The sequence below is a fragment of the Henckelia pumila genome, unplaced genomic scaffold (genome assembly GCF_033568475.1).
Source record: "Henckelia pumila isolate YLH828 unplaced genomic scaffold, ASM3356847v2 CTG_477:::fragment_1, whole genome shotgun sequence".
NCBI classification, from domain to species: Eukaryota; Viridiplantae; Streptophyta; class Magnoliopsida; order Lamiales; family Gesneriaceae; genus Henckelia; species Henckelia pumila.
The window spans coordinates 264674-544959 of NW_027331840.1; the positions used below are offsets into that span (position 1 = coordinate 264674).

The following is a 280286-nucleotide window of genomic DNA, read 5'->3' on the forward strand; positions in this document are numbered from 1 at the left end:
AAGCCAATACTCCAGAGTCAAATATCTCTCATATTTAGAGGTGTATCTAGAAATTCGAGGGAACAGTTGTCCACCTTGCCCCTCTGCTTGATCACCCCTCTTCTTGTGTAAAGAAGACACCTATTGAGTACAAGTGTGCACGTGTCTTTAGTGAATGAATGCGTTTCTAGTTGGAAACAGAGAGTATACCTTGGATATTTGGCTCCCAAGATGTCCTTTTGTCCATACTTTCTCCAACTAAATCCATCGTCAGTAGGGCCTTCGAGTCCACTTTCAGAGTTAACTTTCACTTGTTCTGTCCAAGTGGGCTGCAGCTTTCTGTTATATTAAATCGAGTAACAGAATCAACACACACGCGCGCACAAACAAACAAATAATGTCTACCAAATTCCCATCTCTAATTGAATTTCACCTTTTCTTTGAGGGATTTACGTAATCCTGATGATCCCCGAGATTCTTGTTCAGACCCTCACTTCTTGGACTTCCATCAACCGATACGGAAGACTCGGGCGCAACTGATGTTGGCGCCGTCGCCACAACTTGATCTTGCTGTTTCGATCCCGTCCATTTCAGAATCAGCAGAGCCTTTTCATAAGAAGACAAAATCCTCTGCATCAGCAAGTCTTGAGCTTGGTTTTGAGAAGTCGTGCACAGATGAAATCGAAGCTGCTTCGTTTTCTCCATTCCTTGAGTGAGCTCATTGACAAGTGTCTGATATTCCCAGTTTACAGGACTCTCCATTTCTTGTTTTTTTCCCCCCCTGCCTATTCTTGTATAGGAAATATGGATTTGTCTTGGAACAAATCTCAGTTCATTTTAAGAAAGACTAGGATCTGGAAAGTTCAGAAAATTAGGTAACTGGATAAAACAGCATACATAGGACTAATTGTGGGCTATTTTCAATTTTTTTAAGGCCGTTATTTCTGCTGTGAAATGGGTTGTTTTGGATGTTATATTTATAGGAAAGGAGAAGAAGGGGTGTAGGCATATGTGTAAAGGAGACGCTGTGGAAGCTTTTGAATTTAAAGAAACCTGAGAAAAGAAAAGAGTGAATGAAGAGTTGAATTTTGACTGAGAAACCGAGTTTTTTTTCTGCGTGGACCAATCTTTGGTCATAAATCTCATTCATAAATGGGGATAGTTAGGAGAGTAGCAAAAAGTCAAGCGCAGACCAATTCAAACCTTTAAAACATCTCTTTTCCGTATTACACTTTCTGTAGAGTAACACAAACGTCTCGCATCCATCGATTCAAGCATAATATGAAGTTATTGTATTAAATTCAATATTTTATTTGTAATTCTTTTGAAATTGCAAAAAAATCACCGTGTATCTCGTCAAGATTCACTAAATTATCTCTCCTAAATTATTTTGTGATTTCTTGAGTGTCAAGAAGCATAAGATAATAATTAAATTAATGTACTTGGTGGAAAAGTTTCGAGTCATTAATTAAGTTAAATAAGATTTGACTCGAGAAATTAAAAAAATTCGCTCGACAATAAAATATTTCTGTCTTGTGATAAGCTAGTGGGCGAAAGCATGTGTAAGAGACAAACAAGACCTATAATAAAATAGAGTGGAAGGTTCAAGTGCTGACCAATTCAAAACTGAAAAAAGGATCATGTGGGGGAAGAAAATAGAGTCAAATATTACAATTTTGAAGAAAGTGATGGATTTTATAATAAGGCATGAAGAATCTTCAAATGCCGCGTTATTTGTATCATTGAGTAAATGAGAGGGCCTCAATTGGTGGGTGTGTTCACTGTTTCCCTACTTGTCACGACGTCGTTTTGTACATGTAAATGAATCAATGAAATTACAATATCTACGTGATGAACCAGAAAGTTGAATTCAAGGACTATGTTTTCTTAAATTTATAAATCAACCTTATATAGTGTTTTTTCTTAGAAGATTGAACTTCTATTGTCAAATTAGAAATTGATATTTTTGAAAAACCTTAAAAGTTACAACCAAATTCGAAAAAAAGGGGGTCAAACCTATAAATTGTAAATATAGGGACAAAATCCATGCAAAATTTATAAAGTTACATAATTTTTCCGGATTAGTTAATTTATAAAATTAAAGCACATTTACCTCATTTGCGAATATTTTGCGTCTGATTTTGAAAAACGTACGGTGGTATAGTTAAACGGCAAGTTTTTTGTTTGGGAACAATGAAGTAATTCATCTCATAAATTATTTGAAAATAAAATAACCATTACGAAGAGGAAAGGTTAAGCCGACGAGTGAACTTGTTTGAATACAACAAATCAGCCTAATAATTTGGTACCTGAGAATACGATAAGACGTGATCGAAAACGATTTTGTCTTGTGCGCATTTCATTTACAAGTTGGATTGTTTCTCTTATTTCTTCTAGAAGAGGTATGTATTTATTATTATTATTATTATTATTATTATTATTATTATTTTATTATTATTATTGTTATTATTATTATTATTATTTTCTTGAGGATAATAAGAGGTATGTATTTATGTGGAGGGAATAAACATCAACTTTGAATAAGTTTGTAGGAAGCTAATGTTCGATCACAATTTTGCAAAATGGCATCCAAAATCTGTTTCTGTTGTGAAAAAGTAAAAATTTACGGTAAAAAGTAAAAACTCAAAAACTCAAAATTTATCAAATTCTACACTTTATAAAATTTTTCTCTCTTCACAATTGTGTTTTTCTACACAAATGGAGAGACCTATTTATAGATCTCAATTGGAGATTAGTCAAAAATTAATACATCATTAATTACATCATCACACACTAATTTTCAATATTTTACAACTCAATTTTCAACTTTCAACCTTCAACATTCAACAATAAATAATAATATATATTTATATATATTTTCAACACTCCCCCTTGTGATGATGATCATGATAGAATGACTATCTCCATTACGTGTTGTATACTGCCTCGTTAAAAACCTTACTAGGAAAAACCCATTGGGACAAAAATCATAGTAAGGAAAAAAGAGTGCAGCCACGTAAACTCCCCCTGATGTCAACATGAATGATTCTTCACATATTTCGTAGATTGCGCATCCCAATATTATAAATGTGTTTTCTGAATATCGCCGTGGGAAGTGCCTTTGTGAAGAGATCGGATGAGTTCTCACTTGATTGAATGTAACAGATATCAATATCTTTATTCTTCTCCAGCTCTTGAGTGTATGCAAAGAATTTAGGAGGAATATGTTTAGTTCTGTCACTTTTGATGTATCCTTCTTTCATTTGGGCAACACATGCGGCATTATCTTCATACAGTGTGATTGGATTCTTGTCCACTGATAATCCGCAAGAAGTTTGGATATGCCGAGTCATTGATTTAAGCCAGACACATTCACGGCTTGCTTCATGTAGTGCAATAATCTCGGCATGATTTGATGAAGTTGTAACAAGTGTTTGTTTCTGTGATCGCCAAGAGATTGCAGTGCCTCCACGAGTAAATACATATCCGGTTTGGGAACGTGTCTTATGTGGATCAGATAAGTATCCAGCATCAGCATAACCAATTATTCTCTGATTTGTATCTTTTGGATACAAAAGTCCCAAATCCGTCGTTCCTCGTAAATAACGGAATATATGTTTAATTCCGTTCCAGTGCCTCTTCGTTGGACATGAACTGAATCTTGCCAATAAATTTACTGCAAAAGATATGTCTGGTCTAGTGCAATTTGCAAGATATATAAGGGCACCAATGACACTTAGATATGGTACTTCAGGACCAAGAACAACTTCATCATCTTCACATGGACGAAATGGATCCTTTTCTATATTCAATGATCTGACAACCATTGGAGTACTTAAAGGATTTGATTGATCCATATTGAAACGTTTAAGGACCTTCTCTGTATAATTAGACTGGTGAACAAAAATTCCACATTCTTTTTGTTCAATTTGTAAACCAAGACAATACTTGGTTTTTCCAAGGTCTTTCATTTCAAATTCTTCCTTCAAGTATAACATCACTTCTTGAATTTCTTTATTCGTTCCAATGATGTTTAAATCATCAACATATACAGCAATAATCACGCATCCCGATGTTGCTTTCTTGATGAAAACACAAGGGCATATTGGATCATTTACATATCCCTTTTTCATCAAGTGTTCACTTAGCCGATTATACCGCATTCGGCCGGATTGCTTTAACTCATACAATGATCTTTGTAATTTCACAGAATAAAATTCTCTGGGTTCTGAACTTTGTGCTTCTAGCATCTTAAATCCTTCAGGGATTTTCATGTATATATCACTATCAAGTGATCCGTATAAATAAGCTGTAACAACATCCATTAGACGCATGTCCAAGTTTTCAGACACTGCTAAACTGATCAAATACCGAAACGTAATTGCATCCATAACAGGAGAATATGTTTCTTCATAATCAATTCCAGGTCTTTGAGAAAAACCTTGTGCAACAAGTCGAGCTTTATATCTCACTATTTCATTTTTCTCATTTCTCTTTCGAATAAAAACCCATTTGTACCCAACAGGTTTAACACCTTTAGGTGTAAGGACTATAGGTCCAAAAACACTACGTTTATTTAGCGAATTTAATTCAACCTGGATGGCATCTTTCCATTTTGACCAATCCTTTCGAGTTTTGCATTCACCAAAAGATTTTGGTTCATTATCTTCATTTACGATGTCACATGCCACATTGTACGAAAATATCTCATCAATATCTTGTACATTCTTTCGGTTCCATATTTTTCCAGTATTAATATAATTGATAGAGATTTCATGATTCTCGTCAGTTTGTGGTTCTGACAGAATATTTTCATCATCGTGTGTTTCTTCTGGAACACCATTTTCTATTTTCTGATCATCATTTTTCTCTATGTATTTTCTTTTCCGAGGATTTTTATCCTTTGAACCGATTGGCCTTCCACGCTTCAGGCGTTTTATGACATCATGAATGTCTTCATTTTGTTTCTTTGGAATTTCAACTCGAGCAGGGGCATTTACAGCAGGTATATATGATTTTGTTACCCCTTTTGTGTCTACAAATGCATCTGGCATTTGATTTGCTATTCTTTGCAAATGCACAATTTGCTGTACATCTTTATCACATTGTTTAGTTCTAGGATCCAAATGTAATAATGATGGTACATATCATGTGATTTTTTTTTCGATGTGTTTCTTTTCTCCCCCTAACATTGGGAAGTTATTTTCATCAAAATGACAATCAGCAAACCGTGCTGTAAACACATCGCCTGTCTGAGCCTCAAGATATCTAATGATTGATGGACTATCATAGCCGATATAAATACCATTCTTTCTTTGAGGTCCCATTTTTGTTCTTTGAGGTGGTGCAATAGGCACATACACCATACATCCAAAAATTCTCAAATGAGAAATATCTGGTTCTTTGCCAAATACAAGCTGCAATGGGGAGTGTTTATGATATGCACTTGGCCTGATGCGAATCAATGCAGCAGCATGTAAAATTGCATGTCCCCATATAGAAATAGGGAGTTTCGTTCTCATAATCATTGGTCTAGCAATCAACTGCAGACGTTTAATCAATGATTCAGCTAATCCATTTTGTGTATGAACATGAGCTACAGGATGTTCAACAGTAATTCCCATCGACATACAATAGTCGTTAAAAGTCTGGGAAGTAAATTCTCCAGCATTATCAAGTCTTATTTTCTTGATCGTATATTCGGGAAATTGATTCCGCAATTTTATTATTTGAGCCATCAATTTTGCAAATGCCACATTCCGAGTGGACAATAAACATACATGTGACCATCTGCTAGAGGCATCGATCAATACCATAAAGTATCGAAATGGTCCACATGGTGGATGAATTGGCCCACAAATATCACCTTGAATACGTTCAAGAAATATGGGTGATTCCTTTTGGATTTTAGCTGGTGATGGTCTTATAATAAGTTTCCCCAGAGAACATGCCTTACACTGAAACTTATTATTCTGAAAGATCTTCTGGTCTTTCAGTGGATGACCACTTGTATTTTCTATAATCCTTCGCATCATTATTGAACCAGGATGTCCCAATCGATCATGCCAATTTGTTAGTATTGAAGAATTTCCAATAACCATATTTGATTCGATTGGACTTATATGTGTATAATGCAATCCAATAGGGAGCATTGATAATTTCTCAACTACATATTTCTTTCCTGATTTATATGTAGTAAGACACATATATTTCTCATTTCCTTCGGTTATTGTTTCCGTATCATAACCATGAGAATATATATCATTAAAACTCAACAAATTTCTTTGTGATCGTGGTGAATATAAAGCACTATTTATCAAAAATTTTGTACCATTAGGTAACAAAAATTGTGCTTTGCCACATCCTTCAATCAAGTCTACAGGACCTGATATTGTATTCACCATTGTTTTTGTTGGTTTTAATTCCAAGAAATATTTTTCATTTCTGAGGATAGTGTGCGTTGTACCACTATCTGGTATGCAAACTTCCAGTGCATTATTTCCATCTTTGATCATAGCATTTTCCATAATGATCTTCAAAAACAATATGCAATAAAATGAATTAAGAAAGATACATGCAAATTATAATATGTTTTATAATATAAAAATTACATTGTTACATTCTTTTCCCACCAGTACATTTAATCAATATCTTCGAAATCATTCAAAAAGTAGGCAGCATCTAAATTCATTGAACCACTTGCATGGTCAATGTTTTCAGTAAAATTGGTCTCTTTTTCTTTCCCCTTTATTGAATCTTTATAGAGCTTACACAGATGCTCAGGGGCTCGACAAGTTCTTGACCAATGTCCTGGAGTGCCACATCTATAACAAACACTCTCAGTTCTTTTTGGATGATTTTCATTTTCACCCGTATTATCATGCTGCCTCTTTTGTGGGTGGTTCGTGACGTTCCTTTGAGATGAGTTATTGAAATAACTATCTCTTTTATTTTCAAATCCACGGCCTCGACCACGACCGCGATCATTTCTACGCCCACGTCCACGCCCACGTCCTCGTCCACGACCTCGACCAAAATCTTGTCTATATCTTTGATTTTGGTTTTCATTTTTACTTACGACATTTGCTTCAGGAAATGCCGTTGAACCAGTAGGTCTGGACTGATGATTTCTCATGAGCAATTCATTATTCTTTTCTGCCACGAGTAAACATGCGATGAGTTCTGAGTATCTTGAAAATCCACGCACTCTATATTGCTGTTGTAGAGTTATATTTGATGCGTGGAATGTGGAAAATGTCTTTTCAAGCATTTCCATCTCAGTAATATTATGCCCACAAAATTTCAGCTGTGAGACAATTCGATACATCGCAGAATTATAATCACTCACCTTTTTAAAATCTTGGAATCTTAAAGTATTCCATTCATCTCGTGTGGTCGGAAGTATAACTTCCCGTATATGCTCAAAACGTTCTTTTAACCCTTTCCACAAAATCATTGGGTCTTTTTCGGTCAAATATTCACATTTCAACCCCTTATCAAGATGTCTGCGTAAAAATATCATCGCTTTTGCTTTATCTTGTGAGGATGATATGTTATTTTCTTTGATAGTTTCGTTAAGACCCAATGACTCGAGATGCATTTCTACATCGAGGGTCCATGGCATATAATTCTTTCCGGTTATATCAAGTGCAATGAATTCGAGTTTCGCCAAGTTCGACATGGTGGTACTAGAAAATAACAATGCATTTTATTAGTTAATTTCCATAAATATGACAATACAAAATAATGGAAGAACGTAAATTACAAGTGCGTATACAAATAGAGAAAAAATATGTGTTGGAAAATCGCTGGTGAGTAAAAGACTCGTGAGCATGATGATCATAGTCGTTATGAAAAATATCCTTATAAATGTCATCATCTCCATCTTCGAAAAAACCGAGGATAAAATATTTTGAGAGAAAGAATGAATTTGGTGTGATTGAAAATGAGTTTGAGTGAACATATTTATAGGGCAAAAACTAGCCGTTTTGTTACCGTTTGTGACCGTTGGGGGTAAAGAAAAAATTGAGTATGTGTTGAATAAAAATTCGTGATAATCATGTAATGCATATAATGATAATCATAATTAAATAATTATGTATATCATATCACATTATTATAAGGTCAGTGTCGTAGACAGCCTTTTATATAATGTTGTGAAATTATACCAATATAGTTAGTATAAAGTCAGGTATAGTATATCATATCACATTATTATAAGATCGGTGTCGTAGACAACCTTTTATATAATAACATGAGATTATACAAATATGGTTAGTATATAAATACACAATAATATATATCATATCACGTTATTATAAGGTCAGTGTCATAGACAACCTTTTATATAATAACATGAAATTATATATTAATATAGTTAATATATATATACATAATAAATATATATCACGTTATTGTTTAAAAACCTTAGAGGCTTTTATACTTGTCGTATCCCTTACCGGGAGTGTGGGATGTCGTCTTAACATCCTCCCAGGATTTATAACAAGTTTTGAAAAAAACTTATTTTTTCATAACATGATATTATATATTAATATATACACAATAAAAATATATAAACAGTAAAATAAAAATTCTTACTTGTTGAATATTTTTGACTTCTTCTTGTATTTTGGAGCGTCGAAAAATATAGAGAACCTTCGAGCGATCGTGCTGATAACGTGTTGTGAAAAAGTAAAAATTTACGATAAAAAGTAAAAACTCAAAAACTCAAAATTTATCAAATTCTACACTTTATAAAATTTTTCTCTCTTCACAATTGTGTTTTTCTACACAAATGGAGAGACCTATTTATAGATCTCAATTGGAGATTAGTCAAAAATTAATACATCATTAATTACATCATCACACACTAATTTTCAATATTTTACAACTCAATTTTCAACTTTCAACCTTCAACATTCAACAATAAATAATAATATATATTTATATATATTTTCAACAGAAAAGATATTTTGGTGTGCGAAGTTATTGTTCCAAAATATTGCATTAAATGACACCGAAAAGCGTTAAACGATAAAACTAAGAAGGACCGATTTACTGTTCGAACTGCATGACGGCCCAGATTAAAGCCCAATTATATATAGCATAAGCCACAAGCCCACAGCGCTATTTTTTTTTTTTCAAAAATAAATAAATAGCAATAATGCGTGGAACGATTAATTTATCCCGTAGCATTTTATAAAAGTAAAAACATACAAAGAGCAATTTACAATGATGTGACTTATGATTAATCTGCTGAATGTTTGAATTTTTAACAAACTAAATTTTCAAAAATTGGTCAAAATGACCTGTTTATCATAATATATGATATTAAGAATTTATGATTGTGCGAGTATATTATATTTATATATTTATATAATCATCGCGCAGACTATATAATTTAAAACACGGAAAGACACAATAAAATAGTAACAAAACCTTTCGTTTTTGAGGGGATGGAATCATTATTACACACAAATTTTTTTTTTTTTTTTTTATATTTAGAGTACACTCCCAATACTTGTAGTAATAATAAAATTTGACATTGAAATTGTGTTATTATGGGAAGGGGACTGTGCAATATCAAACTAGGCATGCGATTCGAACTGCAGTTTTGAAAATCATTTCATATAAACGAGACCACCTCCTCTCTTTGTCCTTCAACTCTTAATTCTGCATCCACAAAATAAAAAGCTCAGTTGTATTTTATTAGTATTGAGCAATCACTTCAGATTTCCTATATATGAATAATAGTAACAACAAATATTTGGGTGGAAAGAGGTACACTGAGTTCACACCTTTCTTTTAGACTTCTTCTCATCATCACTGTCACTGCTGCTCGAGCCGCCGCTATGGCGATCTTCCCTGTTCTTCTTGTTCTTCAGGTTCTTCATGTGTTCCCGCACTTTCGGCAAACAATTTCCTTCATTCCCTTCTGGTTTTTTTACCTTCTTCGTCGTCGTCTTCTCCGTTTTTACGCCAGATTGTGCAGTCCCATTTGATGGGAGATTTTGCGTGTGATTATTTTTGACAGATTCCTGGTGATGCTGAGGAGTGAATATTTTACGAGCGGATTGTGCCATTTCCTTCACTTTGTTAGTAAAAGAGTGCTCGTTGTTATTACTGGTTTTAGTTTGCTCTGAGGGCCTGTGGCTCTTGATTGAGGCCATAGGATTAAAAGTTTGTGAAGGTAATGCTCTGGTGTTTTGGTTAGTGATATGGTTTGAAAAGATTATCTTGCATATAAATAGTGATTCTTGGAATAAAGAGATTCTCTTACTTTGTGTTAAATCAGACTTTGCATCTACTTTTACTCGAGAAAAAAAGGGCCGATTTATATTCCCTTGCAGGTGGTTACAAATTACAATGCACAGCAATGATAGCATGTTTTAGCATCAATCTAGTTGAAACTTTATATGATTCGATGTTTGTAGTATTTCATGGGGCAATGTGACTCACTAATTTATATATTAAGTGGAGTGTATGAGACGAAAAATGGAGTGCAAATAATAATATGATTAATGCATCAAGTCAAATTTACAAGTAGATCAAACAGGATCACATTCCCTTGTAACTTCTCAGCAAAGAGAAAAGTTGACACTGTTTAGAAACTTAAAAATACCAAGTACAGGTTCCCTACAAATTACATATTAAGTTATTAATTAACATCAAAATAGAAGGTAGCCATAGTTTTTCCCAAAAGCAATCACATTAAGACCAAGAAACGTCCTTGTGAAAAGTTTGATCTGCAGGCTAATTACTGTTACATTCCAAGAGATTAGCTCTCTCTTACAGTACGGAAACAAACGTTGCTATTGCCTCGACAGCTTTGTTTTCTTTTTCTTCTTGATTGGATCCAACAGACTGTAGATACTTCTTCCCGATTTTGAAAGAGTGATCGCCACCATCAATCACATGCAATGTGTTAACGCATTTCATTTTCTTCATTACAGTTTCCAACTTGTCCAGTGGACAGAGTCCATCTTTACTACCCTTCAAGAAAAACAGTAGGTCATATGATATATCGAAGTTTGGTACAATTCTCATTTCCCAAAGGCGATAAATTCGACCAGAGAATTTAACACAACTTAGATTTAATTGATAAATGGAAAAGAAAAGTTAGAAATGAGCCAATAAACTTCTAAGAATTTTTAACTAGTCAGCATGCATCAAAGTCCTAATTAATTTCCGAGCTTTGACATTCTTGAATTTTCATCCTATATTAAAAGCATTTCAATAGTAATCATAAACAGAATATATGTTCTTTACCTGCACAAACATAACAGGGACGGTAAGTTGCAGAAGGGTATCATCTCGTAACGCGCCATTCGTGCCCTAAAAAATTCACCATGTTGTGTAAGATGTCACCCTTTAGCACATGATAATTGTAGAAGGCATCACACTGAAAGACTTTAGAGAGCTAAATTCATGACACTTTTGAAACAACTGCATATCAATTTTGCTATGCTTTGATTTGTGTTATTATTAAAATCTGAATAGTTCAACAACAAAATGTTTCGCACATGGTAATACAGATCGATGGATCCATGAGTTGATTTCAATATGACTTAGGTAGTTATATCAAACTTAAAATTTTGAGCGTAAAACATAAATACTCGAGTAATTAAGATGAAATCTTATAGCATTGACCAACAAAATTACCTAAACCATATCAGTTTGCAGTTTATGATGCTCACATTCTTTTAAGGGTTAAATGATATGCCTTCAGTTCATCCGGATCACTCATATCGGGACTAAAAGATACTGCGACGAAAAAGTTTATTACTGGAAATCTACAAGGCAAGACTAGATTTTGTTGATAAGAAGGGGCGCAGAAAGTGAAATAATCTGGTATCAAGCCATATGAGCATCATGAATACCCACTTAACATCAGGTTCTAAGATCATAAACATGCAGATCCATCAAGACAATGCATATCCAGGAAGCTACCAGAAACATGCTACTAATTGATGCTTTCACAGGCATCACGACTAGGGGCAGCCACAGTTTACGTCTATGTAAAAGGGCACACTAACTGTACTCTAAAAAAGCGGCCAACCTTTAGTGGGTATCCCAAACAAATTATAGCTGAAGCAGAAATGCCACTTTCTCCAGCAACCATGCAGCTGACCCTAAACATTGAGAGAAGAGATACATGTAATTATTGGAAGGGTTCCTCTGGTGAGAATCATACATGCGAATTTACCTTGATCCCATAGATTTCCCCGCCAAGATTAATGGATGCCCTGGGTACTTAGAAGTGGCCTTCTTTACCACGTCACAATGAAAATCAACTAATTTTTCGGCCTTCGGAGGTGATCTTTTCTTGCCTCCAGAAAAATCTGTCAACAGCTCAATCTATAATCAATGAGATATTTGGTCTGGAGCACAAAATAGTAAATCGAAAATCTATGCAGATGACAACGATTCATCAACCTTGAAATCTCTCCAACTTAGATAGATATGTATTGAAACCCTTATCCAAAATATGAGACTGCAAAATCAATAGTTTTATAGTTCAACAGGCCCCTTAGTACGGGGAAATATACACCCAAAAATTAATATAAAGGCATACATTTGCAAGCTGGTCGAGTATTGGCGATAAAGGCCACCCTGCCAATGAAAAAGCCCGAACTAACTGTAACACTTTAACAGTATGATCTTACAATTGTAATGTGTCTAACCTTACTCCAATACAAATATTATCACTGCAAAGACACTGAAAATCTAGTGGATGCATACACACACTTACAAGGGTAGTCAAATGTCACTACTTCAACAGCATTTAAGGCCTCGGCCAGCATATCTTTCCATCTGCACAAGATATCAAATCAAGACATAACCTTCTCAGAATTATGAAACAGGCAAGTGAACTAATCTCATTCTTTAGAGAACCCATTTTAGTTGGCAGAATATATGAGAGAACATTTTATCCTGCTTATTTTGGAGAAAATTTTTGTTTATTTTGAGTCTCCGAACTCACAAGGGATAACCTCTCGCTCATCACTCGCACACACACGGACAAACAAACCCGGAGCCATTCTGCGAAGCAAAATCCATTACTTGAAACAGAAGGCATCACAGCATTTAATGAAATATACAAAAAAAGATGCGTCACCCCGCCTGCACTTCCTTCAACAACGCGACAAAAGACACCTCATACTCCACAATGAACAAACTCATAACTCAGACAACACACAAAAATGTAGTGGATTGATAGAACCTACCTGATCATCCAATCCGACGAGGAAGGAGCACCGGCCCCATGAGCAAAGACGATAACAGGTGCTTTCTCTCCCTTCTTCTGAGTTATCGCACAAGTTTGTTCAGCTCCCTCCACTATAAGTGGTTGGCCTTTAGTTTCTTCTTCTTTAGGTTCGTTCCTGTTAATGCGCTTGCGCTTCGAAGTCATTTTGTGACACACTGTTGAAACAATTTTTTTCCGGGTTTAGTGCGACTGAATCGAATTGGAATTAGAAACCCTAGCTCGTCTGCTCCAATCCCAAATTCGCAGTCGATTTTCGCGCCAATCAAATTGGGGATTTTTGACAAATCCACACGTGTTGCTATTGATTGCCCATTATTGCATGATGATTACACGAGGAACCTCAATCGACGGTCCGTGGTAACTACACATTATTATTATATAAATTAAAGTTTTCAAAATATTACGGCAAAATAATTATTATAATAAACACAGAATGAATATTTTAAAATGAAAATTTTATTTTTTTCGAAAAAAAATGCAAATTTATTATTCAGCCTCTTAATTATATAGCTTTAATTTTTTAAATAAAGTAATTATGCAATAGAAAAGTTTGTTTGTAAAATTTATTTTCTTAATCTATGTAAAACTAAATAAGCTTATTTATATATTTTGAGCGTGACTAATCTATTTGTAATCTTTACTATGTTAAGGAGAGTGACGTACATTCACCGTTCATGAATAATCACGATCATCAAATAAATATTTCTTATTTTAACTTTAATTTATTGATTATGATTACTTAATTAAAGTGCCGTTTTATCCACTGAATAAAATAAAAATTCAAAACTACTGTCTAAGTTTTTTTAATTAAATAAACACCCTTACATTTTAATTTATATGAGATTTATATATTAAATCGAATTAAATTTAACATTATGCATACACAAAACGCTTACTATTTAATATATACAGATATATATAAGCCACTTCACTATTATTTCATTTCATATAGCCAAAGTAACTCATTCAAAGCCACTGGCTTCTCGTCAATGGGAGAGGTCGATCTTGGGTTCAAGATCTTGCGTCGCTAAATATAACGACGGTTTTCATTAATTCGTCGCTAAACACACGTTTTTTTTTTAGCCAGAGCCAGCATATATATAGATGGTGGATAATATTAATACCGAATTAAGATGCCATTTAGGTGCTGCGAATGGGGATATATATGATTCTGCGACCCCTTCCCCTTATATCCCGTCTGCATGCAACAAGTGAATGGATTGGGTGGCTATATATAAAGAGATTCCAAGAACAAAATCAAGATATTATATAAGTCAATAAAGAAGGAAGCAAAGAATGTCAAATATTGATTAAGAAATGAATATAAATTAGGTTGTCTACTCGGTGTTCTTAGGAGCCAATCTCTGTTTCAAATTGAATCTCATTCAATATTAATTTAATTTGTTTGAAACTTTTATTTTTGCTCTCGCAATCGTGGGTACGTAGAGTAAAGTTATTTGCACTCAAGCTACTTTGTGAATAATATTAATTATAACTATAATTAATTATACAATATCAGTATCACGTGGTCGAATGTAATATAGATTAATACATAAATTTATGATTCCATATATTTGATATGAGATGAGACAGAAACACGTAACTAAAATAATTATTTGGATATATTAATATATTTTTAAATTGGATGGAGCGCCTCATTATTGATATCAAGATCTGGAAATTCGATCCATTGGATAAAAAGCATATCTAACAAATTGACTTTAATCTTTTTAGCAAATCTTGGACCTTTTTAAAATAGGATATGGGGTAGGTTGTGTTCCAATAGTGCCAAAGATATGGAAACCCCACCATTCAATTTGCCGTAGAATTTTCCTTTCAAATATTATTTATTATTAGTACGCCCACCACCCCGTTTTTCCAATTAATCTCTCAGATTATATATATATATATATAGCATGTAAGAAACTAGCCAAATATTAATTCAACCAATACGATTTATATATATACGATTTCAAAGCATTGGTTGCTTCCTCTCCCTCAAGGGCTTCTGATCTTAGCTAGCTAAGGCATCTGTATATAATCACATTCATTGATGTTACCATGGATATTGGCTAAGTTCAGAGGCTCTACAGGGAGAAGGAACAAATATTGTTTTGGCTACAGATTTCTGCAGTTTGCATTAATTATTAGGTGCGTGTACGTTTACGATATCTTTTCCAGGCCACGGATTTAGAGGGTTTACGACAAGCGTAAGTCTCGGGATCGGGTCTACGTAGGTTCCAGAAAAGTTAATGAATAATATTATTATACATACTGCATTGCATATATCTCGTTTTTATATACTTTTTATATATATATTTGTTGATGATATGTAATGAGATATACTTGTTCTAAAACACCAAGTTATAATTAATGAAATGAAAGCCCATACATGATACATGCATGCAATCGATTAAAGCAAAGCCCATTCAATATATATAAATGGATAAATAGTAGCTTTTGTTGATATAAATATTATTTATAGGGCTTCTACGTACTTGGATTTTGATGATGGTTAATTTTAAACTTTTATGAGCATTATTAATGTAATGTTGCACGTCGTCCTTTGAATGAGATTGGCATGAGTTTTTAATTATATATACTTCACACACACAAACACACACACACACACATACACATATATATAATATGTTAATCTTTGATATATATGTGACAGACTAGGAATTATGAGAAAATTGCTCCAACCACCCTTGTGAAGGTACGCATGAGCTAATACATCCCTGTGTAACGAGTTTGAACATTTAAGCTCCTATGTTATAATTGTTTTTTTAACATAAAAGTCCCTATCCATACGAGAAAATAATACCAAATACCCCCGTGAAATAATTGAAGAGCTAATAACTCCTGTGTTTCGACAAAATATATTTTTTTCGCTGAAATTTTTTTACATATCATTTTATTTTTTTAAAATAATCACAGTTTTTTTTTTATGTAGCTAATATAAGATAATATAATATAATCATAACATAAGAATTGATTGATATTTGTACGATTTAAGTGATAATAAATAAATAAATAAATCCTTGCACAACAAATTTGATGGATCGAAATATATAATATATCAATTGATAAAATGATAGAGTATTATTTTTAAATGGATATATTTTTTGTTTTTTAATATATATTTTAGACAAAATATATTTTAAGAAGAATGAGCTAAAAAAAATATAACACATGGGTTCATTTGCTCAAATCCATTGCACAAAGGGGTTAATTTTTTTTTTTTTTAATAATTTCACGGGCATATTTTTTGCTATTTTCTCTAGGAATTATATATGTATATTCAGAGTGGTCGTCATGTTAAGTTGCTCTTTCAAAAAAAAATAAAAATCATGTTAAGTTGCTCACACGAGCGCAATTAAGAGTGAAGGTGAAGAAGTCAAAAGTACCATGCATATATATAATATTTGCACATTGCGAGCCATGCATTTAATTAAATATAATTTAATGAGCAAGTATATGTTATATTATATTTCTTTAGTAAATGAATTAATAGAGCATGAAAAAAATCCACACTCCAGTTATCACTGACTCAATAGCCAGGGACGTGCACATAGGATCTGGAAGTTTTAGTTTACTGATCTGTATGTCAAACGACACCCACCTATATTATATTGTATTATATTATATTTTTACCTAAATAAATTACCCTAATGACTAGAAATTATATAATAAGAATTAATAATACCGGCCCCCCCCACGTTAACCTAATGAGTCTAACATGATTAAACTTAATTAATTAGATCCAAATCTTGAACAAAATAACCCAATTAACGAATACCTTAGTCTTTTGCCAGCTATTATATAGTAAATATTATATTGAATTTGTTAAAGTATGTCGTCTCTTGCATGAGTATGTAGCTTCGGATTCAACTTGTCTTGTCATAATTTAGGGTATACCACTAAATAATCAAGCCGCACATTGACCAAAAAACTAGCAAGAGAAAGATAGTCAATTCTCTTAATTAGCTTAAAAAAAATTCAAATATATATATTTTAAACTATTATTACTTCTTCTTTTTTAAAGAATACTCACACACACAACTGATCATTTTTTACCAGTTCAAAGAACACATTTAAAAAAAAAGGCGTGGGAGTGAAATTAATTAGGACATTAATGACAAAATCTGTTAGAAAATAATTAATATATATAGTTCATGTGGGGATATATATGGAAAAATAAAAAAGTGGGGACATGAAAAATTGAAAATGATGTGTAGTTTAAAATTGCATCATTGCATGTGATGTGGGCAATAGTAGGAGCAGGAAGAGGACCCCCCACGAAGGAAAAAAAAAAAAAAAAAGGAAGAAAAATGGCAGCCTTTTTCGTTTCGAACTTTGTTGAAAAATGGAAGCACAGTGGGAGTAATGGTGTCTTGTTCTCCTTGTAACCTTAACTATATAAAGTGTGATTCTGAAAATGCGATTGTACATGAAATATTGTATCACATCCCGTATTGATATGACCATATTTGTTTGATGCTAAGCTTCAACAACAGACTCATTGCTTAGCTAGCTGCAGGAATCTGCCCTTTTTCTTCTCTCTTAATTTCTTTTTTACCCTTTAATTTGTCCATTGCGGATCATGCCGATCGACGGCTCTCCATTTTCTTTAGGGAAAATTGCAAATTTAGTCCTGTATGTTTGTCACTTTGCGATTTTGGTCCTTTATGTTTTCACATTTCAGTTTTAGTCCTGTATGTTTCGATTTTTGGCAATTTCGGTCCTTTTTCTTCGAAAATGCTGACGTGGCACTGTACACGTCAGCTCCACATCAGCATTGAATTGGTGCCACGTCAGCGCCACATCGGAAAAAGGACTAAAATTGCCAAAAAAATAAAGATAGCGGACTAAAACTGCAATCTGAAAATATAAAGGACCAAAATCGCAAAGTGACAAACATACAGGACCAAAAAAGCAATTTTCCCTTTTCTTTATTTTCTACCCAGCTAGCTAGGGCCTAGGCGTCATTTTTATCATATATATGTAATAACGGAAATGAAACTTTAGATTTCATAAAAATGTTGCAAATATTTGCCTCCAACCCGGCCACCATCCTCGCGGTGTGGCATAGACTTAGATCGAATCCACCTTAAAACAAAAATATCTTGCATAATTTTCAAATTCAATTGATCGCCCTATTGCTAGATCTAGCACCGGTTTTGTACGCATTATTCCTTTCTTGATTACTAGTGAAGACTTTGCAACGTACATGGCAAGTCCTCTTCAATAAAATATTTTTAAATTTATAATTGTACTCAAAATTCATAAAAGAATTTGCTTCAGAATACTTGAACCTATATATCAATAATTAAAGCACACCAATTAGTTTTGTGTGTGTGTGTGTGTTTTTTTTTTTTTTCAGCTCTATATATATATATTTTAAGTTTATAATTTATCTATTCATTTTAATTTTTTCTACGGTGCATATGTGCATCGGAAAATGAACGTGTAATTTTTTCAATTTTAGTCAATTTTCATTTGAGTGCATGTGTGCATCGAAAAATGAACGTATCATCGAAAAATGATGACTACAAATAAAAAATGTGCAATTACAAGACCGAAAATGAAATTGATTTCCCAGGCATTTTTATTACTTCATATGTTGATTTTATCCTGGTGATGGTTGCTAGAATAATATCGGGAGTTTGTGTGTCTTGTACGTACATGCAAGTGGAGGTTTGATATCGATTAATTGGAATATAAAGTGATACGATTAATTACAATGAGTATAATATTGGGATATGAAATGTTTTTCTTAATTAGGAAAACTTTGGGCCCATATTATATTTTACATGATAAATTATAAAAATAACATTGAATCGAATTATATTTCTTTTATTTTTTTAATTACCCTTGAAAATGAAAAATGTCATCCTCGAAGGTATAACCTTACATCAAGCATGATTATTTTAACTGAATCTTCCAATTTAAAATTTTAAATGCATATTTTATAAGACTGCGGACGTTCATGCAAGTTTTAAAATTAAATAGAAATATAAATAAATACATTTTTGAGGAGAAAATATAAATAAAAATTAGGTTATCAATACAACGTACACTTTATTGATGGAATCAGTTCTTGATTTGATTCGGTAAGATTAGATTCATATTCTACAAATTGACATGCCAAATTTGAACTTCACGGGCCGGGGTTGAAAAAAAAAAATTCAATATTTACTTCAGAGTTTTTATTTTAAATTTTTAAATCTCAGATTAACCAGAGGAAAGAGATAATATTTTAAGTAGATCTAAAATCAAGAAAGCGAATATTAAAAACAATATTATATATCAATTAGTGATAACAATGAACAACATACAATATATATACGTACATGATCGTCCTTGTATTAACACATTACAGTTTGATGTTTTCGAAATATAAATAGTTTTTTTTTTTTTGAAAATTAGAAATATAAATAGTTAATTAAATATACAAAAACATGGAGAAACATGTACCGCTGCCATTTATTTTTTTTTATATATATATATACGAGTTACGATCGGATAAAATGATCAGTATGTAGTGTCAAGAAACGCTAGCTAATTACACAATATAATTAATTAATCAATCCCAAGTCTTCGTAGACCATAATCACAAGATCCAATAGCTTACATTACACGACATTGTTTGAAAATTGGGAGGAAGTTGTATAATAATATTATAAACCCAACTTCTTTTAATTTCATCGATAAAACTTCTTAACAATAGCATTTGAAATTGCCATTTTTGGTAATAATAATAAAAATATATATCAATACTCAATGGGCCTTGCTCTCATAATTCAATTCAAGCCAGTTCTTGATTTTTCTCCACAATTCTCACCTCTTTGTCAGATCTAAGTATATTTGCCTGTAAATACAAACACAGAAGAAAAGTGAATTAGCAGCATAATTATGTAATTCCAACCCCATAATTAACATACTACATATATATACATATATCAGAATTTCTTTTTTTTTTTTAATTCATTTTGTAAGTAATGCTTTTGTTCTCTTAGCCCATACGACCTGATCATCCGTAATTTCGACCGCGAACCCATCGACGATCACCAAAGAGAGGGTTTTGTTATAAGTTCCGGGCTGGAAGTTCTTGGCCAAAAGCTGGTCATGTTTTCTACTCAAGTACACATCAAGTTCATTTCCTCCTCTCTTTGTTCTGATAATTTTACACAATTGTAACCAAAAAAAACCCCAACAAAGTTGTATCTGTCAGATATTGTATGAGAACAAAGACAAACACACACAGAAGCACTTAGTGAAGGTGAGAAAAGAATTTACTTGGTAGATCGGAGCCTTTCATACTCTGGATCATAGTTCATGAAAACGAAATGCAGCTCACTTTTTGTGTCATCCATGATCACAATTCTTGGGCAAAAGAAATGCCTTTATCTGCCTCAGAATGTATTAAATTTTGACTCCCTACAAAGGAATGGTAGCAGTGGCAGTAGGTGCCTATTTATACATGTTAAGTAGGCTATCTTGTGAAGGAATACAATATGAGGTGTTTGGACTTTTGTTGCTAGCTCTCTCTTTTTTCCAATTTTATGAATTTTTTTAGCAAATTTAAATTTATTTATTTATTGATTGATCTAAGTTAGAGGATAAAATTAAGTTGAATATAGAATTCTCTCACACACACACACCCCTCCCCCATTTGCTTGGATGCTTCTCATAATTCATAAATAATATTTTACTAGCACGTATGCAATGATACTCATATAATAAGAGTACGTAACTCACAAAAATTGTGATGCGGTAGTATTTGTTAAATAGATATTCAACTCGATTCATGAAAAATATTACTTTTTATATCAAAAATATTATTTTTTATATTAAATATGAATGAGATACACCCGTCTCTACTCTAAATAATTTTATATTATAGGTTCATAGTAAAAATTTAACCCTAATTACCCTAAATTTCCAATTGAGTAATGTATGTTAATTCTGGATACCGGTGCGCACCATGTATCCAACCATGATTCTGACTCCAACTTTCTCCTTCTTTATATCAGGTTTTGTACAATCACACATACAATATTGTCAATCACACGCTTGTGCTTGTAAAGTCAACATTAAATAGAATCAGTAGACTTGGTAAATTAATTAATTAATTATATATGCGACTTTAAGTCCAATGTATGTGTCATTTCATTCTAGCTTGTGGCGATAAATATATTCGTCAAGGAAAACTAAAATTTTCATTTTAGCTTGTGGTGATAAATATATATGTTATAGAAATTCAGTTTTAGTTTGTTATTTTGATTTTTTTTTTGGTAATTTTAATCATTTTTCTTTGTGGTGCTAATTAATGTGATACTGACATATATGTTGTCACGTCAGTACTTAGCGAATTTTTTTTTAAATTGCTCAAAAAATTGAAAGATGCAGTACTAAAATTGAACGGGATTTTTGGTCCATTAACTTGTCCATGTTTTGATTTGGTTTTGATCCATTAACTTCTTAAAATTTGGTTTTGATACACTAACTTTTAAATTTTGAGTGATTTTGGTCCAACTGCATACGTGTCAGCTAGACATTGACACACGTCACTTGGAAAATGCTGACGTGCGCCAATGTCTAGCTGACACATGTGTGATTGGACCAAAATCACTGAAAATTAAAAATGAGCGTACCAAGACCAAATTTTGAAAAATTAATGGACCAAAACCAAAACATGAATAAGTTAATGGACCAAAAAAATATTTTTTTTCAAAATTGAATTTGGTCGATATATATATAGAACCTATCAAAATTTCAGTTTAGGTTCAATTAATCATTTATATTTAATTGTATATGTAGTTTCAACTTAACAAAGTCTAAAAACCACACCGTTGAAAATGTCAATATATTCCATAATGCTATCATTCTTAGATCTAACGGTGTTGTGTGTACATTAATTTCTTCAAAAGCTCAATGATACATTCTCAAGGACATCCATTGAATTACTCCAAATATTACATAAAATCATTTCTATTGTACCTAGGGCTGTCATATAGAACCAAAATATCGAATTTTCGGGATATCATAACGAATTTTTTTTTGATATACAAATATTTTTTCGGTTTACGGAATTATTTTTTAGTATCTATATATATGGTATTAATATGGATTTTTTGTATATCAAAATTTTGGAATTTCATTATCGGTTCCGGTATGAATTTTTTTCATACCGATATATTTGATACGATATACCGAAAACCCACCCCTAAATTTGTACCGTTAATTTACAAATACAAGATCGTTCATTTTACTCGAAGTGTAATGACTATTTTTAATCTAAAAGTGATTAAAATCAATTTTGTTATCAAAATGCCGTATTATATACGTGCATATATCCCTAACACTTTGGTGTATTAGCTTTTAATTAACTTTTGGTCTGATTCTTGTTGCGACGCTAGATATAACTATGAAACTTTAGCATTTTCGGATATTATATATATAAATATGTTAGCGATCCGACGAAATAGGACTAAAAAAAATCAAAGTTATTTTATCAATATATACTTGCACTAAAACCCAAATTAGATATATAGATTAGTTCATATGTGTGTGTGTGTGTGAAAGTACTAGGATCGGAGTGATAGCATTATAAGAATCACTATTCCAATTTCGATCCACACATATATGCTAATGAATTGAGCTCTACTCAAATTATTATAAGCTTTAATATATGCTTTAAAAATTCATCATAATCAATAAAATACTCTTAAAAAGCATTATGTATTTATTAATAGAAGTAGATCACTACATAGGATCTCAATAATTTAAAATGATTGAGATTAATATATAAGATTTTATTTTATACTCATGAATGTAACATTTAGTACTTGAATTAGTATCTGACCTTGAATTAGTTATTGCAGCTTATTATTTTGTTGGATTAATTTATATATATATATATGCTTCACCTGGAGTTGATATCTCCACGAATCCACCCAAAAATGGGTGGGAGATACCATATTTCAATGGAAAATCACATCATGGTGATGACATTGACACCGAGTCCAATTAATTTAAAATTTGAGGACAATAGCTAGTTGGCATCTTTGGAACTAATTGGGAACTCTTTGGTTTTCGTCGTACAACGTCAGATTGTGATTCCACGTGCCAAACATACAATCCATCAAAATGGGGGACAGATGAAGGTGCATGGGTGCTTCAATCGGAACCTGTACGTCATTCAGTAATTGGTCCAATGTACAAAATGATCTGTCACCCACAAGGGAATTGATGATCTATTCGGAAGGGTGAGTCCATGCTACAAATATCTGTTTATATAACATGATAGTACGATTATCTAACTTCAAAAAAAAAAAAAAAAACTAAGTTTATAGGTGTTTTTTTTTTTAAAAAAAAAGTTATAATAAAATATTCACTAGAACATCTTATATAAACACATGTATCGAAAATTCTACTCGCGTTGTGACATAGACTCACTCGATTTCTTGTCCAACGAGAGATACAAATTGTGTGGGTGATTTCTTTTCATTTCCATTGAATTTTCCACTCTTTTTACTAAGATATTTATTTATGTAAAAAAAAGTTTGAGATGGAACACATATTCTTTAACATAGAAACATTAACGTACGGCGCCCATATATATATTTGGAGACCTTGTGTAATATATTGTTTGAGATGGAACACATATTCTTGCATGATGTCCAACAAATACAAAAATTTTACACGGTACTACTAAAAATTATATTCTACATTGATCTGAAGATTCATAATATTAATCATTACAAAACTACATATATAATGTATCTTCTAGACAAGAAAGGATTTGTTGTATGGTAGGTCTCGCATTCGACACACCATCAATGCATCCCAAGGCGATTTCGTAAATCATGTTGGCTTGCTTTAGATCTCTTCCCTCCACGCAGAACTCAAACAAGCAATCAATATTCCTTTTCGCCTTCGATGAAGTGCCGGCCTTGTTAGGCCATCCAAGGATATCCATCAACACAACGCCCAAGTTATGTACGTCGCTCTCGCGCGACGTCGTTCCCGTGCATAATACTCGCTCCGGTTGTGTTGAAAGCTGCACCATCTGCCCCGGATCGTCGATGTCCACGACGTTTTCCGCCAGCTGGACGAAACCGTAGTTGGACAGATGGGCGGTGAAGTCGATGTCGATCATGACATTGGAGGATTTGATGTCTCCGTGGACGTTTACTTGCAAGCGTTTCTCTCTCGGAGGGTTTTGGGAGTGGATGTATCCGATTGCTTTTGCAATGCATTGGATTATCTTGAGGCGATGCTTCCATTGTAGGGCAGTTTGGCCTTGTTCCCTTGCACCTAATCAAGAAAATTAATGTTTTGGGATATATATATATATATATATGTACTTTCGAATATATATATATATATGTTTCAAACTATATATAATGCATCATATATAGCTTCCAGCCTTCTTGATAATTAAACAAGAGAATATTTGGAAAAGTATAGATTCAATAGAGCACATCAGATGAGAGTTATTTTTAGATGAAAATTATTGTTAAGATAAAACAATCTAGACTTCTGTGTGATTCTATGCTACACCGGGAGCAAACGAGATATTGACATACAATATGATCCAAAAATTTAAAAACATATACCAGCAAGCAAATCAGCGAGACTCCCCATAGGATAGTAGCCACAAACCACAAATTTGATCCTCTTTGTGTACAAATAAGCTGAAACAGGCACCAAGTATTGACACTGGTTCCCAATCTGTGCCACCCTTTCGATCCTCCTCCCGAACTCTCTCTTGCTTATCAAAACATTCCTAAATCTTTTCACCGCACAAATAATCCCTCCTTGGAGAACTACTTTTTCAGTCATCCCCAATGGACTTTCCCCTAAAACCCCAACTGAAGCCCTCAAAACCTGCCTTAGTGTCATCTGCGTCGACTCCGAATCATTACCAATATTTCTAGTATTTTTACAACTAAACTTCTTGCTGACCGAGTTACAGCTGTAGCCAATGTCGTATCCTTCGAACGAGGTTAAGGGGACGTCATCCATGTAACCTAAGGCGAACTCTTCGTAGCCGTAAATGGAAGACGTGGACCGGAGGCTACATTCTCCGGCTTGAGGGCTTCGTTTAGGTCTAGTGTTCAAAGCTCTTGATAACATCTTTCTTTCTTTAGTACTTGAAATTTTGTTTTAAAATGCTTAGTTTTTTATGTTCGGGATCATGGTTTGCAAAATCTTGAGGGTGTGGATACCTATTAAATGATCGAACATGGGTTGATTCTGATTGGTTTCAAGTGTTTTTCTTGGTATACAAAAGAAATGAGTTTTGTTTGTATAGGATATATGACTGTTTGTATCAATCTTAAATGCATATGTATTAACGAGCTAGATTTAGGAAATTCCGTGATTTGAACTGTCTTTGTATTGTATGTAGTTAATAAATTAAGAGTCTTAATTGGTACAACAATATTTGTATATATAATAATTCTTATAACACAAAAAATTCATGAACACAAATTTTAAATTTATCAAAATCTCATTATAAATTCAATAATAGTAAAATCTCCGTGATTCGAACTGTCTTTGTATTTTATGTCGTTGATAAATTAAAGATTTCATTACGAGTTTGGTTCAGAAATTCTAATTAAAAACAAATTTTTAAGGTAGTTTTGCAAATAATAATAATAAAAGTTATAGTAATTATTTACTTCAAAAAATGAAATGAAGTTTTTTGGTGGCCTCTGCATCAACTATTTTTAAAATATATATTTGAACATAAAATTATTGTCATTTTAATTTCAGACTATTTTGATCTCATTATTAATTATTGAGGTGATATCAACAATTTTTAATACCAACTCAGCATTTTCCATTACGTCATCAATATTTTTTGGTGAACATGCATCAACAATTTGGTGAAATTAAAATGTCTAAAATATTATTATTATTATTATTATTATTATTATTATAAAGTAGTAATTACTATATCAAAAGCAAAACTTGAAATATTTAGTTAACAAAAACTCGGATTAATGAGACATGCCAGTGGACAAAAAAATTATTTTCTCTATGAAATATGTACCTACAAATATCTGGTTATTATTACAAAATCTGATTTTAGCATTGAATATTGTTACAAAATAATCAACACTTCATTATTCTTTATCCAATAATTGTACGTATAGAAAGCTGGTTATGAAAGAAAAATTAAAATGTAGTTAAATTTGCTTGGTTATGAGGTTAATTATCTCAACCATTTGCTGTGTTGATCATGTTTTTATTTGATTCGAATAAGAAACGTCACCGAATAAAATATTTTTTATTTTAAATGTCAACGCAAAAAAGGAAACTCGAGACCTCAGCTTTTCCTTCACGTGACTCGAAATTATTTAACTCAAATAACTAAGTCATAATCTATAAAATAAATAAATAATAATTCCGTGACAGATACGAGGCATAAATGTGTGATCATTTCCAGTAGTACAGTACAAGGAAATTTTATGAATCTACTGTCCACAAAAGTTGTGCTCGATAGGAAATCATGATTAATTTCAAATTCTTTGATTTATTTGCATCAACCATTTCAAAAGCCACGCTAAAATTTCAATAATTAAAAATTTATTAAATGTTCCTTCAAATCAAATTCAACAAACTAAACATTTTGTGGGGAAAAAAAAAATCACGACGCATTTAATGGGCGGCAGAATTAATATATAAATTTAATATGAATCTTGTTATTGGAGCCAGCGATGTAATATTAACGAATAGATATAGACAAACAACAACATTCTTATTTGGCTTGCCCTGTTATTCCGTGCTTTGTCTTATTATTTTCGGTACGTCAATTATGAGACATTCTTATGGATTTACATCAATGAAAAATTAATAATTCATGCTTTGTCTTATTATTTTGAGTAGGTGTATAGTAGGGATTTACATCCATGCAAGGAGTTAGTCTTAATCATATTTGCAATTAAAATAATATTTTTATATAAAAAGTAAAAAATTTCAAGGATAGAGATGGATTTACAAAATTGCCCGAGCTATTTACAAGTGCTTTTGTTATTTATTTTTGTATCCCCTATCAAGTGCAAGTAGATTGCCAAACTTCCTATGCATATATTTTAATCAATCATCGAAAAAGTTGGTTATAGTTCTAAATCAATCATCAAGCGATTGACTTTTATTAGTTTCACAAATACGAGCATAATTTGTTTCCTAGGATCATTTTTACGACCACTAGACCATATTCAGAGGTCACAAAATGTCCTCTTTATCTTGTCCCATGATTGTAAAGAAATCTGGAAAATGAGAGGTAACGGACATAATGTTAACAAAGAAACTTAAATATTTATACATAGCCACTCAAATCCATTTCTTGATACATTGAAATAACCATAATTTCTCACATAATTTTAATCAAAAGATTGAACAAATTTCAAGAATTCTCAGAAAGAAGAAGCGCAAGCACCGAGCTGCTGACTGCTGGTCAATTCAGAACATGGCCATGGGCTAACTTCGACAGCAGCTCCACTCACATCAGAGCACTGCCATGGAAGATTTCTCGAACCCGGGGATCCACGGAGATTTATATTCGAAAGACAGATCCCAGTAAATGGTGCATTCTTCAGCCCGTGAATCAAACCGGGTTGCAGAACCTTCTCGCCCCACACGTCCTTGATCGTAATGTCTTTCAAAGTTGGAAGAGCATTCGGATTATAGTTCTCGTCAGGGTGGTCTCCAACATCGCCCGAGATCTTGATCCCCTTTCGTGCATTCTCTATGTAAATGTTGGAGAAAGTGATGTTTCGTATAGTTCCTCCTCGGCCTACATTGGTTTTCAAATGGATTCCGACTCCCATATTAAATAGATTTATGTGCTCTGCTAAAACGTCTTGAACTCCACCGGAGGTTTCACTTCCAACAGCAATTCCGGCAAATGGTGATGAACCAGTTACTCGTCTAATTGTTATACCTTGACTAGGGCGATTATAAGCGATTCCGTATTCATCCCACCCACTCTTCACTGCCACAAGGTCATCTCCTGTCGATATGTATGAGTCCTCGATGCATACATGGGAGCTCGAGTCTATATCAGTAAATAGCCAAAAAAAAAGATAATATAGAATATCAGTCATTTTTCATGTATAATAAATATACCACGAAAGAAATACTCCCCCTCATAAAAAACATTCCTTGACACAACTTACCTGGATCGATTCCATCAGTGTTGGGAGAGTCTGCAGGAGCCAGGATGGTAACGTATTGAATGACAACATTGCTGACAATAGCAAAAAAAATGACTTAAACCAGATGCTCTGTTTTACCGTTTCAAGGTTCCAACTTTAAACCGAAATAAAAGGCCAGAAGGGATAACAAAATTACTTGGCACGACAATACATAAGCTTTAGGACAACTGTCTCGATATTCTTCAGTGGATTAAAACTAAATCACATACAATCACTAGCGCAGTAAGACAAATACCCATACCTGCAATACACGGGGTGTATGTTCCAAAAGGGCGAGTTCTTGAAAATAACATTGGAAATTGTTATACTTCTGGAGTTCATCAATTCAACGAGGTTAGGCCTAGTAAACTGAAGTGTTCTTTGCCTCCACATATTCCACCAGACTTCACCTTGACCGTCAATCGTCCCATTTTCACCTAAAAAAGTAAATAAATGAGCAATGGTTGAACAAAAACTAAAATGTTCCTTTACAAAATATAAAACAGAAGGGTGACAGCATTTTGTTTATTTAGTCCTTCAGATGATTCCACTCATACTGACCTGTGATTATCACATCATGTAGCCCATCGCCATGGATGAAGCTCATATACCTTCCCCCAGGCAGTTCTCTTCCTCTTCCATAAGAAGGCAAGGGATTTATCAACGGCCATTGATCGGTATCCTAAAGCATTGAGAATGAAAACAAGGTGAGAGATTCACCCCATATGTGTAAGAATAATAAAGGATGAGTAGAAGAAATGATAACATTGGTTTAGACATACAAACACAATAAAGTTCAGAAGTCTCATTATCGTAAACACGCAATCTTATACTAATTTAATATATAACAGACTCAAAGCTATAACTAAAAATTTAACAGATGACGGAATCTAGCACACGCATGCAGTATCACCATTGCACATTTAAGACCATGCATTCAATGTATGCGTGAATAGTTAGCAGAAGCTATGCTAATACGACATCATTGTTTAGATTTTCCAAACGTATGAACAAAAATTTGACCTTTCATAACAAAGGTGACTTATCCATGTTGTCTTACCCAAGGACATAGAGAGAAAGTGAGCAGAAACAGTCACATATTTCTATCGCATTTTACCATATCTACGTATAATCCTGTGATAAGCTACACCCAACATAATATGATATTTCACTCTCTATACTCATTTTCTAGCTCCTCCAATAATCTTTATACAGTTCAGATATTTACTATTTTTTAAAAAATATATTATCATGTTGTCCACTAGATAGCTAGCAGGCCATGATGCATTGATTAAGTAGAAAAAGGAATAAATATAGTGATAATTTGATTGTTCGTCGCCGTAGTAAATAGACGAGAAAATAGAATTTCTCTCCAGCATCTCTTCCAAGGTGATGTTCCAATATCTTCATCTTCTTTCTTTTATCACTTAGGAGCCGTGTGAGATGAAAGTCTCATGCACGGTTTTGAAACTCCCAATTCTCTAGCAAATATAGCCCTTTTCATCATTTCTTCGCATGTACCCGCAGTAGCATTCAAGTAATGCCCTTTGACTTGCTCCTACGGAACCAAGGTCGAAAAGATTGAGAAAATCAGTCATTCACAACCACTAATGAAGGATTCCTCGAAAAGTTAAGGAGTCCTACTCATGGTGACTTAGTTGAATTGGGCGAAGCTGTACTCACTTACGATCAACATCTTGTGAAGTTCTTCTTGAACGAATCTATTTCTATGTAAAAATAGAACATCTTGTGAACGTCTTTGTTAAGGTGATCAATATTTGACAATAATATGCTCAAGCCAGCTCCTCGGCCCGCACCCCTCCTTTGATGTGCCCCCTAACATCTCATTCAACGCCATTCAATCCCAAAATCATGTAATAGCCTCTTATACCAACTCAACGTCACTCCATTAAAATCTCATGAATCAACATGCATATTGACCCAGTCAAGTTTTCCATCAGAACTTTAATCACATCGTCCTTGTATGTTCATTCATGAAAACCAACTCATCTAATAAACTGATCAAAATTATCGACATGTATAACTTAGATTAGATAATTGGAGGAACCAGAAACGTGATGCATAGGCAAAACAGAAAATTAAAAATATTTTAAAATAACACCAGGGGAAAACCATTTGCTTCTTTTTTAAAAAAAAAATCTAAAAAGAAGGGCGTAATCGGTTCCAGCTTATTTCCCTCTCACTTCACCAGTATCTTACAACTTACCGGCATAACCACTCGCACATCAATTAATTTCACTTTGGCGTAGCCGCGTAGGAGTATGCAGATTGGTTATGGGATCACAAGTTCAAAATCCTAAGGTACATAACTCTATATAATTCTTAAGCTGGTCTCCCGTGCTTAATATCACACATTTGTTGCCTAATGCCCGACCAATTAGTGTGTGAGTGTGTGTGTGTCTTAATATTAACTTCTGGCATATGATTCACATCTTCCACTTGGGGGCATGTTAGGGCACAGTGTTATTGTTTGAAATCGCAAAGGGAACTTGATGATAGAGAGGCTTTTTCCCACAACAAAATCCTTAACAATCCCAGAAACAATTTAACGAAATATTCTTACTTCAAAATTTTAACTATCAAGACGACAGTAACTATTCCAATGAGATTATGAAAAGGAGAACATTTGTATACCGTTGTAGCTTTGATAACAGCATTTCTAGCCAAGAACAGAGTCATGTGGCTGGTGAGATTAAAGGGTCCTGTTAAAAACTCTCCAGCAGGAACATAAAGTAGAGAGCCACCCGGCCTCCCCAAATGCTGGATTCGGTAAATTGCCTCCTGAAAAGCTTTCGTGTTCAAAGTCACTCCATCCCCAACAGCACCAAAATCCTCTAGCGATATGACATCGCTTCGGTACCTGATTGGTACAATTCCCGAGCATGTAACCCACTCGGCATTGGCAAATCTAGAGCAATTTATCAACAGAGATATAACCCCAAAGGACAGCAAAGTCGAAACAGCAAATGCAAACGGGTGCTGCTGCATTTTGAACTGGTTCTTGATTCTGTTTCCCGAATTCTTTGCAAATCTGGGGGTCGAAACTTGTAAGTGGATTTAGTGAAGAAAGGACACGAGGGTTCCAAGAAAAAATATTTCTTAATCAAAGTGGAGTAGGATTAAGCTCAGTCGAATGGGCGGAAAGGGATGATTTGTGTATAATGCGTCACTAAAGCTCAGATTTTTGTAACTATTTTGTGATTAAGCCAACTGTTAAGAGTATACGACAGAAAAATTCAGCAATTCTCCGCTTCAAGAAACGCAACACAGCGGAAAAATCTGAAAAACTGCATGCTCCATCAAAGATTCAAATAATTAAAAAAAATGAGATCTTGAAATGATACAAAGAGAAAACTCCAAACAAAGATCTCCCGAAATGATTAGACCAAATCTGCAATTAAAAAAATGAAAACAATCACCACAACTCCAATCATAAAGCATAAATGGCTACAAAAAGTAGAAACTTGGTACTAAAACAGAAGAAGCAAAAGAAAACACAGGGAAGTGAACAAAAATACAGAAAGTGGTTCAAACACAAACAAACCCATTAAAGGTTACCCGCGGAGCTCTTCTTTGTCGTGAAGTAGCCGGGGTTCCAAATGGATAAAGAGAGTGGTCACCGAGAGGGGAGAGGGAAGGACCTTTTTATTATTACATTATAAATATATTTTATAATAGATCAGAAGAAAAAGGGGAGACAAAAACTAATAGTTAATTAACGGATAACTTTTGCTTTCGACCCATGTCCCCCCTCGGTGTGGGCAAATGCTACGATAAACATTTAAAATTTTGCCCGTAAAGTAGTTGTTTTTACTTTTTTGAATTTTAGAATTTTGATCATTAACAGTTTTTAGTTATTTTACATGAAGAATTGATATGATCGCCATAATCCTTATGTCAACATCACGGGGGAAAAAAAAACTTGAGCTTGAGATTATTAAATCATTTGTTTTTTCCAAAATTGTTTTTTCATAAAATTTGCAGAAATTGTAGAAAATATAAATAAAAAAAAAAGTTATTGAGGTTCACAAATCACCATAGCATGTGGCGTCTGGCCCTTACTGGCCTGAATTATGGAACAGATGCACGTGCTTGCCAAATGCCAGGCCATTTCATTCATTAACATCATTCATTAAATTGTGACTTCTATACCACAATTATTTGCTCGAATTTTACATATATATCAACTAAAAATTAATAATAATATATCAAAAAATAATAATAATAATAATTTAAAACAATAGTTTCAATAATAATAACAATAATAGTCATAATAAAATAAATACGTATATATATATTTCGAGAGTCGCTAATATCTATAATGAAAAATAATAATTTTTTATATAAAATGTAATATTTTTTTCATGAGTCAAATCAAATAAGAGGTATGTCTCGCAAAATCGACATTAAAAATCGTCTCATATAATTTTTTTTAAGTAAAAGACATGTCCTAATTAATTAAACTCAATTTATATTTGAACATATTTGAGTTTCAATAATTCACTTTCAGTATTTTCCAAACACCATTCCGGAATCCGGTATGATTTGTATCAACTTGATAAGTTCAAAATTATTACAAAATATACATGCTTATAAATAAAGTTATAGTAAAGCAAAGTACACTTGGTCCCATGTGGCATGTGTAAAGACCTAAATATCCTCATGTCCAGCCCAGAAGTTGTAAATAAGTTTGTTGGACATTAAATAACAATGTTTGAATACAGACATTTTTTATAGATAGACGATATATGATAATAGAGTTGTTAATGGGTCGGACGGTTCATTCACGGGCCAAAGCCCATATTGGGCTCATCAAACTAAACCCAATTAAAGAGTCGAACCTTATGGACCAAAATATTAGCTGGGTTCATATTAACCCGGAATCCCATCGAGGCCCGGTATATACAAACATATTTTCTGTTTTTTTTAAAAAGAAAATCAAAATTTGATTGGTCATTCAATATTAAAAAAAACTATTGTATGAAATTCTAACCTTTTTAAAAAGTGATAAAATTCATTGCTTTCGCGTCAAAAGATTTCCTGCAATATGTAAATTGTTACCAAAAATAATTAAATTTCAAAATAGAATTATTAAGCTTTACATTTACATGTATTAAAACTAAACATCCAGGTATGGTTTTTCAAGAAACGAGGGAAGGCCATGTAGTCGGTGGCCCGACCCGAATAAGTGGAGCCCGATTGGGGAAATTGACAGTCAACTCACAGTGCACGTATTGAAGTAGAAAGCTTTGCATTTGAATGTGAATATTCAGCTTAAGCTTAAGCTTGAGGATGAAGTTGTGTTTTTAATCCCCAAACAACAGCACATGCCTCCATTTTCATCTCCCCTTCGTAAAGAACATGCAAGACCTGTAATTTATGTTTTTAGTCCCAATAATATCATAAACACGACAGCATTTATTAGTATCTGCCCATTTTTCTGTACCATTTCCCCCCTCATCTCTCCATATATACTCTGTCTTTCACCCTTCCCTCTCGCCCAATCTCAATCTTTTTCTTCCTTCTATGCTCGTTCTTGAGTTTATCTCCAGTTTCAACGAATGTTTGAGCAGCACATTTGAGTTTAAACTTTTTTTCCCGGTTGTTTTTATAAGTTTTTGTTTGAGGTTTTGATGGAGAAATCCTCGGGGCTCTGTTTTTCGATGGCTCCTCTGTTTTTGGTGCTTTGGGTTCTCCTTCCTCCTCCGGCATTGGCTGTCCATGACTATGGCCAGGCTCTCAGCAAGAGTATTCTTTTCTTTGAAGCTCAAAGATCTGGCTACTTGCCCAGTAACCAAAGAGTTAAATGGAGAGGTCATTCTGGGCTCAACGATGGAAAAATCAGTGGCGTGAGTTTTTTTTCCCTTCATTTTCATACCAAATCTTGTACTTGCACAATTCTGGTTTTTCGTTTGTGAACCCTGAATCGTTGCAGGTGGATCTGGTGGGAGGATACTACGATGCCGGGGACAACGTTAAATTCGGTTTGCCGATGGCATTCACCGTTACGATGATGTCTTGGAGCGTGATAGAATATGGAAGGCAAATGGGTAAGAGTGGGGAACTTGGGCACGCCATTGAGGCCATCAAATGGGGCACTGATTACTTCATTAAAGCTCACCCCCAACCTTATATCCTCTACGGAGAGGTAAACCACTAGTGTGGCAGCAATGTTGTAATCATATGCTATAATCTGTTTCATTACTGAAAATGGACCCTTGGGATGACTGATCATGCTAAAAAATCTTACAATGCAGTATATTTTCAATGTCATTTTTTTGGTTAAGTGAAGGTGGGAGATGGAAACACAGACCACAGCTGCTGGCAGAGGCCAGAGGACATGACCACCTCAAGAGCTGCTTACAAGATCGACCCGAGCCACCCGGGATCCGACCTCGCGGGCGAGACAGCCGCCGCCATGGCCGCCGCCTCCATCGTCTTCCGCCGCTACAATCCTTCCTACTCGGCGGAGCTCCTCAAACACGCGTACCAGGTAACGAAATTTGATTCCAGGATGGCAGTAATTAGGTGGTCACGCGAGGGTGGTTGGTGTCGGTGCACTGTAGCAGTTGGTGCCCACATTTATTACAAAAAATCTTCAGGGATTCTCTTCTCATATCTCTCTGTTATTTATTGATGCTATATTTAAGTATCAGCCGGTGGGCTCATGCATGGATAACAAAGCTTGCTATTTTAAGGAAGAATTAAGGAGATATGTTTTCTATATTCCCAATTTGCTTTAAACTTGTTGATCTCTCTGTTGGTTACAGCTATTTGATTTTGCGGACAAGTACAGGGGAAAATATGACAGTAGCATCACAATAGCTCGGAAATATTATCGATCTATTAGCGGATATGCTGTATGTGATCCCATCCCTTCATCAATGCTACTCTACTAATTAAAAAGATTCCATTTTTATTGATTTTTTGGACATATGATTGAATAATATGGGGCAGGATGAACTGTTGTGGGCAGCTGCATGGCTGTACAAGGCAACACATAATGAGTACTACTTGAATTACTTGGGAGACAATGGTGATTCGCTTGGAGGAACTTATTGGGCCATGACTGAATTTGGTTGGGATGTAAAGTATGCGGGTGTTCAAACCCTTGTCGCTAAGGTTACTCATAAATTACTTTTCAAGATTTTGGATATAAACTTAGATGAGTTATATAACTAATCAAGATGCGGATTGTGTTTTTGCAGCTTCTGATGGCAGGGAAAGGTGGAAGACATACTTCTGTTTTTGAGGGTTATCGGGAGAAGGCCGAGTTCTTCATGTGTTCCTGCCTGGGGAAGGGGACGCACAACGTTCAAAGGACGCCTGGAGGGCTCTTATTTAGGCAAAGATGGAACAACATGCAGTTTGTGACCAGTGCTACATATCTCATGACTGTATACTCAGACTATCTCGCGTCAGCTGGCAAATCTCTCAAATGTTCATCTGGCTACGTCTCGCCCTCCGAGCTTTTCTCCTTTGCCAAATCTCAGGTGCGTGTTTATATATGTGCTAACATCATTCGCCACTTTGATATCCATTTCCACTTGAGATCTTGTTTGTTGTGGTGTCAGGTGGACTACATTCTTGGAGATAACCCCCGAGCGACGAGTTACATGGTCGGATACGGAAACAATTATCCTAGACAAGTGCACCACAGGGCTTCCTCCATCGTGTCTTTTAAGGTTGATCCTTCGTTTGTTAGCTGCAGGGGAGGCTATTCCACATGGTATAAGAGAAAGGGAAGTGACCCCAATCTTCTTACCGGTGCCGTTGTTGGAGGACCTGATGCTTACGACAATTTCGCCGATCAAAGGGACGATTATGAACAAACTGAGCCTGCTACTTACAACAATGCTCCACTTCTCGGCGTGCTAGCCAGGCTACATGGCGGTCATGGTGGCTATAACCAGCTCCTTCCAGGTTTTTTCACTGCATCCAAAGACTTTCTTGATACTAAGTTTACGAAAAAAGTGGCGAGTTTAATGTTTTTTGGCTTTTGTGATCCTAGTCGAGCTGCCTCCACTCAAACCAATAGTCAATATCCCAACTCCAGTAGCAAAGCCTGTTATAGGTCCATTTCCAGGTACCATTCTACACATCCATTGTTTCCTGCAATAGACAGGCGAAATCGTCTTTCTTGGATTGGATATTAAACCCAACAACCCCATTTGCAGGTTCATCAGCCAAGCCAATTGGTATCAATCAAAAGCTTACAACTTCATGGATACAGAAGGGAGTGACTTACCACAGATATTCCGCAACAATCACCAACAAATCTCCCAAAAACTTGAAGACTCTGAGACTCCATATTTCCAAGCTCTATGGTCCGATATGGGGTCTTGCAAAGTCTGGTAGTTCGTACTTATTCCCTGAATGGATCAACTCTTTGGCACCTGGAAAAAGCCTTGAATTCGTTTACATTCACTCGGCTTCTCCAGCAAAGGTCTTGGTATCAAGCTATATTCTTGTCTAACCAGTGTTATATATACTCCACTCGGTTTCTAATCCGGTTCTGTGATCAAGAATTGTGCAGCTATACAAGACAGTGATCAAGAATTCGACATTTCTTTTTTTCTATAGTTTCTGTGAATTTGAATTGCCTGTTGATTTGTGATCTCGGTCGGGCAACGTCGAAACGGGAGACGAAAGGAGAGAAGAGACGATCTAAGACACAAGTGCTCATCCTCTTTCTTCTTCACTTCTTCTGCCCTATAGAATGTGTATCCAGACAGTACTGGAATATACCATGAAAATGTGAGAATGAGAAGTCAAAAGTCTTGTTGATTTGTACTTTATGGCAAGCCTGAGAATTCCTATGTTGCCATTATTTGTGTCTGACGATGTTGCATGCATGTTTCACATGATTCTTGTTTGAGCAAAATAACTAGTGCTTTTTGTTGACCTTGTTATAACATTCTTAATTATATATAGCAAAGTTACATGTTTGCAGATAAATAAGAGAGCAAAAGCAAATAAACAACTGATCTGATCGAAAGTCCACATTTATTAAAAACTCGTCATAACTCCTACAACTCCTACTTTACAAAAACGAACTGTAACAAAGAAACCGAATCCAAGTCAAAGACTTGGAAAACTTTTAACATTCAACTCTAAAAGCTACCAAAACAAAATAATAACAATAAATAAATAAAATTACAGGCAACAGCAAAAGGCAAACGAACACAAGTTTATTCGAAAAAAAAAAAGACAAATCGCAAACGAAAGTTGATACAGATCATTCAGTTCAACTGCACAACTATGACGCTGATGTTGTCTCTACTTCCTCTGGCAATGGCCACCTCGGCCAATGCCGCCGCCGCCGCCTGAGCACCGGTTCCATCGCTCCACATCCCACCTAGACAGTTCTTCACGACTTGACAGGCGACCCTGTTGCACAAGACATCCCAGAGGCCATCTGTGGCTATTATGAGGAAGTCGTCCGACTCTGTTCTTTTGGTGACCATGACCTCAGGCTCCGATATTACATACGGTTTCAGAGAGTAATCACCTGTGATATGGGATCATACATTTGGATCAATAAACTTGAAGCAAGAATATGACTACACATTTTTTTGATACGCTGCGCACCCCATAAGTGAGCGTCACCTCAACGGTGGATATGGTGTCGACAACATATCAAAACTCTTTTAAGTATATATATATAAAGATTTTTGGCCATCTTATACCTAAGGATCTTGAAGTGGCAAGAACTCCTTGTACACGCCAGCCGTTCCAGTTTAAGATGTTTCCTCCTGCGGCTTCTATTCTCTGCTTCTCATCTGGTCGGTCCGGCTGATATAATCCCAATTTAAAAATATATATATATTATATGAACACATAATAAAATATGAATATCCGGTCTACCAATCATGAAACTAAATATCAAAAAATATTATAATATGAATCTTTGGAAACATAATAGACGGGACATTACTTTCAAGTGAAATGTTCATCTTTTAAGGATGGAACTTATAAAGGTAACATGTCACATTGGAGCGAAATTAATTAAGGTGGCCTCCTTAAATTTAGTTAAAAGTTTCTAAATGACTGCCAATATAATTCATTACTATAAAATTTACAATTATTATTTACATCGTAAAGCGTGTAGCATGTAATAAGCTGTTTGGAAGTATCTTCGACCATTTCAACGTAAAAGATATTCTACATTTCATGCAATATCTCGTTGTGAAATAAAAAATGTTGTAAAAACAAGGATCGAGAGAAAATTATTAAAAAAATATATCATTACTTTAAATTTAAAAAATTAAATTAATTTTAAAATAAATAAATACAAAAAGAAGGAAACAGTGTCCGTGTGACCTTGTGATCCTTGGACAAAGGCACGGCAGCTCCACTCCGGCAGAGCACCGCCCTGGAATCTCCACAATTGGCCACCACAACCTCCTCCTTCCCCACCAGAACCACCAGCGCCGTCGACCCCATCTCCGCCGCATTCTCCTCCGCCGCAAACTCTTGATCCACACTCCTAAAACACTCCGCCATCACCTTCTCCCAATCAAATTCCTCCTCCAAAGGCGCCTTTTGGTCCATTATAAGCTTCTCCAAACAAATATGCATCCTCTCACAGCAACTCTCGGCCACCTCCGCACCGCCGTGCCCGTCGTAAACAGCAAAGAAAGCGTACTCCCCAGAAAACCCGACAGGCGGCGCCACCACCGCGGAATCCTCCATCACCCTCCGCCGCCCCATCACCGACACGTGCCCAAAAGCCAAGCCTTCATGAGTACTCTTCCTCTCCGACATCCCTTCTTCTGTATCCACAGAAGAATGGTGATTCTGAAATCCGTGGGCCTTCAAACTCAAAGACTTGAGGCGCTTGATCTGCAGCCGATTCCTACGGGCTCCACGTGTCCTTCTGACATGCAGAGAAGTCTCCTTGCCGCCGGAACCTGACGTCATATATTCAGAGTCATATTTTCGACTCATGCATGAAAAAACATTCGAAGCGGCATTGTACAAATGTGAGATGGTGTGGTATAAATATATAGAGCTACGTGTCTTTGTGGAGAGGAAGAGAATGGATGTTGGGAGAGCGACACGTAGAGCAAGGATTTTTTTGCTTAGCCGCTCTTGTTTTTTGTTTTTTGGTTTTTCTTAATTTCCATAAAAATATAAAAAAATTTCTTAGGGGTAATATTTCGTTTCATTTCAAATATTTTTAGAGGATAATTAAGTATATTTTTTTTGTTATTTAGATCGATGACAATATTCGTTATCTTTTGAAGCGGATTAGATAACCTCAAACTAACAAAATAGTCTGCAAAATACATTAATTATTATATTATATGAGATAAATGTACAACAAACTATTGATTTATGGCCAAGTTGTTCGAGTGGAACCTCTTTTAGGGTTTTTACTTATTTTTGAATCATTGATTTTATTTATAACAAGTATATTTATGATATAATATAAATCATAAAAAAAAAATTTTATAAAACGATAGCATTGGTCATTTTTGTGAGAAATATCTTTTATTATTTTTCATGTCAAAATTATTATTTTTATCATAAATATATAAGAGTTTCATGGATCTATTTTTAATTATAAATATATAGCTAGATTAATTTGTCTTTCGGATCCGTGACACCGGCTCCATATAAATTTATAGAAATGCAAATATAATATACAAAAAAATCATACAATCGCAATCTCGTACCGCCTCATCTTTCATTATTTCGGAAGCCGGCGGGCGAGTCCGTGAACAGGAAGAACAACCTCGTAATGGGTCAATTATGTAGATACAATGTACAACAGGATATTTAATATATATTTACATCAGTTGTGACTTGTGCAGAATACCTCTATTTTTTATATACCTGAAAAAACACGCACACACACACACAAGAATGCCTCAATTATATATAATATATATTACAGTCTTTACTGTATTAGTTTTCGCTGTTTCGGGGAAGTAGGTGCCACGGATCTATTTTCATGTGACGGATCAATTCGACTTAAATTTATAACTAAATTTAATATTCCAACATAAAAAATTAATATTTCTTACATCGAGTCTAATATATATAATTAAGACTATATCACAAAATTAACTATCAAGTCGTCTACTAAAAATTTTTGTATTTAATATTTGTGCATGTCATGCATGCTATCCGACTCATTCATATTTTTTCCAAGGCTTGACTTGTCGAAGTATAAAAGGATATAGAATGTGATGCTTAAATGTTTTTAACTGAAATCATAAATTTTCATCCTACAATATTTTATCTTTTGAAGTATTTGTATTTCCTAAACATTTATCTCTTTTTGCGGAGTACTTAAGTTTAGATAATTAGACTCTTGAATTTAAATATTTAAATCCATTAGATTTAATAATCATATTTATGTGAAGTTTTGTTATTATGTATTTAAATTAAAATAATTTTTTTACCAGTAAAGTAAAACATTCTTATTATTATTATGTGCTTTGTATTTGTATTTAATTATTTTGTTACAGAACAATGGGTTAGATTACGCTACCATTAGTCGTGGGGATCCTTCACATTTTTTTATGGAATTTGACATATGTATTGATGATCCAAAGGTTAACATTTGACCACATCATCAGAGAAATACTCCAAATATAGCATAGAATGTTCCATTTATAATGTTGCAAAATAAAAAACCGGAGTTGGTCATGTTGATAAGGTTTCGGTGTATAACATTTTTTATAATATTTTACTTCAACCCGGTCCGAACCAACCAATCTACCATAATTGACATCCTTACCCTATTTTATAAGTTCAAACCATCTTAGAAAATTTGTAACTAATATATAAATATTATATATTATATCTTAATAAATATTTATTTTTCTTTGTTTATATTTTTAAATTTTTAGATGATCCTATCATTCATAAAATAAAAATTTTTATGAAAATACTTCATTTGTCCCGATTATATAGTCCTATTTTTTTCACACAGATTAAAAAAAAATATTGGGAAAACAAATTTTATACAAACTTTTTATTTTATCTCTATTTAATGTATTAAAAAATATTATTAAATATGGTATACGACTATATATTTGGAACAAATAAAAAAGAAACGTGGACTATATAATTGAGATGGATTGGAGTATATTCTTAAAAGTTTTTAAAATAATATTCTCAATATATTTTACACAAAACTTATCTAACACAACAAAATAATAATAATATATGTACATGTATCTCAATATATACATGTAGACAAATACACGCAGTAAAAATTAAAAACACCATTTTTCTTGGAATGTTATTCTCAACAGAAACCAAGGTGTTCCATAAGATTTTGGTCCCCCTCGATATATGTTTCATCAATTATATAAGTAGTTTAGATATTTTTCACCATATCTTATATCTTTCTTTCTATATAACATAAAGCCAACAATATTTGGTGGCAGAAGCAAATTCAAATTAATAAAAAAAAAATTTAAAAAAAAGGGAAAAGAAAAGCAGATGCAACTTTGATATATATATTTTTAGTATGATTTATAAATATATATTTTTAAAAAAAAAAACTACATAAAAAAATAATTCAAAGGCTCCCATTATTCACCTTCCTTTTATCAATTTCATTTCATACTTGATTAGAAATTGGATTGGAAAGTTTGAAACGAACAATCTAGATCAACCACTTCGAAAAATTATTATTTTCTTTCCCAATAAATAACTTATTAAAGCAGGGTCCCACTCGTTCCTAGGATGCAGATCTTTTATGGACATATCGATGAAATAAGCAACGATCCCCATTTCGAAGACAATTTTTTGTGTCAAAAATTGAGATTTTTTTGGAGCACAAACCATAAAATTGTCGGTTAGCTAAATTAAACAATTGCAAAAAGTTAAGTTTATTTCGATTTTTAAGATGTGTTGAACTGTATTTTGAGATTTTTTTCCTATCTTATTTGACTTAAATCATAAAAAAATTTATTTATTTTTACATAAAAACACTTACGAGACGATCTCAAGATAAATATCTTATTTAGATCACCGATAAAAAATATTTTTTTTATTATAAATATGAACATAGTTATCACGTCACACTGAATAAAGATAAATAAAATCTTATCCGTACATCCAAAAAATTATCATCAATCGTGATGGTTTCAGGTTTGAATGTTTGAGAGGGGCGAAGGGTCGTCTGTTTGAGACTTGTCCCTTTCACATAGATATGAAGTACATTTGTCACCCAGATACATGTGCCATAAAAAACTTTTGTCCAAATCTTCCTTCACGTTCCCTTGCTAAAATTTGTCAGATAAAATATCTGAATGCACATACATTAATCCATATCCAAATTTAGATGAAATCAACATTTTTAAAAGAAATCAAAAAAATTGCACGAAACTAAATATTTATTCTACAATATACATCAAAGGGAGACTTCAGCTAAAGAAACACTGTAAAATTTGACATTTTTATTCGAAACCAATTAGAACATGAATGGTTTTTAAATCATTACGTTTCCGGGAATGCCATCGATGGTGTACAATGTTTAATCAAACTAAATGCAGTTAAATTAACACAAAATAAATAAAAAGAGCGCAATTCCGTTCTTTTCGTTTTGTAACACAGAAAATCAAGGAAAGCGGAGTAATAAAATGACATCATGACAAAAGAAAAACGATAAAGTTGTATAGAATTATGAACCAGACACAATAATAATTTCAGAGGAACTAACATCGAGTCCATTTTCACAGTTCTAACTCTACATTTTCTTCAAGTCAGCTGGGCAACAAAAGTTTACCAAATGAAAGCGAAAAATATAGGGTTGGAGCAAATTCTTTATCGGGGTTATATGCTTATGTATCTTGGAGTAGCCTGTTTATTTCCCACTTTTGTACATGCCGTTGATGATGTCCTGCACAAGAAGATGTGATGTTATTGGGAGGATTACTTGAACAAACTCCTGAGACACAACGCTTGGCGATATTCCCCACCCCTTCCCCCCCCCCCCCCCCCCCCCCCCCCCCCCCCCCAAAAAAAAAAAAAAAAAAAAAAATCCACCCCTTGAAGGGGCCAACAAACAAAAGGCAGTCGCAAATTAAACACGAGTGACACATTTTAAGATAAAGTATATATACAAGGTATTGCAAAAAAGGGTAATTGTTCCAACACGATACCACTAATGGTAGCAAAAAAATTAAAATGAAAATTTACTGACCTGGTAATACTTGAGCATCTGGGGCCTTTTCTTCTTAAAAGTTGGAGTAATGAGATCTCGTTCCATATCAAATGGTACAGGATCGAGGTGCACGGCTTTAATAAATTCAAAACCCTTCAACTGCAAGAAGAAAACAGCATATAGGGTTTAAGAACAACGAGAAAACTTTCAGAAGTTGGCCGGTGATTCCTGTTGCACAAGGCAACCAAAAACTGATTGAAAATGTCAAGAGCTCGAATGTTTTGATAAATAAAGTAGCTAGAGAATAGAGAAACCTTCTTTTCTTTTGCAATCCTTGCGAGTTCCCCAAGAAAGTATTCTTTTATTTCGACATTTTCACAGAGGGTACCAAAATCACCAGATATGTCAGCCTTTTCAGCCAATTGCTCCACTGCTTCCTTGTTTGGGTTAATAATCGCAATAAGAAAAGACTCAAAGCTGTTGCCATAAATCCAAACCTGCAGTTTGAATTATAAGCAATTTGTGACATGCACACAACGGCAAAGCACCAATATAAGAAGTGAAAATTCAGTAGAAGAAAAAGTAAATAAAAATCACCCAAATTTACGTTCAGGAATAACACGAGGAGTCCAAGTTATCTAATAAGTCGATAGTGTCTAAAGAGAGAATGTAGAAGAGGTTAGCCATTCCAACTCATAGCTAATGTTTTCAAACTGTTGCAGGCATTTACTCCAAAGTGAAAACCATTAAAGCCCAATCTCACAGAGGGACAAGAGATAAGGATACAACAAACGCAACAAAACTGCTAACACATACCGAGTCGATATCGGGAACTAGACCATAGATATTTTCCAAGTTCTCCACAGCAACATATTCTCCTTGTGAGAGCTTAAAAATGTTCTTCTTGCGATCAATAATTTTCAAGCTACCATCCGGTTGCCATTCGCCAACATCCCCTGACAGAGCAGAGTTTCATCAAAATTAGATTTCATACATCACATACTAGACTTAAAATCAATTCCAAAATGGTAAGGAAGAGCAACCTGTATGAAACCAGCCATCAATTAAGACCTCATTGGTAAGGTCTTCCCGCTTGAAGTAGCCCGAAAATAAAGTATCCCCCTGTATACATACTTCTCCACGCGGCGTTCTTGAGATAGCATCATACCCCATTTCAGGAACAGATTCCAGGCAGACATCCACATTGGGTACCGGAGGGCCCACAGTGCCTAGCATATTAATCTCATTTGGAATTGAAACAAAAGTGCCAGCACAAGTTTCTGTCAAACCTACATCACCGAAATTAACGCAAAGAAGAGATCAGGCAGATCAAGAAATAAAAAATTACAGCATAAATGAATAGGGTTTAGAAAGCAATAAAAATGCCTCAAACTGAAATCGACAAAAACCTAAAATTCAATCCAGAATATATTAGATCGATAAAAGCAACTCCCTCTCCACAACTTTTTCATTTATGTTTCACGTGGAAATATTAAGATGAGGATTCTGACGTGAGCGTGTGCAGCCTCCATAATACTAGTGGATATGATATGCAAACATTTTCGAGTTAATTATTGGTAAATTTTCCAGTTGAAGTTTCAAAGCCAAATGATTGGGTGAAAACATATTATTCGCAATGTCAACAAAAGTAAGGGAAAAATTGGGTTACTAACTAAGAGAGAGCTAATGAAAAGGTAAGCTGAAATCTTCACAGAAAACAATGCATCCAATCACAAATGGCTATGCCAATCTATGAACAAATAAAGACAGTTCATATGCCAAATGAACAAAATGCTTTAAAATGTGAATCGTTCAACAAAATATGTTATTTGTAATATTCAACCAAAGTTAATGAAAAAAAACAAGTTATCTTTTAACAGATATAGTGAAAAGGTAAGCTGAAGTATTGTTCACATGCATATGCTGAATGACAAAGTTCTTTAAACCGTGAATTGTTCAAAAACACAAAACCGGTTGCTAACAAATTTCATAGAGTGATTGAGAAATACCATATCCCTGAAGAACATGACAACATGACACCACTCGCAGAAATTCTTCCACATGAGATGCTAGAGGTGCTGCTCCGGATAAAATAATTCTTACGTTTCCGCCTAAGCCTTGTTTTACCTAGAAACATGTCGGAACAACGGCAGTCACACTCATGTGAAAGTTCGAAGAGCATAAATAAAATACAAAAGGCCAGCGTGGACAATGCTGATTACCTTCTTGAAAACAATTTTGTCACAGAGTGGAGATGCATCTGAGTGTTTACTGCCCTTCCTCATACTACGCAGCTTTCTGCAAAAAAGTTTGCCAAAGTGCAAAAATATTGAAAGTCAAGAATTTTGACCCCATTTTCAGCCATGGTCTACTGAGAAGGTGAATATCTCAGCTTCAAAACAGACTAACCAGGGGATCAGGGCTCCAAAAGGTCTAATTGCTTACGATGTAGTCAAAGCTAGTATGATGGATTTCAAGAACGGTTTGTACAACTAAAAAATGATGCAAAAATTCTCAAGAAGACCGCAAGAAAAGAAAACTTTGGACAAAATGCAGGTCACGCTCAGATATAGCTAACCTCCATAAATTTTTCCCTACCAAGAGGACAGTGAAATTGACACACACACACACACAAAAACTTACAAAGAGTAAGCAAAATTAAACATGGTTTGCTTTATGAATCCCCCAGCCGAAATCTTCTGTTGCAAACCTGAAATAGAAAGATAAGTTACAACATAACCAAGACTGACTTGAGACCATAATTATGCATCACAAGGCCGATTGAATTATTTCTTCAATATTGACTATTTCTCAGGAATTATATTGACTTTACAATCATGAAATTTTGAAATGCAGAAGGGTTCAAAATTTAACTATTAGTAGTCAAGATATATCATGAATAATGGAACCGAACCTGAATATATTCTATCTAATACCCGAGGAACTGCACAGAAAATAGTGGGTTTTAGCTCTCCAATATCTTCTACTAATAACTTCACATCCTGCAGATATGTAATAGCATAAAATGTAACTAGAATTCTCTATAATCTAACACTAGGCAGATAAACAAAATTTTACCCCACGCCAGAATCCAATTGAAGCCCCGTGATTGATGATACACTCTTCAATGATACGATCAAAGATGTGCGCCAAAGGAAGGTATGAAAGATATACGTCACTGACAGTCAACTACAAAAAAAATGTGATTCGATCAACTTTAATCGATTGTGTGATGCATCCCGCATATATCCATATAGCATGCCATTTAAGAAATTTTTTATGATCAAGACAAGAAAAACAAATAGATGGACATTTACCGCTTCATTAACACTCTTTAGAAGATGCTGCACTCCAGCTATCATAGCAACAATGCTGTTGTTGGAAATCATGACACCCTTAGGGTCACCAGTAGTTCCACTAGTATACATAATCGTACAAATGTCAGTTTTCTTTTTCACCGGAAGATCGTAGTGCTTATTTGCGCCCTGTACAAGGAAAAGTAACAAAATAATATGTTGTGTAACTACCAAAGTATGACATCAGGTGCGTGCATAAAATGATACAGAGAGAAAATATTGATGACTTTGTTCATATCAACAGGAATTGAGTTCAATCATTAAATAAGTAGATGAGCCAAACAATCAAATTAAAATACAGACATTCTGGATAGCTAAATACATAATGACAACACACCATGTAAAAGACAACAAGCATAAAACTGGATTTCAATTCTCTACCTTTTCACAAACAAACTTATCCTGCTTGCAAGCTTCTTGAAACGGTTTTATTTATATAGGCCAAATTTGGATTTATCAATCTCAGGCTGGTTCAAGTATTTTTTTCAGATACATCACAAGCCCCATTCATGAGCATTAGTTTGATTTTTTTTATGAATTAATGTAGTTATTGTCTTTGGATTACACAATGTACATAAAGTTTTTTGTAATGATATCTTTAGACTCTTGATTCTGTTCATTTTCCAGAGCTTAGACCCTGAATTTGTCAGTTCTTAAATTCAGAAGTCAGTGTCCTAACTATCGTATCGTGTCACGGCAGTGGCCCGATAAAAGAACTGCCCCACCATCTCACATTACCTCACTGTGACAACTACAGGCGTTCGTAAAAAGCAACTTGGAGCCCTCAAGGTTTGGTGAAGTGTCTATATAGTTGTCAAACATATATCTTTGGTGCATCATTGATGGCAGACACACTCTCTCAATTAAAAGCTACATTCTGGACTCTCACACGCATATGGGAACTCATGTGTTAAAAATAAGTGGGGTTTTCATTGATAAAAGTGTACAGCACTAACTCCTCTTATACATCCCCAATTATAAACAAGGAACACATAACTAATTGCCTAACAAATCCCTTGAAAACAAGGATTTGCATCATTAACTTTTCAAACTCTAAGAATACAGAATACTATATAATATAAAATTTACAATCTCCCAAAATAGCATATCACTAAAAATAGTAATCTTCCAACATCCTGTTTTTTTGGTCCTATATTTAGAATATGTTTTAATTACTTGTTGTACACACAGTAACAAACTCATAGGAAAACATTAATCACTTTAAGGAAGCTAGCACTGAAATAGTTCGCTTCCAGCATACATATGGTTGACAAATTAATAAGAGCTTGTTTGTGGCAGAGCTTAAAAGCTCAGCTGTTTCAAAGAGCTTTTAAGCTCCGAATAGTGTTTGGTAAATTTTTTTTAAAAAAAGCTTATAAGCTGTCAAAATAAAAATAAGTTGTTTGACAGCTTATAAGCTGTTTTTAAAAAAAGTAAGGGGGAGGTATTTTTTTCAAAAAGATCTTATTTTAATATTTTATATCTCTAAAATATCCTTAAATATTTTCATAAATCTCCATCATATACTCCACCCATTAAATATTAAATATTATTTTAAAAAATTTCCAAATCACATAAATTTTTCTAAAGTAAAATATTAAAACAATTTTATTTTTTAATATATGTTTATTCTAAAACTATTTTCGTATATGTATAACTCGAAACATTATTTTCATAGAATTATACCATTTTTGGTAATTTTGACAATAAAAAGATCTTATAATACCAAACATAATAACATCTTTAAGTTGTTTAAAATAAGTTTAAACAAACACTTTAACAAACAACTTATAAGCTCATAAAACATATCCTCATCCAAAAGATTGGAAACATATAAACTTGCACTGAAACAAGTTGAACTGTAAAACCAGATGGAAACAAATTGACTACGAAGCGAACGCTTTTTTTTAAGAGCCTTCCGAATTATTTTTCTTCCCTAAAATGATCAGGTGCAATATTCTAGTCAAATGTAACATTGTATGTCTTATAAAATTTTTGTATGAACAAAAATAATAATTGAAAAACTGAAATTCACTGAAATTTTGAAATTATGAATGCAGTTTATAGCAATAAATATTCGGAATCCCAAAGTAGGTATTCAAGAAGCCTCAAGCTTCATGTATGGTATTTATAGATACCGATAGATATTAGAGATAAATTTAACATTTGTGATAAAAAAAAAAAAAACATTCACAAAATGCCATTGGATCTAAGGGTTTAAAAAACTATAAAAAAAATTTAGCAACAGACATCGGGCATAACAAACTGATAAACTACAAAGATCTCTTTCTAAATATATAGCAGAAATGAGCTATTCTTCCTGAGTAAAACATTGAGATAGATTACTTTACTGATAAAAATGAACTTGAGCAGAAAATATTAACCAAGCTGTTTGATGTTATGCGGTATCTACACAGTGTCAAGCAACTCAAATTAAAATATCACAAAGGATGTACCTGTGACAGAAATAACAGAAAATCAACAGGCTCACCAGTGACAAAAACTCATCCCAAGAATAAATAGTCGCACCAAACTTTTCAACCTCTTCCTTTTGTTGAGATGTAACTTTCCCGAAGCTCACAATTGCTGAAGTTGAGGATGCAAAATTATACATTCATCGCCTTTATTTGAAACCGTTTACCGTTAGTTACAAGAAATTTGACTTGAACCCAACTTACTTCTCAAATACTTAGATGAACCCGGGAAAGTTTTCAACAGCTGAAAAAACAAAAATAAAGGGTCGCATTCAGTTGCATGATTCGATTTCCACAGGTCTCATGATTCAATTATTCACAGTCAAGGCCAAAGCCACAACAACTTTAAATGCCTCCAAAAGAGCTCAAGTCTCACATGAGAGATAAGCCAAAAAGTATTTATTAACACAAATGGATAAAGAGATATAGGTAAAACTTTCCCGCAGATATCGAAGAAACTCAATTAATTCTATGTCCTGACTTCAAACAACCGTACCTCAGAAATTTTTTTCTCCTCCACGAAAGTCAGAGTAACTTCAGCATGGCATATGATGAATTCAACAGCCCCAGCACCTAAACCAGGCAAGGGCAAGGATAAAATCTCATGGTAACAACTGAACTTAGTTCTTTCATTTTTTTTAAAAAAAAAACAGTATGCTGTAAAAGCCTATGAGCAGGTAGATGCTTCATTTTTTAACGAACAAAATGAACTGCCAAACAAATGAAAAAATGGGAATGATATGTACCTAATGTGTCATATAAAGGGACACAATAAAGCCCGTGAGCATTACAGGCCTGCAGCAATTTGTATCATATAAGATGATTGACAATGACTGGAAAATCCAAAATTTAAACATGTATACTATCGCTCACAATCTTGAAGGCATGAATCCAGAAAGGGCATAAAAATAGAATCAAGGAAGTACCTCCATGCTCATAATCCACTCAGGACAATTGGCACCATAAATTCCACATCGCACACCCTGAGATGGTTAGAAGATTAATTGGTTAGTACGAATGACATTATTTAAAAATGCAACTTCAAAACATGGAATTGTGTATAAACAGAAGCAGAGAGAGAAAAGTCGAAAGTATATAAAATTATAAATTCACAAAGTGTAATTAAAACGGTGGGCACATGGGGAAGCATGGTACACATTTTGACATTAATTTCAGTCATGAAAGACTACTCCATATCTAGGAAGCAAAGGTTGAAGCTGATTAAGACAGTTAATCAGTTGGAACTAACGCCAATTGAAACAAACCCAGGTATCACAATTTAACGTGCATATTGGAGTAGTATAGCCAATAATGAAAACCAATTTTACGGAGTAATATGATGAACAATTGAAGAAAACTGGATTTGACATAGAGCTTCATGACAACAATAAAGATTCGTGAAAACAAAAGATGGCAAGCCTTACTTCCTCCAAGCCACAACTACGGATGGAATTCCCAACTTGCAGCACTATGTTGTATACTTCTTTGTAAGTAAGCCACACATATTTTCCAGGCTTGTGAAGCAGATATATCACAATGATTAGTCCAAGAGTTCATCAAGATGTTAAAACTAATAGAGAAGAAGAAATATCAAATGAATTTGACTACAGTACACGTGATTCCCAAATAATCATTACAATGAAATCCTACCTCCCCGCTGACAATTTCACGACGGCCAAGCATTCGGTTATTGGGATATTTCTCAACTGATAAACTGTGGCACAGAAAAAAATTTTGATTCAGATTTTCATCAGCAAAGAAGGTAAAGATGAAAAAGACATCTGGGAAATCAGAATTTCAAGCCGAGCATCCAGAATGTAGGAAGCATCAAGCACAGACTCACCAATAACCCGTATCCCAGTCACTTTTATGAGATGACTACTTCTCAAATAATATTTGAATTGCATCAACTCTTGAATTGTTTTTATTCAACAAAATCTTAACAATCTCACACTTGAAATTTTCCATTCAAATTTTTAAATATGAAACCATTACACTTACGTGTAGCAATTTTCCAACGTGATAAATGATAGCTCATTAAAATAAGAAAGAAAATATATCAGGTAGTTCAGTGTGGTTGAAGTAGCACCCTAGCAGGTGTCAGGTAGAGTAATAAGAAGAAGAACAAAATTTGGAGCTTCTTCTCCGTTTTATTCATCCCGTTCAATTAAGCACGTATAGACATCATTCTGTAGACATTACCAATCTAAATGTTTTGATAATATTTTGATAACGAAATTGACAACACCGAATCCAAAGGAAAGTTCAAAAAACACAGACAGACAAAAACAAGAATGTGTAAATAAAAAATAAAAATAAAAAAAGGTCATGTGTGGAAGTGTCAATTTCATAAGATTTTAACTATTTCTATAACTGTGGGGGCCAGATCACAGCTCTCAAACAACATAATTACTGCGGAAATCTTTCTACAGTAATCAGATCCAATTGCGCAGTAGTCTTCCATGTCATCGAATACGTCTTGAATCAAATCAACAAAGAACTATTATTGAAAGAACTACAAATAAAAGTCTAAAATATAATCATTTGAGGAGACCGTGTATAGCTGCGCCAATCGACTTCATGTCATAATTCAGGGGCGATTAAAAAAAATATTTTTTTTAAAAAAAAAACATCGACTTTTTGACTGCCATTTCAAACCATGCATACACAAAAATTCACAAATACAACACTAACAGAAACCCTTCCAGATTAAACCCCTAATCTCAAAAGTAATCAATCAAATACTTCCCAAAAAAAAAACCTTGATCAATCAAATTAAGCAATCTGCATCGTAAAATGACAGCTCAATCGAAAAAAAAAAAAGAAAACCTGAAAATATCCCAGCAGCAATCGAGCCCAGGAATCGGCGGCGGGAACCCATCCTTAGCATAAATACTTCGATAAACCGGCCCCATCGACGGCTTCCCATCTTTTGCAGGCTTCGAAGTCGCCACTTCTACTATATATCTCTTCTCCGCCATCTCCAGCCGGCCTCAAACTATATGCACGGGAAATGTACCCACAATATCAACGTAAATGCGGGTATATATAGATTGAGAGATCGAAGATGCGAGATCGTTTGTGTGTGTATATATGGTTGAATGGTGCGCACCGGTGTTTGACTTGAAGATTAAATCAAACCAATGCAGATGAAGAAATATATATTTATTTATTCTAAATAAAATAAAATATTTTGGCATAAAATGTCACAGTACTGTTGACTTCAGAATTACCTTAAAATAATCATACCATCACATATATACCGTGAAAACTGAAAATCTCAAATATTTTTTTTTTACCTATATTGAAATTATTTGGAATTTAATTAACAATAATCATGGATCTCATATTCGATCTATCTACAAAAAATATTTTTTTACTAAATTTTTAATTCCACTGCAAATATGAGTCAGATTAGACCGTATCGCAAACACAAAATGATATTAAGTAATTTTAAAAATTTTAAAAATGAACGATATATTATATATATATAAGCTAATTGTATGTATAGGGTGACGAGGCAAATTCAATTGAATATTTGAATTAAATCATCTACAATTAAATCTAGATTTTAATTTTGGTCCAACAAATTAGTAGGCATAATATAGCCCGCTCTCGTGTCATCTTGACAATAAATGGTACCTGAATTTGCCCACCGCAGAATGATAATCTAACATCATGGGTGATTAAATTGTCATTGATATAAATCTTTTTGGAAGAAAACAAAAATAACATTATACCTATGTAATTTAAATTATCATCTAATATTTTTTCACCACGGAGATGGTATTTCAATGGTATATTTGATATTTAATTATTTTATTTCTATCTTTTTATTTTTATTTATGTAAATAAATAATATGTGGACTTGAAAATTTTAAAATAATTTAAGACGTGTATTACTTTTCTGGAACCTTTTATTTGCTCCTTTACACCGGGTCAATTTATTTGTAGCATCAATGCATCATCAACGGCGGTGTGCTGCCTTTATTATTTTATTTATATTTATTTATGTTAACTATTTTACAAATTTCAAACACGCGGCGTTAGAAATATTTATCGATTTTTTATTTATTTTTTTTTTTGTGTTCGAAAATGAAAACAGAAATATTTATCAATTGATGATTTACATATACCACACCAAGTTCGATAATTTTTCAAATTATCATTTTACCTTGTGTTCGATATATGTAACAGATACTCTCTCCGTCTCAATTATATAGTTCTCGTTTTCTTTTTTGTTTGTCCCAAATATATAGTCGTATACTATATTTAGTAATATTTTTTTACCCTTTTTTACTAATATACCCCTATTAACTACACCTTTAAAATTGTGCAATCATTTTTTAATACATTAAATAGGGATAAAATAGGAAGTTTGTATAAAATTTACTTTCCCAATAATTTTTTCTTAATCTGTGTAAAAAAAAAGTAGGACTATGTATTTGAGACGGAGGGAGTAGATTGTCTTTAGAACTTAAAATATCAAATTACATTTATGCATTACATATATGAGTTAGGGAACTAATTCATGTTATATACAAGTTAAAAATTAAATATGCACGAAATTATTATGAAATGATCTTACGGATCAATTTTATAAAATAAATCACTTATTTGATCTTATCTATAAAAAATAATAATTTTTATGTAAAAAATATTATTTATTTATTTTAAACATGGAACAAAGGCCGTACCAGGCTACCAGCCAACTTAAATTAAATGGTTGGTGAAGTTGAATGGCAGAGCTATTGAAATTGATTGAAAACCCAGCAACAACGCTTCTTATAAACAATCTAGAACACTATCTTATTGTTTAATTAATGTATTTGCGTTGTTCTCACAAAAAAATTGAGATATCTGAATACTCACTCGCTTTGCAAAATTCTTATTTAATCTTCACTCACATATGTAGTAAAATTAGAAGTTTATAGATATTGTAGTTCCCTCATTTTTCCTCACCGAGCATATGCAAATGCAATGCATATGTGCTAAGGATTTGATTGAAAATTATCGTCCTCATACAAGTAAATAAAATATAGTTCAATTTTTGAGAAAATATTTTTTTGGATATAATTATAGTACACGTTCTACTAAAATTTAATACCCACATATTATCCATCCAAAAAAATATACCCACAAACTTCTTATCTTATATAATCAGAAAGAAATTGGAAATAATACCTAAGATTATTGACACACCAAAAATCACTTTAATGTCCAATTTTATATTTAAGTTTATATTTGGTTTTTTAGTCTAATCAAAGTAATACCAAAATATCTAGATATTATTATAAAAGCTAACGAGGGTCACTTCGTGAAATAGAAAAAACAATGTTCTAAAAAACATTAAATGATAGATGACTCATCGCCTAGCGCCTAACCGAAGGGTCTAAACGGTTTTTTTTAAGCTTAAATAATAAATACATTGATTGGGATATTCATGAGTTTGAATAAAAAAATATTATTTTTATTTCTTATGTTTTTCAGTTTTTGTACAAAACTCTTATAAAATTTTAATAATAATAATAATAATAAGAACAACAAGATAAATATTAATAGAACAACACTGAGAAAAAACAATACTCATCAAGAATAAGAGCCGCCTTTTAAAAGGCTGAGAAAAATCAATGCTCATCAAAGACGGGTTGTTCTGTGTTGGAAAACCAGATATTTTTCAATTGAACATCGAATTTACGACGACTAACTTGTATTATTTGACTTAATCTATGTTATATTTGGAGTAATTTTTCCTTCTATCTCAAAAATCACTGAATTACATTGGTCTCTAGTATTTTAGTATAAGATAACATCGTGGGTTAATAATCTAATGGTCAAAATTTCAGAGACTTCAAATATGGCACACAAAAACGTCTATTACGTGGATTAGACCCAAAACTTTCCAAATATACGATGTAAATGATAGAAGCTTAGAAATTTTCTATTAAAAACTAGGAACATACCAACATGATGGATAAAGTCCTCTTAATTAGTGAAAATTTATATCAATACCACAACAAAATAGCAACTCAATTTGATGGAGACCAGACTGGTGTTTCAAAAAATTATACTCACTTTCACATAAATTTATTGCTCCAGTCACAGTGGCATCGCATCCAGAGACGGAGCCAAGGGGGGGCAGTGGGGGCAGCCGCCCCCCCTCAATTTTTAATGTAAACAAGGGATAGGGCCGTAGGGGTAGAGGGAGACGGTGGAGTATGGTGATGGAAATTGCTCAAATTTTTTGATTTATTTTTCCTTTAAAATTAAAATATATTTCTTAAATAAAGATTAAAAAGTTAAAAGAAATAAAAATAAAAATGGTGCATTTAAGTTTTTATTTTTATCTAAGTTATTTATTTTTTGTTCGACGATTTTTATTATGTTGAAGTAATATTTTCTTCTATAATTATCTTTTTTTTCGAAATATATGTGTTTATTCATCTTGCTCATGGTTCGAAAAAACGGTCACGGAACGGATGAAACAGTCCTTCCGAAACGGAAACCGCAGCTGTCGCGACAAAGTTTCGGGTAAAAATGATTGATTAATATAACACTGTTTTTATTTAAAATATCGACGATTTCGCGAACGTCGTGAAACGAAAGGGCGATTTCACGGATTTCGCGGCCGTCGCAAAACGTTTTAGGTAATTTTTTCAATTAAAATTTTAGCAAATTATATAATTATTTCTATTTTTATTATAAAAATATCTCGTGACGATAACCACGACCGTTCCGTGAAATTCCAATGAAATTGAAACGACAGTTTCCGCGACACTCTCCGCAACCGCACTGCGAATCATAATCTCGCCCCCCTATCTGATTTTCCTGGCTCCGTCCCTGATCGCATCTCCGGTTCCATGCATGTAGATTAACTAGCCGTTGAGTATAAATTAAGCTTGTTTTTAAGTACATACAAACAATTGGTATGTTTACCAGGCTTTAGTGAACTTCCGAAAAATCGCCCTTTTCATCGCCTATTACTGCCTTTCTTCCTTCCTTCCTCTAACTTCTTTCTCTAAGCTCTTAATCCGTTGGCTGAGCACAGACGGCGAAGCGATTTGTGGACTTGGAGGTACATGTGATGAAACCATGTCGGATGAAGAGGTTGCTGCATGCTTCTTTACTACTTCAGAGAGTGAAAAACCAGGCTTTTGATCGATCAAAGGCTTCGTCGCCACGGGTATAATTGGCACGCCCAATAACCTTTTAACCTCAGGCTTCTTAATCACTGAAACAAAAAGGATTCGTTTCACCCTGTAAAAAAATCCAAGAAACTGGAAGAAATATGAAATGATAACTCTAATATAACATGACTAACCTAAACCATAAGCGAGTGAAAACAAGTTGGAGGTAATCCAGTAGCAGAAAATAGCCTGTGTATCCATCATACATAAACAAAAGAATCAAGGTGGAGGGAAATCTTTACATTATGATTGACGTAACAACAGAGGCGAGCTAATTGTAAGAATTCAATGAGAAAAATAATCTTATAAGATAAAGCATTTACCTTCGGAAAACTTGCGGTTAAAGGGATTGTCAGTACAGCGAAAACCCTCGACACATTCTTGATTGTGTTGGCCACGGGGTTGCCTTCTAATCCTTCCTGGGCATTGCACTAAAAAGGGAGAGTGGATGAAAGATTAAAGAAAACAGACATGACTGAGGATTCAGATGTGACACAAATCATGTCCCCGATACCATAATTGCCACAGCAGTAGAGCAAAATCCACACACAAATTGAATTCTACTGTTAACTGCAAACACTACTCAGAGATGGTAATCTCCATTTTTTTTAAAGAACAAACAGTACAAGATCCTTGGTTTTGTATACTTTCTGGCAATTTTAACAAAGTAAAGGTTCTTGGTTTTGGAATAAATGATCACACGGAAAATTCAATTAATGCGTAAAATAGTAAGCAAGAATTTCTTGAACTCGTCACGACTTCAAACCGTCAAGCAGACTCTGAAATAACATGGGAGAGAAAGGTTGCTAACCTCCACTGTGATCCAAAATGTTAAAGCCGTTAAAACTGGAAGAATGAACAAGCTATCAGGAGTTGACAAATCGGTAAACCATAATGCTCCTCCCTCTTTAAACGATGGAACATTTTCTGCCAATTTTCTAACCTGCACATAGATGCTGTCAAATGGTAAAAATGTTTTTATATATTTATACAGGAATTAAGAACACTATATAGGAACATTGAAATGTAAAGGAGACAGCATCATCTGTGTTATTGAGCATAAAAAATGTCATCTTACAGCAAAGAAGAAACTGCAAAAGATGGGACCGGAAATAAGAAGTCCCTTTAAAGGGGTGAATGGAGTAACACCATACCTGCAACACAAAAAATGAAATCAATTCTAAGAACCAAATCTTTATCGAGCATTGTTGATTTATTCATTTGAGAGTGTTTTATTTTGCATATGCTGGCAACCGGCCTAAGGACCTAAAATAGAAAGCTACTTACTCCTTGAATAATTCGTTCATCCTTGCCCGACCATCAGCCACAGCATCAGGACTCATATCCTGTGAAACAATCAACGAGTATGACTATGGAAGGCGTAATTATATAAGATGTCAGGCAACAGAAACTAGTTTTTAAAGCATAAAACACCAACATCAAAAACTGTTTATTGTTGATCAACGATATACTATAGTAACCAAGAGTCTGAGGCTCATACCCTATTTTGCATTTCTTCCTTAATCTCCTCCAATCGCGGCCGTAAAAGCTGCACAAGAGCACGCAATACCATAAACGTGTCATCATTCAAGAGATACGAATAAATAAGTTGAACCAAGGCCATATTTAGAGGGCATGGCAGCATCTTAAGAATGCTCTGAGAGCAGGCAGGCCATGGCCCATGGCCAAACAAGTAGAATTTCTAACTTTTGGCCCATTGATCTTGTACATTGTGTTGAAATGTAATAGCATCAGACAGTGCTTTTAAGTAATTGCAGTGTCAGGTCCTGGATCCACCATGTAGATTTGATCCATCGGCCAAAAAAAGAGCTGGGTCGAGACCACAAACAGAGACAGGATGAAATAATAACAGTGGTTTCTTATTCCATCGCCCATGAGACCGAAACATGGCGTTATGAACTTATGTCCTGAACTTTGCAAATGTTACACAGTACTTTTTGCACGTCCCTCACTTTAAAATTCATTGGATTGAGCAAGTATTCTATCAATAACTCAATTTTTTTTTTCTCCCTCTCTTCTAATACACGAGTAGAAAAGTTGGGGCCTGGGGAAGATGGCAATTGATAAAATTCATTTGGCATACTGAAATTTTATTTATCAGTCCACCACCTCCTTGTCACTCGTAACTATGGAGTAAAATGAGATGCGGATTTCCATGATAAGAGTATGCTGACGCAAGTAAGAAAGAAATAGAAACTTCGATATGCCAGGTAGTGTCACAAAAAACTGGGTGTAACAACAAAATGCAAAGGAAAAGAACGCGCAGCTATGGCCCTTACAGTAAGTCTTGAAGTAGAAATCAGATGATTTATCATAAGAGGCAGCTGAAGCCCACGGATTAAAATAGTTGTCAGTGCAATTGAAGCCCACCTAAACACAATTAAAATTTTGAAGAGATCATCACTTAGCCAATCAACAATGCAAAGCACAACCAACCCAATTAAAATTCCGACTTATGCCTCAAAGCAATCATAAGGTTGTTGTTAATACACCTTAGAAGGTCGCCTTTCCATCACATACAAACGAACAGCCACATAGCCCACGTCAATAAAATGCTTAAAGTATGCGGCATTCACTCGCACTCAAAATCACATTTTCAATAATGAGCTCATAATATAAGTGGCAGCCATAAATGTGACCAAAATTCTCATAATTTCTATCAATAAAACTATCCCATGATCACTAAAGAATCTTGGACTAGTCCAATCTTTTAATATAGGACCGTCATCTCCTGGTTTTAAATAAAAATTCGCATGAAACCAAACTTCCATATCTCTGAATTGTGTGCTATAGACCACGCGTTTACCATTAAAGTTGTAGTTTTGATAATAATTATTTCCCTTTCAGCAGCTGTACTGGGCTAAATCCATAAGAATGATAAAGCTTTACAGTGCGTAAAATCTAAATATGTCCTCACCAATTAAATCCCGTTTGCATATGCACATAATCAATCAAGTACTGGAGCGCAGCCACGGGAAAGATAGAATCTGCCGCCACAGCTGCCACCTCATTCACCACCGGCGCCACCGGCGCAGCCACCTCCACAGCGTTATCCCCTAATGCATCCGCCACATCAGACATAATCTCAATATTATCAGCCGCCCCTTCTCCGACACCACCACTCGAGAAATTCCTGGCGAAAACAGACCCACCGTAGCCGGCAGAAATCGTAAATTTCTGATCTTGAAACATCTTTGTCGACCCATTAAGCTTACTGAAACCATTTCCGTGGACGAAAAAACAACGTTGCTGGAAAAAAATTGGGATTGCACCGTTCCTGGAAGTGGCATTGGTATGCGATTCTTCAAGATCGTTCTCATCACGATGAATATGCGAAAATGAGGGGGCAACCCGTTTCTGCAGTTGATAAAACAGCTGCCCTCTGGCTGTGATGCTCCGCCTGTAGGCCATATATTATACACTCGACCAAAAAAAAAAGCTTCAATTTTTACATTAATCAATTAAGAGTGCTTTCTGATATCTACGGGCAGATTCCACTAAGTTCACACAACATCGAGACGCGATGAAAATTACGGGGAAAATGCATTCCTAATTGTTGTATAGCATGCCGTTAGGGTTTTGGAGTTGGGCTTTTAGCAAGCTAGTAAAATCCAACGGCAACCCCCTCTCGAGTGTGACGTCACTAGCGAAAACCAATATTGCGAATTTCATTAATATGTTGATAATTTTTTTTTTAGCAATGTTATTTATATAAAGAAACTACTACAACAATTTTTACATCATATAAAATTTGATACAATAAATTAATTTATTAAATCTCTTAATATATTGAATGCAAAAACTCAAGGACGTGACTCTCATTAGTCGAAACTTTGTTTTTACTACAATCTACTTTTCTTTCCACGCACACCATTAAAAACAAATTAATTGCAATATTTAAAAAGCCATCATGATTTGAGAAAAATAAGATCTTTTGTGAGACAGTTATATTTATGAGATAGATCGATTCAGTTCATATATATATTAAAAAGTGATAATTTTGACATTTAAACAATATTTTTTTATAAGTCGAATTAGAAATCTTTAACTCAAAATCCAACCATGAATCGGTATTACATAAATTTTTGTATGTTAATAATTACACAGGTTGGACAAAATTGAACTGAACTTTAGAGAAACTGATAAATCGTAAGATTAAAAATTTGATATATATATTTTTAACTTTAAGTGGGAAAAATTGGATTCTAGTTACTACTTACTAGAGATGCAATCAAATATACTAGTGGAATTCATAATTATTTTGTTATATTTTAATTATTATTTGAATGACAATTATGCAACTATATTAAACATATAATCTGTAGAAATAAAACACTGTCATAAAAGTTATAAAACCACACAAAATTATGTTAGTACAAAGGACCCAGTGGCTTATTAACAATATAATAACAATAAGTAAAGATATTAATATTTAATGGGGAAAAAAAATCATCTAATTCCGCTTGCCAGCTTTTTACAAAGACAGTCGAAAATTAAGGTAAATAGATCAAATTATCATTAACAACTGTATACTCAGAATTAAATAAATATTTATTTGAAATCAAATGGATTACCCAATTATATATAATACACAATTTAGATTGATTTAATGGCAGTGATTGAATCATACAAGTTCAACAGTTCACAATATAGCAAGAGAAATAAAATTCAATCACGACCTCATCTCCACCATTTCTTCGAGAATTACAGACTTGGGATTCACCATCGGAGGCCCCTTCTCGCGTCGCTCGAGTTCCTCCAGCCTGAACGTAACGAGTCGATCCCAGTTCCCACCTTCAAACAGCACCCCCGCTTTCCCATCTGTGATCCTCTGAACAATCCCACAATACATGTGGAAAGGATTGCTCGGATTCTTCACGATAGCGATCATTCCGGGCAAAATCAGCGGCAATTCCGGGGGCTTCGGTTTCTTCACCAGACTTTTATCGAACACGAATGATTTCTCCTTTTTTGGAGGTGGGTTTTGCGCGATGAACATCTGGAGACCCCTTTCTCCCCCTGGGAATCCGCCTGTCAATCCCAGAAGCTCCTTTTCGAACCCATCTTCTGGTATGTTCGGGAGAGACGATGACTTATCTTCTTCTGGTTTCGATTCAGTAGCGAGCTGGGATGATTCGGGTACCTTTCTTTTGAGTTCTTTTCCGAGATTTTCTTCGCCGCTGCAGAGTCCTCTTCCCCCCATGATTTCGTAGAGGTTGAATTTGGCGGTGGGGATGTTTCTGAATTGGGGCTTGGTGTTTGTGCAAGTTGGTGATTTTTGAGTGGTGATGATGGGATTTGATCGGCCGAGGAAGTGGGATTTGGGCAGTATCGGGGGTTGAATAGTCGGGAGGTGGAATGAAGCAGCCATGATTCTTGTGTTTTGTGTGGATGGAACCTGTGAAGACGAAGGGTGCAGAGATGGAGTGAACTGTGAAGTCTATGGGAGCTTCGAATTGTGGCCACAACTCAATTTGGGCTTATATCTGTTCCACACCAACAGTGTTTTTAGGCCAATTTATACAAATAAATCTCATGTTACAAGTCATAATGTTATGTTCTCTGATTTTCTAGTAGTATTTCATATTTCTCATTTTCATGATATACATAACTCACACACATATTAATAGATATATAATTTTTACATTTTTAGTCTTAGAGTCGCTTTCTTTTGTTATTTAATATATTTTTTTAGATTTAATCATTATCATCAATGTTCTAATAAGCTTGATTAAACGTCGTTTACATAAGTTTCCTAAACATTTTGCTTTAGCCAAAAGCAGTTTTTAAAAAATAAAGTTTCCTAAACATTTTGCTTTAGCCAAAAGCAGTTTTAAAAAAGTTGTCAAACATAATTTGATTATATTAAACGTCATTAAATACGTTTAAGTATGACTTTTTGAAAACAAAAAATGATGAATGAGATACCAGGATAGAACACAAGTCAGCGGATTTATTAGTTAGTGTTGATGGTAATAACATAAGGGTGTGTTTAGTTCGTGTGATGAGATAAGTGAGATATTGATAAGTTGGTGGATAATTTAAATATGATGTATAAAGTATATTGTTTGGTGTGAATGATTAATTTAAAAATATATGTATTGTCCTGTTTGGTGCAAGTGATAAAATTATAGATAGATATTTATTAATGACCAACTACCCAATATGCCCCTACTATCTTTCACGATTTACTTATCAAAACTCAATAATTTCGTTCCAAAACCCACGTCCTTCCTCATTTTTTACCCCAACATCTCGTTCAACATATGGAGAAAAGGAAAGCATGTGAAGGTTGGATGTGATGTGTCTTTGACGATCTTTCAAGGGTACATAAGTTTTCCTCTTCTGGCTAGGTACTACCTATTTCGTTCTCTGATTTTATGTGCCTTTGATGATATTTCTTCCCAGATTGTTTTTAAAAAAATTTGGAATGTATGTGAATCGATTCTGTGGAGATGTTGAAGGTGAAGTGCATATTAAATTTGAAATCTCTTTTTAATTAGTGGTAATTTAGTAGCTATAGTAAACTTCTAGAAGAGGATTCGTCCATTTCCAAGAGTGATTGATATAAGAAATACAAGACTTAATCCTCAATAAATGAGAGTGAGGTAAATTTTACAGTATCCAATAATTTCCTGGTTGAAGGCCAACTGTAACGCCCAAAAATTCGTCACGTAAATCCGCATGCATAAGTAGGGGATTTAATAATTTTAAAATAATGTAAAAATGTGTTAAATTGTTTTTATGAGTTATTATGTGAATTATGTGATTTATTTGCATGTTTTAAATATTATTGCGGCATTTAAACTGCTAGATGGTAATTTATGAAATTATTTGAGAAAGGTTATTTTATGATCGCGTAGGCGGGACCGTGGACGGACGAAATATTACTTTTTCATCCAAAATATTTTATGAGATTTTTAAGAGCCCTAAAATATTATTTTAAGGTATTATTTCATGAAAATTGTAGCATTTATTAGTATATATATATGTGTGTGTGTCCATTTTTATCCAAAGTAAGTCATTTTAATGACTTTTAATAACTTTTAAAAATCCCTTATTTTTATATTTCGGGATTTAAGTTAAATATCAGATTTAATTATTTTGTATTTAAGAGTTTTAAGTTTATTTTATTTTATTCAATAATTACTTAATATCTTAACCTTGTTTTATTAACGATTTAACATAATCCTACCCCTTAAACCTACCGTAAATTCACCTAGCCGCCTCCTCTTCCCTTCTTCCCCATCTCCACGTTCCCCAGCAGAGAACTCATCCCCATAGCCGACTTGTAAGATTTTTCCTATTGTTTTTTAGATCAGTTCATCACGGAAAGCCGTACGCTCGATTTAGACGTCGTTTCTTACAAATATTCATCAAGGCACGTTTGATTCCATTCTTGAACACCATTTAGATCATATTACAAAGTTTTTATGCATGAATGATCTGATAATGCATGTGTATGTGAATTGAAATGAAAATACTCAAGTTCATGCATGCACTCACGTTTTTACACTTGTTGGATTGATTTGATTCATGTTTCTGGCCATGGAGAGTTCGAGCCTGCTGTCCTATGTTTCATGGGTCTAAAAGGGTCCCTTGGGGTCAGGTTTGGTGGGTGGAAAGGGGCTGGAGATGGCTAGGACCGAAGCCTTCTTCCTTGGCTGCAAAGTAGATTACGACAGTTTCGGGATTCTCGAATCGTGGGTCGCTAGGGTGGTGTAGGGATCGGTTCAAAGCAAGGCTTGGTTTGTTGGAACCGCCCAGACGTGGGCTACGTTTGGGCGGTGGAGCTCCGGCCATTCGATGGCCGGAGCTAGCCGGCAGCAGGCCTCAAAGCCTGCTGTTGCTCGGCCGTTACATGCACAATTTTGTGCAGGTCACATTTGTTGAAAGTGGGCCGTGGGTTCTTGTGTGTTCATGGGCCGGGCTTGGGTCCTTAGATCCGGGTCCGGGTCGGGTCAATATGTGACGAGTCAAATTAATTTTAGTTTGGATCTAGATTTTTATTAATTGGGCTCGAGTATTTTATTTTAATCAAGAGTTTAAATTATTAATTAATGGGTTTGGGGTTTGGTTAATTAATTAATTGGACTAATTTAATGGGCTTTAATAATTATTGAGGTGAGCCCACTAATTTGTAATAGGTCGTGTGATCCATGAGAATTATTGGGCCAATTTGTGTCGGGTTTAGTAATTTTATCGGTCAAATTTATAAGTTAATTGTGAGTTAATAATTTTATTAATTTAACTTTAAGTTAATAAGTTGATGAGCCTAAATTATGTTTTTAGTGAGCCCATTAGTTTTTCATGGGCCTGGGGGCCCATGAAACTTAATGGGCCAGGTCAGGTTGGGCTTTTGAGTTTTTGAGTCAGTTTATGAATTTATGGGTTTAAGTTAAGTGGTCAGCAACTCGAACAAGTCTTTGGAAAAATAAATGTCCGTAAATATATATTTAATTCATATATATAAGTATGATTTTTAAGAAAATAAATTAAATATATATTTACGGACAAATTTTCATGAAATAAAGAAATAAAGAAAATTTTTATGTTCATGCATCATTAATAATTTTTATGATAAGTTTAAGTGCATGTTAAGAAAAAATACATTTTTATGGAAGTTGAAGTGAAGGTGAAAAGTGATGTGGTTGGAGCCGGGATACCTAGGCCCGGTGACCTTCCTGATAATGTTTATGTATGATGAGCTTATGGATCCAGCTGAGAGGGCTGGTGAAGTGGCAGCACAGAGGTGGAAACCCCACCGCCGCGTACGTTGGTTTTTTTAGATTGATCAATCGCTTAGTATGAGGCCACCGACATGGATACGACCTATTGAGAACTAAGAAATCATGATAAGTCATTTTATGAGATTCATTAAATATGATGTTTATGTTTAGCATGATGATGGTGCAATATAATTATTTATTCGTGTTTATATGCATATAATTTTAAGACCATGCACATATAAGTATATTCACGTATTTTATATAATGTGTGCTTGTGCGTGGTTTCATATTGTTACATAAGGATAGAACGTGTTGAGCCTCTAGACTCACTAAATTTAAATGGTGCAGGTGAGCATAATGTCGTTGAGGATAATGTGTTTCCGACTGGCGGCGAGGGCGTATGAGTATCCAGACGGCTAGAACTCGTGACCATTGCTCTATGATTATTTTTACGTTGAGATTTAGAACACCTATTTTCGCACATGTTTTAGTACTTTAGATTTTTTAGTATATGCATGAATGTTAGATTTAATTATTTATTTTAAAGTTTGCATGGATTTTGTTGTAGAATTATTATTTAAAATTTTCATTATGGAATTTTTATAAATGAATATTTAGTAATTAATTTTAAGTATTTAATTGCACGTGTGTACTTTTATTGTATTTATTGTGTATATGTATTTTAAATTAAGTAAAGTTATTTTTAAAGTATATATATATTTATATTCATTATTTTATAGTTAGAGAGTTTTAAAAAAAAAATCAGTAGGAATTTTAGGACGTTTCACCAACACTTGTTATTTAACGATTATGGTGCTTGGTAGTTACCTGCACATCGAACGGGATATTCTTGGAATGGCCAAGGAGGATAGAAAGAGGGATATATAATATATGGGTAAGGCGTGAGTTTATTTAAGTCATGTTAATAAATATGTATCCCATGTAGATTATATTCAGTGGCGGAGCCACATATAATGGCAAATGGCATCCGGGCTGTAGCCCGGGTGGCCCGAAATTTTTTTACAATTTTATATATATTGATTTTGGGAAAATTTTAGATTAATTTGATAGTAGACCGGGTGGTTCGATTCAAAAGTTTAAACAATTCTAGAGTTTAAAATTTTAGTTCGGGTAGTTTAGAATTTCTGGCCCGCCATTGATTATATTAGGATCTATTATCCAACATGCTACCAAACCATGGTTTAGCCTAGTTTAGAAGACTATATCCCACCTAATACTACCAACCAAACGTGCCGTAAATGTATAATCTTGGATTGCTAAGAGTATCGATGATGAATATGTAGTCGATATTGATAATTTATAATTACAATGTATAAAAATTGCTAATGTTCTAGAGTAATCTAGTTAAAGTGAAATGGTATTTGATGATAAAATGAATGATAGAATAGATGGAGTAGCTAGAATCGGATAATTTCGAATTTGTTCTTGATGTGATAACATATAAGTTATAATAAAACAAAATGAATCATTTGAACATCAAGGGGGTGTAGCTCATATGGTAGAGCGCTCGCTTCGCATGCGAGAGGCACGGGGTTCGATTCCCCGCACCTCCATGTTTTTTTGTCTTTTTCCCCCTTTCCTAATTTCCTTTTTTGCCCTCGGAAATGGTGCATTTCCAAATAAAATTCCACATACTAAACACATTGATTTATTTTTATGATCGTTTTTATCATACCATCTCTATAAAATATATCTGATATTTTTGGGGATTTATAATTTTTTTTCAAAACTAGTTATGCTTTTTAATATATTTAAAATAATACTTTTGGGTATCTTAAGTATTTTAATCGATATATAAAACCATCATTTATAAAAAAAAAAATATCTCATTTATGTTTTATTGCTCGTGCTTATAATTTCTAGATTAAAAAAAAAAAACAAGTACCGAGCCTGAATTTAATTTCTTGACAATTGGCAAAAATTGCAATCTAACATTAAAAATCAATTATAAAAATAAAAATCTTCATTGAAGGACGTTTGGACATGGTCACATGGCTTCACTTCTTGGACATGCATAAAACCAGTATATATCTTTTACTATTTATTAAGTCTAAGCAGCTTATAAAAATTACGATGTTTTGATTTGTTTTTCATTTTTCCAAAAAGCCCTCTTCTTCCACGATTACTTTTGCATTTTATCGCTTGGTTTTTATCCGCTCCTCTCTCCACGTCTGAGGCAAGCCTCTTCACGTTCTCTCCCAATTCCCACGCTTCTTCTCGCTACCTTCAATGCAACTGATGGATTCTTCTCCAAATTTACGATTTGGAGAGACACGGTATTTCTTAATTTCCTCTCAATGTCTGTTAATTTGGATTTATGATTTTCTAATACTCCAATTTTCCTCCCCCTCCAGTTATCTTCTGGATTTACGAATTTGATTTTCCATCGGTCTGGAATTTTTTTCTGGATTTACAAATTTGTATGTCTACTTTCTTTCATGTGACATGAATCATATTACTTTGTATGACAAAAACTGAAATTTGGGTGAATCACGCTGTTGTTTCAGGCTCACATCAGAGAATTGTATACGACCATTCAAATTCGGTAAAATTGCGATTTATACTATTCATTTTAGATTGCGCTTCAACTCAGTGCATTTTTTTTTATCTTGACTTGCTATGAAATTAAAGTATTGATTCAATATGTGGTACCAAGAGTTTGTTATGAGGTCCGTTGCATGGAAAATACTTAGATTTCGATTGTTTCATTCTGTTTTGATTGTGAATTTGGTGGATTTAATATGTGCTACGAAGAGTTTGTTATGAGGTTGATGAGAGTTTAATACTTAGTGTGAACTTGAAGTAGATCATTGATTGCAGTGTTCGTGATTTCAAAAGGTTTACATGTCTGCTCTTTCTTATTACATGCGTACAAACATATTTCGCGCTTCAGAAAAATCGAATCTCGATGAAAAAGTTTCATTGGTTCGTTGTAGAAACAGTAAAACATTGGTGTTTTTTCCAAGCCTACAAGTTGATTACAGAGCTCGCTTCATGTGGACTGAAAATTGATAATTCATTGCAGTCTTTATCATGTCAACAAGTTTGCACATGAATCAAGTGATATATTCAATATACTTGAGTTCAAATTTAAACTGATTTAGTTGATAGTTAAAATAAGAAATTTTTTCTCCTTCAGGATTTCTCCTTGGTTTACAAACTCTCTGGACTAATGAGCCATTGAAAAACCAGTTAACAAATCTATTTTATGCTCTTATTAATCATTATTTTTTAATCTCTTTGTCTTATATATATATATATATGTGTGTGTGTGTATTAGTAGAAAAGCAGAGGGGATGATGGAATATTTATGCTTATTTTTTAATATCTTTTTATGTCTTATGTGTTTTTCAGCTGAAATTGAAAAACATCTCATGTTTGCAATGATCTCATTCTTTTATGTATATTGTTTTTAATTATTCTCCATGTCATGTTAGCAATAATCTCATTGTTATGTCGTACGTACTTGTTTTACTTTTTCTGAAAATATTTAACTGGTGATCGCTTCTTTTCCGTGCCTCTTTTTTATGAGATTTCTGAATTCGATTTTTCTTTGTTCAACTTGACTTTATGTGATTGTGATTTTTTTAATAGATCCAAATTTTTTTTGCATTTCATTCTCTTGATTTCTAGAATGAGAAATGAAATCAATCAATTAAGATTTCAAAATCGGAACTATTGGAATGCCTAGAATCCATTTCATTTCATTTGGATGTGAAAAATTTCTAAATAAGATTTTACCTTCTCAGAGTTTAAATCTTTCCCTGATGGAGGTTGTTCCAATGGAATATTCTGCCATGTTAGTAATGCAATCAGTTTTTGTGAAACGATTTTCATAAGATCATCTACACTTTTCACATTTTCTCCACTGATTTCATTAAACTTTCATTTGCGCCGCTAGAAAAAATTGTACCCATTCTTGGATTTATTGTTATGTTTCTTCATTAACAATTATATTTTATTTGAATCATTTAGTGTTTAAATTTATTTTTCCAAAAAATATAATATCTTTTTCATGTTCACTTTTGGCTCCATGCAGTCAATTTTCTTGAACTGCCACCTAATGTGCATTTCAAGTTTAAAAATTCAAATTAATGACCGAGAATCGGTAAAGATAGAATCAAATATATTCAGATTCATTCGAAATCAGTTTAAATTTAACTCATGGATGCGATCTATTTATATATATATATATATATATATATATATATATATATATAAAACTTTACTATGCTGCCCACCTATCATGTCCACCACCATTTCCACCAATGATGTGACATTATTCTATTGGATGTGATAAATTGTAGGTCCAATAGAATAGTGCCACATCATCGGTGAACATAATTGGTGGGCATGATAAGTGGGAAGCATAGTAAAACTCTATATATATATATATTTCAAATTTTAATTTTAGTGAAACGTTTTCATATTATCATCTACACTTTTCTCATTTTATCCTTATTAATTTCAGTCATCGACCCAGAAAATATGTCTCATTCTCAATCATGTATTCATTCTCAATCATATAGCGATTCTTCTTCAGTAACAATTAGTTTTTTGAAGCATTTAAATAAAAACATTTAGTGTTTGAATTTTCTTTTTTTCAAAATTTAAAATAAATCTATTTTTTATATTGATTTTCGGCTTCCAATCAATACACATTTTAAGTATAAAATTTGAAAGGTGTGAGAATCAGAAGGGATAGGAACAAATTCTATTCCGACTATATTTCTTAATCAGTTTAATTTTAAACTCACGGATGCAATCTATAATTTTTTTCCAAATTCTTTAAATTTAAATTGCTATTACTTTAAATATTGTTCTACTATATATTCTAACCAGATTTGTACCTATCTCTTGCGATTCTATCTCATTAGTTTAAAATTTTAAGCTTCAATGTATACATTTTATTTAACCTTATAATTCTTCATATCTATTTTACTCTTTCTTAATTAATAATTATATTGTTGCGTTTCTTTTTTATTTGTGGTTCTATTGTATCATATATATTCCAAACCTTAGATTCATATTTGAAGCTATCTACATTTATTGAATTCTTCTCTCATTGAAAATCACTTGAGAAAATTTAGATTTCAAGAAAATATGTATTTCATTCTCAATTATATTTTATATTCCTTCTCCAGTAATCATTAATTTTTATTTGAAGCATTTAGTGTTTTAAATAAATTGCTCCTTCAAAATTTTATTTCATTTTTGTTTTGGTTCTCGAACTTCAACCACTAACGAAATTATTTCATAAATGAAAAAACACAAAATTATCGATCTTATCATTTCAAATGTTAAATTATTTTCAACATTAATGTAATAACAGTCAATCAAATTCTCAATGCATTTATTTTATCATTTGGATAGCAAGTGCATTTTCGGTTGTCCTCTCCACTACAACGCTCATATTTTACAAACAAAAACATATGATATCTAATTAATTAACTGGGACAATGCAAATTTCACAACAGCAAATTGTCTTGATATCAATACAATTATTGTTTTGAAAAATATACACGATTACTTTATAAACTAATTATAATCCTTTATGATTTTCACTTAAATACTTAAGTTTAAATTTCATTTAAAATTTTCTACAAGCTCGCGTGTGCCCATGTCAAGACCGATATTTACGAGTTATCTTTTAAATATTGACACATATTAAAATGCTATTATAGTTGCAATGTAATCTTCAGCTCCTACATGAGCAAATGAAAGACAACATTTAAATACCGTGCGAAGACGCGAGCACGAAGACAATTATTATATGAAGAACAATGACAAACACTCATATTGATGGTGATATTGATAGCAATATAATAATTTTTCACATCAAAATTGTGTGGTAAAACGATCCGTATAATCAATATGAGTAAATATCACACATAATATTTATTATAAAAGACCATTATATATATGGTATCAAATTATATTTGTTCAACACACGTATTGTGTGTGTGCCCCGTCCGCTAGTTTAAATAGGCCGAGCCCAATGAAACCGAGTTCGGATTTTTTTTAATTGGGCTGAAGATCCAAATGTAATTAACCCAATTCATCTAACAGTTATACTAATTACACTTTTATAGGGTTGCATAAGTTAAACTTGGACCCACCCAGCCAACTCAATTGACAATCTTAGACGCCACTAAGTTTCTACGAAATAATTTGAATTTGAAAAATGACGTGAAATGATTATAAAATACGTCGAAATGACTCCAAAAATAACTATTCAGGATTTGTATCCATTAAAATTAGATTTATATAAACAAACCAAAGTTTTTGTGATTATAGATCTCACATATTTGGTTTTAAAAATTCATAAATCCAAATACATCATTACCCCAATCACTGTTCAAGATTAATAAATTTTATATTATTATTAGTGACCATTAGCTATAAAAGGGAATAATAATAATGCTATAATATATTTGGTGGTGTAAAGTTATCAATATTAGGTGGCAGTCAGGCTAAGCGACCAAAATTTCTGTTTTCCTAAGCTACAAATTCCACGTTAGCAGGCTCAATGAATATATACATGCCCAATCTCGATCATGAAAATAGTAACTTTTTTTAAGGTTGCGTATGGAATCAGAAGATTTAGATTCGAGATAATATTTGAAGAAAATATTGGAAATGACTCTAATTAGCATATATTTGAAATTTACTACAATCTATAATTATTAAAAAAATAACTAGTTTGACATTTGAAATCCATTCTCAATGGAAAACTTAACTAAAAAATATAATTGTTATTATGGATTTGAAATCTTTAACTTTAAATCCATTAATCAATTTGGTTGATATAATTTGAAGGTTACTACATTAAACCCATAATTTTATTCAGTACGCATCTAAGTTGCTGTGGGTTATAACAGCAAAAATCACTGGTCTATACCAAATATTAAATCTATCTGTTATTTTTTGAAACATAATATTATATAAATCGAAACCAGAATCATTTACCAAATATGTGTTTTATCCATATGCCAAAATGGAAACCAAAAGTAAAAGCATAAAACTCATTTCGGTCTCAACATTCTATTGTATGCATATAATTAAAAATGATCGATCTGTGTTAATTAAACAAAACCCATAATTATATATATATATAATTAATCGGAAAATAAAAGGATCTACGACAATCTAATTATGAGATAATTAAATACAATTAATTTTAATAACCTCTATCAACTTTCTTCTTATATTCAACCTGGGCAGGCGATCCAAATTCCACTAGCAATTGGCAAAATCCTTGGCAGCGAGCCAACGTGTCTATATAATATAGCCAATGCACACTATTTCCGCATACTGACTCCCGACTCCTATAGTCTCTAGAGCTCCCCTTTTGTCTCTTCTCCTGCATTTTGCATCTTGAAAATCTGATTAATTATCGAATTTTTATTCCGGATTTGGCACTACCCTCGATCGGAACGATGTCGCGGAGTATACTTGTGACCGGGGGTGCGGGATACATTGGGAGCCACACCGTGCTGCAGTTGCTGTTGGGAGGATACAAGGCCGTGGTGGTCGATAATTTGGACAATTCTTCCGAAATCGCCATCAAGAGAGTGCAAGAACTCGCTGGTGAACATGGATCCAATCTCACTTTTCACAAGGTCCCATTTCCTTGATTTCCTCCTCTTGGATTTTTATGGGGTTTGTGATTTTTGGTTTTTGGGTTACGGTTTGTGTGGAAGGTTCGATCTTGGTTAGTATTTGCGTACTGAAGTGGGGTTGATTTCGTAAAATCGAATTCCATAGAGTTTTGATCGTTTGTTATGCAGTGGATCTGTTTTATTTTGGGTAGTTTCTGGTGTTTATGGCTTTGAGGATTCATGTTGAGATATACACATTTTAGTTTTGATACTGATGCCAGATTGGGTGGACTAGTGCAATTAATGTGAATACTCAGATAGTGGGCTAATTTATTGCCTATCATGAGTTTGATCATTGATCTACATTTCTCTCTGGGAGTGAGCCCCTAATCAAATTTACCATGCCGATTGAATCATGTCACTATGGCTGGAGCTACGCGAGTTGTGTTTGTTGCTACAAAAACGATTATTCGTCTGCCTATTAGGTTTTATAAGATCGTGTTGTGGGGTAAATATTTGAGTTTATTGTTTTCTGAATTGTGATGAATTAGGTGGACCAGAGGGGGTGCTTTTAAAGTGAATCTGGGAAATTTTCTTCTCTTCATCTTAGTCTCGGCCTCTAAGCCAGCTGTGTCTTATAATAAAATGAATTGTGATGGTGTTTTTTTTATGATGGTAATTTTTAACTCCACTTCAATGGTTTGTATTTGATTGCAGATAGATTTGCGAGATAAGCCTGCACTTGACAAACTTTTTGTTTCTGAAAAGTGAGTCTTTTGTTGGGTTTGTATTATTAAAATTTTATTGTTTATCCTCAAATAAATATCTGATTTCAGTAGGGATTGATGAAAAATCTGGATTCATGGACTCTAGTTCACAGCTGAAACACTCATTTTCTTTACTCTTTCCATTAATGACATGTATCATTGTTCTCCAATTACCCTAGGGCCAGTTATGTAGCAGATGCCAAATTCTTTTGATGTTTGAAGGAATTTGGTTTTCTTTGGTGTAGGCGGAAAAAATTACACATTCATTGCAAGCTGTTTATATGCTCAGGATAGTTAAAAATTCAGAAAAACATGTATTATGGTGAGATCAGTGAATAGAAACCAACTTAAGAAAGAAACCAAACAATCTTTGAAGGATCATAAGAAGATGTCTTCCAATTGTGTGAAAACTTAAAATATTGGATTGCATTGGGCACATCTGGAAAGAATACGATCGTCAATCGATATTTGCATTGATCAAAAGTTGTGTTATTAATTAGTTGAGACTAGTTACCCAAGTTGGTTTGTCATCTTATTCCTCGAAATGTCGCCACAAAGGCGGTCTCGTTCTTCATTTAAATATTTAATACTATTTTTTTCATTTAAGAAAACTATGATCTGTATATTTCTTTTACAGTATATATTAAGACGCTCATCTCAATTTAGATCTCTGGGATAAGTAATGGTGTTTAACTTGTCACGAGATAATTTTATCAATAGAAATTTGATTTGTTATCCATTTTAATAAATCAGTAGAGGGATTTGTTATATTGGTTCTTCAAAAAATTAAGCATTGACCCCACGTTTGCTGCTGAAATTGCACTCAATTTAGGTTTGAGGCTGTTATTCATTTCGCTGGATTAAAAGCAGTCGGCGAAAGTGTGCAGAAACCGTTACTGTATTATGACAACAACCTTATTGGCACAATTGTTCTACTAGAAGTAATGACGGCGCATGGCTGTAAACAAGTATCTGTCTAAACTATAGTGTGGCTCATGTATATATATGTGTGCTTGTGTGTATTATTTTCAGTTGATTCCTTGTCTTAACTGGATTTACTTGCTCTTTATTTTCAGCTTGTATTTTCGTCCTCAGCTACTGTTTATGGTTGGCCAAAAGTGGTACCATGCACAGAAGAATCCCCCATAAGTGCTGCAAATCCCTATGGACGTACAAAGGTAATTATTGTGTCAATTATCAGCATAAGTTAAATGAATCTCATCTAATGATATTAATCTGCGGTTGGGGTTGAATCCGGGAATTATTGGAGGGGGGTGAGATGGGTTGGCTCATTGAATAAAATTTCAAAAACTACTCGTATGTCTGCCCCCTGGTGGAAAAACTGCTTCCTGTAGTTAGCCCATGGCTTGTTTGTTTGAATTCCTTGAGAAGTGTCAAATTATTGAATTCACTTTACATTATTTCATTTACGCAGCTTTTCATTGAAGAGATCTGTCGTGACATTTACAAGTCCGACTCTACATGGAAAATCATATTGCTGAGGTACTTCAACCCAGTTGGTGCACATCCTAGTGGCTATATTGGTGAAGATCCCCGTGGGATTCCGAACAATCTCATGCCCTTTGTACAACAAGTTGCTGTTGGAAGGCGGCCAGCCCTGACAGTTTATGGAACTGATTACAAAACAGTGGATGGAACTGGGGTAAGTATTCTGATATGCATGAAATTTAGATTTTTGACAACTCTTCCAGTCTTTTATTTGTTGGTTTAGGGAACTGATTACAAAACAGTGGATGGAACTGGGGTAAGTATTCTGATATGCATTATGAATGGGTATGAAAGTACATGTACTTATTGAAGTTGGGATTTCATCATATTTTTTAAAATTGGACTTTTCTGCATGGTACAATTCTTGATGTTGTGGTTTGCAGTATATATTTTCGTTCAAAATCAGGCTGAAAACTTGTATCCTAATTATATAGATATCATTGGGTATTGATGCATTAGTATATTTATTTCATTTATAATCCGTTTTACTACTTGTGACTTCCCAGGTACGTGATTATATCCACGTTGTTGATTTAGCCGATGGCCATATCGCCGCTTTGAAGAAACTTGCTGACCCTTCTGTAGGTATGAACCCTAATTTGAGTATTTGTTCAAAGCTTATTTTCCTATCTTACTTGAGGTTATTCTTGTAAGATTCTGCCATTCTGGCGTGGATTTAGAGAACTTAAGGTCTCATTGTGATTCTTAAGGATACTCAAATAAAACTTTTATAATAGTGGTTGGTGAAAAGTAACTTCTCATCTTTTTCTGGGTATACTGATAACAAAAAAGAATTCAAGTACTTAGAGATACATGGTTCAATGGATTAACTGATTATGGTCCTCTCGAGCTGGAGTACTTTTTTTTTCTGCCCCATTTAGGACCTCTGATTTGATATTTTTTTCCCTTGCTTAGGCTATCTCATGTTAATGAATTAACTTCCTGCAGGTTGTGAGGTATACAATCTGGGTACTGGGAAAGGTACCTCTGTGTTGGAGATGGTGGCAGCGTTTGAAAAGGCTTCTGGGAAGGTCAGTTCTTGAGATAATATTCAGCCCACTTAAGATTTACACGTTCTAAAAATGGCCCTTGATGTAATCCTTGTATCTTTTCTTGATATCAAGTTCTTAGGTACACTGCATATTTGTTTGTTAAAATCGTGTATCAAGCAATACCCTCTTGCATAATTTCATATCATTTTTGTGTGCGTGTTTAGAAAATTCCACTGGTGATGGCTGATCGACGCCCTGGTGATGCTGAGATTGTGTATGCTGAAACAGAAAAAGCTGAACGTGAATTGAACTGGAAGTAAGTGTTAAATCATGTTAAGGCATTGCGTTAACAAAAAGAAATCACCTCATTTTTAACAGCACCACATAATCGACAGCTTTCTTCTTTCAAATGCTAAGTACCTGATTTGCCACATTTGGGCTAACTTGAAGGGTTCACATTGTTGCAGGGCGAAATATGGCATTGAAGAATTCTGCAGAGACCAATGGAACTGGGCCAGCAAGAATCCTTATGGTTACGAGTCTCAGGCTCCTTAATCTCTAGTTGAAAGTTGAAACATGTGTCGTCCGGTAACTGTATCTTCGATTGATCGGTCATTTTCTGTCTTGCTGCTTTCACGGATTGAGGTGCTATATATTATCGCCTTGGCTGAAACACCCACAAAAAAAAAAAAAACTCGGAATTCTTGTCGATTTAGGCTGAGTTAGCCAAATTTTAATGGGGTTTTCTGAGAAGAAAGCTTTACCATCTACTGTGTTACATGAGATCTAATCTTGGATACATTTCAAAACTTGTTTAGTGAAAATTAATAAATGCAGAGACAATCTGGCCAATCTTTTTTCTTTTGCTTATATTGAATATCTCAGCGCTTGCATGTGGTGATCTCTTGTTCATTTTGTTCTTTGCATTTCGTTTAGAAGAAAATGAACCGAGTATTTGTAACATGAACCATATTGCAAGCACGCATGTTAAAGAGTGTAAAAGTCAATGCCCGGTAGGTTTTGATTATTTTTCCCTTTCATTTTTGTTGTGTTGAGTGAGACCATAATATTGGGTCATGATAATAAATAATTCATCCTTTTTAGTCGTTCAATTGAAAATTATCAAGAGTCAATCATATAATTATTTAAATAATTTATTTAAAATAGTCTCAAAGCTCACTTTGAATTTGCTAAAATCATTGCCTTCGCTTTGGATAATCACATTTTATAATTTATATTATCATTATTATTATTACTACATTTTTTCGGGTAATTATAATTATTATTACACTTTATTATACATGTATTTGTATTATATATAAGTTAATTATAATGTCAGGCGTGTATGTAGATTATATTATATTTTATATAAAAAGTCGATCATAATGTCACGTTTACATTAATGATGATTCAATGTTATTAGTTACTTCATTTAAAATCACAATTACCAACTACCAACTAAGTTGGAAGACGATTGAATAGACATTATAAACACTCCTCAAATAATTGCAATAGCTTTAATCGGTGATTAAATTTTATAGATGGTAGAGCGTTTAGTGTTTCAAAATAAAAGTAGAAAGATAAAAATAAATTGACTAGAATAATTTTAGTAGAAGCAGAATCAATATGTCATCATCTTTTGAAGCTACTTTTAAGAAGTGCATAAAATTGAGTTTTCAAAGGAAAAACAATCATCACTTTTATTTTCAGTGATTAGATGTTTTAAAATTTTTATTAACAATTTTTTTATTAATATAAATAGTTTACACAAAAATATAGCTTGATAATGACCTAAAAAAAATATGACAACACACCTACAATTTTAGCCCGGGTCCGAATATCCCATCGGCCCATCCCATTAACTCGAATTGGATTCAACAACAACTTATATTTATTTTAATATTTGAAATCCATGATTTTATTGCAAAGTCCAATCTCATTGACCCCACCGTGTGCCCAAATTTACAACCTTAAACAAAAACTGGACAGCGACACTTCAACGCCCAAATTCTCGCATTTCTTTATTTTTAACTCCGGTTTTACGATCTAGCCTACGCTTTTGCTGCAAACTCAACCAGTTCTCTTGCAGGTAGCATTTCTCCTTCTTTTCGATTTTCTCCCCCTTTTATACGATTCATGTATGCAATGGTTTGTGACATTGCGTGTATTTATGACGAACCCAGATGGGATTTGTTGTAATTTTCGTAAAATAATGGACATCTCGAATCTTATTATCTAAAAACTTACAGTTTCTGACCTTTTTTTATTATTAAGATTAAGATTAAGATTCCAGCTGTGGGCTTTTACTTGTGTTTTCTTTGTGACGCCGGTTCTTTGAAGTGAGTTTAATTGGCTTCTGTGTGTTGTTTTTTGAAGAGGTGATTCGGAGGCAATGGATAACGTGCTTGGATCTGGCTTCGTTTTTTTTTTTTTTATCTTTTGCTTTTGGATTTCACATATTGTGTACAATTGAAGGTCCGGATGTGAGCATATACATTTTTGGGTGCCACATTGGAGTTGGAAGGAAAGATTTACAGTATTGTCTGTGAAGCTATGATTAGTTTTATTGGATCCAGTTCGTGCGTATGTATATTAGTTGTACGAAACCCGTATGTTTTGGGGAAATTTTGGGTTTTTTTCATTTGATGTGGAGCGATTGAAACACAGAACTAAAACCAAATGTATGAAAAAATTTTGTGCTTTCCGAAAAGGCCAACTCTAATTTTTAGTTCAAGAACATTTTTATGTTACACCCTGCAAGTTGTACAAAAAGATTTGGGCTTTCTTTGCCGTGGTTCGAAGATCTTAGTTCATTTTCTATTACTCAATCTCTGCTGTCCCAATTTTGTGATTTTAATTCGATGCCATAGGTTTTCTAGGCATTCTGGAGATGCTATGTTTTGGTTTTTCGCCTGCTCTTTTCTGAAATTTGATGTTTAGAAATTTTGTTGAGTTATGGACTCTCATTTTTGTTCTGAGCATATGCCTGCGCTGATGAAGAGGTTGTAGATATCTTGTTTCGTCTGTTACCAAGTATGATCAATATGCAGATTCTTGGTGAGATTAAATCAAGAATCTTAGCTTATGGCATCAGAAGGGCAAATTGTGGACCTTTCAGGTTCTACGACTTCGGACAGGGAAAATTTCGACATTTCAGGACCTTTGCACCTCACTAAAGTTGACTGGTATGAACTAAAAGTCTTAAACTATGTCTGATGCTATCTTTCACAGCTAAGAGCCATACTATCTTACGATTCTTGGCATTTCATTATGTATTGTTCTTGTGAACTTGGATTAACGTAGCTTGCCGCAGTTAAGAGTAACTTTTCATGCACTATTTATGTTGTTTCCCAGGGACAATCCATGTCATCGAAGGTCTGTTGCAGCTAGTTTGGTTCAGAGTGTGTACATCTTGGAACGAGACCGCCAGGAAAAACGAGAAGGGAGCCTAACCCTTGCTTCTCGGTGGTGGGATGCTTTCCATTTTCAGTTGTACCGTCTCCTTATAGATGATGCTGATTCTTGTATATTCGGTGCCATCTATCAACTCACTTCCACCCAAAACAACCCTTCATCACACGAGGCTCCACGATATGTAATCGCATTTCGAGGCACCATAACCAAAGGAGATGCATTCTCAAGAGACATTGAGCTGGACATCCACGTCATAAAAAATGGGCTGCATCTGACATCTCGGTTTGAAGTAGCAATACAAGCCGTTCGACATGTGGTTGCTACATTCGGAAGTGCAAATGTCTGGTTAGCTGGTCATTCACTCGGTGCTGCCATGGCAATGCTGGCTGGAAAGAACATGGCCAAGACCGGGGTTTTCCTTGATTCGTTCTTGTTCAATCCACCGTTCTTTTCAGCACCAATCGAGAGAATCAAGGATAAGAAAGTGAAACACGGCATTCGAATAGCAGGCAGCGTGATCACGGCAGGACTGGCTTTTGCAATGAAAAACAACCACCAAACAAGCCGTTCTTTGGGGACGTTTCATGCCCTTTCTTCATGGTTGCCATGTCTATACGTTAACCCGTCTGATCATATCTGCTCTGAGTATGTCGGGTACTTTGAACACCGGAAACGGATGGATGATATCGGAGCAGGAGGTATTGAGAGGTTGGCGACACAACACTCGATCGGAGGTCTTCTATTGAATGCAATGGGTGTGCAGTCCGAAGAGCCGCTGCATCTTATTCCTTCGGCCAATCTTACGGTGAACCGCTCTCGGGCGAGAGACTTCAAAGATGCTCATGGTATTCATCAATGGTGGAGATGTGATCTGCACTTGGAATCCAAGATTTACAACTACAGTTGATGTTTATTTTATTTGTAAATCTACCCAACTTTTTACTCTCTGAAAACGTTTGCCTGATGCAAAGGCGGCTGATTCTTCTATCCATCTGCTGTACATTTTCATTTCAAGTCAACCGATCGATATTTTTTTACTACAAAAATATAAATTTTTCTCTCATATTATTTTAAGAGAAACAAACATATTTTTATATCTCAAACACCTTATTATTTTTTACGAAAGACTAAATTTCACAAAAGCGTCGCAATAAATTTATATAATTTCAGATGAACAGTGAGCGCCTAGCAGTGAAAGCCTAGAACAGATCCATCGGCAACTCCAATGGCTACCCTGCACTCAGCTCTAGCCTCCACCCGATGTGTAAAGAAATGCAGAAAACGAACCCGACCCGCCATGTCAAGCCTGGTTTCCACCTCCATGCCCGGCCCGAACCCAAAACCAATTTGCCCATCTGGTGCAGCGGGCCCAACGCTTTCTTGCTGCACAGGAACCGACAGCGGGAAGGACTTGACGGAAAATGTGGCCGTCATGTACTGAGACTTACCTCCGGAGATCTTCCCGGCGGGTATAAACAACAGACCCACCTGACTTCCGGCGTACAGCAGCTGCAGCGAGCTGTCGTAGTGAGTGAAGGCGGCGTGGTTGGGGTTGCTGATGGTTACAAACTGAGAGAAAGTGAAGCTGACGGTTGAGTTAGCGGCGGAGAATGCGGGGAGTTGGACTGCGTTGACGGTGAGTTTGGGGTCTCTTGGCCTGAAAACCGTGAAATAGACGATGAAAGCGGCGGCGATTACGAGCATCAAGAAAATGGCGGCCAGAAGACACGAGGCTAAGTTCGTGTGGGAACTAGACTTGCCCATTTCTGGATCTGAAGCTCGGTAAAATCAGTGTTTCAAAATCTGAGGGAATGAGAGTGGCCGATAAGTGGAATTGAGATGAAGCTTTTCGGAGAGATTGAGGAAAGCATATCTTAGCATTTCCAATGGATTCTGTCAAATAATTGAAGGCGATAGATACATAATGCCTGCCAGCGTTTACTGTTACGGCCACATCAATTAACTTTAATTTCCCCTTTTATACCCTTTGAAATTGAAATTTTGTATTTTTTTCAAATCACTGTCTATAGGACGGTTAAGTCGATTCCACCCGTGATAGTTTTTGATTGGTTAAAATTAATGGGCCTCACATAAAACTCATTGATTTTAACCAATCATGAGTTACACGTCGCTCGCATGATAGTACCTAGGGGTGATCACGGTGCGGTTTGGCGGTTTTTCATAAGAAGTTCAAACCGAATTGCAAATTGCGGTTCGATTATATTATATTTTTTTTGTTGCGGTTTTATATGTAAAATCGTTTTCGCGATTTTCGGCGGTTTTAAGCGGTTGCGGTCGGTTCGAGGTTTTTTTAATGATAGGTAAAATGAAAAAAAAATAAAGCTATTCAAATTATTAGAATAATGAATGAAAACTATAATAAACAAAATAAAACTAAATAAAATAACGATCAAGCGACAAAATAAAGTTAATTAACTATAATATGTTTAGGCAAGTTGAAGATTAATATTTGTATAGAGAAGCAGTAAATATATTTTGAAGAGGGAAAGAGGGGAAAATTTGTTGAAGAAGAGTTGGGAGAGAAGAGAGTGGAGGCGGCATATGATCGAATCTATTGTGTATAATGTATATACAATGTTCTATAAATATAACTCTAGTTAAATATCACTATACACGGCGGTGCGGTGCGGGGCGGTTTGGGCCAAAAATTATAACCGAACCATGGCGGCGGGACGGTTTTTATTTTTTTTTAAAACCGCGGTTATTTCAAAAAATGAAATACGACGGTGCGGGACGATGCGGGGTGGTCGGTTCGGGCGGTTTTTGAAAAAAATGTGATCACCCCTAGTAATACCCTGCGGGCGGCATGAACAATAAGATGTTTTTACTTTTCAAATAATAATAAAATATTATAAATTTTTTGTCGTTAATATCACAACTGATGCAGGAAAAAAAAAGGCCATTATATTTATGGCTTGCTACATTGTATCTTGTAGGGGAATTAGCTTGCAGAATTGTAGTTAAAAAGAATATGATCAACATGTTACACAATTGATCAAACAAATAACATACCGTGTCTATATATATATAAATTATATTTTAAAAAAAAAAAATGCTATTTTTGAAATTTCAACGGACGAGTTCTGAATCTGGAACTTCAGTTTCCATAACAAAGCTTGGAAATGCTAGAGTTATCTCCCTGAAACATATCATATATACATATATATCATCAAAAAACTTTCACTCTTTAATTTATACATTAAAGAAACATGTATGTGTATGTATAGATCTTGGATTAACCTTAAATAAGGAAGAGTCATGTTCTTTATAAGAGAAGGATTTTTGGCAACCAGTTCCTTCCACTCTTCCATATCTATCTTCCCATCTCCCTTAGAATCCACCTCTAAAAGCGTCTGCCCGAAAACAATATACGAGTAAGATACTCCATGATTTCGAGTACATCAAATGATTATATTTTGATGTATACCTTCTCGACGATTGCTTCAACGACATCATCTGAGAGAGACAACTCTGATTCCCTCAGAGTAGCAAGCACCATTTCCTTTAACTGAAATATCCAACAACCAAAAAAGGATGAAACAAACCTGTTGTAACATGAAACAAATGTATAATGTGGTAATAATGCTTACTCCTTCTCGTTCTATGAAACCCGTCTGCCTGAGATCATATAATCTGAATGCAACTGCAAGATCAGATATTTTTGTTCAAGTTCTATAATTGTTCTTGGAATTGGTATTTTGACTACAAAATGAATTTATTGTTGGTTACATGCGACTTTATCTGTCTCTGGTGCATCAGGGTGGAAGATGCTCAAAGACCGAACGAATTCTTCAAACTCAATGGCCCCATTGCGCTTAACATCAAACAGGTCGAATAACTGAAATGGGGAGACAATGAACTTAGTTTTAGTAAGAAAAATGGAGGACAAAATACCGGGGCGAATCACCACACTCAGGAAAGAACAGATAGGAAAATATGAGAGGGGATGACAATTGACAAGTGATTCAAACCCTTTCTGCTAGTACATTCTGCTTGCTACTGCGACTAAAAAGTGCAAGATAGAACTCCTCCTGAAACCAAACGATATAAAAGACAAATAACAAACTAATTGAGATTCCCATTAGCACAAAATAAAAGAGTTTACAGTTATCGAATTTTCTGGGGCCACCCCGAGTTCACAGTACCTTGTGAATCATACCATCATCGAACACTGAACTACTCAGCTGCTCGAATAGGATATACAGAGCATCTACTTCATTCACATTAACTGCAAATAGGAACAAGTCAAGATTCAGAATCCAACGAATTGATACGAACCAGGAAAATATCTCTAACATAAATGAAACTAGGAGTTCATGATTCGAGTTTGTCTGCAAGTATGCTCTTAAGATTATAATGCAATCTAACTCACAAGCTGTCTCGGAAGCAAGAATGGTGTGATAGTGGAATCCGGCCGGATGTTTGGCTTTAGACGGGCGAAAGCACCTCGCAATTGAAAGCATTATGCGGCTTTTGTCCAAGAATTGCAAAATGAAAGCTGCACAAGATTGTAGAGTTGAATTGATAGCATGATCTCATAAATAACAGTCTTAACAAAGTAATCTAAATAGGCCCCATATATATATTAACATGAAACTTCAAGAAATCGACATAACGGCCAGTTTGATCTATCCATTAGGCAAAAGGCATGATATAACCTAACACTCGTCCAAAAAAGTTTAGTTCCCCAACATCATCTTCATTCTACAATCTAGGCCAGATCCAGTGGGATAAACATTTTCCCTATAAATTTTTCGATTCCCGACTATTTCGTCAATTCGCCCTTGGACTAAATTTATAAAAAGAATATGAAACTTTGCAAAGGAAGAGGAAACACAACAAAACGAAAAGAACTCACCAGTTTACTGTTGTGGACTTGTGGTGGAAGTGTTGGCCTCTGATTCTTCATAAATGGGTCAAGCATATATTTATACTGGATTTTCTAACCTTCAAATTCACGCGTGATCAAATCTTTGATTCAAATTCTCTGACTTTTTGCAACCTTTTTCGTTATAATTATAATTATTAATGTTTCTTTTTAGGACGGTTAGAGTTTTCAACTGTCAAACTTGCTCAAACTGTAACATAAACGAGGAGAGAGGGATTTTTTTTTTTTTTTTTTTAAAATTATATGAATGAGTTATGACATTCATGGTTGACAATCAGACCGACCAAATGGTTTGAAAATGACACGTGCCACTTTATATTATATTATATTATATTATATCATATCATATATTATATATATGGATATATAATTAACTATATTATAAAATTAATCTTTCGTAATATCAACACCAGTGGATTGTGCTTATTGTAGTACACAAATTTTAAAATAGATGTGGAAATTGATATTTTACAAAGAAAAATAATACCAGTTGTCTTGACCAATTGAAATTAGCTCATATTTACGACGAAAATTGATTTTTTTTTGTTTATATTTTTTATTAAACGGATCAAATAAAAGATTATCTTATAAGAATATAATTTATAAGAGTTTTTATTTCTTTATTATTATATTCATTTCGTTCTAAAGAAGCTAAATATTAAGTATGGTTGCAAAAATCTTGAATGGGAAGAGTTTGTATTTATTATTGTGAAATAATTTATAACAAAATCATAATAAAAACTTGGTGTACACTCGGTAATTTTTTACTAATGCAATAACATACAAATTCCGTTAATCAGTAAATCACAATGAGTAAAACTCTGACAGGTGCGTCATATTGATAAAATAATCAAACTCATGGTTATTGATCAAACATGCTTTTACTCCATTATTACATTAATTTGGACTATATATATAGCGTTATTATTGTATAAAATAAAATAATATTTCGTTATTGTAATTTTTAATAGATATGATTAATTTAAAAGTTTCACCGAATGTATAATGCTGGGGGTTTTAATTTTGTTTAATAAAAATATAGCACATAGTTATAGATAAAGATATATATATATATATATATATATAATATAATATAATATTTTATATAATATATAAAAGAATAAAAAAGTAAATTATTCGGTAAAACGGCGTCGTTGGATTTTAAGGAATCGGCAAACTACCCCTTCAGTCACGTTTTGAGTATATATGTACATTTGACCTGTCGTTCTTCCGTTTCACCTTCCTTTTCGTCCGCCATGCCCTCCGCCGCCTGACAATTTCCCCTCTTTCTCATTGTATTATCAATCCGTCGCGCACCAAACCCTAAACCCTTTTTCAGGGTGTGGATGTGGCAAACACCGATTTGTCTCTTGCTCCGTTTCATGAATTGTGGCAATTGCAGCAGCCCCTTTTGTGATTTTTATTTAATTTCGTTACCTATGAATGGAGTTTAGTATTTATAGAATTTCCTTCGCAAGCTATTGCTCGTCGTCCTTCGTGGCCGCAGCGGTGACCTTTTCCTGTTTCTTCGTCGCGACTGTTTTGATTTTCCGCAAGGGGAAATCACAATCGAGTAAGTCTGAATTGAATAATTGGGGTGATTGTACACGTGCCACGAAGGAGTGCAAAAGTGGTAGCGGTGCTGAGATGATGGCGCTTTTGAATGGGGGTGAGAATGGGGAGATTGCGGCGGAGAGGCAGACCGGGGTGTCTATGATGGAGCAGTTGGTGCCGGAGATCACGACGCATGCGCTGAGTTACTTGGACTACCCCAGCCTCTGTAGGCTTTCCATGACGAATTCGCGCATGCGTGAAGCTGCCAATGATGATAACGCGTGGAAGGCCTTATTTCATAAGGTTTTATGTTATTTCAATTTTTTTAAATTTTTTTCTGAACTTTTTGATCCACGAAGCAATGCTAGTTCTTTTAGGTGTTCAATTTGAAGTGACTCTTTGGGTCAGTTTAGCTTACCTAGCGGGTGTCTTCAGTTTTCGCCGAAATTTTGTTACTTTACTTCCAGTGCTAGCAATGTAGGATGCCTAGTCTTTGCATATAACTATGGAGTTGAAAATTCTGAATTTGTTTTGAAAACCTGAGCAGTTGTTTGTAAATCATACATGATACATGCAGGAGACTTGGCAAGCAACATTTGGATGATAAGTTTTTTTTTTCCCAACTTTAGGTTGGTTACAGATTCTTCTTTAATTTGTTTAGGATGCATGAGAATCCATATGTTAAGATTCTCTTTGTTCACCTGGATTGAAATCAGGATTAGGAGGGCCATTTGATCCTGTAAATTAGAAACAAGGGAGGATGATTTCCGTTTATGTTTGCAATTGTGAGAATTGCTGAATCTGTTGCTTGACCCTTCATGGTCTAGGATTTCACTTTGGAGCAAGATCATGTGACACCACCCCATGGATGGAAAGCCTATTATGCAGCCACGAGAGCCATTGTAAACATCAATTTGGAGTTTTATAGAATAGTGAGAGACAGAGCACTTCCAGATATGGCTCTATTTTGGCTCAATGCGGATTATGTGAAGTGTTTTCATGCAAATGGCGAGTCATTTAGTGGGTATGCGTTTTCCTATCCATCCACGGAAAATTTTCAGCTCTTGCTAATTTAATATTAACTTTATCTTTATAAAAGGTAAAATATAACTGCTACTCATTATTGTCCTCTTCTTTCCTTGTTGTTTGATTTGATTCATAATCAAGTCACATCTTTTGCGCAAAGGATTTATAGATTTGTTTCTCACACCTTGCTTTGGACTCTAACTTCTTCTTTTGAAATCTAAATTCTCTGTTTAATCTTCTGTTGCTCTTTAAGGTGTCTATTTTAGAAATTTTGTTGAAATGTATGGAACTTGAGATTGATTAACGGATACTTCGTTAGGTTCTGTTACACGACATACACTACTTTTAAAGTATAAGTCATTCACTCTTTTTGCGATCCCCCTTGTATGGTGACTATTATGACATTTTTTTTTGTTCGAAAGACTAAAATTATAAATCCTCGTCAATTATATTTAGTCTGCTTGCTGCTTTGACTCATTTGCTTTTTACCTTCATGCTGTTATGTTTAACCCCGTGGACTTGGAGTCCTGAAAGATTATGCTTGGTTGACATAACCAAGTTTGATAGTCTTTTCTACATGTTGGAACGTATGGTCAGAATGCAGTGCCAGGAAGACAATCCGATTGAGAATCATGAAGCATGGAGGGGTTTTTGTCAACTATATATATATATATAATTTCAAAGTATATATATATATATTGATCACGTTTTTGTCAAGTATTTGCTTCAGCCTGTTAGTGTCTATTTAAACTTTTTTCAAACTCCCTTTGCAGTTACAATGCGGTCATGGAGAGCTGGCAGCTAGCCTTTAGCTGGGAGAATGTCGCTGATTTCCAGATTCGAGATGTCAAAACTCGGGTGCTGACAGATATGGCTTGGGTATCCATGAATGCTTACATTGACCTAGATGCCGAGGCATTTAATGTAACTAATGTTTACGAGTTCCACCATGGAAGGTGGTACATGGTGCACCATCATACCTCAGCATTGTTAATTCATGGAGTTGGTTTGCAGCTTCTTCCGCATGGATAAGAGGTTGGGGGCATCACGATGAGAATGCTTAGAGGCGGATCAAGCAGGGACAAATAGTAGAGTTGTCTCTCATACTAAAAAGAACTTTAAACTTCGTATATAAATTCCCCGAAAAATATAAGTTTTACCCCTTCTCATGGATACACTGAATGACATCTCGGCTAAAAGGAAGCTGTTCGACTCATTGAAGCTTTTGGTTCCTTTACAATTTTTTTTATGGAATGAAAAACTTGTGGAATTGAAGCTCTTTTTCTGCAGTTACACTGCATATGTTATCGTATGTGCATGCTTCGTGATAGGTCAGGCAACAGTTAAAAAATTTCTTAAAAGACAAAAAGAATGTTTTGGTAAATTAAATAACAGTGCCAAAAAAAATCCAAACACAAGACATATCCTTATTTATCAATCAAATTATTAATCATTCAATTATCTTATTATCGAACCAAAAAAAGGGACCATAAGGGAATTAGGGAAATTTGGAAGAAGCCAATACCTAAAAATATTAAATAGGCGAACTTCAATTCATAACACACAACACCCCCTGCAACATAATGCATGCGGAACATAAATTTTAAAAATAATAGTAATTGTAGATATCTTTATAGCTTATTTAATTTATTATAAAAACGGTTTAAATAATAAAAAGTAAGAGAAATGAACTTAAACAAGTGTTCATTTAATTTAAGTTACATTTTATTTTTATATAAAGAAAATTTTGTCAACTTATTATAAGGGTGAAGGGTTATGTTTAAAAAAAACATCGCACAAACACCATACAATGAGTGGAAGTTCCTGAATTGTGTGTTCTTATTGTAGTATTTTACATCATTTTGATATTCATCCGAGAATTTTATCACATCAAAACATTACAAGATTGGGGCCAAATGCACTTTATAACATAAATAATAACAGAGTGCAGAGAATTATATTTACGAAGGGCCAAACTGCTAAAAGTTTGTGCACTACTAAAAGTTTATCCATTATCCAAATCACCCTTTTTCATATACATCTATTAAAGAAACCAAACTGTTTAACTAACAACGAAAGCAACGACTACGGTAATATCATCTTTCTTGCCCCCAAAATATTCCATTCCATTTCTTAAAGACGCTTCTGTGAAAGGAGTAAAAGCTGATTTATCAATGGAATTATAATAAGCATGTTCGGCAATGCTCCTTGCAAATTGATCTGGATCTGCTCCTGCCCCTCCTAAGAAGTTGGCAACGTCCCGTATATCTTTTGTGAACAAGTTATCGAATAGGCCATCAGTGCCTAGTATAATAACGTCCCCTGCTTGTACCGGCATTTCAGAAACCTGTGAATTGATGGCAATCACAACACAAGATAACTGAGAAAACAAACGTGTGTTTGGAAGTAGTTGAAACCAAGCCTGACTCAATCTATTTGCCGGACCCTCAAACATTTAGATCTTCTTAACAGTGAAGAAGTATATTACAGTACTGCAAATACCTGTGCCACACTTGGTGTAGACGCACATTTACCAAGCTGATACGGACAATTGAAGCGACTAGTCTGGATTGGTGACTTGTAGAACTCTTCCCCATCTCTTAATAACAAGAATCCACTATCTCCCACATTAACAGCATGCAAGGACTGTTTAATAAAAAGTTAAACAAATGCCATTACATTACCTGCAAAGAGACTAAAACAAAACCTGAAATAGTGAACAAAACAAAACCTCACATGGTTTTTGAGTGTTAATATGCAAGCTGTGGAGGATCCTGGAACCTTAGTCTTCGAGTATGCCTCATTCAAGATGCGTTTAAGATTAAGATTATGATTACTTTCCACGGTAGGATAGTTTCCGAGCACTACAAAAAAATTGGACATCAGTTTTCGAGCATATTCTCCAGCATCAACACCTTTCTCACTCCAGCCTCCTACACCATCTGCCACACCAATTGTCTGCTTCTCCTCAAATAGGAAGTGAGCATCATCCCCTCGAGGATTGGACGCTCTCTCCTTTGGGATGTAAAAGGCTCCACAAACCATCTTCAGACTTCTTTGTGTACTGAAGAAGTTTGATAAAAGTCAGCTTCAGACATGCATTTTGTAGATGTTTTCGAGGAGATATAACATATTAACCAACCTATGCTATAAGTTATCCTCAAACATCCACCAGATCACATCACATGTATCATTAATCATTTCATGATACACATCGCCTAATATACTAGCGTCGCACTTACAGATATGATGTGTACAACAGTACGAGTATCACAAGGATCAATTGGATAACTTCCGCATAAAACTCCGCTTCACGAATTTAACAGAATATGCATTTAAACTACTAGAGAAACCCAGATCAAACGACTTTGAATGATAACATATTGGCATGCATTCGTACCTAGAAGCGGCCAGGTCTGTGGTGGACACTGTGCCTGCTCTCAACTAAAACAGAACTCCAGATTTTACTTCTAGTTTTTGGGAAATAACATTTACGTGCATATTAGGTCAACAAAATTGAGGTAGCTTGGGTTTCAGCTGAGGATCAGGAAAGGACACTCACCTTGCATGCATATACAGACCACAAAATCACCCACAATCATGCTTCATCGTGCCATCAGTAGCAAAATAGGAGCTCGAAAAATGTTATTCAACTCTTCAGTAACAAAAACAATATTAATAATATTTACAATTCACGTAACTTCAGCAATAAAAAGATTGGGGGAAACTTTTACTATAATTAACAAAAATTGGGTTTTGATTTTTCGGCCATTGCATCTGCCAATCTTGAGCAAGAAGATTCAAAACATAAAAGAAAAAAGATAAATTATATGCACAAATCATTCAAATGAAAGGCAAATCAGAGATGCTAAAATGCTCACGATCGACCAACAGAAGAACGACAATATCCCATATTTTTACCGCGGCGCAGGATCAGAAAAAGCTTCCATTCTTCGCCTTGTAACTGGCCAGCAGCCAAGAGATGAACACATAGGGGGACTCTTTTGGATGCACTTTCACTGGACTGGATCGAAAAATGTGAACATTATTGATTATTTCTTTGTCACTCTGATCGCGTTTCTCCCATTATTCTCTTCCCCTTTTATGGTAAATTTGGTTTTTGGGTTCATCTTACCAATTAGAGGTAGCTCTAAAGTCTAAACATAAACCTTTTATGGTAAATTTGGTTTTTGGGTAGCTCTAAAAATCTATTAATTTTAGACGGTGTAAACACCAACTTAAAGTACGCTGATTGAATTTGGTACAAACTACTAATACCATAGAACAAATGGGTGATGCTATGTGTATACGGAGGTTTACACGTTGGGTTACACGTTGCACTTGAAATTACATAAATATATTTAATGTATTTTGGAAAGATTTTTTTCAAATCAAGTGGAACATAATTTTGTAATTTCATGTGTAGTGTGTAACCTAATGTGTAAATCAATGTGTACATATAGCATTTTCCAAAATAAAATAACAGTTCGTTTCATATTTATTAGGGAAAATTGCTTTTTTGGTCCTGTATGTTTGTCACTTTGCGATTTTGGTCCTTTATATTTTCAGATTGCAGTTTTAGTCCGCTATCTTTATTTTTTTGGCAATTTTAGTCCTTTTTTCGATGTGGCGCTGACGTGGCACAAATTCAATGCTGATGTGGAGCTGACGTGTACAGTGCCACGTCAGCATTTTCGAAGAAAAAGGACCGAAATTGCCAAAAATCGAAACATACAGGACTAAAACTGAAATGTGAAAACATAAAGGACCAAAATCGCAAAGTGACAAACATACAGGACTAAATTTGCAATTTTCCCTATTTATTATATGATATAAATGTAAATAAATACAATATTTTTTTTATATTGAAAATATCACGTTTTGAGTCTAAGCCCCTGTTTGAATGGTTATTTAAGTGCTTAAAAAAACACTTTTTAAGTCAAATTTATAGCTTTTTCATAAACCCAAAATTAGAGATTAAAAAAAATATTTTTTTTAAAAAAATCACTATCAATACCAAACGGACTCTAAGATAATATTCGGTTGAGCTTCTAGAAAGCACTTATCATTTTTTAATTAACAAAACTTCACATTTTCTAGCCAATTTTTTTTAATTGCCAAGTGACTTCCAAAAGTTTTAGTCGGTTATTTTTGTTTTTGTTTTTTGTTTTTTTGTAATTTTAGTTTTTTTCTATGTGACGTTGATGTGGAACCAATGCAGTGCTAATGTGGAGCTGACGTGTATATTGTATAGTGTCATGTATGTATTTTCGAAAAAAATACTAAATTAACAAAAATCAAAACACGCAGGACTAAAAGTGAAATACGAAAATATAGACGATCATAGATTCTTAATCACAAACATAAGGACCAAAATTGTAATTTTCTCAATTTTTTATACTCAAAATCCTCAACTAATCCCTGGTTGTCAGTGACAAAAAAATTGCTTACAAATCATACCATTGAACTATTTTTTTATTGAATGCCAAATTTATTTTTAAAAAGTCTGATATAAAGCAAATTACCCTGTAATGTAAATCAAATTATCAAACTATAAACTCCGATATTTTTTACATAAACAAACTATACATACACACAACATATATATATATATATCGGAGTATTGGCTAGTATTAAATAACCTTTATACTAGTGATTATAGCACAAATATTTCGTGCATATACAAAGAAGTGGACATAATTTATTTATATTTTTTATAGATCGTAAATTATTTATTTCTGGTATCCGAAAGGTTGTGCAAACCATTCCACTTTCGGTTGAGGTTAACGTTCATTTACTTAAGTATTATATGAATTTTGTGCCCCAGACGTAACATTATAATGCAATCTCAGTTCATTTACGTACAAGGCATTCATTCATTTACGTACATCCATTTGATATATGCTTTGCGGGGAAATATTCATTTTATTTATAAAACTCATGTTGATTATAATTAACTCTTAAATTATAATAATAAAATTATATAATAATCTAAAAAATATATATGGAATAATAAATAAGAGATGGAATTTAAAAAAGTTAAGTACGTATACATACGTGCATATATATTTTAAAAGGGGATAATTAAAAAAAAGATATAGATTTCATTATCATGTCATCAAGTCAGCTTGAATCAACTGCTTAGACAAGTACTGGCATGTTTATTGTTAATATGTGATGAGTTACACTTAAGTAAAACTTCAGGTGCAGCATAGTATTTGTCTCATATTTGAGAAATATTAAATTGTAAGTATAACACTATCAAATACTTCAGATAAAAGGGTGCATCTCGCATAGCTTGCATTACAATATGGGGAGAGTCAATGAAATAATTGATTGGCTAGTTGTGGAGCAAAGGATTTTGCTAGACCTACACCAACATATTGATGGCCATTTTAAAATATTGGATAACAGGAAGAGATAAGATGACTTTGCAAAAAAAAAATAAAAATTAATTAAATAAATAAAATTTAAGGTCAAAGTGAGTCTCTTTATTCTGAATACGATAATTCAAAATAAATCAAATCTCCCCGAATATAATTCGAACGTACAACCAATAGATTAATAGCTGACCATTCTACGGTCGAGTTATCGAGCTACCGAGAAACAAAATGAGATTAGATTCCCTAGAGTTCTATTCTCGTACTCAACCAATCCCTCTAGTTAAATTAATTTATCATAATAGACTTTTCTTATATTTTTTAATTTATGATACAGATAATGTCATACATCTATTTAAAACTATTAAAATGAATTATTTCAAACTTCAAAGAACTATAATGAATATAAGGGTTTTTTTTTTTTTTTTTACAAAACTCCCCTCCTAATAATTTGATAAGACATTTTAGACCAAATCAAAAAATCAAAAAGAATAGACGTGTGATGATGTTGTTCACACTCACAAATTTGGCTTCTTTTCTCACCTGGGCCCATTACTCAAAACCAACACCACAAAAATTATGCAAGCCCAAAATTATTCGTAACCACAAAAATTAATAATTCACTCTTATTATTCTTAAACCCACACACTCATTTCTCATGCAATACCCATAATCTTCCCATCTCTCCAATCTTATCACTTTCCCCACCATGGGATGCACCTCCTCCAAAAGCGTCGACGTCTCCCCCGCCGGAGTCTACCGCCCTCCGCCGTCCAGCTTCGCCGTCTTCGACATCAACTCCATCGAAGAGCCGTGGCTCAAGTCATGCGAGCCACCGGAATTATCTGGGAAGAAGCAGCCCTCTCATCAGTTGCCAGCCACCATTCTAGAGAAGCTCAACTCCATTGAAGATGCACCTCGCACGTGGGAAGAGGTCAGCAAGGCGCTGGAGGACATCAAACCCAAGCTCAAACCAGTCGATCCTCCGCCACCGGCTCAAGATCATATCCCCGCCGCCGAGGGAGGAGAATCTGTACCACCACCACCACCACCACCCAAGAACTTGACTTTTCACACGCTCGAAGAGCTGGAAGCCAAGATCTCTCCAAAAGAACCAAAACCCACTCATGAATCGAAGAAATTCAGCGAATCACGAAAAGGGATCAATCTTCCAGACGTCTCCAAGTCGCTGAAGGACAATATTTTCATAAAGATAGACAAATTAGAGCGAGAAAAGGAAGGCAAGGCGGCGGGTTTCGTGAAGCGTGATCCCTTAGCCGACTTCGAAGAGAGATGCCCACCCGACGGATCAGACGCCGTCGTGCTCTACACGACGTCCATAGGCGGCGTGCGGCGCACTTACGAGGATTGCAACATAGTCAGGACACTGATGGAGACGCACAGGATCGTGTTCGACGAGAGGGACGTATCGTTACACGGCGGATTCTTGAACGAACTGAAGGAACTATTGGGCGAGGGAGTTAGTGTTCCGAGGCTGTTCGTGAAGGGGAGATACCTGGGCGGAGTGGAGGAAGTTGTGCATTTGAACGAAACGGGTCGGCTGCCGAGGATACTGAACTGGGCTCGCGTGGAGAGAGGGGTGGGTAGGCTGGGCTGCGAGGGCTGCGGCGGCGCCAGGTTCGTTCCATGCTTGGACTGCGGTGGAAGCTGCAAGATTGTGGTGGAGGGGAACAAGGAGAGGTGTGGGGTTTGTAATGAGAATGGATTGGTCCAATGCCCCGCATGCATTTGATCACCCCATCCCATCACTTTCATTTTGTGTTTTATTACATATTATATATGGTGTGTGCATGATTTGTAATTTCATGTTTGTGAATTTGGGGGTCGACGTGACGTAGATGTGGCGTTATTGTATCATATTATCAACGATAAAAAAAAATGATTAATTAAAATTATAGAAAATAGAAACGTACTTTCAAGATTTAGTGTGAGTGACCAAATTTTACATGTGGTATGCTTGGCTATATATGGCATACGGCAGTGGGGTGTCTTGATCATGGAGCTTGAATTTATGGTGCAAAAACAATTTCTATCACATGGCTCTGAATGTAACATCATATGCTTAATAAGCTAAATTGGACTTATATATCTATAGATCTTCAACTATTAAATTTAATTAATCTGCGAAAATGATTCATAACTAATAATCACACGGAGGCTCTCAATAAAAAAAATATATATATATTTTGCTTGATGGAGGTAATTGTATTTATAAAGTTAATTAGGTGGAAAAGTTGTATATAACTCGTTTTCGTTTTTATAATATTTGTTTACACTTCGTTCATATTTTAAAATATTGTGATGATAGTAATTAATATCAATATTACGTATCAAAAGATGTAATATTAGCTATTAATATAAAGTAGAAATTCCAAACGGAGAAGCAGATCATGACTTTCAAGTAAAAATATTCTGTTTTCTTGCTAGTGTTTTGTTCTATTCGGCCCGGCCCATGTACCATTTTTACTCACGGCCTATAAGTTTATTGTTTCTGGCGGCCCAATTTATCCATTGAATAGTTTTTAATATCATGTAATTAAAAATTGATGCTATTAAATTTTGGCGAAACAAAAGTTAAAGTCCTTCCATGTGTACAATTATGACGAGATTAAAGAAGTCTGTGCTTGCATGAATGTATTTAGTTTGGAAATAGATTTAATACGAGGAAGTATTAATCGACTCATGCATTTTCAATGACATTAATTTTAAATGTATTTGAAATTCATCACAATTATTTTTAAAATTATATAATGTGACGTGCGAGTACGACTAGAGGTGCAAACGAATCGAGCCGGTTTGTGAGCTTTACGAGTCTGCTCGATAAATATTTGATTCGTATTGAACTTATCGAACTCGAGCCGAATTCGAACATGTTCGAACTTTTTTTCGAACCGATCTCGAGCCAAAATTATTCTGTTCGGTAGTTCGCGAATAATTCGTGAGCCTTAATATTTAAGTAATATAATATAATTATATAATACATATATATACATTTCGAATTTTTTTGAATATTTCGAGCTTTTCGAACCATAATATCCGAGCAATACTAGTTCACGAATAGATTCGAATGTTTCGAGCCGAACTCGAACTCGAATTTCATTTCGAGCCGAGCTCGAGCCAAAATATTTGAAATTATCGAGCTCGAACTCGAATATACTCTTATCGAACCGAATTCGAGCTTTAAAATTTTACCATTATTCGGCTCGATTCGGTTCGTTTGCACCCCGACGTGCGACCAATATGAGATAATTCACTTCAATATTTTTCTTCGTCCAAGCAAATCAAATAATTTGAAATTTACTTGAGCAAAATCTAATAGTTGAGATGATATGTCGAATGTCAATTTTATTATATATATCGATCCATTGTTTTCATTAGTGGTGTTGGAGAATAATATCCGATGCCATTTTATTATTGTTTCATTAATACCAGTTGAATATATATTCGCTAGTATTAAAAAAAACTTTAACAATTTTCTAAAAATAAAAAAAACAAACAAACAAACAATCTTAAACAAAATTTAAGATAGCTAGGTGGGGCTACCAGTTGCGTCTATACAAAGGCGTATTAATTGGCATGCATTGATTGGCGACAAATAATTAGAAAAAGTAGTTAGAAAGTAGTTAAAACTATTCATAGAGACTGTGTTACATAGCTAGAGCTAGCGGCCAACCAATTTTCTTTTCTTGAAATAATTATCTTTGCTAGTATTGCATATATGTCATAAACGTATTAGCCATGGGAAAGATAATCAAAACTCTATAATACGCATTTCCTAGAGAAAAATTGCAGTAATCGTCGCATTTGTTCATTAAACCATTGATTACAGCATGTCAACAGAAGCTGCGGATTCTCCAACACAATTAATTTTCCAAGAAAACCCAAGAAACCTTCATTGTTAACTCCTTCGATCGAAGTTCAAACAACTATACTTTCTTGGGCTGTTTACCTTATATTATAGTTCGTAAGTTTGGTTTGAGGGGGGGGTTCTGTTTTGGGTTTTAGATCGGGGAAAAAGATGGCCTCCATCAATGCTTTTGCGTCTTCTTCTGGTTTGGTCTGCAAGAAGAGCCAAGAATCATCAGGGAGAAGTGGTGTTCCTTTTTTTCAGTATAATGGGCTTAGAGCTGCTGAAACTTTGCAGATGGGGTTAAATAAGTTTGAGGCCAAGGGGTTTACTTCCACTTCTGGTAATTTTGATTATATTGTCATTGTATTGATGCGGGTTTTTGCTGGTTTGTCCATTTTCATGGAGTTCTTCAAACTTCCATTAGCCAAGTAATCTTTGATCGATACTTATTTTGAATGATATATGCTAATATTGCTTTCTTCATTCGTGTTGTATTAGTGTCTCGATCGATCTCATGTATTTATATTCGTCGCACTTTTGCATCATAGTTTGAATTGTTGATCGAATTTATAATCTCCCCTCGGCAGCAAGATGCGGAAGAATTAAGGCTGTGGCTTCTCCAACAACTTCAGCTCCCAGAAGAGAAACGGATCCAACGAAAAGGATTGTCATTACTGGAATGGGTCTCGTCTCGGTTTTTGGGAACGACGTTGATACATTCTACAACAAACTTCTTGAAGGAACAAGTGGCATCTCCCCTATAGACCGGTTCGATGCTTCAGAGTACTCTGTTAGATTCGGAGGCCAGATTCGTGGTTTCTCTTCATCGGGCTACATTGATGGAAAAAATGATCGACGCCTCGATGATTGCTGGAGATATGGTTTGGTTGCTGGCAAGAAAGCCCTTGACGATGCTAACCTCGGGAAACAAGTTCTTGAAACTGTGAGTATTTTTCAAGAGTGAAATTGTGAAATTCATTAAGCTATATATAATGGCCCAATTTCCATGTTCTGCTGGTGACTTGTGTAACATTTCTCCTTCATGTGTCTTAGATGGACAAGACGAGAATAGGAGTGGTGGTGGGATCGGGGATTGGTGGCATTTCTGCTTTTAGTTCTGGAATTGAATCCTTGGTACTGAAGGGATATAAGAAAATGTCTCCTTTTTTCATTCCTTATTCGATCTCCAACATGGGGTCGGCATTATTGGCTATAGATACCGGCTTGATGGGGCCAAATTACTCTATTTCAACTGCTTGCGCTACAGCAAACTACTGCTTCTACGCGGCAGCAAATCATATTAGAAGAGGCGAGGCAGATATAATGGTGGCTGGAGGGACTGAAGCGCCGATCATACCAAGTGGAGTTGGAGGTTTCATTGCTTGTAGAGCATTGTCTCAAAGAAATGACGCTCCACAGACGGCTTCAAGACCATGGGACAAAAACCGTGATGGTTTTGTTATCGGTGAAGGTTCCGGTGTACTGGTAAGAACTCGGTCAGTTTTTGCACCTTCGTGTATGTTGAAGAGTCGGTTTTTTCACTACTTTGTACAGCCGCTGCTCGTTTTTACAAAGTATCAGACGTCAGAAGTTATAACTTACTCTTAAAAGGATCACTCGTTCAGTTCATGGATTATAAAATCTTGTCCAGATCATGGAAAGCTTGGATCATGCAATGAAACGAGGAGCAAATATCATTGCTGAATACCTGGGAGGTGCTGTAACCTGTGATGCTCACCACATGACCGATCCTCGTTCAGACGGACTTGGGTCTCGTCTTGCATAGTCAAGAGTTTGAAAGATGCAGGGGTTGCCCCCGAAGAGGTGATCACCATATGGTATTTTGATGAAGATTGAATTAATCAGATTCTTGAATATAAAGAAAGATCTGAAATTTGCAAATTTCAGGTTAACTATGTAAATGCTCATGCAACATCAACTCTAGCGGGAGATCTTGCTGAAGTCAATGCCATCAAAGAAGTTTTCAAGGATACCTCCGAGATCAAGATGAATGGTACCAAGGTGAAAATCTTTTTTCTGTAACTATCCATGTAACATGAAATAATCTATCTTTATTTTCTGCCGTCTAAGTTTTTATTTTTCCTATTTTCTTGATTCAGTCGATGATTGGACATGGGCTGGGAGCCGCGGGAGGACTTGAAGCAATAGTCACCATTCAAGCAATCAACACGGGCTGGTTACATCCTACGATCAATCAATATGTAAAGCTAGAAAACACAACTACTTGATGAAGTTTTATGCACCTTTTGTACATGTTTGTCCTAAATTTCACTCTGTCTCCGTTTAGGATTTGGAACCTGATGTCACAATAGACACCGTCCCGAATGTAAAGAAACAACATGAAGTAAACGTCGGTACGTGTTCTTATCCTTAGCTCTGCCGTCTGCGCCACTGGCAGCATGGGAGGAGGGCTGTCAAGGGTGGTGGACACCCCCCCCTGCACCTGCTTTTTTACAATTTTATTATGGGCGTGTTTTCGCATTCACTAAACTTTTCAGCTTTAGTGAGATGAGATAACTTCTGCTTCCTGCGCCGAATATTTACTCATTTTCCATGCACATATATCTTTACAAAAACTTGCAATGCAGCCTTTTATAACCTTGAAATTTAAATCCCTGCAGCCATATCCAACTCATTCGGCTTTGGCGGGCACAATTCTGTGGTCGTGTTTGCGCCATTCAAGCCTTAATTGAAAGAATCTGATCACAGAAGTTGTTCCATTTTCAAGTTTTCCTCCATATATACCAAGGTATACATATATTCAAAGGGAAGTACTATTATTTAGAACGAGAAGATATCTAGCATCATGAAGAACGCGGGATCCCACTAGCTACTACTTCTGTTAAGATTCATCTGAGAGAGCACATGCATTATGTATCGACGAATAAAACTGTAATATTGCTTTTTATTTTCTGAATGTTCTGCTAATAACAAAGTTTTCTTGCAAGAAGCGAATATTGTCCTGTCTGAAAAATCTTTCTTTATTTAAGGGATTGTTGTGAAAGTTAGAAATTTTAGATGGTTCAGCGATCATTTTTTCACTAAATCAATTAGTGCGTGCCTAAATGCTTAAATCCGAAATATGAATTCTGCTGCGACAAACGTATCAGGTCGGCGAACCCAAGTACCTGAAATCGTGCTGAGTTTTTTTTTTTTTGTTAAAACTAACCGTTTAAAGAAAAAAAAAAACACACACGCTTATCGGAAAATTCGATTCTACCCCGGGATAAAACGTCATTGGATAGGTGGAATTATTTTATTAGTTCATATCATGTGGACCTCGCATGATTGAGTTGGGCCCACATGATATGAACTAATTAGTGAGCTCCACCTACCCCTGGGTATTGTATTTGAGGAAATGAATTTGAAAATATATACGGATTAGGTATTATTGCTTGCAATTAAATAATATTATCAATTATTAATCTACATCTTATGTAAGTATTATAAATTAGAATAAATTTGAAATGACATTATTATTGAATTAACTTGAAATCCGTTACAATTAAAATAAATATTATATCTCTTCAATTTTATTAAGGCTGAGAAGTGGATAGTAACTTTTTTTGGTCCGTTGGTATGACAATAGTAACTATTTTTGGTTCGTTGGTATGACAAATTTGAAATTTCAAATATCATTTTTTTTCTTCAAACAATTTGGATATTGATTGAATCACCCAGCAAGTTTATTTCAAATTTAAAAAGAAAAATTGTTAATATACACGCATCGTATGTGCCATCGAAACTGGTGTTTATATAAACATGAAAGAGGTAATTAAAAAAAACTGAAAGAGGTAAAATTTAAGTTTTATGGTATTATTTTTTTATACAACAATAATACATTTGAAAACTCGATCCATTGTCACCGTTACTTTGTTTAACATTAAATAAATATAAATATATTGGAAATTATATATTAAAATTAGATTGAAAATTATTGTGATGGTGATGTGATGATATTTTAATTTTTGATTATGTAATGGATGACATATTTATTTTTGGACATTTCTCAATTGAGGATCTATAAATAGACCTCAACATTTGTGAAGAAATAACACAAGTTTAGAGAGAAGATTTTATAAGTGTTTGGTTTGATATATATTTTGAGTTTTAGAGTTTTTTAGTTTTTACCATAAATTTGTACTTTTCACAACACGTTATCAGCACGATCGCTCGAAGGTTCTCTATAATTTTCGACGCTCCAAAACACAAAGAGAAGACAAAAATATTTAACAAGTAAGTATATTTATTTTATTGTTTATTTATTTGTTGTGTATATATTTAATATATAATATCATGTTATTATCAGACATTATAAAAAAAATAAGTTTTTTAAAAAAACTTGTTATAAATCCTGGGAGTATGTTAAGACGACATCCCACACTCCCAGTAAGGGATACGATAAGTATAAAAGCCTCTAAGATTTTTAAATAATAACGTGATATGATTATACATTATTGCTTATATAATTTTATTGTGTAATTATATTTGTATAATTTTATGTTATTATATAAGAGGCTATCTATGACACCGACCTTATAATAATGTGATATGATTATACATTACTGCTTATATAATTTTATTGTCTAATTATATTTGTATAATTTCATGTTATTATATAAGATGTTGTCTATGACACTGACCTTATAATAACGTGATATGATATATATTTATTATGTATATATACTAACTATATCAATATATAATTTCATGTTATTATATAAGAGGTTGTCTAGGACACTGATCTTATAATAACGTGATATGATAAATATTTTATTGCGTTTATTCAATTATGATTATCATTATATGCATCACATGATTATCATGAATTTTTATTCAACACATACTCGATTTTTTCTTACCCTCAACGGTAACAAACGACTAGTTTTTGCCCTATAAATATGTTCACTCAAACTCATTTTCAATCACACCAATTCACTCTTTTTCTCAAAATAATTTCTCCTCGATTTTTCGAAGATGAAGATGATGGCATTTATAAGGCTATTTTTCATAACGACTATGATCATCATGCTCACGAGTCTTGTACTCACCAGCGATTTTCCACCACATATTTTTTTTCTATTTGTACACGCACTTGTAATCTTCGTTATTTCATTATTTTGTATTGTCGTACTAATAGAAATTAACTAATAAAATGCATTGTTATTTTTCTAGTACCACCATGTCAAATTTGGCAAAGATTGAATTCATTCGATATCACTAGAAAGAATTATATGCCATGGACTCTCGATGTAGAGATGCATCTTGAGTCATTGGGTCTAAGTGATACCATCAAAGAAAATAATATATCATCCTCACAAGAAAATGCAAAGTCTATGATTTTCTTACGTAGACATCTTGATGAAGGATTGAAATGTGAGTATCTCACAGAAAAAGACCCAATGATTTTATGAAAATAGCTGAAAGACAGATTTGAGCATATAAGGGAAGTTATACACCCGACCGCCCGTGATGAATGTAATACGTTGAGATTCCAAGACTTTAAAAAAGTCAGTGATTACAATTCTGCGATGTATCGAATAGTCTCGCAATTGAAATTTTGTGGGCATGTTGTTACTGAGATGGAAATGCTTGAAAAAATATTTTCCACATTCCACGCATCAAATATAACTCTACAACAATAGTATAGAGTGCGTGAATTTTCGAGATATTCTGAACTCATCGCATGTCTTCTTGTGGCGGAAAAGAACAATGAATTGTTAGTAAGAAATCATCAATCCCGACCCACTGGTTCAACGGCATTTTCAGAAGCAAATGTCGTAATTAAAAATAAAAACCAAAATCAAAGGCATAGACAATATTTTGGTCGTGGACGAGGTCGAGGAAGTGAGCGTGGACGTGGACGTAAAAATTATCGCGGTCGTGGTCGTGGTCGTGGCCGTGGATATGAAAATAATCGAGATAGTTATTTCAATAACTCATCTCAAAAGAACGTCACGAACCACCCACCAAAAAGGCAGCATGAAAATACGAGTGAAAATGAAAATCACTCAAAAAGATCTGAGGGTGTTTGTTATAGATGTGGCACTCCAGGACATTGGTCACATATTTGTCGAACCCCTGAGCACCTATGCAAGCTCTATAAAAAATCGACAAAGGGGAAAGAAAAAGAGACCGATTTTATTGAAAAAAGTGACCATTTAATTGATTCAACTAGTTTCAATGCTGCAGATTTTTTGAATGATTTCGAAGACATTAATTAAAAGATTGGTGGGACTAGATTGTAACAAATTTGTATTTTTCATGCATTCTTGTATTATAAAGCATGTTATATTTTGCATTTGTATTGTACTTAATTTTTCTTTATTGCATTTTTGTGAAGTTTGATATGGAAAATGCTATGAGCAAACATGGAAATAATATCATGGAAATTTTCATGCCGGATAGTGGTACAACGCACATTATTCTGCGAGATGAAAAATATTTCATGGAAATAAAACCAACAAAAACAATGGTGAATACCATATCAGGTCTTGTAGACTTGATTGAAGGTTGTGGTAAAGCACAGTTTTTGTTACCAAATGGTGCAAAATTTCGGATAAATGATGCTTTATATTCACCACAATCGAAAAGAAATTTGTTGAGTTTTATTGACATATATTCTCATAGATATGATACTGAGACGATAACTGATGGAAATCAGAAATATATGTGTCTTACCACATATAAATCAGGAAAGAAATATGTGGTTGAAAAATTATCAATGCTCCCTACTGGATTGCTTTATACACATATAAGGTCAATCAAATCAAATATGGTGGTTAATAATTATTCAATATTAACCAATTGGCATGATCGATTGGGACATTCTGGTTCAACAATGATGCGAAGAATTATTGAAAATACACATGGTCATCCATTGAAAGACCAAAAGATCTTTCAGAATAATAAGTTTCAATGTAAAGCATGTTCTCTTGAAAAACTTATTATAAGACCATCACCAGCTAAAATCCAAATAGAATCACTCATATTTCTTGAACGTATTCAGGGTAATATTTGTGGGCCAATTCATCCACCATGTGGACCATTTCGATATTTTATGGTATTGATCGATGCCGCCAGCAGATGGTCCACATGTATGCTTATTGTCAACTCGAAATGTGGCATTTGCAAGATTAATGGCTCAAATAATAAAATTGCGGAATCAATTTCCCGATTATACAATCAAAAAAATAAGACTTGATAATGCTGGAGAATTTACTTCCCAAACTTTCAATGACTATTGTAAGTCAATGGGAATTACTGTTGAACATCATGTTGCTCATGTTCATACACAGAATGGATTAGCTGAATCATTGATTAAACGTCTACAACTGATTGCTAGACCAATGATTATGAAAACAAAACTCCCTATTTCTATATGGGGACATGCAATTTTACATGCTGCGGCATTAATTTGCATCAGACCAAGTGCATATCATAAATTCTTCCCATTGCAACTTGCATTTGGTAAAGAACCAAATATTTCTCATCTGAGAATTTTTGGATGTATGGTGTATGTGCCTATTGCACCGCTTCAACGATAAAAAATGGGTCCTCAAAGAAAAATCGATATTTATATCGGTTATGATAGTCCATCAATCATTCGATATCTTGAGCCTCAGACAGGCGATGTGTTTACAGCACGCTTTGCTGATTGTCATTTTAATGAAGAAATCTTTCCAATGTTAGGGGAAGAAAAGAAACACATCGAAAAGAAAATCACATGGTATGTACCATCATTGTTACATTTGGATCCAATGACCAAACAATGTGAGAAAGATGTACAACAAATTGTGCACTTGCAAAGAATTGCAAATCAAATTCCATATGCATTTGCAGACACAAAAGGGGTAACAAAATCATATATACATGTTGTAAAAGCCCCTGCTCGAATTGAAATTCCAAAGAAATAAATTGAAGACACTCATGATGTCATAAAAAGCTTGAAGCGTGGAAGGCCAGTCGGTTCCAAGGATAAAAATCCTCGAAAAAAAAGGCATAGAGAAACACGATGATCATAAAATAGAAAATGGTGTTCTAGAAAAAACACCTGATGATGAAAATATTCAGTCAGAACCACAAACTGACGAGAAACGTGAAATCTCTATCAATTATATTAATACTGGAAAAATATGGAACCGAAAAGATATAGAAGATATTGATGAGATATTTTTTTATAATGTGGCATGTGACATCATAAATAAAATGAGGATCATGAACCAAAATCTTTTGGAGAATGTAAAACTCGTCATGATTGGGCCAAATGGAAAGATACCATCCAGGTTGAATTGCATTCGCTAAATAAACGTAATATTTTTGGACCTATAGTTCTCACACCTAAAGGTGTAAAACCTGTTGGATACAGATGGATTTTTATTCGAAAGTGAAATGAGAAAATGAAATAGCAAGATATAAAGCTAGACTTGTTGCACAAGTTTTTTCTCAAAGGCCTGAATTGATTATGAAGAAATGTATTATCCTGTTATGGATGCAATTATGTTTCGATATTTGATTAGTTTGGCCGTGTCTGAAAATTTGAAAATGTGTCTTATGAATGTTGTTACAGCTTACTTATACGGATCACTTGATAGTGATATATACATGAAAATCCCTGAAGGATTTAAGATGTCTGAAACACAAAGTTCAAAACCCAGAGAATTTTATTCTGTAAAATTGCAAAGATCATTATATGGGTTGAAGCAACCGAATGTGGTATAATCGGCTAAGTGAGCACTTGATGAAAAAGGGATATGTAAATGATCCAATATGCCCTTGTGTTTTCATCAAGAAAATAACATCCGGATGTGTAATTATTGTTGTATATGTTGATGATTTAAATATCATTGGAACGAATAAAGAAATTCAAGAAGTTATGATGTACTTGAAAAAAGAATTCGAAATGAAGGATCTTGGAAAACCAAGTGTTGTTTGGGTTTGCAAATTGAACAAAAAGAATGTGGAATTTTTGTTCACCAGACAAATTATACAGAAAAGATCCTTAAATGTTTTAATATGGATAAATCAAATCCATTAAGTACTCCAATGGTTGTAAGATCATTAAACATAGAAAAAAGATCCATTTCGTCCATGTGAAGATGATGAAATTATTCTTGGTCCAGAAGTACCATATCTAAGTGTCATTGGTGCCCTTATGTATCTTGCAAATTGCACTAGACCTGATATATCTTTTACTGTAAATTTATTAGCAAGATTCAGTTCATATCCAACAAAGTGGCACTGGAATGAAATTAAACATATATTCCGTTATCTACAAGAAACGACAGATTTGGGACTTTTGTACTAAAAAAACAACAATCAAAGTATCATTGGTTATGCTGATGCTGGATATTTATCTGATCCACATAAGACACGTTCCCAAACCGGATATGTATTTACTCGTGGAGGCACAACAATTTCTTGGCGTTCACAGAAACAAACACTAGTAACAACTTCATCAAATCACGCCGAGATTATTGCGCTACATGAAGCAAGTCGTGAATGTGTTTGGCTAAAATCAATGATTAAACATATCCAAACTTCTTGTGGATTATCAGTAAACAAAAATCCTGTGACGCTGTATGAAGATAATACTGCATGTATTGCTCAAATGAAAGAAGGATACATCAAAAGTGACAGAACCAAACATATCCTCCCAAAGTTCTTTGCCTACACTCAAGAGCTTGAGAAGAATAAAGATATTGATATCTGTTACATTCAATTAAGTGAGAACTCATCAGATCTCTTCACAAAAGCGCTTCCTACGGCAATATTCAGAAAGCATATATATAATATTGGGATGCGAAATCTACAGCGTATGTGAAGAATCGATCGTATTAACATGAGGGGGAGTTTACGTGGCTGCACTCTTTTTTTCTTGCTATGGTTTTTATCTCACTGGGTTTTTTCTAATAAGGTTTTTAACGATGCAGTATACAAACACGTAATATCACGATCATCATCACAAGGGGGAGTATTGGAAATTATATATTAAAATTAGATTAAAAATTATTGTGATGGTGATGTGATGATATTTTAATTTTTGATTATGTCTCGATTCTCGAACCAAATAACGGGTCAAATGCCCCGCCCGCCCATTCATTCTTTCCAAACCCATTTTCCTGTCGCCAGGTTTCTTGTGCAGAAAGAAGAGCATCCTTCCAAATTCTTCTATAGAAAAGTATTCACGCAAAATTTTGAAGAAATTAGATGGATCCAAAGTTCACAGAGCTGTCACAAGTGTTTGAGCGATTCAAAGCCGCGTTCTTGCGGAAAGATTTCGATACTTGTACGAAATTCCTCTCGCAGCTCAAGGTGAAGCTTCAAATTTCTGAATTCATCCACCTTTTTTTTCTTAATTGAATACTGTGCTGGTGAAACGTTGAAGTTTCTATTATTATGTAACTCGTTCGACCGGTATATTGGAATTTCTGGTAGAAATTATTACAAAAAAATTAGATCTTGATTTTTTTCTGTGTTGATTATTTTACGGTTCATTGATATGATATTCTGATGTTAATGTGAATCTGGAGGTGAATTTGGAGTCTTACGAACGTTAGCTCTTGCAATGGAAGATGATATGGGTTCGATATGTCATGATAGGATATCTGGTTTTATGAAAGTTTTCACTAAGTGAAGGGAGCAGCCTCCTTCGTCCTCTCATAGGCTGATTTTCTATTCGAAACATAGGCGTAGAGGCTGCAATCAATGAACAAATTTACTAGATTCTGACTTTCTCCTAGTTGCTTTCAGCTCAAGTTTGGGCTCACGATAATATGCTCGGTAATTTCAAAGTTGAAATGTGAGGAAGATAACTTTCTTTAGTTTTAACTTGGATGGAGGTGTTATAGTGCAATGAGAAGCATTGTTTCTTTGGAATTGATTGAGTTTAACGTTGATCATGAACCTTGGGGCATATTTTATTTCAGGTTTCATTGATAGGATTCAAAAGTCTACCTCCGTTATTTGAAGCAACACCTAATGCAATTCATGAATTGACAATAGCAAGTAAGTATATCTTGTTTTACCTGCAAGGTTCCTTCTGAATGCCTTCAAGTTTGACCATTTTTAGGGGACATATATGAGCATGCTGTTGTCCTGAGCGTAAAGATGGAGGATCATGATGCTTTTGAGAGGGATTTTTTCCAACTGAAACCTTACTATACAGATGCCCGGTAACTGTTTTACCCATCTTTGCAGAAAAGTTTATTACATGTTAGATTGCTAGGTGAATAATGGGTGAGAAATCAGTTTTAAACTCGTCTGGCTATATTTTTTTACTCTAGTTTCGGTTTAGGAGTTCACGGATCATGAATAATTTAGCAAGCTCTTTATTAGCATGTTTGTTCTTCAATTTAAATTTTCATGAATGTGACTTTGTCAAAATGCAGATATTAATTACGTAAATTGAAGCGATCTCTGCTCTTACGAATCGATCCTGTGAATGATGGGTTTATTATATTTAAAGTTAACATTCGTTGGGCCAGAGTTTCATTGCACTTTTTGACTATAAACAATGTTGTGTGGTTAGCTTATGTCCGGGGAAACCGACCAGTTGTGTGCTTTCTTAATCTATTTTTTGTGAAATATATAGTATGAAGCACTTTGGAACAATTTTTTTTTTTATGGGATTGGCTATGACTTGTTTTTCTAATTGTTGAACAGTGGTCGTCTTCCGCCATCACCTCAGGAGTATCCTATTTTAGGCCTCAACCTTTTGAGACTCCTTGTACAAAACCGTATAGCAGAATTCCATACTGAGTTGGAGTTGCTTTCTCCTGGTGCTCTAGAGAATCCTTGCGTCAAACATGCAGTTGAATTGGAGCAATCCTTCATGGAAGGAGCATACAACCGTGTTTTGAATGCTAGGCAGACAGTACCTCATGAAACATATGTCTATTTCCTTGATTTACTGGCAAAGACAGTCAGGTGAGATTTCCTTGATTTATGGTCGTAGACTGCAATTAGATAGAACGGCTTTTTTATTTAACACACTCGCTGAATCCTATTTTCCATGATTAGTCTCTACATCTCATCTTCTTGTGGCTGTAGGCTTTGTTTCCATTTCTCAATTTCACTAGTTACTCCTTGTTCTAAATGTGCTTGTCCATCATGTTAAAATGAATCTCTTCATGGTTTTGGAACTTTAAACGTGGTTTTACTGGTAGGGATGAGATTGCTGGATGTAGTGAAAAGGCTTATGAGTGCCTCTCAGTAAATGATGCACGGAAAATGCTGCTGTTTTCTTCAGATCAAGAGTTATTTGAATATGTAAAGGAGGTAAAGTTCTTGGTTCACTGTTTTCTCCCCACCCGAGGTTCTTTGAAATGTAAAATTGTAAATATATTGCAGCCAAGAGAATTGCAACTCTCCATCTGTTGTTTAAGTTCTTGATCTTTCAAGGTTTACGTGCTCAGGTCCTATTTGGGACAATTATTTTACGAACAGAAATTGGTGGAAACTAGTTTCTGCCTATTAGTTATTTATGTCTATTGGGAAAAGTTCCTTGTTTCATATACGGTGGAGAAGTGATTTTCCCGACAAACAACTGCTCCAGATTAGTCGAATTGCTTGTATATCTCAGGCACACGGATGATTATTTTGATATTGAAAATTCAGGAGCATCCGGAGTGGGAGATGAAGAATGGATTTGTGTACTTCCAAAAAACAAAGGACTCCACGCCTTGCAAGGAAATTCCGTCGTTGCAGCTTATAAACCAGACTCTAAGTTATGCTAGGGAATTGGAGCGGATTGTTTGAGAGTCGTGTTATTGTTGATTCCATATTTCCATAATCTACTTAGGGAATTGGTACTTTTTCATTGTTACAGAGGGTTTGAGCTTAAAAAAATTATATTTTGTTACAATTCCGTCGTGTGCTTGTTCCAGCCTGCTTGGCTTGTTACTTCAACTTTTTGTTGCTGCCTTGTTATCTTTTACTCATACATTAAAATTTCTGCATGTCAGAGAAACATGTAGAGTGGTCCGTGCTTTGTTTGATATGAGTTACGCTTGTCTAATCAGGTTTCGTTCTTACAACTTTGAAAACATCCGTTCAATGTAGATTGACTCATGATATGACTATATAACCGTAGCTAACCGGATTTGCATTGCATATAATTAGTTTTTATAATGAAATGGAACAAACAAGTGTTTGGTATGTTCAAACCACGGTAGCATTGACGATGTTAAGGACAGGATCACTTTATTACCCCTCCAAGCCTTCTGTTTGAATGGGTGTGGTGTTCTGCTATTGTTGCATATATAAATGAATGGTACATCTGCTCAAAACATACTTTTTAAAATGCGAGAAGGAATATTTATCATTCATCTATACATACAGAGCAACAGAAATGTCGAATGGAATAAAAGATATGGACTCTAGAGAATCACCAGCTCTACCTACAGAGGACAACAAAAGACTGGCCAAATCAAGCATCAAAGTCATCTGATCACAGATGCAGGTTCCAAGACTAAATATGACCAGCTCTAGTATATTTATAACTACATGCAATCTCAAATCGGGGATTCACTCACTGGTATTAATAGGCCAAGCCACAGGTATTCAATCTGCAATAAGACAGCAACAAAATTTATTGTTGACTCTTCATGAATCATGACCTGAATGTGTATCATCCTGTCTGCATCTCGGATCATCTTGATCTGGGAGTTCACCGAGTCTCTCCTGTAAGACCAAAATTTGATGACTCACAAGTAGAACATCGCGCACAACTGATCCTCAAAACTTGAGTAAATACAAGTGGAAAATTTTAAATTTTACAAGAATATGAATACATTACTGTCAAACTACAACAAAAACGAGCCATATTCAAAAGTATCATGTGTGGCAGACTTCTACGGTGAAAGGCTGAGTGCTAACAAGACAGCCCAGCCGTGGGAGCTTTCTTATTGTCGTTGCCCACACAGGTAAACAGAATATGGTAAGAATTGTATGATAGATGACTGGTCTACTAATAATACCTTCAGAGATGAATTCTGGGCAAATATTTGCTCGTACTCACTCCTTATACGAGCCAATTCTGCTCTAAGAGATGCATTTTCTTCGTTTAATGCTTCCGCTCGACTCGCCAATTCATCACATTCTGCCTAAAATTTATGAATGAAAGCAAAAGACATCAATAAAATAAACCAGTGCCTGATTAATCAAGAACGGTAGGGGGATGCACTGACTGCTTAATCAAGAATAGTTGGGGGTTAGTAACAATGAACCTGCTTTCGTAATCGGGATCGACGAGCAGATTCCCGGTTAGACTGCTTTCTTTTCTGTCTTTTGAGGTCCCTGTCATCCTGACTCACAAAAAACATGTAGATGATCAATATGCAGACGGAATCAAATCAGATGTAAAAGAACAGGAGGACAAGTGAACTCCAATAAAGAAGGAAGGGAAATGACAAAAAGGGGAGGAGAACCTGCTGCATCCAGAGCTGTGACTGGGAGTTGTCTCGTGATCCAGTATTGACTACTCCTCCTGCAACTGGAGTTGTAAGAGTGTTTCCTCCAATTGCAGGAATAGGAGATGATGATGCCGCAGCAGCCCAATAATCCATTCCAATATTTAAGTTAGTGGTTGGAGCAGGAATACCACTCACAGCCCCTGCCGCTGGCACAATGGCCACAGGGCGAGGTGTACCCAGTCCCCCATTCTGAGAACTGTGAGCAGTATTGCCGTTTTGTGGCAGTTCAGCTGTAGCATGACATCATGATAAGGATCGAAGTCAAAAATTCGAAACTAGAAATAGCCAGCGGTAGAAGTAAAAACTCCTAGGACAGAACCTGAATCTTGCTGGCCACTAATCTTCTCTCCGGAGTCCTGCAAAAGTAATGAAACAAGGCTCAGAAGAAGTTGTAAGTGGGAGGTATCAGATATCTAATTGTTTGAGCATACTTTGCGCTTAAAAACTTTTTAGAGCACAAGGAGAGCTTTGCCAAGGAGAATGCACACAACTAATAGAACCCTTTCAGAGACAAAACATCTTTGCCATGTGAAATTTATACAAATGAAACTCTATTCATAAGCTTTTCAATATATCAATTTATTAGACCATGAGAGAGACAACATATCCCTACTATCTGCTTAATCTTGCTAGAGCCTAGATGGGATAAATCCTTCAGTAACGCAAAAACCATAGAACCTGATTGCTAAAAAAAATAATGAGGACCATTGGCAAGCTTTACCCTTACATTCAGAGCTAACATAGAGCCATGACTATAAATTTAGTCATCTATTTTCCTTCACCAAATCCAATTCAACAGTTAATAATGAGTGATTTTCTCAGAGTTCTAAAAAACAACTAGAATGTGAATGGGCAAAATGCTGAGTAACATTTGTAGACTTGTTTTTTTTCTTTCATGCTTTCTTGCTTTTCTTTTCGAAACAATAATGGGGTAAAACAAAGAAGATGGATGACTTCCTTAGCTTATAGAATCAACTACAATATTTCCAGTCATTATTCATTAGCTGTGTTATTTAAAATAAAAAATTACTCTTGTTTGATAAAATTCATATGATCTCGAATATCTGATCGTGAAGAATCTCAACCACATTTACCCAAGAAAATATGTGTATCGATCCCTCAACTTCTTAAGTAATGTCTATTAACAGCATTAATTTCAGGCGTGTGATTCATAATCATATAACATAGATGTTGTACGACGTGCAACTTACAGTTTGAGAATTAGCATCACTCCCTTCACTTGAACCCTCACTAGCATTCTCAGGACTGCAAAGTTTTATCAGAGCAACAGTTTGAAAATCAAATAAGAAACAGCGTTCAACAGCAGACATGTACAATGCATGAAGATTTGCACACAACTCTGTGCTAATAAGAAAACAAAATGATATAGCATGTATAAGCAAACAAAGAGATTGAATAATGAGTAAAACATGAGAAATTATGCTGCATGGGATGACCCTTGAAGCCGAGAAAAAAAAAACTCTGCAGTACATCAACCATGAAAAAGTTGAGGAATTCACAAGAGCTCGTGTTAAATAGGACATTTAAACATAATATCGAAGTCTGTCTCCATGATCTACCCAATAATGAAAACAAATACAAATACAAATTATTCCTTTCAAAAAAAAAGTACAAATACAAATTATTGATATTTGTGCTTTCATACTCCGCTAAATATATAATGAAATTTACATGGTACCTTAACCAAATCCATTCATTCATTTTCCATACCTTTTAGAATGCAAACCGTTTACAGATGCACCAGCAGTTTTTCCAGGTTCATTGTTCTTCCCTGTAATCATATTTAAACTGCCTAAGCTTCCCCTAGATCTTTTGATTGGCAGTTTCTCCTTTTCAAACGACTTGCCATCCACCTCGATGTTTCCAGTCGAGTTGCCCTTTAATGAACATTTGAAAATCATTCTTTGATAAGTTCAAAACTTGCTATTTACAAGTGTGAACAAAATGTAGGAAGGCCATAATAACTTACAGTGCCTTCGGCAACACCATTTGGAGAAGGCATAGCAAAAGGACTGAATGGATATGATCCCTGAACAGGTTCAAATACAAGGGCAAGATTCAGGCAATCATGGAGAGAAATAGAATCTTAGCAATGAAACTGAAGGAAATTATGAGACTACCGGAGCCATAGATGGGTGCCCATATGGGTACATTGCAACATATGGATGAGGTGGAGTTCCATAGGGTGGCATGAATTGCTGCATATTGCCGAAGAGATATGAATGTCAAGCAAAATCTAATGAAGTACACAAAAATGGAAAACAAAAGTAACTAGAAGATTTATACAAGTTCAGATTCCAATAGCATCAGAGCTTTCACTCATTTAGGGTCAGCCAGGAAAAAAAAAAAAGGAAAATACAGACAGAATTAGGAAGATTCAGTTGAGGAAGGGATGTTAGTTCAGTGATGAACGAGCTTGTACACATCGAGCATGGGGTAACCTTGTTTAGGCTTAATATGTTGGGGTTCTACAAGTACATCATCGCGAAATCATCTAATTAAGCTTTAATGTTCTTTCAGTTTCAAATATGGGTCTTCATTCTCTCCTTTTCAACCTCATCCTGGTTCATAAATAATCTGGATCAAGAAATCATTCTCTAAAATTCAGTGGATCTTCTTCGAAAGATCTTTCTCAGGCTACTTGTAACACCTCTAAATCGTTCTAAATGGCGTCCGAGGCAGCGCCTATGTGGAAGGAGGCCATCACTCGCACCGCCTTTGCCTTAGGCGGTCAAATGCGAGCCGGGGTGGGCAAGGCGGACGGGACAGTCAAAAGTCGCCAAAATTAAAAAAAAAATCAATTCATTAAAACATTTACACTTTCTAATAAAAAATAATAGTCAACCCAATCACCCACATTTATTTATGCATATATTACATGATTATATAAAATTATGTATAAAACGTAGTAAATAAAAAATTCAACTGCCTAGGCGATATGCGGTCACTAACCGCCCCGCCACCGCCATTTACAACACTACTTATGTTCAACCATCAATCAATGCCCAAAACAAAAACCGTTTCTTAGAAGTTGATAATTAGCAAGAAAAAATATCCTTTTGTGGTTATGATACGGATTTACCTACCTATGACAACTGGTTTCATTTCTCCTAAATTTCACAAGCTGTCCAGCCACAAGTGCTATAGTCTACTACAAGAACCATAAAAAGTCCTTTGTGTGCTGAAACTAGCTGGAATCTCAAGAAATCATGGTAAAATTTCTTGATGGGATGTCACCATAAATCGAGTTCAGACTTCAGGGGTCGGAAAAATCAGATTTTGTTATCTTTTTTGTATTTGTTAAGTAAAAGTTACCTCATTTTCATCGCTAGTAAAATGTGGTGCATTTCTTGCAAGCTTGTTGATCCTCGCAATGACAGAATATCTACTTCACTAGATTATCAAACCAAATAAAGTAAGAAATCTAATACCTGGACACCCCACATGTAAGGGTGCGGCTGTGGACTTGATGCCAAGAACCCGTGTGGAGGCATAGGGGAATATGCCTGCATAACCAAAACTCTTGCGCTATAACTACCGATATTAGTTTTATTGAGGGAAAACATGTGTATCTTGAAAAAAAATTGTAACCTGGAAGCCAGACCAATCTGCGGCAACCATGCCAGAGCCAGCTGAACTGTGCTCCTAGAAACTCAAAAAAAAGAAAAAAGATGAAAACTGATTTGGATAATCAACGAGAAGTCCAGAATTGATGAAACCAAGAGCCCTAAACAAGACTACCCACCTGTAAATGAGTCGTTGGCTCCTTTGCTTCCTTCCCCTCCTTGGAGGACTTGTCTATCTCACCATTCCCCATGTTTAAGCCTCACGAATTCCTCCTATATCAACATATTGATCCGGTTTTCACACAATCAAACCATTATATATCGTTGCCCGAAAAATTACAACAAATTATTTCGATAAAAAATAAAGTTAACATGCTGTCAGCGAAAATCTTCACATAACATGCTAGCGTGTATAGATGTATTCCAGAAAGGATTAGTGTAGACGGAAATCATGTATCAGTATAACTCTAGCAATGGCAAAAGCTTATCTCGAATGTCCCGTGATTAACATCAAATCCTCAAGTGAAATAAATATCATGCATTTAAATCCTCGCTTTACAAACCCAAATCAGAACATCAACACAACAAACTCACGCATGCAGAGACGTATGAAAATATCCACGCTTTAAAAAAAATGGCAACTCAAACACTCGTCAAATGAATCATCTAAGTAAGAAAACTGAAATAATTTTTAATAACAAAGATTACCGCTAAAAATGATCCACAAATCTGAATGACTGTGTCAACTCAGCTCGCAACAGCTCAAATTCCTGCGTTGCTTCAACTATAAACTGTGATTCGAACAGCTAATTGAAATAAATAATAAAATTGATTTTTGTGAAAGAATGGAGGGGGGACTAAAATTTAATTGCAAGAAATTCCAAAAAATATGAGGGAAAATGGGAGGAAATTAGGGCTTCGTTCGTGAGATCGTCCACATGGCCGCGTCGTTTTCTGCCGATTTGCAGAGAGAATTTGCCGATGTGGTGTACACCGTGGATTGAATAGTGGAGCTCGTGGACTGATTAACGGCTGCGATTGGGTCACGTGTTATGCTGCGTGATTTTACAGGTCGGGGCAATCTCAGACCCGTGACAGAATTTGTAGTTGGATAAAGAGGTAAAATTTCATCCAACCCCATGGGTTTTACTCTATGTGATAGGTGGAAGCATAATATTAGTCAAATTATGCGAGCCCCATATGATTGATGTGGGGCCCCCATAATTTGAACCAATGAAAGAGTTTCATCTACCCCATGAAGTAATGCCCATGGGATAGGATCTAACCATCCGATACAGAGGGGAAATTCGAACCTACCCATGGGTTTTACCCCATGTGATAGGTGGAAGCATTTTATTGATTCAAATCATGTAGACCCCACATAATTAAGTGTGCCCCACATAATTTGAACTAATCAGTAGGTTGATTAGATTCTACCCTATGGGTATTACCCATGGGATAGGTGGAATCATTTTATTGGTTCTTATCGGATGCGTCGATGCTGGCCTCAGGGCACTGCCCTGAGCCAGTCATCGACTGACACGTGGCGCTACTTTATAAATTTTTTTTTTAAATTTTCGTCCCTCTTTTGACTCACCACCCAACCATGGTTAACTTACACATGGGTTTTTTATTTTGAAAATCATCAAAAAATCCCAAATATCTCATTTTGGAAAATCTACGCCCTACTCGCTCAAACCTTTTCTCTCTGAAACTTGAGAACCCTAAAATTATTTTGAATCCCCAGTCTTGAGCTCTCCATATTAAGCCTTTCCAAGCAACAGCGACGTTCCTTCCGGTTAGTGCTTATGCAGCATTTGGTCCTTTTCGATTGAAGGTAAAAAAATTTCGATTTCAATTTTTTTTTTGGAAGGAAGACGATGTGCTCGTACCTTTTGCTTTGACTGGGATGGGCTTTATAACAATTTTTTTTTAAAGGAGGAAGATGTACGCTTACCTCTTTCTTTGAGACTAGGGTGGGCTTTATATCATTTTTTTTTGGGAGGAAGATGTACGCTAACCTTTTTCTTTTTTTTTTTTGGAAGGAAGAAGATGTACGTTTTACCTCTTTCTTCGACTAGGTGGGCTTTATATCATTTTCGTGTCATCTTAAATTTCTTCTTCTTTCAAAATTTTGATGTGCAGGGACAGTACTTGGTTTGTTCTTCAATCGAAAACAAATATAGTTGACATAACCCGGAGCCGAAACAGGTTGAAGTTATGCACATGGAAAATTAAACTCAGGCCAAGTATTATATTTGGGATCAATTGTTTTTGAATTTAACATGAATCTGTGTTAATTGTCCACTAGATTTCATTGTATTTGACCACTGGATTGATGTGAATATTGAAAAATCTTAGATTATATATGTGCATAATATCTCTAGAGGAATCATTGTATCAGTATTATATGGTCACATCTATCTACAATAGTAAAGATCTTAGCTGAGATTTCATTTAGAGGAAGTCTAGAGTTCTTGTATTTCGTAGTAGTTGTTATGTATGGTGATTATGAGATTGAAATTTCCTTTTTACAGGAGCACTCATCTATCTCACCAGGTTTTGATATTATTTAGATGGTGAGTCACAGACAGTTAATTGATTTATTTTATTATAATATGATTTTTTGAATATGGAATCTTGAATTTTGTTTAGGGAAAAGCCTACGTTGTCTTTGAAAGAAAGAATCCAGGTGTTTATGGATCTTGGGTAGAAACACACGCTGAAGTCAAAGATTACGAAAATCTTTTATACGAGAAGTTTTCTAGTAGGGCAGAGGCGATAAAAGCGTTTGAGAACTATGTGAAAAAACGTCCAACTAATTCATTCACGACAAAGAGCAAGGAAAGTTCATGTGGTGCTTCTAGTTCACAACGAAATTCTCGTCAAGCAGAAAAAATTGTTGAATTGGAAGATGCTCTGTCAAATTTGCAAAATGATGTTTTGCAAATCATGAAAAAAATGGACGACATGAAACAAAAGTTAGAAGAGATGAGATTGAATGGCAGTGGTTAGTTTGTGCTAGAAACTGTGATGTAATGTAATTCTAGATCAATTAGTGTGATTGTATGAAACAACCCTAACTCTATAATAAATAAATATGCGGAAAATTTTTTTTTTTTTTATACTACTAAATAAAATATGTACATATATGCCCATACATATATGCACAGAATAAAATATTTAAAATAAATACATGACTAAATAAATAAACAATTAAATACTTAAGTAAAATGCATTCTTTAAAATAAATAAATATCTGAGTCAGCCCTATAATTAAAAATATACTGCATAAATAAAATGAATAAAAAGTGTGCATGCACTAAAAATATTTAATAAAATATTCAAAAACCTCAACCCTCGAAAATATTTAAAATGTATCATAAAACAACATGTATGGTGACTCAGAAGCTGTCACGGTCACGGGGCCACTGCTACATGTCTGCTCATACGTCCTCGCCTCCGGTGGGTACAATGCCATCCTCAGCGTACTCACCTGCACCATACCAGTGTAGTGAGCCTAGAGGCCCAACATGCTAACATAGCAAGGGTTTAAAATAATTTAAATCAATTTAATACTAATACATACATATACATGAATGAGCATGCTTAAAAATTTCATAACATAACTTACTTAAATAAACATAAATAACATAATACATAACATTATTGAGCAATTCATTTTCTAACATAGCATGGTTGTATCCGTAGTGTAACCTTAAATCATACATTAAATACTGATCAGCGTGGAAACCTACGTACGTGGCCGGTGACGAATCACCTCTTAAATTGGCAGTAAACTGCCCTTCAATCATATGGGGACAAGTCCCCCTTAAATTGTCACACTACTTCAACTTCCAACATAAAATATTTTTATTGCTCAACTTAAACATTAAATCATGCATAAAATATTATTTCATGAATGCATGTACTTGAATAAAATGTGTGTCCTTCATATATATTTAATTTAATTTTTCTTACTAACATATAAATATTAAAATAACTTAAATGCATAAAAAAATAATTAAATATATATTCAGGACACATGCATATTTTCTCATGGATGGTTCTGGACTGCTGGCTCTAATACTCAATCCCATTAACTTAAATCTGGTCCATTAACATACTTAAGCCCAATATCTTAAACTTTAAGCCCAAATAATTATTCTAAGCCCAATTAAATTAATAAAGCCCATTAAAATACACTAAGCCCAATAACAACTTAAACTGGCCCAATGGGCCCAAAAACCCAAAGACTGGCCCATTAACTTTTATGAGCCCAAAAGCCCATAAAATAAATGGACTAACTTAATTAAAATTTTAAAAGTCCAAATAAAATTATTTGGGAGTCCAAATAATTTTATTTTAATTTAATTGACTCAAAACCCATTAATTCATAAAATATTTTAAAAATAAAAAGACTCGAGCCCGGCCCACCAAACCCGGACCCGGACCCACTTAAACCGACCCACTAACCTACTGACCCGACCCGGACCCCTCAGACCCGACCCGGACTACTCCTAACCCTAAAACCCGAACACCCCCTCTTCCCCTCCTTGGCCGCCGCGTGCAGCAGTCCTTTAGGGACTGCTGCCGCCTCACTCCGGCCACGATCGGCCGGAGCGCCGCCGGCAGGACCTTCCCAGGGTCCTGCCGGTTCGAACCATACCTTGGTTCGAGCCCCATGCACACTGCACGTCGAACCCGAAGCCTCAAATCCCGAAACCCTAGCCTGCGACCTCCATGAGCCCGACTGCACCCTCTTGCTTTCTGGGCTCTTTTGGCTTGATTCGACCGAGCCAATTGAGCCTAGGTTCACCCTAGACGCCCTAGAGACCCCAACCAGCAGTCATCCAAGCCATGGTTAGCCAAAAACGTGAGCATGCTTATGAAATCAAAGAACAATGCGCCTACAACCAACATTCAAATCGATTTTCTGAAAAAGTCTTAATGATTTTCGATGCATACACAACACACACATTAATATAACTGATAGGCACGAAAAGTATAGAAGGAAATCATGCCTTTCACCGTAGGTATTGATTTAACACGCACGTAGGACGTTTCCGGGACGACGGGGCGAACACACCTTCGAAGCTTTAAAAGATTTGAGCTATGGAACCTCCTAGGCTTGAGGAAGAAGATGAAGATGGAGAATGGAGGCGGCTAAGGGGGTGAACGATCGGCTAAGGGGTTTGGGGTAGATTAGGTTTAGGTTTTTAGGTTAAATAGAATTTAATTAGGATAATAACTTAATTAGAATTATATTATACCATAAAACACTTATTTAAAAATCCCTAATAATAAAAATAATCTGATGGAAAAATTAAATCCCGAAATATTAGAGTAGGGAATTTTTAAAAATACCAAAAAGTCAATATTTTGGCTAATTTTGAATAAAAAAGGACTCCTAAAATTATATAAAATTAAATACTTAAAATTTTGAGATAATAAAACTCAAAATAATATTTTAAGGCTCTAAAAAGGCTCATAAAATAATTTGGCTAGAAAGTTGTCATCTCGTCCGTCCACGGTCCCGCCTACGCGATCAAATAATTAAAATACTACAAATCATAAAAATCACTAATTATGGGTTAAATGCTTAAAAATAAATTAAATCATGCACAAATAATTCACATAATTATTTAACCCATAAATCTAAAATTTAGAATAATTAAATATCCTAATTATGCAGGCGGATTTACGTAATTAAAAATACCGGGTGTTACAATTCTCCCCCCCTTAAATTGAATTTCGTCCTCGAAATTAAAGTACTTACCCGAACAACTCCGGGTAACGAGTCCTCATGTCAGCCTCGGTCTCCCAAGTAGCTTCCTCCTCCGAGTGATTCAGCCACTGGACTCTGACCATCGGTATGACCCGCGTCCTAAGCCTCCGCTCCTCTCTAGCCAAGATCCGCACTGGTCTCTCCTCGTAAACAAGATCTGGTGGCAACTGTAAGGGCTCGAAATCCAACACATGCGACGGGTTGGAGACATATCTCCGAAGCATGGATACATGGAAAACGTTGTGCACTGCCGCTAGCCCTGGAGGTAGAGCTAAACGATAGGCCAACGTGCCAACTCGCTCCAAGATCTCGAATGGCCCTATATACCTCGGATTAAGCTTGCCTCTTCGGCCAAAACGCACTACTCCCTTCATAGGTGACACCTTCAGAAATACGTGATCACCTACAGCAAACTCCAAATCTCGTCGTCTGGCATCTGCATAACTCTTCTGCCGACTCTGAGCAGTCCTCATCCTATCTCGAATCTGAGTCACAATGTCAGCTGACTGCTGCACAATCTCAGGACCCAACAAAATCCTCTCACCAACCTCATCCCAATGCACCGGAGATCTGCATCTCCTCCCATAAAGTGCTGCATATGGAGCCATACCTATAGACGACTGAAAGCTGTTGTTATAGGTAAACTCCACTAATGGCAGTCTAGTCTCCCAAGATCCTCGAAAATCAATGACACAAGCTCTCAGAAGATCCTCGAGAACCTGGATCACTCTCTCGGACTGGCCATCTGTCTGGGGATGAAATGCTGTACTGAACAAAAGCCTAGTCCCCAAAGCTGTGTGCAGACTCTTCCAAAATGCTGAGGTGAATCTCGGATCTCTGTCTGACACAATAGACACTGGTATGCCATGCAGTCTAACAATCTCTCTGATGTAAAGCTCTGCATACTGTGTCAAAGTGTAGTTAATCCTTACCGGCAAGAAATGAGCTGACTTGGTGAGTCTATCCACAATCACCCAAATCGCTGTACACCCTCTGGTACTCCTCGGTAAGCCAACTACAAAGTCCATCGTAATATTCTCCCATTTCCATTCCGGAATAGGGAGAGGTCTAAGAAGTCCCGCTGGACGCTGATGCTCTGCTTTGACTTGCTGACAAGTCAAGCACTCTGACACCACTCTCCCGATGTCACTCTTCATCCCGGGCCACCAATACAATAACTGTAAGTCTCGGTACATCTTCGTACTTCCGGGGTGAATGGAGTACGGAGATGCATGAGCCTCTGCTAGAAATCTCGGCTCTCAACTGATCAACGTTCGGTACCCACATCCTCCCACGGTATTGAACGATGCCATCCTCCACTGTATACAAGAGACTACCTCTGGCCTCATCTCTCTGTCTCCATCGCTGTAGCTCCTCATCAGTGGACTGTCCCTCTCTAATCCGATCTCTCAAAACTGGCTGCACCGTCAATACTGACAAGCTCGGTGCATGACCGCTCGGATAGCACTCCAACCCAAACCTCTGAATCTCGGTCTGTAGTGGTAACTGCACAGTCAAACATGTTACCACTGATGACTTCCGACTCAAAGCATCGGCCACTACATTAGCTTTACCCGGATGGTAGCTAATGTCACAATCATAGTCCTTCACCAACTCCAACCATCTGCGCTGTCTCATGTTCAACTCCTTCTGTGTGAAGAAGTACTTGAGACTCTTGTGATCGGTGAAAATCTTGCACTTCTCGCCGTAAAGATAGTGCCTCCAGATTTTCAAAGCGAAGACCACTGCTGCCAACTCCAAGTCATGCGTCGGGTAGTTCTGCTCATGAATCTTCAACTGTCTCGACGCATACGCAATAGCCTTACCACACTGCATAAGCACTGCGCCTAAACCAAGTTTAGACGCATCGGTGTAAACCACTAACTCCTCGTGTGGTACTGTCATCGCTAACACTGGTGCTGTAGTGAGTGCTTCCTTCAGCTGATCGAAGCTCCTCTGACAGTCTGAACTCCATATAAACTTCGCATTCTTCTTGGTCAAGGAAGTCAAGGGTACTGCAATAGAGGAAAAACCCTTGATGAACTTCCTGTAGTATCCGGCCAAACCCAAGAAACTGCGAATCTCTGAAGCATTCTTCGGAATGCCCCAATTCTGCACTGCCTCTACCTTAGACTGATCGACTGCAACTCCATCTCTCGAAATAATGTGGCCAAGAAATGCCACCTGCTCAAGCCAAAACTCGCACTTGCTGAACTTGGCATACAACCGATGCTCCCTCAAAGTCTGCAATGCGGTCTGAAGGTGCTGTCTATGCTCCTCGATGCTCCTAGAATAGATCAAAATATCATCAATAAAGACTATGATGAACTGATCCAGATATGGCTGAAAGACTCGGTTCATGAGATCCATGAAAACCGCTGGAGCATTGGTCAACCCAAATGGCATCACCAAGAACTCGTAATGCCCATATCGTGTCCGGAAAGCAGTCTTGGACACATCTGCATCCCTAACACGCAACTGATGGTAACCAGATCGCAGATCGATCTTGGAGAACACTGAAGCTCCCTGCAACTGGTCAAACAAGTCCTCTATCCTCGGCAGTGGATACTTGTTCTTCACTGTGACTCTGTTAAGCTCTCGGTAATCGATGCACAGTCTCATACTGCCATCCTTCTTCTTCACAAACAACACCGGAGCTCCCCAAGGAGAAAAGCTAGGTCGAACGAAGCCTTTCTCTAACAACTCCTGTATCTGCTCCTTCAACTCTTTCATCTCGGTAGGAGCAAGCCTGTACGGTGCCTTAGAGATAGGCACGGTGTCTGGCACTAAGTCAATACTGAACTCCACCTCTCTCACTGGTGGAATTCCTGCCACATCCTCCGGAAAGACATCCGGAAAGTCACGAACCACCTCTAACTCTGATAATGATCTGCTAGATGGCTCTGAAGTCGTGACAATACTCGCTAGAAACCCCTGGCAACCCCATCTCAACAACTTCCTCGCCTGAATATAGGATATCACCTGAGGAATATCACTGCTCTGAGATGCATAAAAAGTGAACGGGTCGCCCCCTGTAGGTCTCACTGACACTGATCTCCGACGAAAATCAATCGAAGCTCCATTGACTGTCAACCAGTCCATACCCAAAATAAGATCAAAACCACTCAAAGGCAAGACTACTACATCTGCTCGAATGGAGTGTCCCTGCAGCTCTAACTCCAGTCCTCGAATAACCTTCGAGGTAGACATAATCTGCCCTGACGGCATAGTAACATCATACCCGCTGTCACTACTCTCAGGTGTGATGCCTACCCGTCTGATAAACTCCAGGGAGATAAACGAATGCGTAGCTCCTGAATCTAGCAACGCAAACGTGGAGTTGCCTCCAACTAGAATTCTCCCTGCACGCAGAAAAATTCCCAACAGATTCATACCACTTCTAATTTTTCCCAAACGAGTCACTACAAGTTCTTAATTCTAATCACAAGTAAAACATGCTTCCTATTCTAACATGCAGTTAAATGACCCAAATAACAAGAATTTCAAATTAAATAATAAATCTTTAACCAAAGGAGAATTTATTAAAATACTAGGGATAGGATGTACCGGTGATCAAGGAGGTGTCTGGATCGACCTCCTCAGCCTGCATCACGAACACCCTACCAGCGGTGTTCTTCTTCCTGGGGCAGTTAGCAATCTGATGCCCCGGCTCTCTGCAGTGGAAGCAAACTCCTGCTCCCAATAGGCAAGGTCCCGAATGCATCTTCTGGCACTTCGGGCAAATGGATGAGCTATGGCATTAGGGGCCCCGCCCCTGCTGCTGCTGCGGCCTCTGCTGCTGTGGCCTCTGCTGCTGATTCGGGCCCTTAGCCGGCCCTGTATACTGCTTCTTCGCAGGTGGCTGCGAAGATGGTCGCTGATACCCTGTCTGCACAAACTGCCTCTTACCCTGCTGCTCTCTCTGGATCGCTCTCCGACCCTCCTCAGAACGCAAAGCCCTGCTGACTGCCGACTCATATGTAAACACGTCTGCCATGCGCACGTCATGCCTGATCTCAGCCTTCAGGCCCTCAACAAACTGTCGCAGCTTCTCCTGCGGACTATCAGCAATCATGGGCACAAAACGACAGCCCCTCTCAAACTGGCTTATGTACTCCACCACAGATCTGTCCCCCTGACGGAGACTCATGAACTCTCGGATCATGCGACTGCGCACATCCTCAGTGAAATATTTGGCGTAGAAGATACGCCTGAACTCAGCCCATGTCAGAGTAGGTAGATGGACTCCTCGTACTGCACCCTCCCACCATGAGGCTGCATCGCCTCGCATCATGTATGTAGCACAGCTCACCCTGTCGGCGTCTGTGATCCCCATATAGTCAAAGATGGACTCAAGTGAGCGAATCCATCCCTCAGCCACCAACGGATCGGTGGTCCCCAAGAACTCCTTAGGCCCCTTCTTCTGGAACCTCTCAGCCACGTCCTCCTCATGGGATAGTCTGGGACGTGCAGCCTGCTGCTCCAACAGAGCAGTAATCCCCGCCATCATCGTAGCACTGGCCTGCTCCAATGCTGTCATAGGGTTCTGCGGAGGTGGCGGTGGAGGTGGAGGTGGAGGTCCCCCACGTCTATTCACTGGTCTGGGAGGCATTCTGCACCACCACATATTTATTTACGTAAATCGCCATGCATAACTAAGTGTTTAAAATTAATGCTAACTTAAATTCTAGAAATTAAATCATGCTATAAACATTTAAAACTTACAGACCGGTAGCGTGGATTTCTGAGCTCGCATAGCAGTAATGACCCCTCCGAGGACCGGGCTCTGATACCAACTGAAACAACCCTAACTCTATAATAAATAAATATGCGGAAAATTTTTTTTTTTTTTATACTACTAAATAAAATATGTACATATATGCCCATACATATATGCACAGAATAAAATATTTAAAATAAATACATGACTAAATAAATAAACAATTAAATACTTAAGTAAAATGCATTCTTTAAAATAAATAAATATCTGAGTCAGCCCTATAATTAAAAATATACTGCATAAATAAAATGAATAAAAAGTGTGCATGCACTAAAAATATTTAATAAAATATTCAAAAACCTCAACCCTCGAAAATATTTAAAATGTATCATAAAACAACATGTATGGTGACTCAGAAGCTGTCACGGTCACGGGGCCACTGCTACATGTCTGCTCATACGTCCTCGCCTCCGGTGGGTACAATGTCATCCTCAGCGTACTCACCTGCACCATACCAGTGTAGTGAGCCTAGAGGCCCAACATGCTAACATAGCAAGGGTTTAAAATAATTTAAATCAATTTAATACTAATACATACATATACATGAATGAGCATGCTTAAAAATTTCATAACATAACTTACTTAAATAAACATAAATAACATAATACATAACATTATTGAGCAATTCATTTTCTAACATAGCATGGTTGTATCCGTAGTGTAACCTTAAATCATACATTAAATACTGATCAGCGTGGAAACCTACGTACGTGGCCGTGACGAATCACCTCTTAAATTGGCAGTAAACTGCCCTTCAATCATATGGGGACAAGTCCCCCTTAAATTGTCACACTACTTCAACTTCCAACATAAAATATTTTTATTGCTCAACTTAAACATTAAATCATGCATAAAATATTATTTCATGAATGCATGTACTTGAATAAAATGTGTGTCCTTCATATATATTTAATTTAATTTTTCTTACTAACATATAAATATTAAAATAACTTAAATGCATAAAAAAATAATTAAATATATATTCAGGACACATGCATATTTTCTCATGGATGGTTCTGGACTGCTGGCTCTAATACTCAATCCCATTAACTTAAATCTGGTCCATTAACATACTTAAGCCCAATATCTTAAACTTTAAGCCCAAATAATTATTCTAAGCCCAATTAAATTAATAAAGCCCATTAAAATACACTAAGCCCAATAACAACTTAAACTGGCCCAATGGGCCCAAAAACCCAAAGACTGGCCCATTAACTTTTATGAGCCCAAAAGCCCATAAAATAAATGGACTAACTTAATTAAAATTTTAAAAGTCCAAATAAAATTATTTGGGAGTCCAAATAATTTTATTTTAATTTAATTGACTCAAAACCCATTAATTCATAAAATATTTTAAAAATAAAAAGACTCGAGCCCGGCCCACCAAACCCGGACCCGGACCCACTTAAACCGACCCACTAACCTACTGACCCGACCCGGACCCCTCAGACCCGACCCGGACTACTCCTAACCCTAAAACCCGAACACCCCCTCTTCCCCTCCTTGGCCGCCGCGTGCAGCAGTCCTTTAGGGACTGCTGCCGCCTCACTCCGGCCACGATCGGCCGGAGCGCCGCCGGCAGGACCTTCCCAGGGTCCTGCCGGTTCGAACCATACCTTGGTTCGAGCCCCATGCACACTGCACGTCGAACCCGAAGCCTCAAATCCCGAAACCCTAGCCTGCGACCTCCATGAGCCCGACTGCACCCTCTTGCTTTCTGGGCTCTTTTGGCTTGATTCGACCGAGCCAATTGAGCCTAGGTTCACCCTAGACGCCCTAGAGACCCCAACCAGCAGTCATCCAAGCCATGGTTAGCCAAAAACGTGAGCATGCTTATGAAATCAAAGAACAATGCGCCTACAACCAACATTCAAATCGATTTTCTGAAAAAGTCTTAATGATTTTCGATGCATACACAACACACACATTAATATAACTGATAGGCACGAAAAGTATAGAAGGAAATCATGCCTTTCACCGTAGGTATTGATTTAACACGCACGTAGGACGTTTCCGGGACGACGGGGCGAACACACCTTCGAAGCTTTAAAAGATTTGAGCTATGGAACCTCCTAGGCTTGAGGAAGAAGATGAAGATGGAGAATGGAGGCGGCTAAGGGGGTGAACGATCGGCTAAGGGGTTTGGGGTAGATTAGGTTTAGGTTTTTAGGTTAAATAGAATTTAATTAGGATAATAACTTAATTAGAATTATATTATACCATAAAACACTTATTTAAAAATCCCTAATAATAAAAATAATCTGATGGAAAAATTAAATCCCGAAATATTAGAGTAGGGAATTTTAAAAATACCAAAAAGTCAATATTTTGGCTAATTTTGAATAAAAAAGGACTCCTAAAATTATATAAAATTAAATACTTAAAATTTTGAGATAATAAAACTCAAAATAATATTTTAAGGCTCTAAAAAGGCTCATAAAATAATTTGGCTAGAAAGTTGTCATCTCGTCCGTCCACGGTCCCGCCTACGCGATCAAATAATTAAAATACTACAAATCATAAAAATCACTAATTATGGGTTAAATGCTTAAAAATAAATTAAATCATGCACAAATAATTCACATAATTATTTAACCCATAAATCTAAAATTTAGAATAATTAAATATCCTAATTATGCAGGCGGATTTACGTAATTAAAAATACCGGGTGTTACATTGTATTTTGAAAATATTTCGTGATCGTAAACGTTGTTATCATTGTTCTGTTCTATGGATGAATTAAAATAGACTGTCCCTTTATGTCAATTTTAAGTCCCTTTATGTCAATTTTAAGTCGAAAGATGTTTAATATATATAAGATGTTTTTGACCCAAAAGTTAAAGTCGATGCTTGAAGTTTAAACTTGTTGTATATAAAATTTAACCACACTTAAAAGGCCAAATAAACGTTTTCATTGTTCCGTTTTATGGTTTAAGAATTTAGCTTTTAAATAGCATGAACTTTTAGGTTAATTTTAAGTCAAAAAACTTTTAATATATAGAAGATATATGTAAGAATTTAGCTTTTAAATAGCATGAACTTTTAGGTTAATTTTAAGTCAAAAAACTTTTAATATATAGAAGATGTTTTTGATCCGAACATTAAAGTCGATGCTTGAAGTTTGAACTTGTTAATAAAATTTTAACCATAATCAAAAGACCCAATTAAATCATTAAAATCATTTAAACCCTTAAAATTGATGCTTCCTGCGCTGCTCATATGCGCTTCTGCGCTGCTGGTTAGCGCAGAAGCGCATGCCCTTTGCGCGTCTGCGTTAACAGGGTCGCAGACGCGCAAGAATGCAGTGCACTCATAAGAGTGCACTGCAATTTTGCGCAGCTGCGCGTCTTGGACCCGCAGCTGCGCCCCGAAATCCCATTCCAGATTTTTGTTGCGCCTTGAATCTGTGTTAATATCATTTCTATCCTTCTAAATTGATCAAAACATCAAAACACTTCAAAATGACCATATTATGAGCGAGTATAGGGGATTTTGGACCAAGGGGTAACTCGTTTCATTCCAAAAATTGAAGCAATACAAGATAGTCAAGAATACAAGCTATGTAACTTGCCAGAAACAATACGAGATTCAACCATTTGAAGTCTAAGAACCCTCCAAATTCCATAAAAGAAAGCAAAAAAATGCCAGAACATAAAGTAAAATTCATAACATATACTGAAAAATGTTGTGCTAGTAGTTATAATTCAATCAAGCAAAAGCATCCTCCTCCCCTTCAACTTTGTTTCACTGAACTTTACTATCATAAGCTTTTTACCTCGTCACCGCCAGAGATCTCAATAACAATAGCATACACATGTTCTTCCTTTATCTACTGATGGCTTCAATTTCAGTGCACCAAAACAAGAAACAAGAACTCAATATAAACAACTGACAAACAATAACAACTACCGCAACTTAAACAACTATCAAAAAATGCAAACGATCTACCTCAAAAAGTTAAGACAACTCATCTGTTATATTGAGCTATCTAGTGTTATCAGCATCATTACCCTGAAAAAATTAAGAAAGATGAAAAATATCATTTTGTAACAAGTTATGCATCTACCAAATTTTCTTACTTGGAATGTTTGAGGATTTTCAAACTGATATGAGAATATATTCATTTGACCACGTGGATACAAGTTTGTATTGCTTTCCTACAACCAAATACACAAATAAATAAGATTCCATAGAACTACTGTATTCATTAACTAAGAGTAGAAAAATTATAACAACCAAATGATGTGGTTCACTTTCAAATTGAGATCCGATTGATGCAGGTTCAAATGGATGAAATGGTTGGACAACAGTAGGATTTTGATGTGGGAGATAAATTGATTCTTGGCTATTCGGGCATTGAGACTGATGAGAGCTTTGTCTTTTGGTTTTTGTTTTTTTTTGCATCTATACACATGAAAAGGAAAAAATAAAATTTATTGGAAAAATAACAATACTAGTTTGAGAAATAAACTTACTTGATCGATCAGCTTTCCCTTTTCCTTTCTTTTTCTTACTTTTATCATTCCAATGGCGTTGGATATTTTTATTCGTAATTTCTCTCGACTTCACTTGAGGAGGATTACACACAAGCATGTCATCCAATAGGTTATTGTCTTCATGAACCCAGTTGTCACAAATTTTTGGGTCTTCCAACTTAAGTTTTTCAAACAAATCATCTATTTGTTCCCTCGCATCATTAAGAATTTCTGTCAACTTGTTTCTTGCAATATCATGAACTTTACATCTCATGCTAAGAGCATGCGTCGATATCATTATATGATTCACAAAGACCATCTCAGATTCACAAACACTTCCAATTCTAACTCCACTTCCATCCAAAACAAAATTTTGATGAATTCTGTTTCTGCACTTTTTCATCCAGCATTCTTTCAAGTATGGTTTGGGCAGATAATTCAGATTCAAAAAACTAAAGATCATCAGAATATGCTTGCAAAGTATTCCCATTTTTTCAAATTTTTTACAGGTGCATTTTACTTCAAGTATCTCCTTGTTGAATAACACCTGTCTAACCCTTGAATTCTCATCATGAGATTTTACTTTGAACTCCATAGAGAAAACACTGAAATCTGAGGGCATCTGAATGAACCGCATATTCAAAGAATTGATTGGTTCTAATTCAAATAGCTTGTACACGGTGTGAGTATAAAAATCAGCTGCAAACTTCAACAATGGATTATTTTTCAGCATCATTGGTGTTGTTGTATGATGACACCGTGTATCCTCAGCCTTCTCTTTATCACGCCACCCTTTTATGATTTTTTCATAATTTAGCACAAAATCATACAACGAAATGGCATTGTTTCCTAATCTCTTCAACACTGCATTTGTCACCTCACTTCTAGAAGTTGCTAAAAGCCCAAAACTAAACATGTGATTACTGAATGCAGTAGCCCATTTGTATCTCAATGCATACATATTATTTAGCCATTTATGACCATTCAAATTGTATTCCTCTATCATAATCCTCCACGTGTCTTCAAATTCTTCTTCAGATTCGCAATGACTCATGCATTTATTCCACAATCTTTTAAATCTTGTATCACCATTCAAACTCCCTAAGTGTGACGGAGCATTTTGGTTAATATGCCACTGACATAACCGATGGTGTGAATACGGAAATACCGTCTCAATTGCATTCATCATGGCTTGACATTGGTCAGTGAAAATTGTTTCAGGCTGTTTTCCATTCATAGACTCAAGAAAAGTTCTGAACAACCATTCAAATGAACTCTCAGTTTCATCCGACATGAATGCCAAACCAAACATTACATTTTGCTTATGATGATTAATTCCAACGAAAGGAGTACATATCAAATTGTAACGATTGGTTTGATAAGTCGTGTCAACTGACATAACATCACCGAAGTACTCATAATCAACTAAACATCTCGAATCCCTAAAAAAAAAATTCATGACCCTATTGTCATCATCTAGTTGAACGTTCCAATAAAAATGCGACTCCTTATTTGCCTTGTTTATAAAATGATGAAGTAAGGCAGAAGCATCCCCATTCTCAACTTTCGTATGCTTTTTTATACGACCAATGTGATCGTATACATCTTTTCTAATAAAGCTCAAATTATGTGACCATTGTGCATCATTTTCCATATAAGCTACAGCATTAGCCACAGAAATCCCAGCATTTACCATTGCTTCTAAAGTGGATTTTTGAGCATGAGAAATATTCCGTGATGATCTTAACAAATGTCTTTGATCAACCGCAACCATGTCATGATTATGCTCAACGACAAACCTACCAACCTTCCATTCCCCACCCATTTGCCTACTAATTTTGAGCTTCGCTTTACATTTTGTTCTACTAGTCGGCTTCAAGTAAATAGGAATTTTTTCAAAAGAGTGTTTTTCATCTTTACTACCTTCACATGAACACTCAAACTCTTTAGATTGTAAATCAGTAGTGCCAGGAAAGTAGCATTGATCACCTTTTTTGACGCTGAACCTTTTAGCATGCGCATAATTGCAATAAAGTAAATACGCATCTTCAACGCTTTTGACTACTTGACCAACAAGTAGTTTACTCTCCAATTGATCTACAATAGAGCTGGTAGATAATACCTCAATGTCTTCAGGAATCGAATATTCTGAATTTACAACTTCAACCTCTTCAATGTTGTCTCCCATCAAGTCTATAATTAAAAGAAAAAAGATTAAAATGTAAATAAATCTAATAATGATTAAAAGTAAAGAAAGAGAGATAATTTGACCAAAAATCGAGGTTCTAAGAATTTACTGTATTTGAAATAAAAAGTGTCATAATTACCTTTTCTCCAAACTTAATAAGTCAAGTGTATGTATCAAGTCTAATAGTTGTAAAGAAACTGTTAGATAGATCAAGTCAGGGGAGGAAAGATTTTTAAAATGAGGCAAACTTGTTGGGCTACTGTTCGATGGGTGCAGAAAATCTTTCTACTTCTTGTTTATGAATATGTTGCTAATGAGAGCCTTGACAAGCTTTTGCTCAGTAAATACTTATTGTTAACGCGTTTTGTATCCTCAATTGGATATATGATTATCAATGTATGTTCAAAGAATGAAGTTTAACAAATTATACGAACATGTTGTGGAACCAAGCTTATATATGAACCATAATAATCCTAATTAAAAAAATCACCATTCTTCAAGATTATGTATCCTCAATTGGATATATGATTATCAATGTATTAATCATATCTTTGAACCAAATCAGAGAACAAAATCACCATTCTTCAAGATTAATAGTTGAACAGAGGCTCTGGAATGAATGAGGGCAATTCAATACAAATTTATTCGCATTAACGTCACTTTCAAATTCAAAATATACTTCCATATCAAATGATTATTACTGAAAGAGGGCAAAAGAATTTTATATACCATATACATAAATTAGTTCATACCGTGATGGAGGGGGATCACTATGTAGCAGCGTGAGCGGATCGATTAATATTGTTCCCTTCTTGTTTCTCCAAATCTGAAATCCCTCAAGCGGGCAATGATTTTTGAAAATCTGGGAACACAACAAACAAGCTTTCAAATTTTGGGATCTGACCATTACTTTTAGGATAATCTAACAACATTAAATAAGGAATCTCCCATTAGAAATCAAGAAAACAAGATTTTTTTAACTTCTGCACTTCAATCCAAAGTCTCCAATTGAAATATTTTCTACACCAACTCACTATCCCTCACGCCCATTGCCCAAAAAAATCAACTTCAGACTTCAGAAATTTTACTTCCACAATCCATAGAAAATACAATATTTTAACATACATACCTTGAGGATTGCAAACCAGAGGATCTTCAAACAAAATATCCCGTCGAAATGCACTTTCGATGAGTTTGGGCTCGAACTCGGCGATGCACAGGCTATCAAAATAAATTTGCAGAATCTCGTCTTCACCAAGGTTGTAATCTTCGTAAGATTACGAGAGAGGAGAAAGCCGCCGAACTTGTAAGATTACAAGAGGAAAAGTCCCGCGGATTTCAGATTATAATTTCAAAAGTAACCATGGTTGGAGATCTCGCTCCAATTAATCATAATTCCGATTTTTATGTTTTAAAAAAATATTTTAAAATAACTGCCACGTGTCAGTCGATGATAGGCTGAGGGCACTACCCTCAGCCTAGCATCGACGCATCCGTTCTTATCATAAGGGTCTCACTCAATCATGTGATGCTCAAATGATATTAACCAATTAAATTATTCCACTTGTCCCATGGGGGTAATACTGGTTTTGTCTATGCTACCCCATTCGGGTAGTGCCCGAATGGAGATCCAACGGTCCATGTTTTTTTGGACTTGATATGATCTCATTTAAAATGAGATCAAATCAAATCCAAAAAAATATGGGTCATTGGATGCAGCACATGGGCAGTGCCCATGTGCTAGCATAGACAAAGCCGGGTAATACTCATGGGATATGATGAAATTTTCCTAATTAGTGAGTGTCATCTACCCCATGGGGTAATACTTATGGGGGTAGGATCGACCCTCCCGATACGAAGTTTGGAGTTTGTACGCACTAATTATTAGTTGATGAATTTTTTGTTTAAAAAATATTAATTGATTATATAAAAATATATGTAACTCAAACAATATATATACACATCTAACACGAACGAAGCCCAAATTTCTTGTTTGCGACTTTGCACGATCCATATTCAGATCTTGTTGCTCAAGATTGTATAATCCTTGTTAAAATATATCATCGTGTACTTTTGGTTTCAAAACGATTACGAATCAAGTTATCTACTATCCATGCTCTTATTCGGAGGCTATTTTTAGGCGTGGTTTAGTGAAATATATAAATCATTCTTCCACTTTAATTTCTTATATAAATTCTCCGGTCTAATAAAAGTGTCTTGTTTTATTTAAAAAAAAGACATCAATTTAATAGTCAATATAATATAATAATTACAATACTATCACTTATAGGTTGCGTTTACTTTATGAGATGTGATTATATGTGAATAAATCATACTAGGATTATTAAAATGATTTTGAAGAATGTTGAATAATGATGGATACACAGTAACATGTTTACTTTGAGTTATTAATTTTGGGATTGAAATAATGATTAATGGACGAATTACAGTTTTACCCTCCACATATGATAAATAATATTATGTTTAATTTTGTATTCATATAATTTGGATTGAATTATTGTTGAATATTATAAATTATTATTGATTCAAATGTGATTCATTTTCACTTATTGAAATTATTGAGTATAAAATTATGTATTTTTTAAAAATAGATAAAATTGATAAAATGATTCATAAAAAATATGAGAAATTGGGAGGAAAACAAAAAAATTAAAAAGGGTATATTAGGATTTATATAGAATTTTTTTCATAAATATTGTGAAGGATATGTTATACCTCATGTAATTAAGAATGAAAAATCCCATGAAATCAATGTATAATTACGAGAATGAGAAATCCTATGAAATCAATGTATAATTACGGACCTTGAGATTTGAAGAAAAATGATTTTTTTTGTAAGTAAACAATGGATTAGATTGAATTAATAAACTCATAATATATATAATGATATATATAATGATATGTCCTAATATTTCGAAGATAAAAAACAAAAACAAAAAAACTTAGCCGAATATACATATCGTATCTTCTTTAATGAGTACATAACATATTATACCGTCAGCTTAATCATTTATTCGAAATTGTGTTATGATAAAAATGTGAAGTGATAAATGTATGTTTTAACAGTAATTCTATCAAATCATGTGGTGTATATTGGATTGGTTCATCATATATAAAAAAATCAAATTATATCTAATATTTATACGAAAGATATATGACAAGATTGAAGATACATTTACAATTTGATTATTTTCCCTTTTCTTTTTTCCACTTAGTTTTATTGAAACATATATAATATATATGTATGTATATATATATGTATGTATATATATATTTAGCATTTTATAATATGATAGGTATCGAGCTAAGTTAATTATATTATTACATATATAAGCATAGCAACAACCGATTTCATTTGAAATTGGATTTCCACCGAATTCCATCAAGTCGCATGCGGCATGCTATCAAAGACACACTGACAATTTTTTCATATGTAAATATGCTCCTATTATTATTATACTTTATAAACATGAAACTCGTTAATTTCTTAATTCCGTAAACTCATTCATTTGTTTCCTTTTGGATTTCCCTTGGAATTCGGACGGCATGAGCTCCATATATAAACCAATTTTCATGTGATTTTTACCCCTTTCATGCATCATCATACTACTTTTGAACTCAAAAAATGGCCACTAATTAAATATCCTCGAAACAGATCATAATCACAAGTCACAACATTCACAATAACTTTGATCTGACAATGATTTTCCGTTGCGTGTATCGATTCCCCGTCAATCCAACCAATCGAATTTCCCTCGGTTGCATATATTGATCTCGGTCTCAAACCTTAACAATCTCTCTCTTTTTCCTCTGGATTCAATTCAGTTTCTTTATAGATTGATAAATCATAAATAAATGATAAATCTGTTGCAAAAATGATCGTTAAATGAGAGAGACGTGCTTCGGTAGAATCGAGAATATGCATCAATGCATGTATATATATTTTTGAATATGTATATTGTAAGACGGTTTCATGGATATTTATCGATTAGATGAGTCAATTCTATTTATATTTACAATAAAACGTATTATTATTTTGATAAAAAAATATTTTATCATGGATGACCCAAATAGGAAATTCTTATCGTAAAATTGACCGTTAGATCATCTCACATGAGTTTATATATATATATATATATATATATATATATATATATATATATATATATATATATATATATATCAAATTAAGAATTTCATCAGACTCAGTAAGACAAATGACATCAGAAATAGCCGAAGGCGACATGTGTAATCCTGCTTTAACAACTAGGTATAAAACCAACCGTTTTAGCTATAACTTTAGCAACATGATTTGCTGATATACGACAAAAGTAAAACACACGAGATTGTAGTTCTGCAACTATGACTCGGAAACCTACCAAAATCAAATCAAGACTACAAACATCTCCGTTGGAGTAAGAATTTCATCACTCAGAAATAGCCGAATGCGACGTGTGTAATCCTACTTTAACAACTAGATATAAAATCATCCGTCTTAGCTAAAACCCGTGCTATTTGATTTGCTGATCTACGAACAAAAGTAAAACACACGAGATTGTGGTTCTGAAGCTATGACTCGGAAGCCTACCAAAATCAAATCAAGACTACAAACATCTCCGGTGGAAGTAAAAATTTCATCACAATTAGTCAGACAAAATGACATCAGAAATAACCGAATGCGACATGTGTAATCCTGATTTAACAACCAAATATAAAACCAACCGTCTTAGCTAAAACATGAGCTACTTAATTTGCTGATCTACAAACAAAAATAAAACACACGGGATTGTAATTCTGACACTATAACTCTAAAGCCTATCAAAATCAAATCAAGACTAGAAACATCTCCATTAAAAAACTTCACAAGAACATTCAACTCCACAAAAAACGTTTGAGAGATTCAGATCCTTGAGTCAACTCAAAACCTCCGAGATGCACAAAGCTTCAAGGTGGAGAAAAAAATCAAGAAGAAGAAATCTATCATAATGCAAAAAAAAAAATAGTTTTATTTATTTTTATCACATGAGTAAAAAACAATAAAATAAAACATTCTAAACATTGATGAAGAGATTCCTTTCTTTTTAGTTTTTCACGCCTATATATATACGAGGAACCAGCTTACATTCACAGAAAAACCGCAGGTATTCATTCACTCCCAAGGCATTTTTATACAACCACCGAACGCTTATGTGTATCTCGCCTGTATGTATATCGATACAACACATTGACGCAGTTTCTCTGTTGAAGGGGGGAGTGTTTTTCTCAATCAATCATGGCAATTGAAAACGATCCGTAAGTCGCCTTCCCCAATCAGGAATATCTTAAAATTAGGGTTTTTTCACCATATATCGTCTGCATTTTTATGTGTACATTTTTTAAAAAGATTTGGGTTTTTATTTATAATAATTGGGGTTTTAAGAAGTTGATCGCCCCACCTTCCGTGTCGTCGCGTGTATGTGTATATGTTTGTGGAAGTTTACTTTTTTTACGTTGAATTATTATTTATTTTTTAATGGATCGATTTTGTGTATGTGTATGTGTTTTGAGTTCAGTTACCGTGATGAAGATGGTGAGCCATTGATGGATTTCGACGAGGATATCCAATCCGATCGTGATGAGCCTCAGCAAGACGAAGGGGTATGGGGCTATGATGATAGACGCCAGCGATCTCCAACTCCGGTGTACAGCGACTCGAAAGCAAAGCCCCGGAAGCGATTGATAAAAAATCTGCACCTGAGAAAGATCTGGGTCCTTCGGATTTTGGATTGACTGATGATGTGGGGGATTATGGTGGGGATGATGATATTCAGGAGGTGGCTGGATTTGTGAGAGAGGATTATTTGGATGATGGAAAGAGGAAGAGGGAGAAAGGGGTGAAGAGGAAAATTGTTGAGAAAAAGAGAATGGGGGAGAAAGGGGATAAAAAGTTTAAGGTGACGAGGAGCGTAGGAGGGAAAATGAAGGATAAAGAGGTTGATCCTGAGATGAAGGAGATGTGGGCCACCATAGCTGGTGGTGATTCGGAGGTTTAACGCATTTACGTGATACTTGATTTCTGCTTTTCATTTACGATCATTGAAAATTTTGTGTTTTGTGAAGTGGAGTATTTTTCTCATGCTTTATTTTTGCATTTACCCGGTTTACGTGGTATGTTCAATCTGGTTTTGGAATTATGCTGAATTCAGTGAATTTTTTGGTATGATTTGTTTATGATTTGTGGATACGTTAATGAAAATATGGTGAAACACTAGTAGTAACGAATATTGTTAAACTTCTACCACGTGTAACTGACTAGTAGTAACGAATATCGGTAAACTTCTACCACGTGTAAGAGACACTTTTTTGTTTTAATGATTACATTTTGTTCATCAGTGATTTAGTAACTTTCTGCAATTTTATTTTATTTTAAATTATTTGATAAAGGTTTGGCATCGCATAACTGAATTATTTAACTGGTGGATACTAGTCTAGTATAGTGAGAATGACAATTATGACTTTCTGACCATGGCTGTGAACTCATTTCTGGAAGGAAAAAAGGTCTATGACCTGATTTCATAAAGGGAAGAGGAACCATTTCTAGTAGTTGCATTATTACTTCTTCACACGGATTACTTTAAGTGGTACTGGTATTGGAGTACTTTTTGCTTACCCTTGCTCTTGCCAGGCTTTGGAAATATCAATTTTTGTTCTGCTTGCTCTCACGATGCATTGTTTGCCCCCCCTCCAGTTTGTTCATAGCATGCACCATGTATTAGTTTTGTTGGCTTTATTGATTTGTGTTGTTTCAAAATGGTATAGGATGATCAAGAAGGTGCTAGGACTGTGGATGATGATAACTTCATAGATGACACCGGCGTGGATCCTGCTGACCGGTATGGAAGTGATAATGGACATTCACCAAGTCGTGCTCCCCAGGTTAGAACAGATCTTACGTAGATTATGTGAGTTTATTGACGTGAACGCCGCATGCTGCCTGCGAATCGATTGTCGTTCCTTATGCGGAAACTAGACAGATGAAATAACCATAGTCCCCTATATGTTGCGACTGGCAGTCACATTAGCATTTACTTGAATAAGGCTGTTGAACCATTAACCTAGTGTTATGAGTCAACGGGAGTCATGAGTGCTGAATCACTTGCTTGTTTTTGGTTTCCGACAAATTCACCAGGTAAAGATATTTAGGTTTTTTATTATGATAATGCCGAAATATTTCAGTAATGCCTTGAACTACATTTATTATTGTTCATTAAGAATGTTTTTCTCCCGGTTTTTATTTAATGACCTGCTTAATATGGTCAGATCGTTCCTAATTCTTCTGCCGTAGGTTTTTGTTGGAAAAGTCATGATAGTTGACATGTTTGATTCCAAGGTCACCATATATGTCCGAATTGATTGTGTTCTCTTGCATTCATGATCTCTATTTCCAGCTTTCTTTACACATATCCACTGCAGGATCAATATCCCTTTTTCTGTTCTGTAATTTGGTTTGTGTTGACGAATGTCATGGTAATTGAACTTGAAGCACTTGCAAAAAAAAGACTTTGATACATGTTTCTCTCTCATAGTTTCTGATAATTAATTTCGCCTCTCGTTTTTCTGTATAAGAATTAAGTTAGAACAAATCAAACTATATTACAATGTGTTTTCAATTGTTGCATGAGATTTTATGCAGATACAGCAGCCATAAAACAATATCAATATTAATGACGTTGATATTAATTTTTTTGTTTTTCATTTTGTTCTTTTACCAGGTTTTATCATCCTTACTTTAGGGAGTTAACTGGTCTTTGAACTGTATCATTTTGTAGGCAGAAGAGGGAGAAGATGAAGATGAAATTAATCAGCTTTTCAAGATAGGAAAGAAAAAAAAGAAAACTGAAAAGAGTCCTGCAGAAACTGCACTACTTGTAGAGAAGATAATGGCTGAGCTTGAAGTTGTTGCAGAAGAAGATGCAGACCTTAATAGACAGTCAAAGCCTGCTGTAAATAAATTAAAGAAGCTCCCTCTTCTCATGGATGTCCTTGCTAAGTTGGTCATTCGTTCATCTTGTTTTCAACATTTCCATTTGTATCTCTGGAATTGTTTGAATAACCTTTCCGGATGCTCTTTTGTTTTTTTTGGGTAGAAAACAACTTCAGCAAGAGTTTCTTGATCATGGAGTTTTAAATCTTTTAAAGAATTGGCTTGAGCCACTACCAGATGGAAGCTTGCCAAATATTAACATCCGTGCTGCAGTTTTAAAGATCCTGCATGATGTATGGACCACATAAATTTTACAAGTGTTCTTGTTAAATTTGAAATTTGTTTGGACACTAATAGTATCCTTGCATTGCAGTTGCCAATTGATTTAGAGCAGCTTGATAGAAGAGAACAACTAAAGAAGAGTGGCCTTGGAAAGGTAGAGTTTGCATAACTTAAAGTTTTTTTTATTATTTTTGGTGATAATACTTTCTTTTCTACTGCTATGGGTTAAGTTGAAAACTTGTAGTGATGGCCATATCATATTTTGACAGGTCATCATGTTTTTTTCCAAATCTGACGAGGAGACTACTGCCAACAGAAAACTCGCTAAAGAGTTGGTTGATAAATGGGTAAAGTATAACCTTTAATCCTATGTAATTGAAGAATTTGATACTTCCATTCTGCTTTCTCCTGCTCGAGTGTTATAGTTATTATATAGTGTATCACGACATTGAATTTAGTAATTTACTGGTTTTATTATGATAGGAACTATGGAGGGGTTCTAATTCTATTTCTAGGTCTAGAAATGTGGAATTCTTGTGATATCTAATAAATTTACTCTTTTCTGATTTTATAATTATAATTTTTAATTCTAGCAATTTGAAATGTTAGTGAGAATCTTAATCATTTTTTAACATTGGTTTCTTGAATCCGCTCAACTTTTTGAATGTTATTCACACAGAGCCGACCAATATTCAACAAAAGCACAAGGTTTGAAGATATGAAAAACTTCGAGCAAGAACGGGTTTTCAGGAGCCCCCCCTCTGTTAAGAAGTATGTATCATATTTTCAGCAGCAGAAAATTTGTACGATAAATACATTGATAGATGCATATTAAAATAATGGCTATTTTAAACCTCTGTAGGGTGATGAATAAAGCAGGAGCCATGGCATCCCGCGATGATGACCTTGATTTAGCTGAATTTTCACAGTGAGTTCCTGTCTGAACGTGATTGTTTTTTAATCTGCTGGTTCTGTTTTTTAGAGTACACACCTAAGCTTCAGTGTTTCTCATAATTTGAAGGGGGGCAAAATCTGGTTCGTCATCCTCTAGGCAACATGCCTCGAGGCCTGAAGCAATGTCAATGGATTTTTTGGTGCGCCCTCAATCCAAGGTGGATCCAGATGAAGTTCGAGCTCGAGCTAAACTAGTGGTTCAGGATCAGCGTCGGGCAAAGGTTAGCCTTCTTTCTCCTTCGATACAATCTCATACAGAAAACCCACGTTTAGCATCCTGGAGTTGTCAGGAAGTATAAGCATTTAGATTCCCATTGTCAGAGTAGGTTGTTTGTCCAAAGAGAGAAACAGCTAAACCTTTCTTGGTTTTCTTGCATTTCTGATCATATACCATTTGAAGAACTATTTCATCCCTCTTTCATTTTTAACAGTGTGGTACCTTTTAGGTGGTTATTACTTATTTGTGGCTTTTCTATGAAAATATTAAAGTTGGATTTGAATCAACAGCAAATCCAAATATCTACTTTTTCAATGAGCCAAACTCCAATGTTAAATATTAAAGGCTTCTTAATGTGGTCAAACAAGAGCCAAACTCCAAGGAAGCAATCGCTTACTGTGTGGTTCTATCATATGGACTGCTTTCTTTTTTGCGCGCTGGCTGAAGTTGAATCACATTGTTTTCTTTCTTGCCTAGTTACTCAAACATTACTTCGTTAAATTTGATTTCACCATGTATTGAGAGATTGAGCACATTTTCCTTCTGTTTGCATTAATAAAATCCGTGATGTATGATTTCCGTCTGTTATGCACATCAGACCAGGTTTATGATATTTGATGGCCGTGGTCCTCACTCCTAAGTCCTAACCTATAAGACTGTGTCTGTGCTCATTCTCGTCTTAACTTTTTGGTTGTTCGATCACAAAGTTTACATGCTCAAATTTTTTTTAATGCCGACAGATGAACAAGAAGCTGCAACAACTGAAAGCACCAAAGCGGAAGCAGCTACAGGCAACCAAACTCAGTGTGGAGGGTCGTGGCATGGTGAAATACCTGTAGTGCTCGACTGCTTGTTCAGAAATATATTTAAAACTATTGCAGTACAGGAGTGATGTATGGTAAACTACATTCCTTAGCAGTATGATGTTTGGTAAACTACATTCCTTTACAGTAGTGTTCGTGTGTGATGTATGGTAAACTACATTCCTTTACAGTAATATGGTAAACTACATTCCTTTACAGTAATATGGTAAACTACAGTCCTTAGCAGTGTGAGTTTGGATACATGGATTCTGTTCTAGTAATCGTTTCAAAATCTCTGTTTTGGGATGAATGCCCTTTTTTTAAAGAACTAAAAAAAATTAAGATAAGTACTTGACATGATTAAGAGGCGAATCCTTCCATCTTAATCAGAATTAGAGGCAGATCCTGCAAGAGCGACCGGTGTAGTTGCCCACAAATTATAAAATTCTTGATATCGTTTTTATGAAAACCTGCATTTTTAACCGAATAGATAAAAATTTCTGATCCTAATTGGGGATTTAGCGGGTGTTTTTGATTATTTCATCTCTCAAGAGGTTTCTGTTTAAATTGGAAGCTAAATGATTAAATACGAATTTCTGCTCCCAGGAGGTGTGCGCGTGACATGGTATGATTTAATGAATTCACAAATCTTAATGTTAGCTCAATTACATGCTTACATTGTTAAAGATTAAAGATCAGATGAGTGATATAATAACTTTTAAAATTTTAAAACATCGATATTTGTTAGTGCGTAGATCAATCACAAGGTAAAAATTATGCAAATGCAACCCATTTTTCTTCGCCACGAGTACCAACTAAAACTCACTTGACGAGGTATCATCATCACTCCATGTTATTCCCGTTTAACCCGCAAGACAAAACCTTTGGAATAGCTGAAGTTTTGATGGAACTTGCACCGTGACATTGTTGAAATTATTCTGTAAATACAAAAATCTTGGAACTCTCATACACGAGTCTGTTGAAAAGGAAGGGCCATCTGGAGCTTGTCTTTGATGGAAGGCGGATAAATTTACAGTGAAAATTTAACACCCTCGTCATCTGCTGAGGTTCCTTTGAAGATGGCAAGCTTCCCCTTATGCTCTAGCTGTTTCAAGGCTCGCATTAGAATTGTCCGGTCCATTCCATGAAGCTCTGGTTTCCACAGACAAACAAGACTGAGAATTCGTCCCAGTTGCAGCAATCATTAGAAAACAGATAAAAGGGAAAATAAAGGTCGTGTACCTGTCCCTCGAGACTCGACCCCCGAACGTATTTCCTCGACTGTCATGACACTATCCTCAAATCCATTATCCTTCACCTGATAAAACACAAGAGACTTCCTACATTGAGCAAAGATTTGAGGAAATCAGGACTTCAATGGAAAATTAGATTGATACTCACAAAGCGCAATATCAGGTCTGCCCAATCTTGGATCCGATGCCAAAGGATTAAACATTTTCTGTGACCTTTATCTAACCATTCTGCACGTCCTGTCGATTTTAATTAATAATATAAGCGATGGAACTTTTTATAAAGTTTCTATCAACTTAATAATTCGGTATAACATGTACATACCTTCGGAAACCAAGGCTGACAGAAATGCCTCCCTAGCTTCATGACTTAAGGATCCTGAAGTATCATGACCGAACATTTAAGCAACCACCAAAATCACAAATGTTTTGCTAAGATAGTCATAACCGAAATATAATAACAGGTCAATAGGACCCGATTACCAAGGTTTTCCCCCATGAAGACAATGATACAGTTGTCCAATCACCATGTCTAATTGGCACGAAGTAGCCATTTGCAAAGTGTCCAATATCCCAACTTTTAATGTTAGACAGGACTTGCGATGAGTTATGAAGGTATTAATCACTCCTTTTTAATTTGCATAATTTCCCTTGAAGGTCACTCCTGTGTTATAGCACTATTACATAGGCAATGCTATCCTATAAGCATTTGAATGCTCTTCTATTCAAACGATATTTTCACCTACCCTACCACACAGATTATGTTATGCTCTATTTCAAAGGGTAAAGTTGTGATTATCCAACAAATGAAACCCAAAACAGGCATTATTTTTTGGGTGGATGCCGGCAGTTCAAATTTTGAGCAATAAATATGAAGTCTGATCACTATCCTGCTTAAAAACAATCACAACCAATTTCCAAAACATCAATTTAGAAAGTAGAAAGCAAGAACCACTATTTACAGGTTGCGAGTCCAGTTCAATGTTAGTAAAGGACTTTGTTCAGCTGGTCGAAACTGAGTCAATTATTCTGTAAGTAGCGAGATACATTAAGTTAATTCCACAGAGACAGATGTCAAAGAATCGAAAGAGAGGAACAAATAAAAAAAAACAGACAGATATATATCTCTTTGAAAGAAGAACTTAAACAGGGAGACTTACTTTCAATACTAGGATTACTGAACAATGGGAAATCTTCTTCCAGTCCAATGGTAAAGATTTTCTGAGTTCTGCAGAAATCAAGTATCAGCTCCTTCCAGAGTTGTATCTGTTTCTCTCTAGTTTCTCTAACCGGCTGCAAACTATAGAATAAAAAAAAGTTATCATGTCAAAAGGACAAAGGTTTCACTTTGAAAGAGCCTGCATAACAGAATAAATGAAAAAATAATGTTTCAGCTCCAGAACAACCCCATCCATAAATTTCGAAGAAAATCTAGCACGACTGCAACCAATTTCCATGGAAAAACATAAGATTTCACAGAAGTTGCTCATCTATCATATACTTAAGGGAAATACAATACTAATGAATGGCATCCAACTTGGTAAAGTAGGCACCAGGCACTGAAATATCCGAAATTTGAAGCCAACCAGAAAAGATGAAAGATTATGGATTTATGGTCATTGTTGAGAATTGAGATGCAATCACGAAAAGACTAGAAAAAACTCTAGTCACAGCGCCTGGGCCATGTAAGCCGACGTTCGTGGACATTGTCCTCAGAAAATCAAATCGTGTTTAAAGGCATTATCTCTCCAACATAACATCACAACTCCATGTACTCAATTCTAAATGTTACCGAAGGAGTAAACATCATATAAACCAACATCATCTGGCACACACGAAGTACGGCCCGACATATTCATTAATAAAGGAAGTCCACTAAGATAAGGAGTTCCTTTCATATTATACGAAAACGACAAGGCAAAAGGTATTGCTTGATTCCAGACCTACTTCTTCGCCTAGCTTGAGTCAGCATGGTTCATCTATTCCAGTGTAAGCGCTCAATCCCTACCTCAAGTTGCCTAAAAAGAAAAATCAACCACCACACTAACTCAACCACTGAGATTTGAGATGCTTGAAATGGTTAACATATCAACTCATCAAAAGTTGTGGCAAAGGCCAATGAATCAAAACAAGCAGGTTCAAGAAGCCTCGTAACTTGAGCACCTACAGGATATACTTGAATATAAACTGTGCGACCATATCAAGGAAAAAAGGCGACCACTAGAGACTAAAATAAATTCAAGAAAACAACATAAGATTCTCATTGTTTCTAAAAAATTCCACTCAAAGAACACAGCAAATTCCAATTTGGGGTGAAAATAAGCACAACATTTAAATGCTTCTTCATTATATCCTATCAATTCACAACCTTTTCCTTTTTGTGTATCCTTCAGTAATAAGATACTTAATGAATTTCTCAAAATCCCCTCCTCAGCAAATTTGATCCAACCACTAATTTTTCGTTCACATCCTAAAATAAAGAAATAAGCCGAGGTTCTTACAGCTTCAAACTGATAATCCATCAATAATGCCTACTTCATAGCAACAAAAAAAAATCCCAATATACACACCAAATTCAAGCGATAAAAATTATATTAAAAAAATTACAAAATGATAAACATGGGGAAGAGAGGTTTACGTGAAATAAGGAGGGTAGTTAAAGAAGTGGGGAAGCTTGAATTCACCCAACGTCCTGCATATCTTCTTCTTTGCTCCGGATCAGATCTTCAAAGTCAGAAAATTTACAGAAAAATTAATTATGTAACGCAATAATTTTATTATTAAACCAAATCAGAATTCGAGGTGAGAATAGGAGTATTCCATCTTCCTATATCAATCGGGTCCCACCTCTTTTTCCTTTCTTTCTTTTGATGACGTGGAATTTGGGTGTTTTTTTCGGATGTTCGTTGTTTCAAGCTAATTGTAATCAGGGGCGGAGCCAGGATTCAAAAATACCTGGGGCTGGTTCCATCCCGTGCTAGACTGTACTGACAAATAAATAATTAACTAAAAAATATGTAAATATTAACTTCATGAAAACATGAAGCAAAAGTAATTAATATTTAATTCCTTCAAAATCACGGAGCTAAAACACTACTGAAGTTGCGCTCTTCGATTCTTCTGATAATCAAACTTATTAATGATTAAATCGTTTTTAATTTTTTCTACCAAATCACATTCAATGTAGATTATCATAGAATCTGCGAAAAACTCTGCTTCCATGTTGTTACGAAGAGCTGTTTTAACGAGTTTCAATGCTGAAAATGATCGTTCTGTTGTAAATAATGAGAAATAATTTAATACATGATTATACAATATATTCGATTAGTACAAACAAATGTTAGAAAAAAAATGATTAACTGAGCATTTCAAAAATCCTAATTTCGATAATTGGAAAAATAGCCAATTAATTTGTTTAAAACTTTATATTCCAATAATTTGATCCTCTCATTAGTATGTAAATATGTGAAAATAATTTAATTAATCTTTCCAACAAACAACATGATTATAGTTGAAAATGCAAAATTTATTATGGTGCTTGTCTGCTTGCTCGGTTTTTGCACTTTTAATATAAAAAATATGGTGCACAGTGGGCACATTTCCCTCACATTCATTTTGGACTGAAGCTCGACACCAGCGGCAAACAACCAACAAATTACCCTCAAATCTCAATCTAACAAATAAGCCCCACCCTTAACTTTTGTCATCTAATGCAATCAGATCACGAAAGAATTACAACATAAAATAACACATTCAATTCTTGGAATTGAAGAACCAAAATAGAACAAATTAAACCAACATTTGGCTCACCTCCTCTGAAAGTCGAGCTAGGGCAGGTAATAATTATTCACAAAAGTAGTGCCGACAATAGATTGCGATGAAAGCTTTTCAAATATGTGATCAATTATAAATTTCAGCAACCAAAGATGGTGAATCGGTGGATTAAAGAGTGGAAGGCAAGAAGGGTTTCTGAAAATCTTCAGGGGAAAAAATCAAGAGAAGGGAGAGGGAGAAAGGGTGGAACCTTGTGGGGGCTACAAACACATTATAAAAATAAAACACTATTAATAATTTTTATAAAAAAATCAAGTGGAGTTGGAGCCCACAAAAGCCTAGGATGACTCCGCCCCTAATCGTAATAGTTTGTAAATCAAGGATCAGTTCATGCTGTCCTTAGGGCTTACTATCTCAAGGCAGCATGAATGATCCAATCAATCTGCAGATCAAATGATTTGATCTAAAGATTGATTCTAGTCATTCGATCTGTCTTTGGATAGCAATCTTAAGGGCAGCATCGATCAAACCGTAAATCACATTGATCATCGAATAATGCTTTCGAGATGATAGGATCAAGTAGTAATTTCAACTTAATAACGTGGGTAATTAAATAAGATTAGAGGTGAGTTTTCACTATATCGTATCAAAAATATTGGTATGAAAAAAATTCATATTGATATCGATATTGAAATTTTGATATTAAAAAAATTCATACTAATACCGTATAGATATCCCAAAAAAAATTCAATGAACCAAGAAAATATCTGATAAAATTTCGATACGATATCTCGAAAAGTCGATATTTTGGTTCGGTATCACAACCCTAACTAAGATAGCCTGACAAACTTTTTTTCAATTGATAATTGCTCGTTGAAACAAAACTATATTGCCAAAGCCAATAGCTGTTCTTTAGGTGGAATTTTAAGGTACTGACTCAACAAATATAATGTCGATATTTAATAATACATATAATGTCTATTAAAAAAATCAATTATCTCATCTGAATTAACAAACTTTCATTTTTGAAGAGGAAATCATGTGTACTAATTTACAATCAGAAAATAAAATCATTTAGCTATTGCATGATTCCATTTTTGTGTTGTTTGTTAGATATGTCTCCCAAAATTAGTACACTAACTACCCTATATGAATATCCACCAAAGCCATTACAAACTAAAACAGTTAGTAGATAACTAAACCAAAAAATAAAATTTTGGCATAAATTCCTGGTTAGTGTCACAAAATGAAATAAAAAAAAAATTGGGGGTTGGGTAGTAGTGTACTAGTAGGCCTCACCTCAATAATGCAACTTCACCATCAAGGTTTTATTGATTGTCTGGTTTGGTATCATCCAATCTAAGTTCTCAGTTGACATTAATTATGTGGTCCTCCACATGTTTTTTCCTTTTACTTTATTATTGGGAAAAACAAAAAATTTAAATGTGTCACACGAGCTAACCTAACAATTCCCATACGTATGGAATTATACTGAAATATTACAAAACAAAAGTTACATTAAAAATCAAGAATAATTATTTTTAAAATAACCATCTAATATGCTTGTTGGCCCATATTTATAACTACTGAAACAAGAGTATTTACATGGTGATCGACGGGGTCAAATGTTAGAGGATTTGGGGTGGAGCTTATATCTTTTTTCTGATTTTCGAAAAGCAAAATCCCTTGACAATAGGTGCTTAGACTTTGTGAGGGATAAACGTGAGATTAAGTGGTTAGCGCCACCAACAAATGCTTTGAAATTTAATATCGATGTAGCTATCCATCCTACTTTGAATCAAGCAAGTATTGGAGGTGTTGTGAGAGATTGTCAAGATCGTTTACTGTTAGTTTTTGGAAAGCAAATTACTCAATCTCTGTCAGTTGTGCATGGTGAGCTATTGACAATCAGGGAAGGAGTTAATCTTCTTTACGAAAAGGATTTTCAAAAGGTGCAAATTGAATCAGATTTCTTATTGGCAGTGCAAGCAGTAACTATCAAACAGAACATTTGGGATATATCGGTGTCTGTGCTGAGAAATTATTGTCATTGTTGAAAGAGCCAGTGGTTTCTAGAATTCGACATATTCGTAGAGAAGCTAATAATGTAGCGCATCAATTGGCTCAATTTGTTATTTCTTCCCAGTTACTTTTTTTTGGTAAATGATGAATTTTCTTCTTGGTTTGTTAGACTTGTAATGAATGATTATTCTCAATAAAATTGCGAGCTTTTCAGTAAAAAAAAAAACGAGAGTATAATATAATATATGAAAAAAAGATGTCGGAGCTATTTATTTATTATTATTATTTTTTTAAAAAACCTTTTTTTAAAAGTAGTTTTCATTTGTTCTGAATAATTTTTGAATGGAATAAATAATTGTAAATAAATAAAAATTAACATTATAGTTGAAAAGTTTGGGGGATCGTACCAAGATAATTGATTTACTATGTTTCTTTTTTATAATATAGAGTATACGTTGCAAATATGTAACCATGAAGAGGCGAAAATTTAATTTTTAGAAGAAGAATAAATAATTGTGGAACCATAAAGTAACTTGAATAAATTTACTTATCCATCAGGATTCGGGAATTTAATTATAATTTTTTTAACGGTGGAATTTCATTCTCAATCATGCTACGGAAGGCCAATATATATTACCAAATTTTAATGTATCCTTTTGTTTGTTTGAAAGGTCAACATTGGACTTTTCAAATGAACATGGCAGTAACAAATTTTCACTCCATCATCATTATCATTATCAAAGCCGAACATTACCCAGTCCAAACCGTGCACTCACATGGACCCCACTGTCTCTATTCAGCAAATCATCTCTCCAGTTTCTAATCTCCAATTTTACGTGTACTCTTGTTTGTCTCTCTGTAAAAAGAAATTTTTTTTTAAGTAATCCATGTTTTGTGCAATAATCTTTGTTTTGCTGTCTTCTTCAAAAGGTTAGATTCCTTCATAGATTAGAATTTACTGCTTTTGATTTTTCAGAGCTTTAAAGCCCAAGAAAGCAGCCTTTAGTATTGGTAATTTACCCTTTTCCTCTCATTGATCCATTCACCTTCTTTGCCTGTCTTTTTAATAGGTACATGTATGCTTGAAAGGCTCTTTATTTTTCACTCATCGCTCTTTCGTGCATAAAGTTTGTCCTTTTTTTGTAAAGTTGAATTTTTTTACTCTTTTTCTTGGGATTTCTAGATGCTCATTTTTGGATTTGTAATTCGATGAAAGTTGAAAATTTGGATGAAGTGAGATGCAATTGAGCTGATTTGGAAGTTGGTACTTGATTTTGTGATGGTTCGGATTTTGTGCCTTCTCGAAAGCATGACTCCGAATTTTCAACTTTCAGAATCTTGAAGCATTTGTTTTCAAGTTGGCAACTTTGATCTGAAAGTTCATGGATGATTGGTTTTTATGCGCCGGCTTGTTGAATTAGCTTTTCAGTGGAAAAGTGGTGCGCTTGGGCCGTTGATTTTTTGGGTTTTTAGTTTTTGATTTGGATTTTTTCAATTATGAACGCTTTTGCAGAATTGACCATATTGCAGGCAGTTTTAACTGGTTGTGTAGGGAAAGAGTGCCTCTTGATTGTGCAAATTACTTCACAAGTTTTTATTTTTTTATTTGAAAGAACTGTAAACTCTCCATTTTTTTGCTTTTCAATTTTATAGATCTCACATTTCACTTGTTTCTGAAGTGTATTTATTGAATTTTTAGGACATTGTAACTTATAGTATTGTGAATAACCGTGCCGTGCTTGATAGATAAGGGGGCAGATTGGTGTGAGGAATCATGGATAAAATGGGTCTGAGGATTGGAGGGATATGGTGAGAAAAATGCTTCCTGCAGGGGCACCCATTCCTGATGAGGATAACCTGGATTATTCAATAGCATTAGAGTATGATGGCCCTCCATTTTTTATGAAATTCCCCGGGCCGAACCCCTTGATATGAATACAGATGCAATTCCAATTGCTGAACCAGTTTCCCAATCTCGAAGATCAGTGACTCACGATATGGCCCCAGTTGTAGAACCAATCCCTTTGCCCATGTCACGTATTGTGAATGTTGCAAATCATTCTAATCACAGTCCTAGGATGTCTGGAAGTTCGGAATCCGAAGTGTCAGTTTTGCAGAATGCTGATTTTTCTTCGCCATCCCCTTCGGCTTCCCCCGGTTCATTGCACAGTCGCCGAAGTAACGTTCCAAAAGACTCCTCCAATGACGGAAGGAGAGCACAGTGGTCACCTTTAATACAGTTGATGGATCTGACAGGAGAGTGTGGATACGAGAAACAAGTGTTTCCTGAATATGTTTGGTGTCACCAAAGAAAAGAAAAGAGAAAGAAATCGAGAGTTTGTTATAGGTGTGGAAAAGGAAAGTGGGAGACCAAGGAATCATGCCTGGTTTGTGATGCTAAATATTGCAGCAATTGTGTGCTTAGAGCAATGGTTCGATGCCAGAAGGGCCAAATGTGTTACTTGCATCAGTGAGCCGATTGAACGAGTCAAATAGGATCTAAATTGGGCAAACATTCTAAGGCTTTTAATCACGGTTAACTTAATCCATTGGAAGTCAAACAAATAATAAAAAAAGGCCGACAACAGAGTTGTTCAGCGAACTCAAACTTCGACCAGAGCATTTTAATGTTAATGGGTATCCCTCTGAAACCATAAGAGATGGCGGAAACTTTTTGGGTGGCCCTTTGCCTCCTCGGAAGATGAAGCCAGGCCGCTAGTGGTATGATAAGGAGGTCAGGTCTTTTTGGGAAAGGTGATGCCTTTTTCATTATTCATCTAATGCTAGAAATCTTGTCTTGGGAATTGAAAATGCTCATATGGTTTTTGATTTCCTTTTGACAGGGAAGGAGAAAAGCCAGAGAAGAGTTATTGGGAGTTCAAACTTGAATTTCACAGGAAAAACTTAGTCCCTCATGCCTGAGCAAATGGGAATACAGTTGTATACATCCCATATGGTCGAAGAAATAACAAAACTTGAGCAGAGAAATACGTAAAGGTTTTTGTCTTTCTAGTGCCAGATGTGAATGTGAGAATCTTTTTATCTTTTGTAGAGACCCACGATGTATTTAGGAGAGTTTTGGTGTAATGTTTTCATTGTTAGTTACTTATGCAAATCCTCATTATTATCAATGTACTTAAAGGTCACAAACTCACAACTCACAACTCGTAACTACTTTACATAAATCTATATTCTGTTAGTAATATGCAAAAGAATATTCGGAGAAAAGGAAGTTAATGATCTTTTGCCATGTTATAGCACTTTTGTAGAAACTTCTGATCAATATTTCATACCTTTGTGTATTAATGTTTATGTTAGAGTTTTGAGACACCATAATTTATGAATAAATCCAACTATTGTTAACTTTTAAGCGAGTTAACAGGCTGTGATTGACCTGCCAAATTAGGGGCTAGAAGAGTAATAAACTAAAAAAATGCATAAATTTAAGAATTAGGAATGGAAAAGGTGATGTTTTTTGGCTTTTTATAAAACCACTAGTCTTTGACTTTTTATTTCAAGTGATTCAATCCTGTGGGCCTTCAGCTTTATGTTTAATCTGTATAATTACCTATGGTGTTGTGCTGAAATCTTGGTTTCACTTTGTGAAGAAGTAGTTTTAATTTGTTGTTTTGTTTTGATGCAGTTGGCAAATGTGCAATTGTCCCTCGTGATAACCCATTTTTGGGTATATTTAATGATGGCCGTTACGAGGAGGAAGGACCAAAATAATATGTAGAGGAAATATATGGGAAAAGGTATGTTCCAGGAAAATATTGAAAATTACGATTCCAAATACCGTAGCATGTCCAGTGAATCGTTTCCCCAACGTGTAATTCTTCCAGGCATCAACCAGAATTTTGTCTGCTCCTTGTATCTCTTTACCTGTACCACAGGTTCAGCCTCATGAGCAAAAAGGATGAACCTAGCAATTATACTAACCGTACCAAATTTTCTAGAGCATAAAAAAGGCCATAAGCCTCTGGCTACTTGGACTCCCAAGCTCTGGGACCAGTAACTATTTTCAAGCAGGTAACCTCATAATGAAAGCGATCAAGTAAAATTGTTGCTAGGAACTTGCAACAGCTAATTTGGTTAAAATTTCACCTTAAATAATTGACTCGTGCAAATGTTTTACTCGAGCAATTGCTAGGAAAAATTTGTTATTCTTCGAAGCATTTTGTTTTGACTACAAAAATGAAGTATTATTCATTGAAGTTTTCACCTACAACCCATTTCAACTTTTCTCTTTGTGGTCTTCAAGATTTAGCTGAGATACTTTTTGATTAAGGTTTATTTGGGTGTTGACCCTTAAATTTTTTAGCGTGGATATTGAAATAATTTCGTCGTGTAAAGAGATTTACTTCTCTCCTATCCCATTCTTTCCATAAGTTCCGCTAATATTTATCTTCCTTTTACTCAATCAAAATTAATAACTAAAAAATATATAAACGAAATCAGATTGATTACTGCAGAAATTGCCTTCATCACGAAGTATGAAAGAGTATAAAACCGAACGTATAAAATTAGTAGTATATTAATCCCTTACACCCTTTGTAACTAAAAATGCTCCACACATTATTTACCCCAATATATAAGGGGTGTTTTACACCTGATTTTTGAAACATAGGTTTTTAAAAGATTATTGATTTTGTAGAAGGTTTACATGTTTTTTTTTTCGGTTTTTCATAATAGGCCATATGCCATTTGCCCAATTACTACTATACATTTAATTTTTTGTTTTTTTAAAGAAAATATTCCATAAAATTTTACCATACATTAAATTTTTTTTATATCGTTTCCATCGATTTTGTGTAATTGTTGTATATACATTTTTAATTAAGTGATAACAGAATGTTTATGCTTAAAAAAGTGATAACAGATTCAAGTGGTGAGTTCGGATTGAGTGGCTTTTAAGATTCTCTGTTAATTTTCATGGATCACATTAATCATGTTTGTTAAAAATTCATAATTTCTATGTGATATCACCTTGAGTCAAACAATATAAACAATGTGAATCTCTGTGATGGGGTAGTTTGACCACGGTTTGGCTAATTTATATACTATTATTTTCTTTGATGTGGCGGTGTATTGTCTTGACTTAGCATTTATGTAATTAATCTAATCGACTACCCTTTTCTCATGAAACAGGCAAACATTTTTGTATGGAAGCAAGTTTACATATGTAAGAAACTGCAGGATATCAAGTCTTTTCTGATGGATCCAGTGTGCAATACATTTATAAGTTATTCTCAGCATTCCTCTCGTGATTACGGTCAGAGAACGATTTCAGACGGATGGAAGCTTGTATCAAAATCCAGATCGGCAAGGTTCTGATGAAGCAGGTGATGAAAAGAATAACTATGCTAAATTACCTTTTTTCTCCCCCTGTTTCCTTGTTCATTTTGTCTTGCATTTATTGATCTTGTGTCTCAGTCTACGCAATTAACAAAATATGTTGGTAGATTGACAGGAAAAGTATGATATGACAGGAAAACTCTTTTAATCAACAGTGCAGTTGTTTTTTTTTTTTGTAACCTTTTTTGGATTCGAGTAGTTTTATATGTGATATTTGCGTAACATTGTTCCGACTCTTTTTCCATAGGTTGGTCCAAATCAGTGAACCTGTAAAAAAGTTTAATCTAGTTGAGCTATGTTCCATGTTTTTATTTATATGGTCTTTTCAGAAAATGTGTTGTTGAAAATTGCATGTTAAAAATTGAGCTAGATGCTGTGATTGTGTGTCTGGTGTTTTGTTTGCGGGAAAGAAAATATTTGCTACTGGTTTTTGGTTTAAATAATTACTTAATAATGTGCGGGGTCATAAGAAATTTTAAGAATATATTATAAACGAGATGATATAATATAATTGTTGTTTGGATTTAGTGATGAAAATTTAAAAAAAAAAAGTATACAAAATAGTGATGTGTTATTGGGAGAAAATTGTCTTAGGGTGGAAGAACTGAATTTTTCGGGTAAATAAAGGTGGAATCTGTTGGTTTTAATGTCTAGTGACGTGAAATGTTTTCCATAATGGATAAAACGCAAACGTTGACAATGTTTGTCTTCTTTTTCTTCATTGATTGTCATAAAAGTTTGCGTGATGGTAATGAATCTCCTCTAGCGCACTGGTGCTCGCTCTCCTGGTTTTTAAGGTTGAGAAAATCGACTTTATGTTTTTTTGATTCTAATCAGGGATAGTGGGAAAGATTTCGAAAATAACTTGAGTGGTTGATTCTTTGATCGATGGGATTTGATTTGGGGAAGGATCTGAGAGTTGAATTGGCTAATTTTACCTATCTTTTGGGTGTATTTTTAGTTATTTTTAAAATTACAATGTGCCTCTGTTGTCCTATGACTAATGAAAATTCTAGTGGTACCTTAACTTTCTTAGTGTAAGTTGTAGTGCAGTATCCTACAGGGAAGGATGTCGGAATCCATTGAACACCGAATCATTGCATATATTCCCGTCAATCCGGAATATTGAAGCATTTCTCTGATTGGCTCCCTGGGTAATCATATGCCACTGGAGATTTAGTATGCATTCATTTCCGGCTGCCAACACGTGAGTATGCTCCGGTCTTGTTGAGAGAAGTGTGGCGGGATTCTGCCATAGCAGGAAACTACATAGAGAAAGAACTGAGACTTCTCTTAGATCTCCGAAGCTATTAGACCTGATGAGGATCCTCTGAGTTGAACTTCTGATGCAGGGTATTGTATTTTGACTATGGGTCACATAGTAAGTAAACTTAGTTGTGACTATGAGAGATTCATTTCAGTGAACAGCTAATTATAGAGAATAGACAGCAAGTGAGATTCGAGTAGGCTAAACCCACATAGTATTTTAATAAAAATCAGTTGCATTTCTGTCATGGACATTGAGTCGAACTTTTGTTTTCCCTGACAGGCTGTTGAGATATCAAGCAATGAGTATGATCCTTCAGACCGTGATATACTGTACGCGGAAGGGGTGACTCAAGGAATGGTTTGGCCTTCATGGAGTTCACCCTGGATGATCGTAGCCCAATGTCGGAAACCTACACTGAAAATCTTGATGCCGTGCCCCCTCAGACAAAGTAAGTAATATTAGTCTTAGATTTCTTTAGTAAAACAATATGGTTCAAGGAGATTTGATATTATGAACATCATGATATATGTTTAATATGATGTATTTTGACTTAGATATTGTAAAGATTGTATAAAACCAATATTTGTCTCAAGATTAGCTAGTTCTATAAGTGAAGAAAACGTTAACCTTAATAATTTGATACCAGGTATCAACTTATTAGAGTGAACGCAAAGGGGATGAATGAAGGATGCAAGTGGGTCGAAATGTTTGAAGACGTTAGCGTGGTCGTCTTCTGTGTGTCCCTGAGCGATTATGATCAGGTGAGTGTTTCTCCAGACGTTGGTGGTAGCAAAAATGTCGTCCTTCAAAACAAGATGATTCAAAGTCGAGATCTCTTCGAGACAACAATCAGACATCCATGTTTCAAGGACACCCCCTTTGTCTTGATTTTGAACAAGTACGACCTTTTCGAGGAAAAAATCAACCGGGCTTCCATTGGTTCCTGTGAATGGTTCACCGATTTCAGTCCAGTTCGTCCCAACAACAACAATCAGTCGCTAGCACACCAAGCTTACTTCTACATAGCAATGAAATTCAAGGATCTTTACGCCACCCTCACTGGACGAAAGCTCTTTGTTTGGCAGTCGAGGGCAAGAGACCGACCCACAGTGGATGAAGCTTTCAAGTATATTAGAGAAGTAGTTAGATGGGATGATGAGAAAGAAGATAACTATTTTGGGGGTGGAGAAGACTCGTTTTACAGTACCACAGAAGTGAGCGGCTCGCCATTTATCCCGCACGAGTAAGACTGTGTGTGACTCTTGAGAAAAAAGCATTTGGGATTTATGTATAGATAGTGAAGAAACTGAGATGAGATCAATAAACTTCAATCATAAATATGTTATTTTTTTGCACCTTTCGGGGTATTATGTAATCAATTGGTCCAAGGAATCAGTTTAGGGCTGCCAAGTGTGTTTTTTGATTTGAGTTGCTTGTAGAAATATTACATGTAATGCTAAAGATTGAACATCGGAGACAAGAAAAGAAACAAATCGACATCATGTGATCGAATCTCTTATGCTTCACATCTTAATTTTTGAACAATATTAGTTTCAAACTTCATCACTAGCCCACTTTACTGTTTGTATTAATCCAATCAGATTACTTGAAGAAAGGATAATATATCATTTTTTTTTTGGAAGCAGTGACATAATAAATAACGATTTAATTTCGCAGAAGGAGACCAAGATCATATAAGAGAAATTTTATAAGGTGTTATCTCTATTCGTACAGGTACGTATTACGTTTTCATGTATTTATCTTCGTGAGATGAATCGATGATTTGATCTATATTTAAAATGAAAAATAATAGTTTTAATATAAAAAAAATATTTTTTTCATGAGGTAGGTCAAATAAAAGATTTGTATAATAAAATTAATACGATTTTATTAGAGTTTTTCAAAAAAAATAATTTTATCGATTACGATATTACTATAATCTCCTCGTCAATAATGTAATGATGGCCATTGCGCTGGAAAGCAGCCACTAACGAAATCTGAGGATTAGTAGATGTTCTCAACAATGCATGGTTTTCATGTATTAACTCAAAAATATATACACAGAGCAATTTATATATGAAGAATTAGTTACATTTTAGTTGAGTAGTATATATTAGACCAATTTAGTCCCATGCAAAAAGTGTGCAAATTAAATATATCAAACGTGAAGCAGAAAAAAAAGTATCTTTTGCATGCAAGTATTAAATTATTGACATAATGAAATATTAAAAAACATTGAAGCCGCATGGTTTGAAACTTATTTTCCGACATTATATTAGCCCATATTTAGCTTAAAGACAAAAAAATATAATATTTTAAATTACGAAATACCTTTTTTTTTTTTTTTTTTTAAATTGAATCACGAAATACTTGCCAGAGCCGTATAGTGTTTGTCTTGTGTAAATGGAAAGTTGATCATTAACTTGCACAAATTAAAGGTCAGAGAAAATCAGCTGCTCGATCCCAATTCTCTTGGATATCTTAGTAACTTTCTACAATGACAGCCTGCTTATCTAATTATTTATGTGGATGGATGATGATATACTTACATATATAAATACACGTACTGCGGAAGTGTACGTTACTGTGTGTATATTACTCACACAAAATACACTCACAAGAATGTGCAAATGCATGCTCCACTAATTGAACTTTATGACATGAGAGATATATATAACCCAATTGCAGCACTGATATGCAACTAAAAAGATCATTTTTATGCGTTTCCTACTTGATATTTGATAAGTCTTTTAGAAATTCATGAAGCTTTAACGAACTTATCTCATTATTTTAATAATGCATGCATGCATGTAACCACAAATGGTCGCCTCCGGAATTGACCCTTGGGTCACTTCGAAGATCACAATGAAATTGACTCGTGGGCTAGCTAGCTTAATCTCTTTCCTCTACAAAAACCCTCTTCACCTCCAAGAAAATGCATCAAGCTCTAACACTTAACCTAAAAAATATAGGAAGTTCACGAATGGTATATATGGTGACGTCGCAAATTTTATCCGGTCGTGCTGCAGCGATGTGGCGGCGCTGCCTGGCTTTCGGCCTTCCGCGCCGCCTTTGCATGCTCGATTGTTGGAAGTGTCACCCTTTACTGTCCGGAATCAATCACCCGACTAATAGCATTCCCCGCGTTTTCATACGCGACGGTGATTATTATAGTCACTGATGCCACCTTAGGCGACACTTTACGCAGCTGCTGGCTGGCGTTTTACGGCACGGTGTTAGGGGTATGTCCGGCAGTCCTCTGCCTGTCGCTTGATGGGTCCGGGGAAGCTGAATGCAGGCACCACGGCTGCCGTGGTGGGTATCAGTGGTTTCGTGGTGGCGTTGCCGGAGATTAATACTCACTGATATCGAAGCGTATAGCACTTGGACAGATTGTTCTTGTGTATGTTATAGCTTTTAGTAAAGGTGCGGTGACGGAGGTTATTATGCATCCCGTCCGTGTGGCGGCGAGCACCGCCGTTGGGGTGGTGGCTTGTGTGTTGGCCTTGCTGTTTCCTTTCCCACGTCTGGCCTTTTTCGAGGTAATTAAATGCAAGTATAGTAAGGACAAATCATGGTATAAAAAATCAATGGATCTCACGTAAATTGATAATTGTATGCATCCTTACGATATTACCATAAATAGCATCTCATTAACCGACAAATGACGTCTTATTTTGCACCATGCATGAAGCATGTAAATAATTAATCGTACAAATCGTATCCATGCATGCATATATTTAATGAGAAATAACGGCGAACAATTTTCAGGTGAAAGAGAATTTCAAACTCTACTTGGAAAATGCTTCCGAAAGATTGAAACTTCTTACGAAGGCGTTCTCCTCCGAAGACGACAAAGTTCCGAACGGATTGATCTCTCAAGCCAAGTTCTTGAATATCACTGCCACCAAACTTATCCGAAACATCGAGTCGAAGCAAGTAAGCCTAGCTTGCTAAAAAATACTTCTACATTTTACTTTTTAACATATATCAATGATAAGGAGTGGGAAATTCTGAAAATTAACAAGTTATATGGAATTGTTGTGAACAGGATAGCATGAAATGGGAGCCAACCATGTTATTTAAACCCTTCCAAAAGAATCATTGGGAAAAAATGAGAAATCTCGAAACAGCCTTGAAGGGAATGGAAATATCTTTAACAAATTGCACTGAATTTCCTGTCAAGAAATTGAGCTCTGAACTCAAGAATGATGTAGCTTTAACGGAGAAGGAATTCCTGAATCAAGTTAAGATCATGGCTGTCGAAAAAACCAGTCAAAACATGGTCACGGATTCAAACTTTCTTCAAGCACTTCAAGCCAGTGCTGTCCCATTCACAAGCAAAGATTTACCCTCGTTGTTCTTTATATTCTGCTTAAAACTCATTCATTTCAAACAGCGCAGCCCGTTTCACCATATGTTCCATCCAAACAAGGATCATTAACTGAATCAGAGAAAAAGAAAGAAAGTTTCTTCACAAAGATGAAGGATAAAATTCTCATTACAGTTAGCAAAAGGAGACTGATGCAAGCTTCGAGATGCTCGTTTTCTTTAGGATTGGCGGTTCTGTTCGGATCGATTTATAGCAGAGACAATGGATACTGGGCGGGGCTAATAGTGGCGATAAGCTATGCAGCAGAAAGAGAAGCAACATTTAGAGTTTCAAATGTGAAATATCAAGGGACTGCACTGGGGACAGTATATGGACTAATGGGATGTTTTCTTTTCGACCAAGCGAAGCTAAGGTTTGTTTCTCTCATCCCATGGTTCATTTTCTGCAGTTTTCTGCGCACAGCAAAATGTATGGAAATGCTGGTGCAATCTCTGCTGTGATAGGGGCGGTTCTTATATTGGGAAGGGATATTTCGGGTCCCCGAGTGAATTCGCAGTAGCAAGAATCGTGGGAGACTTTCATTGGTTTATCTTGTTCTATAATGGTGGATATGATGTTGCAGCCTACAAGAGCTGCTGTTCTTGCTAAAGTTCACCTCTCGGAGGAGTCTCCAAATGTTGCACGAATCTGTGGGATCCATAAGCCTTACTTCCACAAGCGAATCTAGAATGGAAGAAATGCAAAAGAGACTGATAATTCATGTAAACGAGCTCGGAAAGTTCATCGAAGAAGCTGAAGTGGAGCCCAACTTTTGGTTCTTGCCTTTTCATGGTGCTTGCTACGGGAAGTTAAAAAGGGTCCTTGTCAAAAATGGTGGATTTCTTGCTTTTCGAGAGCTATGCAATTGAAGTAATAAAACAAGAGTCAAGAAAAGTGGACAACAAAATCTTGAAAGAGGTAGGCGTGAAGTTAGAAGCCGATTCTAAAGCTATTGAAGCATGCAATTTGCTCTAGAGTAAAGGTTCTTAAGGAGGTTAGTTTGGTAAAATCAGTCACGAAAACTAGAAAATGAATATGGCAAGAAGAAGAGTTCCCTCGATCTTGAGTTGGGAAAATCGTCGATTGCGAGTGAGATCCAATGTTGGTCAAGATTTGATGATAATGAGATGAAGAGAAGTGCAAATTCTTTTCTTCAACATTTGGATGAAATTAAGAATATAATGGGAGTGGATAAAGATGGGGAGAAAATCAAGAAAGAAGTTGTGTTGAGTTTGGGTGCTTTGTTTTTCTGCATGAATTGTGTTTTTAAAGAGACTATAGAGATAGAGAAGGGAATTGAAGAACTTGTGCAATGGGAGAATCCCTCTAGCCAAGTTGATTTGCATGGCATTTTACGTTAATTAAAGTTCATGCATTAGGAAAAAGTCTAACAATTTCAATATCACACTAATATTTTTCATTTTTTCTTGTTAGATGTTGTAGTCCACCAATTCTTTCGACTATTTAATAAAAGTGTTATAATGTATGTATAATTGAGTTAATTTACAAAAACTATAACACTTTAATTTATTTATGATCATTTAATTAATAAATTAAACAGTTTGACACGTTCTAATTATTATGGGTTTATAAATTAATGGATATGGTTTTTTTTTTTTTAAACTAATGGATATGGTTCTTCAAAAAAAAAAAATGGATATGTGGCATCTTATAATTTATATTAGTTGATATATCGTTTATTGGATAGCCCTGAGTTTACTTTTTTGATGTACTAAATTATTGCAAAAAATATTATAGAAATGCATTTTGCAAGATTGCGTTTAAAAACTGTTGTGAGATAATGAAAACTAAATTTTTTTTATCATATTAGTTTAGTGTTATTACATTTTACATATTATTTCAAAACAATAACTTTTTGGAGAAAAATAAAATAATATATTGATTGAAAGCATTTATTAGAACCACAGATTTTGTCCAAGAAAAAAGAAATAAAAGAAAGGAATGACAATTTGTTGATAGCAAACAAATGAAACACTTCGATTAAAAAAAATAATAAAATAAATAAACATATGAAAACACTGAAACGTCAAATCAATGGCTATAGACATCAATTGTTTAAATGCAGCTGGAAACAATAATTAAATGAAACTCTCGGGGATATATAACTTGTGATTACGTCCTGTATTTTTCCATTATCTTAATTTCATCAATTAAATCAAACAAATTATTATATATTAATTAAATTAAAAAATATTTTAATTATAATTTATTATTTATTTTTATTAAATTATATTACTTATATCTTTATTATTTATTTTATCATTCAAACCAAACGATAATATTTTAATTTAACGGTGGTTTAACAATGTCGCTCTACTTGTTACAGGTATATAAAGAAATGGATATATGTCAGCTTATAATCTATATATATTAGTTAATGTATATATCGTTTATTGGATCGCCCGAGTTGAAATTATTTTATAGGTAGCTATTAAATTATTATATGAAAATGAAAACTAAAAATACTCACGGTTTCTTCTAATTACATATATATTTTATTATTAATAAATAATATTTTTCAATTTAGATGACAAAAATATTGCATGATGACCCATTTACATATGTTAATAATTGAATTATTGATTTAATAAATAGGTTTTTGTTGTGAAAAAGTAAAAATTTATGGTAAAAAAATAAAAACTCCAAAACTCAAAATATATCAAACTCTACACTTTATAATATTTTTCTCTCAACTCAATTGTGTTATTCATCACAAATTAAGACCTATTTATAGATCCACATTTGAGATTAGTCCAAAAATTAATATATCTTCATCTACATCATCACACACTAATTTTCAATATTTTACAACTCAATATTCAACATTCAATATTCAACAATAATAAAATAATATATTTTCAACACCCCCATTATGATGATGATCGTCATATGATGATTGTCTTTTATTACGTGTTTTAATTTATATTGTCTCATTAAAAACCTTACTAGAAAAAATCCAGTGGGATAAAAACCATAGCAAGAAAAAAAGAGTTCAGCCACGTAAACACCCCCTCATGTCAACACAAGTGATTCTTCACATATTCCGTAGATTGCGCATCTCAATGTTATATATATGCTTTCTGAATATTGTCGTAGAAAGTGCCTTTGTGAAGAGATCTGATGAGTTCTCAATTGATTGAATGTAACAGATATCAATATCTTTGTTCTTCTCAAGTTCTTGAGTGTAGGCAAAGAACTTTGGGGGGATGTGTTTGGTTCTGTCACTTTTGATGTATCCTTCTTTCATTTGAGCAATACATGCAGCATTTATCTTTATACAGTGTCACAGGCTTCTTGTCTACTGATAATCCACAAGAAATTTGGATATGTTGTGTCATTGATTTTAGACAAACATATTCATTGTTTGCTTCATGTAGCGCAATAATCTCAGCGTGATTTGATGAAGTTGTTACGAGTGTTTGGTTCTGTGAACGCCAAGAAATTGTGGTGCCTCCACGAGTAAATACATATCCGGTTTGGGAACGTGCCTTATGTGGATCAGATAAATATCCAGTATCAGCATAACCAATGATACTTTGATTGGTTTCTTTTGAGTACAAAAGTCTCAAATCTGTCGTTCCTCGTAGATAGCGGAATATATGTTTAATTCCGTTTCAGTGCCTCTTTGTTGGATATGAAACTAAATGTTGCCAATAAATTTACAGCAAAAGATATATCAGGTTTAGTGCAATTTGCAAGATGCATAAGGGTATCAATGACACTTAGATATGGTACTTCTGGACCAAGAATAACTTCATCATCTTCACATGGACGGAATGGATCATTTTCTATGTTTAATGATCTTACAACCATTGGAGTACTTAATGGATTTGATTTATCCATATTAAAATGTTTAATGATCTTTTTTATATAATTTTCCTGATGAACAAAAATTTCACATTCTTTTTGTTCGATTTGCAAACCCAGACAGTACAATTGGTTTTTTCCAAGATCCTTCATTTCGAATTCTTCCTTCAAGTATGTCATAACTTCTTGAATTTCTTTATTCGTTCCAATGATGTTTAAATCATCAACATATACATCAATAATTACACATCCGGATGTTGTTTTCTTGATGAAAACACAAGGGCATATTGGATCATTTACATATCCCTTTTTCATCAAGTGCTCACTTAGCCGATTATACCACATTCGGCCGGATTGCTTCAACCCATAGAATGATCTTTGCAATTTTACAGAATAAAATTCTCTGGGTTTGGAACTTTGTGCTTTAGGCATCTTAAATCCTTCAGGGATTTTCATGTATATATCACTATCAAGTGATCCGTATAAGTAAGCTGTAACAACATCCATAAGACACATTTCCAAATTTTCAGACACTGCCAAACTAATCAAATATCGAAACGTAATTGCATCCATAACAGGAGAATACGTTTCTTCATAATCAATTCCAGGCCTTTGAAAAAAACCTTGTGCAACAAGCCTAGCTTTATATCTTACTATTTCATTTTTCTCATTTCGCTTTCGAATAAAAACTCATTTGTATCCAACAGGTTTTACACCTTCAGGTGTGAGGACTATAGGTCCAAAAACATTGCGTTTATTTATCGAATCCAATTCAACCTGGATGACATCTTTCCATTTGGCCCAATCATGACGAGTTTTACATTCACCAAAAGATTTTGATTCATGATCCTCATTTTTCATTTATGATGTCACATGCCACATTATAAGAAAATATCTCATCAATATCTTCTATATCTTTTCGGTTCCATATTTTTCCAGTATTAATATAATTGATAGAGATTTTCACGATTCTCGTCAGTTTGTGGTTCTGACAGAAAATTTTCATCATCAGGTTTTTTTTCTGGAACACCATTTTCTATTTTATGATCATCGTGTTTCTCTATGCCTTTTCTTTTCCGAAGATTTTTATCCTTGGAACCGACTGACCTTACACGCTTCAAGAATTTTTATGACATCATGAGTGTCTTCAATTTGTTTCTTTGGAATTTCAATTCGAGCAGGGGCATTTACAAATGTATATATGATTTTGTTACCCCTTTTGTGTCTGCAAATGCATCTGGAATTTGATTTGCAATTCTTTGCAAGTGCACAATTTGCTGTACATCTTTCTCACATTGTTTGGTCCTTGATCCAAATGTAACAATGATGGTACATATGTGATTTCTTTTTGATGTGTTTCTTTTCTCCCCCTAACATTGTGAAGATTTCTTCATTAAAATGACAAGCAGCAAAACGTGCTGTAAAGACATCGCATGTCTGAGGCTCAAGATATCGAATGATTTATGGGCTATCATAACCGATATAAATACCGATTTTTCTTTGAGGATCCATTTTTTATCGTTGAGGTGGTGCAATAGGCACATACACTGTACATCCAAAAATTCTCAGATGAGAATATTTGGTTTTTTACCAAATGCAAGCTGCAATGGGGAGAATTTATGATATGCACTTGGTCTGATGCGAATTAATGCCTCAACAGGTAAAATTTCATGTCCCCATATAGAAATAGGGAGTTTTTCTCTCATAATCATTGGTCTAGCAATCAGTTGTAGACGTTTAATCAATGAGTCAGCTAATCCATTTTGTGTATGAACATGAGCAACAGGATGTTCAACAGTAATTCCCATTGACATACCATAATCATTGAAAGTTTGGGAAGTAAATTCTCCACCATTATCAAGTTTTATTTTCTTGATTGTATAATCGGAAAATTGATTTCGTAATTTTATTATTTGAGCCATTAATTTTGCAAATGTCACATTTTGAGTTGACAATAAGCATACATGTGACCATCTGCTAGAAGCATCGATCAATACCATAAAATATCGAAATGATCCACATGGTGGATGAATTGGCCCACAAATATCATCCTGAATACATTCAAGAAATATGAGTGATTCTGTTTGGATTTTAGCTGGCGATGGTCTTATAATAAGTTTTTCAAGAGAACATGCTTTACATTGAAACTTATTATTCTAAAAGATCTTCTGGTATTTCAATGGATAACCATGTGTTATTTTCAATAATTTTTCGCATCATTATTGAACCAAGATGTCCCAATCGATCATGTCAGTTGGTTAAAATTGAAGAACTATTAACCACCATATTTGATTCGATTGGCCTTATATGTGTATAATGCAATCCAGTAGGGAGCATTGATAATTTTTCAACCACATATTTCTTTCTTGATTTATATGTGGTAAGACACATATATTTCTGATTTCCATCACTTATCGTCTCAGTATCATACCCATGAGAATATATGTCAATAAAACTCAACAAATTTCTTTTTGATACTGGTGAATATAAAACATAATTTATCAAAAATTTTGTACCATTAGGTAACAAAAAATATATTTTTCTACAACCTTCAATCAAGTCTACATGACCTGATATTGTATTCACCATTATTTCTGTTGATTTTAATTCCAAGAAATATCTTTTATGTTGAAGAATGGTGTGCGTTGTACCACTATCGAGTATGCAAACTTCCATGGGTTTATCTTTGCTCATAGCATTTTCCATATTTATAAAAAATGCAATAATTAAAATCAAGGATAATTATATATATATGCAAAATATAGCATGTTTCTATAAGAATGCAATGAAAAATATAGCATGTTACATTTCTGTCCCACCAATATATTAATCAGTGTTCTCGAAATCATTTGAAAAAAATCGGCAGCATTGAAATAAGTTGAACCACTTAAATGATTACTGTTTTCAACAAAATTGGTCTCTTTTTCTTTTCTCTTTATCGATACTTTAAAGAGCTTACATAAGTGCTCAGGGGTACGTGACCAATGTCTTGGAGTGCCACATTTATAACAAGCACTCTCATATCTTTTTGAGTGATTTTTTTTTTCACTCATATTTTCATGCTGTCTTTTTGGGTGGTTCGTGACGTTCTTTTTAGATTAGGTATTGAAGTAACTATCTCGATTATTTTCATATTTCATCCCGTGACCACGACCGCGATCATTTCTACGTCCACGTTCATGACCACATCCTCGACCTCAACCAAATCTAGTTTATGCCTTTGATTTTGATTTTCATTTTTACTTACGACATTTGCTTCTGGAAATGTCGTTGATACATTGGGTCGGGATTTATGATTTCTCATTAACAATTATTTGTTCTATTCTAGTGATATCGAGAGTAACGAATTTAAGATTTGCCAAATTTGACATGGTGGTACTAAAAAAATAACCAATTCATTTTATAAGTTAATTTTCATTAATATGACAATACAAAATAATGGATAAACGATGAGTACAAGTATGTTTAAAAATACATTAAAAGTGTGCGGTGGATAATCGCCGGTGAGTACAAGACTCGTGAGCATGATAATCATAATCGTTATGAAAAATAGCCTTAGAAATGTCATCATCTTCATCTTCGAAAAAAACCGAGGAGAAAATATTTTGAGAGAAAGAGTGAATTTTGGTGTGATTGAAAATGAGTTTGAGTGAACATATTTATAGGATAAAAACTAGGGGTGGCAAATTTTATATAAATCCCGACCCGTCCCGATTCCCAACCCGATTCCGTCCCGAAATTTTTCCGATCCGAGTGGTCGGGATTTTTCCCGACCCGATTAATTTTGGGATCGGGATCGGGATAGGCTACTCTTCCTGACGGGATTCCCGACCCGACCCGAATATAAAAATAATATTTTTTTAATAATATTTTTTAATTAAAAAAATAATTTTTTTTAAAAATTTTATGTTTTAATATTAATATTTTTATTATTATATACCATATAATTTTTTTATATTTATCTTTTTTAATATTAAACATTGAGTTATAAATTTTTATTTTGTTTTTTTTATTATGAATAATTATATATTTTTTATTAATTAAGTAGTTGTTTTAGTTTATTTGTAATGTACTAAAAAAAAGTTTTAGTTTTTTAATGGTTTATATATAAAGAAATTTTAATTTATTTGTAATGTATTAAAATTTTTTTTGATTTTTTTTCATAATTTTTTTAAAAAAATATTTTCATATAATTTTTTTTATATATTATTCGAGATTACCCTCTCCCGACCCGACGAGATCCCGAATGTTCGGAATCCCGAACATTCGGGTCCCGATACTTCTCGGGTGCGGAATCGAGAAAAAAAATAATATCTCAATTCCTATCGGGACGGGAATCGGGTAAGGGGGTTACGGGACGGGTCCCGACCCGATTCCATCCATACTAAAAACTAGCCGTTTTGTTACCGTTTGTGACCGTTGGAGGTAAGAAAAAAAATCGAGTATGTGTTGAATAAAAATTCGTGATAATCATGTGATGCATATAATGATAATCATAATTAAATAATTATGTATATCATATCACATTATTATAAGTTCGGTGTCATAGACATCTTTTTATATAATAACATGAAATTATATATTAATACAGTTAGTATATATACATAATAAATATATATCATCACGTTATTATAAGGTCAGTGTCATAGACAACCTTTTATATAATAACATGAAATTATATATTAATACAGTTAGTATATATACATAATAAATATATATCATATCACATTATTATAAGCTCGGTGTCATAGACAACCTTTTATATAATAACATGAAATTATATATTAATATAGTTAGTATATATACGTAATAAATATATATATATCACGTTATTATAAGGTCGGTGTCATAGACATCTTTTTATATAATAACATGAGATTATATATTAATATATATACATAAAAAATATATAAAGAATAAAATAAATATACTTACTTTTTGAATATTTTTTTCTTCTCTTTGTGTTTTGGAGCGTCGGAAATTATAGAAAAGCTTCAAGCGATCGTGCTGATAACGTGTTGTGAAAAAATAAAAATTTATGGTAAAAAAGTAAAAACTCCAAAACTCAAAATATATCAAACACAACACTTTATAATATTTTTCTCTCAACTCAATTGTGTTATTTATCACAAATGAAGACCTATTTATAGAACCACATTTGAGATTAGTTCAAAAATTAATATATCATCATCTACATCATCACACACTAATTTTCAACATTTTACAACTTAATATTCAACATTCAATATTCAACAATAATAAAATAATATGTTTTCAACAGTTTTTTTTTATCATGTGCTAACTTAATCCACTATATATATTTTTATTACATAAAAATGCCAACTTTTACCAAAATATTTTTATCATCTATGTCATATTGTAGCAAAAATAGTTGTCTTTGTCTTTTAAACAAAACGAAACAAGATCTACGAAAAATTAGTTTTATAGATGATGTCATATTACAGCTGGCAGTGATTATTATATTTGTAAACAATAATATTGACCAAAACATTTGAAGGATGTATACATCGAATCGGCTATATATATATATATCTCATCAATATGCGATTCCACTACATGTGTTTTAATTATATATATATATAATTGCAATGATATTTTCTGTTCTTTCCTCTCCTAATCTCTCATTTATACGTTGATTTCGATTTTGACATCTCTTCTTGTTCTTGAAGCAAATAGAAAAGTCAATTAATCCAGGTTGGTCTTCTCCGGCGTTGCACAATGATTTATTACTCATTTTTTTTTTGTACAACGACTACTAACTTAAGATCTACGAAATATTAGTGTTATACACCATTCAAATATATTGATTTATCGTCTTTATATTATGTATTATTCATTTTTTCATGCACCGTGCACGAATGAGTCAAGCTGGAACTTTACTTGATCCTTTGATGTTCTTGTTGGATCATAAATCCAACGTCGAGCTTATATGTAAATAATTATATATTGTGGACTGTCAAATTAAGTTAGCCCATAAAAGTTATCTAAATAAAGTTTTGGTTTATTTGGGATTTAATGTATCTAATAGGATGTGGTCTTTAATGTGTAGATACTAGTGGACTTTTCTATTTGATTGATGAGTTTAAATAGAATCCCTAAATATAAATAAAGGGTCATGGTCCCTAGATCGCACGACATGATGTCATTCTATTCTATTCTCATCGATAGTTAGAGAGCGTGAGAGAATTGAAAGAACTTTCAAGGCAAATCGTGTTGATATGGAAGGCTAGACTATGCAGATCTACATCGGTATCAATTGTTAAGAATTAAGATATGCTTTCGCTTCACTTTACAGTTTTATTTTTGATGATTTAACGTGATGATTCTGGATTTAAGTTTATAGAAAATTTTTCCTAATAGTTCTATCATTCATATATTTCATCCACAGATTAAAGTTTTATAACCTTTTCAACATACTTGTTGGATTTGACTTTTTGGAATTAAAGTAGTGTCTACAGTGTATAATGATCATAAACCTTCTCCATATATATTAGCAAGCACCAGATCTGTAGCATTCGAAAAAATAATCAACAAAGTGCTGCTGCATCTGATGATCATACGGTTAGGCCTTCATTCCTTTGTTGTTTAATTATTTCCTCCACTGATTAAAGTTTTCCCAGAGAACTATTATTTTATATATTATTATTTATTCATATTAATCTTTTTTTCCTACTACAAAATTATTAATATTAATATTTGTAGTTGTAAGGTTTTTGCATTGTTTATATACATTTTACCCTTTTAATATTTTATATAAATGAAATAGTAATGATGATTGTATAAGTAACATTACAAAAAAGAAAGAGCCGGGACAAAGATGGAAAAATGCACAAGACAACTAATTTCCAACATATAACCATTTTAATGGAGTTTATTTAATAATATAACTTCCACTTTACATCCTTCCCACTATTAATTATGTCAAATTTTCATACATAAATTTTGTGTTGCTGTATGATTTTTTTTTCTTTCATTTTATCCATGTACTTGCAATATTCCAATATAAATTTTAGTAATCATGATATTTTAATACTATTCAATCAAAGAATATATTATTGTAACCGATGACAAATAGTATATTAATAAAAATTCTTGCAAAATAAATAGATGCTTATAGTAAAAATTATATAACATTTTGACAAATTCTCATCGAAAAATAGTATATTAATAAAAAGCCTTGTAGAATAAATAAATGCTTATAATAAAAATTATAAACATTTTGAAAAATTTTTACAAAATATTTAAAGTAAATATGGAGAGAAATTCAACATTTCAAAATAAATAAATGCTTGCAGTAAAACATTATATAGCATTTTGACAAAATTCTCATAAAATATTTAAAGTAAGTAGAGAGAAAATAAAAAATTCAAGATTTGTTTCAATTAATATTAGTGTGATGATGATTTATTTCAATCAAATAATATATTAATAAAAAATCTTGCAAATAAATAACTTATTATAGTAAAAATTATATAGTATTTTAAAAAAATGTTCAAAATATTTAAAGTAAATTTAAAAAAATTCAAAAATCCAATATTTTATTCATTATGATTATTTATTTCAAAGATGGATATTTTTAGTAATTCTATATTTATATTATTTTATTCATGATAATGATATTAGTTCAATCGATTTTCAAAAATATTTACGTCATTTGAATAAAAAAACATTGGTTATATATATACATTTATTATCGTGTAGCATAGAAATCAATAATTATTAATATTTTTTAAAGATAGATATAATCTAATATAAAAATAAAATATCATGTATTTAGTTGATAATCACTTAATTAACAAATGAAACATTAATTATATATGATTGATATAAAAAAATCAAGAGATCAATAAAAATGTAGCAAATTATAAACAAACTTTAATTTAATAAAGTTAAATAAAAAAGGTTGATAAAATAATTTATTTACAAGTTATAAAAAAATTCAAATGGTAGAAAATAAAACTATTACTTATCATTAAATAATACTTAATAAAAAATTTGAGCAAAAATGGCTTATTTACCAAATCATAATTTGATATATGTAAATTATTAACATGACATCATATCTCAAGTTCTAACTTTATATGTTGGATTGTGCTCATAGTTGGACCACCGATTCTGCCCATAGTTGAGACTTGAGCCATCCATAGCATGAATCACCCGTTTGTAAACTTCGTGCTCTAAATAACTACGGAGCCCTAATTCAAAACTACCTAAGACTGACTACGCCACCCTGTACCTGTACTTTTCCCTCATCCTAATTTCGTGTCTTTATTTTTGTGAGCACCATTTATATCTCTCAAATTTTATTTTATGTCTCAAAAATGTTTCTCTTATAATCTCTTAGGATTGTAACAATGAATGTATGTGATCGAGTCCATTTACCTCAAATTAATTAGTGTAGCAAACTTAGCCCCAATTTCATCTGGCCTTTCTCATGAAATTCTTCTCTCAAGTTGACGATTTCTTTGAAGAATTTCGCAAGCGCACACTAGAAATTTTTTTTTTAGAATAAAAATCTATTATATATCTATTATCTATTATTTATCTATTATCTATTACATATATAAATATGTGAGTTTATTTATGAATTTACGTGACTACTTTTCTCCATTAATACTACATAATTAATGTGTGTTTTTTTCAATTGTTTATTTATGTTACTCTTCAAATAAGTAATTTATTTTTAAAAAAATTATATCATGATTCATTCACTCTTTCAAATAAAAAATGAAAATTTTGTACATCTACTATTTATTATTTAGTTTTTTATTATTTGATTTAATTTTTCTATTATATATCTTTAATATCTAATCTAATACTATAATCTATATTAACTATAAATGAGTTTGATTTGTGACCAATTTTACTCTCTATTCATTTGTGGTTCATAAGGTTGTTTATGTCATTTTTTGCACTAAGTTAAGAGGGTCATTAATAGTATATTTAACTCCACCAAATTTCATAACCTTGTAGTTTGAATGTTTAGTGGAAAATGATATTCCTAGGAAAAAATAAGAGCTAATTTTTTATTATTTGATGCATAGTGGAAAGGTTATTGAGTGATGCATGGTAATTTGGATCCGTGTATTTCATTTAATTATTTTGGTAATATGTGTTAATTATTATAACTGACTATACTACATAATTAATATGTTTTTTCAATTGTTTATTTACGTGACTCTTCAATTAAGTAATTTATTTAAAAAATATATATCATGCAATCTTTCAAATAAAAAATTAAATTTTGTGCATCTACTATTTATTATTTGGTTTTGTTCTTATCTATTATCATTATTATATTATTATTATTACATTACATTACATATATAAATATATGAGTGTTGGGATCGGTTCAGAGGGTAGAGGGGGGGTGAATACACTCTGAAACTTTTCTACTTTCTTTTCAAAATGATCAAGTGAAGTTTAGTTCACTTAATCTGTTTTCTCAACTTCTAAAAACGGTTTTGAACAACTTAAATAGTGCGGAAATAGTTCAGAGGTTTTAGTGATGCAAAGTTTATAACACAATGTATGAGCAGTATGTAAGATAAATAGCAGTAAAGACTAAAGCACGATTTATGGAAGTTCGAAGGCTTAATCCTTCTACGTCTCCCCTTCTTCCACTTAGGAAGGAATTCACTAGAAGACTTTGGTTATTACAACGTCTTGCAATACACCCACTTCAGACTTAGGACTTATCCAATGCCTAATCCGAAACTCCTAGATTTACACAGATAAGATTCTCAGTTCTTATCAGACTGGTGGAAGCTGTCAGAGTAGCTTCAAGTCTCTTCAATAATGAGTATAGTTGAGTTGAGCTTCTCAAACTGCAGAGCGGTCGAGAGGCTTGGAAACCCTAGGATGATCCTTGACGATCAGATATGTGAACTGTAGGCGAGGGTTTATTTGAGCAGCAAATGAATGATCTTGTAAGTGTGCTCAAGTATTGCTTCAGTATATCAGATGAGAACTTCTGATATTATTCAAGTGATTGAGTTGATTGAGATTTTTCGAATTGCTTGTGTCTCTTCTTCACTTCTTGAGCAATCTTCCCTTTATATAGGTCAATCATCAACGTCTTTATTTTGAACGTTCTGATGCCGCATTGAATGCACATTTAATGCTCATAAATGCATTGATGATTCTGCATGAAGATCGTACACTTCTTTAAATGCAGACAACTTCCAGGGTCCAAAACTGGTATAAACGGTCGAATGCTTTATCTGTAGTCATTCTGCGTTTTTGCCATTTTAGTGCAACCTATTGTCTCGATTGCAGGAGTCAACAGATCTTCTGACACGCCGGTTCTGCTTTTAATAAAAGATCAAAGAACCTCTTGTCACAGGTACTTGTCTTGAGATATCTTGATAAGCAGTTGACATTCTACCGGTAGATAGATTTGTCCTCTGCTGGTTTGAATAACCAGTCGATAGGCTTGTGACTTCAACCGGTCGAGAGACAAAGGTGGTTGAAAAGCTTCCGGTAGAGAGATTTATCCTCTGTTAGTTTGAATAACCAGTCGATAGGCTTGTGACTTCAACCGGTCGAGAGACAAAGGCGGTTGCGGTAGGAGTTGTAGTGGATTCCTGAAATACAAGGATTGGCAGCACATGCCTATACAATAAGTTGTTGTTTGTTATCACCAAAATATCGGATTCAACAATTTCCCCCTTTTTGGTGATGACAAAACTTAAGTGCTCCAAGAACAGTATGAAAGCATTAACATGAACTTCATTGAGAGAATGAATTTCATTATTTACAATACGCATTCTTATTACACCTACTGAAGAAAGACAAAATGAGATGCAGCTGCGATAAGTAAAGAAGAGACAAGTTGTTCATCTTTTGAACCAACTGGCTCCTCCTGACCTATCGTCTTCTCTTCTTCTTCTGTCGGCTTCTTCCTTTCTTCTGGATTCTTCTTCCCGTCTTCTTGCCTCTGCTGCTCTACGTTGCTCTTCTTCCCCCTTTTTGGCATCACCTTGGTTGAGTCGAAGGATGATCTCAGTGAGTTGAGTGCCAAGGCAGGCTTGCATAGTGTCAATTTTTGCATCTAGTTGAGCAAGTAGAGTAGCTTGCATAGAGTCCATCCGATCATTCAACTGCTTGTGAAGGCGGTTTTCGGATCTGACAACTTGTTCGGAGACGGTAGAGAGCGTTTTGATTTGAGTGCGATGATGAGTAGTGATCTCTGTGGACAGATGAGCAAGGTCTCGAGACACGGTCTCGAAATGCCGAATCATCGTCTGGCGTGAATTATCAACCGATAAGGATGAGTTTGTTATGTCTTGAGAGAAGGATCGAACCGTTTGCATGAGCTCATGAAGCCTATTTATCAAGGTATGATCTAGAGCTGCGGCCATGGCTTCAATTAAAGAGTCATCAGTCTGAAGCATTTGACCTTGTGGGTCATTCCTTGGTGAAACCGGGCTAGACTCACGATGATGTGGTGCGGGTGATCTAGCTGGAGAGCTACCTGATGGACCTTCCAATAGTGGTACAGTTGGAGATGTAAGAGTCTCGACTGCAGCCAAGATGGTTGGTGGAGTAGCAGGATCAGCACACGGTTCATCCATTATGAGATCTTCCATAAAATTTTCAGTAGATGGAGACGGTTTGAAGCGCTGGATCAGCATCAGTCACTGGCTGTGCAGGCGATACAATAGTGCTTGGTATCTCTGTTGGGGGCACTACTGCTTCACTACTGCAGGGAGCCTCTGTCACAGAGGTGACCAGAGTTTCTTGTTCAATCACTTTTAAAACATCTTGTGGACGACTGGGAGAGGTGTGAGCGGTCGTCACTGGAGAGGAGTGAGCAATCACAACTGCTTCCGGTTGAATGACTGCTTGGACTGCGGTTGAGAAGGGGTCGACCGATGAGGATGCTGCCACACTCGATCTTAGAGCAGATGATTGAAACAGGTCAGCAGTGATGAGATCGGTCAGAATCCCATCTGAAGGAGTGAGAGCAGAGACGCCTTCTTCACCCTGATCTTGGGTGAGAAAGGTCTTCATCATCACCTGTGCTTCCAGTACATAAGCTTGTAAACAAGCTGCTGAAGCTGTTGTTTTGACATTGTTAAGAGCTTGGAAGTGCTGAAGTAGTTGAGTGATTTGCCGTAGACTATCCTGTAGTCCAGTCAAAATCACAAAGTCATCGGTGGCGGTAGGACTCTTGGATTTGAAGTTCTTGACACGCTCATTAATTAGCAGAGATAGCAGGCTTCCTCGAAGCTTCAAGTCGATGAGCTGTCTTCTTCCCAAAGCCTCCACGATGTCTTCAGTATCAGCAAATAGAAGCATCTTCTGCTCAATGACGTTTAGAGCTTTCCACTTAGGAAATATTTGAGCGAGTGTCAAGTGAGTGCGGGAGTGATGCCATCTGTCAAAGCGTTGTAGGTGACGCTTGACAGTGCGGAGAACGTGAGAGATGATCAAGTTGAGCTCTACCGTAGCTGCTGGTTGAGCCTTGGGTGTGTAGATCATCACACCTTTCCCTTTGTTTTTGGGATCAGCGAGAGTGACCTTTGGAGTTGATGAGGCACCTTCCCTGATTATCACACCCTTGGTAGGACGTGGAGCAGTAGGAGCAGCAGCGGTAGTAGGCTCAACCGTTGGCAGGATTGGTGTTGGAATGGTAGGAGCAAGTCCAGAAAGAGACTTTATCTTCTTGTGCTGCCTCTTCTTGTCGCCTGCAGGCGTGGATGACACAGCTGCTTTGGAGACAGAAGGAGATGACTTGCTGAAAGCTTGAATCAGTGGAACATTCTCACGTGATTCGTCTTCAGAGTCAGATTCTATGATCAGTTGACGCTTGGCAGACTTCTTGGAATGGACTGGTTTGGCCACTACCGGAACCGTTGAAAGCGGTTGAGTGATATTAATAACACTTGCGGTTGAGGGCAAAGTGTCGACCGCAGTCTCTTTCTTGTTCAGAAATTTGAGGATTGTAGACTTGTTGAGCCATTTGGTGGGATGCAGAGGCTCAGTCTTGGAGAAGTCCACTCCAAGGACGCCCAAGATGTGGCAAATTTGCAGAGCAAATCCCTCGGATTGCCCTTTGACCCTGATCATTTCACATAAGGTAGTGAACAGTATGTCTGAGCAGTTGATGTTGATTTTGGAGGCAATACAAGCCATGTATTGGAATTTCTCCATCGTCACCTTGTCGTATGATCCAGCCTTGGCCAGAAGATTCTTGGCCACGATATTGGTCAATAGCCTGAATGGAGCTTTAAGAGATGTATTCTGAGCGAGCCGGCAGTTTGATCAGAGCATCAGTGGTTGAGAACTCCTTCAACCAGTATGAGCAGTTACCATCTGGAAGATCCGCGCATTTTGTCAAACCCCTGGAGGGCAGATCAAATGTGCTGGCGAAGAACTTCTGATTGAAGGAGTAGGACTCTGTCTGGATCAAGCATTTGATAGTCCCATGCTCGATTTGAGCGGTTGCAAAGAACTCCTTCAGAACAGGCAAATCGCAGATGGCGCTGCATTCCAGAAATTTCTTTAGACCAGAGGCTTCAAGCATGGTGAAGACCTCAGTTATTCCTGCATTGTTTGCCTTAACAACGGAGTCAAAGTTGATTGCAAGGCAAGTCTTCTGGATCGACATGATAGCTGTAGATAAGAACTCGAGCAAAGAGTAAGCAAAATCTTGATAGTAATACGAGAGAACGTTTAATGCAATATGAAAGCTTTAGCAAAGGTGAAAGGTTGATATACGAGTGTAAAGAAGTATATATAGGAACCTATGGGCCATAGGGTGACGTCATGAAAAGTATTTTTGAAATTCAAAAAGTTTTGAAGAGTATAATCACCGCGCCCAATTAATGTCATTTGGTTCAAAGCACAAAGCTGCTAGTACGAAGCCTGTCAGGGACTAGTTAAAGACGGATGATATGCCAATATTTATGGCAACGTAACAGCTAAGCTATTAATGTCATACTGGCAATCATTCCCCCTAAAAACATGCATAATTACTTAGATCTACTAAGCCAAGAATATTTCGAAAATATGAAAACTTAGCGTCCGGTAGAGGCTTGGTGAATATGTCTGCTGCTTGCTGATCGGTAGAGATGTATTCCAGCCTGATTTCCTTCTTTAAGACATGATCTCGGATAAAGTGATGCCTGACATCAATGTGCTTTGTCCTAGAGTGCATCACTGGATTGTGAGTGATGGCTATGGCACTTGTATTGTCACAGTAGATTGGAGCTTCACTCGACCGAATCCCATAATCATTAAGCTGCTGTTGAATCCAAAATATTTGAGCACAACAGCTGCCAGCAGCAAGGTATTCTGCTTCGGCGGTCGAGGTAGCAATTGATGTCTGCTTCTTACTTGACCACGAAATTAGTCTATCTCCAAGGAATTGACATGTGCCACTTGTACTTTTGCGATCAATTCTACAACCTGCATAATCTGCATCTGAATAGCCAATAAGATTGAGATTTGAATCTTTGGGATACCAAAGACCCACATTAGTAGTTTCTTTAATATATTTAAGTATTCGTTTGGTGGCAATGAAATGAGATTGCTTAGGTGCAGCTTGAAATCTAGCACACAAACAAACTGAATACATGATATCCGGTCGACTGGCAGTCAAATAAAGCAATGAGCCAATAAGGCCTCGATACATAGTTACCTCGACCGGGATTCCCCCTTCATCTTTATCAAGCTTGATTGATGTACTTATGGGGGTAGATATAGTTGAGCATTGTTCCATTCCAAACTTCTTTACCAATTCCTTGGCATACTTAGATTGATTGATAAATATTCCAGTTTCAAGTTGCTTCACTTGAAGTCCAAGAAAGAAGTTTAGCTCGCCCATCATGCTCATTTCAAACTTCTCCTGCATTAGCTTAGAGAACTTTGAGCACAACTTGGGGTTAGTTGACCCAAATATAATGTCATCAACATAAATTTGTACTAGTAACACATGATCACCTTTTACAAATTTATCAAGGTCTTATCGACCGTTCCAATTTGGAAATCATGTTCCAGTAAGAATTTTAGTAATGTGTCATACCATGCACGCGGTGCTTGTTTTAATCCATAGAGGGCTTTGTCAAGTTTATAGATATATTGAGGATGAGTAGGATTGACAAAACCTGGTGGTTGTTCAACGTACACCTCTTCTTGAAGTAGACCATTGAGGAATGCAGACTTGACATCCATTTGATAAACTTTAAAGTCCTTGAAAGCTGCATAGGCAAGAAAGATGCGGATTGCTTCTAGTCTTGCAACTGGCGCGAAGGATTCCTCAAAGTCTATGCCTTCTTCTTGTCTGAATCCTTGGGCAACAAGTCGAGCTTTGTTACGCACAACAGTTCCATGTTCATCGAGCTTGTTACGAAACACCCATCTAGTTCCAATCACATTTTGATTTTCCGGTCGAGGAACTAGATGCCAAACATTGTTGCGAGTGAATTGATTCAACTCTTCTTGCATAGCTTCAATCCAGCTGGCATCTGATAGAGCTTCATCTATCTTCTTGGGCTCTACCTGAGATATGAAAGCTGCATGCAAGAATTCATTAATCATTTGACCACGTGTTTTTCGAGGAGCAGAAGGGTCACCTATGACCAACTCAGGTGGATGATCTTTGTTCCACCTAAAATAATTCCCTAAAGGGTTGTCATCAATTGGTTGATGAACGTCCTCGTTTACTGGATCATTATTGGCAGGAGGATCGTTATCAACCGGTGGATCCTCTTCTGGCCTTGTTTGATCACACACGGTAGAGGGAACTGGATCATCCTTCTTTGGAGGATATAGATCACTGTCACTCTCTTCCTGTAGATTTGTGTTTTCCAGTCTATGACTCAGATCATTTATGCTCCCTTGAGTTTGTTCTGTACAAAGAGTAGATTCATCAAAAACAACATGAATGGTTTCCTCGACCGTTAGTGATCTTTGATTGAACACTCGATAAGCTCTGCTAACGGCTGAGTAACCAATAAAAGTTCCTTCATCTGCTTTGGCATCGAAGGCTGTCAAATGATTTTTGCCATTGTTGTGGATAAAGCATTTGCACCCAAAAATTTTGAAGTATGAAATATCAGGTTTTGTGCCATTCCAGATCTCATATGGAGTTTTGTTAAATCGTTTATTAATCATAGATCTATTTTGAGTATAGCAAGCTGTGTTAACTGCTTCTGCCCAAAGCCTTTGAGAAACATTTGAATCAGCAATCATAGTTCTGGCTGCTTCTTTTAAAGTACGGTTCCTTCTTTCAGCCACCCCATTTTGCTGTGGGGATCTAGTAGCTGACAACTCATGCTTGATTCCTTGATCATCTAGATAAGTCATAAGAGTGGTGTTTAAAAATTCAGTCCCTCTATCACTCCTGATTCTATCTATCACAGAAGATTGTTCATTTTGCAAGCGTTTAAAAAGCTTAATCAAGTGAGATGCAGTTTGATCTTTTGAAGAGAGAAAGATGACCCAAGTAAATCGAGAAAAGTCATCTATAACAACAAGAGCATATCTCATTCCCCCTATGCTTCTTACTGGTATAGGGCCAAATAGGTCCATGTGAAGTAAATCTAAGCATTTGGAAGAAGACATACACCCTTTATTTTTAAAGGTTGCTCTCACCTGCTTTCCTAGTTGACAAGCAGGACAAACTTTGTCTTTTATAAAATCTCCTTCAGGCAGACCAGAAACCAAATCATGCTTCCTCAAGTTAGAAATGGACTTAAAATTTAGATAATTTAATCGCTTATGCCACAACCAATGTTTATCATGATGAGCAGTAAGACAAGTAGGTGAAGAAATATGTGAGCAAGACCAGTTTACCTTGTAGGTGTTTAGGTCTCTTACACCGTTCATAAGAGTCTCACCTTTGTCATTTTTTATGAGGCAAGTGTGTTTGTGAAACTCGACCGAATGATCATTGTCACATAGTTGACTAATACTTATCAAATTATAGCACAGTTTGTCAACAAGCAACACATCTTTAATAATGATGTTACCATGGATAATCTTACCCTTACCCACGGTTTTACCTTTGGAGTTGTCTCCAAAGCTGATCTTTGGTCCTTTGCACAACACCACATCTGTTAGAAGTTCTGGATTTCCTGTCATGTGTCGTGAGCAACCACTATCTAAATACCAGGTAGTGTCCTTAATAGAAGTGGTTTTCTCGCCCGTTTGGACTTTTAGTACCTGCAAAGAGTGAAGAACTTTTGGTACCCATATCTAGTAGGGTCCAGGTCGGATTAGCCCTTTCGGGACCCACACCTGGAACACCCTTACAGGTTTGCCCGTGTGTGTGTCCAGAAATCTGTGCGGTCGATAGGCAGTAAATGTGTGTGCTTGTGAGGTTGCTGTGTGCTGCTTGCCCTTTTGATTTTTATCAGTTAGCCTGTACCTCTTTTGAACTGGCCTGCAATTAAAGTACTGGTAAGGCTTCTCCTTTGACCATCTTCTCTTAGAGTAGTTAGACTCATTCCATGGCCTTTTGAAATTAGATTGGTTTCCCTTTCTTCTTTCATTAGGTTTTGGTTTGATCCAAGTTCCTCTTTGATTAGAGATCTGGGGATCCACATATCCCAGCCCTCTAAGCTTAGAGCTTCGTTCGTTAGATACTTTCTGATTTTTGTCAAAGCTGCACTCATCATGTTCATATATCGTGCTGGACCTGACAAATCTTATTTTGTTAAGATTGCCTTTGTCCAGGCTTGACTGAATACAGGATTCCATAGACTGTTCATTTGTTCCAAACCCTAGACCGGTTTTATCATGTGCCGGTCTTTGGATTTCTTGAATCTTGTCAATGGTTACAGAAGATTTATTCCAAGCCTTAATTGTTTCAAGTAGTTTTTTGTTCTCAGTCAAGGTTGCTTGGAACACTCTTTTCAAGGTGTCATTCTCAGTAGCCAGCAGACTTAGCTTGACCTTAAGACCATCAAGCTCTTTTTGCTGCATGCAGCTTGATTCGCTTGACTTATCTTTTAGGTCAGCTCTTTCTGCCTTTACTTCCTCGAATTCCTTGGATAATGCTTTGTATTCATTAGTCATTTCGTGTAAAGCAGTAACTAGATCACTGTGAGTAAATTCAGGTGAGCCAAAGTCAAATACCTCCTCAGCTTCTTCTTCGATGTCAGCCATAAGGCATTCCACCTTTTCATCATCGCTGTCATCTGAAGAGCTTCCGGTATTGGGGTTGTCAGAGTCAGACTCAGCCCACTTGCTTTTGCTTTCGTCTGCTACTAGAACCCTTTGGTCTCTTCCTTTTCTAAAGGTCCTCTTGTCCTCCTTGCCCCTTCTTCTTTTAGAGAATTGCTTCTGATCATTGCTCTTAGGCTTGGTGCAATCTGCAATGAAGTGACCTGGCTTGCCACAGTTAAAACAAGTAGGACCATCGTCTGTATGGTCCGATTTATGATAATTTTTAAATTTAGAATTGTTTTTATGCATAAATCTACCAAATTTTTTGACAAAGAGTGTCATGGCTTCGTTGATGATTTGCTCGGCTGATTTCTTTGGAGCTTCCTCGACCGGTGGACGTATCACCGTTGAGGTTAAGGCCTTGGTTGGTTGAGAGGTAGATGGTTCATCTTCTGTCCTCATGTTGAGCTTGAACTCGTAAGCTTTGAGATCTGCAAAGAGATCATGCAGTTCGACCTTGCTTAAGTCTTTTGACTCTCTCATGGCCACTGTCTTGATCTCCCATTCTTTGGGCAAAGCTCTCATAACCTTCACAGCAATTTCACGGTTAGTATAAGTTTTTCCTAAAGCAATAAGATCACAAATGATACTACTGAACCGTTCATCAAATTCAGCCATGGTTTCCCCTGGCTTCATTTTGGCGTTGTCATATTTTTGAATGGCCATGGTGAGCTTGTTTTCCTTTGTCTGGTCATTTCCTTCACACAGCTGAGTGAGCTTCTCCCAAATCTCCTTTGCTGTGGAGCATGACTTGATTTTGCTGAACATATTCTTGTCCAGTGTTTTGTATAGGATGTCCCGGGCCACATTGTCAAGATTGACCTTCTTTTTGTCCTCAGTAGTCCACTCAGCTCTTGGTTTCTCAATCATTTGTCCTGCACCATCGGTTAGAGCTGGGTTGACCTTCATAATTTTGATAGGACCGTCTGTTATGACATATAGCATGTCATCATCCTGTGCTGCAAGATGTGCCTGCATGCGAATTTTCCAGTCATCATACTCTTCTTTAGAAAACATAGGAATTTTGTTGAAAGAAGTCATGATTTTAAAACTTTAGATCAGCAGTTGAGAAAGGAACCCGCTCTGATACCACTTGTTGGGATCGGTTCAGAGGGTAGAGGGGGGTGAATACACTCTGAAACTTTTCTACTTTCTTTTCAAAATGATCAAGTGAAGTTTAGTTCACTTAATCTGTTTTCTCAACTTCTAAAACGGTTTGAACAACTTAAATAGTGCGGAAATAGTTCAGAGGTTTTAGTGATGCAAAGTTTATAACACAATGTATGAGCAGTATGTAAGATAAATAGCAGTAAAGACTAAAGCACGATTTATGGAAGTTCGAAGGCTTAATCCTTCTACGTCTCCCCTTCTTCCACTTAGGAAGGAATTCACTAGAAGACTTTGGTTATTACAACGTCTTGCAATACACCCACTTCAGACTTAGGACTTATCCAATGCCTAATCCGAAACTCCTAGATTTACACAGATAAGATTCTCAGTTCTTATCAGACTGGTGGAAGCTGTCAGAGTAGCTTCAAGTCTCTTCAATAATGAGTATAGTTGAGTTGAGCTTCTCAAACTGCAGAGCGGTCGAGAGGCTTGGAAACCCTAGGATGATCCTTGACGATCAGATATGTGAACTGTAGGCGAGGGTTTATTTGAGCAGCAAATGAATGATCTTGTAAGTGTGCTCAAGTATTGCTTCAGTATATCAGATGAGGACTTCTGATATTATTCAAGTGATTGAGTTGATTGAGATTTTTCGAATTGCTTGTGTCTCTTCTTCACTTCTTGAGCAATCTTCCCTTTATATAGGTCAATCATCAACGTCTTTATTTTGAACGTTCTGATGCCGCATTGAATGCACATTTAATGCTCATAAATGCATTGATGATTCTGCATGAAGATCGTACACTTCTTTAAATGCAGACAACTTCCAGGGTCCAAAACTGGTATAAACGGTCGAATGCTTTATCTGTAGTCATTCTGCGTTTTTGCCATTTTAGTGCAACCTATTGTCTCGATTGCAGGAGTCAACAGATCTTCTGACACGCCGGTTCTGCTTTTAATAAAAGATCAAAGAACATCTTGTCACAGGTACTTGTCTTGAGATATCTTGATAAGCAGTTGGCATTCTACCGGTAGATAGATTTGTCCTCTGCTGGTTTGAATAACCAGTCGATAGGCTTGTGACTTCAACCGGTCGAGAGACAAAGGTGGTTGAAAAGCTTCCGGTAGAGAGATTTATCCTCTGTTAGTTTGAATAACCAGTCGATAGGCTTGTGACTTCAACCGGTCGAGAGACAAAGGCGGTTGCGGTAGGAGTTGTAGTGGATTCCTGAAATACAAGGATTGGCAGCACATGCCTATATAATGAGTTGTTGTTTGTTATCACCAAAATATCGGATTCAACAGTGAGTTTATTTGTGCATTTACGTGACTATCCTTCTCCATTAATACTACATTATTAATGTCTTTTTCCAATTGTTTATTTTGTGACTCTTCAATTAACTAATTTATTTTTAAAAAATATATCATGTACTCTTTCAAATAAAAAATTTAAATTTTGTGCATCTATTATTTATTATTTGGTTTTGTTCTTATCTATTATTATTATTACATTACACATATTTTTATTAAATAAATATGTTAGTTTATTTGTGAATTGACGTTACTAACCTTCTCTATTAATACTACATAATTAATGTATTTTTTCAATTGTTTATTTATGTGACTTTTCAATTAAGTAATTTATTTAAAAAAAAGTATATCATGTACTCTTTCAAATAAAAAATTAAAATTTTGTTGCATCTACTATTTATGTCATTTTTTGCACTAACATAATAGGTTCATTAATAATATACTTAACTCCACCAAATTTCACAACCTTGTAGTTTGAATGTTTAGTGGAGATGATATTCTTAGGAAAAAAAATTAAGAGCTAATTCTTTTATTATTTGATGAATAGTGGAAGAGTTATTGATTGATGCATGGTAATTGGGGTACTTGTGTTTTCATTTAATTATTTCGGTAATGTGTGATAATTATTATAACCGACACCCACTTTAATTTTTGTGAAATTAATTTTTTTCCCTTTTCTTAAATATAAATAAATTTTGATTTCATTTTCATGTCTTTGATTTTATTTCAATAAGAATGGTATAAAGACGTCTAAATTTTTTCGGTTTGGCTTCCATATTTTATTTTTTTAAAAAAAATAATTTTACATATAATTTTTTTCTAATAGCCACAAGTAGAATAAAGAGATTAAAAAATTAAAAACACTTTAAAAAAATCCACAAGTGCCCTTTAAAATATGTCATTTTTTTAGAGTTTTTTTCCAATGAAATTGAGTATTGAGAACATGTGGATTTTAAGTGTGCTTTTGTAAATTTTTCTAACATTAATTTTGCATTATAATTTTATTATTTTAGTTTATTTTCAGTTTTATTCATAGAAAAAGAAATTAATGAGAAGTTTTAAATGATAGAAATTACTTTATACTTTTGAATTTAATTTAGACTATATATAATATAATATTTATAATAAATATTAATTATAGGAAAAAAAGATTTACATATGACGATTGATTTTTTCCCCTAAAACACATTGTATTTTTCATCTTTAAAATATGTGTTTTTATTACACATATTTATTTAATTCATATCATGAGAAATTTTATTTCTCATGAAATTAATATTCATTAATATTAATTTACAGAAGAATCATTGTGAAATAAAATTAAATATTTATATTACGTAACTATAAAAAAAATAGAGAAATGTTTTAAATGGTTGAAAATTTCGCACAAACACGAGTGATATTGAATTTATTTACAATTTTAGGTTTTTATTTTAACATTAATATGATCATTTTTTAAAATTAAGAAAATTTTTCGAGACATATAGCTTGTGTTGTTGCGCAGTTTAAGAAATTTGAGTTGCACTGTCACCACTAGCTATAACTATTGGTAAGTGTCATACACTCGGTCTTACATTATTTTTAGGGTAATACTACATGTACACGAACTGTTACAGGTTAAGTTACACATTACACTTAAAATTACATAATTATCCCTGATGCATTTTTGAAAGATTTTTTCCAAATAAAGTGCAGAGATAATCATGTAATTTTAAGTGTAATGTGTAACGCAACGTGTAACACTTCATGTACATGTAGCATTACCCTTATTTTTATTTGTTTTATTTATGATTAGTATTACTTTAATGGAAAAAAATACTCTATCCGTCCAAATTATATAGGTCACGTTTTTTTTTGTCCCAAATGTATAGTAATATTTATTACACTCCTTAACTAATATTCTCTTACTAACTAAATCTTAAAAATTATGCAATAATTTTTTAAATACATTAAATAGAAATAAAATAGAAAGTTTGTACAAAATTTGTTTCTCAATAATTTTTTTTAAATCCGTGTGAAAAAAATAGGTCTATATAATTAGAACAAATGAAGTATCTTTTTTGGCTTGAAGAGATTTGTCTTTACATGAAGATCACGCGAAAAAAAAAAAAATTGAAAAGTGTCACGTACGAATAGGTGAATATATATGATTTATTGTAATGCACGTTATTTTTTATATAATGCGTTTTGCTCTATTTAGATTGACAAATACTCTTAAAAATAGTATTATTAAACAAATTTAAACATTATCTAAATTTCGTAATCATGTTTTCAATAGTTAATCATGTACGTGCAGCGCACGTGCACTTTCCTAGTATCATTAAATTTATTGATCAGAGTCGCTATATACAATACTATAAAGCCAAGGTAAAACAAAATCTTCTTAATCAATACTAGATTCAGATTAAAGGACTTCACGAGCGAGCCGATGTTTGTCGATCGATGCATGTGTTGCAAAAATAAGAAATTATGTGACCTAGCAGAGACCGAATTTCTAAGATAAGAGTCACATCATGTCTGAGATCTTCACCAGATTGAGTACAGCTTGAACTGTCAGAAGAGAGTCCATTAAACCCACCAGTCAAATAAAAATCAATACCAAAGCAGATTGATAATAATTCTGCATTTTTCACTAACCCAAGCAGCGTATTAAACCCACTAGTCAAACCGAAATCAATACCAAGCGAACGATGGAATTAAATCTAGCTAAACTAAGGATCCTACATTATTTATTAGTTTGAGGGCAAATAGACTCACATGCTCTGCACGTGACGAATTCATCAGTTTTCAACGCTAGAGATTATACATGAACTAAGAAAGGGTTGATCCCGAAAGGGACCCAATTTCACATGAGTCAGAGGTCCATTGGCTCATGCAAGTGTAAATCGAGGGATGTGCACGAGCGGCAGAGACCTGAAGGAGGGAGCACATGACCCAATCCCCAGAGCATACCCCACAATATTTCAGCAGAAAATATGTTCCACACGAAAATCGAACCCGCAACGCTGAGAAATTTCTTCCCACGTCACTTCATACCTTACCAACTCGCCTATGCCCCTGTGGGCAGTTTATACCGTATGATGTAAAAATTGAGAGAGAAAACTTGAAACTAGAAAGAGAAAATCAAAAAGAAAAGCAAAATACGTACAGGATGTAATTATGAATTATTAACTCGCTTGGACTTCAATACTTCTTTCCCTACCAAACAAATGCTAATCTTATCTTCATACAGACTTCGACTCAATTTTTTTTCAACTATAATAATAATCAGTAATTGTGTTGTTCCTTCTCCAGATTAGCAAGCAGTACCAGATCTGTATGATTCATGTCAACAAAGTGCTGATCTGATTATATCCGGTTAAGTCTCCATTATTTTGCTGTTTATTTCCTCCACTGATCATTAAAGTCTTCTCAAAGAATTATTGTTTCGTATTAATTTCCTTCCAATTCGCATCTCCCAAACAAAGATCATTACTTAAAAAACAAATTTCTTGGCTTAGATTTTATATTTGAGAATATTTCCTTGTATCTGACATAGCAGTTGCAACATTTAACGAGGATCATTCCATCTTGAAGAAACAGAAATGGCAGAGAGTGCAGTAACCTTTCTCTTCGATCAACTTTCTTTGTTGCTCCAACACGAACGACGATTGCTTGGAGGGATTGGAAAGGATGCCGAGTACATTCGAGATGAATTAGGAGAGATGAGGGCATTCCTTCGAGCTGCTGATGAAAAAGAAGAAAGTAATCCCCAGTTCAAAGAATGGGTCAAGAAAGTACGCGAAATCACTTACGACACTGAAGATCTTCTTGAAATATACATGCTCCGAGTTCCCCTTCCACGTCGGGATTCGAATGGATTCAATCAGTATATCAAAAGGATGTATGCCTCTGTGAAAAATTTGACAGTCCGCCATCAAGTTGCTTATGAATTCCAAAAAATCAAGCTGAGAGCAAAAAATGTTTCCAAGAATGGCCAGAAATACAAAGACATGTATGATTTCAAGGATGAAGGATCAAGCAATCTAACTTATGACACTCGAGGTGATGCGCTTTTATTGGAAGAAACAGATGTCTTGGGCATTGAAAAGCCAAAGAAACAACTTGTAGACTGGCTTATGCAAAGTGATGATGGGCTTACGGTCATTTCTGTGGTAGGCATGGGTGGTTCGGGTAAAACAACCCTTGTTAAAAAGATCTACGATGACGCATCAGTGAAGGCCAATTTCGATAGCCATGTGTGGGTTACTGTTTCAGAGAGTTTCAAGCTCGAGCATCTTTTGAGAAACATTATTAGCCATCTTGCTACTGAGGCCAAACTTCAACCGCCACAAAATCTGGAGGCAATGACCAACAATGACATGAAAGAGTATGTCTACACTTTTCTCAAAGATAGAACTTATATTGATCGTACTTGATGATGTATGGAAAATAGAAGCATGGGAATCCATCCGATATGCATTTCCAAGAAAGAGTGCTCGATGCCGAGTCATCATCACCACACGCTTATACAACATAGGCAGTGCTGCTTGTTGTGAAACCAATGGCCATTTGTATCATTTAGATCCTCTGACTGATGAAAAATCAGAAGAATTGTTTTACAAGAAGGCATTTCCGGGAAATTCATGTCCTGCTTATTTAAATGAAATCTCGAAAAATATCTTACGAAGATGCCATGGCTTGCCCCTTGCAATTGTTGTTATTGGTGGGCTCTTAGCAACTAAGCACAACAATCTTGAAGATTGGAAAATGTTTGAGCGTACCATCGGTCTTGAATTACAGGGAGACTCTCTCAAAACAATGAATAAATTATTGTCTCTCAGTTATTACAACCTGCCCTACTATCTTAAAGCTTGCTTCTTATACTTGAGCATTTTTCAAGAAGATGAATTGCTCTCAAAGTGGGAAGTTATACGACTTTGGATAGCGGAGGGATTCGTGGTGGAAAATGATGGAATGACTAGGGAAGAAGTTGCGGAGACTTATCTTAAAGAGCTTCTCAACAGAAGCCTAATCCAGGTAGCAGATACACATCTTGATGGAAGGCCAAGAAAGTTTCGTATCCATGACATTCTACGAGAATACATCATTTCTAAATCAAGAGAACATAATCTTCTTGCTATAGCCTGTGGAGAAGAAATGAATGGTCATGATAAGATTCGCCACATGGCGATTGATGCTACATATACTGACACAAAAGAATCCTACAATGTTAAGAATCTTCGCTCTTTGTTTTGGTTGGGGTATGCACATTCAAACACAGGATTGATCTTCCAAAAGGTTTTGGGAGGACGTTGTAGGCTGTTGAAAGTATTAAATATAAGAGGAGCTCCAATAGATAGCATCCCACATGAAGTATTCAAACTATATTGCCTCAAATATCTGTGCTTAAGGAGCACAAATATCAAAGTCATCCCAAAAGCAATCGGAAATCTTCAGAACCTGGAGACATTAGATCTCAAGAAATCCAAAGTGACCGAAATACCTATTGAAATTTTGAAGCTTCACAAACTTCGGAATCTCTTGGTATACTCGTACAACTTCAGAGATCTGTCTTCTTTTAATTTTGTTGTACAAAGCTTCAAGGCTCCATTTGAAATAGGAAGTAACTTGACATCCTTACAAAAGCTTTGTTATATAGATGCAGATGAAAAAGATGGTATTCAAATAGTGGGAGAAATAGGGAAGCTAACTCAACTCCGAAAATTGTGCATTACAAAGCTGAGAAGAAAAGATGGAATGGATCTTTGCTCCTCGCTAGTGAAGCTTACCAACCTGCGAACATTAGGCATTTATTCCATTGAGGAGGATGAGTTGATGGATTTGGATCACTCCGTGCCTCCTTCCACATTCTCGGTTCTTCGTAGTCTTTGTCTTCATGGACGTTTGGAGAAGCTGCCACAGTGGACGCATTTTCTTGATGGGCTCACTGAACTATACTTGAGCTGGAGCAGATTAAAAGAGGACCCATTACAACATCTGGGAGTTTTGCCCAATTTGGTAGCCCTATGGATGTTTAATTTTTCATATGAAGGGAAAGAATTAATTTTCCAAGGTGGACATTTTCAGAAGCTCAAGAAATTGGATTTAGACGAATTAAGCGTGTTGAGATATGTGAGAGTGGAGATGAACTCCATGCCTCGTCTGGAAAAACTGAGATTTCGGGATTGTGAAGTGATGGAGGAGTTGCCGGAGGGCATCCAGCATTTAACCAATCTTCAACTTGTGGAGTTCGATGATATGCCAGAGAAATTCAATGAGAGAGTTGTTGAACAAAAATCCAAACTTGCGCATGTTTCCAAGGTTGAGATTTGGGATAGAGTCGACAGTGAATGGAGACAAAGGCAGATGTAAATAGATGGGAGGAGGAGGAAGATGAACCATCTAACTTCACTGTTTGAAAGTGTGATTAATCAAACATTTGATGTGATTATTAAATAATTTTGTGAACATTTAATAAATTGTTTTTTATGCGTGATCGAATTTTTTTCAATATATTTGATATAAAATAACTGTATTTGATATCAAGGCTCCGTTTGGACATGTACTTATAAAATGTTTTTATAAAAGTGTTTTTTAAAAAAAATTTATAAAATGTTTTTAAAATTGTTTTAAGAATAAATATGTGTTTGGACAACTATTCTATAAAAACATTTTAACGTTTCAAAAGTCATGTTTTTCCTCTTTGCATTCCATAGTTCCTTGCTAAAAATATCTAAAACACATTTCAAATGTTATTCAAAAATTATACTTGAAGAACACTTTTTAAAAAATAGTTTTCAAAAATATTTTACCAAAATTTATCCAAAAACATAATTTAAGTTTTTTTCACTTTTAAAACAATAAAATCATTTTTAAAATATGTGTCCAAACGGAACCCAAATCTAATTCATTGCTTAGTTTTATTTAAGATATTAAATATAAAACGTAATAAAAATAATTATGTTTATAAATATTAAACCTTAATAATAAATTACAAAAAAATAGAAAAAAAATCATATTGTACAAAAATTAATCTTGAAACTCTATTTTTAAAATATTTTTCAATTTGAATATAAAAATAAAACATAATAATTAAAACAAAATGAGAGTTTCATTTAAAATTTTTATGTTTTATCTTCACATAATAGTTTTATTATTAATTATTATATTTTTAGTTCCTAGAATTAAATAATATCATAAATTAGTCCTCCCAAATATTTTTTACTATTAAATAAATGACAAGGACTATATTTCATATGTTATTGGCATAACATATCACAACTTTTATATCGAATAATTTCATTTTATCTTTAAGTCATCTCCAACCACAAACACTATTTTGGTGCAAGATTTGAACCAAAATAATATAATTTCTGCACCAAACACTACGTACATCCATCCAACTCATTTACATCAAATTTTACACCAAAAAGAATATTCTCGAAATATTCTTTTTATTTTACATATATTATTCTTATCATTTATTTAATACCTTTTTAAAAATTTAAGAACAAAATTAATAATTTTATTATTGAAATTATATTTTATTATTAATAAATGAGAATAATATTTGAAAATTATTAAAATTTATTTAATTATTCTTACATAAATTAAATTATAGATTATTTGTATTTTATGTATTTCAGCTTGTCTTTGTATTTCAATTATTTCGATTATGTATTCCAATTTGATGTTTAATAATTATTTAAATAAATAAATATTAAATTAAATTAATAATTAAATATTAATTAATTAAATTAAATGATGATAATAAGAAACATTTTGTTCTTATATTTAAGTATTAAATAAAATAAATATTTAATTATTATTTAAAAAATAAATAAATATAATATTTAAAAAATAATAAAGTAAATAAAAATAAAATAAAAGGGCTCCTTTTTCGGCTTTTTCTATGCCAAATTTGGCTTAGGAATGAAGGGGGCGTTATTTTCCTGCACCAAATTTGCCCAAAATAGCGCCCATATTTTAGCAGACTCCTGCACTAAAAAAGCACCATTTTGGTGTCGGTTGGAGTTGCTCTTTTATACATCATCTCAATAATGTATTTAAGGGTGAAGATTTATCAATGTTGATCTCTGTCTTTAAATCTGCATTAAGACAGTACCTGTACAGATAGGATCTCACTTACCATTTATACCTGAAGTTGTAAAAAATTATCGTGTATCTAACTTTATATATTATTATATTATATTTGTTCGGGGATCGGTTTACTGAGTTAGGTTATGCGAAACTGCTATGTAACTAGTTCAATTGGTACCAACACTTTAAGAATGTATGTACTTATCTTGGAGGTAGAGGGTTCAAGTGCCGGGGAGGGCAAAAACCCACTGCCAGGAGTGGGGAGATCATGATGCGCGATGCCCATCGAACCATGCGATCCGAGCCCATGCTACAGGCTGGAAAGGGATGCGATGGAAGGACGTTGGATCATTACATGCTAGGTAAACTGATATTTCAAGAAGTACTCTTTCCTCATCATGTGTCAATGTCAATTGACAAACAAATATATTGTGTGGAATGATGTCAACCAACAGATTGAACTTAGTTATGATGAACTGTGTGTGAACATGATAAGCTGAAAGTAAGAACACCGAAGTTTGTGTATGGATGTTCGAAGATTTCAAAGACTCTTAGTCATCTCTTCTTCCACCTCAAAAGGATTCATTCTAGAAGACTTTGATTATTACAATACACTTGCAATAGCCCACTCTAATACTAAGACTTACACACAGAGTCTATCCTAGAACTCTTAAAAATACTCAAGAATACAGTTCACGACAACTTCTTGTTACAATAAAGTTTGTAGTACTCACCTGATCACACTTGTTGATATACAACACTTGTTACAACACTTGACACTAATATCCTTCACTATCCAGATATGCTCTTTCGTGTTCTTCGGCTCTTTGAAGATGATCTTGAATTACACTTTCTGTGACACAACTGATGTGGGTGAATTGAAGGTATTCAATTTATATCTTATAGATGTCAATGTGTATGCGAATATTTTAGATAAGCCGGATGGCTTGAAGTATCCCAAAGATGAAAATTTATACTCGTCGGGTAACGACTCATTTGAATTCAAATCAATGTCGTTAACTTGTATTTTCCGCATACATTCCCTGACATGAAGGTACATGGTTGTGTCTCTGCTTTCGGTGCTTGGTCTATACAAAAAAGTATATCCACAAGAGTTCCGTTGATTTGAATTGACTCGCTCATACTCTTGATTGGTTTCGATCTCAGTTGAGTTAAAGACCGACTGTTTTAGTTTAACTCCATAAACTGAATCGAGTTGTCTTCAAACTTTCAGTCGAGCTCTGCTCGAATGCTCCGCTAGTTGAGTGAGACTGATTCTGTATTGATCATGTTCAGTTTTTCTATTTGCATTTGGTCTGTGTCAGTTGATCTCTTTGTTTTGACTTGAGAGTTATGGTCGGTTGATGTACTTTGTGTTTAGCTTTTGATAAAATTAGTTGATCTATGACTTAAACGGAATTAAGTTAATATCAAAATTCTCTATTTCCAACCATATTATTATATTTACTAGAAGATGAAATACATGTGTCTTAAGGTTGTTAATTATTATTATTATTATTATTATTATTATTATTATTATTTACACGATCGTTGTTTATTAATACTAGTATATTAAGTGCATGTGTAATGCGTTGCATGTGTACATAATATATTTTTATAGAATTGAATTTATTTATATATTTTTTTTTCATTAGGTAATGAGATAATAATAATTAAAAATTAAGATAATGGGATAGTGAGAATAAGATATGGGAAGTTTTGAATCCTAAATTACATTTTGACTTTTAATTATTGAATATGCATGTTTGAAAGAATTATAAGGATATATAAATTTGAAAATATTAGTTTCTCTAATGAGTTTATCTATTATAATATAGTAAAAATTATTATTATTATTATTATTATTATTATTATTATTTAACATCGTTCTTTTTATACCATTTTTATTATTATTACTAGATATTATTATTATTATTAATATTTAACATCGTTCTTTTTATACCATTTTGAATTGGATTTAACTCGAATAATTCATAATTCATTGCCAACGATTCATCAGATCAATTAATTTTTATACCCTTTTTTTGCGCGATTATTTTATGAGAATTCTTTTAACTTAAACATCTCTGCTAATTAGGTAGATAACTTTGAAAAAAAAATTGTAAATCGCACGTGCATTGATAATTTTTTATCTTTATATGTTCTTTGTGATAATGTCCGTATAGGTATATACTCTAATTTACTCTTAAAATAAGATTAAATTATTAAACTTGTAACGGCTGAAAGTTTTAACATTACAAATAATTTTAAGAAAAATGACAGTGATATAAAATACATGTAATAGGAACGGAGTCAGAGAATTCAATAAAAGGAGACGAAAATAAATTATTATACAATCTTTTAAGTGGTATTTCTATAACGTAATTAGCATCTTTTTACTACTGTAATTATTATTTTTTGATTCATAATATATTTCATTACAACTTTAACTAATTAGTAACCGGTAATTAGGGTGAACATATTAATTAAGATAACAAATTTGTGTAAAAAAGAGATTTTGCATGGATCGAAAATGAAGAGGTGTGAGTCAATAATTTAATAATTTATGTGATCTAATATTTAAGTTTTTGTATAAGTTCCTTCGTTTTAGTGGTTTTATCCTAGCTTACTTAACATCTGTAACTATTATCAATACATTTTTATAAATTATAAGTTATTATAGGCCCCGTTTGGTATCAAAAGTCAGGCCAAAAAAACATTTTTTTTTATAAAAAAAGTATTTTTCAGCTAATAAGGTGTTTGGATGACCAAATAAGTGCTTAAAAAAGCAATTTTTTAAGTAAAAAAAGAGTTTTTTCAAAAGCCAAAAATTATAGCTTAAAAAAGTACTTATTTTAAAAAATCTTTACAAAATCCAAACGGGCTCATAGTATTCTCCTAAATTATATAGTTTATTGGATTATTATTATTATTATTATTTACTCATTTATTTATTTACTGTCTAGTTATTATTTTTATATATATTCGAGTTTATCTTTTGTTAAGTAATTTTGAAAACTATTCATTTCTTATTAAAAAAACTCTACAATATTAATAGTCACACACATATATATATATATATTATTATTTACTCATTTATTTATTTACTGTCTAGTTATTATTTTTATATATATTCGAGTTTATCTTTTGTTAAGTAATTTTGAAAACTATTCATTTCTTATTAAAAAAACTCTACAATATTAATAGTCACACATATATATATATATGGGATAATTCTTAATTTAATCCCTCATTTTAGACCGTATTTTTAATTTGATACTTTGTTTTTTGATTGACCCAATTTAGTCCTCTTTTTTTCACCCTATTTTCACAATTGATCCTTCCATCCAATTTAACGTTAAAACTAACCAAGTTTACCAGCTTAACCGGTTGAACTTTTACTTCTCACCCCTTGAACCGATCATCCCATCTTCATCAATTTCATTCTTTGGTCAATGTCATAACTTTGCTAACCAGTTGGCTGGGCTTGGGTGACTCGCGTTTACCGGCCCGTACGCAATGGCAGTGGCAAGCGAGCTAAGCTGGTCAAGAACACAAAGGAGATAACTAGGTTGCAAGAATAGAATGAACTACGGCCGGTGTGAGGTGCGCAGGAAGGTGAGCGGCGGTGCGGCGGCGCACGACCAGTCATGGCATTGTGGCAGCGACTGAAGCAACTGTGAGGGAGTTCTCTTGTGATTTACATGATGGGGCGTAAGTGGTGAATTTGTGAAGTTAGGGCTTCAAGCCAATAGAATTGACCATTTGGACACCACTCAAAATGTTTCGGGGAATCAAGATTGGTAACAGGATTTTTAATGGAAAATATATAGTTGTTGGATTCAATATACAGACTTTGGGCTTCTCACAGTAGCAAAATTAGAGATAAATTGGGTCTAGGAGTTTACTTCTACTACATTGATTAGTCGTTTTACCCACATGAATCACGGTTTCAGTAAAGAAGATTTTATTGGAGCCAAAAAGAAAGAAAAATGCATTAGAACACCTGATTAGGATTGGTAATTCAAGGCATAAGAACTTGGCAAGATTGCTTGGGATTTGCTACAGTAACAACTTTGCTCATCTTTTGTATGATTACATGCCTAATAATGATTTAACAAAAAAGATTCGGATGAGGAGAGATTGGGAAACTAAGTGTAAGATAATAGTTGGAGTAGCAAGAGCACTACATTTCCTGCATCATAAGTGTTATCCAACAATTCCTCATGGCGATTTGAAGGCGAGTAACGTGCATTTTGATGACAGTATGGAACCTTATCTGGCTGAATATGGGCTCACACTGCATTCATTCAATCGAGTAGTAGCCTACTGCCTAAAAAAACTAAAAAAGAAACGGGTACATGCATGCTCATACTTCCACTTTCAATAAGTTCTGCTATCCATGTGTATATTTCGCAGGAGATAATATGATCATTTTAAGTAGTTTGTGAATTTATGTAGCCAATCTGAAGGCATATTTATTCATTTACTTGAAATGTAAAAAAACTTTAGATAGTGGAATCGCCCCTTCCAGCTCATCCCAAGAAGAGATGGTGTCAGTTCTTGAAATCGCTTTGCTATGCACAAGAAGGAGACCATCGGTGCGAGAAGTAGAAAATATGTTCTGGGTTGAATCTGCGCAAACAAATGCTTATAATTTCATTCTTGGCAAATTTGAAGAGGAACGATTATGTTGTATGAAAAATTAAGGGTTTATGGGAAAGAATGAAATTGATGAAGATGGGTTTACTGGTTGAAGAGGTGAGAATTAAGCAAAGTTTCAATGGGCTAAATCTGTTAGTTTTAACATTTAATTGGACGGAATGATCAATTGCAGAAAAACGGTGAAAAAACGAAGGACTAAATTGGGTCGACAAAAAAACGGAGGACTAATTAGAAAAACGACCTAAAATGAGGGACTAAATTGGGAATTATCCCATATTTATATATATATATATTGTATTCCAAACTATCAAGATCAACAAAACCCATTTAGTAATATTTAAATGTAATTATTCATCAAACATGAAGTCCATGATAAGTACGGTAAAATAACCATGAAATTCTTACACTATTTATCTTCTTAATTATTCAAACATAAATGTATATTTGATTCAAATTAACTCATCATAATAATGGATCAATGAAATAAATACTCCATTAGATATTTGAAACGGTCCACAGTCCACAGTCCACACAATAAACTTAATTGTTTTTGTATTTTATTCAAAAAGTGTTGAAGATTGACTTTTCTAATCGGAACATGGACAGGTTTTACAATCCGTTTACTTCACCAAATCAATCTCAAACAATTGTGTTTGATTTCTTTCATTTATGCCAAATTTCTGGTTGGAAAGGATTAATTCACAGTTGTTCATATTCACACCAACCAAAGGTAATGATCTCTTTTTACATTTTCTTATTGATTTCAATTTCAAGGAATCTGCTGCTCCTGCTTTTATGTAAACTCATTCCTCGTGTTCTAAAGTTATATAACTAAATTAATTTGAAACCCTTTTGAGTTAGGCTGAATAGTTGTGCACTAAAGTTTGCAGAAATTGAGAAAATTCAAATTATTTATGGAAGATAATTTTTTATATGCAAACGTCCATTGATTTATGCACTTATTATTCTGTGATGGTAGGGAAGTGGAGTTTGAGTTGTTTTTACTCGGTTTCTGTTACTAGTCAAGCTACTGGAGCTTGAACCATAATTTTTTTAAATATTGTTTATATACTACCGTTCATTTTTTTTTTTCTGTAAATTACATGTTTTTTACAAATAATTTCATGAAAATGGAATGCCGTTTATACAATCTTGATCGGGCACAAGCTAGATTGGTGCACTGCTCGAGAAAATTAGAGTTGAGAGCTTGAGCCGACATCAGTTAGGACTAAGGATTCACATAATTTAAGTTTTGTGGTGTGGATTTCATATTGACAATATTCCAGATATCCTTTAATTTCCACCTTGCAGGATAACACAAGGATCTGTGCATCCAATGTGTAAGAAGTTGAGAGCAGGAAAAAATGGCAGACAGTGCTGTATCTTTTCTCCTCAATCAATTATCTCTCTTTCTCCAACAGGAGAAGGAATTACTAGGAGGGCTTGGAGAGGAAGCGGAGTACATTCAAGGTGAATTGGAACACATGACAGCATTCCTTCGAGTAGCTGATTCACAAGAAGAAAGTGATCCCCAACTCAAAGTATGGGTTAATCAAGTACGTAAAATCACTTACGACATTGAAGATGTTCTTCAAGAGTACATGCTCCGAATTGCCTATCCTCGTTATGGTTCTAATAAATTCAGTGTGTGCATCAAAAAAATTTTATGTGCCTCAGCGAGAGATTTAAAAACTCGTCGGCGAATTGCTTCTGAAATCCAAACAATCAAGTTGAGATTACAAAATGTTTCCCATAGTCAACAGAGGTTCAAAGACACGTATGCTTTCATGGGTAGAGCCTCTAGCTCTGCCTTTACGAGCAATGAATGGTATGACAGTCGGGGAGATGCTCTTCTATTGGATGCAGATATTGTGGGCATTGAAAAGCCAAAGAGGCAACTGCTAGAGTGGCTTTTGCAGACTGATTATGGGCTTAAAGTCATTTCAGTGGTAGGCATGGGTGGATTGGGTAAAACTACCCTTGTTAAAAAAATCTATGATGATGCATCACTGAAGGCGAATTTTGATAGCCATGTGTGGGTTACTATTGCAGAGTCTTTCAAAGCAGAGAATCTTTTACAAAGCATAATCAAGCAGCTTGTTGATGAAGTGAAGAAACAACTACCTCATGACCTGGAAGCAAAGAATGTTGTTGAAATGAAAGAATTTATTTATAATTTTCTCCGGCATAAGAGATATATAATTGTCCTTGATGATGTTTGGAAAATAGGAGCATGGGAATCCATCAGATATGCATTTCCGAGACTCGGTACTCTTGGCTGCATTATCATCACCACACGCTTTCACAGCATAGGAAATGCTGCTTGCAGTGAGACCAACGGCCGTTTGTATAATTTAGAGCCTTTCAATGCTGAAGAATCGGAAGAATTGTTTTATAAAAAGGCATTTCCAGGAAAATCGTGTCCTCCTTATTTAAAAGAAGTTTCTGCAAGTATCTTAAAGAGATGCGAGGGGTTGCCACTTGCAATTGTTGTAATTGGTGGCCTCCTAGCTACCAAGAAGCAAATTCCTGAAGAATGGAAAACGTTTGAACGTAACATTGGTCTTGAATTAGAAGGAGACAGTATGAAGCGGATGGTGAAATTACTCTATCTCAGTTATTATGACTTACCGCATTATCTGAAAGCTTACATCTTATACATGAGCATTTTTCTAGAGTTCGAGTTACTTGAGAAGTGGAGGATGATCAGGCTGTGGATAGCAGAAGGATTTATGGAGTTAAAACAAGGGAAGACGGAGGAAGAAATGGCAGAGGTCTATCTTAATGAACTTGTTAGCAGAAGTCTAATCCAAGTAGCAGACACATATGAGGATGGTAGGCCTAGAAAGTTTCGTATCCATGACATTTTACGGGAATACATCATTTCAAAGTCAAGAGAACGAAATATTTTTTTACCAGCCAGTGGAGAAAAAACAAGGTGGCCTAATAAGATTCGACGAATGGCGATTCATTCTGCGTTTACCAATGAAAGAGAATCCTTCAATGTTAAGTATCTTGTCTCTCTTTTCTGGTTTGAGTTTGAAGATTCAGAATCAGTACAGATTTTACGAAGGGTCCTGCGAGGTGGGTGTAGGCTATTAAAAGTATTAGATCTAAGAGGAGCTCCATTAGATAAAATCCCCAGTGAAGTTTTCAAACTCTATTACCTCAATTATCTTAGCCTGAGGAGGACAAATATCAAACTCATTCCCAAATCAATTGGAAATCTTCAAAATCTAGAGACGTTAGACCTCAAGCAGAGCAGAGTGACCGAATTGCCATTTGAAATTCTGAAGCTCCGCAAACTCAGGCATCTCTTAGTGTACTCATATATAAGTACAAGTGATACGTTTTCCTCTGGCCATCCAAAAAGCTTCAAGGCTCCATATGAGATTGGATGTTACCTGACTGCCTTACAAAAGCTATGTTACATAGATGCAGATGAAATTGATGGAATTAAAATAGTGCGAGAAATAGGGAAGCTAACTCAACTGCGGAGATTATGCATTAAAAAGTTAAAAGTAGAAGACGGAAAGGATCTTTGCTCTTCTCTGGCAAACCTCATCAACCTACGATCTTTACGCATTTTTGCAGTTGACGAGGGAGAGGTAATGGATTTGGATCACTATGTGCCACCCTCCACATTCTCAGTTCTTCGTAAAGTTGTGCTTCATGGACATTTGGAGAAGTTGCCACAGTGGATGTATTTTCTTCATGGGCTCACTGAAGTGCAACTGGGGTGGAGCAGATTAAGAGAGGATCTATTACAACACCTTGGAGTTTTGCCAAATCTAGTGTGCCTAAAACTGTATGATTTTGCTTATGAAGGCGAGGGATTAAGTTTTACGGGCAGAGGATTTCAGAGTCTCAAGAGATTGTGGCTATTCAAACTAAGAGGATTGAGATGGATAAAAATAGAGAGGGGTTCCATGCCTTGTCTGGAAACGCTATCTATTTGGCATTGCAATCTACTGGGGGATTTGCCGTCGGGCATCGAGCACTTGACTAATCTTCAGTATGTGGAACTAGCTGATCTTTCAGTGGAATTCATAGATACACTTGTTCGACAAAAACTAGAGGCTGGGGAGGAATGGAAGCTTGCAAACGTCCCCAAAGTCAACATTTTCTCTCTTGTTGATGGTGAATGGAAAGATCTGCTATTATAGGTGATCATTTTCTTTTTTGGTATACACACCAATGTGTGTGTATTTTGAAAGAACATGTGATTATCAATCATCATAGCGAAAGACTTTTTTGTGTATCAGGATTCCAGATTCTTTGTGTACACACGGAAAGGCTTCAGCATGAGAAAATTCTCAACTACTGTGTGTATTGTTGGCTGAGCAGGTAATTAATACCACCACCATGTAAACATCATTTGTTCCTTGGTATTACCCATTATGGATTATGCAGTATTGGAGCAACTTCAGGTAAATGAATCCAGCAAGATTTCAGTAGCATCCTGGTTACCCATAGTCGATAGATTTGCTGATAAAGATTGGCTCCCTTCTCTCCGGGATATTTCATGCTACACGGGAGAAATATACCCCCTTCTGTGTTTTTTCCATATGTTAACAAGAATATCACACTAGAACACTGGATGTTCGTGCGAACATTTCACTGAAAAAATAGCACGTGGATCGTATTGGTAATTTTGTGGGTTTTTAAAGTGATGTTCGATCGAACATCTTGAGAAAAAATGGGTGTATGTCTCCTGGTGTAGCATATATACACTAACCCCTAGCTCTTGATCACTTCACTGGGCCTCAAATTTCTGGCTGAAGTTAACATTCAATACGCGTTGTGATTATCTTATCCGTTAGATACCATTTGGTTTGAGATATTATTAATTTATGTATAATTTTCTTATTCAATCTTCTATTTGTCATATTATTTATTCATCTACTAATTTTTTTTTATCTTATATTAATCAAATAATTGAATTTAAATTACTATATTATCTTTTATAATAAATATTATTCATATTTTATTAATTATTAAAAGGATAAAATTTATCATTTTATCAATTTAATCGATCAAATCAAACAAATTATAATTTATTAATCAAACAAAATATTATATTAACTAGTATTTCTTATTTATTTTTATTACATTATATTACTTTATCTCCTCATACTACATATAGTTGTAGGCTGTTGAAAGTTTTAAACATAAGAGGAGCTCCAATAGATAGCATCCCACATGAAGTATTCAAACTATATTGCCTCAAACATCTGTGCTTAAGGAGCACAAATATCAAACTCATCCCAAAAGCAATCGGAAATCTTCAGAACCTGGAGACATTAGATCTCAAGAAATCCAAAGTGACCCAATTGCCTATTGAAATTTTGAAGCTACACAAACTTCGGAATATATTGGTATACTCGTACAACAAAGAGTTGTCTTCTTTTTATCGTGTTGTACATAGCTTCAAGGCTCCATTTGAAATAGGATGTCACTTGACATTCTTGCAAAAGTTTTGTTACATAGATGCAGATGAAACAGACGGTATTCAAATAGTGCAAGAATTAGGGAAGCTAACTCAACTCCGAAGACTGTGCATTACAAAGCTAAGAAGAAAAGATGGAATGGATCTTTGCTCCTCGCTAGTGAAGCTCACCAACCTGCGCACGTTATGCATTTTTTCCATTGAGGATGATGAGCTGATGGATTTGCATCATTCTGTGCCTCCTTCCACTTTGTCCGTTCTTCGTAGTCTTTCTCTTCATGGACGTTTGGAGAAGCTACCACTTTGGGTGCATTTTCTTTACGGGCTCACTGGATTACTCTTGAGCGGGAGCAGATTAAAAGAGGATCCGTTACAACTTCTTGGAGTTTTGCCCAATCTGGTATCCCTACGGATGGTGAACTTTTCATATGAAGGCGAATAATTATATTTCCAAGGTGGAAAATTTCAGAAGCTAAAGATATTGGGTTTAGGCCAACTGAGAGTGTTGAGACATGTGAGAGTTGCGATGGATTCTATGCCTCGTCTGGAAAAACTGAGATTTCGGGATTGTGAAGTGATGGAGGAGTTGCCGGAGGGCATCCAGCATTTAACCAATCTTCAACTTGTGGGGTTCGAGAATATGCTAGAGGAATTCAATGAGAGTGTTGTAGAACAAAAATCCAAACTTGATCGTGTTTCCAAAGTTGAGATCTGGGATATAGTCGACGGTGAATGGAGACGAAGGCAGATGTAGATAGATTGGAGGAAATATGATTAATCAAAGATTTGAGGTGATTAATCAATGGATCCCATATATATTGGTAAATTTTTATTTTTAGGACAATGTCTGTAAAGAAATGGTGAAATTTTCCAAAAATAAAAATAAAATTTGAGTGAGTAATGGAATTTGTATAGGTTTGGTGTACCAGATCGATTCTACCTTTAAGTGCGTTAATTCCTCCCACCAAGGCATAAATGGTTTAATGAGAATAGATCTTTCAGTAGACAAAACCTCTAATCTCAGAAAATTCAAAATATACACTCATTCATTGCCAACTATTCATCAGATCAGTTTTCTATGTCTGTTTTTTGATGCGATTATTTTGTGAGAACGCTTATAACATCTCTACTAAAAGTCTTAAACTTGTAAGATACATACAAATTGCACGATGGAGAAAGTTATGATTCGATCTGTAACTTTTCTAAACTCCGGATGCATTACACTCTTCAAGCAATTTTAGGATGTTGTGTTCCGGGGCGCTGATAGATGGCAGAATAAGCCGCTTAGCGCGTGATTTAGTCGTGGGAGTCTCGGACTCAGTTGGAGGTGGTTCCTGCATAACCGGCAGATCAGTCCTCCTCTGGACACTAGAAGATACTCGCTCCTTCCATATTCTTCCATCCTGATCCATCAGAAAAAATAAATTAACCGTAGATTATTCTATTTAAATTTACTGCACAAAGTAAAAGCTCGAGGATATGATAAAAATTCAAACCAAAAGTAATGTAACAAAGTTCTTTACAGCAAATTGCATTGGGTAGTGATACAGTCACAGAATGAAAAGGGTGGCATTGTTTTAACAAGAGGACAAGAAATAGGCACGATCAGGTATATTGATTGGTCTAGAGGCGAAACTGAAGTGCTATAAACTCGTACCATCAGATGTATCAAAAACCCAAATTCATACTTCTCTTTATGGCCAAAACATTTCGAAGGGCACGGTGACCAAGCTGACTGAAAATGTAGCATTATCCACTAAAAATGTTAGCGAGCTTTTGCTGCCTCTCAAGTAAACAGCTTTCTTTTTTAAAAAAATGATAACAGGATAGAGAAAAAATAATGCAAAAGAATTATGCATTTCGCCCCGAGTTTAGGATTCTCTCTGTTGATTTTTGAATAGAATCACCAGCCATATGTATGGAGGAGAAAATATCCCCGGCCGGGAATGAGCACGGAAGAGGATAAGTTGTGATCCATTGATCACAATCTAGATACTAGATAATTATCTCAAGATTATGGCAATAACAATAATTACAAATCTTGTTTTATATATCCTAATTTCTAACATATGAGCCGAATTCCCTCAAAAATATCACCAACCAAATGACACAAACAAGCACGTCAGGGCTACAAAACGAGATGTGATTAATTTGAATATCAAATTCCGAACTCATCAAAAACCATTTTAAGCTTACATTAAGAATCGAGGGTTCAGCTAAAGGACATTGGACTGGTTGATCACTGTCCAGAGGCTCGGTCGGGCGTTCAACTGGTTTAAATTCAATCGCAACTTCAACTCCATGAGGAACACCAAGAGCAGCTGCGGCCATGGTCGTAGCAGCAGTTGCCTCTGAGGTAGGAGTCGTTTCAACCTGCAAAACAAGAGCACTCAACAATCACCATGGGCACGGAAGGCAATCAATCACAAATTTGTTACTCCGCAAGCAAGCTCATACATGGAAAACCCAATATCAACATTGAAATGGCTTGGAAAATATAAGTACAGAAATTATGTCAGCAAATGATTGATTACCAAATCGAGTAAGATCAGATTCTAATGCGATCCATATCATTCGACATACAGTCAATTTAAGATTGACCCAAACTAAAAGAAAAACTGGAATTTACATGACAATCAAAGTGCAGAAGTGCTAAAAGGCAAGAACCTGTGAGTATTCCACTTCTATACAAATGACAATAACTTGTACTTAATTCGATCTTACAAGCAAACGGCTGCAATACCAATTCAATAAAATGATGTTCATTCAACTACATTCAGCCAAAAGATAAATCTTGTGAACAATTAGAAACCGAAAAATTCCACCAATTTTCATTCGAGGTCAGAGAATACGATGAACAGAAAATCTACAACCTCCTGAAAAATCACAACTTTCCAGATTTAAAAAAAAAACTGAAAAGCAAGCAATAACTTCATAGAGTCAGGTAACAAAGGAACAATCTTTGCACCCGAAACGCATAAAAAATAAATAAAAAAACTTAGCAGATACATAAAGAAAGATGGCGCTCACAAGTGCACTTTGAGCCCGTCGATGGCCAGCCCTACTGGCAGAAAATCTTGAGAAAATTCCAACCATTTTCGTAGTCCGGCACTCGGTTGCGAGAAAGGAATCAGGTCTCTGTGTATTGTCCAATCTTTTCTGGGATTTTTTCTCCGTGCGTTAAAACGTCTGTATTTATCTCTCAAAGACTTTTGAGAGAGAATCCTCCACTTGGCTTGGAGTCTGGTTTTTCGATTGGGATTCCTACCCTTTTCCAAATGATACATTAAAAATTGATTGATTAATATATTTAATAATAACAGTGTTATATAAAAAAAGAGTCAAATACAAGTTCTTTTAAAAAAGAAAAAAGAAAAAAAGAGTCAAATACAAATTAGCCTAAAAAATCCAAATATAAATATAATTTGGTCAAATATTAAATGTTTTGGACAAACTCATATCTTAGTTCGAGAAAATAAAATTATGGAATTATTCAATTTTAAAAGAGAGGTTTTATACTTAAAAAAAAAAAAGAGGTTTTATCTTTGAAAATTACCACCATCAAAAATCAAAATACAATGTCGCCCTGAAATTTTTTTCATTTTGATTTTCTTAATTGGTCGAGTCAAGTTTTATATATATTTAGTGTATCGTGCATATATATATTTTTTAAACTAATTTGATTTATATTCAAATAAAGTAATATTATAATTATAAAAATTATCAAATGACTAAATTGTAATTTGAAATATCAAACTAAAATAAAAAATAATAATATAATATCTATATCATATAAGAAGCAATTTTACCCAAAAAAAAAGACTCTCGTGTCTTTTTGTTTTCAATTGAGAGATTCTTTATATACTAATACGATAAATAAATATTTATATATACACACTTACTCACACGTAGTATGGTAAACAGCTGTACATGCATTGCACGTATTCTTAAGAACAATATAAATAAAATTTTATTTATTTATCAAGATCAAATAAATATATGGCCCGTACTGGTATTAATATATATCATATAATGACTAATGAGAGGAGAATATTATGAGGTTGGGGCTGGTTAGAATTTGAGACAATATGTCAGCCATGCGACTTGGCTTTTAATTTTTCGTATTGGTATTATCTTATACTATTTAACACTTTTTGGACTAATTGCATTCACAACCTCTGTGAAAAATCTAAAAGGCTGTGTAAAATTAATAGCATGTTAAACACTATGTTTTAAAAAAATTAGCATAAAAACCCCTATGAGAGTGTATAAATGTGCCCGAGTTTGTATAACATAGGGGTACTACATTTTAAAAAACTGAGGGATGCATTAGCCTATTAATATTTCTTAGGGGGTTTTATAAGTTTTAGACTTTTCACATGGGAGATTAATGCAATTAGTCCCACTTTTTGATTTTGATTTTTATTTTTTGGGGTGTAAAAGATGAAAGTTCAGAAATAACCTTTGGAAAAATCTTCATTTCTCAATTGCCTCGGCCGTCGTCCCATGTTTGCAGTGCCGCCCCCCTCGTCAACTTTTTCTTCTTCCACGATTGTTTTTTCCTTCAAATTTCTGGTGACTAATTCCCGGTACGGTTTATTTATTTACTTATTTTTTAAAAAAATGTTTATTTTTTCATTTGGTTTTAATGTTTCACACACACGTGAGTCGTTGACTAATATCAATAAGAAACCCTTTTCATCTCGGAAAGTGTCTGAATTGATAAAAATAGGTGATGGCCAGGAATCCCTCACTCGGACAAACATGTCATAACAACTAACAAATATGCCATTAGTGTGCAACTCTTCAAACTTTGCCCTCTTCTGAATTTCTTGATATGCCCTTGCAAAACAGGGTACCAATATGAATGCAAATTCCAATCATAAAAAATGAATGGCATACCAAGCAAATTATCTGTATCAAAATGATTATAATATAAGTACAATCCTTTTCTAGCATACCTTTCATTAGTAAAGGTTTCATTTCAATCTTTAAATATACGGAAAAAAATGTAGAAATAAAAAAGAATAAAAGAAAAGAAGCCATCACGCTACATCCCCGATCATTTGCAATTCAGAATTTACACACAGCTTGCAACTTAAATCTTACAATACGCGACAGCCCTCCAACTTCACATGAAAATCATCCCCTGGAATTACCATGCCGTTGGGTTCTAAAGTATCCAAGAAGTTGTTGAGCCTGGAAGAGAAAACAAAAATTGATGAATATTCAATGTAACACGGATAGATATGATTTCAACTTTTTAAGCGTTCAAAAAACGCTGCAGTAACCGATCAAACACTTTTTTTCAGAAATCACTTTTTCAAATATTTGAACAACTTTCGGGTAAGTTATGGTTTAACATAGCCTCACCTTTTCTCTAGCTCTTGGTGTCCCAGATTGTGACAATGCGACCAACGGAGGAACGGCACCTTCCTGGAGAACCATGTTACAAAATCTACTGCTATTAGTGCACAACTGCAGGAGAGCAGCAGCTGCATTCTCTTTACCTCGTCCAGAGCCTAACTCGACAACTTCAACTAAGACAGGTATTCCTCCTTCCTGACCAATTGAGGCCCTGCCCTCGTGAATTGTTGCAAGATTAGATAACACAGCCACTGCCTTGTCGACCATTCCAAATGCAGGGTCCATCAAGTCTACTAGGTACCTCACTGCACCAGCTTGCACAATACGGGCCTTGTTCTCATGATTGATTGAAAGGTTGAATAAGGCGGTTGCTGCATCTTTCTTGCCTCTCGGAGTTCCATGTCCCAGCAAATCCACCAAAGGGACGATTGCTCCTGATCTTCCAATCTTGATTTTGTTTTCTTCAATCACCGATAGGCTGAAGAGGGTCGCAGCAGAGTTCTCCTTCGCTTCAGGACTTCCAGTCCTAAGGACATGAATCAGGGGTTCGATGGCATCAGCATTTGCAATGGCGGTCTTGTTGTTATCATTAATTGATAAGTTGAGAAGAGCAGTAACAGCATTTTCTTGTACAGTCGAGTCTTCTGAATGTAGTAAATTGACCAGCAGGCTGATAACCCCACAATTTGCAATTACAAGTCGATTGTCCATGTTATGCTTAGCAAGTAACCGGATTTTCTCAGTTGCTTTTATCTGTGCATCAAGGGAACTATTCTTAAGGTCCTCAACCAGTTGCTTAACTTGTGTTTCGACCTCCAACAGTTCAGCCCTCATTTCCACAGCAGGGGAAGAAACTACTCTTGGAACAAACCTCTCGGAGGGCCTGCGCCAAATTGGTTGGCCACGAGTTCTTGTCTCTATCCTATGCGGGTAATCTGGCTCTCTTTGTGGGACACTTATGTTTGCAGCAGGTTGGGGCTCTGCTGCAAGCTCTCCAGAAGCATCACTACAATAAGCACGCGATGCCGCATCATTGCCGTCAACTTCTGTTCCTTGGGACACGACAGAATTGGAAACAGTGCTGGATGCTGAATTAGTTCGGATATGGCCCTGTGGTGATCGTTCATCAGTAACAGAGGTACAATTTCTAGATTGGGATGTCAAGAGAAGTCCGCCTGAGTTTAAACTTCTCTCGCCTGAGTGGTCCAACCGGTCTTCTACACTTCTTGGGGACACTCTTCCAGAGTCCAACCCATTTTCACTTACAACAGCATCTGCCAGCGAATCCTCTGAGAATGAACGGGGATGAGATGGAGACATTCCCTCTCTTTGGATTGCAGTAGACGAGATTGAGCTCTTTGCAAGAGAACCTGAAGAACGATCAGGTGTGCTAGAACTATAAACCTTCCTCGCCCTACCAGGCTCGGCATTTGCAAGTACTGAAGAAGGCTGGTTCAAGCTCATATATTTAGTCGAATCAGGCAGTTTCACATTGTTTGATTCACACCAATTTGCAATGAGCGCCTTCACAGTGTAATTAGGAATAAGATTTGTGTGCCCTAGGGTGTGCCTTGTTTTTGGGCACACAGTAAGCCCGAGATCTATCCAATTACGAATAAACGCACGCTCATATGTTTGTCCAGATGCAACAATAACAGGATCAGTCATGAGTTCAAGGGAGAGAGGACAACAAAAATCAGCAGGTATTGGAACAGGATTACAGGTTTGGGACTGTTTCAGCTTAACATGGAGGTCGTGCATGTGGGTAACCAGTGCAATCATTTGCTCTATATACTCAGCTTCACCATTTTTTTCAGCTTGTTCGGCATTTTCTTTCAATTTCTCAAGAGCCACACCCTCGATTAGGAGTTCCTGGTTCGACCTTAAACTCAAGCTATTGGTCATCTTTTCCAGGCTTTCAGAACTTGCACCAGAGCTTTCCATGTGATCCTTCATAGCCTTTTCTATTATTGGTGAAGTTTGTTCAAATTCCATACGCTTAAATTTCTGTACAAAGAGATGAAATCAGTAGCAACAACCGCACACTAAATTTGCCCCATTCTTCAATCCTGGGCTCTTACATGCATATTGTTCTAGATGTAGAAAACAAGGGACAAAACAAAACACCAGCCATTACCTCGAGACATGCAGCACTAAGCTCAGATGGCAAGGTTTGATCAGAAGAGTTCAGCAACTCAAGAATTTCCAAACAATTAATTCGAGCCTTCGCAATAAGTGATTCAACTTGTAAAACCTGGAGACCAAGCAAAGATCAACCACTATAAATTTATTATACAAGAACGATAGAAGTTTTAAGACAGGTTCAATAATAATGAAAACCAGCACCCAAAAAACGTATCCCCATCCACCCTCCATCTTGCTTTTATCAGTGCATTTTTTCACTCTTAGTTGCATAAACAAGGTACAAACTAAAGTTAAATAAGAGCTCTCATCACTTACAAAGTAAATTTTACTCATCAACGGTTGCCAGTTTGCAAATATGTCTCTCAGTTCATCCACAGACTGCTGGAGACCTGAGATTGCTTTTTGCAATATTTCATCAGAAACAATTTCAGCATCGGTAATGGAATAAAATATTGGCTTTAACAACTTCAGCATCTCTTCAATCCTTGGATGATATCTCTGAATTAGTTCATCGTTATCACAGAATGCCAATTCAGAAAGACTCTCGATGCCATCGAGAAGTGATTTTAGCAGCAATATTTCCATCCTCTGATACATCGAAAGAACTACATGTTAAAAAACATAAACGAAAGAGAGAGCACAAGAGAAAATCTCAAAACAAACTTGAGTTGCAAAAGTACAAGTAAAAACTGTTGCTGGTAAAGCACAGAAGAACAAGCAAACAACTTTTTTTTTTTGGAAGGAAACTAAAATATTATAAATAATAATATGGAAGATAATTACAAGAATGAACCAGAGGTTAACACACCACGAAAAGCTAACTCAAAATAATGCTCTAGTCCCTATACAAGTCTGACACCAAAAAAGATTTAATGTCTGCAGACGACTAAAGCCACCAAGGAACCCTAAACCTAATCTTGTCCCAGCAGTCAACAGCCGTGTCTTCTATATCTTCAAAAATCCTCTTGTTTCTCTCGAACCACACAGACCAACAAATGCAATGAGCTACCATATTCCAGAAAGTCCACCCTTTCCTTTCCAAACTCATCCTACGTCCAGCTCAAACAAATCGCAAATATTTTTGGCAATACCCAAACCGTATTCAAATACATCATTCAAATAAGAAACAAATTAAACATAAACAGATCTTGTCATCTTGCTATAGCTAGTTCTTTTGATAGAATGACAGGATGGTTAACAAGAACCACTACGAGCAAACACAGAGACGCTAAAAATGGTTACAACTTCTCTCAAATGCATGTCTCGTATACTCCAACAGTATGCTCCCTGACAAGAAGTCACTATTTCTAGAAAGTGCTGGTGAGAGGAGATTTCTAAGCTCGTGCCTTAATTGAGTTGGAGCTAGATGCCACCAAAACCCATCGCCCTGTGAAGTGTGAACTATAAAGTGATAACCAAAAACATAAAGTAAGAACAAAAATAACCATTACAAATTTGGGAACAAATGAAACGTTAATCGTGAAAGTTCTAGTAGTCAGAACTGGACGGGATGATTTACATATTACAAACAAATAGAGGGAAAAATCCTTTCCAAACAATCCTCCAAAATCTGATAACTCAGCACTATCACCACCAACGCCTCATTATACTTCCTTTCTTCATCCCTCACTAGAGTTGACCCAGCCCAATGATTGAAACCAATCAGTTCCAGACATCAAAGGAGTCACATAACTAGGACTCAATATTGTGATTCTGCAGACTGTACGAAAGAAATTCTATGATTATTAATGTAAATTGCTGATGGTTCATTCGGTGAATTAGTTTTGCCATAATTGAACCATTAGATATGCACATGCAGGGAGAGCTGCCAGCTGTGGTCTGTAAGGAGACTAATCTGGGACATATGGAACGGCGGACGAAGGAAATGGGATTATTATAGCTAGGGAGACTAGGGTTCTGTGAAGGTTGGGGTTTGAAATCTAGCGCGAAATTACATGACAGTGCCATGGAATAAATACCAGAAGGTGGGACAATTGAACATGACTGAGTCAACGACATGTGATGGGGTGGAGAGAAGTTCAGCTGGAGATGGGAATCTAAGATGCATGAGAAGGCAACTATATAGTTTCAGAGAACCACGTGTTGTTTTGGATTGATTCCATAGAAGTTGGTTTCGTAGGTTTTCAGATTGGTAAAGTTTGGGTCAATTCTAGTAATTTGACAAAAAATAAATGGTAATTGGTATGAACAACTCACGCCTCATGCGTGTAATGAGTGTCATCCCAAAACACAAATTAAGACCGTATCAAAATACCTAGATGGAAAAAGCAAATACGAACCAAACATAAGATATAGGGGGTATAATATTTTACAAATCCTCTTCCCATAAACCAAACTCGCCCTAAGTTATTAACTAATGTAAATGGATAAATCAAGGACGAGGCGACACCGTTGCTAAAAGTAGATTTATGTAATTCCACATGGGTAAGCGGATATAGAACAGAAATGAATTTCCACAATAAACCAAATGCTCAGGTATAAAATTTTACGGTCAACTTTCAACATTCCAAATTAATACCACCCGCAACTGCAAAATCGTATCCGTACAAAAAGATTCTATATTAAACAACCATAGGCAATGGCTAAATACATATAAATCAAGAGGAAGTTAATTGAAGTTCAATAAACACGTGCACAAAATGTAGTCCAACAAACAGACAACGCCGAGAACTGCACAAGTATAATTTTCTATAGCAACAATTGCCGAATGACTCCAATCCACAAAAAGAAAAAAGGCAACAATATACACCATTACAGAGAAATGACATATTTTGACTGAAATTTGAAAACACAAGAACATGAAGCGATCCAATTCAAAAGACCAAACCAAATTCATGAGCAGCCGAAATGAGATTATATTTACCCCTGAAATCACTAAGCTGGAGCAGCACACAAAAAAAAAAATCAGCAACTTATCGACCAAACTTCCAAACAAAAGTACGCAGCATCCTGTCCAATTCAACTCATTCGATCAAACCAATAGAATCAAGTCATAAATAGTACCCTTCCATTCACAATTCATAAACTAGCTTAACCATAACAACACAAAACAAACTGAATAATCAAAGCTCAAAGAGGTAAAGCAACAGCTGTGAAGTACGAATTAAGACCAAAAAAATGCAAGAAACATATTCAGAAAATTGGGAATTTTAGCTCGGAATAAAGGTAAATTAGGGTTTAGGGGAGCGATCAGAAACCATACAACTACTCGGTTTTTCTTCTCTCTCGCTTTCCCGCAGCTCGATCCAGCTTCTGAATCCCTCCTCCGGGTTTGGATTTCCTGCTGTCCCGTCCACGGCAATTAGCTTAACATTGTTTTTGACGTAGGTGAGCTCGTAGCATGTGATTCTGTCCCTTTTTGAATTTTATTTTACATCAACAACAACAACAATAATAATAATAATAAACAAAGACGTGTCAATTGTCAATGGTTTATGTTTATTAAAATTTACTCGAAAAAATTATTATTACATATATCTCTATCAAGTTCACTGTTGGATTTAATCCATTGGAAAAGAGCTCTTATAAATAATAAATAAAATTATCAAAAGCTTTTGCTCTTTCAACATGATATTTAAGGTATTTTCTATCTGATCTTGGTCAATCATTTTCTTAAAAAAAACAGATTTTTAAAATTTTTCGATAGTTAAACTTCAAGTATTACATAATTTTAATTTCTATTAGAAAATAAAATAATAATGGGTTTTGAATATATTAGCATTAATCAAGAACTACATTTTTCAAATTAAAATGAAAATGTATAGATTTATTCTAGATTGCTCTTAATTCTTATGCACGCTGTCCGACAGTACGTGCAATTTCAAAAATGGGATTTTTTATGAGCTACTCTTTCTAACATAAAGTATAAATTATATTTAAAATTTTAGAAATTGCATTTAAAAGAAATTGTATTTTTCAAAAAACAAATTATATTTTTTTGTGTTATTTGTAATAGACAATATGATATCTGATGCGATCCCAAAATTTATTTTCACTGCTTGTGAATTTTTCCATCTGTGTTTTCCTGAAAATCATGAAAATCCGGTTAGGGGCGCCAGGATTTCTCTCGACGTGACCCCTCCAATGCCTAAGTCAGGCAGAGAAAACATGGAAGAAAGAAAAAAATAATGGGAGACATCATGGAGAAAAAAGTGCAGAAACTCCCTTCCCTCGTTGTGTGTGTAATCAGGAAGAAACCATATAGATAAAAACTTTCCTATGATTTAGATCGTTGAAGACGTGTATCCCCTGATGTCAGTCCATAACTAAGAGGGCAATGCCCATGATATGATGAGATGTGACCCATGATCTGATAATATTGACAAGCTCAAGCCCGAGTGTAGATAGTGAATATTTGCGAGGCTCATATCCAATAATAATTACAAGAAACCAACTATCACCAATAACCTGCGTGTTATTATCACAAATCCCGATCTAAGTTCATGCGAAAAAATAAATATATCTCGAGATCTCATCATATGATATCTTGGGATATGTCACATTACATCAATATCCATACTATAGGCCTTACCATCGGATCAGACACGTCACAATTATTAGGTATCATTTGGTACATAATATTATTAATCTATATATAATTTATCACATCCAATCTTGTATTCTTCTCGTCATATTATTTATCCATATATTAATTATTAATTTTACATCAATCAAATCATTGAATTTAAATTACTATATTATTTTTTATGAATAATATTATTTATATTTTATTTAATGTTAAAATAACAAAATGATCATTTAACATTTTTACATAAAATCTATTCAATCAAATCAAATAAACTATAATGTATCAATCAAATCCAATACTCTACTACTGTCATTTTTTATTTATTTTTTATTACATTATATTATTTATTTATATATTATTTATCATATCCCTAACCAAATGATAGCTAATAAGTCATCAATTTTGCCGTCAAGTTTGGAACCATAATTAAAAAAATAGCTTTGATTATGCTTCCCGATTAATGTACCGGTCTATAAAAAAAAAACATTGTGATGTAATACACATATAAATCAAATCAATATTGAGAAGTAATTTGAACCACCTAAAAATATTTAACGGGGCAAAAAAATTTAATGTAAGATACAAAATATATGGTGGTATAAATATGATCTCCATTAAGAATCGCATCATTTAATGTAGAATCACGATCAATAAAAATAAAAATAAAGAAAAAAATATATTGATTTTACATCGACAAAAGCAAGCAGCAAAAACAAAATCGAGATTTCCTTGAAAGAAATAAAATTATAGATCTTGTAAAATCAATCTTCGTCCTCGGAATCATCAAACTTAATCTTCGTAGCTTTGGGAGCATTAGAAGCAATTTCCTTGAAATGGGCACCGTATAACTTGGATTCCTGCACGAAGAAGTTAACAGTCAAATAGTGCCAATTAGAGTTCGGGGGCACAATCTCGAGGGTGCGAGAGAGCACGATGAATTTCGAGCTCGAGTTGAATTTTTCTAAAGATCATCATCCAACTAAAGAACTTAGAATGGCGTTTCTGATGAATCTTATATAAAAGATCATGTACGTATAATGACATAATTAATAAATATACTAAAAATGTGATTTCAATTTTATACAAGATAAGCTCCAAACCAAATGAAGTTGGAAATGTTCTGAAATGCCTATTTTGGCCCCTACTAGGAAACGATATGCTCACCTTTTTCTTCACGTGAGTCCCGAATTTGAGCAAGGCTTCGGGTACGACCTGCTTAGCTTCCCTAAGAACGTTAACCAACTCCCCAGCAAGTCCCTGAAAGGAGTTGAATAATATTCGCGTCATACGCTAAAATATAGAAAATTCGTGTTCTAAACAAGAAGATTGGGATATTTTCGCTACACAGATGGAAACATACCTTGTTCTCCTTTGTGAAGAAAGTGTGAGCCACTCCCTTCTTACCAGCTCGTCCGGTCCTACCAATTCTGTGAACATAATCCTCTGTTGTGAGTGGAAAACTGTAGTTTATTACAACTTCAACGTCGGGAATATCCAAACCTCGAGCAGCAACATCAGTTGCTATCTGTAGAAAAGAAAAACAAACCAGGTTCCGAAAATTAATGGTCACTGTTTGGCAGCTCGTCTTGGTGTGTGAATATGTGTATCAGTACATGAAGTCCAGTTTCAAAAGGAGGCCGAACCACTAGATTTTTATTCACTCGGAAGTGAGGGGATGAACGAAGGTTTAGTACCATCATTACTCATTAGTAATTTTATTTAATCAAACTAAACAGTTATTACCTACCAATAGAGGGCACGATCCCTCCTTGAACAATGACAATGCCTGAGTCCTTGCATGTTGTGCCTTATCACCACTTATAGAAACAACTTTCCAACCCCTGGAAAGGAAAAATAAACAGAAATTGTAAATAATGCAAATTAATAAAATGTGAAATTAGGGATAATCAATCTTCATTCCTGAATCTGCAGAACAAGAAACTTCGCGGCAAGAGTCGTGCCTCGTTTAGGAGGGAAAATTAATATGTAACTCAAAATCACCTTTTCTGAAGCATATTCTCGACCCTTGATGCTTCCTTCTTGTATAAAACAAAAACCAAAACTCTATTGCTGCAACAGGTTAAAACCCCAAATGAGAAGAATTTGGATAACAGCTGTTAATAACAAATAATCCATGCTCGCTTCTCTAGTAGGCATAAATAAACAAAAATAAATTTTATATCATTCATAATTTTAAAAAAGAAAGGTCAAAAGAAATACAGTTGAAATATAGAACCAACCGATAATATACGTAAATGTAATTGAAAGTTTAACACATCATTTCACCAACTAGCAGAGTCCTTGACATTGCAAGTCCAGTTCCACAAATTTGTGATCAAGCAGATACATTACTTAGCACAACACTCAGGGGGATTTCTTCCACGTAATGAATGCAGCCAAAAAATGAAAAAAATATACACGGAGGAGTGCTTAACTTTGCAAGCATATTCCACAACTTTGAAATCAAGCAGATACATCAGTAAGCACAACATTCTAAGGAGATCTTTCTTCACATAGCTAATGTAGCAAAGAAACTAATAATATGTACATGTATATATACACGTGCACAGACAAACACATATTTCAGTAAACTCACCTTCTAGACTTGTGGTATTTTTCTAGCAAATTCTGCAAGCGTTCATCCCGTGCTCGATCCTCCAACACCTATAACATCAAGAAAAATAAAAAAACCAACTGTAAATAAGCATTCAAAAAATATGAAGGCACTCCTGATTCACGCTAGTCCTTCTATGGTATCATCTCTCAGCCATACCTCCACTATTTGCAGGACATCATGGTTGGCAGCTAAATCTTCTGAACCCACAACCACCTGAAATATGATTGCTTCAAAATTAAAAGACGAGAAATAAGGTAGGTGGTATTGTAACTCCGAAAGAAAATATATACCTTAACCGGGGAGGGATCCATGAATTCTTGAGCTAATTGATGCACGGGTAGTGGCCACGTTGCACTGAACATTACCATTTGGCGAGCTGCATAGAAAGCCACATGAAATTACAAGAAAAACCAGGGAAACGGAAAATACAGACCAATAAAATCAAACTAGATATGGTATAAGAAAGTATAAATATAATCAAAACATAAGGTCAAGACATTTACTTAATTGGAGCCAAAACAAAAACGTTATCATAAGTGATTAAATTTAACATCATACCGGTACACGTTTGACTTAATATTGAGCGAACCTCGGGTTCAAATCCCATGTCAAGCATTCGATCAGCTTCATCCAACACCTAAATCATAAACCATGGAAAAACACTTTTGGGTCACGTTTAAAAGTAATACAAGCATTTAAATACATGTGCATCTCACATTCCAATTATAGATGGGTAAAGCAAGCACAAACTAAAGTAAAAATATAAAAATAAATCATTCTATATGCAACTTCTTGGATGCCGAAGGACTTGGCTTAAGTACTTTTTCTTTAAAAAATTGTAGAAGTAATTTTATATTTAGATAAAGTAGAGTAGTAAAAAAGAGCTCTTTCCTGATTTTTTTAAATGGAAGCCCTAAGAGGTACTGAGACATATTGAACTTTTGTCTTGTGGCTTTATAATTGCTTGTTTTGAACTAAAAGGGCCGACCCTGCACAACCTTTTTTTAAGGAAAAAACTTACTATTCTAAGAAGAGCTGCTGCATTCAAACACTTTCAAATGAAAAGGAGACCACTCAATCTCAATCCAGGTTCTTGTCCAGATAATAGATTGGGCGCCTAGGCTGGCTGATTAGCACTTTTTCGGTGAGGCCCGCCTAGGCCGATTTTTAGAACACTGGTTATATGCAATTGGATAATTAATTCCAACATATAAAGTGATTGGGATGCCTTTCTGAATTGGAATTCTAGAAAATCTTACACCTAAATCATGCGACTCTTAATTATTATCACTCATATCACCCCAAACTTGCTGTCTAAATGAACACTGTAAAGAAGAATATTGAAGTAAAAGAAATCAATAAGTAGCCTGACGGGAGAAATCAAAGCCCTGGCCAACTGACATTGCAACTTGCCTTTCTCAATATAAGCTAGAAAATCAATGACAGAAGAAAAATTGTCACATACCACATAAGAAACGTCCTTTAGATGGCACAGTCCCATTTCAATCAAGTCCTTTAGGCGACCAGGTGTCCCGATCACAATGTCCTGAAGTACGTCAATATAAGAGAGGCCGAGTTAATGATGTGCATTAGTAAAATATATACAAGCACAAGCTGGTTAGAGTGAACACGTGACACAATAAAGCGAGGACTATAACCTCACTTGAAAATTACGAAAATGCATCCCATTAAGACTTGAAAATTTATTATTGCTAGTTACAATTGAACATCAAATTTAGAGAGAGCATGTTTGAATCATCAGAAAAATAATACTTCCTACGCTCACACGAAACGGAGTTCAAGATTGCAGCAAACTAACCACACCAGATTTTAGAGCAGATATTTGGGGTCCTTTCGAAGTTCCTCCATATATACAAACTGACTGCACTCCACAAGGCCTCCCAGCATCACAAAGTACATCTGAAATCTAGCACAAAAAGGAACCATCGTTATTTTTTCTACATCATCACAACGATTTTCTGAGCAGCTCACATTCAGAATGTGTATCGGAAAAGTCACAGGCAGATGGCAACGAGGTATTGGGAAGCATCAGGTGGGAGGGGTGTGTGCACAGTAAACCCATCCCTCCCCTGCATAAACAAAATCCATCCAGAATCCACAAATAGTATTTTGTATAGGGAACACAATATTAGGTCAGCGTGGAAAAGGCTCAATTAGGGTGGGAAGTTCTAACCGGGATTGCCAATATGTGTTACTCATATTAATGCACATGTAGTAAAACCAACTAATGTGTGAAAAAAATACAAATCTTTGTTTAGTAACCAAAATAATTGCGCTTTCACAGTGGTACTAATCACAAAACTTTTACAGTACTGTTATATATAGGAGAGAACTTACTTGTTGAGCCAGCTCCCTTGTAGGCGAAAGAACAAGGCAAAGTGGATTCTTTCTCACAGCAATTTTACTTTTTCGTTTGCTTAATACACTCATTATAGCAGGAATTCCAAATGCCAGAGTTTTACCTGATCAAACCAACGACAGACTGTTACAACAAAAGCACAATGTAAACTCCGATGCCTTAATCAAATAAGATGAATGATATAATTTTACCAGACCCAGTGGCCGCTATTCCAATAAAATCACGACCATCAAGAAGAAAAGGCCACGAATGGGACTGAATTGGTGACGGTTTATTAAAATTCTTACAGCATTCCAGCACCTCACTTGGGAGCCTCGATTCGGAAAAAGAATTCAATGTTGCGTATTTAGAATCATCCACATTCTTCCCAGATACCACTACTCCACTGCCATGTCTAATCTCCTCAGAGGCATTCTCTGAACCTACGCCACTACACTTCTCCAGTTTCCTCGCCGTTTCAATTATGCCATTATTCGCACTCTCGTTCTCCCCTCCTTTGTCTTTTTTCTTTTTCTTCTTCGGTATTTCAGTTGATCCATCATTGAAGGTCTCTTCTTTTTCCTGTTTCTTCTTTTTTGTTGCAGAAATCTCAACAGACCCGTTAAGCACCTCTGCCACTTCTTGTTTTTCTTTGTTTTTCTTCTTATTCACAACATTCGCGTATTCAGTACCGATTTCAGCGGCAGTTTCTTCAGGCTTTCTCTTTTGCTTGTTCTTTTGCTTTTTCTGCAGCTTGATTTCAACATTTTCCGTCGTATTGGAGGCTTCTGCATCAATTTTGTGGCCACCCATTACTAGTGAGGAAAGAAAAATTGGAACTTTGGAACCCAAAACCCTAGACGGAGGGGTGGAGCGATTCTCTGATGTCTGTAGGGTTCTGGGTGCCAAGCCTCAAGGGGTTGTTTGGCAATTCGCCTTCATAAATATGTATTATGTTTGTGAGTTTTTTTTCCCTAAAATATAAATAAATAAAATTTGTTTTTTTGTGTTTTTTTAATTTAATATCGAGCATATATCATCTTTATATCCATATATATCTTAGAGCATATATAATAATGCAAACTAGAATTAGCAATGACCAATAGTAGTACGGTGAATTTACATATAATATTTTATTTCATTTAATAAATTTGCATTTAAAAAACATAATACAATTACATTAAAAAACACACATAATTTTTTTAAAGAATACAACTGATTTAAAATGACATGTGATTAAAAAAATACACATAATAAAAAATGGGGGAAATTATAATGGCTGTTGGTAATTTTTTGAAAAAACTTGGACATCTTTCGAAAAAAACTATTTATTTATTATTTTAGATAGTATTTAAAAAGACCATAATTATCTGACCTTTGCTCTTAAACGACGAGATACATGAGCATCAATAATTCTTAAACACGATTTAAAAATTAAAATATTGGTGGGCTTCATAGACTCTCAGCACAAGGCCCACCAACATAATGACCGCATTTGAAAGTTTCTACGAGGGGTTTTCTCGTCTCTGATGATTTGGGCCGATGAAGTTGGGCTTCTTCGACTTAGATGATTTGGGCTTATGTTGGACCCACATTCATAAATAAACCAAATGTCATACTTTCGGCCGAAGTTTATCTTGTCAAAATAAATTTTATTTGTAGTTACACGATATATCCAACAAGGTGCTCTTGTAATATAAAATATTGGTGTATGACAATTTTTTTATATGAAATCGTTTCATAGGTTTGTGAAATGAATATCTGATTCGACCTAATATATGAAAATATATTATTTTTTATGTCGAAAATTTTATTTTTTTACATCAAATATATATCAAATTAACTCGTAGACTTACTCTTAAGGTATTATGATAAATATTAAGGCTCACTCGTGAACTATGTGAAGTTGTAAAAAAAAACTCGAGTTATTGCCTTTTAACAATTTGGATTTAAATCCAAAATGTTTTATAGCTTGATTATAAAATACAATGATTGAGTTTTTTTTTTGGCACAGTTATCTCCTTTGTTTCTTTTTAAGCATCCATATGTTTTGTTTGACAAATTTCATTCAATCCATACTCGATTTGCTCCACCATATATTAATTGTTGAGAACCAATTAGAAGTAATCATAGTCCCTACAATCATATCCGAAAAGTGTTGTTTTCGAACGACTTAAAATTTTGATTTTTCATCATTCGACTTTTGTGAAAAATCTATTTTAAGTGTCTTGTAAGAGGGAAAAAAAAGAGAGAGAAAGGATTTAGACAAATCCAAGAAAATCTGAATTCGGTTGGATTAAATAAGGGATAAAAGGGCACACTAATTATTTATTTATTTTCCACATATGGGAAGATCCTCCCATGTGACAAACAAGCAAGAGAGTTTGAAAAATGACTTTGGTCAATTAAATTTTTTGATTTTTGACATTCCTTCAAAAAAGATTTGCAAAATGACCTTCAAATACAAAGAAAATGCAAAAACAAAACAAAGGAAAAAATTGAGAAGATTATATTTCCAAATTATGTCAAACCGAAGTTATTTAGTTAAATAAATCCTAAAAGACAAGTGTATGGAGTATGTACACAATTTCGATCTAAGAAGCTTTGAAATCTTTATTACGTTCTGTCTAAAAATAAAGAGGGAAATCTTGATAATTTGGGGTGACAGTGACCTCATTAATTACCAAATTGCCGTAAAATATACCGAGTATGAATATTTAATTCAAAAGTCAAACTTTTTAATTTAGCAAATGTGTCATTTAAATAGTTACGTGTGGAAAGAGCTAGCTTGCACCCACCTTGAGCCATGAACCATATCAAAAAAACAAATGTCACATAATACAATAATTAGCGATAATAACGCAAAGGCATTGCGTATATCACATAATATATAAATATTATTTGTTATACGTATATTATATAACATTTATTTTTAAAATATTTGATTTTAATATGATTTTTTTTTTTATAATTTGACATTTTTACGCGGGATTTTTTTTTTTGTAATTTGAAGTTAGACATGTCTAAAAACGAACTAATGCGTTCTTGTTAAATATGTAGTATAGATATATTATTTCCCTCAACTTTTTTTCATATTCTTGGTCCGGGTAAGGATATGATTCCAAGAGAGGTAAAATGATGAATTTGAAATTTAGATGGATTACAAATTCATGAATTTTGACATCACATTTGCATAATTCAAAGAGGTGTGGATTTGAAAAAAAAAATGTATTTGACATCAATAGCAATCTATATATTACATAAATTTGAAATAAATTATGTTCTTGTTTCGTATAAGAATGCAATCCATGATATTAATAATCAAGATTTTATTAACAGAATCTTGGATTGTGTCTATGCATGCTTTCACTTAAATCACGGCGGCCCTAGAGCGATTTGCCATAATAACCACCGCCCACCGCCTCTCCTCGGCGGAGCACAGACACTTGGGAGACCGAGAAGTCAAGGGAAACAAGAAGAAAACACCCCACTTTTTCACTTTTCTACCCCACGAATCATGCGAATCAACACACTAGAAAACAATCCTCAATCACGAGCGCAAAACAAAAACCAAAAACCCACCACCTTAATGCTCTATTCTTTCTTTCTGACATCAAGTTCGTCTTTTTCAGTCACCAATCCTTGAAGAAACCACAAAGTCCCGCCATGCTTAATGGTCCCAAGTTCACACACAACGCATATTAGCAGACACAAAAGATCTTTTTGAATAAAATACTGAATTCACTCGGCCAGATACCAACTATTTTCTGAGCGTAAAAGCAAGAAATCGCATACCCACCCAAAAAATATATTCTTTGCTTTCAACTTTTTGACAACTTCCTTTCAAAACACACCTTTTTTATTCTTCTCGAATTTTCTCTTTCTGTTTCGCATTTTATGCTTCTTTCTGTGAATTCAGGCATAAGGAACAAAAATGGCGACTCTTGAGGATATTGGGGTGTCGGCTCTTTTTAACATAATAGGTGCTATTGGATTCTTGCTGGCTTTTGCACTGCTCAGGATTCAGCCAATCAATGATAGAGTCTACTTTCCCAAATGGTACATTGCTGGGAAGAGGACGGCCCCAGGGAGCAGGGGCGGCGTGGGGGGAAAATTTGTGAATCTCAATATCTGGACTTATTTCACATTTCTGAACTGGATGCCTCAGGCTCTGAAGATGAGTGAATCTGATATTATTAACCATGCCGGGCTTGATTCTGCTGTTTTCTTGAGGATCTATAGACTTGGGTATTTTCAAGATCCCAACTTTTTTATTTATTTATCACCATTTATCTTCTTTGATGATGTGTAGTGGTGCATATTTCTGTTGGAAGAAACAATGGAATCTTGAATTATCAGCTCACTTTTCTGTGTTTTCAAGTTTTTGTAATCTTTGCATGCTTGCCAAAGTTTCAACACCCCCACCCCCCCTCTTCTCTTCTCATATTCTCTTCCATGTGCTTTTTCTTTTCGTTTTGTTTGTGTTGTGGTCTGTAGTCATGTGACGCTGGATCAGATCATGTATATTGAACTACAAAGCAATATTTTTTCTCATCTTTAGTTCAGTGTTTCTGTATGCGCTGCTTGTTTTCATTAAAAAGTGGTTGTATTTAGTGTTATTCTGTCTCCAAGATTTTGTTTTTATGTTTTATTTGACCGAAGACCTGGCTGGGGCATGGTCATTTGAATTGGAAAGAAGGAAAAAATATGTAATTTTTGTATAAATTCAAAATTCGTTCCTCAAATATTTAGGATTGTCGTTGTGTCTCCTTCCCTCTCACTCAATTACTCAGGCCCACTCCTGATTTAAATTTTTTGTTTTGTTACTAATTTTTTTTTTTTTAGGTCTGTCAACTATTAAGTTTTGTTACTAATTTGATGGCGTTGGGTGCACTTCAAATCGAATAAGCTATTCTTTTTGTGCTGTGAATTCAATGGAATTTGTTTGAGGTTCTAGTTTGCTTTTATTAAACAGTGTGTATCACATTACTGGAACTCTAGGCCTCAATTTACCCTCAATAGTGTGAACTGTTTTCCTGGACCCTTTCTCGTATTTATGTCTCAAGATTTTCCGAGCATCATGCTACATCAACATAACATGGTGGTCATCTCCACTAGATTCACACAATTAGCAGAGTTTAGTTAAACGTGATGATTAATGCAAAGTCTTCTCAGATAATCATCGCGTTTTTCAACTACATTTTTTGAAAATGCATCGATTATTTTCCAGTACACTTGTTATGGTTTTCTTTGCATTTTACAGCTTGAAAATATTTGGACCTGTGGCCATTGTTGCACTCCTAGTTCTGCTTCCAGTGAATGCATCCGGTGGTACTTTATTTTTCCTGAAGCGTGACTTGGTTGTGAGCAACATCGACAAGCTTTCCATATCAAATATTCGTCCCAAGTCCTTCAAGTAAGTTTCACGTCTCTCTTCCCTGAAATACACGAGTCATGACTTATGATCTCACCATGGACACATTGTCATCGTTTACATTTATTTTGTGAACCAAAATATTTAAATTAATTCTAAATATATAAAATGCTAATTTAACTAGGTTCATAGTAGATGTTTAAACTGAATTTTCGAAAGTGTGGACATGGATTTTTAAAGGAAAGCTGAAAGTCCACGTTTCCAGTTATGCAGAATCACACAGATAAGGTGATTGATCGTCAAATATAAAATATAGGAACACAACTCATTGTTGCATTCTCGATACTTTTTCTTGCTACTTATGCATGATTGCTGAGAAAGGATCTACCGTGATGAATTTCAGGTTCTTTATCCACATATCATTGGAGTACTTGTTCACATTTTGGATTTGTTTCATGCTTTATAAGGAATATGGTAAGGTTGTGTCAATGCGACTAAAATTTTTGGCTTCACAAGGCAGGCGTGCTGAACAATTCACCGTGAGTTCAACTGTTGATGTCATTTGCAATCAAAGAATCCTGCTCTTAGTGATATTAGCTTGTAAATATGATACAGCCCGTGTTTTAAGAATCAATCACATCTATTCTTATTCCTTGTTTCACTTCAAAACTCTGTCGTTTCGGTTATTCTCATTTGAACTATCCTCAGGTTCTTGTTAGGAACGTGCCGAATGTTTCTGGACGTTCGATCTCAGATAATGTGGAGAGCTTCTTTCGAAGAACCCATCCAGATCATTATCTATGCCACCAGGTAATAAATGTGGAAAAAATTCTTATTCTGAAAAACTTCTGTTTCATCACATTCAGGTTTTGACCCGAAAATAGAACTTCTACAACTCCATTCAGTAATGCCTTTCATCCTTTATACTGACTTGCGAAAATTCTTCTATTGTCCAACCTTTATACGTTTAACTTGTACCATTTTCTTGTAGGGTGTATATGATGCTAATAAGTTTGCTAAACTTGTTCAAAAAAGAAACCGTCTCCAAAATTGGCTGGACTACAATGAACTTAAATTTGAGAGACATCCAGGGAAGAGACCAACTACGAAGGTGCACTACTTTGTTAATTAAAATCCCTCAAGAAAAATTCTGAGAAGTATGTTTGCTGTTAAACAGTCTTGTATTTATTGATAATCCTATTTGGCCTTTCAGAGAGGCTGCCTTGGACTGTGGGGTGAAAGGGTCGACTCAATCGACTTCTACAAAGAGCAAATAAAGGATTTCGATAGAAAGGTGAGTTGTGCTTGTTCTTTCTCTTTGAGACAGGCCTCTATATTTATATTATTTTGATCTCTTTCTCTGTTTTTTTCCCATTTTGATCCTTTCATTTAGATGGCTGCGGAACGCCAAAAAATTCTCAAGGACTCTAAATCTGTCACACCAGCTGCCTTTGTATCGTTTAATTCCAGATGGGGGGCTGCCGTTTGTGCCCAGACACAACAGAGCAAAAATCCTACACTCTGGTTGACAAATTGGGCCCCTGAACCACGTGACGTATACTGGAAGAATTTGGCCATAACGTTTTTTTCACTTAGTATTCGGAAACTTGTTATTTCAATAGCAGTGTTCGCATTGGTTTTCTTTTACATGATCCCTATTGCTTTTGTTCAATCATTGGCGAATCTGGAAGGGCTGGAAAGAGTGGCGCCATTTCTCAGGCCAGTTGTTGAATGGTAAGCAGCTATTGAAAACATTTATCATATCTTGTGTGGTATTGTTTGCATCATTCTATGTGTCAATACATAGGAAAGGGCTATTTTATTTTATTTTATTTTTCACAAAAAGACAGTCGGGTCTTTTAAAAATCTGCCCCTCTATATCTTAAATTTAACAAGCAGCTCCATCTGTATTGCAGGTCATTTCTCAAATCAATTCTACAGGGTTTTGTTCCTGGTTTCGCTCTCAAAGTTTTTTTGTATTTACTGCCAGTAATTTTGATGATCATGTCAAAAATCGAGGGGCACGTGGCAGTCTCAGTATTAGAACGAAGTACGGCTGCAAAATACTACTACTTCATGTTGGTCAATGTGTTTTTAGGCAGCCTAGTGACTGGAACTGCATTTCAGCAACTTGATGCTTTCCTCCACCAATCAGCTACGCAGTAATGTCTCCATCTCTTCTTGCTTCTATTATTGTTTTTTGGAAAAATTCAAGATCAAATTTGGGCTGGAAATAAATTTTTCCATGCTTAATCTATCACCAGATAGTTCTCAAATGTAGCATCTCTCTATTACTTTAATTGCAGAATCCCAAGAAACATCGGTGTATCCATACCAATGAAGGCTACTTTCTTTATCACATACATCATGATTGATGGCTGGGCTGGAATCGCCAGTGAAATCCTTCGTTTGAAACCTCTAGTAATTTTCCACCTAAAGAATATGTTCATCGTGAAAACCGAAAGGGATTTGGAGATGGCGATGGACCCTGGAGGTGTTGATCTTCCCGAAGCTTTACCAAGTCTTCAGCTTTACTACCTTCTTGGCATTGTGTACATGGTTGTCACACCGATACTTCTTCCTTTCATAATTGTCTTCTTCGCCTTTGCGTACTTCGTGTATCGTCATCAGGTTAGTCCATCTCACGCCATCAAACTTTTTTTATTCTTTTTTTTAGTACACACATATTCATGCATTTTACCACAATCCAGGTTATTAATGTGTATAATCAAAAATATGAGAGCGCTGCTGCATTTTGGCCACACGTTCATGGACGAATTATAGCAAGCTTAATAATCTCACAGCTGCTACTAATGGGCTTACTAAGCACAAAAAAGGCTGCAAACTCTACTCCTCTGCTTGTAGTGCTGCCTATATTGACTCTAGCATTCCACGTGTACTGCAAGAATCGCTTTGAACCAGCCTTCAGAAAGTATCCTCTCGAGGTAAGATCATATGTCTTACTGAATCTATCATTCTGTACATCTAATTGGACCTTTTTGAGCAACTCTCTTTGCTTCTTCAGGAAGCCATGACCAAGGATACACAAGATGCTGCTGCTGAATCAGACTCCAGCTTGAAATCTTACTTGTCTGAGGCATACTTGCATCCCATTTTCCACTCTTACGAAGAAGTGGAGTTGGTTGGAGTTAGAATCGATAAGAACGAGTCCCATATTGCCAATGCCTCTCAAAATGATCTCGGTTCTTTGCCCCCTCATGGCGCATATCATCGTGAAAACTAGACACCACTAAACGTCCAACGCTATGAGGTTGAATCAGGGGAGAATGCGTATAGGTATGATATTGAATCACACCATGATGGCCATCGACATTGAAGTTTGATACATGTTTGATTTAGTGGAATTCTCTAGCTGTGGATCGTAGTTTGACTCCATAGAAAGCTATAACATTTCAGTTGTAAGTTTTGTTAGTTTGATGTAACTGAAAAACTGGCCAGTGGTTACTAACTTGGTAATGAAGCCAATCAGTCAGGATTCTTTTCTACCTCTTTGTTCCACTTTTTTTCAAGTCATTGCTAAGCAATCATCGTTTCTTCTTTAATGTTTTTTTTTTTTGCCGAAAATATAGTATTTCCGGTTTAAAATAATTTCTTTTATATACACTTTAGCAGAACAATAAGAAAGTTTATGATGTTAAAAATATAATAAATTAGTAAATTCAATAATGGAAATAAAAATAACTTTAATTACTTTGCTTATCTCATAAGAATAGATTAACCCATAAAGTGTGTCAAAAGTAAAATTATATCAAAAAAATTGTCTAAAGGTTGTGTTTGTAGATAGAGACCGAATCTCAATTGACACTCAAATAATTAATTGCATCATCTAAGTTACCCATCAATATCAATAGTCATTACATATATTTGTAAATTAGAAACTGACTGACCATCCATTCAGTACAAATTAATCATATTATATTACTATAATATGTGAATCCTGCAAACTAATATACTCCACACCTCATATTACTACCATTTCGAATTCTTAATTTTAGCTGACTTAATTCTTTTTAAAAAAATTACCTAATAGCAAATATATATATATATATATATATATAGAAAAGTATTTGTAAATAATTAAATACTGTAAAAATCATAATTTAAGTGGTGTACTTTTATCAATAGTAATTTGACTATTCCTATTGAAACGACCCTAACTCTATAATTAATAAATAAATATGCGGAAATTTTTTTTTTATATATATATACTTACTAAATAAAATATGCACATATATGCCCATACATATATGCACAGAATAAAAAGATAAATAAATAAATAACTTAAATAAAAATTTGCATTCTTTAAATAAAATAAATATCTGAGTCAATCATTTAATTAAAAATACTGCATAAATAAAATGATTAAAGTTGCATGCACTGACAATATTCAATAAAGTATTCAAAACCACAACCACTGAAAAAAATAATTAAAAAGTGTAACATGCTGACATAATTAAAACATGCAATGTGACTCAGACATCTATCACGATCACGGGGTCACTGCATGTCCGCTCATATGTCCTCGCCGCCGGTAGGAGCTACATCCTCCTCTACGTACTCACCTGCACCATACCAGTGTAGTGAGCCTAGAGGCCCAACATGCTAACATAGCAAGAGTTTAAAATAATTTAAATCACTTTAATACTAATACATAACATATACATGAATAAGCATGCTTAAAATATTATCATGGCATAACATAACTTAAATTTACTTAAATAACATAACACATACATATTGTTGAGCAAATTATTTTCTAACATGGCATGGTTGTATCCGTAGTGTAACCTTAAATCATACATTAAATACTGATCAGCGTGGAAACCAACGTACGTGGCCGGGGACGAATCACCTCTTAAATTGGCAGTAAACTGCCCTTCAATCATATGGGGACGAATCCCCCTTAAATTGTCACACTATTTCAACTTCCAACATAAAATATTTTCTTGCTCAACCTTAAACATTAAATCATGCATAAAATATTATTTCATGAATGCATGTACTTAAATAAACATGTGTGTCATTCATATATATTTAATTTAATTTCTTACTAACATATACATATTAAAATAACTTCAATGCATAAAAAAATAATTAAATATATAATCAGGACACATGCAATTTCTCATGGATTGCACTGGACTGCTAGCCCTAACACTCAAGCCCAATTACTTAAATCTGGCTCATTAAAAATACTTAAGCCCAATAAAATTGTTCTAAGCCCAATTAAAATAATTTAAATCCCATAAAACATTCTATGCTCAATAACAACTTAAACTGACCCAATGAGCCCAAAAGCCCAAATACTAGTCCAATAACTTTTATGGGCTCAAAAGCCCATAAAATTAATGGATTACTTAATTAAAATTTTAAAAGCCCAAATAAAATTATTTGGGAGTCCAAATAATTTTATTTCTAATTAATTGGCCCCAAAAACCAATTAATTCGTAAAATACTTTAAAAATAAAAAGACTCGAGCCCGGCCCACCAAACCCGGACCCGAACTCACTTAACCCGCCCCACGACCCACTGACTTGACCCGGACCCCAGAATCCGACCCGGACCCAGCCCTAACCCTAAACCCGAAACTCACCCTCTCCCCTCCTTCTCGGCCGCCGCGTGCAACAGCCTTTCTAGGGCTGCTGCCGCCCTGCTCCGGCCACCCCTGGCCGGAGCCCCGCCGCCCAGACGTAGCCCACGTCTGGGCGGTCCTAACCTAGCCCAGACCCCGACCCCATGCAGCCTGAACCGCCAAGGCCGAGCCCCCTTCACTGAACCCTAATCCTGCGCCTCATGGAGGCCGATCGAGCCTAGCTTGCTTCCTGGGCTCGTTTGGCTCAAACCAACCGAGCCACTCGAGCCTGGACACCCCTTAAACATCCTAGGGACCTTGACCAGCAGTCGCACGATCCATGGCTAAGAAAAAAAATGAGTGTATGCCAAACAAAGTGAGAAAAACGTGAGATGCTCAACCATCCCTAGCCTTTTTTGAAAAATTTCTGAAGGTCTTGATGCATACACAACACACACATATATTTCACTGATATAGCATGAAAATAAGGGGAAGAAAACATGCCTTGATAATTAAATCGACGAAGATAGATGCGTTTACGGGCTCCGGAACGACGAACGGACCAAAAACCTTCAAATCTAGAGCTTGATCGGCTAAGGGCTTGTGGTTTTCTGTCAAAGCATGAGGGAGGCTGATGAATAAGGTTGGAGAAAGGTTGGAGGCGGCTAAGGGAGAGGGAGACGTGAGTTTAGGGTAGATAGGATAGATTTTTGGTTAATTAGAATTTAATTAGGATAATAACTTATTTAGGAAGATAATATACCATAAAACAAATATTTAAAAACCCCTAATAATAATAATAATCTGATGGGAAAAACTAAATCCCGAAATATTAAAATAGGAAATTTTTAAAATTTAATAAAAGTCATTAAAATGACTTATTTTGGCTAAAAATAAACCCTTAAATAAATATATAATTAAATACTAAAATTTTCTTGACAAAATATCTTAAAATATTATTTTAAATCTCATAAAACTCATAAAATATATTTGGCTAAAAATTTTGGTATTTCGTCCGTCCACGGTCCCGTCTACGCGATCAAAACAATTAAATTCCTATAAATCATGAAAATCACTAATTATGGGTTAAATGCTTAAAATAACTTAAAACATGCACAATTAATTTCACATAATTATTTAACCCATAATCTAAAATTCTAAATAAATAAAATCCTTAATTATGCATGCGAATTTACGTATTAAAAATACCGGGTGTTACACCTATTGTCAAATTTCATGTTTTAGTTTTGCATCATCTAATTTTTGTCATTCGATGTACATTTTTTTTCTTTTAAAAAAAAGGGAGCTACCAACGTCTATTAAATTAAATAGACTAAAATTGCAAATAACAAATAAGATGAAGTGAAAAAAAATGATTTGAAAAAAAAGATTATAAAGGGAAGAAAAAGATACTAATGTAATATTTAGAAAATTATATTTGAGCATAGAGTATTTCTATTTTTCTTTTGGGGATAATAAAAATCACATAAAAAGAATTAACGAGGTGTTAGTTTTATAACATTATTCTCACACACCGACTTTCAGAAATATGATAGCTGACATCTAAATCATTGAGTTGACATATAGATAATCGGATATACTCAAACACAATACCAATTTTTTTTTTCGAATCAAAAGGCCATACTTTTAAACACAACCCATAAATCGATATTTCCTTGAAATGATCAAACCTCCGTGAATGAGCATGGAAAAGAAGGGGGGGGGGGGGGGGGGGAAAAACAAAAAAATCATTTTCAAAAAACCAAAAAGAACAACTAAAAGGAAAAAAGAAAAAGAAAAAGAAAATGCTTCTAATCTGAAAAAAAGAAAATAATGAGAGAAAAATATTACATGTACATTGGGGTTATATATTAAATTACACGTTTTATTTAAAATTACAAAATTATACCTTCAATTTATTTAAAAAACTATTTCAAAAAATAAATTAAAAATAATTATTTAATTTCAAATCATATTTAGACAAACATTGACTAGGCAATGATTTGCTCTCTTTCTAAAGATTATAATCCGCCCACGTGTGGATAAAAGTAAGGTTACTTTATTGGAATATTTCTTATGATTGACTCTTCTTTGAATATTCAAAACACGCAATTTTCTATAAACGTATATTCAGACCATTCAAAGAAATTAGATATCCAATCCAAAGAATCAATCCTTAATTTTCAGCTTGAGATCACCATGAAATCCCAGAAATGGTTTCTTAATATAAACACCATTTTTTGGATTCTTTGTAGCTTACTGGTCTCCCAAGTTGCAGGCCTCGACACCCTACAACAAGAGGAACAGCTGAATTTCACCTCTCAATTAGTTTCTCAAAGAAACAATTTCACGTTAGGATTCTACACACCCAGAGACACTAACAAGAGTTATATAGCCGTATGGTACACTGCTCACGGTACCTATCCGGTGTGGATTGGCAACAGGGATCATCCCGTCGGAAACAACTCCAGCCCCGCTCTTACTATAACCTCCACCGGCGCGTTGATCGTCGTGCACGACGGAGGAAACGATCCCTTCACGCTATACGCAGGCGGGTCGAGCCGTAATGTGTCCGCGACTTTGTTGGAATCGGGGAACTTCGTGGTGACCGATGGCTCTTCGGGCAGTGTTTTGTGGCAGAGTTTCGATTATCCGACTGATACATTGCTTGCGGGGATGAAGCTCGGTTCGGACCACAAGACCGGGAGAAAACGGACCCTCACTTCTTGGTTTGGGGAGAACAATCCCGCGTCTGGTCCTTTCACTCTTGAATGGGGAGAACGGCGCACGCGGACTTGTGGTGAGGCGACGAGGGGTGGTTTACTGGACTAGTGGCGCCATGAAGGATCATTATGGCGAGTCGATTGATTTTAAGTATCAAGTCAAGACTTTTGAGAACTTGTTTTTTGATCCGGATCCATTGAACTGGAACTATAACTTTACAAATGTAACGACTCGGGACGAGGAATATTTTGCCTATTCGCTGTTCGAAGATCCGCGGTGGACACCTGAAGACCGGAAGATTGTTTCAGGATGGAGAGTGCGCTATACGGGGGACGTTACCGATATCGATAGTATCAGGGCTTTCATTGTAGTAGTTAGTCTTTGTTATGGTTATAGCCCTTCTGGCTACAAAGGGTGTGAACTGTGGCAACAGCCGACGTGCAGGAACAGTCGCGAGACATTTGTTTTGAGGTCTGGAGGCTTTTTACAGAGAAGTGGACTTGTTGCTACTTCGGATTTTGTCGAGAATTCGAGCTTAAGTTTTAGCGACTGTAGGGAAAAATGTTGGAATAACTGCGACTGTTTCGGGTTTAATGGGTATGAATCTGGGTGCGTTTACTGGACAGGAAAAGATTTGGAGTTTAGGCAGAGTCTTGCTGGCAATGAAGCCCAATACTATGTTATTGATCCTTTATCTTCGGATACAGGTAATATTTGAAACAAATTCCAGCTAACTGATGAGTTGAGAAAATAGGTAACATACAAATGTTCAATCAATTTTCATGTTTCTTATGGCTAAGAACAAATTTAAATTGTCCAACTATGATAAATCATTGGTTCGACCGTGCTGAGATTAGAGCTAATCCTTCTTGTGAATTTCATGGCAGGCGCGAATAAGCGGCGGAGACGGATCATCATTTCGATAGTAGTTCCAATAGGGCTTCTGTTTTTGGGCACAGCTCTGTTCCTTCTGCTAAGATTTAGGCGAGGTATGATTCGATTTCATTTTTATTCGAATGTCAAATTATCTGTACAATTACATGTATAACTTGAGGTGTCTGTTTACTAACGCTAGCTAGACAACAAATGAAAACGTTAAACAAAAGAAGAATGACTTTAGACTCAATGGAAAAGAACAAAGCACAAAGATAGAGCACAACTTCACTGATACGCAAGTATCATTTTGTTGAGTTAATTTCAAAGTTGTCGATATCTTTATTTCCATTCGGCCTCGATGGTCATCTGATAGGGAGGAAAAGAGAGGAAGAAGTTCATGAGCTGCTGACGTTAGAGGGATATACTGATACATATGAAGATAGAGGAGCAAAGGGCCATGATCTCAGACTCTTCACATATGCATCTATTCTTGCAGCTACAGATAACTTCTCCTTTAAGAATAAACTGGGAGAGGGTGGTTTTGGCCCTGTTTATAAGGTATAACAAAATAATTACTTTGTTTTTTTTAATATTAATTGAACATTCTTGATTGCAAATTATCTACTAGATGTTGCATCCCTTATTTGGTGTCATTTTTTTGGTGAAAAAAAAAACTTGTTACAGGGTGTGACACCTGAAGGGCACCACATAGCAGTAAAGGTTCTGTCGCGAAGCTCGGGACAGGGATTGCTCGAGTTTAAAAACGAGCTAATACTTATTTCGAAACTGCAACATGTCAACCTTGTGAAACTAATAGGTTTCTCCATTCATGGAAATGATAAAATTATAGTATATGACTACATGCCTAACAAGAGTCTCGACTGTTTTCTCTTCGGTATGTAACTTTTCCTTTCCTAGTATCAATTAAAGAACGGCAGATTTAGATACCTAGTACATATGACAATATCTGTTTTTATGGCACAACAGATTCATCCAAGAGGGGGCTATTGGACTGGCTCAAACGTTTCACTATTATCGAAGGGATTGCTCAAGGACTTCTATATCTGCACAAGTACTCGCGCCTGACGATAGTTCATCGAGACCTGAAGTCTGGTAACATATTACTCGATGAAGATATGACTCCCAAGATTTCTGATTTCGGTCTGGCAAGAATCTTTAAGCAAAGTACCAGTGAAGCCAACACGGAAAGGCGAGTTGGGACCTAGTAAGAAACATATGATCATCCCTCTGTACCATTATTTTTTAAGTTTCTTTGTTTTCCAGATTTTGATAGAATTCTCTGCATTTGTAGTGGCTATATGGCACCTGAGTATGCAATGCAGGGGATATTTTCTTTGAAATCGGACGTTTACAGTTTCGGAGTTCTTGTTCTTGAGATTGTGAGCGGCAGGAAAAACAACAGCTTCCACGACATTCAAGGTCCTCTAAATCTTGTGGAACATGTAAGCCTTTTTTACCATCGATTTTGCTATAGTTTCTGCTGAATGCAACCACCAACTAGCTAATTTTATCATTCTTCAGGCTTGGGAGCTATGGAGCAATGATTCTGCTGTAGAACTGATGGATCCAACACTGAGGGGTTCATGCAATATTCAACAACTACTCAGATGCATTCACATCGGCCTTTTGTGCGTCGAGAATCGCGCGGTTGACCGGCCGAGCATCGAGGATGTTATATCCATGTTGAAGAATGAAATGAAGGATACTCCCATGCCCAAGAATCCAGCTTTCATCACGAGGGATAGTGTGATTGAGTTGAATAAGAAGATATCACTACAAAATAACTACTCTGTCAATGAAATCTCACTCACTCAAACAGAACAAGGAAGATAAATTCTTCATTTAAATTGGTATTGCAATTTGTTGACTTTTAATTTTAGTTAGGAATTATTATTTGTAAAAGGTGTTGATTCAGAGAGGGACACATAAGTGATTTTCTTGTTAAAAATATAATAAATTAGTAAATTCAATAATAATAAAAAAAAACTTTAATTACTTTTCTTAATTCATAAGAATAGATTAAGGAACCCATAAAGTATGTCAAAAGTAAAATATATATATAAAAAAAATTGACAAAAATGTTTTATTTTACTATTTATTGTGCAATTCTAGATGTGTCAAAATTTAATACGAACCAAATTGACAAAAAAATATTGGATTAGGTTGACATTTTTGGGTTAAAGTCAGATCTAATTGGACCCGAAAAATTAATTATGTAATAATTATATTTTTAAATAAAAATTTATTTTTATTTTTTAAGTTTTTAATGTATAATTAAATACACATAAAAATATTCAATTTGATTTAAATACATGATAACAAATCTCGCTTAAATATAATTTAAATGTGAAGGAATAATTGTAAAAAATTTTAAATATAAAAACAACACAAACTAAAAACATATTTTTTAAAAAACAAATTTTTTTAAAAAATAATTAATATATGATGAAACTTTATGAAACAATACACAAAAAAGTTCTTTCCAACATACAATATATAAAAAAATATTTCAATATTTCTTAATTCTATAAATAATTTTTAAAAAAATTTAGTCATCTAGGGTAAACCAAATCTAACCCAACCCGATTAATTTTTTTAGGTTCAAATTGATATGATCCAAAGACAAAAAATTCAACTCAATTTTGACATCATAAAACTATACAATAAATAATAACATCAAAAAATAATATTTCCATTCAGAATAGGACTCTTTTGAGACGATTTCACAGATCTTTATCCATGATACAGTCAACCCTACCAATGTTTACAATAAAAAGTAATATTTTTGGCATAAAATATAATATTTTTTCATAAGTGACCCAAATAAGATACCGTCTCACAAAATTGACCCTTAAGACCGTCTCATAGGAGTTTTTATCTTTCATTAAAGTTTTTTTTTTTGCGGTATAAAAGCAATTCTGGGTTGAATAGAAATAATTTTTTTAAAAATTTTGAGATATTTCTTAATTTAATAGAATGTATAACCTTTTATGTAGAACTTTATGTATACATAACATTATCCTAACAATTTAACAAATAAGGAAATTCAAAAAATTAAATATTCCTTTCAAAACTGAATTAATTAGAATTAGAAGTAACTAATTATCAAGACGGAAATTCAAGAAATTAAATATTCCTTTAATTAGAAGTCGTCATCATCCTAGTAGTAATTGTAATCCTCCTTTTGATTGCCATCATCAATGTTTGTTCTCCTCTTCTTTCTCATTGTCTCCACCTGTTTAAGGGTCTTTTTCAATCTGGAGATGGATTTGAATCCTTACAAAGGACATGCTGAATTTTATGGCTGCAATCCCATGAATCACAAATTTTATGGCTGCAAACACATTTAAACATATGCCAAAGCAAAAGCAATTTCATACAAGAACAGCTAATAAGAGCCTTAAAGCTGATTGAAGATGGCTATGGGCAATTACCTTTCGATCATTTAAGCTTCAATAATTGGTGGAAATTCGCTCTTGTCATGCGAGAATGGATTAAGATCTATATACCTTCTCAAATTACCAATCAAAAACTTACGTTGTGCCATCATGTTACTATATTTTGAAAATATCTCTTTATGCTCCCTGCAAGTGTAGAAACAACAATTCAAATTCAATTTTTCAGAAGAAGGAATTTCAGAAGAAGGATAAGGTGTTATAGAAAAAATTTAAACTGTCGAGAGGCAATAGCCTCCCTAAAATGATTAAATGATTTTCTTCTGATGCACACACCATTAATTCTTTCGCAAAAATCTCAATGGCGTAGATCGAATGAAATATTACTCACATAGTTGGCACATGCAAGGACATGTACAGGTATCGAAACACAGGATTTGATAACTTTGAAATAAGGCATACCTGACAAGGTTTTCAAAAACTTTCTGCTTCATAATCTCCGTGAAAATTGTCTTTGATTCATTACTATCATTTATGTTTAAAAATCGACTTAGATATCCCTCAACTTCTTCCCACTCGCCCGCTTGCACTTGATCTTCAAAGTATTTTATCTTCTGTCGCCAAAGTAAACGAAAATATCTGCTCATTATCAGAGCACGCCAACTTTTGCACACGGCTTTGAATCTCATCAGAGATTTTGAAGGTAAACGTAGTAGAATTTCGGAGAGGAAATCGACGTTATTAGATAATAAAGAGATATCGGCACGTAGTTTTCCAGAATCTCCCTCGGCCGCCATAGATCGATGTTGTTTCAGCCTTCCTTCCATTATATATATATATATGTATATTATACTTACCAAACAGAGATTTTATTTGTCAAAACACAAGAGGAGATATATTGTTTGTTTTAAAATTGGAATTTTGAGATTATCTTTTCTCATATATAACATTATCTTTTGCTAAAATATTGATAAACCATTGCGTGTTTCCTGTATTTTTATTAACCTCACATATCTTATTCAATTTCGGACTATTGATTACTATATATCCTACGACGATCTGTTCTCCTGTTCTACTATTTCCATAATATCCTCTGCCAACATAGATTTTGTGTATGTTCAATATAATCTACGATCTATTATATCTATCTATCTTCAGACGGTTTATTGCGGGGGATGCGGTGGTGCTGTGGTGTCGTTTTATTTTTTTTATTTTTTATTTTTTTATTTTTTTTTATAATATTTTGATTTTTCCTTATTTGTCTTTCGTTTTCTTTTTTTTTTTCCTTTTTTTTAATACAGTTTAGTTTTTTATATTGTCAATTTTTTTGGATCAATTTTTTTTTATAATTTATCTTTTTACAATATATAATATAAATAATACACCAATTGATTAAATATATCAATATAGAAACAAAAATAAATAATTATATGTTTTACTCCAAAAATAAATAACTATATGTTTGGTAACAAAATAATTAGAAAAAAACTGAAATGCAAATGTTAAAAAAATCGAACGTTTTCTATTTAAATATTTTCATTCCATGTTGTAAATTTTTTAAAAAGGAATAGAACAGAAAAAGGAATAATCAAACAATCGAGTAAAAATGAAACACAAACCATGTCTTCCTCCCAAAAGAAAGAGAAACAAAATGCCAAAAAAAAAGTCCAAAAAATTAAATAAAACCAATAAAATATATATAAAAAATAGGCTAAAAAATTTTTAAATGAAAATTTTTAAAGGGAAGAAAAGAAAGATGAAAACTAAAAGCCCAAAAAACTAAATTTTAAATAATATATATTTTTTAAAGAAGAAAATTGTGTAGTAGTGCAAAAACTATCAATATACAAGTATAAATTATAACAAGAAAATTACGCAATAAAATTTGGCATGATAAAACGAAACTACAAACGTGCATATTTTTTACCGTTGGAACAACTAATATTCAAGTCGGAAATAAATTAATAAATAAAGCTTTTTTATTATTTTTCATGGTTTAATCATGAAGAAAGATAATTTAATGAAGGTGTTAGCATTTTTTTCATCAAACAACGATGAATTCAAAATAAGTAAATTATCCATTAACTTTCGAGATAAAAGATTACTTACGAAACCAAAATGAGGCGTAAAATGTTCATTGTGGGATTGGACGTGTTTAATTTGTTAGAAAATTACTAATTTGAGTCGATATTAAACCAAGGAAATCACTTATATAAGTCCCAGAGTTACCATCTTTTACAAATAATAATAATAATTAAACATATGCATACGTACAAATAAGTACTTTTTTTATCTAAAATATATTTTTATATTTTTGCATAACATAACGAACCTTTATATAAAATATAATAAGATTCTAGTAATTTATATTTAATATTATGTTTTTATTATTAATTTATTATTTTTTATTTTATCTAAAAAATAGTATGATAGTCATGAGATAAGATTATTTTTGACAGAAAAAATTGTATGATATAATATACACAAGTAGTTACTGCATGTATGTCTCAATAATAATATTATAGTACAGATGCTTAACTAATTTTAAAACAGTGGAATGAAAATTCAACAAATTGTAAGACTGATTTAAACTCAAAATTTATCTTCCTTCTTGTGTTTAAGTGAGTGAGATTTCATTGAAAGAATAGTAATTTTGTAGTGATATCTTGTTCTTCAACTCAATCACACTAATTTTGTAGGGCTTCTGTTTTTGGGCACAGCTCTGTTCCTTCTGCTAAGATTTAGGCGAGGAATGATTCGATTTCATTTTTATTCGAATGTCAAATTATCTGTACAATTTAAAAAAGGGTTGACCCCGAAGTGGACCCCATCCCACATGAGTCAGAGGCCCATTGGCTCATGCGGGGTTAAATCTAGGGATGTGCACAAGTAGGCAGAGACATGAGGGAGGGAACAACATTGTCCAACCCCCAGAGCATACCCCCAAATATTTCAATGAGGAATATGCTCCACACGAGGATCGAACCCGCAACGCTGGGGAATTTCTTCCCACGTCACCTCAGGCCTTATCAACTCGCCTATGCCCTGTGGGCAAATTATCTGTACAATTACATGTATCAGTTGAGGTATCTGTGACTTTAGACTCAATGGAAAAGAACAAAGCACAAAGATAGAGCACAACTTCACTGATACGCAAGCACAATTTTGTTGAGTTAATTTCAAATTTGTCGAGATCTTTATTTCCATTCGGCCTCGATGGTCATCTGATAGGGAGGAAAAGAGAGGAAGAAGTTCAGGAGCTGCTGACGTTAGAGGGATATACTGATACATATGAAGATAGAGGAGCAAAGGGCCATGATCTCAGACTTTTCACATATGCATCTATTCTTGCGGCTACAGATAACTTCTCCTATAAGAATAAACTGGGAGAGGGTGGTTTTGGCCCTGTTTATAAGGTATAACAAAATAATTACTTTGTTTCTTTGAATATTAATTGAACATTCTTGATTAAAAATTATCTTCTAGAGGATGCATCCCTCATTTGGTGTCATGTTTTTTAATAAAAATTTTGTTACAGGGTGTGACACCTGAAGGGCACCACATAGCAGTAAAGGTTCTGTCGCGAAGCTCGGGACAGGGATTGCTCGAGTTTAAAAACGAGCTAATACTTATTTTGAAACTGCAACATGTCAACCTTGTGAAACTAATAGGTTTCTCCATTCATGGAAATGATAAAATTATAGTATATGACTACATGCCTAACAAGAGTCTCGACTGTTTTCTCTTCGGTATGTAACTTTTCCTTTCCTAGTATCAATTAAAGAACGGCAGATTTAGATACCTAGTACATATGACAATATCTGTTTTTATGGCACAACAGATTCATCCAAGAGGGGGCTATTGGACTGGCTCAAACGTTTCACTATTATCGAAGGGATTGCTCAAGGACTTCTATATCTGCACAAGTACTCGCGCCTGACGATAGTTCATCGAGACCTGAAGTCTGGTAACATATTACTCGATGAAGATATGACTCCCAAGATTTTTGATTTCGGTCTGGCAAGAATCTTTAAGCAAAGTACCAGTGAAGCCAACACGGAAAGGCGAGTTGGGACCTAGTAAGAAACATATGATCATCCCTCTGTACCATTATTTTTTAAGTTTCTTTGTTTTCCAGATTTTGATAGAATTCTCTGCATTTGTAGTGGCTATATGGCACCTGAGTATGCAATGCAGGGGATATTTTCTTTGAAATCGGACGTTTACAGTTTCGGAGTTCTTGTTCTTGAGATTGTGAGCGGCAGGAAAAACAACAGCTTCCACGACATTCAAGGTCCTCTAAATCTTGTGGAACATGTAAGCCTTTTTTACCATCGATTTTGCTATAGTTTCTGCTGAATGCAACCACCAACTAGCTAATTTTATCATTCTTCAGGCTTGGGAGCTATGGAGCAATGATTCTGCTGTAGAACTGATGGATCCAACACTGAGGGGTTCATGCAATATTCAACAACTACTCAGATGCATTCACATCGGCCTTTTGTGCGTCGAGAATCGCGCGGTTGACCGGCCGAGCATCGAGGATGTTATATCCATGTTGAAGAATGAAATGAAGGATACTCCCATGCCCAAGAATCCAGCTTTCATCACGAGGGATAGTGTGATTGAGTTGAATAAGAAGATATCACTACAAAATAACTACTCTGTCAATGAAATCTCACTCACTCAAACAGAACAAGGAAGATAAATTCTTCATTTAAATTGGTATTGCAATTTGTTGACTTTTAATTTTAGTTAGGAATTATTATTTGTAAAAGGTGTTGATTCAGAGAGGGACACATAAGTGATTTTCTTGTTAAAAATATAATAAATTAGTAAATTCAATAATAATAAAAAAAAACTTTAATTACTTTTCTTAATTCATAAGAATAGATTAAGGAACCCATAAAGTGTGTCAAAAGTAAAATATATATATAAAAAAAATTGACAAAAATGTTTTATTTTACTATTTATTGTGCAATTCTAGATGTGTCAAAATTTAATACGAACCAAATTGACAAAAAAATATTGGATTAGGTTGACATTTTTGGGTTAAAGTCAGATCTAATTGGACCCGAAAAATTAATTATGTAATAATTATATTTTTAAATAAAAATTTATTTTTATTTTTTAAGTTTTTAATGTATAATTAAATACACATAAAAATATTCAATTTGATTTAAATACATGATAACAAATCTCGCTTAAATATAATTTAAATGTGAAGGAATAATTGTAAAAAATTTTAAATATAAAAACAACACAAACTAAAAACATATTTTTTAAAAAACAAATTTTTTTAAAAATAATTAATATATGATGAAACTTTATGAAACAATACACAAAAAAGTTCTTTCCAACATACAATATATAAAAAAATATTTCAATATTTCTTAATTCTATAAATAATTTTTAAAAAAATTTAGTCATCTAGGGTAAACCAAATCTAACCCAACCCGATTAATTTTTTTAGGTTCAAATTGATATGATCCAAAGACAAAAAATTCAACTCAATTTTGACATCATAAACTATACAATAAATAATAACATCAAAAAATAATATTTCCATTCAGAATAGGACTCTTTTGAGACGATTTCACAGATCTTTATCCATGATACAGTCAACCCTACCAATGTTTACAATAAAAAGTAATATTTTTGGCATAAAATATAATATTTTTTCATAAGTGACCCAAATAAGATACCGTCTCACAAAATTGACCCTTAAGACCGTCTCATAGGAGTTTTTATCTTTCATTAAAGTTTTTTTTTTTGCGGTATAAAAGCAATTCTGGGTTGAATAGAAATAATTTTTTTAAAAATTTTGAGATATTTCTTAATTTAATAGAATGTATAACCTTTTATGTAGAACTTTATGTATACATAACATTATCCTAACAATTTAACAAATAAGGAAATTCAAAAAATTAAATATTCCTTTCAAAACTGAATTAATTAGAATTAGAAGTAACTAATTATCAAGACGGAAATTCAAGAAATTAAATATTCCTTTAATTAGAAGTCGTCATCATCCTAGTAGTAATTGTAATCCTCCTTTTGATTGCCATCATCAATGTTTGTTCTCCTCTTCTTTCTCATTGTCTCCACCTGTTTAAGGGTCTTTTTCAATCTGGAGATGGATTTGAATCCTTACAAAGGACATGCTGAATTTTATGGCTGCAATCCCATGAATCACAAATTTTATGGCTGCAAACACATTTAAACATATGCCAAAGCAAAAGCAATTTCATACAAGAACAGCTAATAAGAGCCTTAAAGCTGATTGAAGATGGCTATGGGCAATTACCTTTCGATCATTTAAGCTTCAATAATTGGTGGAAATTCGCTCTTGTCATGCGAGAATGGATTAAGATCTATATACCTTCTCAAATTACCAATCAAAAACTTACGTTGTGCCATCATGTTACTATATTTTGAAAATATCTCTTTATGCTCCCTGCAAGTGTAGAAACAACAATTCAAATTCAATTTTTCAGAAGAAGGAATTTCAGAAGAAGGATAAGGTGTTATAGAAAAAATTTAAACTGTCGAGAGGCAATAGCCTCCCTAAAATGATTAAATGATTTTCTTCTGATGCACACACCATTAATTCTTTCGCAAAAATCTCAATGGCGTAGATCGAATGAAATATTACTCACATAGTTGGCACATGCAAGGACATGTACAGGTATCGAAACACAGGATTTGATAACTTTGAAATAAGGCATACCTGACAAGGTTTTCAAAAACTTTCTGCTTCATAATCTCCGTGAAAATTGTCTTTGATTCATTACTATCATTTATGTTTAAAAATCGACTTAGATATCCCTCAACTTCTTCCCACTCGCCCGCTTGCACTTGATCTTCAAAGTATTTTATCTTCTGTCGCCAAAGTAAACGAAAATATCTGCTCATTATCAGAGCACGCCAACTTTTGCACACGGCTTTGAATCTCATCAGAGATTTTGAAGGTAAACGTAGTAGAATTTCGGAGAGGAAATCGACGTTATTAGATAATAAAGAGATATCGGCACGTAGTTTTCCAGAATCTCCCTCGGCCGCCATAGATCGATGTTGTTTCAGCCTTCCTTCCATTATATATATATATATGTATATTATACTTACCAAACAGAGATTTTATTTGTCAAAACACAAGAGGAGATATATTGTTTGTTTTAAAATTGGAATTTTGAGATTATCTTTTCTCATATATAACATTATCTTTTGCTAAAATATTGATAAACCATTGCGTGTTTCCTGTATTTTTATTAACCTCACATATCTTATTCAATTTCGGACTATTGATTACTATATATCCTACGACGATCTGTTCTCCTGTTCTACTATTTCCATAATATCCTCTGCCAACATAGATTTTGTGTATGTTCAATATAATCTACGATCTATTATATCTATCTATCTTCAGACGGTTTATTGCGGGGGATGCGGTGGTGCTGTGGTGTCGTTTTATTTTTTTTATTTTTTATTTTTTTATTTTTTTTATAATATTTTGATTTTTCCTTATTTGTCTTTCGTTTTCTTTTTTTTTTTCCTTTTTTTTAATACAGTTTAGTTTTTTATATTGTCAATTTTTTTGGATCAATTTTTTTTTATAATTTATCTTTTTACAATATAATATAAATAATACACCAATTGATTAAATATATCAATATAGAAACAAAAATAAATAATTATATGTTTTACTCCAAAAATAAATAACTATATGTTTGGTAACAAAATAATTAGAAAAAAACTGAAATGCAAATGTTAAAAAAATCGAACGTTTTCTATTTAAATATTTTCATTCCATGTTGTAAATTTTTTAAAAAGGAATAGAACAGAAAAAGGAATAATCAAACAATCGAGTAAAAATGAAACACAAACCATGTCTTCCTCCCAAAAGAAAGAGAAACAAAATGCCAAAAAAAAAGTCCAAAAAATTAAATAAAACCAATAAAATATATATAAAAAATAGGCTAAAAAATTTTTAAATGAAAATTTTTAAAGGGAAGAAAAGAAAGATGAAAACTAAAAGCCCAAAAAACTAAATTTTAAATAATATATATTTTTTAAAGAAGAAAATTGTGTAGTAGTGCAAAAACTATCAATATACAAGTATAAATTATAACAAGAAAATTACGCAATAAAATTTGGCATGATAAAACGAAACTACAAACGTGCATATTTTTTACCGTTGGAACAACTAATATTCAAGTCGGAAATAAATTAATAAATAAAGCTTTTTTATTATTTTTCATGGTTTAATCATGAAGAAAGATAATTTAATGAAGGTGTTAGCATTTTTTTCATCAAACAACGATGAATTCAAAATAAGTAAATTATCCATTAACTTTCGAGATAAAAGATTACTTACGAAACCAAAATGAGGCGTAAAATGTTCATTGTGGGATTGGACGTGTTTAATTTGTTAGAAAATTACTAATTTGAGTCGATATTAAACCAAGGAAATCACTTATATAAGTCCCAGAGTTACCATCTTTTACAAATAATAATAATAATTAAACATATGCATACGTACAAATAAGTACTTTTTTTATCTAAAATATATTTTTATATTTTTGCATAACATAACGAACCTTTATATAAAATATAATAAGATTCTAGTAATTTATATTTAATATTATGTTTTTATTATTAATTTATTATTTTTTATTTTATCTAAAAAATAGTATGATAGTCATGAGATAAGATTATTTTTGACAGAAAAAATTGTATGATATAATATACACAAGTAGTTACTGCATGTATGTCTCAATAATAATATTATAGTACAGATGCTTAACTAATTTTAAAACAGTGGAATGAAAATTCAACAAATTGTAAGACTGATTTAAACTCAAAATTTATCTTCCTTCTTGTGTTTAAGTGAGTGAGATTTCATTGAAAGAATAGTAATTTTGTAGTGATATCTTGTTCTTCAACTCAATCACACTAATTTTGTAGGGCTTCTGTTTTTGGGCACAGCTCTGTTCCTTCTGCTAAGATTTAGGCGAGGAATGATTCGATTTCATTTTTATTCGAATGTCAAATTATCTGTACAATTTAAAAAAGGGTTGACCCCGAAGTGGACCCCATCCCACATGAGTCAGAGGCCCATTGGCTCATGCGGGGTTAAATCTAGGGATGTGCACAAGTAGGCAGAGACATGAGGGAGGGAACAACATTGTCCAACCCCCAGAGCATACCCCCAAATATTTCAATGAGGAATATGCTCCACACGAGGATCGAACCCGCAACGCTGGGGAATTTCTTCCCACGTCACCTCAGGCCTTATCAACTCGCCTATGCCCTGTGGGCAAATTATCTGTACAATTACATGTATCAGTTGAGGTATCTGTGACTTTAGACTCAATGGAAAAGAACAAAGCACAAAGATAGAGCACAACTTCACTGATACGCAAGCACAATTTTGTTGAGTTAATTTCAAATTTGTCGAGATCTTTATTTCCATTCGGCCTCGATGGTCATCTGATAGGGAGGAAAAGAGAGGAAGAAGTTCAGGAGCTGCTGACGTTAGAGGGATATACTGATACATATGAAGATAGAGGAGCAAAGGGCCATGATCTCAGACTTTTCACATATGCATCTATTCTTGCGGCTACAGATAACTTCTCCTATAAGAATAAACTGGGAGAGGGTGGTTTTGGCCCTGTTTATAAGGTATAACAAAATAATTACTTTGTTTCTTTGAATATTAATTGAACATTCTTGATTAAAAATTATCTTCTAGAGGATGCATCCCTCATTTGGTGTCATGTTTTTTAATAAAAATTTTGTTACAGGGTGTGACACCTGAAGGGCACCACATAGCAGTAAAGGTTCTGTCGCGAAGCTCGGGACAGGGATTGCTCGAGTTTAAAAACGAGCTAATACTTATTTTGAAACTGCAACATGTCAACCTTGTGAAACTAATAGGTTTCTCCATTCATGGAAATGATAAAATTATAGTATATGACTACATGCCTAACAAGAGTCTCGACTGTTTTCTCTTCGGTATGTAACTTTTCCTTTCCTAGTATCAATTAAAGAACGGCAGATTTAGATACCTAGTACATATGACAATATCTGTTTTTATGGCACAACAGATTCATCCAAGAGGGGGCTATTGGACTGGCTCAAACGTTTCACTATTATCGAAGGGATTGCTCAAGGACTTCTATATCTGCACAAGTACTCGCGCCTGACGATAGTTCATCGAGACCTGAAGTCTGGTAACATATTACTCGATGAAGATATGACTCCCAAGATTTTTGATTTCGGTCTGGCAAGAATCTTTAAGCAAAGTACCAGTGAAGCCAACACGGAAAGGCGAGTTGGGACCTAGTAAGAAACATATGATCATCCCTCTGTACCATTATTTTTTAAGTTTCTTTGTTTTCCAGATTTTGATAGAATTCTCTGCATTTGTAGTGGCTATATGGCACCTGAGTATGCAATGCAGGGGATATTTTCTTTGAAATCGGACGTTTACAGTTTCGGAGTTCTTGTTCTTGAGATTGTGAGCGGCAGGAAAAACAACAGCTTCCACGACATTCAAGGTCCTCTAAATCTTGTGGAACATGTAAGCCTTTTTTACCATCGATTTTGCTATAGTTTCTGCTGAATGCAACCACCAACTAGCTAATTTTATCATTCTTCAGGCTTGGGAGCTATGGAGCAATGATTCTGCTGTAGAACTGATGGATCCAACACTGAGGGGTTCATGCAATATTCAACAACTACTCAGATGCATTCACATCGGCCTTTTGTGCGTCGAGAATCGCGCGGTTGACCGGCCGAGCATCGAGGATGTTATATCCATGTTGAAGAATGAAATGAAGGATACTCCCATGCCCAAGAATCCAGCTTTCATCACGAGGGATAGTGTGATTGAGTTGAATAAGAAGATATCACTACAAAATAACTACTCTGTCAATGAAATCTCACTCACTCAAACAGAACAAGGAAGATAAATTCTTCATTTAAATTGGTATTGCAATTTGTTGACTTTTAATTTTAGTTAGGAATTATTATTTGTAAAAGATGTTGATTCAGAGAGGGACACATAAGTGATTTTCTTGTTAAAAATATAATAAATTAGTAAATTCAATAATAATAAAAAAAAACTTTAATTACTTTTCTTAATTCATAAGAATAGATTAAGGAACCCATAAAGTGTGTCAAAAGTAAAATATATATATAAAAAAAATTGTCTCAAGGCCTTTCAAAAAAAATGTCTAAAAGGTTGTGTTTGTAGATGGAGACCGAATCTCAATTGACTCTCAAATAATTAATTGCATCATCTAAGTTACCTATCCATAGTCATTACATCTGTTTGTATTGTAAATTAGAAACTGCCTGACAATCCATTCAGCACAAATTAATCATATTATATTACTATAATATGGGAATCCTGCAATCATTTACCATTTCGAATTCTTAATTTCAGCTGACTAATCTTTAATTCTTTTTAAAAATTTTACCTAATAGCAAAAATATATATAGAAATAGTGTTTGAATCATAATTTAAGTAATGTACTTTTATCAATAGTAATTTGTCAAATTCAGTTTTTAGTTCTGCATCATCCAATTTTTTTCATTTGATGTACATTTTTTTTAGGAAAAAAGGAGCTACCTTTGTATATTAAATTAAATAGACTAAAATTGCAAATAACAAATAAGATGAAGCGAAAAAATGAAATGAAAAAAAATTATAAAGGAAAGAAAATACGAATGTAATATTTAGAAAATTATATTTGAATATAAAGTATTTCAATTTTTATTTCGGGGATATAAAAATCACGTAAACAGAATTAATGAGGGGTTAGTCTTATAACATTATTCTAATATTATATCTAAATTAGCCATCAAAACACGTGTGTTGCTAAAATTTTTATTTTTTTAGTTAAAATGTATATTATGTTAAAATTTCTTACATGTTGAAAAATAAGTGAGTTTGTTGTTTGTTTCATTAATCGTGTATTTGGATGTGAAGAAATGGTCATGTTGGTTTTTAAGAAGAGTAAAATAAGATATTAATATTTAAATAACAAATAAGTTATTTGATATCAATGTTTTCATAATCAGACCGATAATCGAACCGGTTTATTTTGAAAAAACAGTCCAATCAAACGGACCGTTTGAACCGAACGGTCAAACCAGAAAACCGTTTATATATATAATTAATAATATATTTTAAATTTTAAAAATTAAAAAATATATGTAAAATGGACAAAAATATATATTTATCATAGTATGAAAATAAATAACTATATGAATATATTAAAAATATTAATTATAGTTATATATATTTTTAAAAATAAATAAATACATTAAAAAAATCTAATAATACTAAAATTATATTTTTAACAAAGTGCACATTCTAAATAATCATGAATATATATAATAAATATTAAATTAAATTTCTAAAATGTAAAAAAAAACTAAATTAAAAAATATAAAAAAATTTCAAAAACCGGTTCTTGGGACCGGTTCGATCGGTTTTGACTGATTTTGAGCGATTCAATTGTTAAAACAACTTTTTGGAGTGTTTCGAACTGAATATCCAGTTTTGAAAACATGTCTTAATATCAAGAATACTTATGTGTACATAAATTTATGAGCAGAAGCAATTGTTTTAAGGGATTGAGCCATGCACTTTCAAAAAAAATCATAGCTGACATTTAAATCATTAAGTTGACATATAGATAATCGGATATACTCAAACACATACAATACCAAAATTCTTTTGGTGAATCAAAGACCATACTTTTAAACACAACCCATAAATCGATATTTTCTCGAAACGATCAAACCTCCGTGAATGAGCATGGAAAAGAGGAAAAAAAAGAAAGAAAAACAACCATTTTCAAAAAACCAAAAAGAACAACAAAAAGGAAAAAAAAAAAGAACAAGAAAATACTTCTAATAAAAAAAAAAGAAATAATAAAAAATATTACATGTACATTGGAGTTATAAATTAACTTACACATTACATAAAATTGGTAAATTTATATGATAACAATTCGATTTAATTTTGATAAATATCTATTTATGTTAATAATACTATATTCATAAATATTACGAATATTTAGGGTTTACTTTAATATTTGGTTAATTTAATATAAAAATAATAAATTCATTATACCACCACCACAACAATAGCTATAGTTACTGTTCATCACTAATTTATTTGTATTGATTTTTTTGTTATTATTATTTATTTAATATTTAAAAATGTAGAAAAGGAAAAAAAACGAAAGCTTTTTAATTAACGGTCAACTATCACATACAAAATAAGAATTGTTTGTAATTTACTATTTCTTTTTAAAAATGCTAATTTTATCTTATATTTTATTAATTTTGGTAGAAAATTCCTTATCATATATTTAGAATTTTTTTGGTATAAATTTTCTGATTTTTATTATGAACTTGTACGATATTCGTTATTTCAAAATGATCATATTTATCTACGTCATGTTCTTAGATCGACGAACATTGTGCATATAGCCCTTGCCTATTTCCTCTCTCGCCCTTTTTGTATTAGTTTGCCTCTTTTGCTATTTCATCTCTTATTGATCTTATCATTCAAGAGTTGTGTTCTTGGTGATTTAATAATATGAAATTAAAGTATCATAATAATTTTTAATTTTTTTTAAAAAAACAACATCATCATAATAATATATCTAATAATTTGCATATATCATCACACGACTCCAGAAAAATATATAAGAACAAACATAATCTAAACCTCGGTGAATATGATTGAAAGGAGGGAAACTTTAAACATTTAGACAAAAACATTGCCTTGCTGTCTTTCTAAAGATAATATCAGTCCACTTGTCGACAAAATAAGGTTACATTCTTTCTTGTTGATTGACTCTTTTTTGACATGCAACTTTTTAGACCATTTAATTTCTTAGAGCATTTACAACCCTCTTCATTAATATGGGCTAATTGCATTTACACTCCCTGTGAAAAGTCTAAAAGGCATAAAACCCCCTGTGTAAAATTAATAGGCTAATGCATCCCTCAGTTTTTTAAAATGTAGCACATTTCACCCCTATGTTATACAAAATCGGGCACATTTATACCCTCTCATAGGGGTTTTGATGCTAATTTTTTTAAAACATAGGGTCTAACATGCTATTAATTTTACACAGGGAGTTTTATGCCTTTTAGACTTTTCACAGGGGGTGTAAATGCAATTAGCCCTCATTAATATATATAACACCAATAACACCCTTCACATCATCAAAAGTCATGAGCCCCACTGTTAATAACACATCTTTCTTTTCACCCACAATCCTATTAACATTAACACTCATTATTTATGGGTCTCATATTCCACTCAACATTATAAAATTATTTTATACTAAATAATTCATTTTCTTTACATTTTATAATATATTTAAAATTAAGAAATTATTTTTTAAGTTTTAATTTAATTAATTTTAAAAATAAAAAAATCATTTTAATATATTTATTCAATACAACGAAATTATTAAATTCAAATGCAACAATAACTTTAAAAAAATCACAATACAAAGAAGTTAAAAATAACAAATACAATATTAATTCACGGATTCATGTTGTTGTAATTCCCCCAGATATGCTCCACTAAGTCCGCGCGAAGTTGGTGATGAACTTGAGTGTCACGTAGCTCTGAATTTGTCCGAAGATAATCCTGAAAGCCTCGGTTGGATGAAAGAGTGTTGGAAGTGGAATGAATTTTGGTGTTACCATCATCTCCTCCGTGGTTTTTTCGTACATGTCCGACAAAATGGACATCATCTCCTCCGTGGTTTTTTTTTTCCGCCACGTTGTGTGACACGTTCTTTGTTAGGGTTAATCATATTACCCCTAACACATGTCGATCAAGGAGCTCCCACTTATCATCCTCCATATTTTTTTGGCTTCATCTCGGATAGAGGTTGGTGTAGCTTCTTGCTATACATATAATCTTTAATCTATAACCGCCAGAACTTGAAATATGTACCGTCGAACTTATTGATTCCAGGTCCCGATCCGTCATTTCCGGCCATCACTTCTACCGCCTTAATAAAATTTCAAAAAATCTTTTCTGATGTGGAATATCAGATAAAGCTGCAACCACAGAGCATACTCAGAATGTTAAGAAATTTTTCACCAAGGCTCTCGGACACCGTAACAGCTTTGATACCAGTTGTTATGATTATGTCGAAACGAACATGACGATAATAGAAATTTCGGAATAAAATAATCAACAAGAACACCAAAGGTTTACGTGGTTCACCCAATATAGGCTACGTCCATGGAGCTGCTTCAAATCTTTGTAATCGGAGAAATATTACAAGTGTATACAAAACATTATATCTCGCCACACCCAAGCCTCGAGTATTATCGAGAAAATATTTCTCTAACTCACACAAGAGATCACCGAAAAAAAACAAATCTTTTTTCTCTCTTTATTTTCTTCTCTAATGTTAATACAGAAGAAAGGAATGAGATATAATAACCGAAATAAGGGAGCTTTATTTATAGGGGATCTTCTCATTCATTTACGATAATCTTCCGATTTGGGATTCTTTTTTTCTTAATATTTTATTTGTGGGCCTCTCACATGCCTAAAATTTGTTGCTGTGATTTTGCGTAAGTTGTGATTCAGTTGGTTGAGTGTGTGAGATTGTGTTGGAGTCAGAGAAGAGAAATCAGTCAGTGAGCTTGAAATTCGTCTGTAAAGTTTTTGTTCTTCCTGCTTGATTGTAAACTCCTCGATTTGCAAAAGGATCTTACCCAGTAATCAATAAGATGTAGAAATTTATGCTGAACCACATATACCTTGGTCTTGTGTGATTGTTGAGATTGATTGCTATTATTTGGTTGAAATTGCATCTTAGCTTCTGTTGTGATCTTGAATTGGAAGATTGATATTCAGTCTATGAGCTTGAAATTCTTCTGTAAAGTTTTTTTGTTCATCCTGCTTGATTGTAAACTCCTAGATTTGTAAAAGGATCTCACTCAGTAATCAATAACATGTAGGCATTTATGCTGAACCACGTATATCTCGGTCTTGTGTGATTGTTGAGATTGATTGCAATTATTTGGTTGAAATAGCATCTAAGCTTTTGTTGTGATCTTGAACTGGAAGATTGATTGTATATGAATCTATGTTTGTGAATTTTGTCGAGTTTGTTGATCGATTATTAACAGTATTTTTATTTTGTGATTCAATAAAGATGGTCCTCGGTTCAACCATGTAAAATTTCTCGTGTCATTGCATCTTTAAGTTTATTTGCCATTTTGTTGCTGTGATTCTTGCCATTTGCGTGAGTTGTGATTCAGTTGGTTGAGTGTGAGATTGTGTTGGAGAATGAGATCTTATAATTCCTAAGTGTATCAAGCAAGAACATCTTGCTCCTGAAATTCCTTGATCAAAACATTTATTCATGTTCTAATTTGAAGATAAGCCAAGTTTATGGCAAACAGTGGGGATAATGATGATGGCAAGGATTGCTATTACTATGAGGTTGATGTGGAGAATGATGAGGACAGCGAAAAATCATCTGAGGAGCCAAATTATCCTAACGAGGTTGATCAAGACGACAACCACGAAGATGAACAAAGGCTGAAGAAGAAGCTTGAAAGGACCGTCGTCCATCCTGCTCAAATTGACTGTTTTGTGGCTAGCAATGATGATGAAAGGCGTGTAATAAATAAGATTTACAGGGATTTAAATCCATCTCCAGATGGCGGCCATGAAGATGAACGTAGAATGAAGAAGAAACTTAAAGTGGTTCATACTCCTCCAGTAGACAAAGAGACACTTATGACCAACAATTATGATAAGTTGAATCTGGACGAACAACATAGTTTTGGAGAGAATATCAACAAGTCCTCAAATTATATCGAACAAATGTCTTTGAGAGAGAGACCAAAGCCGCACTGTGTGTCAAGCCCGCCGAATTGTGGAAAAAGGTAAAGTTTACATTTGATCTGTATATAATTTTTTTTAATGCTGGTATTTTAATGCAGGCAACATCTTCGATCTATTGACTGAGCTTTTCGTAGACGAATCTCAACAATCCTTCTCCATCTCAAACAACACCTTTCAGTTGACAAAAAGGCTTGGTCCTAGCACAATCTATGGAAAAAGTATATATTTTTGGTTTTAAGGAATATATGATAATTGATGGATTATTCTTTTTCTTTTAACATTGAAGATGCTGGGATAGCAATTTTCCCCGCGGGTTCGGGTTCCCGCGGGGAAAACCCAAAACGGGAAGGGTTTGGGGAAGTATTTTTTGGTATGGATTTGGGTTCGGGGATTTTTAAAAATCCTCGAAACATATTGGGGCGCATATGGGGATGTTTTCCTCATCCCCAAACCCGCCCCGATAATAATAATAATAATATTTTAATTATCAAATTTTTTTTAAATCTAAAATATTATTAAAAAATTAAAATTATTATTTTGTCATTTATATATATATTTTATATTATATATAATACATTCGTTTATGATTGCGTAATTTTTTATAACATAAAAATATTATTTGAATCTTATTCATGTTACGTACATATATAAAGTAGTTATATTAGTCTATATATATATATATATATATATATTATTTATTTGATAAATTTAGAAACAATATATAATCTTAATAATTTTTAAAAATACATAGTATTTTTTAAAAATATTAATTTTGATTTATAGAATTATTTTTTATTTAAAATATTTTTATTAATTTTAAAATTTAATATTATAATAAAAATTGACCCAAAATATTTTAGGTATTTTATTATAAAATTGAATAATAATTTTTATATAATAAAATTTACTAAATCATATATATATTATAATAAAATTTATTTATAATATATATAAATATATATATTTTCGGGTATGGGTATGAGGATGGAGACTTGATCCCCGTGGGAATGGGTATGGGGAATCTTCGATAAAAATTAATGGGGATTGATGCGGGTATGGGGATCAGATTTGAATTCGGAGACGGGGATGGGGAAGGCATCCCCGTCCCCGACCCGCCTCATTGCCATCCCTAAATTTAGATGAAGGGCACTCGTGGCAATGATAATTGATGGATTAATCTTTTTTTTTTTTACCATTGAAGATGCAGGGCACTCGTGGCGTCTGTTTGAAAAAGACTCCCAAAATCTTGGTGGCAGTTGTATTTTCCAAACACATCAGGATTGAAGTATTAATGAGTGTCGTTTTGATTTATTTTTCCTTAGATGTATTTTAACGTTTGTAACATGAGATTTTTTAACCATATGAGTCACGTAAGAGATAATTTATGTCAAATGAACAATATTCATTGGATCCATGTTGTAACAATAATATGCCATATAATGCTTATGTTGATTTTCTTTTTCACTCAAGTCAGGTATAATCACATCAAAATTATTGTATTTGAAATTTAACCATGACATCATTAGTTTTTAAAGCACAAATAAAAATATACTTGATGTATATAGTAACAAAATGTTAGACATATGTAAAACCAATAAGAAAATCATTTTAAAATTGGAGGAGATGGAGAACAAGAGATAATGAATGACAAACAACAATAAAATAAATGTGAACGAAGTCCGCGTACAAACTATCACAAATTTATAGTCAATCAAAATGTTAGATGTATGTAAAATCAGATAGATTTCAACCTAGCATATGAGTGTTACCCCAATCATAGATCTAATATTCCATGATTTGCCACATCAACAATATATAATTAATTACGTCTATGTGTAAAAATACGAATCATTGGATGCATGATTTAAGTATTACCCATATGCTATGATCTCATCTACCGTGAAACCAATTGGAAAAGTATTTTTTTAAAAGAAAAACATTTTCAAATTGAACGAGATGGAGAAGACAAAGAGATGAATAAGAAGCACCAATAAATAAATGCAAACAAACTCATGGCTCATGCTACTATAAATAAATTTTTTTGATCTTTTTGTTTGCCAAAATATTTTTAAAAAATATTCATTATATCTGTTTCCAACAATTAATTTTACACAATTATTTAATAGATTATGTCGGGATCGAATTGGCCAACGAACAAAACTTACACGCCACAAGATACACAATAAATTAAATAGAGTACACAAGAAACACAATACAAAGAAAAAATAAATATCATCACATCACAAACAAGAGCAAGTTCGGAACTTACATTGAGCTAAACCCAAACCAAGATACTGCCGAACATGTTCATGTTCTACAATGATTAAAAGAAAAAAAACCCAAAAAATAGCATTCGTTAGTTGGGAAATTTAAAATTGACTATCAGGAAATAAAAATAAAATAAAAATTGAAGAATAGCAACACCGGAAGTAAACGCAACATGAGCGCCAACAAACACATCACTTTGGTTTTCCTATGAAAAACAAAAAAACATCATCATTATAGAACGACGAAACCCACGACAAACGACTGAATCAAAGAACGCATACAAAAGAGAACCACCTCGTAACAAAACCGGCGACAAGAGCGGGTGTCCCTGTTACGCCTTAAACGCATACAAATCTCGTGTTATGAGATTAATGTTTTTAATGCATTAACAAATCTCATATTATTATGTTTTGATGATTACAAAACTCGGTTAATTGTTACTAACCATTTAAAGTAAGACTTTGTAGATTAGATCATATTAACAATCAAATTCTTGGAAGTTACTTTGAAGTTGTAAAAGAAATGGACAAGGACAAGCCAATATTATAAAGCAGAAACTTGAAAAATTCACCGGGCACTTTCCAGTCATCCAAATCAGATCTCCAACAGTGAAAATCAAGATCAGGATGTTCTCAAGCTTCTCTCCAAATTTCATAGCAATCCAACGGCTGGATATGGAGATATGATTTTTTTAACAAAGCTGCACAGTACTTACTTCTGCAAGGAATGAACTATGAAGACTCAACTTCAGAAAATAACTGGGAATGCTTCGGTTTTTAAAATCCGATCTCCACCGATCACATGGATTTCCATGATGTTTTAAAGTCTGTATCCAAATTTCAAATTAATCCAACAGCTGGATATGGAGTTATGATTTTTGCAAATATGTTGAACAGTATATTTTTCTGCAAGGAGCTAACTGCTGAAGTATCGGATTCAGAAGACTACTGAAATCGATGGAGGCATTCAAATCCAATCTCCACCAATCACTATCAATATCAGGATGTTACAAAGATTGTGTGTTAATTTCAGGCCAATCCAACGGATGGATTGTGAGATTCGAATTTTTGAAAAATAATGCTCAGAACAAAATCTAGAACGTGATTTTGCGACTTCCAAGATTTACTGGACGTGTTTGATTCTTTCAAATTCAATCTCCACCGTTAATATTGAATATTGAGATGTTTTCAAGCGACTGTCCAAATTTGAGCTTAATCCAACAGTTAGATTGAGAGATATGATTTTTCCACAAAATCCGCTCAGTGCTGGAAAAAGAAGGCAGCAGCGCCTACACTTTGTCTCTAATCCTTGGCTTCCCAATAAACGCTCCAAGCACACAAATTCAAATTCAAATCTTTGCCAACTATAAATAGAGGCTTGCCAAGACCATTTAGAGACATCCCAACTCACTTCTTCTCTCATTTGCAAGCAATATTCTCTCTACCAAAGTGCTCAATCAATATTTGAGAGTTATTTGTGAAAATAGTTTGTGAGTTGATTGTGCTATTGTTGTAAACACTTAGTGTGAAGCCAAATGTATTGTGAGATTGTTGTAAACACTTGAGTGTGAAGCCAAGTGTTTGTGTTGAGGCTATCCTTGGAGCCATTAAGGCCAAGTGTTCGAGTTGTATCGGCGCGGTGATCGTGTTGAGTTGTAAAGGCTATCCTTGGAGCTATCAAGGCCAAGTGTTCGAGTGCTAGTGGATCCTTGGTTAATCGTACTTAACCAAGAAGGGGAGACGTAGACGATTTATCGTCGAACTTCCATAAACAATTCCTATCTCTCTTTTACTGCTTTATTTACTTTACACATTTATTTACCGCTTTATATTTGATTGCTTTACTAGTCTTCCGCTTGCGTTTAGTATAATCGCTTTAAATTGCTAAAGTTGCCAAAGAACCTAATCCCCCCCCATTAGGTTCTAACAAGTGGTATCAGAGCCATTTGAAAATACTTTTCAAAACCTTTTTATGGCAAACCTAGCAAGTGATTATGCTCAAGGGCAATCTACTAATCGTCCTCCTCTTTTCAATGGCATAAACTACGGGTATTGAAAAAATCGTATGTCCCTATATATCCAATCCGTAGACTATGACCTATGGAAAGTGACGGTGAAAGGTCCCTATACACCTATGAAAATAGTTGATGGGGTTGAAATTCCTAAGGGAATGGATGACTTTTCAAAAGAGGACATGAAATTAATTTCGCAAAATGCTAAAGCTATGAATATCTTGCATTGTTCCTTAGATATGAACGAGTACAACCGGATATCGATGTGCTCATCTGCTAAAGAGATATGGGACAAGCTAGAGATATGTCACGAAGGCACCAACCAAGTGAAAGAAACAAAGATCGACTTACTCCAACTCAAATACGAAACATTTGAGATGGAATCCAACGAAGATGTTGACACCATGTTCCGAAGGCTTACTCAAATAATCAATGAGTTAGCGCAATTAGGAGAACAATATCCTACAAAGAAAGTTTGGAGAAGAGCTCTTCGTGCCCTACCAAAAGAATGGGATGCAAAGAGAACCGCCATCATCGAATCCAACAAAGGGGACACTGCCGCCTATGATCTTGATCAACTACATGGGACCCTAAAAACCCATGAGTTAGAAGTGTCCACAAGAAAAGAATCAAAGAAAGAAGATGTCAAGCACAAAGGGATAGCCTTGACTACACAAGTCGAAGAAGATGACGATGATGACATGGCTCTCTTCGCAAGAAAATTCAAGAAATTCATGCGAGGAAACAAATTCAAAAAGGACAAGAAACCTGAGAAAGAAGTGACCTGCTACAACTGTCAACAACAAGGTCACTACGCCAATGAATGCCCACTCAAGAAGAAAGTGGACAAAGGAAAGAAAAAAGCCCTACTATCTACCTGGAGTGATAGCGACGACGACGACGAGGAAGCAAACCTCTGCTTAATGGCTAAAAGTGATGACATCGTCTCTGACGACGATGACGAGGTACCTACTTACAATGAACTCTTACATGCTTATAAAGATATGTTTGATATGGTTAAGGTTCTTAGAAAAGAGAATAGAAATCTTAAAAAGGAATTAGAAACTAAGGAGCATGATAACCTTAGACTTAAGGATGACTTAGATCACTTAGAAAAATCTTTCGATAAATTCAATGTGAGTAGCAATAAATTGAACAACCTACTTAGCATGCAGAAATGTAGCTTTGATAAGAGAGGAATAGGCTATGGTAAAAAGTCTATAGACTTTTCTAGTCTAATAGCTAAAGCTAAAATGAGATCACCCCCTACTTGTTCTTATTGTTGCAAATCTGGTCATGTTAGACATAAATGCAGATCATTGAAATATCAATATGTTAAAAAGAGCTATATGAAATGGAGGCCTAAGAGTACTTAACAACTCATTAGTCGGCATTATGAGATCATAATCTAAGGGAGTTCAATATAGACCGGCTTAAAAATGCCTTGACTTGCGGCTGGTCTCCCTGTTGAACGTTGCTCTGTCCAAGGAAATGGGTTTTTAAAGTGGCCATATGCCCTACCTACTACTGGGAGCACTCTTGGAAAGTGGCGATGATGTTGCTATGAGAGACTGAACTCTTAGAAGTCTATTTTGTATCTCTCTTTTCTAACATTGTGGACCCAAAAGAACTAAAGGGTACCAAAATCAATTATTTTCAGGGAAACAAGAAAAATGCTCTCCCTAGCATATGGTATCTAGACAGTGGATGTTCTAGACATATGACGGGGAACAAGGATCTTCTTCAATCAATCAAACCAAAGGAGAAGGGGACTGTCACCTTTGGAGACAACAGCAAAGGAGTAATTGAAGGCATCGGCTCAATAGGTATATCTAATTCTTGTCTAATTGATGATGTACTCCTAGTGAAAGGACTTAAGCATAATCAACTAAGCATAAGTCAATTGTGCGATAGAGGTTATGAAGTCAAATTCACTCCCCAACACTGCACTGTATCATTTATTAGTGACAAATCCATAAATTTCAAAGGATATAGAAGTGAGAACGTTTACAAGGTCTCTTTAAATAATTTATCTTTATCAAATATAAAAAGCCTTGTATCCGTGAATGTTGATGACAACATTCTTTGGCATAGACGATTGGGTCATGTTGGTCCTAGTACCATCGAAAAACTTTTAAAACTTGACTTAGTCGTTGGTATGCCAAAACTTGATTTGAAACTTGATTCTGTTTGTGATGCGTGTCAATTTGGCAAACATACAAGGGAATCTTTTAAAAGCAAAAATTTTGTATCCACTTCTATGCCCCTTGAACTTCTCCACCTAGATCTATGTGGTCCCTCGAGGAACGCTAGTTTAGGAGGAAAGCTTTATGCGTTTGTCATTGTAGATGATTTTTCACGTTACACGTGGACATTGTTTTTAGCTCACAAAAATGATGCCTTTGAGTATTTTAAAACTTTTGCTAAACGAGTTTAGAATGAGAAAAATCTTTCAATAAAACAGATCCGTAATGACCACGGAACTGAATTTCAAAATGAGAATTTTTCAAACTTTTGTATAGAAAAAGGTATCGGGTACAATTTTTCTTGTCCTAGGACTCCTCAACAAAACAGGGTCGTTGAGAGGAAAAATAGGACACTAGTAGAGATTGCAAGGACCATGTTATGTGAGCATTCTCTACCAAAATATTTTTGGGCTGAAGCAATGAACACTGCCTGTTACATCATCAATCGCGTATCAATAAGGCCAATTCTCAAGAAAACTCCATACGAGTTATGGAGGGAGAGAAAGCCTAACATTTCATTCTTTCGGGCTTTTGGATCTAAGTGCTTCATTCACAACAATGGTAAGGACAACCTTGACAAATTTGATGCCAAATCCGATAAAGGTATTTTTCTTGGGTATTCTACTACAAGTAAGGCTTATAGAGTATTCAATAAGCACACCTTACTTGTTGAAGAATCAATGCATGTTATATTTGATGAATCTTTGTTAAATATTTCTCGCACTAACAATGATGATATAGAAATACTTGAAGAAGAGATGGTTTTCTCAAGCTTAAATGATATAGATGCTACAGTTGAGGAAACACCACTTCCTAAGGAATGGACACATCACAAAGATCATCCTAAAGATCTGATAATTGGAAGTCCATCAAAGGGAGTATCTACTCGCTCTTCTCTCAATAATATTTGTAATCATCTTGCTTTTGTTTCTCATGTTGAGCCAAAATGTGTTGATGATGCTTTACTTGATGATTCCTGGATTATTGCTATGCAAGATGAGTTAAATGAATTTAAACGCAATAATGTTTGGGATCTTGTTTCTAGGCCTTATGATAGACCTGTGATAGGTACTAAATGGGTGTTTAGAAATAAACTTGATGAGCATGGCACCATCACTAGAAACAAGGCTAGGCTCGTAGCTAAAGGATATAGTCAAGAAGAAGGCATTGATTATGATGAGACTTATGCTCCTGTTGCCCGTCTTGAATCCATTCGTATGTTACTTGCTTTTGCATGCTCTAGAAATTTTAAATTATTTCAGATGGATGTTAAAAGTGCTTTCTTGAATGGTGATTTGAAAGAAGAGGTCTATATTGAACAACCTGATGGCTTTGTTGATAATTTGTTATCTGATCACGTATATAGACTCAACAAAGCTTTGTATGGATTGAAACAAGCTCCTCGAGCTTGGTATGAAAAACTCTCTTATTTCCTTATTACCAATGGCTTTACTAGAGGAATTGTTGATATTACATTGTTTACTTTATCTAGAGATAATGATTTGCTTATTGTGCAAATTTATGTGGACGATATCATTTTCGGTTCTACTAACGAAGATCTTTGCCAAGAAATTTCTAAGCTTATGCAGGATCACTTTGAGATGAGCATGATGGGGGAACTTAACTATTTCCTCGGATTGCAAATCAAGCAGTGCAAGGATGGGTTCTTTGTGAACCAAAGCAAATACATAAAGGAGATTCTAAAGAAATTCGGGATGGAGAACACAAAATCATCATCCACACCGATGAGCACATCAATCAGACTCAACAAGGATGAAAATGGTAAACCTGTAGATCAATCTTCCTTTCGTAGTATGATTGGATCCTTACTATATGCTACTGCAAGTAGGCCAGACATTATGTTTAGTGTTTGCCTGTGTGCACGATTTCAATCATGTCCAAAGGAATCACATTTGTTCGCCTTAAAACGCATTTTTAAATATCTTTCAAATACTCCAAATCTCGGCTTGTGGTATTCGAAAAATTCTTTCTTTGATTTAAAAGCTTACTGTGATGCCGACTTTGGTGGATATAAGGTGGACCGAAAAAGCACTAGTGGAACCTATTTCTTTTTAGGAAACTGTTTGGTTTCTTGGTTTTCCAAAAAGCAAAACTGTGTTGTGTTATCAACGACCGAAGCCGAATATATGGCTGCCGGTAGTTGTTGTGCGCAAATTCTTTGGATGAAGCATCAATTGCTCGACTATGGCGTCTCTTTTTCAAAAATCCCTATTTTCTGTGACAACACTAGCGCCATATGTCTTACAAAGAATCCGATTCAACATTCGCGCACCAAACATATTGACATTCGTCATCATTTTATTCGTAACCACATCGAACGAAATGAAGTTGAACTTCAATATGTTGACACTAAAAATCAAATTGCCGATATTTTTACAAAACCACTAGATGAAAATACTTTTATTCGTTTGCGTGGTGAACTTGGAATGATTGAATTGTAATCATTTGAAGACATAAATAAATTTAATGTCATATTAAGGGGGAGCTTAATATAAAATTCGAGCAAATTTAATGTTGGATAATACAAATTAATTGTATTTATTCAATATTAAACGATCATATTTTGTTAATTATGTGAATTTATGTGTTGTATTTAGAAATCATATTTTCTATTTTTTTCATTTAATTTTCCAGCCTTTTTGATTATCACAAAAAGGGGGAGAATATAAATGGTTAACTAAGGGGGAGAATAATATGCTATAAAAAAGGGGGAGTTTTATTTATGCATAGTTTTATTCTTGCAATTATATTGTGCAAATTTAAATTGTTTATTTAATATTGTACTTTTATTTCCCCTATTTAACCAAGTTTTGTGATCATCAAAAAGGGGGAGATTGTTACGCCTTAAACGCATACAAATCTCGTGTTATGAGATTAATGTTTTTAATGCATTAACAAATCTCATATTATTATGTTTTGATGATTACAAAACTCGTTTAATTGTTACTAACCATTTAAAGTAAGACTTTGCAGATTAGATCATATTAACAATCAAATTCTTGGAAGTTACTTTGAAGTTGTAAAAGAAATGGACAAGGACAAGCCAATATTATAAAGCAGAAACTTGAAAAATTCACCGGGCACTTTCTAGTCATCCAAATCAGATCTCCAATAGTGAAAATCAAGATCAGGATGTTCTCAAGCTTCTCTCCAAATTTCATAGCAATCCAACGGCTGGATATGGAGATATGATTTTTTTAACAAAGCTGCACAGTACTTACTTCTGCAAGGAATGAACTATGAAGACTCAACTTCAGAAAATAACTGGGAATGCTTTGGTTTTTAAAATCCGATCTCCACCGATCACATGGATTTCATGATGTTTTAAAGTCTGTATCCAAATTTCAAATCAATCCAACGGCTGGATATGGAGTTATGATTTTTGAAAATATGTTGAACAGTAGCTATTTCTGCAAGGAGCTAACTGCTGAAGTATCGGATTCAGAAGACTACTGGAATCGATGAGGCATCCAAATCCAATCTCCACCAATCACTATCAATATCAGGATGTTACAAAGATTGTGTGTTAATTTCAGGCCAATCCAACGGATGGATTGTGAGATTCGAATTTTTGAAAAATAATGCTCAGAACAAAATCTAGTACGTGATTTTGCGACTTCCGAGATTTACTGGACGTGTTTGATTCTTTAAAATTCAATCTCCACCGTTCAGATTGAATATTGAGATGTTTTCAAGCTACTTTCCAAATTTGAGCTCAATCCAACAGTTAGATTGAGAGATATGATTTTTCCACAAAATCCGCTCAGTGCTGGAAAAAGAAGGCAGCAGCGCCTACACTTTGTCTCTACTCCTTGGCTTCCCAATAAACGCTCCAAGCACACAAATTCAAATTCAAATCTTTGCCAACTATAAATAGAGGCTTGCCAAGACCATTTAGAGACATCCCAACTCACTTCTTCTCTCATTTGCAAGCAATATTCTCTCTACCAAAGTGCTCAATCAATATTTGAGAGTTATTTGTGAAAATAGTTTGTGAGTTGGTTGTGCTATTGTTGTAAACACTTAGTGTGAAGCCAAGTGTATTGTGAGATTGTTGTAAACACTTGAGTGTGAAGCCAAGTGTTTGTGTTGAGGCTATCCTTGGAGCCATTAAGGCCAAGTGTTCGAGTTGTATCGGCGCGGTGATCGTGTTGAGTTGTAAAGGCTATCCTTGGAGCCATCAAGGCCAAGTGTTCGAGTGCTAGTGGATCCTTGGTTAATCGTACTTAACCAAGAAGGGGAGACGTAGACGATTTATCGTCGAACTTCCATAAACAATTCCTATCTCTCTTTTACTGCTTTATTTACTTTACGCATTTATTTACCGCTTTATATTTGATTGCTTTACTAGTCTTCCGCTTGCGTTTAGTATAATCGCTTTAAATTGCTAAAGTTGCCAAAGAACCTAATCCCCCCTATTAGGTTCTAACAGTCCCCTTTGAGATAAACCTTTTATATACGGTGGTGGATGGAGTGGGTCTCCTTCCACGATCCAACAGGAAAAAAAACCAATGGAACCGAGATACAATACAATATGCATGCATATTAATGAATAATTAATTAATTCTAATTAACCAATATGACCGATCCAAGCGGTGGTGAACAAGAAGGGAAACATGTGGTGAGTGGTGATTATTCAGTAAATAGAGGAAGGTGAGAAGTCCATTGAGCGTCAAAAGACAATTGAGTAAATTCACATTTCTCATTTGTCATCAGCGATAAAATTTCTTTTTTTGAAAATCAACTAATCTAATATTTTTATTTAAATATTTTAATTTATAACACTTACGTAATACTGTCTATTTTTATTTGAAAAAAAAACCATTGTACTTTATGAAAATGAAAGTAAATTAATCTTAGAGAATTTTTGTTTTCATAGTTTGGTTTTTATAGACTAACTTTTGATTTTTGTCTATCTTTGTCTAATTAATTACGAACGTGACTTTGGACAAGTGATTAATTTTTGATTCCACATCAATATTTTTTAATGTCTCGTTAGCATTTTTCTATTCCACGTCACTCATGTGAAATAAGATTGAAAGCAAACTAAATCTAAAGTTAGTGTATCAAAAACTAAATATATAACATATATATATATATATATATATATAAAATTTATGCGCTTTTATAAATGTTTACATATATATCGTGATGTGTATATGATAAACATCATGATATGATAATATCATGATATATACCTTTTCTTTTAACTATGAAAAACAATTTTATCTCTATCTGGCATCAACTTGATGCTGAACTCCACCTCACTCTCTCTGGTGGAATTCCTGCAATGTCGCCAGGAATACATCCGGAAAGTCACGAACCATCTCTATATCTGATAATGATCCACTAGATGGTTCCGCTGCTGTGAAAACACTGGCAAGAAACCCCTGGCAACAACGTCTCAATAACTTCCTCGCACGTACATAGGAGATAACATGCGAGACACTGCTGCTCTGAGCTGCACCACCATATATTTCCTTACGTAAATCACAATGCATAACTAAGGGTTCTAAAACTTTGATAACATGAAAATCTTAAATCATTACATATTCTCCTTATAAATCATAAGAAAACAATTAAAACTTACAGATCGGTAATGGGGTTTCTGAGCTTCACATGGCAGATAAACACCCTCCAAGGACCGCGCTTTGATACCAATTAAAATGACTCGGACTAATGAAATGCGGAATTTTTTTATTACTAAAAATATAACTATACATATATGCCCATACATATATGTATAAACATTAAAAATAATACTATCCATTAAAACTTTTAATAATAGACTAAATAAATAATAAACAACAATTTAATAAAAATCTCAAGTCATGCAATAATAAAAATATTATGCAACTAAAAATCATAACTCATGTATGCGGAAATAATCATAAATAAAAATATGAAGTTTGCTTAAAAACCCTGAAAAAATATCTCAAAATATAATAAAACTCTACTGCGACGGTCACGGGATCCATTGCCAGCGAACTTATACATCCTCACCACCAGTAGGAGCTATAAATGAATCATCATGCTTACCTGTACCATTTAAGCGTAGTGAGCCTAGAAGCTCAACATGTCTAAACCTTTATCATAACAAGGGTTAAAATAATGCATAACGTAATCATACTAATACATATACATGAACATGCATGCATGATAAAAATATCTTGGATAACTGATTAAACATAAACATACTGAACTTAATCATATCTGAACATACTGAGTTTACTGAATATAGTTGAGCATATCATTTTCGAAACGATCTATGGTTATATTCGTAAGTGTGACTAAATCTGTGCTGATTGATCAATCTCCTGAACCAATGTACGTGGCGGTGACAAGTCACCTTTATACCGATAGTAAAAACTACCTCCTGAACTTGAGCGGTGGTAGACCACCTCTATACTGTCACACTACTTCAACTCCTATCATAAAAATATAACTGAATATTTTATGTATGCATGCACTGAAAAGATGTCCGTAATATATATTTAATTAATTTTCATAATATATATACTTATACTTAAAAATAACTTTCATGCATAAAATAAAATAAATATATATTTCGGACTTAGTAAATTTTCATGGGTTGGTCCAGACTGCCGATCACTCATTCTAAGCCCATAAAATCTTAATGTGACCCATTAATTAAATAAAATCCCAATCTCTAATTAAATTCTTAAATAAAAGCCCTTAATCATAAATGGGCCTAAATAAAAACATTTAAGCTCATTAAATTCCTAGATTGACCCAAAAATTCTCATGGGCTCCTAAGCACATAAAATAATTGGGGTAACTTAAATAAATTATTTAAGGCCCAAATAAAATTATTTGGAAGCCCAAATAATTTTCTAATTAATTTACTTGGTCCAAAAACAACTTAAATCAATAATTTCTTAAAAATTAAAATACCCAATCCCGGCCCACCTAACCCGAACCCAACAAACATAACCCAAGACCCCTTGGATCTGACCTGGACCACAGAGCCCAAGCCCAGACCAAAATAAAACCCAGAAGTTCAAAACTTAACCCAAGCAGATTTTTGCTCACGACCAACTCCATACAGCTGTAATAAATCCTTTCGTTATATCTCTGATCAAAGAATATTTGACCGTGAAACCACTTCTGGCACTTAGCCAACATCAAAACGTTTCCATCAAGCTAAAAACTAGCCCAAACCGTGCATTATAGGTGGAGAACGGCCACAAAGACCAGACATCATCTGTGCTCACGCGTGCAGGTGAACAGTGTTGCCAAATCCAATCGTTCTCCCCACTCCGGCCATAGTTTTCCATGAAACTACTTTTCAATCCTATACAACATCTATAGGTTTCCATCAAGAAAAAAATCAGCCAAAACCATGGTCTGAGGAAGGAGAACGAAGCCTTTAAACAGGCTGTTCTCCAGCTCATGCACAGCCTTGAGCGGTTGCCGTATTTCCGTTCGTACGGCTTGCTCCTACCACTAATGACTGTGAAACCACTTCTCAATCCTAGCCAACATCTAGTAACTTCAAAGTCTTCAAACCTCACCCAAAATCGTGGCCTGAGGAAGGATAACAAAGTCTTCTTCCTCAGGACCCTAATCTGCGCGAGCTATGCATCAGAAAAGAAGGACTTCAGTTCCAGCCTATTGCAGCCCCAAATCCTGATCAAGCTCGACCATGTGGACCCTAAGACACTCAACTAGCCATGAACAAGTAGCTAGACCTTCACCATGACAGAAACATGAGGCATGAAACAAGAAAATATAGAAAATGTGAGCATGCAATGAAATAACTCAATCCTCTTCAAACCTTTTCTTGATAAAACCGAGTAAAACATGGTGAATCTGTCATAAATCATGTAAATAGCTTATATGGTGAGAAAGAAAAAGAATAGACATGCCTTGATAATTATTAGTTGGAGATTGATGCGTATACGACTCCGGGACAGTAAAGAACTCCAAGAAAGCTTGAAGGAACTTGGCTATGGAGGCTTGTATTTTTGCTGAAACGTGAGGGAAGGAAGGTGGAGAGGGTGGAGGCGGCTTAGGAGAGGATTAACATAGGTTTAGGTTGATTAGAATAGGTTTTAGGTTAATTAAGAATTAATTAGGATAATTACATAATTAAGATAGATTTAATACCATAAAATTTAAACTTTTAAACTCATAAATATCATACTAATCTGATAAAAATCCTTAAATCCCGAAATTATAATTTAAGACATTTTTAAAAGTTGATTAAAGTCATTAAAATGACTTATTTTGGTAAAAAACAAGCTTTCTAAAATACATAAATAAAATGCCATAAATTTTGGGAATAAAACTTCAAAAATAATAATTTATGGCTACTAAAAGTCTCCTAAAATAATTTGAATAAATTATTTACTCAAAAATTCAAAAATTCAGTAATTGCGGGTTAAATGCAAAAATAACTTAAACTCATGCATATAATTACATAATATTTCATAAATATCATTTAACCCAAATACTAAATTTTAAATAATTATTTTTCTAATGATGCATGCGAATTTACGTATTAAAAATATCAGGTGCTACAAAACATGATGAGGAAGAAGAGGAAGAGGAGGAGGAGGAGGAGGAAGGGCCGATCTTGAGAGAAAATAAGGCACAAGGCAATAAAAAAAAAAGAAAACTCAAATATATAATAATAATAATAATAATAATAATAATAATAATAATAATAATAATTCAAAATGTCTAAATGGAATAAGATCAGAAACAAAACAAAAAATAAAAAATTTACTTATATGTGAGATGTGCACATTACGAAATTGAATATGAAAATTAAAAAGTGATTGTCATAGAGATTTATTCCCAACTATTTTATTTTTATTTAATTAACTAAAATTAAATGAATATTATAATAATTTATAAAAATAATTGGGGTCCCAGGCCCTGAGCGAACCACTCGTCTCGTCCTCCGTAAGGGCCGCCCTGGGAAGAAGAAGAGCACGATGAGGAAGAAGAGGAGGAGGAGAGGGAAGAAAGATCTGATGATGATGGAAATCAGATTGAGGATTACAATTACTACGAGTATGATGACAATGATGATGAGGAGGATGAGGACATTGACAAATCCTTCGAGGAGATTGATTATCCTGTCTTATGGCTAGCAATGATGATGAGATGAGTCTAATAAAATGACATAGTTTTGGGAAAAAATATTAGCAATGCCTCAAATTATATCGAACAAATCCTGGACTTTGGTGTCTGTTTCATCCTGTGGCAATGGTATTTACCAAACAAATGAGGCATGAAGATTGTGATCAGATCATAGACAATGATGTTGACATCTATTTCAATAGTAAAGGACTTTAGAGTACTTACTTTCAGGTTGTGTTTCATCCTTGTTCTCGTAAAGGATTCTTGTTGTTTGCTTTTGTAAAGATTTGATCAATACTTTGGATTTGAACAAACAAAACCAGATTTGTACTTGACTAGAATACCAGAACAAAGATGAATAGCAATTTTACTCATCTTAGGCACAACCTCAGACAGCTCTAATCCTTCTTGCAGGATTATCTAGCTAGCTTTTGTCAACTTGGTCTCTACCTTAGACAGACCACTGGTTTCTTGAAGTTGTTTTTTTAGATTAGAAGCAATTATTTAACTATCCAATCTATTGAAATTAAAGAAATCACCCAAAGTCAGTCTCGTAGAAATTACAATGCACTTTAGTTCTCAAGTTTGGAAATATATAAATAATCGATAGGCGATCATATATTTTTTAATTTATAGATATTTCAACACCCCAAAAATAAAATTATACATCAAGTGCTAGTGTAGTTTCGTTCATTTCACTTTATTAAGTACAAGTAATCCATTAATTATAAACTACAAATACTAATGATCGGGAGTGTGTTTTGTAATTTTTTTTATTTTTTGAAAGTTTTCCAGCAAATCAGTTGTAGTAGCACATACCCAAGTGAAAGGACTAAGGAATTAATTACAATTATTCCACCTAAGATGGGATGGCCCGAAGGGGTTTCTAAGGGTCCGAAGAGTTCGGACGATCCGAAGCCGAGTTTGGAGGCTCCGAACGGGTTCGGACGGTCCGATGGTTAGTTCGGACGGTCCAATCGGGTGCAGGGCTTGCGTCATTGCTTACATCAGCAAGATGACATCATGAATGATGTCTTGATGTGACTTCGAACGCTCCAAAGTTGAGTTCGAAGGATCAGAACGTGTTCGGATGGTCCGAATCCCAGTTTGTACGATCCAAACTCCGCCTATAAATAGGGGAGCCAAGACTCATTTTCAAATCACACCGATCACTTTTCCCTCTATGTTCATTAACCTTCTAACTCAGATCTAGGGAGATCCAGACTTTCTTTTGGAAATCCGGAAGCGACAGCGTGGTTCAGGCGTCGTAGCGGAGCTTTGGTCTAGTTTTGAGACCAGCAACATCAAAGGGCTGACAAAGAACGCACGTATAGCTTTTGCTTCCTAAAAATATTTAGGAGTATGCAATAGCTTAGTTAAGTCTTTTAGAGAACTGTGATGATATTAGTATCATTTGGCATTATAGTGTGGATTAGGGGTGCAAACTAACCGAATCGAGCCGAATAATGGTAAAATTTTAAGGCTTGAATTCGGCTCGATAAGAGTATTTCGAGTTTGAGCTCAATTCAAAGTTCGATAATTTCAAATATTTTGGCTCGAGCTCGGCTCAAAATGAAGTTCGAGTTCGAGTTCGGTTCGAAATATTCGATCCTATTCGTGAGTTATTCGGATATTATGGTTCGAAAAGCTCGAAATATTCGAAAATTTTCAAAATGTATATATATTTATTACATAAGTATATTATATTAATTAAATATTAAGGCTCGCGAACTATCGAACAAAGTAATTTCGGCTCAAGCTCGGCTCGAAAAAAGTTTGAACATGTTCGCATTTGGCTCGAGTTCGATAAGCTCGAATACGAATCAAATATTTATCGAGCGGACTCATAAAGCTCACGAACATGTTCGGTTCGTTTGCACCCCTAGTGTGGATTGCTAGTAGGCGTGGAATTAGAGCGGATAGATCTTGCCTGTAGTAAGGTACGAAAGTACTGTTCGAGATATCCTTACTGAGTATGCATGTATTAGTGACTGCATGATTATTTGCCATGATTTTATGCTGCATGCATTTTTATATTGTACTATCTCCCTTGAGATGTATGTTAATATTGTTTTACCCTATCCTGTTAGTGGATGTACTTCCATCGATTTGGGTCTAGAGTATCCACTGGTATTGATATGGGAGCCATATCCTAAAGCGACGACATAGAGTTCTACATATCAGAGCCCGATCTGTATTTGTTATCTGATCCTTGGACTCTAGTGTACGTCAGTAGGTGGTACATTTGCATTCATATAATACAGTATACTCATACTCTCGTGCTGATCATTTTTTCCTTATGTCTCGTACTCTGTTATTTCTGAATACCCAATTTCATGGGGCAGGTTTGCGTTTGGACGAGGCAGACGACTCCAGGAGGAGCTAGGCGGTGTTTGGCCTGCGGGGATTCTTCTTCCTAGGTTTATTTCTGTTGTATTGGAAATATACAAAATTCGATTTGGTTGTATAATATTTTTTTGCTTCCGCAGTATATTCTGGTTTATTATTTGATTAAGTTATATGCATGCTTAAAGTTCTGATTAGTAGGTGATCTCGGTAAGGGTCACTACATCAGTAAGCATACGAACTTTAATTTCCATCTTTTTTGTTAATGATATTATTGATTTTATTGCTGAAAAAGGGTTTTAAATAAAATAAATGTGGTCTTTGTGCTTGTTGCCAACCCAATCACATCCTAATTTGACTTGTAATTTATTTTTGTATTTCAAATAATCCAACTCGAGAATTTTAATTACCAATAAGTAGGACGTGCATTGCACGTGTTACATGATTTGAAAAGATAAAATTTATAAGAATTAAGAAAAATTAAATATTTACGTACATTTCTTTGAAAAAGCAAAATTTTCATTGTTCATTGAATCTTGAATAAATTAAAAACATATTGTTCATTCTAAATTTTCAAAATTAAAAAGCATTATCAATTCTTCTGCCACCTAATTTTCCCTTTTGGCCACGATTATTCTATTTTTTTGGCTAATTACATCAACAACCCCTATGAAAAATCTAAAAGACATAAAATACCATGTGTAAAATTAATAGCATACTAGATCCTATGTTTTAAAAAAATTAACATAAAAACCCTATGAGAGGGTATAAATGTGCCAATTTTGTATAACATAGGAGTGAAGCATGATACATTTTTGAAAACTGGGGGATAAATTAGCCTATTAATATTTATTCGGAGTTTTATGACTTTTAGACTTTTCACCAGAGAGATTAGCAATTAGCCCATTTTTTGTTTGAGTTTATTCACTTTTATATTAAAATAATTAATCATCTTATCATCTTGAATCTTTGTGATAACTTTTTTGGAGATGAATAACTTTGATTCTCTGTATGAGATTTTATCGTTTTGTTTGTGCTTGTTTTTCTCTCATCACTAGTTGTATTTTATTGATGTTATGAGTAATATTTCTTTTCTTATTATCTGTAAATTTCTCTTTAATTGTTCTGATTTCTCGAATTCATCCCCAATTATATATAGTGTCACATTCTTATATGAGACATAATTGTCTAATTTGAAAAGAAACTTGTGATATTATTTTCTTGGTGTGATAAATATGTTTTCTTGCATCAGTGTACATGATTTCTACAATATAAAATACGTGATTATTAGGAATACTATATGATAAATATAAAAATATTGGAATGAATATTTTAAAAGTATAAATGTGCTTGTCGATGTATTTCTCAATAGAACAACAAAAAATGACACTGCATCGTCTCTTCAAACAATTTCAATTAATTTGGACGTTTCAATATGATCTTGGACGATTATTTGTTACCTGCAAATGCAATTATTAGAATGTATACACAATAATTAAATTTTTTTGATTAAAAATCTATATATGGTTTATTAGCATAGATGAATACCTTACTACATCTTTTATATTGACCTCAACACAATTTTTGTAATTAAATCCTCTTGAAGTTTTGATAACATCTTTGTAACAATTACTGCAAGCCTTGAAGCACGACAATGCTTTATTTTTAATTTAATTTATTCTTTACTGGATTTAATTATATTTGTCATATATGGAGGTTATCTTATCAATATTGTGAACAAGTCGAATTATTTTAATTTCATATTCAATATAAAAAATTGGATGACATTTAATTACTTATGTAGATTTTAAGAATTCACGTGTATGCAATATCGACATTTGTATTCTCTACAAAAAGTATAGCAATATTCAAAATAGACTTTTCTAGAGTTTTAAAAAGTCAATTGATATTCAACCTTGAATTTTAAAAATTTTACGAATGTCCACCGATAGTATTAAAAATTCCAATAAACTTATAAAAAATTCATTGTATTCGTTAACATAAAAACATTAAAACAAAAAATAAAATTATTAATTATTAATAATTTTCTTTGATCCAACCAAAAAATTTGGATGGATTTTTAAAACTCACTATTCACGTACAAGTTCTCTCTCTTTCTCTCTCTCCTTCAAAATGTATTTCTACATTTGCATTATTTAAATATCATTCTTATCTTCACAATTTTTTCCTTGTTTTTTTGGCCGAAAAAGGTACAAATACTTTATTAAGTCACTAATTTTTTAAATATAATTTGAATATCAAAACCAATAAAAATTGCGAGTATTTTAATAAAATTATTTTGAAAATCATAAAATTTTGTTGGCCCATAGAATTGAAAGATGTTAATTTTTCCATAAATAAAATCTATATTTTTTTGTTAACTCTTTGAATCAAAGTGATTTTTTTTGTATTTTCAGTTATTATGTAAGTTAACATATTTTTATTCAAAAATTATATTTACACCATAGCCATGCCTCTCCAAGCTTCGTGATTTCACGCCGATCCACCATAGCCACGCCTCTCCAAGTTTTGTGATTTCAGTGTTTGCTCGATCCGTCTGATGAAATCCAATCTGAAGGCATATTCGCGATCTCGGTTGCGAGAGCTCCGTTGTACCGTAAGTTTTTCTACGATCGGTTTTATGTAAATTTTTGGATGCCGTTATAATTGGTTGATTTTTGGATATGTCGTTCTTGAGCTATGATAGATTGTATATTTGAAGTCGGATCGAACAAAATGTCTTTCGGATTTGTTATGAATTTTTTAGGGTTAAATTTATTACGATTACCATTTGCATTCGTATTGAGCCGGAAGATTTTTTACCTTTTGAATTAGACGATTTGGGGACTATAATCGAGTAGACATTGGTTGTGGATTCACTCCAATAGTCGGGAATACTCATTATAGTGCTTCAAAGTCTAGAGGAGCGAGATATGCCGCATTTACCTCGATTGGGAGAGTAGGTGAGATCATGATGATATATCTCAACCTCGGGATCCCAACCAAAGAAACAAAACTCCTTTGATTATCTGATTAGATAATCTTGAGCCCAGAAGACATGCATTGCATTTTTCTGCATTTTGAATTGCATAGTCGTTTTATATATATATCATGATTTGATATATTATGTGAATTACTTGTTATGTATCTTTTACTGGGAATGTTATTCTCATCAGAGTTATCCGGCTATTGTCTTGTCTTTGTATGTGTGCTTGACAACATGTGGGGCAAGTTCGAGTCAGAGCAGCATGACTAGACTAAAATTGTGACGATATAAGTGAGGACTTGGTTTTAGAGTCATTTTGAATTCGAACTCCTTTGTATTGTATTTTGAACTATCGAACCTAGATGTTCTACTCATTTGAGTATTGTACAACTTAGAACTATCATGTACTGTTGTAAACAATTTTCATGGATTTATACTTGTTAGAAATGAGGATTTTGAGAATTGGTTTGGGTTGCATGCTGTAGTGACCCTGCATGGAATCACCTACTAACTGGCAACTAATAGCATGCATTAAACTTAATACAGCATTATACTTAAAGAGAAAAAACGTGCGGAAACTAAACCATAAAATACATATCAGCTTAGTAATATAATCCAGGCTTAAATCTGTAGTGATACAACCATATCGAAATTCTTAAAATATTATACAGCTAACAAATCATGCTGTACAAAAACTCTTCAAGGCTCCTGCTCCCTAGTCCTGCCTTGAACTACCAGCTCCGTCCATCCTGCGACCTGCCCCATAGAATAGGGTGTCCAAGATAACAACTAGGACGTGAGCGCTAACGCCCAGTACATAGACATGAGTAAACATATGTATATAATGCATGCAACGTGATGACTGGTAAAAGATCATCCGAAAAGTCATGCTCAGAACCGGCGCCACATGAGTGCTGCCACCGCACGGATCAACCTCTGGGTGTAACCACACTCGTCTAGTACACCAGAGTAGACAGACATAAATGCCCCCGCCGTCGCGGTACTCTCAGTGATAGACTATCGAGTATAGAGCTGAGCGGCTCTATAGTCAGGTACAACAAGGAATAGGCTCAACGTGTATATGCACATGATATATGAGTATAGAAAGCGGTAAATCATACATCATGCCATATAATAATGCCAAATAAATGCAACATATAAACATGTATACTCGCTGGCAATCTCAGTCAATGTGTACGTACCTCTAGGCTAGTTCAAGTAAGTAGATCCTAGGTTCCAAGCCTATATTCAAAAATTCACCGTATCACTACATAAGTTCTATAAGCCTTAACTAAGCTAATAAGTACTCCCAAAACTTAAATAGATTCCCGGACCATACCTTCGTCCGTAGTAAGCCCTTTGAAGACGCTAGTCCCGGATGACTATAACCACAACTTGGTTATTCCAGAACTTCGATTATAACCGATAGGGCCCTCAAGTGTATATCTCACACTATATAACTGAATAAGGAAACTCGGAAATTCGTAATTCAAAATGAATCAAATGAGCCCCTATTTATAGCCAAAATCTCGGCCATGATCGGAACCACCGATCTCGGGATCGGAGCTTCCGATTCCAGCTCATTCTGTGCATGTCCGACACGTCGGGATCGGAACCACCATTCCGGGATCGGAACTTCCGATCGAACCCCCGATCAACACTTGCCAAAACTCACAGCTGAGTCATCGATCATTGCTGGCTGGCTGAGATCGGAACTTCTGTTCCCGATCGGAACGTCCGATCTCCATGCATCCGATCAGCTTCCGAAGTGGTCAGGATCGGAACTTCCGAACTGGGATCGGAGCTTCCGATCTGACCCGAAGTCAAAAGCTCAAATTCTCTTCCGAAGTCCAATAACACTCCACAAATGATTAATTACCAATACTTAATCATGTTTAACATATTATTATCTTAAAATGGTTTCTGGGTTACTACATTCTCCCCACCTTTAGATATTTCGTCCGCGAAATAATATCTAAAGACAAATCAAGATAACAATATGAAATACCAAACTATGTCTTATTACAACAACGGTAATTACATCTTACATGGTAATCAAAAATACAAAGCAAACAACTCAGGATATTCAGTCCGCATACGACTCTCAGTTTCCCAAGTTGCTTCTTCAACGCCTCGGCGCTGCCACTGTACCATCACAAGTGGTATAGTCTTGTTCCGAAGAACTTTCTCCTTCCTGTCTAGAATACAGATTGGTCGTTCAACAAAAGACAGATCTGACTCCAGCTGAATATCAGTAAACTGAATCACATGAGATTCATCAGCTATATACTGTCGAAGCAACGACACATGAAAAACATTGTGTATACTGGAAAGAGATGGCGGTAAGGCCAAACGATAAGCAACATCTCCAATCTTCTCCAGTATCTGGAAAGGCCCAATATAACGAGGAGATAACTTGCCTTTCACACCGAATCTCATCACCTTCCTGAAAGGTGATACCCGCAGAAAAACATATTCACCAGGCTCAAACTGAAGTGGCCTACGGCGAATATTCGCGTAACTGGCTTGTCTATCTTGAGCAACTTTGATCCTATGTTTGATCAAATCTACCTTGTCTACAATCTGCTGCACCAATTCAGGACCCTCGACTTGCCGTTCCCCGACTTCATCCCAGAATAACGGAGTACGACACCGTTGACCATACAATGCCTCGAAAGGTGCCATATCAATACTACGATGATAACTGTTATTGTAGGCAAATTCAATCAAAGGTAACTGATCTTGCCAAGATAAGCCAAAATCCATGACAGAAAAACGTAGCATATCCTCCAGCGTACGAATCGTGAGCTCTGACTGCCCGTCAGTCTCCGGATGATATGTCGTGCTCAAACTCAGAGTGGTACCCAATGCCTGCTGAAAACTACCCCAGAAACGTGAGGTAAATCGCGGATCTCTATCACTGACAATGCTCACTGGAATACCATACAATCGCACAATCTCCTGGATATATAAGCGTGCCATGCGATCATAAGAATACTCCCGGTTATAAGGAATGAAATGTGCTGATTTCATCAAACGGTCAATGACAACCTAGATAGCATCACACTGACGTGAAGTCATAGGAAAGTGGGTAACAAAATCCATAGTCACGTGCTCCCACTTCCATTCGGGAATCTCAAGATTCTGCAGTAATCCACCTGGTCGTCGGTGTTCAGCCTTGACCTGTTGACAAACCAAACATCTCGAAACAAATTGATACACACTTCGCTTCATTCCCTTCCACCAGAATCTAGTTCGCAAATCCTTATACATTTTCATACTTTCAGGATGAACTGATAATCGACTCCTATGAGCTTGAGATAGAATATCATTCCTGAGCTCCGCAATATTAGGTACAACCACTCGATTAGATAAGCAAAATAAACCATCTGCCTGAAAATGGAATCCAGATGTATTAACTCCATTGGCTAGACGTGCCAATCGCTGAGTCTTAACATCAGATATCTGAGCATCTCTGATCCGAGAATACAATGCTGGCTCAGATAGAATCGTATACAAACGAATCCCATTTCTCCCTTTCTTGTGCTTGAGCGTAAAACTCAATGAACAGCACTCTTGAATCATATGAGATATTCCATTAGTCTGAAGTGCAGAAAGTCTCACCTGCCGACTCAAGGCATCAGCAGTAAGATTAGCAGAACCTGGATGATACTTGATTTCACAATCATAATCCTTCAGG

General features: G+C 34.6%; 27 protein-coding genes, 6 long non-coding RNA genes, 1 other non-coding gene and 4 pseudogenes across 50 annotated transcripts in view; 18 read left to right on the forward strand and 20 right to left on the reverse strand.

The window, feature by feature from the left end:
- LOC140872721 (probable WRKY transcription factor 53) overlaps positions 1-996 on the reverse strand; it is a 1875-nt gene extending 879 nt beyond the window's left edge. The window contains exons 1-2 of the mRNA XM_073275596.1: positions 413-996; positions 190-318 (exon numbers count right to left, since the gene is read on the reverse strand). Of these exons, the coding sequence (XP_073131697.1) occupies positions 190-318; positions 413-741 (458 nt within the window). The 5' untranslated portion in view covers positions 742-996. The remainder of the gene's footprint in view (positions 1-189; positions 319-412) is intronic.
- An 8404-nt stretch (positions 997-9400) lies between these two features.
- Positions 9401-10187, reverse strand: LOC140872806 (uncharacterized). The gene is made up of 2 exons (XR_012147920.1): positions 9777-10187; positions 9401-9651 (listed from the first exon to the last, which is right to left on the reverse strand). It is a non-coding gene; the product is annotated as an uncharacterized lncRNA (long non-coding RNA).
- A 287-nt stretch (positions 10188-10474) lies between these two features.
- LOC140872800 (uncharacterized) lies at positions 10475-13512 on the reverse strand. Of its 4 annotated transcripts, none has more exons than XM_073275692.1 (6): positions 13206-13512; positions 12731-12792; positions 12185-12320; positions 12038-12110; positions 11248-11313; positions 10475-10971 (listed from the first exon to the last, which is right to left on the reverse strand). In XM_073275692.1, exons 1-6 carry the CDS (start codon positions 13388-13390, stop codon positions 10768-10770), a joined length of 726 nt encoding a protein of 241 aa, XP_073131793.1. In that variant the 5' UTR covers positions 13391-13512; the 3' UTR covers positions 10475-10767. The 4 variants fall into 4 exon arrangements, with proteins under 4 accessions (XP_073131793.1, XP_073131792.1, XP_073131794.1 ...); XM_073275691.1 differs by having other exon boundaries at positions 10475-10966; positions 12015-12110; XM_073275693.1 differs by having other exon boundaries at positions 10768-10961; positions 12015-12110.
- A 10438-nt stretch (positions 13513-23950) lies between these two features.
- Positions 23951-25327, reverse strand: LOC140872809 (probable inactive receptor kinase At5g58300). The gene is made up of 2 exons (XM_073275701.1): positions 24874-25327; positions 23951-24571 (listed from the first exon to the last, which is right to left on the reverse strand). The coding sequence occupies exons 1-2, from the start codon at positions 25280-25282 to the stop codon at positions 24021-24023; spliced, it is 960 nt and encodes a 319-aa protein (XP_073131802.1). The 5' UTR covers positions 25283-25327; the 3' UTR covers positions 23951-24020.
- A 2264-nt stretch (positions 25328-27591) lies between these two features.
- On the reverse strand, positions 27592-32134 carry LOC140872727 (probable polygalacturonase). Its single transcript, XM_073275603.1, has 6 exons — positions 32041-32134; positions 31117-31873; positions 29023-29143; positions 28724-28898; positions 28444-28514; positions 27592-28322 (listed from the first exon to the last, which is right to left on the reverse strand). Exons 2-6 carry the CDS (start codon positions 31468-31470, stop codon positions 27682-27684), a joined length of 1362 nt encoding a protein of 453 aa, XP_073131704.1. The 5' UTR covers positions 31471-31873; positions 32041-32134; the 3' UTR covers positions 27592-27681.
- A 1865-nt stretch (positions 32135-33999) lies between these two features.
- Positions 34000-37355, forward strand: LOC140872726 (endoglucanase 6-like). Of its 2 annotated transcripts, XM_073275601.1 has the most exons (9): positions 34000-34331; positions 34418-34630; positions 34775-34975; positions 35253-35342; positions 35440-35604; positions 35691-35975; positions 36057-36405; positions 36494-36568; positions 36660-37355. In XM_073275601.1, exons 1-9 carry the CDS (start codon positions 34116-34118, stop codon positions 36956-36958), a joined length of 1893 nt encoding a protein of 630 aa, XP_073131702.1. In that variant the 5' UTR covers positions 34000-34115; the 3' UTR covers positions 36959-37355. The 2 variants fall into 2 exon arrangements, with proteins under 2 accessions (XP_073131702.1, XP_073131703.1); XM_073275602.1 differs by lacking the exon at positions 36494-36568 and having other exon boundaries at positions 36057-36492.
- A 369-nt stretch (positions 37356-37724) lies between these two features.
- LOC140872761 (probable protein phosphatase 2C 8) lies at positions 37725-39405 on the reverse strand. The gene is made up of 3 exons (XM_073275645.1): positions 38806-39405; positions 38172-38277; positions 37725-37993 (listed from the first exon to the last, which is right to left on the reverse strand). The coding sequence occupies exons 1-3, from the start codon at positions 39403-39405 to the stop codon at positions 37725-37727; spliced, it is 975 nt and encodes a 324-aa protein (XP_073131746.1).
- Positions 39406-43101: 3696 nt separating this feature from the next.
- Positions 43102-52581, reverse strand: LOC140872725 (long chain acyl-CoA synthetase 4-like). The gene is made up of 19 exons (XM_073275600.1): positions 52272-52581; positions 51093-51156; positions 50867-50956; positions 50369-50425; positions 50189-50237; positions 49939-50015; positions 49647-49686; positions 49460-49554; positions 46930-47097; positions 46691-46801; positions 46527-46614; positions 46256-46322; positions 45835-45910; positions 45622-45739; positions 44656-44901; positions 44429-44568; positions 43927-44109; positions 43652-43771; positions 43102-43348 (listed from the first exon to the last, which is right to left on the reverse strand). The coding sequence occupies exons 1-19, from the start codon at positions 52421-52423 to the stop codon at positions 43313-43315; spliced, it is 1977 nt and encodes a 658-aa protein (XP_073131701.1). The 5' UTR covers positions 52424-52581; the 3' UTR covers positions 43102-43312.
- A 3652-nt stretch (positions 52582-56233) lies between these two features.
- Positions 56234-60291, reverse strand: LOC140872756 (mitochondrial inner membrane protein OXA1-like). The gene is made up of 9 exons (XM_073275638.1): positions 59568-60291; positions 58930-59020; positions 58131-58178; positions 57917-57975; positions 57708-57783; positions 57441-57572; positions 56953-57060; positions 56764-56818; positions 56234-56673 (listed from the first exon to the last, which is right to left on the reverse strand). The coding sequence occupies exons 1-9, from the start codon at positions 60059-60061 to the stop codon at positions 56423-56425; spliced, it is 1314 nt and encodes a 437-aa protein (XP_073131739.1). The 5' UTR covers positions 60062-60291; the 3' UTR covers positions 56234-56422.
- Positions 60292-61189: 898 nt separating this feature from the next.
- Positions 61190-62133, reverse strand: LOC140872798 (NAD(P)H-quinone oxidoreductase subunit S, chloroplastic-like). Its single transcript, XM_073275684.1, has one exon. The coding sequence runs from the start codon at positions 62019-62021 to the stop codon at positions 61323-61325; it is 699 nt and encodes a 232-aa protein (XP_073131785.1). The 5' UTR covers positions 62022-62133; the 3' UTR covers positions 61190-61322.
- A 4747-nt stretch (positions 62134-66880) lies between these two features.
- On the forward strand, positions 66881-66953 carry TRNAA-CGC (transfer RNA alanine (anticodon CGC)). Its single transcript has one exon. It is a non-coding gene; the product is annotated as a tRNA-Ala (tRNA).
- Positions 66954-67506: 553 nt separating this feature from the next.
- LOC140872752 (uncharacterized) lies at positions 67507-70510 on the forward strand. The gene is made up of 3 exons (XR_012147913.1): positions 67507-67676; positions 67755-67820; positions 67908-70510. It is a non-coding gene; the product is annotated as an uncharacterized lncRNA (long non-coding RNA).
- A 2058-nt stretch (positions 70511-72568) lies between these two features.
- On the forward strand, positions 72569-77170 carry LOC140872749 (UDP-glucose 4-epimerase GEPI48). 2 transcript variants are annotated; one of them, XM_073275632.1, is made up of 10 exons: positions 72569-73022; positions 73719-73768; positions 74601-74736; positions 74845-74946; positions 75204-75431; positions 75501-75533; positions 75784-75862; positions 76226-76308; positions 76494-76585; positions 76737-77170. In XM_073275632.1, exons 1-10 carry the CDS (start codon positions 72840-72842, stop codon positions 76822-76824), a joined length of 1074 nt encoding a protein of 357 aa, XP_073131733.1. In that variant the 5' UTR covers positions 72569-72839; the 3' UTR covers positions 76825-77170. The 2 variants fall into 2 exon arrangements, with proteins under 2 accessions (XP_073131733.1, XP_073131734.1); XM_073275633.1 differs by lacking the exon at positions 75501-75533 and having other exon boundaries at positions 72580-73022.
- Positions 77171-78288: 1118 nt separating this feature from the next.
- On the forward strand, positions 78289-80697 carry LOC140872785 (GDSL esterase/lipase At4g10955-like). Its single transcript, XM_073275672.1, has 3 exons — positions 78289-78358; positions 79320-79454; positions 79624-80697. The coding sequence occupies exons 2-3, from the start codon at positions 79354-79356 to the stop codon at positions 80588-80590; spliced, it is 1068 nt and encodes a 355-aa protein (XP_073131773.1). The 5' UTR covers positions 78289-78358; positions 79320-79353; the 3' UTR covers positions 80591-80697.
- A 91-nt stretch (positions 80698-80788) lies between these two features.
- LOC140872808 (uncharacterized) lies at positions 80789-81611 on the reverse strand. Its single transcript, XM_073275700.1, has one exon. The coding sequence runs from the start codon at positions 81445-81447 to the stop codon at positions 80869-80871; it is 579 nt and encodes a 192-aa protein (XP_073131801.1). The 5' UTR covers positions 81448-81611; the 3' UTR covers positions 80789-80868.
- A 982-nt stretch (positions 81612-82593) lies between these two features.
- LOC140872750 (calcineurin B-like protein 8) lies at positions 82594-84680 on the reverse strand. Of its 2 annotated transcripts, XM_073275635.1 has the most exons (9): positions 84563-84680; positions 84077-84202; positions 83850-83932; positions 83676-83735; positions 83434-83542; positions 83295-83347; positions 83132-83212; positions 82945-83057; positions 82594-82843 (listed from the first exon to the last, which is right to left on the reverse strand). In XM_073275635.1, the coding sequence occupies exons 2-9, from the start codon at positions 84165-84167 to the stop codon at positions 82774-82776; spliced, it is 660 nt and encodes a 219-aa protein (XP_073131736.1). In that variant the 5' UTR covers positions 84168-84202; positions 84563-84680; the 3' UTR covers positions 82594-82773. The 2 variants fall into 2 exon arrangements, with proteins under 2 accessions (XP_073131736.1, XP_073131735.1); XM_073275634.1 differs by lacking the exon at positions 82594-82843 and having other exon boundaries at positions 82850-83057.
- Positions 84681-85801: 1121 nt separating this feature from the next.
- LOC140872778 (F-box protein SKIP8-like) lies at positions 85802-88456 on the forward strand. The gene is made up of 3 exons (XM_073275660.1): positions 85802-86449; positions 86974-87170; positions 87946-88456. The coding sequence occupies exons 1-3, from the start codon at positions 86036-86038 to the stop codon at positions 88202-88204; spliced, it is 870 nt and encodes a 289-aa protein (XP_073131761.1). The 5' UTR covers positions 85802-86035; the 3' UTR covers positions 88205-88456.
- A 720-nt stretch (positions 88457-89176) lies between these two features.
- LOC140872799 (probable protein phosphatase 2C 80) lies at positions 89177-91218 on the reverse strand. Of its 6 annotated transcripts, none has more exons than XM_073275688.1 (5): positions 91094-91206; positions 90735-90827; positions 89909-90236; positions 89675-89818; positions 89177-89519 (listed from the first exon to the last, which is right to left on the reverse strand). In XM_073275688.1, the coding sequence occupies exons 2-5, from the start codon at positions 90743-90745 to the stop codon at positions 89235-89237; spliced, it is 768 nt and encodes a 255-aa protein (XP_073131789.1). In that variant the 5' UTR covers positions 90746-90827; positions 91094-91206; the 3' UTR covers positions 89177-89234. The 6 variants fall into 6 exon arrangements, with proteins under 6 accessions (XP_073131789.1, XP_073131791.1, XP_073131790.1 ...); XM_073275690.1 differs by adding an exon at positions 90573-90642 and having other exon boundaries at positions 90735-91201; XM_073275689.1 differs by lacking the exon at positions 91094-91206 and adding an exon at positions 91054-91070.
- A 2984-nt stretch (positions 91219-94202) lies between these two features.
- LOC140872793 (uncharacterized) lies at positions 94203-95492 on the forward strand. The gene has a single exon (XM_073275678.1). It carries the CDS (start codon positions 94262-94264, stop codon positions 95303-95305), a length of 1044 nt encoding a protein of 347 aa, XP_073131779.1. The 5' UTR covers positions 94203-94261; the 3' UTR covers positions 95306-95492.
- Positions 95493-97259: 1767 nt separating this feature from the next.
- On the forward strand, positions 97260-100428 carry LOC140872753 (3-oxoacyl-[acyl-carrier-protein] synthase I, chloroplastic-like; annotated as a pseudogene).
- Positions 100429-107551: 7123 nt separating this feature from the next.
- LOC140872782 (26S proteasome non-ATPase regulatory subunit 8 homolog A-like) lies at positions 107552-110442 on the forward strand. The gene is made up of 6 exons (XM_073275668.1): positions 107552-107758; positions 108373-108451; positions 108516-108618; positions 109109-109372; positions 109612-109723; positions 110063-110442. The coding sequence occupies exons 1-6, from the start codon at positions 107654-107656 to the stop codon at positions 110201-110203; spliced, it is 804 nt and encodes a 267-aa protein (XP_073131769.1). The 5' UTR covers positions 107552-107653; the 3' UTR covers positions 110204-110442.
- A 270-nt stretch (positions 110443-110712) lies between these two features.
- LOC140872735 (bZIP transcription factor 16-like) lies at positions 110713-116498 on the reverse strand. 2 transcript variants are annotated; one of them, XM_073275618.1, is made up of 13 exons: positions 116214-116498; positions 115685-115778; positions 115531-115584; positions 115371-115445; positions 114060-114137; positions 113909-113968; positions 113650-113816; positions 113130-113184; positions 112223-112274; positions 111874-112148; positions 111673-111750; positions 111424-111549; positions 110713-111127 (listed from the first exon to the last, which is right to left on the reverse strand). In XM_073275618.1, the coding sequence occupies exons 2-13, from the start codon at positions 115754-115756 to the stop codon at positions 111050-111052; spliced, it is 1170 nt and encodes a 389-aa protein (XP_073131719.1). In that variant the 5' UTR covers positions 115757-115778; positions 116214-116498; the 3' UTR covers positions 110713-111049. The 2 variants fall into 2 exon arrangements, with proteins under 2 accessions (XP_073131719.1, XP_073131720.1); XM_073275619.1 differs by having other exon boundaries at positions 110714-111127; positions 112238-112274.
- A 21360-nt stretch (positions 116499-137858) lies between these two features.
- On the forward strand, positions 137859-143219 carry LOC140872747 (protein IWS1 homolog 1-like; annotated as a pseudogene).
- Positions 143220-143680: 461 nt separating this feature from the next.
- LOC140872786 (vacuolar protein sorting-associated protein 25-like) lies at positions 143681-146246 on the reverse strand. The gene is made up of 6 exons (XM_073275673.1): positions 146170-146246; positions 145387-145526; positions 144552-144605; positions 144378-144466; positions 144219-144294; positions 143681-144128 (listed from the first exon to the last, which is right to left on the reverse strand). Exons 1-6 carry the CDS (start codon positions 146196-146198, stop codon positions 144007-144009), a joined length of 510 nt encoding a protein of 169 aa, XP_073131774.1. The 5' UTR covers positions 146199-146246; the 3' UTR covers positions 143681-144006.
- Positions 146247-146919: 673 nt separating this feature from the next.
- LOC140872787 (uncharacterized) lies at positions 146920-148248 on the reverse strand. Its single transcript, XR_012147917.1, has 3 exons — positions 148037-148248; positions 147074-147208; positions 146920-146950 (listed from the first exon to the last, which is right to left on the reverse strand). It is a non-coding gene; the product is annotated as an uncharacterized lncRNA (long non-coding RNA).
- Positions 148249-150952: 2704 nt separating this feature from the next.
- LOC140872792 (uncharacterized) lies at positions 150953-151792 on the forward strand. The gene is made up of 3 exons (XR_012147919.1): positions 150953-151033; positions 151357-151461; positions 151722-151792. It is a non-coding gene; the product is annotated as an uncharacterized lncRNA (long non-coding RNA).
- Positions 151793-151804: 12 nt separating this feature from the next.
- Positions 151805-158141, forward strand: LOC140872763 (extra-large guanine nucleotide-binding protein 3-like; annotated as a pseudogene).
- A 1326-nt stretch (positions 158142-159467) lies between these two features.
- On the forward strand, positions 159468-162380 carry LOC140872764 (uncharacterized). Its single transcript, XM_073275646.1, has 8 exons — positions 159468-159494; positions 159677-159962; positions 160062-160189; positions 160419-160586; positions 160699-160969; positions 161047-161392; positions 161603-161837; positions 162033-162380. Exons 1-8 carry the CDS (start codon positions 159468-159470, stop codon positions 162378-162380), a joined length of 1809 nt encoding a protein of 602 aa, XP_073131747.1.
- A 26670-nt stretch (positions 162381-189050) lies between these two features.
- On the forward strand, positions 189051-191820 carry LOC140872765 (disease resistance protein RPM1-like). The gene is made up of 2 exons (XM_073275647.1): positions 189051-189876; positions 190031-191820. The coding sequence occupies exons 1-2, from the start codon at positions 189051-189053 to the stop codon at positions 191818-191820; spliced, it is 2616 nt and encodes an 871-aa protein (XP_073131748.1).
- An 8268-nt stretch (positions 191821-200088) lies between these two features.
- On the forward strand, positions 200089-203068 carry LOC140872745 (disease resistance protein RPM1-like). The gene is made up of 2 exons (XM_073275629.1): positions 200089-202379; positions 202479-203068. The coding sequence occupies exon 1, from the start codon at positions 200169-200171 to the stop codon at positions 202377-202379; it is 2211 nt and encodes a 736-aa protein (XP_073131730.1). The 5' UTR covers positions 200089-200168; the 3' UTR covers positions 202479-203068.
- A 1591-nt stretch (positions 203069-204659) lies between these two features.
- On the reverse strand, positions 204660-206917 carry LOC140872803 (uncharacterized). The gene is made up of 3 exons (XM_073275697.1): positions 206693-206917; positions 205859-206035; positions 204660-205065 (listed from the first exon to the last, which is right to left on the reverse strand). The coding sequence occupies exons 1-3, from the start codon at positions 206756-206758 to the stop codon at positions 204865-204867; spliced, it is 444 nt and encodes a 147-aa protein (XP_073131798.1). The 5' UTR covers positions 206759-206917; the 3' UTR covers positions 204660-204864.
- A 1625-nt stretch (positions 206918-208542) lies between these two features.
- LOC140872743 (U-box domain-containing protein 4-like) lies at positions 208543-214557 on the reverse strand. 3 transcript variants are annotated; one of them, XM_073275626.1, is made up of 5 exons: positions 214398-214557; positions 211490-211762; positions 211167-211283; positions 209036-211036; positions 208543-208861 (listed from the first exon to the last, which is right to left on the reverse strand). In XM_073275626.1, the coding sequence occupies exons 2-5, from the start codon at positions 211757-211759 to the stop codon at positions 208805-208807; spliced, it is 2445 nt and encodes an 814-aa protein (XP_073131727.1). In that variant the 5' UTR covers positions 211760-211762; positions 214398-214557; the 3' UTR covers positions 208543-208804. The 3 variants fall into 3 exon arrangements, with proteins under 3 accessions (XP_073131727.1, XP_073131728.1, XP_073131726.1); XM_073275627.1 differs by lacking the exon at positions 214398-214557 and adding an exon at positions 214059-214375; XM_073275625.1 differs by lacking the exon at positions 214398-214557 and having other exon boundaries at positions 211490-211771.
- A 1715-nt stretch (positions 214558-216272) lies between these two features.
- On the reverse strand, positions 216273-221636 carry LOC140872758 (DEAD-box ATP-dependent RNA helicase 5-like). The gene is made up of 13 exons (XM_073275642.1): positions 220912-221636; positions 220699-220823; positions 220160-220267; positions 219806-219886; positions 218899-218977; positions 218631-218716; positions 218497-218553; positions 218320-218387; positions 217725-217793; positions 217471-217564; positions 217084-217248; positions 216888-216980; positions 216273-216580 (listed from the first exon to the last, which is right to left on the reverse strand). The coding sequence occupies exons 1-13, from the start codon at positions 221510-221512 to the stop codon at positions 216485-216487; spliced, it is 1722 nt and encodes a 573-aa protein (XP_073131743.1). The 5' UTR covers positions 221513-221636; the 3' UTR covers positions 216273-216484.
- Positions 221637-224340: 2704 nt separating this feature from the next.
- Positions 224341-229592, forward strand: LOC140872728 (CSC1-like protein At1g32090). Its single transcript, XM_073275604.1, has 11 exons — positions 224341-224947; positions 225963-226115; positions 226477-226612; positions 226782-226883; positions 227065-227184; positions 227287-227367; positions 227467-227807; positions 227990-228235; positions 228380-228704; positions 228785-229018; positions 229099-229592. Exons 1-11 carry the CDS (start codon positions 224634-224636, stop codon positions 229315-229317), a joined length of 2271 nt encoding a protein of 756 aa, XP_073131705.1. The 5' UTR covers positions 224341-224633; the 3' UTR covers positions 229318-229592.
- Positions 229593-233814: 4222 nt separating this feature from the next.
- LOC140872766 (G-type lectin S-receptor-like serine/threonine-protein kinase At1g67520) lies at positions 233815-243502 on the forward strand (annotated as a pseudogene).
- On the reverse strand, positions 238412-239517 carry LOC140872730 (uncharacterized). Of its 2 annotated transcripts, none has more exons than XR_012147903.1 (3): positions 239145-239517; positions 238722-238871; positions 238412-238591 (listed from the first exon to the last, which is right to left on the reverse strand). It is a non-coding gene; the product is annotated as an uncharacterized lncRNA (long non-coding RNA). The 2 variants fall into 2 exon arrangements; XR_012147904.1 differs by having other exon boundaries at positions 238412-238621.
- Positions 243503-244679: 1177 nt separating the features above from the next.
- LOC140872718 (uncharacterized) lies at positions 244680-245785 on the reverse strand. 2 transcript variants are annotated; one of them, XR_012147896.1, is made up of 3 exons: positions 245413-245785; positions 244990-245139; positions 244680-244859 (listed from the first exon to the last, which is right to left on the reverse strand). It is a non-coding gene; the product is annotated as an uncharacterized lncRNA (long non-coding RNA). The 2 variants fall into 2 exon arrangements; XR_012147897.1 differs by having other exon boundaries at positions 244680-244889.
- Positions 245786-247826: 2041 nt separating this feature from the next.
- Positions 247827-249719, forward strand: LOC140872767 (G-type lectin S-receptor-like serine/threonine-protein kinase At1g11330). Its single transcript, XM_073275649.1, has 6 exons — positions 247827-247836; positions 248179-248363; positions 248486-248696; positions 248789-249026; positions 249114-249264; positions 249344-249719. Exons 1-6 carry the CDS (start codon positions 247827-247829, stop codon positions 249653-249655), a joined length of 1107 nt encoding a protein of 368 aa, XP_073131750.1. The 3' UTR covers positions 249656-249719.
- Positions 249720-280286: the final 30567 nt, after the last annotated feature.

What these genes read in the sequence shown, in the direction of transcription:
- LOC140872800 (XM_073275691.1), bottom strand. Translation starts at nt 13,390, where the DNA reads ATGACTTCGAAGCGCAAGCGCATTAACAGGAACGAACCTAAAGAAGAA. An exon ending in TCGTCGGATTGGATGATCAG is followed by an intron (nt 12,793 to 13,205) that starts GTAGGTTCTATC and finishes TATCTTGTGCAG; the next exon opens with ATGGAAAGATATGCTGGCCG. An exon ending in GGCCGCTTTTTTAGAGTACA is followed by an intron (nt 11,314 to 12,014) that starts GTTAGTGTGCCC and finishes TGAATTTTTTAG; the next exon opens with GGCACGAATGGCGCGTTACG.
- LOC140872809 (XM_073275701.1), bottom strand. Translation starts at nt 25,282, where the DNA reads ATGGATGACGTCCCCTTAACCTCGTTCGAAGGATACGACATTGGCTAC. An exon ending in TCTCGCTGATTTGCTTGCTG is followed by an intron (nt 24,572 to 24,873) that starts GTATATGTTTTT and finishes TTTCTTGATTAG; the next exon opens with GTGCAAGGGAACAAGGCCAA.
- LOC140872727 (XM_073275603.1), bottom strand. Translation starts at nt 31,470, where the DNA reads ATGCAGCAGCACCCGTTTGCATTTGCTGTTTCGACTTTGCTGTCCTTT. An exon ending in CTGTTATCAAAGCTACAACG is followed by an intron (nt 29,144 to 31,116) that starts GTATACAAATGT and finishes TCAATGCTTTAG; the next exon opens with GATACCGATCAATGGCCGTT. An exon ending in ATACACCCCGTGTATTGCAG is followed by an intron (nt 28,515 to 28,723) that starts GTATGGGTATTT and finishes TGCTATTGTCAG; the next exon opens with CAATGTTGTCATTCAATACG.
- LOC140872726 (XM_073275602.1), top strand. Translation starts at nt 34,116, where the DNA reads ATGGAGAAATCCTCGGGGCTCTGTTTTTCGATGGCTCCTCTGTTTTTG. An exon ending in GATCTATTAGCGGATATGCT is followed by an intron (nt 35,343 to 35,439) that starts GTATGTGATCCC and finishes AATATGGGGCAG; the next exon opens with GATGAACTGTTGTGGGCAGC. An exon ending in TTCAAACCCTTGTCGCTAAG is followed by an intron (nt 35,605 to 35,690) that starts GTTACTCATAAA and finishes GTGTTTTTGCAG; the next exon opens with CTTCTGATGGCAGGGAAAGG.
- LOC140872761 (XM_073275645.1), bottom strand. Translation starts at nt 39,405, where the DNA reads ATGACGTCAGGTTCCGGCGGCAAGGAGACTTCTCTGCATGTCAGAAGG. An exon ending in CTTTGTCCAAGGATCACAAG is followed by an intron (nt 38,278 to 38,805) that starts GTCACACGGACA and finishes GGATTATATCAG; the next exon opens with CCGGACCGACCAGATGAGAA. An exon ending in TGCCACTTCAAGATCCTTAG is followed by an intron (nt 37,994 to 38,171) that starts GTATAAGATGGC and finishes CCCATATCACAG; the next exon opens with GTGATTACTCTCTGAAACCG.
- LOC140872725 (XM_073275600.1), bottom strand. Translation starts at nt 52,423, where the DNA reads ATGGCGGAGAAGAGATATATAGTAGAAGTGGCGACTTCGAAGCCTGCA. An exon ending in GTAGTTGTGGCTTGGAGGAA is followed by an intron (nt 50,426 to 50,866) that starts GTAAGGCTTGCC and finishes TAACCATCTCAG; the next exon opens with GGTGTGCGATGTGGAATTTA. An exon ending in ACAAAATTGTTTTCAAGAAG is followed by an intron (nt 45,740 to 45,834) that starts GTAATCAGCATT and finishes ACATGTTTCTAG; the next exon opens with GTAAAACAAGGCTTAGGCGG.
- LOC140872756 (XM_073275638.1), bottom strand. Translation starts at nt 60,061, where the DNA reads ATGGCCTACAGGCGGAGCATCACAGCCAGAGGGCAGCTGTTTTATCAA. An exon ending in TTTGCAGTTTCTTCTTTGCT is followed by an intron (nt 57,573 to 57,707) that starts GTAAGATGACAT and finishes ATCTATGTGCAG; the next exon opens with GTTAGAAAATTGGCAGAAAA. An exon ending in CATTTTGGATCACAGTGGAG is followed by an intron (nt 57,061 to 57,440) that starts GTTAGCAACCTT and finishes CTCCCTTTTTAG; the next exon opens with TGCAATGCCCAGGAAGGATT.
- LOC140872798 (XM_073275684.1), bottom strand. Translation starts at nt 62,021, where the DNA reads ATGGCTGCTTCATTCCACCTCCCGACTATTCAACCCCCGATACTGCCC.
- LOC140872749 (XM_073275632.1), top strand. Translation starts at nt 72,840, where the DNA reads ATGTCGCGGAGTATACTTGTGACCGGGGGTGCGGGATACATTGGGAGC. An exon ending in AAACTTTTTGTTTCTGAAAA is followed by an intron (nt 73,769 to 74,600) that starts GTGAGTCTTTTG and finishes CACTCAATTTAG; the next exon opens with GTTTGAGGCTGTTATTCATT. An exon ending in CGGCGCATGGCTGTAAACAA is followed by an intron (nt 74,737 to 74,844) that starts GTATCTGTCTAA and finishes CTTTATTTTCAG; the next exon opens with CTTGTATTTTCGTCCTCAGC.
- LOC140872785 (XM_073275672.1), top strand. Translation starts at nt 79,354, where the DNA reads ATGGCATCAGAAGGGCAAATTGTGGACCTTTCAGGTTCTACGACTTCG. An exon ending in CACCTCACTAAAGTTGACTG is followed by an intron (nt 79,455 to 79,623) that starts GTATGAACTAAA and finishes GTTGTTTCCCAG; the next exon opens with GGACAATCCATGTCATCGAA.
- LOC140872808 (XM_073275700.1), bottom strand. Translation starts at nt 81,447, where the DNA reads ATGGGCAAGTCTAGTTCCCACACGAACTTAGCCTCGTGTCTTCTGGCC.
- LOC140872750 (XM_073275634.1), bottom strand. Translation starts at nt 84,167, where the DNA reads ATGCTTTCAATTGCGAGGTGCTTTCGCCCGTCTAAAGCCAAACATCCG. An exon ending in AGAGACAGATAAAGTCGCAT is followed by an intron (nt 83,348 to 83,433) that starts GTAACCAACAAT and finishes CTGATCTTGCAG; the next exon opens with TTGCATTCAGATTATATGAT. An exon ending in TTGAAGCAATCGTCGAGAAG is followed by an intron (nt 83,058 to 83,131) that starts GTATACATCAAA and finishes GTTTTCGGGCAG; the next exon opens with ACGCTTTTAGAGGTGGATTC.
- LOC140872778 (XM_073275660.1), top strand. Translation starts at nt 86,036, where the DNA reads ATGGAGTTTAGTATTTATAGAATTTCCTTCGCAAGCTATTGCTCGTCG. An exon ending in GGAAGGCCTTATTTCATAAG is followed by an intron (nt 86,450 to 86,973) that starts GTTTTATGTTAT and finishes TTCATGGTCTAG; the next exon opens with GATTTCACTTTGGAGCAAGA. An exon ending in AATGGCGAGTCATTTAGTGG is followed by an intron (nt 87,171 to 87,945) that starts GTATGCGTTTTC and finishes CTCCCTTTGCAG; the next exon opens with TTACAATGCGGTCATGGAGA.
- LOC140872799 (XM_073275685.1), bottom strand. Translation starts at nt 91,164, where the DNA reads ATGTGTTCATCTCTTGGCTGCTGGCCAGTTACAAGGCGAAGAATGGAA. An exon ending in TTTTCTGATCCTGCGCCGCG is followed by an intron (nt 90,237 to 91,093) that starts GTAAAAATATGG and finishes AAACTTCTTCAG; the next exon opens with TACACAAAGAAGTCTGAAGA. An exon ending in CTACACCAAGTGTGGCACAG is followed by an intron (nt 89,520 to 89,674) that starts GTATTTGCAGTA and finishes ATCAATTCACAG; the next exon opens with GTTTCTGAAATGCCGGTACA.
- LOC140872793 (XM_073275678.1), top strand. Translation starts at nt 94,262, where the DNA reads ATGGGATGCACCTCCTCCAAAAGCGTCGACGTCTCCCCCGCCGGAGTC.
- LOC140872782 (XM_073275668.1), top strand. Translation starts at nt 107,654, where the DNA reads ATGGATCCAAAGTTCACAGAGCTGTCACAAGTGTTTGAGCGATTCAAA. An exon ending in TCATGAATTGACAATAGCAA is followed by an intron (nt 108,452 to 108,515) that starts GTAAGTATATCT and finishes GACCATTTTTAG; the next exon opens with GGGACATATATGAGCATGCT. An exon ending in CCTTACTATACAGATGCCCG is followed by an intron (nt 108,619 to 109,108) that starts GTAACTGTTTTA and finishes ATTGTTGAACAG; the next exon opens with TGGTCGTCTTCCGCCATCAC.
- LOC140872735 (XM_073275618.1), bottom strand. Translation starts at nt 115,756, where the DNA reads ATGGGGAATGGTGAGATAGACAAGTCCTCCAAGGAGGGGAAGGAAGCA. An exon ending in CACAGCTCTGGATGCAGCAG is followed by an intron (nt 111,751 to 111,873) that starts GTTCTCCTCCCC and finishes TTTGTGAGTCAG; the next exon opens with GATGACAGGGACCTCAAAAG. An exon ending in CCCAGAATTCATCTCTGAAG is followed by an intron (nt 111,128 to 111,423) that starts GTATTATTAGTA and finishes TTGGTCTTACAG; the next exon opens with GAGAGACTCGGTGAACTCCC.
- LOC140872786 (XM_073275673.1), bottom strand. Translation starts at nt 146,198, where the DNA reads ATGCTGACTCAAGCTAGGCGAAGAAGTAG. An exon ending in CAAGCTAGGCGAAGAAGTAG is followed by an intron (nt 145,527 to 146,169) that starts GTCTGGAATCAA and finishes TTTATTCTATAG; the next exon opens with TTTGCAGCCGGTTAGAGAAA. An exon ending in CAGACCTGATATTGCGCTTT is followed by an intron (nt 144,295 to 144,377) that starts GTGAGTATCAAT and finishes GTGTTTTATCAG; the next exon opens with GTGAAGGATAATGGATTTGA.
- LOC140872764 (XM_073275646.1), top strand. Translation starts at nt 159,468, where the DNA reads ATGGTCGCCTCCGGAATTGACCCTTGG. An exon ending in CCTCCGGAATTGACCCTTGG is followed by an intron (nt 159,495 to 159,676) that starts GTCACTTCGAAG and finishes GTCGTGCTGCAG; the next exon opens with CGATGTGGCGGCGCTGCCTG. An exon ending in TTCGACCAAGCGAAGCTAAG is followed by an intron (nt 161,393 to 161,602) that starts GTTTGTTTCTCT and finishes ATGATGTTGCAG; the next exon opens with CCTACAAGAGCTGCTGTTCT.
- LOC140872765 (XM_073275647.1), top strand. Translation starts at nt 189,051, where the DNA reads ATGGCAGAGAGTGCAGTAACCTTTCTCTTCGATCAACTTTCTTTGTTG. An exon ending in AGATAGAACTTATATTGATC is followed by an intron (nt 189,877 to 190,030) that starts GTACTTGATGAT and finishes TGTATCATTTAG; the next exon opens with ATCCTCTGACTGATGAAAAA.
- LOC140872745 (XM_073275629.1), top strand. Translation starts at nt 200,169, where the DNA reads ATGGGTGGATTGGGTAAAACTACCCTTGTTAAAAAAATCTATGATGAT.
- LOC140872803 (XM_073275697.1), bottom strand. Translation starts at nt 206,758, where the DNA reads ATGGTTGGAATTTTCTCAAGATTTTCTGCCAGTAGGGCTGGCCATCGA. An exon ending in GACGGGCTCAAAGTGCACTT is followed by an intron (nt 206,036 to 206,692) that starts GTGAGCGCCATC and finishes CTTGTTTTGCAG; the next exon opens with GTTGAAACGACTCCTACCTC. An exon ending in CTGAACCCTCGATTCTTAAT is followed by an intron (nt 205,066 to 205,858) that starts GTAAGCTTAAAA and finishes CTGATGGATCAG; the next exon opens with GATGGAAGAATATGGAAGGA.
- LOC140872743 (XM_073275625.1), bottom strand. Translation starts at nt 211,771, where the DNA reads ATGTATCAGAGGATGGAAATATTGCTGCTAAAATCACTTCTCGATGGC. An exon ending in TGATGAGTAAAATTTACTTT is followed by an intron (nt 211,284 to 211,489) that starts GTAAGTGATGAG and finishes CTTGGTCTCCAG; the next exon opens with GTTTTACAAGTTGAATCACT. An exon ending in CACCAAGAGCTAGAGAAAAG is followed by an intron (nt 208,862 to 209,035) that starts GTGAGGCTATGT and finishes TTTCTCTTCCAG; the next exon opens with GCTCAACAACTTCTTGGATA.
- LOC140872758 (XM_073275642.1), bottom strand. Translation starts at nt 221,512, where the DNA reads ATGGGTGGCCACAAAATTGATGCAGAAGCCTCCAATACGACGGAAAAT. An exon ending in ATGTCCTGCAAATAGTGGAG is followed by an intron (nt 218,388 to 218,496) that starts GTATGGCTGAGA and finishes TTGATGTTATAG; the next exon opens with GTGTTGGAGGATCGAGCACG. An exon ending in TCTTCACAAAGGAGAACAAG is followed by an intron (nt 216,981 to 217,083) that starts GTATGTTTCCAT and finishes AACTCCTTTCAG; the next exon opens with GGACTTGCTGGGGAGTTGGT.
- LOC140872728 (XM_073275604.1), top strand. Translation starts at nt 224,634, where the DNA reads ATGGCGACTCTTGAGGATATTGGGGTGTCGGCTCTTTTTAACATAATA. An exon ending in TAAAGGATTTCGATAGAAAG is followed by an intron (nt 227,368 to 227,466) that starts GTGAGTTGTGCT and finishes CCTTTCATTTAG; the next exon opens with ATGGCTGCGGAACGCCAAAA. An exon ending in TCAGAAAGTATCCTCTCGAG is followed by an intron (nt 229,019 to 229,098) that starts GTAAGATCATAT and finishes TTGCTTCTTCAG; the next exon opens with GAAGCCATGACCAAGGATAC.
- LOC140872767 (XM_073275649.1), top strand. An exon ending in GTTTTGGCCCTGTTTATAAG is followed by an intron (nt 248,364 to 248,485) that starts GTATAACAAAAT and finishes ATTTTGTTACAG; the next exon opens with GGTGTGACACCTGAAGGGCA. An exon ending in GAAAGGCGAGTTGGGACCTA is followed by an intron (nt 249,027 to 249,113) that starts GTAAGAAACATA and finishes CTGCATTTGTAG; the next exon opens with TGGCTATATGGCACCTGAGT.